This window comes from Harpia harpyja, chromosome 6 (assembly GCF_026419915.1).
Source record: "Harpia harpyja isolate bHarHar1 chromosome 6, bHarHar1 primary haplotype, whole genome shotgun sequence".
NCBI classification, from domain to species: Eukaryota; Metazoa; Chordata; class Aves; order Accipitriformes; family Accipitridae; genus Harpia; species Harpia harpyja.
The window spans coordinates 63,498,958-63,753,575 of record NC_068945.1 but is presented as its reverse complement, the minus strand read 5'-3'; the positions used below and the strand labels follow the sequence as shown (position 1 = coordinate 63,753,575).

General features: G+C 44.3%; 1 protein-coding gene across 1 annotated transcript; it reads left to right on the top strand.

The window, feature by feature from the left end:
• The first annotated feature begins 18,840 nt into the window (after nucleotides 1–18,840).
• Nucleotides 18,841–250,884, top strand: CAMK1D (calcium/calmodulin dependent protein kinase ID). The gene is made up of 11 exons (XM_052789681.1): nucleotides 18,841–19,227; nucleotides 117,617–117,748; nucleotides 159,152–159,226; nucleotides 202,074–202,212; nucleotides 206,629–206,755; nucleotides 215,920–215,995; nucleotides 225,980–226,092; nucleotides 227,816–227,894; nucleotides 238,421–238,508; nucleotides 239,039–239,177; nucleotides 243,031–250,884. The coding sequence occupies exons 1-11, from the start codon at nucleotides 19,136–19,138 to the stop codon at nucleotides 243,150–243,152; spliced, it is 1,182 nt and encodes a 393-aa protein (XP_052645641.1). The 5' UTR covers nucleotides 18,841–19,135; the 3' UTR covers nucleotides 243,153–250,884.
• Nucleotides 250,885–254,618: the final 3,734 nt, after the last annotated feature.

Genomic DNA, 254,618 nt, shown 5'->3' with positions numbered 1-254,618 from the left:
AAAATATGCCTTATTACCTATATACTTGTAATTATGTATCTCTAGGGTAGTGTAAGGTGACTCTTTGTTCCAGCTTGAGTGTTTTAGCTGTGCTTCGGGTATGTGGGTGGAGATGCTTTATGAATGTGTGTTTAGCTTTGTGCACAGTTATGCAAGAGCATGTTTCTTACATAGAGGAATGCCAGGAAACCCAGAGAGATTGCAGCCCCCCTGCCCTGGAGCACAAAAAACCTCTGCAGAAACCTCCCACCTCCAAGATTCAGCCCCAAGGGAGAAAGAGGAGAAGGGAGCAGATTTACATGGTACCATGCTATGTGGCGTTAATCAAGTTGCAATGATTGAATTTATTTCCAACAGCTGGAGGGGCTGTCCATGAGGTGGCATCATCCAATCTAAAGACTCCGGGAACTGTCCTTGATCTTGAGGGAAAACATGCTACAAAGGTGGTTCCTGGTGCAGCGGTCAAAGCAAAACCCAGCATGATGGAGCCCCCCAACAGACTGGTCCTTGAAACTTGTTTTTAAGAGTGTAGTTTATTTTATTGTATATATAAGCCAAAAAAAAAAAAAAAGGCAGGAAAAGCAAGCAAGCAAAGTATATTTTCAGTCTAAATTGATAGGATGAGACCAAGGGATTGATTTGGCTCTCAGAACATCATCTGTTCCTGATCAGGCTAATTAGCTGTGTGCGGAGCCAACTTCTGCTCTGGACAGTGATGAGCAAGGAAGCAGAAAGAGCCAGAAAACTCAGTGCTCAGGTTACAGTAATGAAGGCCAGCTAAGCAATTAGCTACATCCCATCAGTCTGTCCTGTGCTGGAAGAGGCTGCCAAAGAAAATATACTAAAGGGATGTGTTTTGGACCTCTTTTTGAAGCTTTCAACAGCAGGTGTCGGAGCTCCTGGCTTGGTCTGGTCCGGGGGCTGCCTGCAGGGTGGTTTTTTTGGAGGATATCAGAGTCTGAGTCTGAGCTTGCTCTACAGTGGGATGCCTCCAGCATTTTGGACATCTTGCATAGGTTTGTCGTTCCTACAGAGTCAGGTGTGGGCTGAGCCCCTCAATCTGGGGTTTTGCAGCATGGCTGCTCACATCAGAGCAAGGCAAACCACATCATTCTGGAGTAAAGCCGCACTCTTGGCACAGTCTACTTCTCCGTGGCTTCCTCTTCAGCATCAAGCCTGTTTGTGAAGGTCTCAGGTGTATCAGACCAGCTTTTCACCTCTACAATTCCTGTCCCAGCTCCTGGAATACATTTGGGAACCAATAACTTAGCATAGATATGTGCGATTCCCAAAAACAAACTGGGGGAAGCAGATACTCCCTTCTGGCTCTTTCTAATTTTGAAGACTCTGCAAGTCCTTACAATTTCATCTTTGGCTTTTTCATGCTCCAAGGCTGCACACATCTCTGCCCTCCTTGCCCCCCTTCTTGCCCTCATTCATTTCCTTCCACAGAACCATTTCTGTCCTCCAAATGTGAGCTTTATTAAATTGCATTCATAGCTCATTAGGGCCTGCCAATTCAGCTAAGGGAGCACAAAAGCCAATATTCCTTGTGAAAAGCCATTAATGCTGGAATGTTGAAGAAGAAAAGCACCCACAGGCCTGCTCACAGGCTTTGTGATGGGCTGCAGCACAGAAGCCTGCCTGAACCTGAAAAACTCCTTCATTTAGCAAAGCTTTGCACCAGCACGCTGTGCTGAATGTGTAGGGCCAGATCCAAACATGTCCTGAGCACCGCTCCTGTGCAGAACTCCTTGAAGCACCTTTACAAAGCCACATCCTTGCTTGCTTTTAAGGGATCTGCCAGTCCAAGACACCAAGGGTGATGACAATGGAGTGTCTTGCTAGAAAACCATGTCTGGGGTAGCAGAAGGTGCCCAGGACCTGGACCAAGGCCTCAGCTTGGGATGCAATGGCTTATGAGGTCTTACTGAGTTTTTTCCAAAAACTTAAATCTTGGTATCAAAAGATGAGTTCGCACTGCCCAGACAGTGGCCTGATGCAGAGGCTGCCAGGGAATAGCTCCTCCCCAGCCTCCCCCCACTCCTGCCCAAGCCCTGCGAGCAAGCAGTAGCCTCAGACCTCCTGCTAGGCAATTCTGTCTCTGTCTCCCTCTTCCCCCCCCTCCATGACCCCTTTAGTCTAGGGTCTCCAGCTTGGGCATTACACGGGGACAATCTATACTGTGTTTTCCTGGTGTGTCCAGCGCTCACGTCCCATGCGAGATGATGGTGAAGGATGGGGGGGACTCAGTCTGTGCGCCCCTGCTCTGGCAGCGCATCCTCACCATGGGGAGAAATCACAGCATGGCACTCGTGGCAGAAAGGTCCCATCAGCAGACTGTGAAAATGGAGATTTGAGTTTTAGTTCACAAACTTGCTCTCAGCTTTTATAGCAGTATGGAAGTCTTCAGATGGGTGTGTGTTTTCTGTCTTTGTGATATAAATTAATATAAATATAATGATGTTGTACCATTGCACCAGCTGTATTGCTTTTCTCTCTGAATAAGGACTAAATCACTAAAGCAGTCACAAGTTTTAGATACTCAGAATCCAAAAATAACTTTTTAAATAAAGGTTCTTGGTTATGTAGTTTCTAATAAAACAGCTATTCCTGCATCAGTCCTGCTGGAGTCTGCCTCAGTTACAGTCCTTGAGCTACTAAAGCATCATCATTCCTTAGATACGTTCTAAAACATCTGGAAAACTTGATGGGAAATAGAAAGAAATATTGTTCCCTGTCAGGCAAAAACCCACCACATTTTCCTGGGGCTGTAGGCAAGTTAGTTCCAGAGCTCTGGGTACGTGGCAGCAGCAGAAAGATTTTTTCCTCCAGCATGTCTTAATGAGTGCACGGGCAATGCTGACAGACCTGCTGCCATTGGGGAGCAGGTCATACGGTTTTGTCATCTTATCAACCCTACTGAGAGCTGGGCACTCAGGATAAAGGCAAAAAATAGCTTTTTGGCTTCTCAGTCAAGAATGTAGGAAACGAGTCATTAATTCACATTTTCACTTGTGCTGAGAAAGAGGAAAAAACAATGCTTTCTTATGGTTAGAAGAAAAAATTGTCATTTTATGCATTGGGAGAGAGCTGCCAGCAGGCCTTTAGACTTTCTCCCCAAACAAGAATAGTTGCCCTTTCATTTCAGATACAAAAGTGGAAACAAATATGCTTCTTAGCACATATCTTCTCTCATTAAAGAAAAAAAACAAACCAACAACCCAAAGAAATCAGCACAGCTCCAAACTTATACCGCCTGAGATGCTGACCACAGCTTTACAGGCAGAAGTGATTCGAAGAGTAGCGCTGTGGCTCATTTAACATTAGCTGGAGGCCGGTGGGGAGCAGGGAGGGTGGAGGGAGCAGCAGTTTTGGGAAGCAACTCAGGTTTATCTCTGCCCCGCCTGGGGCAGCTCTCCATACAAGCCAGGGCTTTTTCATAAAAAGATGTACCTTAGGCCCTCCTACCGATCTACTAAGCAATCTGAAGCAACACAAAACAAACTCTGTGCTGCATTCAGACAACCTGCTTAGGATCCATCCTTCCCCACCCCTGGGATGGAGCTCTGGCCCGCGTGCCCGGCTGGCCCTGGCATCCCCTCCGCTGATGCGGGTGCCTGGCTGCTTGGGTTTTGGTGCCGAGACATGGTCAGGGTGACGCTGGGACCGTAGCTGGTTGCTCATGCTTTCAATTTATCTATGTAAAGTAGAAAAAAAGAAAATCCCTTTTTATTATTTATGTGCAATGCCACCTGCCTTGTCGAAAAAGCCCTTGGTCCCTGGCTTTTCTCCTTTTATGTGCTGATCAAAAAGGTGATGTTTTTCCCCCAAGGCGTTTCCAGGCTGAGACAGGGGACAGCAGGAGCGTGTGGCCGGTTCAGCTGAGGACACATGAAGCAATCCTGGTCGGAGAGGTCTGCTTCATCTCAGCTGTGAAATTAGGATGATATCTCTTGTAGCTTTTGCAGCAAAGGAAGCCTGGAGGCAGGATTTGGAGGTGGCTGCTGAATGGGGAATGGGGTTTGGGAGCATCCCTCCCACAGGAAGGGCAGGGTGAGGGAAAACAAGTGCTTGGTTTCTTAATTCGGTGCGGGGCACATGGGATGCACAAACAGGCTGCATGAGAGCCCTTTGCTGTGACCTCCTGTAGTTAATATTGATTTAGCATCGGTAAGTGGCAGGGTGGGAGAGCATCTCTAGCAAGGCCACGCTGCCAAACCATTAAGCAGCAAAGATGCTTCCTTGGCTCCACATTCATTTTGCCAAGGCTGGAAACAGCCCGACCAAAGAAACTCATAACAGTCAAAAAGTTCATTGCTAGGGAAGAAGGAAAATGGGTAGAAAAGTCTTTCTGTTAAAACCCCTTGCTGCAGTGCCGCTTCTACTCCTGAAGTGCTGAGCGGTGGGACTGCAAAGGTGAAAACCCTTTGGGTGTCCACACAGCCATGCTTCACTGGGGCTGAGCGGCCAGTGGTGGAAGAAATGCTGGATTCTGTCCTAAGAATAGTATTTTCTTACTAATTTTTAATTACCTTTCACAAAATGTCCCTTATTCCTGTACAATGCCAGTAGGCAAAAAGTCAATTCTGAATATCTCTATAATTTCCCTTTCTTTAGGTCCTTGCACTTCTACAAATTCCCCCATGCCAAACTGGGAATAGCTGTATTTCCACTGACTGTTGAATTCTCCACTGGAGTTTTACTAAGATCACCCCACGCTGACTTCAAACTGACGTTGGAGAAGGGATGATGATGGTGAGGTGTCACCTTCAGACTTGTTAGTTGCTGCTTGGCACTTTGAACACTGAAGTCAGGAACCATCATGCACAGCTGGATGAAATCAGGAATTTTTGATGTAAAGTTGCCCAGTAATAGACTGGCAGGAAAACTGCCTTGGCCACCAGCCTATCCGCAGTGATTGCTCCCGTGGCTTTGGGAAAGCAAATGTCCTGGCCTTGCCTTGAATAAACTTTGCGGATCCACTTAAAGAGAATTTGGCAGTATAGCAGTAAAAAAAATCCATCAGGAGCAAATGTATCTTCATATATTTTTCATTCACAGCCTCTTTTCCTACCCAATAACCCAATATTTGTTATAATTACTATATTATATATATAATATATACTATAAGGAGAAGCGGTCCCACACTGATACCTACAAGATCTACCCCTGTATCAGCAGCTCATGCACCCACTCCTCCCTGACCACAGCCACCCCATGGGGCTTTTTAATAAAAATTGCTTCCTAAAAGGAAAATATTCCCACTGTTCATACACCTGCATGCCTACATGGCTATCAGCCTGGGTTTTCCAAATTAATCCAGACTCCCCTTAAGGGAGAAGGCAAGGAGACCTTGTTGCTGTTTTTCTTATGGCAGCACGGAGGCAGATGGGGAGGAATAATAAGAGCAGTAAGGAAACGAGAGGAAAGAGCCCTTTCTCCCCCCCCTAGGATATACTCTGAAGACAGCTGTTCTCAGGCAAACAGGAGCTTTTCTTCTGGCTGGGAGGTGATTTTTAAGAAGAGCAAGGCATCGTGTGTGTTAGTGCAGAGGCTCCTCTTGGAGGAAGAAGAGGCACGGAGCTGGGGGACGGGAAGCGGTGGCAGGGTGGGTGGGGATGTTGTGCTGGGAGGTAACGGGAAAAATAAATGAGCCTGTGCTGGGTCGAAAACATCACAGACGTGGCTATTACAGGCTCGCTGGTGCGGCAGGTTCCTGGAAGAGAGCTGTTTGTCTGAACAGCCATCCTGTGCGCTCTAGCCCGTGACAAACACAGAGTAACCCAGGGTACAAGAAGACCCATGCATGTCACAGTGCTATAATAAGACACGTGGCATCAAGAACAGTATTACCCCTTCCAGGAGAATGGCAGGCATTTCTGGAACAGCCCTTTTCACTAACTAAAGAAGTTTCTGTTGAAAAGAAACCCTGCTGAAATCTTAATTTTCCCATTTGGTGCATAAATTAAGAATCAAATAGGCTGGGTCAAACAGGCTCTTCCCATCCACCTCTTGATGCGAATAACCAAGGCTTTTAAGAAAAAGGCAGTACTGTTCAGGTATTAGCACAGGGTCTGGTTTAGATCTGTTCTCATTTGTGCTGTGATTTCCAGTTCATTGCCTTCGGTAGATCCACTTTGTTTTAACAGTCTGAAACTGCCCGAGCAGTGGCACTGCTGGAAACCAGCCACCCATCTAACCTGCCCTGATGATGGTGGGCAAGAGGAAAAGAATCCACTCTGCCTTTTAGATGTGCAGTGAGATGGAATCCAAGGAGGCTTTGGGATGGGTCACGTCCAATGAAGTGAGGTGCCATGCCAGCAGCCCCGCTTTGCTTTGCAGTGCTTTGCTCACACTGGTGAAGTCATCTGGCCATAAACCTGTGACTCTCTGTGTTAAGGTACCTCTGCCAGATAAATAAACCCTTCTGTCACCTCCTTACCATTTGACCCTGGCCCAGGGTTCTTAGTAAAGGCTAATTAAGACTGTAAAAAACAGTTGTATAACATGCCTGTCGTGCACACAATCCAGCTGGATAAAGAGGTATAAAGTTTCCAAGGGTCTGCACACTGCAGTCTGGTGCGTCATTAGTCTTGAAATAGAAAGGATTTGAGCACAGCAGCCTACATGAGAGTTACACTGGTGGACACCATCACTCCTCTCTAATTTTTTTTTTTTAAACATACAAATCATTGCAATGGCATTGGGTTTGCACAGGTAACCCTGGCAAGTTTGTCCTAATAGCTACAGCTGACAACTGGATTGTTAATATCCAAGACTCAAGCTGCTCATTGACTTTTGAGCATGGGAATGAATCGAGTCAAACCATCACTGCAAATGAAACGAAAGCTTACGGGCTCTGATACTTTGGGAAGTTGGACAGGTGAGGTTCATCCTTCAGTCTTCCTAGAGAATATCTACCAAGGTCCGTTTCAGAAGGGACCCTATCGCTCAGGTGTTTGAAGTCTTACCATGGAGATGGGACCAGGACAGAACTTGATCTGCAGCAGTCAAGCTCTAAAGTGTGGTTAAACAGGGATAAAGCAAAGGCCACATAGGACAGAAAACTTTTTTGTTAAGGGGATTGAATTTACATGGAAATGCTCAGCGAGGAAGACGGTGGTGCACAATGTAAAACCTCGCACTAGCTGGTGTTTTCCTGCCTGCAGAGCTCTGATCAGATCTTATCTGACCACAGCCGGCACAGTCAGCGGGTGCTGGAAACACACAGACATGGCAAAACACAGTGCAGTCCCACTCAAAAAGTGACCCAAAAGAATGGCCAAATTCCTCTCCGGTGGGAGGGCGATCAGTGGCTGTGCTGGGAGATGCAGCGTGTGGAGAAAAGCCAAAAGCCACGGCTCGATTTGGGGGAGGAAGGAATGAGGGTGCAGCTAGACGGTGTCACTGATGGGTGGTGGGAATACAGGCTGAATGCTTCGTCTGGTAGATACTTTTGGGGCAATGGCAGCCTGGGGTTTGTGGGGAGCTGGCAGGAGGCTGCTCCTGCCTGATCAAACCTGGCTCTTTCCAAATAGTTGCCTTTGTGCTCATTTTCCATGAGCTCTGGCTCGCCTCTCCGGCACAGAGCCAGGTCCCAGCCCAACCGTGGAGCCTCACAGGCATGTCACAGAAACCATGGAGAGACGTGGCACACCGCTATTTAATTAGTCTCTTTGGTCCAAGCTATTAACAAAATGGACTGAGACTGGAGGAGCAGCTGGTGAGAGATGCAAAGCTCCTCAACTGTTTCTCACACCAGGCTTTTTTTTAGTTGGAGACATGGACCTACATTTGGGGGCTGAAGTTTAGGTGTCCGTGAAGGGTTGTGTTAAGGTGCATGAGTTTCAGTGAGAGTCAACCTGATTAAAACATGCCAATGACATGGATGATCAGGCCAATGGCTTCTCTGCACCTCAGTTTCCCCCTCTATAATGAGGATGACGATGATGCTTATCAAACGGCACGCAGCGAGGATAAATCACGACAAGAGCCTTGATGGCAAATAGGACAGAGATCATCACATTCCAGCAGAAATTACTGCAAAACCGAGGCAAGGAGCCTCTTTTTGACAGCTGCTGGGGTTTGATGTGGCCATAGAGCAGGCTGTCTGCAGTAGTCACTGCTCCTAGCCCCATGCATGTGCGGGAGATGAGGGAAGGCAAGCCGACAAGAGCCCATGAAGGCATGACTGAGCCCATAGTTGACCTGAGAGAGGGTTTGGCAGCTTGACGGTGGAGGGAAAAATGGGTATTGCTAAATGAAAGGAACACAGTTCGATAAAGCACCCTGGCTTTCCTCGCTTTCTATGCCTATGCAAATTTAATTAAGGGAGAGTGCCTAAAATAGGCCATTCAATTAAATGAGTTTTCAAAGAGCACAGAGTGAACTTCAGTTCTGTGAGAGAAAGCCACCTGCATTGTGGCACAAGGCTTAGAGACACCCGTTTGATTAAACACCATGTAACAACCTTTGTGGGGCTGTAGCTTTCATATCAATTAGATGAAAGCACATTTTTCCAGCTGAGTTATAGAGCTCTGAAAAAATGAGATTCAACCTTCTACTAAATTCCTTTCCCTCACCACCAAACTCTGCATAACTCACCTTCTGGAGATCTTTTCACCGTCTGCTCACATCCCAGAAGACAAATTTGGACAGCTGGAAGAATTACACTGGCTGACACTGTCCCTGGCATCCTGAAAGTCAGGAATTGCAGTAAAACTTTCCAAAAAATGTCTGCTTTTGCTAAACACTGGCAACTTCTGTTTTCAGATCTGGCAGTGAATGAGTCTTTTGGCTACAATTGCAAAATAAGACCCTTTCTTTGCTTGGCAACCCACCTGGCAGTTATGTTGTGTAAATGGAGCGTGGCTTGGAAAGAGTGGAGGGCACTGATTTAGCTCTTGGGCAACTTTGGCTCGACTCCATCACTTGTTTGCTGATGGGGACTGTGCAGCGTGAGACAGTGCTTAAGCCTAGATCCAAAAGTTCATCCCAGTGCCCCACACCAAATATACGGCTACTCCGCGAGTAATGCCTGGTCTTGTGAACAGGATTATCACCTGCATTAGTTGATGTGGACCTTTGGGGCATGAATAACATGATGGAGAGGGAAATGGGGTGAATAAATGTGAGATCAGGCTGTGTCAGCTGCTTCCCAGCTTGCTGTCCAGTTAGCCAGGGATTCTGGTCCTCACCTGGGGGTTTTGCAGGGGGAAGGGGAGGAACATATTCCCCAGCAGATCTCCTTGTTGTTGATCAGGCTTCCTTCTACATGTGGAGATCTCTTTATGGGAGATAAAAGTGCTGCCAACTTGATTTTTTCACTGCCTGCTCAAAGGCATTCATTTTTTTTCTGGTAGCCAACACCCTGAGCAAAAGGCCAAGGGGACAAGCTCAGCCTTCATTTCATAAGGGCAGCAAGCTTCTGTAGAAAACCAGAAGGGAAAGACTGCTCCAAATATGTATTTCTGTGTCACATCATGATGAAAATAGATATAATAATTTTAACCTGGAATCCCATGATGCTTAAAAGTAAGTAGTAGGAAACCACAGAAAGCAGGCCTAAATAACCTATTGGGATGGGGAATCTGCCCATCGATAAAGACTAAAACACCTCTTCTCTCTTTTGGGTCAGTTTGGGAAACAAGACTCAGCTCTGGTTGTTGTCTAAGGTGCCCATCACTGGCCGATGGCACTGTGCTTCTGGCATGGGAGTGTAATGTCAGCCTGGACTTAATGCGGTGGCTGCAGTTAATTAGCAAAGCTCCTTCTCTCTTTGTTATTCAGCAACATTAACATCTGTGGAAGGAAAGAACAAAATGAGCCAAGTTCATTTCAGTTCTGTGAGAAACACGGGAAAACAGCAATGTTCGCCAAATGGGAAAGAGAGAAAATGAGGAGATTAAAAAAAAAAATTAATTTCCAGCTTCTAAGAGGACCTTACCAATAACTATATAAAAGATAGCTGAGTGTTCTGCTTAAATGAAAAAAGTGATTACTTCACAGGCAGGTGAATGGCTTTCCATATCTTCTTCTCCTGCCTGTGTCATTTAATTTTTTTTTTCCTCCACTCTTCACTTATTATTTTACTCCATCGGTGTGGTGAGATGGTGCTGGAGGCTATCAACATTTCTCCTCGGTGCAAGTGGAGGAGACATCCAGAATAAGTCGCCTCCTTTGGAGGGGACAACTCTGGCCTGTCAGCCCTGGAGGTGAGTCGTGTCGATTCATGTGGCTCAGGCGAGCACATCAGGAAGATGAAACTCATAGTAGACATACAGCCTTAACAGTAAAATTGCATGAAGCTAAGGAGTTGTGATCCATCCTCAGGGTGAACACGGACGCAGTGCAAGCATGGGCCAGGCTGAAGAGGGAAGAGAGGCTCTTCCACAGTGCCAATCGGCATAGCTGCGACTGCTGACTGCTTCACAGCTGGTAGCATCTGGCCTCTACGTGTTATTTTGAGGTTCATAAGCCCAGTGCCCTGATGGATATGTCCATCAGATGAAAGGGCAGCGTGGTGGGGAGCTAAACTAGTGGAGCCCCATGTCCTACAGAGTTGTGTCTCCAGCTGCACTTGCATCCTCTGCAGGCTCCCTGATGTCCAAGCAAAGCAACCTGTCTTTCTGGGGAGGAGTAACTGGATCTTTTCTCTCGACTCTGCCTTCTCATTTGCAGAAAACTTCTCTTTTTGGGCTCCCCTATGGTGGCACTGTATGTGGTTGGAATTGGGTATAAAAGTCAAAAGTTCTTGGGGGTGGAGGAGACCAACAGGCACATGCGTGGAGGTGGTGCAGAGAGAGGGTGTGATCAGATAAATCTCCCTTCCTCAGGGTACGGGCTATAAACCCCACCTGCAGAAGACAGTAAGGTTGTAAAGTCAAACTCACAGGAGCTAGGAAACAGTAGAATTAAACAGCCTTCACAGGCACAATTTGGGCCTTTGTGCACATCGAATATGATGCACCCTTTAATTATGTGATCAGCTATCATTTGGGGTTATTTTAATCCAGTGAATTGCTCTAGGCCACATTAACACATGCTGTTCAAACCACACACTGAATTCAACATTAATTTCCTTGCGAGAGCCTCTGTAATGCTTCAGCATCTGATCAATATTAATGCGTTTATCTTCAGAGCTCTCCTGTGATATCACCAGCTAGTGAACCGAGGCACAGAGAGATTAAGGCCAAAATGATCAAACGTGCTTGCTAATTTTGGGTGCTCAATTTGCAACACCGGGGACCTGATCTTCCAGAGCACTCGGCATTTCACCGTCCTTTGTGTGCCTGAAGCACAACTCCCATTGACTTGTTCCTGTCTCCCAGTGCAAACCATAGAATCACAGAATCATAGAATGGTTTGGGTTGGAAGGGACCTTAAAGATCATCTAGTTCCAACCCCCCTGCCATGGGCAGGGACACCTTCCACCCGACCAGGTTGCTCAAAGCCCCATCCAACCTGGCCTTGAACACTTCCAGGGATGGGGCATCAACAGCTTCTCTGGGCAGCCTGTGCCAGCGCCTCACCACCCTCACAGTGAAGAACTTCTTCCTTACATCTCATCTAAATCTACCCTCTTTCAGTTTAAAGCCATTGCCCCTTGTCCTGTTACCACATGCTCGCGTAAAAAGTTCCTCTCTGGCTTTCCTGTAGCCCCCCTTTAGGTACTGGAAGGCTGCTATAAGGTTTCCCCGGAGCCTTCTCTTCTCCAGACTGAACGACCCCAGCTCTCTCAGCCTGTCCTTACAGGGGAGCTGCTCCAGCCCCCTGATCATCTTTGTGGCCTCCTCTGGACTTGCTCCAACAGGTCCATGTCCTCCTTATGTTGGAGGCCCCAGAGCAGGTGGGGTTTCAAGAGAGCAGAGCAGAGGGGCAGAATCCCCTCCCTCGACCTGCTGGTCACACTGCTTTTGATGCAGCCCAGGAGATGATTGGCTTTCTCAGCTGCAAATGCACATTGCTGCGTCATGTTGACCTTCTTGTCAACCAACACCCCCAAGTCCTTCTCTGCAGAGCTGCTCTCAATCCACTCATCTCTCAGCCTGTATTTGTGCTTGGGATTTCCCCAGCCTGAGTGTCCTACATGGGGCAGCAGGAATAGGAAGGAGACCCTTATGAGCAGCTCCTTCACTGTGCAGTTGGATTTCCTATGCTGAACTGTTCATAGCAAGGGAGAAATCCTGGGGGGAAAAAAAACCCCCAAACCCAAGTAAAACTGTATTGGCTGAATATGAGCCAGCAGTGTGCCCAGGTGGCCAAGAAGGCCAACAGCATCCTGGCCTGTATCAGAAGTAGTGTGGCCAGCAGGAGCAGGGCAGGGATCGTCCCCCTGTACTGGGCACTGGTGAGGCCGCACCTCGAGTGCTGTGTTCGGTTTTGGGCCCCTCACTACAGGAAAGACATTGAGGTGCTGGAGCGTGTCCAGAGAAGGGCAACCAAGTTGGTGAGGGGCCTTGAGCACAAGTCTCATGAGGAGCGGCTGAGGGATCTGGGGCTGTTAAGTCTAGAAAAGAGGAGGCTGAGGGGAGACCTTATCGCTCTCTACAACTACCTGAAAGGGGGTTGTAGCCAGGTGGGGGTTGGTCTCCTCCCACAAAACAAGTGATAGGATGAGAGGAAACAGCTTCAAGTTGCACCAGGGGAGGTTTAGATTGGATATTAGGAAACATTTGTTCACCGAAAGGGTTGTCAAGCATTGGAAGAAGCTGCCCAGGGAAGTGGTGGAGTCACCATCCCTGGAGATATTTAAAAGACATGTAGATGTGGCACTTAGGGACATGGTTTAGTGGTGGACTTGGCAGTGCTAGGTTAAGGGTTGGGCTCGATGATTTTAGGGGTCTTTTCCAACCTAAATGATTATGATTCTATGGTGTTGAATTGGAAGTCTTTGGGCAACTTTTTTTTTTATATATTTTTGGAGCTTTTGAGTCCTTACCTCATCACCTAGTTCTTTCAATGTAAACTCTGGAGATGTAATACCCCAACTCAGTGTTCCCTCCAAAACCAAGCATGCAAAGCCAAAGTAGCCAAACCAACCATAGAAAGATCCAGTTCTCATTCTGACCAAAACTTGGCTCATTGGTGAGGCTCAGCCCGTTGGATCCCAAGCCCAGACCTCCACCTCCGCATCTCAGGGGCTGAGAATGGAGATGTAAAATCAGGGTTTGTGTTAGCCATGCAGCTGTCTAAAGTTATGAAAGGTGTTTGGCCAGTGATTTCATACCGGGTGCTTGACAGCAGGGAAACGCTGAGATTTGGGACTCCAGAGCTCAACACCAGGAATGGGGGTGGGGGTGGGGTGTGGTTTTGCTTTCTGTAACTTTTGCCACTGGGAGCATCTTCTGTCCCTCATCCCTCTGTCCTGCCCATCTCTCATCTATTCCTGGCTCTCTTGTCCGGCTCCTGCCGGCTCTCCCATTGCTCACATCCATCTTCACCACCATGTTACTCCCCTCTCTTCTGCTTTGGCAGTGATAGGTTTTTTTTCCTCCCACTACACTTTTATATGACCATGATTTATGACCCTGAGTTTAAAGATTTATTGCAATGCACACATGGCATGGCAGACTCTTAAGTGATGTGTTCAGCCTGGTCATTATTCTCTTAAATCCCAATTTTTCCATAGTGAAACAAGTGGCTTCCGCATCATGTTGTCAAGACTTTTGTCTTCTAACTTCCTAGGTTTATTCAGATGAGAATAAAACCAGGGAAGAAAAGTCACAACTTAAAGAGGTTGGCTGGCATCTATGAACCTCATGAGTAATATAAGCACCTGGGAGCTTAACCAAGCACCAGATGGTCTTCAGGCAACTAATTGCAGACTGAGGATTCACGTCTACATCAGCACTTGCTTATTCCACTTTACAGACATGGTTAAAAGCCTTACGGCAATTTAAACTCCCTCCTCCCTGTGAGAAAAGCAGCACAGGCAGCAACCATCTATCATCTCCACTCCCTTGCTTTTGTATGTTTTCGGACAGTGTTTTAGCTATCTCAGATGAGCAACGGCCTTAAGTCATCTTAAAGAGCTTAAACTGATCTAAGGCTTTAATGTGCTTAAGGGTAGCGTAAGGACATTGATTATATTTAACCCTAAAAAGTAAACAAAACATCGTGTATCTAAGACCTGCAGAAGTCTCGTTTGGTGTGGTTTTTTTTTTCTTTTCTTCACATGCATCCTCTTGATGTACAGACCAAGTCAAAGTCCCCTAAAGTCACTGAAAACTCTTCAATTAGCTCAAAGGAGCATTGCTGTTGGCATCAGCTGCAGCAGGTTCAGCCTGCTGTTGTGGACATCCTTAGAGCCGAGTTTATAATTTTCTGTATACTGAACTTGTAGTGGGTATCAAAACAAACCTGGAAAACATTAAAACCCAACCATAAGCACTAGTTTCACCTGTGATGAAAACCCAAAACCCATGGTCCCTATCAAAGTGCACCTTTCAAACTGTGGTTCTGTTTAATGACTATGCAATGAAAGAAATAGCAGTGAACCTTTTTTTTTTTTAAAACAAGCATTTTTTCATCTAAATAAGCATTTAAATTTCTCATTTAAAACAAGCAATTTTCTCTCTCTTTTTTAAGTACGCAACTCTTGTCATAAGTTAATTTTCTCATGACTCAGCATAACACCCAAGAGTTTTTCCTCCAAATTTCCAAACGGGGGGTCAAAGGCTGGAGCTACATTTCCACCCTTGAAAATGCCAAGAAGCGCTGTGAATGCATGAAAAAAAAGTGAGTTTGGAGGCAATATTTATCATGCTAGTCAGACCTGGCATCTAAACAAATTAAGATGGTAACCTGTGCTGCAAAATTTGAAGATGCCTTGCCCCAGGATTTTATTTCATCTTAGGCTTGTCCTCGAGGCTGTGAAGCATCCGAGATGTCATTTTGCTTTGAATTGCTTGCCAAGGTCTACACTCGTGCATGACAGCATTGCTATCAGCATCCTTGCGAGCAGACCAGCACCAAATAACCTTGCTCCTGCTGTACTGCAACTTGTGTGTGTACGTACCTATGTGTGTGAAACCAGTAATCCACCTTCTCACTAGGGTTGGCCCAAATTTTTTCTGTCGCAAGCAGAAAAGCCACTGTCTGAGGTTGCTACGTGGTAGTAAAGGCAGCAGAGAACAGCTGTGTGCTTGAGTGTTGTTTGCTTTACGTTGAAGCTGCTCCGGCTCAGATTCTGGAGGTTGCTGCCTGGCAAACTACAGCTTGCACGTGGGGTTTTAACCCTAAGCACGGACACGGACGTGCGGGTGCTCGTCTGTGGGGCTTGGACCTGGGCAGCCGAGCAACGGGCACGTTTCTGCTGTTCTTGCAGAAAAGCATCAATAGTGCTGATTTGTAATTGAAAAGGAAGGTTGTATTATATGACTCAGAAACAACGTTGGGAAAGACATCCAATATTATAGTATTTAAGCAGAAGAAAACCAGGTTGCAAGTGAAAGAGCTTGGAAAGCAGACGTGACTCCTTTATTTATGCTCATTATAATGTAATTTGCACAGTGCCCATATTAAGGGCCAGCAGTGAATGTGGCCGAGCGCAGCCGCACCATATGTAAGCAACCCCAACATCACTTGGAAGGACCGAAGGGGTAAAAATATCATTTTAAATACTACTCCCCAAATCCTATCACTTTATTCTGAAATAAAATATCTCATATAGAAGTTGGTTTTTAATTTCTCCCCTAAATTTCCAATATTTCCATAGGAGACTTTATAAAAAAGTTGGAACTTGTACATCTCCAATATAAGGGTTTGGATTTTTGTTGCACAGCGTGATTGGGTGCATGTGCAGCATGTGTAGCCATTTCAAATGCACAGCAGCCACGTCAGCTTATTAGCCATTTTCTGATATGAACACTTGGCAGAGCGGCGGAGCATGCCCAGGTAATGAGAGATTGCCACCGTGCAGCCACAAAAAAGGCCCGAACTGATGTTTCATCGGCAGTCTTAATTCTGACATTTCTGCATGCTTCATTTTACCACTCTATTAATGTTCTTGTAATCTAGTTGTATGTAATTAAACATTGAATACAGCAGTACAGAGCCACATAGCTGCAGCATGCCCTGCTATACGCAGCCACTCCAGAGAGAACTTTTCATGTAAGATTTTCGTTTTAAAAAAACCCTGTTCTTCAAATAGCTACAATAGCTCTGCAGGAGCTTGTCAGTCAAGCAAGATTACAGACTCCCTAAATTCAGCCTGACATGACAGACTGTAATGACTCTGAAGGGGCCGTTACGGTCTATTGTGCCAGTGGTCCCTGCCTAATAGGAGCATCTAGTATACTTCTCATTAAAACTGTAACGGCTCCAGAGATTTCTATATTACCAGTTACTTCAAATACGAGTTATTTTATCACAAAAAAAAGTGCATTCGTGTGCTGCTAAAGGTGCAGGTTAAATAAGGAAAAGAGAATTTAGATTTACAGGCTGACATGTACCTTTACCTTATGCAATTTTGATGCTGAGAAATTGCAGCATTGGCAAGGATTTGCAATTTTAAGTACAATTTTTGCCCGCTGAAAGTGGGAATGGAAAAATGGGCAATGCTGTCTGTGCGGTGCGATTTTAACGTGGTGCTGTAGGGGCCAACGTGACTTCATAAATAATAGTGGTGGATGGTTTTGGTATGCCATAGCTCCAAGAAAAGTTACGGCGCTTGACTTCTGGATGGATGAAGCTCTTTGGCCTCCGTTGCGCTGGAGGTCAGGGCAGAGGCTCGCACTTGCCCTTTCTGGCCTCAAACTCTCTCAGTCTTCTCCCGAAGACAGGAGGTTACGTTCGGTAGCCCCATTCAGCAAACCCAAATCACAGCATGGCATTTCTGATACCAAGTGATTTACATGTCAAAAAGAGGGAAAATATCACGGTGGTGCGGGTTGAAGGGAAAGTTGGGTTTGGGTGTCAACTGCGTCCTTTTAGGTCAGTCACATCTTTCATTTCCCACGTATGCAGTGGCATGGAGAGCCTGCTAGGAGACTCCTGGTGACACTACCATGGAGCAGGTCATAAGGATCATGCAATGAAGGAAATCCTGAGGGTAGCGAGAGGATGGGAATAAGTCAGGAGCAGAAGGAAAGCTGTTCAAAGTGCATGCCGTGACAGCACGTAAGCACCCATCGTAGGAAATCCCAAGCTGTTTGGGCTGCCCACGTGGCTGGACAGCCACCAAAGCGTCAAATTAGAGGGGTGCAGTAATAAATTGCAGGAGCTGGCATACGCAAAGCCGAGTGGCTCTGCCCAGCAGAGGGTAGCATTGCCCAAACACCCCAGCCTGTTTTTCCAAGTTTTACAACTTTATGCACCTCTGAACTCCCACCTCTGCCACATCCCCTTTGAGCTGGGAGGCACAGCTCAGCCCAGACCCAGGGAAAGCCTCACAGGCTGATACCTTGTAAATTCTGCTCATAAATTATGAGAAATCTGGAAAATCAGCTTCGAAAGTAGGATTTTAAGGAATCTGTTAAAGGACACAATGCATGTTGAATGGCTACGTGCATACAAGCACATCTGTTTTTAAGTAAATGTTACTGAGCTGCTTGTATTAGGATTTCTTTCCAGGTACCCAATTTGATAATCAAATTTGGAGCTGCCCCTGAGGCGCAGGAGTGCCTGTACTGGCCGGCAGCAAGGCCTCTGATTTAGTCACCTAACTTGGGTGTCCCAAAAGAATTGCACTTTTTTAGTGTCTTACATATTCTGAAACTGAATGTCAGAGATATTAACTATAAACATACCTCAGCTAGTCTACACTATAATTTTCTCTGATGTCTCTCATGAATCCTGCCCATTGCCCTCCACCAGAGCTCAGCCGAGGCCTGATGTGACAACACTAGAGGTCTCAGCATCGCCGAGAAAAAGCTGCTTTTTAGCAATAATCTCAGTGGGCCCACGCGTATGTGTGCCAGGCCGGTACCGTGCCCGGCTCGGACCGCTGTGCCGGTGGGATGGGCACGATGCCGGGGCTTGGGCCTCTCGCCCAGGCTGTGCGGTGCCCATCCACCCGCCTCTGGGCTTGGTGCTGCTCAAGGGGGTGACCCTGGCGTTTGGGTGCCCCTTGCTTTGCTGGGTGCACCGAGGGCTGTGCTGGGTGAGGTTGGTCCTTGCCAAGGGGCGAGTTTTTGCATCCCACGAGTCTGTGTGTGTGTATGTGTGTGTGTGTGCGGGGCGGGTGGGCATCACCGCCCCCGCGCATCCCAGAGCATCCCAGCGCATCCCCGCACGGCTCCCGGCCAGGCAGCCCGGTGGTGTGGTGTGGCTTTTTAAATTTTTTTTTTTTTCCTGCTTTCTTTTTTTTTTTTTTTTTCTTCCCTCTTTGCCTTCCCTCCCCTCCCGTTTGACGTGCGCGGTTTTGGTGCAATGCGAATTATCTCCAGTCATTCAGTCAGGAGGGGCAGCGCCAGGCAGCAGAGCAGCGGCGAGGCTGCCTCCTCCTCCTCCTCCTCCTCCTCCTCCTCCTTCCTCCTCCTCTTCCTCCTCCTCCTCCCATTGCCATAACAACCGCGCACAGCCGCTGCGCCCGCGGTACTGGCGGGGCCGCACCGCTCCGCACCGCACCGCGCTCGGGAGGCTTGAGCATCCCACGGGGCCCCCACACGGGTGGGGCTGGGGGGGGTGGTGGGGGGAGGAGAGAGAAACCGTGACCCCCCTCCAAAAAAAAAAAACAAAACCAACAACCCCCCCCCCAAACAACAAACAAGGGGACTTCTGCGCGGGGTGGGTGACCCCAAGACGGGGCTGCGTGGGGTGCGGAAGGAGGGAGGGACGGGGCAGCCCCGCGAGTGAGTCCGCGGGGGGGCGCGGAGGAGGGAAGAGGAGGGGAAAGTGGGGGGGCAGAGAAAGTTGGGAGGAAATAGCCCAGGAAAAGTGACACTCGCGGAACCCGCTGGAGCGCGGAGGAAATAAAAGCGGCGGCGGGCAGGAAGTGTGAGGAGGAGGAGGAGGAAGAAAAAGAAGGGGAGAAGGAGGAGGAGGAGGAGGAAGAAGAAGAAGAAGAAGAAGAAGAAGAAGAAGAAACGGCAGCAGCAGCCGCTGCTGCCGCGGCAGAAGAGAAAGCAAAAGCCGCCCGCCGGCTCGGTGCCGCCCGGCCCGGCATCCGCGGGGCTGCGCGGCCGCGGCCATGGCCCGGGAGAACGGGGACGGTGGCGGTTCGTGGAAGAAGCAGGCGGAGGACATCAAGAAGATCTTCGAGTTCAAGGAGACGCTGGGGACGTAGGTGGCCGGGGGGCCGGGGTGGTGGGGGGGGGACGGGGACGCGGAGCGGCGGTGTCCCTTCTCCGCGGGGATGCGCGGGTCGCTCCGCGGGTGGGTGGGTGGGTGTGTTTTTGCGTGGGCACCCAGTGGTGCTGCTCCGCGCCCCGCTCATGCATCGGAGCAAGAAGTCGGGGCGATCTGGAAACACGGAGAAAAATAGAACTGTGGGGCAGTTCTGCCCCCCCCCCCAAAAAAAAACCCAGAAAAAAAAAAGGGGGGGGGGGAGTGTTTTAAAATATTCATAGAATGAGGAGACGGGGAAAGGCTTTTTCTTGATAGTGCAACTGTAAATAAATGCGGTCTGACTTGCACGCTTTCCCCTAAAGCTGAAGGCTGCGTCTATTCGTGGACAGACGAGCAGAAATAATCGGAGTGGATTGGATGTGTTTTAGCTACGATGCTTAACTGTTGTTGGGGTTTATTTCTGTTATTTATAGTGGCGGGGCATAAAGATTAGTAAAACGTTAGAGGTTTTTTTTTTTTCAGAAGGCTGAGAATAAACATGCGCAGATGGTGCAAGGGAGCGGGGTGCAGGCTGATGCTTTTTTGGCTGCGCAGAGAGTTTTATTTTTGTTAAAACAAATTTTCACTTATAGGGTATTGTAGAGGTAAAGAGCCAGGAGTGCTGAAGGAAGTCAGCATATGGGCTGCTGTATGTATGTACGTTGTAATTAAAGTTGGGCTGTATTGGGAGTGCTCTTCGTTGCTCTGTCCCCCTGCTTTAATTGCAACTTTAAGCATGTCTCAAAATGAAGCGTCGTTAATCCCAAGTAGTGCTTTTCATACTCTGCGTGCCACTTCCAAAATACAGTTGAACAAGTTTTGACTGTGATATTTCAGTTTCTTTCTGCTTCCAAGGGAGGGCTCTCTATAAACAGAGTATTTCTGGTTCACGGGCTCACTGATTTCCTATAAAGCAAACTGCGAGTAAGAATCAGGCCGGTCATTTAATATGGAGGTGGGTCACGCAACTCCGTTGTGATGAGCAGATAGCGTAGCCCTCAGAAAAACACTGACTTAGCAAATCAAATTAATGTCTGTCCAGGTCTTTGAAGAAGCAAAGTGCAGCGTAAGAGCTAAGTGTTACGAAGCATTCTCGCCACCTTCATGGAGTTTTTGCTGTCAGAATTTCATGCCGGGTGAGACGTGTCCCTGCTTGTCACTTAGGCGTGCAGTTCCCTTCCTGAGCGAAGGGGTGTTGGGGAAGAAAGTCTTAATGTGAAGAAGAGATTCCTTAGAACAGCAGGACAGTTTGCTGTGGTTTCCATTATACAGCTCTCTATGACATTCCTGGTTGTTGTGTATGAAGCCATCTGCGAGGGTTATTTGTGCCACTGAAGAGGTCCAGAAAGAATTAATGTCGTGGCCTTGATCTGTATCCCACTGAAATTAATGGGAGCAGGTGCAGGTCCTAAGGAAGGTGAAGTTGGTCAGAGTTAATAGGTATGCATATTAGCGTGGCTGTTGCAAATTAAATTCATTAAATATGGCAAATTAGTATCTCCAACTGTTAACCATTGCCTTAGCCTCACAGTTTGGTTAGTGAGTCCTTTCTGATGAGAGTGGAAGCTGTGGAGTTTTTAACCTTGACTTAACAGTCAATCTAGAAAGTTTTAGAAAATTACAGTAACTGGATTACAGACCTGGGCCTGTATAAAGAAAATAGAGCTGTTTTCTTTTCCAGACATAGCCATATTAATTATGAATGTATGTGCATTTAACAGCCTACACATCAGTTGCCTTCTGGTTGTGCATTCCGTAGTTTCAGAGAGGAGGCTGATAATTAGAAGATTATGATTCTATGATTCTATGATTTGAATCTGAGTTTGGGTTCTGTGCTTGGCTATCCCCCTGGCGCAGCACCTGCAGTTTCTACCAGCTCTGGTGTGATTTGCCAGGGTGTGAAACTTCTAAAAACATTTAGGCCATCACTGTGCAAATCATTAAAGTATTTGTTCCATTCCCACTGAAGTCAATGAAGGTCTGCTCACTGACTGGAGCAGCAGATATACAGGGTGCAGGAGTCCAAATGATGTGACATATTCTTAGTTATTGATAGGAAAGTACCTAAAAAGGAATTAAGCAAAAGTCTAAATACTTTTAAAGCATTTGGACCAAAGTGTTTTCCTCTGGCCTTATTTAGGAGCAGGGATAAAATCTGCTTTGATCCCTCCTGCACTGTAATGCTGAACCATGTTGGACATCCATCGGTTGATCTCGCCATCTAATTGATTTTTCTCTGGCATGGATGGGCTTGGAGTGAAAAACTTGGCATGTCAGATGAGATGCACTGGATTAGTGTAGTAGCTGTATTTTGCATTTCTCTGTCACCTTCCATTTCAGGATGCCAAAGTGCTAAAAGCACTTTTAACGGAAAGCAGCACTTTTTCGTGCAGCAGTCTTAACTGCCTGTGGTAAAATTGGTTAGAGAAAGAAAAGCACTAAACCCCCAAATCAGAGAAGAAAGTGAAAGAGAAACTTTAAAAACATATTTTATTTCAAGTGCATTGATTTGTGAATGTTAAATCTATGTGTATACTCTATTAATGATTTGTTCTCTGAAAGGAGTCTTTCATCTGAATAAAAGCTTTTCAGCAGATCTTTAACATGGGAGAGTTGAAATTGCTGGAATTATTAAAAAGTTCCTAACTCGGTTAATCATTATATCATTTGGGCTTCAAGGAATCTCTAATGAGTACCCAGCTCTCTCTTCCAGAGCTGGAATTAATTATTTACATGCCCCTGTAAATCATGTCCAGCTGCACTGATACTGAAATAGGCATCCTGAATTGGACGTCATCTCCAGATGTATGAAAGTAGCTTTTTCCACCCAAAGAATTGTTTCCTTTAGTAGGTGAGGTCTGTGTTGTTTGCTCTGCTCTGTGCTGTTGGGCAATAGTGTTTTCCTGAAGAAGTTACCAGCAATGCAGTGGCTGGCTCAGATGGTACCCAGACCTGTATTTACCCTGTTCTGTAGTTACGCATCCCTAAGCGTGTGCAATCTTAGTTTACGGCTGCAACCTCTAGGGTACCAGAGTGTCAACAAAATATTTTAGTAATATTAATCAAGAAAATATAATATATTATAAATAAAATAGGAAGATATAAAATATATTTTATATGTTATTATATATAAAATATATATAATGGTTCTGATCCATTCTTGGGCTGCTTGAGTTTAGCGGTGCTGGTCCATGTTGGACTGCAGTAACACGGCAGTGAACCACGCTCTGTACGTGCACGTTCAGTGGGCGCCTCTTCTTGAAACTGTTCACTGCTGAGCCATTGAAAGTGAAATTACAGATCCTGAAAAAGTAGCTAGGAAGAAATACACAAAGTAAATCAAGGATAAAATACAATCATAGCAGCAGGCCAGATCCTCAGCTGATGGAATTTAGAGTCCCTTCCAAGTCAAGACAGGTAGGCTTGAGAAAAGAAGGGGATCTGACCAACTGCTTATCTTTTTAAATTTCCACAGATTCACCTATTGTAGCTCTACTCAGTTCGCAGGCCTGCCTGGAGAGGGGGATTTCTGCCCCAGCCCTTGAGAGATGTGAAGTTTTACAGTAGCGGGAGTTCTGATAAGAACATGAGTGATCACTGAAATATCATTTTTTTATCCATACTTAAATGATATTATGTCTAAGGCATTTTAAAACTCAGATTTTGACATTCCAGGAAGTAATAAGATACACCATGTCATACACCAGCCAAAGAGGAAATCCTCCAATCATTTGGTCTGCCTAATCGGATCAGCCCTGCATTTCTAAGGTATCTGTCATTAGGCCTTACTGACGTTAGAGTTATGATGAAGTTATAGTATTTAGAAAGGCTCCAGCTTTGTAACTATGGAAATATTGGTGCTGTCCTTAAAAATGATGCGGTAGATTCCTTAAAGCTTAGTAACGATAACACAGGGAGTTGCATGGGTATAACCATAACATCGTAAGAGCCGGGTGGGAAGACAAATACGCTTCAATGGTGTGTCCAGTACTTTCCTAAAATACAGTATAGAGAAAACTTATAGGCGGTTCTGTTTTTCTCAGGGGCTCTACCGTAGTTTTTGGTTCATCTGTCCCCTGTGTCTCTTCCATACTCTTACGCCATTTGATGGGCTCCTGGCACTCTTCGTGATGCTTCTACGGACCCATACGTGCTGGTTCGTGCTGCGAAATGAAGTCACTCCATGTCCTGCTCTCACATCTGTTTTCTTTCTCACACACACACATACACACACACGTTGTCACAAACCCCTACGTGCTCTCTCCTGTGTTTTTGTCCTCTCACGTCCTTCATGGTATCTTCTCCTGCATGCAATCTCACGCTGACACTCAGGCTTTTTATGAGCTGGTCCACCTCATGCTCACAATCTGTTCTTGGTTGCTCAGACCTTCATGGGGGACAAGGCTAATGGAGGTGACGTGCCTCAGGCAGGCACTCAGCCTCGACTTCCACCAGCAAGAAGACGCTGGTGGGAAGGACAGGTCCTGCCAGAGGTGTCCCATGCATTTGAGTTGCCGTGTAGGGAAGAGGTGCTGGGAGGTACCAGTAGGCTCAAGATCTGTTTGTCTCTGGCCAGAGATCTTCCCTTCTTATCAGCTGGGTGCCAAAAGCACTTGTGTTGGATTCAACACAACAAATCATCACTGTTTAGCCATTTAACTTGAGGCATCGTGCAAGTTAATTGTTTTTCCCTTCTGATTTTGGAAATTCTCAAGACGTAAAGAAACATGTTGATATTTCTGCTTCCTCTGGCTCCATACCCCCTGTGAAGATTGAAGAGTTTGTCTGATTTTCATGTTTCTGCTGACATTACCAGCAATTTCTGCCTCTCTCTTACGACACCCCAGTGAGGCAGCAGTGGCTCTGTTAGACTGTTTCATCTTTTTCTCAGTTCAGTATTTTCCTTTTTTGAAAATTACATTAAAGAAACATTTCACATTTAAAAAATATCTTCAGGGGAGAAAAATACAGTGTCCCAAAGGGCTGAAGTTAAGGCACGTGTTTTCGGGGGGAAGGTTGATGAACCACTGGGGCAAACTATGAAGGCAAGTGGTTCCCATCTCCTCTGGGATGATTTGCTGGGAGAAATCCTTTTGCCATCTGAAAGCTTTCAGGCTTCATGCAAGAGTCACCAGGAAAGAGCCTGTTGTCCATGTTTACAGGAGGATGTTTCATGGTCATTTCTGACCTTAATATCTGTAACTCTGGGAAGCTTACCAATCAAAACCACACGGGGTTAGGGATAATTCGTGCTAAGAGGTGCATGGTACCTACAGCCCCTCTCTAGCATCTCTGGGAGGAGGAGTGAAAGATGGGGTCCAGGTATTAAAGTTAAACTTAATGCTGTGAAACAGCTCACGTGTTTTAGTTTGTGCACTTTATGTAGGGCAAGCAGAAAAATACTGTTAGGGCTCCTTTAAGGTGACACATTTGATTTAAACTAAGTAATCCTGTTTGCTATCATGCGGTGGAGTTTACTATCCAGTGTGTTCTTGGAGGCTTAAAAATAATGAGTCCCTACTATTTGCAATGTGAATTGTAGTATCTTGTAATGTAGATTGTTGGTCTCCCTTGAACAGTTAGAGAAAATAACAGGTTTGAGCGTTCAGCTGGAATTGAAATGGGGAAAACAGAAAAGCAAGATGGCCAATGGATTTAAAGGCTGATGGAGAGATCTGGGAAAAAAATCTGCAGCCATTGGCGAGAAGGAATTTTTGACAGCTCTCCAAGCATGGTTCATGGGTGTCTTTTGGACAGTGCTCGTTTGGGGCAACAGTGTAGCATAAAGGTCAGTTTTCTTTCAGCATCTAAAAATAAGATTCCAAAATACTCAATAATCAAAGGCTTTCAGGTAAATACATAGTTTTGGAGACACCCAGTTTGCTGTATTGTCAGCTCACATATGTGCTCTTGCTTCCTTCATGAGCCTTATTTTCTACTGGTTTTGATGCCTTACCTCTTTTTGCCCTGCCTTGTCTCTTTTTCCATGACTATTCTCTTTCAAGTACATCCTTCTACTGTCTGAGCTCCCTGCTGCCGGAGGATACCTGCTCGCCTGCATGCCTGTGCAACCAAGAAGTGTGCTTGACCAGCAAGGTGACAGTAAGATGTTGGGGTAGGGTTGGAATAGGGCATTTGGGCTTTTTTTCCCCTATTTTTTGCACAGGGCTTAGGAAAATGTGATCCTTGCCTAGGCCAAAACTCAATATTACTACTCAGGACCTCAATATAACTCATACCGAGTCCACAACTGCTCTTTGAGTGAGCTGAGGACAAAGCATGCATAAACATATTGGTATTTTTTGTCAGCCACAGAGGTAGCTGACACCCCAAAGCTCCCAACAAGCAAAACTCAGGAGGTCTGGAGACCTGATGGGGAGGTAGTGGATGGAGCTGAACCCAACTTTTTGGAGTCCTATAGTAATCCTTTAACCAAAAGTCTATTCTTCCCATCACAGCCACAACACAGTGGGTGTGAGAGCCTTCTTCGCCGCCGCTCCCGCCATCTGGAGCAGCCTGTCTGCTTCCTTCACCCTCCATCTGCTTTCACATAGGAGCTGAAATATCTCTTCATGTATTTTTTCCTTCCTTTTTGTCTCTTTTTCTCTCTTCCTTGGTGACTGACCTCAATTATTTTTGTTGCCCTTCACACACAATTTTCCTGACTATGTGCAGAATATTGGTTGGAGTTATTTAATCCTTTCAAGCATCCAAGGATACAATTAATATTGAATATAGTTGTATTGTTTTGGTTTGCTTGACAGTAACAAGCATTTATAATAGGATTCTGAATTTATTGCCAGTAATGGTGTTCACTTAACCAGTGAGTCACAGTTTATATTCATGATTACTTAACAGGACCTAATTTTCTAGTCATTTTAGGTAGCACGAGAACAAGTTGGAACTAAACAGGTACTGTTAGTAAACAGGTAATGAGTGAAAGAAGGGATAAAAAGTTCCTTGGGGCAACGATCTGTCATTTTCATTGGAATTCAAACCACCTCACATTTCAGTGCTTTTCTGTAAATAATAATTAACAACAATAACAATAATTTGCAAACATGCGTGTGTGATTGGGCTGTTCTTGAATGACAAATGGCTTAGGAATCTATAATTTCTAGAAAAGAGAAATATTCTCTGTTCCTTAAAACCTTTCTATCAAATCTTAACACTGATATGTTTTTTTGTTATCTGACTTGGCAGTTCCTATAATGTTCCTCTGAATGTTGTGCCAATCATTTTTTAAAAAGAAAACTATAAATAACAGATTGTTAATAAACTTTTCAAGGCCTTTCACTGGTGTTTTCATGTTGAAAGCTGTGTATTGAGTTTTATGCCAGAATTACTCACCAAACAGATTGTATGAGGTTAAATTAAAATAATACTCTCTAGCAGAATTTTTTGGCTGAGTTAAGAAGCTTTTTTTTTTTAACACTGGATGTGCTAAGAAAAAGCTACTGGGAAACTCTCTTTTGGATCTGGTCTGTGTGTAGAACAGCTGAGCACGGGGCTGGAGATCCTCCGTAACAATAGATCACTGATTTTGCTTGCTCTTTTCCTGGGCAATATCATATGTCACATTTAAAACATCAACAGTTTTGGACAAGTGGACTACATAACCATGAAGATAGTTCTTAAAATACCTTTTTCAAGACTCAAAAGGGGAAGAAGTGCTTGAGAGAAAACATGCTGGCTTAGATGTTTTGAGGATTTATTTTGATTTTTGTTTTGATTTTGTTATACTCCCAACTGGAGATAAAATAAACAGTTTCAGTCTACTTACAGTTTCCAGGAGAAATGAAAGGGAGGTGCTTTTAATGATGCAAATGAACACGAGCATTTACCATCAGCAGCAACAGGGTGCAGCAGCACTGTGGCATCTCTCCCCTAGACCCTTTGCCTTTGCCCTCTTTCTGCTCGCCGTGGATTCTTGTCGTTGTCCTGCTCTTAATACTCTCTCTAATCTAGGTTGAGTATTTGAAGGTATGTTCTTTGAAGCCTGAGCACCCAAAATTTGGGAATTACATCTGATGCTCAGTTGTCAGAGTACAGAGGACCTAGAAATTTTGTCCGTGGTGGATGGGAGTGGAGCAAGGTCAGGACCTGTGGAAAGTCTGAGGTCTGGGAGCCTTCAACCTCTGTGTTTATTTTGGTGAGGGTTGGTGTGGCAGTTTGGAGAGTAAGGAGAGTAATACCATCCTTGTTCGTCAGCGGTGGGGTGTGAAAATTTGCAGGTCTTCCTAGGAGCTCCAGAGGAATGGTTCCTCAGATGTGGCAGGTATCTCCCTTAAGACAGTACCACCCAGTGCTGCAGCATCATTCTGTAACGTTGGCATGTTTTAGCTGAGCAGCATGTTTAAAACCTGCCTGCTGACCTGATGGCACATGCACTTGAGAAACGTGGCCGCCCTTCTCCCACCAGCTATGTTGCTGGTCACAGAAATGGTTGGGCTTTTGAGGGTGATACAAAATAAAACAGCATAGCTGCTCGTGCTTAAACGTTAAGATTTGCAAAGTCCAAAAAGCTGGTGTGTATTTGAGGGTTGGACACTAGCAAGTGAAATATGAAGGGTCTAAAATATTTGGGGGTTTTATTACTATGCCTTTTATTGGCCTCAAATGAGATCAGGCACTGTTGAGCTAGGAATATTACAAACACCAGAGTAAAAGACTGTTCGTACCCAGAAGAACTTCTAATCTAAATAAATAAGAAAAAAATGCTAACACTGTTTGTTAAAGATGAGAAAGTGTGTCACTTGTAAACCCAGAGCTGAGCCTGAATCTTAACTCCAGCCTTATGCAGTGGACCGTCCTGCTGCTTTTAATAGCGGGCACTGTGTCAGCACCAATGTCTTCAAAATGTATTTATTTTTATGTGATTCACCCAGGGTCATCACATATAATTAGTTTTTACTAGTTAAGGTTTGAAGATGCAAAGTGCTGTCTGTATGCTGTTGGTAACAGCGTGGGCGCTTTATTGCTGTGTTGTTTCACAGATGTCAGAGGAATCGAGGTCTTCCCAGAGCTATAAAAAGCTGGAGCAGACCAGGTGGTTCTTGGGGCAATTTGGGATCGCTCCCAGCGGGATCCCATCCTCCCATCCCAGCTTAAATAATTCAAGGGACCAGGCTTCAACCAGGCTTCAGCTTTCCAACCAAACTCCTTAGCTGTGACCCTGCCGTCCCCCCTGTGATGGGCAAGGGCTGAAATGAGAGAAACTATTGGATGAAAAAACTGTGGAAAAACCAAAATGACATAGAAAAACCCAAACAACATAGAAGGCAGCTGGGTGGGGAGAGAGGAGCACTTAGAGGATTTGCAGCCACGTGGAAAACTCCTCTGGGGAAGGCACAGGTTGCTAATCAAATTCAGCTGTAGTTGAGAGAGACTGCTGAAGCATGCCTGAATAATCCTTCACTGTTACATTGAGTTGGCTTGGAGATTTCCTCCCACTGCTCACTCTTGTCTTCTGCCTCTCAGCCTAAGTAAATCAGTACAATATACCCAGCCATGAAGCCTGCAGCGTTTTGGAAATTTCAGGCACAGCAGAGTGCTTGGTGTGCGCTATCAATGGCAGAAGATACTGCGAACATAGTAAACTTGTTTCGTGCTCCCTACCCTGTTTTCTTGCAGAGTATCTGAAGAAATTCAAAGGCTTTGTCTTTCACTTCGGGACATTTTGTAGCTGGGGCCTGAGATATCTTAAAGACTATCTAAAGCTCTGGGATCATCGTCAGCCTCACACCTCTGCATTAATGGGATTTCTTGCCATAGGGGTGTAATTAATTTGTTCAAGAGATGCAACATTTTTTGAGGGGAAAATTTGACACTGTCGAACTGCTCCATGGGCTGATGATGATCATCATAAAAACACCACCTCCTTCTCTGAGTCCAAGCCACAGTGTTTTGAGACACCTTCTCTAGCATAATTACATAGCAACCTGAATATTGCAAAGCAAACAAGCTCTCCTTCCCAACGTGAAATGCTCCCAAACTTAAAAAAATTCAACCACAAAACAACACAAAAACCCCTACTACAAGACTTCTGCACCTGTGTGCCCTTCTTTAGGGAGAGAAGGGGGAGCCAAACAACATGTGGCTTGTTAGCCAAGTTGCTTGATGCACCACGAGAAGATGCTTACATAAAAACATTTATGGAGCAGAACAATGGTGTGACTCCTGTTGGCCGAATGACCCAGGCATTGGGGAACAAGAGGAATAACTTAGAAGTGAAATGTCTCATGTCACAGATTTGACTTATGGCTTATGCTTTTTAGGAAACAGGAGGCTATATATTTAGAGGTTGGGGGAAAATGTACCAAGAAATCAGCTGAAAAAAACAGGGTTCTCAAAAGCACATAGGCACAGGACATACAGGTACTGCAGGCTGCAGGGAGGCTTCTGCTCTTGGGTACGTTAAGGTGTATCTGGAGTAATTTCACTGACTGATTTTCCTGGCCATAGTCATGTAATTTATGTCATGGACGTAAGTCCTCTGCTCTTAACAGAGAGACCCTGAAAAAAAAATCTCACAGAGCTTTGTAGGGAAGTCCATTGAATGAGTTGCTCGGATGAGTCTTGTATTTTTAGTGGAAAGAAAATAAAGTGTTTCTAGGATCCCTGAGTGACAGCTGAGATGATTTGTGTCCAGAAAGCAAATGTATGCCCTTCTGGCACTGCTGAAAGAGAACATAACAAGTACTAAAGGCTGAGAGCATGCTTGTTCTGCAGGTGAGTGGAGCTGCACTGGGGGAAAGCCAAAAGGGAGAGGTCTGGGGCAAAGCAGAGCAAGGGGATTCAGCTACAGGTAAAAATGCCAAGAAAGACTTGTCTAAATGTGTTTTTAGCTTAATTGACTCTAGAGACAGCTAGGTCCCCCTGCTTGTTCATGAGATATACAGCTGCAAAAATTCATAGACATGGGTCCTTTGGACGGGATAGCTTGTACAATGCACCAGGCAACGCTTAATCATTTTCGATCAAGGGCCGCTAAAATGACCAGCAGCTTCAGTGCCACTGTTTGCTCTGGAGATGGTGTGATGCTGTGACATCTTTATCTTGCATTACCATGTGGTTATGGGGAAGGTGTAGGAGCCCTTTATATACATGTAAGTAGATATAGTGTCTATGTGTATATATACATATATATATAATGTATATATACCCACACATTAAAAATACTATTTATATAGTGATATATAGTGATATATAGTGATATATAGTGCTATTTTCTAGCCACACAGCATGTTATTTGGCTTCATTAATAAATGCATAGAGAATGACCTGCGCCATTTGGTAAAAACTGTTTAAGAGCATTGTGAACGTTGTTAATTTATTCTGTAGTTTGAATTTCTCTTCATATTTGGGTTACATTTAGGTGAATGCAGGAGAGTCATGCCTGCTTACATTATGTAAGCTTCATTATCCTTAATAAAGAGTCTAACCCAAAATTCATTATGAGGATGTCCCCAGTGATGAGGAGGTATTTGTCCTTGGATGCAAACTGGCTTTAGGTGATTTCTAAATGCCTTTGTCTATGCAGTGACTTCTTGACAGACGTTTTTCTGATGCCTTGTTGTGTCCTTCCATCTACTGAGATAAGGCTGGGGTCCATCCAAGGGCTCCGTGTTTCTACTCTTGTTCACCAGCCGGTTGCTTTCATGGATGGAAGGGGGATAGTGGCTTTTCCCCAACCTGTCATTTTTAACAGGGATGACTTTGGTAGTGCTCCACAGCTGCTGAAATACATGGTATTTGACATTGCTCATTTTGTGACCAGAGACCATGGAAAGCTCTCAGAGGCAATCTTGGCTCTGTGATGCCCCAGTTCCCCCACGGCCCTCTAACTCAATTTCTGAGACACTTCTGGTAGGTCCTGCTAAATATCAGAAGGAAAATGCTCACTTTGCCTAAGATTTAAACAGGAACTGCGTGGTGGCCCCTCGTTCAATTAGCTAATGGGTGTGAACCCAGTGAAATACGAAGTAAGAGCATGATGGTCCTTCCCTCTCCTCTTCTCCTCCATCTACACATTCTCTCTGCTACACTGAATCACCGCTTTCCATCTCCTGTCTAAATCCCGCACAAACCCCTTGGTCGGGTGCAGTGCCGTAGTCACATCTTGCCGGTATGCACAGCTGGGAAGCACAGCTGGAAGACAGCAAAGCATTTCCCTTCGGGTCAGTTAAGGGCTTTGTTTGTTTAGACAAAGCACCCTTCACATGGGGAAATGAAAGGTGGTGCAGAGCAGACGGAGTCTGTTAGAGCTTTTTAGGTGCAAACTTGACCACAGCAAAGGTGGAGGGTGAATTAACTAATTAACATTGAGCTTGATGTTAGGAGGTCAGTCTCGGATAGCCTGTGAGGGATTCCCCTGCGTAGATGGGGTGGTTGGAGCATCTTCACTGACCACATTTAACTCCAGTCTGCACCACTGCCTGCAGGGTGATGGCAACTGCTTGTTGCCCTCTGCTGCTGTACGGTTATGGCTTGCAAAATCGTGTCGATTAAAAACCCACCCTGCTAATGTCTTTGTGGTGGTGGGTACGTTAGTTTCCGTAATCAATTCCTTTTTCTGCTATTATTTAAGCAATACCCCATGGGACGTAACAGTGGCGTAGATATTCTGGTATTTTAACACTAAGGCAAAATATGGAAGATAGGGAGATTGGTAGTAAAAATATCAAAAAACCCCAGTTTTGGCTTCAGGAGGTGCCTGTACGATGTCTTCCTAGAGGTCTTCTCATGTGTTGGCTTCATGCTCTGAATAGATCTTCCTGAAGTCAGAGGGTAACACACAAAAGCACACCAGGCCTGTTTCTCTTCTGATTTTCTCTTAAATCATTTGTAGCAGTGCAAAGTGACTGTAAAATTCTGCCTTTGATGTGCCCAGCTTGGAGGTTTTCCTCTGGGAGTCAAGAAAAGCCTATACTACTCAGCAGCTCACTGGAATAGCAGCATTTTATGCTCCTTATGCTCAGGTTTCAAACATCAATATAAAGTTACAAGGCTGTGGAAGAACAGGTTGCAATTCCAGGACAGAAGAGGAAGGGGCTGAGCACATCCCACAGGGCGGTTCGCATCTTCTGCCAGCCCAGTTGTTTGCAGGGATGTGTTGTGAATTTATTTAATGAAATGATACAGGTTAAAAATAGTCCTCTAAAAAGGAGGTGGGGGAAGGGGAGAAATACAAAGTGCAAGAAGTTTTATTTCTTTTCATTCCATAGATGCTATAAATCAGTGGGGAAGTCAGTTATGTTTTTTTTTCCTTCTGTCTTGCATCGTTAAAAAATCGTCAGCCACTACACTGAAATGGTTTGCAAAAGCCACTACGCCGGGGACAATTCCTGACTGAGAACAATAAAAAATTGGTAGATACCAGGTTGGATTCATGTGTCAGCGGTTACTGAATTCAACTTAGGAGCTGTAAATGGAACCAATCATCATTTCTTAATGAGATATATGAGAACAAAGAATCACAATGCTTGAATAATCTGTCACATCTCTATCAATGCTGCTTAAGCAATTATTCAGTTTGTTCAATGGTTTGACAAGGTAACATGACAAAATCAATTTACAAAGCAAATTAAATATAAATATGCAGTGCTTTTTTCCCAGGAATGTAATTCTTAAAGCTTTATGTTTTTTACCCTTACGAACCCTACCCAGTCACCTGTTTTCAGTGGTACTGCTTGGATGAAGTCCTACGTGGCCTACAGTGACATTATTCACCAGATCATTTGTCATTTATCCATCTCTGGTCTAATGAGACTGTCATCCGGGCCTTGGTAAAAATGAATGATGCATTGCTCTGATATACAGTGTAAGTATGTTTTTCACTTAGTGCTAAGGCTCTGTTTTTTCCAGAGTTCTTAAGGAAGCCTGGCCCTCAGCCCTTATTAACACTTAATGTAAATCTTTCTGAATATTTTATTCATTTGGCAGCGAATGCAGGAGAAACTTGGTATGAGTTCCCTAGGAGCTAAATAACAAGCATTGTACATGGAGGTGGTATGATCATCTATTTTAATACCACACCTTTCATCATATTGCAGCAGACTGACTGGGACAGTCCCGTCCCTGTTTGTAGCGACAGGTATCAGCAAACCACTGATAACAACAAGTTACAGGGACTGTTGCAGTGGACACTAAATGCCATCTTCAGCAGCAGGTGTTCACCGGTCTTACCCTTTTCTTCCATAAAGGAGTCCCCATACTTTGAATGTGCTCAAGTAGCATGGTGTAATGAAGCTGTGGCACAGAAGAGATTATTTTTCCCCCCTGTGAAATGTTTGCACCTCTCATCTTCTCCATGGGGAACTCAAGGATGTAAGATTTTTGTTCCCTGTACAAACAAATCTGGGATTCCCTCAGTCCATTTGTGTTTTATATAGTCTGCAAGATGCTATCGGTGTACCTGGCTGCTTATCTCATTATGCCTCTAACGTTGTATGTCACCTCTCAACAGAGCTGTCGTAAACAGCTTTTAGGGAATTGTGAGCACTTTTCTTTTTATTTCAGACAAGGTGACAGGGTTCCCAGCAGCCTTTTAAACATACCAGAGGATTGTGCCATGGAAGAGAATAGTATTTCTTAACTTATCATTGCCATATGACTCCCATTACTATAATTTCTGAGCAAATCACAGTCCTTACAAAATCTGTGATAGTGAAAACTCGTATGCTTATATTTTTGCTACATTTATGCATGACATATGGACTTCCAGTATCTGGTTACTCAGTTTCTGCTCAACATCTTGTATTTTCTGGGGACTGTTGAAGAATCTGAATACGTACGGTATTTCCTTATCTATTATTGGTGTTGCTGCAGCCTTTATCTTGTGGTTTGCTGGCTAACTGTCAAATACTCATGGCTTCATTAAGAAACAGATGTACAAGTCTACACTTTGTTTTTGTAGCTGCACTTTTGACATATTGTAAATGTCCTTAATTGATTTTGTTCAGGATAATACCATCTGCTGGCATCTGTTTCTTCCGTAGCTTTTGCTGAATACTTGTGTGTATCATGGTCTATAAGGACAAATAACAGACGTTCAGCAAGGTATTATGTCAATTTTTTTTCTGAAAGAAATGAGAGCAGAGTTTGAACATTGGATGACCTTATATCTAAATAATTTAATATCTAGATTAATACAGTTTATTCCAAAAAGCATGTTTCAGCAAGAGGCAGGCCCTGTGTCCATGTAGGTCTCTCTTAATTTATTGTTGGTGTGTCTGCAAATGTATCAGAGCTCCCATACTGGGAGAAAAGCAGCCTTTGGGTTTATATTTGGCTGTCCTTGGTCACAGAGGGATGCAGAATAAACTTTTAGATCTGCCTGAAGCCTTGACATGAAACTCTCTCTAACAAACAGTCAAGATAAGTCATCTTTAAGCATCACTTACTGTATCTGTAAGGTTGATGGGCTTCTTGTCAGCTTTTAACATAGCCAAGCGTGTTCTGATATGAAGCTTTTGGTGGCAAAAGCAGCACTGGATGAGATATCTGCTGAGGATGCAAGTAGGAAAATATGTGCTGTTTCCTGAGAGTCCAGAACAAAATCCTCCTTTTTGTGTAGCCCAGTGTCATGTTGGGTTTAGCTCTCCATCCTCAGCTCAGTCCTTTTTATTAGATGGCATTAGATGGCATTTATGGTAGATTTTACTGCAGTTGCCATGTCTGTGTCTGAACTGTGAAATGCAATAGAAATTCCATTTCCTGGCACTCTCGGTCTCTGGTCATGACAAGTGCAGGCAAGTGTCAAAAAGTATCTAGGTCAGGATTTATCTGTAGTGGCCTAACTCTGCTCCCAATAAAAATAGTGAGAGTTGGCCTTTGATGTCAATGAGACAGCATTAAACCAATTTTGAGGTGCTTATGAAGCCTTTACCTCTCTCTGCACCGCTCACATGCGGCGGCAACAGGGAGGAGAAGTGGGGTCGTGCAGGGAAATGAGAGTCCTCCAAATACCATTGAAGGTAGGGAGACGGGCGTACTTAGTGTTTTAATAGAAATGGGTCATTGGTCTGAAATACCTGGTGTCCCAGCCGGGATGGATTGTCCTTGAGCTGGAGTTGTCTTTGTGGTACTTCATATGGGGAGGATTCAGTAGAAAACTTAAATACAGAGACTCTTCCTGGCCATGCATGTGTATTAGAGCTCACATGAAGGTGATTGCAAAAGCACAGGTTCTCCTTTTACTTTGCCAACCAGTTTCTTTGGCCCAGTGTCCTTGCTGTTGCTGTTCTCCCACTACTGATATCCCCAGTCTTGGTACCCCCATATTGGTACCCGCTCAGGAGTCGGACTTTGTAAAGTCATGAGCTTTGGAGATTATGTGGACTAGTGGTAGAGGCATTTATTGGGTGGAAGAGCACTAGATAATGACTGGGGAGACTTGGGTTTCGTTTTTGACTGTGCCACTGGCTTTTTTTATGACCTTGGAAAAGTTGCAGCACCTCGCTGGCCTGGTTTCCCCATCTGTCAAACAGTCACCGACCTACTTTGTAACTCACTTTGAGATCTAACTAATCAAAGCTTGCTATGCGAGATGTTCAAAATGTACTATGATGTAAGGTGTTTTTGTCATGGTAATATGGCAAGAATCTCCCCCGTTTTATCTAAGTATGTTGGGAACTCGGCTGCAATGCTTGTGTTTTGCAGGTGATGCTTTGTGTGGGACATGCTTCTGCAAGAACCTGCTCCCTTTCCTAAAAATACCACTGACTCCAAAAAGAGGTGGACAGCCCCACCTCAAAAACACTAGAAATGGGACAAGGGAGTAAACGCAGCTGAAATATACATTTTGTTTTCTGAAACTGTTGTTATCTTTCAGTGTGCTGGGAATCCCAGCAGGGCAGAAAGACCTTCCAGAAATGTCTCTGAGCTCTCAACTCCAGCCAGCTGATGGGTTTTCCAGTATTGGTTTGCCAGTGGATGGACATTAGGGAGACAACTGGAAGGAACTGTAAAGCTGTGAGGCAGTTTTCCGCTCCTGTGCAATCCAGGTTATAAGTGGGTGTCAGAAAATAACAGTGGTTTTAGCATCATGCTGCCAACGGAGTGGGATTTGCAGAGCGGTGGATAAGGATTTGTGCTGCCCTGAAGAGCCCCCTGGTGATAAGACAATGTGATCTTGCCTCAAAGATACATCTGTAGCATTAGTGATGTGTTAGTAATCTCTTAATTATAATTTTTTAATGTCTAACTATGTTCATGCCTCTTGAAAATCAGTTCAGTAACTGAAGTCAGCGTGGCGAGGAGCCATGGTGACCCTGAAGTGATAAGCTTTTTGAAACACCTTCAAAAAACAATTAAAATAATTGGAGGAATGTCTTCATGGTGAAAAAAGTGGTATCTGTGAGATGCAACAGGATTAGAGTTGTGTTCCCAGTCACCGCAGCATTACTGTTTTAAAAAGCCATTTTGTAGGCAGAGTGCATTCAGTTTTTTCCTCTGATTCTGGAAAAAAAGTAAAGTTAGTGCATAAATTGGAAAGCAGGCTTTCATTTAAGCTCCATGATTTAGATCTGGTGAAGGCTGCTGCTGTAGAGCATTTGGCATTCATCAGAAAAATCTCCAAGTCTTAACAGTTTTATTATGCAAAGTTATATAGTTGGAAGGTAAAACACTCTGTCTTTTTCCACTTTGAAGAACAGTGCCAGCTGATGGATGTCCTGTCAGATTTCTCATAAGCTTGCAGGAAAGGTGAATAGCTGTAGGTCTCACTCTTCAACCTATGGCTGCTATAAATGAGGAGTCCCGGGGGAAAAGGATGCTTAGCCGGGCCGAGGGTAGGAGAGCAACCATGCTCAAGAAACCATGTGGTTATTCTCAAATAATGTGTTGTGCAAAATGAGAGTTAGCAAACCATTGACATCTTCATGAATTAGGGTCCCGATATTTGGATCTTTCCATTCAGATTTTGTTAGCACAGCTTTATACTTCTTACAAGACACTTCCACCACTCCGCTAACAAAGTGTACAATGACTGCACTTTTACATGAGTGTAGAGATTTTCCTGAAGTGAATTTTCCTTAGTGATTTAGGGAAAATCACAGTTCAATAAAACATTTATTAAAGCTTCACCCTGTTTAGTGCGTGATTAATTTGCTTATGCATACTGCCATGTGTGGTTATTCCCAAGCACACGCTAAAGTTGTATTAGAGATGCGAAGTCAAAGCGACTTCAGCAGGAGCTGAAATATTAAGCACTTAATTGCTTTTTTGTTAGGTATGGACTGCAGAAAGGTGACCAAGAACAGTCCTCCTGAGTGATTGTCCTCTCTATTTCTGTACATTTCTACATAATGCAAGGGACCAGGTTTGCAATCCCACCCAGAGTTCATCGCAGCAGCCTTAAAAGCCCATGGATTTTTTGAGTGAGAGACCTCTCTAGCCGCTCCAGCTGAGTAGGATGGGCGCTGCGGGTCAGACCTCAGCCTTGCCGGGACTCTGATGCCAACAGGAATCACCACCGGTTTGCCCAAACGGGGCAGCCTGAGCCATGGGGACGGTGTTGCAGAAGCTGCCGCAGCTGGTGGGGATGCCTGGCCCTCGGTGTCCTGCGCCCACCCAGCACTGAGCCGCAACGAGCATGAATCAGAGCCCTGTTAAGCCATTTTGTAAGACATCACTGCAGAAGTATCTTGGCAGGGTGAGAAGGAAAAAACTATTTAGCTTAGCATGCTGTTGATGCACCATAAATATTTTTCTCGATTCCATAAAAACTGCGATAAGGAAACACCAGCCTTCGTGCGATGCCCTTTAAAATGCAGTAAGAAAACTCAGTATATTGATAGGCTCCTATTTAATCAAGCAGTCCTTTAAAAATAAAATAAACTCTGAATGCTCAGAAAAATAACTTTCCTCCATCACAGGCAAAGGAAATGTGTTGGTTTTTATTTTTGGATAGCTTTAGCTTTTCTGGGAAGAGGACTGTAACAGAAAGAATAACCCAAGGCAATAAATTGGGCCTTGAACAAAAACAATTTCTTGCATGTAATTGGTTTTATTCTCATCTGAGGCTGTGCTTTAGGTGGACTGTATAAAACTTGGTGGTCTTTCAAAATCTTGAGAAAGTACAAGAAAGGACACATTATCTCTTCACCTTGTGCATTGCAGGATCTGCAGAGATTGTGAGAAGTACTGCTTTTTCAGACAAATCTGCTGTTTCCCAGGAATTACTGTTTTTTTTAAAGGCAGTAAAGAGCCTGGTGGGATTCACTGCACCTGCAAGGATTGCGTGCATTTGCCTAAATTTAGGCATTCAGTGTCATTTGGGATGTCCCAGGGTATCTGAAACAGCCACATGAAGCTGGCAGGGCTGACACTGGATGTGCTGGAGACAGGCACCCTGTGGGAGCTGAAAGTCGGGTGGAATAGCGGACAGGGTCTTAAATGGCATTAAATGGCATATAGGTACGGTATACCTACAGGCAGCTCAGTAGTGTCCCAGGACACTGACGTTTAGGTCCTGAGACGAATGGAAGAGCAGAGTCCTGCGTGACTGAGGGGGCTGGTGGAAACACCTCCTCATCTGAAACCAGTCCAAGATTGACATAGACCAAGAGTTGTTGCATCAGCGTGGGGGAGCTGATCTGCTGGTTTGAGGCGGACTGAGCTGGGCGAATGCTTTTCGTGACATAAACACTGCCATGAAGGTTTTTTCCTGCCGGTTCATGGTCTTAGAAGTAAGGGTAAACATTTAATAGCTCTGGTGCTCAGTTCCAGTTCATTAATTCATCTGAAATTAGGCCAAATTTACCACTAACTGGGCCACCTTGATCAACAGCCAACTTGAAAATGTAGGTATGTGATTTGTCTGTATTCACCCGTGAGAAAACTGGTTGTGTTTCATGTTTCTGATCTTGCAGCACGTTGCTGGGACTATGGCTAGGCAATTAAATTCATCGCAGTTTAGCTTGTGCAGGTTTGGGTCCCAGGGATGGGATGGGTATAGCAGCTTTTTCATTCTCAGTTGGATCCAGTCCTTTTACTGCATGTAAATCTTCCATTAAATAATGCTGGCAAAAGTCGAAATTATTTTGATTTGGTCTAATTTTATTCTCTTCACTTTTTTTTTGCTTCACTTGCCAGATTTCCAATTATCTCTGGAAACTTAAGATGACCTTTTTCAGTCCTCCAAGGGTGGCAGTAGCACTGTTCTTTCTTCCTGGATTTGGCACAAATAAGACATTCCTTTAATGTTGGTCATTTACAAATAAGCTCTTGCAAGGAAAAAGTAAAACCACATGCATCCCCACTTGTACCGCTTGGGCTGTTTTCCTGAAAAACCTCTGTTGTGAGAATTTCACACTGGGTTTGTAGCCCAGCGGGGAACCTGTGTGATCCACCACTTCTGCTCTGCAAAAGCAGCATCCACAGTAATTAAGCATTAACTCTACCTATGCTTGAAAATAGCTGTCATCATTACTCTTTGCAGTTGTGAGATTATTTTTGTGTGTGTGCATACTGATTTTAAGCTTTTAAAGCACATGCTTACTCTTTATCTCAGTTGGTATTTACACTGAAAGGTGATTTGGATCCTGCGATTTCACGTCAATGTGGCCAATCTGCTTGAAATTACTTCTGGGTCATTATGCAGAAAAACAGGAATTTTTTGCTTCTGGTTTTAGTGGGTGATGGAAGAGCCTGTTTTCTGCCTTCACATGGTAAAATTGGCAAGAGCGGAGACTCAGCCAGCTGAGCACAGCTTCGGCTGGGTGTTTCTTTAGGGAAATGTGGGTTGTTGGCGGAGGTGCAGGCGGGTGGGAAATGGAAAATCCAGCTCTGTAGCGGGGCTTTCTTCAGCCCCATTTTCTCTGATCCATCCTCCAGCTGGCAAAATCTCCCTCCCTCTGTGGTGAGGGGATGGTCAAGCACAGGAGCAATGGCTGGTTTTGGTCGCCTGGTGCCCCGTTGGCTTTGAAGTTGTGTTACTGCTGTCCCTCTCCTGCATGAAGCCTTGCTGCACTGGTATTATGCTGCCTGGGGTTTGTGGATGGTTGGGGGCCACAGGGCGAGAGCACACAAGAACTGGAAAAACAAAGTAGGAGAGTGGGGGAAATATGAGTCATAGCTGGATGTGCTGAGTTTAAGTTGCTTCTTAGGTGGCTTTAAAGGAAAATCACTGCACAAAATGGTTTTGTGGCCTGAGGAAAAAAAAAGGAAAAAAATAAAAAAAAGGGGGGGGGGATAAAAAAAAGGAAAAAAGAAAAAAAGGGAGAAAAAGGTGAAAAGAAGTTTGATCATTCTTGGATTACAGAAAAGTGAGAAGCACTGATCAGCATCCTTATTTCCAGGGCTGTGCGAGCTCTGACCATGTCATTAGCTGGTTTCCAGTTCAGGGCTGGCTGATGTCCAGCTGGTGGGTAGCACAGCTGAAAGATTTCCCGTCTGGCTACAAAACACCGCGTAGATGCACCGCACGCCAGTTGAACACAAACTCCTCGCTTTACAGCACAGCCTGCTCTTCAAAGGAGAAAAAAAAAAAAAAATTCTGAAAGACTAGAGGAAAAGCTCTGCCAAAACACAGCGTTTGAACCCTGTAGCAGAGGTTGTGGTTGTGGACCTATGGGTCCTTCTCTCCATAGCCCAAGCTTGGCCCTCCCCGAGGCATTTTTTGGGGAAGTTTAATTCCCATAACATGGGGCTGGGGGGCAGGGACAGCTCAGACACATGCGTCTTTTAAGCAGTAGCAGCTGAAACAAAGAAATGAAGTTATTTTCCAGATTCAGCAGCAGCCACTGAGCACTTTCCATACCTTCTGCTCCCCGGTCTGAGTAGGAAGATTTCCTTTAAGTCTGGGAAACTTGTGTAGTGCAAGTGTCAGACTGTGTACCCTGGAGAATTTGTGATGATTAAGTCCAAAGAAGAGGCTGTTGGTGGAGTGAAGCTGCTGAAGGCTTCTGTAATACTTAACGAGACAGATGTGAAGAGATGAACTGTTTTTGCAGGCATGATGGCATTAGAGGCTGCAAAATCCAGCCTGCTCCTGATTCCCCTGACGTTAGTGAGCAACATGGGAAGACAATGGGGTCTACGGGTATCTCCTGTGTGGCAGTCTTTAAAAAATACCAACTGAGTAATTTTCACCATCCATCAGTGCTTGCCTCTTGCCATATTTTGTATTTCTTTCCTGGGCTGAGACCAACTGTATGAGACTCAACAAGGCTGAGTGCCGGGTCCTGCACTTGGGTTACAACAACCCCGTGCAGCGCTACAGGCTTGGGGAAGAGTGGCTGGAAAGCTGCCTGGGGGAAAAGGACCTGGGGCTGCTGGTCGACAGCCGGCTGAATATGAGCCAGCAGTGTGCCCAGGTGGCCAAGAAGGCCAACGGCATCCTGGCCTGTATCAGAAGTAGTGTGGCCAGCAGGAGCAGGGCAGGGATCGTCCCCCTGTACTGGGCACTGGTGAGGCCGCACCTCGAGTGCTGTGTTCGGTTTTGGGCCCCTCACTACAAGACAGACATTGAGGTGCTGGAGCGTGTCCAGAGAAGGGCAACGAAGCTGGGGAAGGGTCCAGAGAGCAAGTCCTGTGAGGAGCGGCTGAGGGAATGGGCGTATCTTAGCCTGGAAAAAAGGAGGCTCAAGGGAGACCTTATCGCTCTCTACAACTACCTGAAAGGAGGTTGTAGCCAGGTGGAGGTCGGTCTCTTCTCCCAAGTAACAAGCGATAGGATGAGAGGAAATGGCCTCAAGTTGCACCAGGGGAGGTTTAGATTGGATATTAGGAAAAATTTCTTACCTGACGGGGTTATCAAGCTCTGGAACAGGCTGCCCAGGGAAGTGGTTGAGTCACCATCCCTGGAGATATTTAAAAGACATGTAGATGCGGCGCTTAGGGACATGGTTTAGTGGTGGACTTGGCAGTGCTAGGTTAAGGGTTGGACTCGATCTGAAACGACTTTTCCAACCTAGACGATTCTATGTTTCTATGGTTCCTGCACAGGCGTGCTGAGCTGTCACGGGTCGGGGGCCAGCGCTTCTGCGGTGATTTGCTGTGCGTCTCCCCTTGACCGGGAGGCAGCCCTCGGGAGGGCGATCGCCTCGCTCAGCTGCACGAGAGCCAGAAACATGCTGGTTTTCTGAGGTTTTGATTTTTAACCTGACTGGCAACAGCAGGGATTGAATTATCTTCTCGGGGAGAAGGCGGCTTCGTGCACCAGCCGCAGCGCTGCAAGCAGCTGTGACTGCCTGACCCTGAGACAACTTAGCTCCGGTGCCTCTGCCGAGAAGTCAGATCTGGTTCATCTAGATCTGTTTGTAGGCTCAGTTTAATTAATCTTTTCTTCAAAGCAGATTAAATTGATTGCTTTGCAAAAAAAAAAAAATTCCCCTTTGCATTTTTTTTTCAGTAGCCAGCTGGTCAAAAAGAGAAATTAGGTAGATTCAGATGGTTTTTACTTTTAAATCTTTATTCAAAAAACTCCAGTCTATCGGGTATGAATGAAGAGACTGCAGCATAGACTGTCCCCTTTTTTTAATGATCCTAGCATAACATGTCCTGCAAAAGGAGAAGCAATAATGGAAATAAAAATTTGCTTTGCAACCCAGTAAATGAAGAGGGATGACTACAGCTCAGAACCACTCCATCCTCTCCATGGAAGGCCCTAAACAGACCAAATATAACGAGTTAAATTTCCATTTGGGACGTGTGTGCGTGCACTCTGTCTGCTGTGCTGAGAATATCCTCTGCACCTGGGATGTGATGGATTTACTACACTTGTCTGGAGTCAGGGTTTCACGTACTGGATGAAATTGTACATTTATTTTTTTTAATGGATGCATGTGAGCTGCATGTGTGGAGTTCATACTGACCAGGACTTCTGAGATTCTGGATGTCCTGAAAGTCCTGCACAAATTACCAGCTCTCTTTTCTTGCACCTAGACAAAATTTCCGGACAGAAAAGAGGATCTTTGTGGGGAAACTCAGGGTGGAAATAACCTAAACCTGGAGTGGTGATCAATGAATTTGGGCAGGGTGGATATTTTTGTTAAGTTTTGGCCTGGGTAAAAATTGGTTTTGAGGTGCATTATTTTACCTGGTTTGTTAAATCTTTTTTTTTTTAAACCTTCATGAGTGCTGCAAAATTAGAATGTTGTTTTGAAGAGGGAGAATTTTGGGTTTTTTTTGAAAAAACAGTGATCTTTTTTCCCCAACTGAAACTAGTTCTGATGGCCTCTAAACTGTATAGTCTAATGAATGTAATAGTCATTTTTTTTACCCTGCAACTGTTCTGAATTTCACTTTTTTTTCCATCTGATAGCTGAGGATAAAGAACAGAATATTCCTTTTTTCAAAACTGCTTTGAAATCCACATTAAAAAGTCCTGGGCAAGTGCTGTCTGCTGTTGTTCACTGCAAGGAGGGATTCTGCAGGAGAGCTCCTTGCTATGAAAACTTGATTGCAATTTATGTTAAGTTTCCATTTCCAGGTAACTTGCAAAACGTTGATAGATGATTAGGAGATCTTTTGAATAATAAATAAAATAGTCAGGTGGAAATTATGTCAACATCATGCTAGCAGCAGCCAGCTGTAACCACCTGTAATCCATCCTATAGATGCATGCATTACCATTAGTAATACGTATTGGCCAGCTCTCCTGGTTCCTCTTGGTCATTTAACTACAAGAATCAGAGTTTGGCCTTTGCCCGTGCCTTCAGCTGATCCGCTGCCCTGCTCTTTCAGCCTGGGTATTCGGAGATCTGCTTTTTCATGCCGTACTCTCCCCCCCGTAAGCTTTTTAAGTGGAGTTTGATTCTGGAAGATGTGTTCCTCCATGGGCTGGCTGAGAGGTGTCCCCCACCTCCGTCCTCCCCCGCTGTGGGCAGACCGCAGAAGTTATCTGCAGCAGTGGGAATACGGTCGTGCTACGGGGGGTCATCTCCCACCACGAGAAGCTGGCAAAGACCAGTTTTCCCTGCATGGCCGCTTGATCTCTTGTAGCATATGTGAGTGTAGCAGAGTGGATTCTCTGTCCTCTGCGATTTGTGCCACCCTCAGCTAACAGAAATGGCCCAGGGAATTACCAGGTGTTTCCATATTGACAGGGATATACGTGGCTAGGCATAAAGGGATGAACTTATTCTCTTGTCTATACCTAGAGGGTCTACACCCATGCTACGCAGGGGTAAGGTTGAAATCCAGACTGCAGCTTATGGCTGACCATCTCCTTTTGCGGCAGTGCTGGTGCCCCGTGTCCCTGTTGAGCACCCATCGAGCCACATCTGCTCTCCGTGCGAGTCCTCTGTTACAGCCTGAGAGGAGGCATTACGGAGCCGTCGGACAGGGCTGCCTTCACAGTTCCCTTCTGAAGGCTGGGCCGGGCTGGCTTTTTGGTGGAAGATGAAGCAAAGAGTCGCGAAGGACTTTGGGGTGCTGCAGAGAGCTATTATTCCCCATTTGGTGATTCCTTCACCCAGCGCACCCAGGCTTTGCACAAGCATCCCCCGAGCAAGCACGTAGCTCTTCCCCCAAGCACCAAGACCCCCGACGTGAGGGTTAATCCTTCCCTGCCAGAGGTCAGCAGCAGCTGGCTGTACTTGGGACCCCCCGGGGGTACCCGAATGCAAACCTCCCCTGGGAAGAAAACATGCCTGGGAGTCAGCCTGAGGCTTATGAGAGCTAAAGATAAAAGAGCAAAAGTTCATAGTGGAAAAAGGACTTCTTGCATGACTAAGGGCTGTCTGCTGCTGTGATAACTGGAGGGTGGGCTAATCTGGGGCAGAGATGGAGGAGGAGACAAGGGGGAACGTAGGAACCGGAGCCAGGACATGACATCATTGTGTTTTCTTTCCTTGTGTTGCTTAGAGCATGTGGCTATGTTTATCTGAAAACCTCATCATAGCCTATGTAATTTGAGCTCAGTTTTAGGGATTTAGCATGTTTTGGAAGCCACATATTAAGAATACAATTTATCCATGTAATGTTTTCCTATTTTTGTGGGACACAGACAAAAGTGTGAGTGCGGGAGCTTTATGTTGAGGAAATAATTCAAATTAATATAACTATCTGTAAATCTTGGTGGAAAGTCCTTTTTGTCAGCAATGCAAAAGTACCAGCTAAAAGGGTTCACCCTGGCACTTTTTAAGTGCCAGACCCGCATGGGTTCCAAGGAATTTTAGTCTCCTGTTTGATTTGGAAGGGATTTTATAAGCCTAAAAGCCTGTGCTTGCTATTTGGGGTGCACATTGGTGTCTCAGCTGCTCCCCGTGCCAGAGTGTGGCTGCATTTCAGATTGGGTAGAAATGACCAAGGAGACGGTAATGGGGTGTTGAGTTTAGAGTTGGCTAGGAAACATTTCTGAGGAGCGGTGTGAGCTGTGTGCCACTGGGCTTGCTGCTGCATGAGGGACACATTCTGCTCTCGGTTGCACAGGCATAACTTTGGCTAGTTTCTGAAACACGAGCATTTAATCTCACTGTGGCTTATTGACTTTAATGGAGTTTATTCTTTTAATTTTTACAGTGGTGTAAGTGAGAGCAGAATTTGGCCAGAAGCCACGATAGTGCTGCATTGGCAAACAGAGTGAGTGAGATGTGCAGAAGCAAACCCATTGCAGGGCGGTTTCAAGTTTTGCGATACCCAAAACGACAGTTACGGGTCCAGGTTTCTCATTCTCCAGGATCACTAGAAGGGAGCCATCCCTCCCCAGTGTGGACTCAGCCTGCAGGACCATGTGTAGAAATGAAGAGTCTGGGGCCTTATTCCCAATTTCATACCAACTCTTTCCCCATCCTGAGCTATGCACATTGAGTTGATAAGACAGGCTGCATTGTCAAGCGCTTCTTGACGAGACACATGCTTATTCTATCGAGGATGATAAAGACCAAACGAGAAGGAATGGGCAAAGCCGTCGTCCCTGTGCAGAAAGGCAGCGCGTGACCGCTGGCTCGTGGTGACACGTTCTGGCTCCAGCAGCGGAGGCAGCCGTCTGGGCTTTCAGAAGAGCAGTAGCTGTGGTCTTTGGCAAGAAAAGATTTTCTCCCTCATGCCATCCTCCTAAATTTCCCCTTTTTAACACAGATCAAAGAGGTTAAAAGATGTGATGAAGCATGAAGCTGTGCTTGTAGCTGTAGCAGGAAGGAAGTTGTATATGTATGCATGAGCAAGTGAGAGGGGAGGGGAAGGTGAGGACCTGACCATGCACATAATTTCCTAGCTATTTCTGTTGCTATTTATGTATTAATTCCATTGCCACTGCAGTCTCAGTAGCATTGTCTCTCCCCTTTCCTTGTTCCTGGCAGCGGCCTCCACCACGTGCTGTGGAGGGAGGCACAGAAAGCAGATGTGTGGGGTGTGATCCCTCCCCACCATACCTTACTGCAGGTCCTTTCCGATTTCTTATGCTTCAAAGACTGGCTTAAGCCCTTAATGTGACCTTTAACATGCATTCAAAAGATGTTTAATCATTAGCTGTAACTCTGCTTAGTCTTGTTATCTGTATAAATGCCCAGTAGTATCATACAGTACTATCAAGTTGGACATATATTTAATTAGCTCATGCTTTATATTTGATCTGCTGGGTTTTAATCCAGCAGATGCTGTTAGCTGAGCAGCGTTTTTGACTTGGATGTGGTCTCCCTCTCCTACTGCAAATACAATGTGCTTATACTCATTGAACATATTGTAATCCATACATGCATACATGTACAACGTGGATGTGCTTTTTGGGTGCACGGCACGTGGAGAACAAGGGGAGGCACCTGTAAGAGTGGGCCTTGGCTGCTCTCAGGGCTCTGTTTAACTGGTAGTCTTGCACTTGGAAGAGATTTCCTTTATTTGGCAGTCTCTGCTCTTTCGTACTGTTCCAATTTGTTTTCAACACAGCCTGAATGCAACTGAATGGCCTCTTTTATTTCTATGTAAAAAAATGTTTGGTTTACATGCCTCCTGAGGATTAGGCAGTGAATTAAAAGCAAGTGGTTTTAGAGAATCACAAATAATGCTTTAACCTCCCTCCCCACTGAAACCAATGAATGACTCTCTAAATAAACAGATTTTCCCCTGTATACGTTGGGCTGGAACAAGACGAGAGTCTTTCCCCCAGCTGCCCCCCTCCAGACGTGGCTGGACCCTGGTGGCACGTGAGAGTTGTGTGTTTACCAGCGGCAGAGTTCATCCTCCCTAGTGATGGGGAGCTGCTGAATTACTTCACACACGGGTCGCCTGGTCATCTGGGTAGGTTTTATCTTAAGTTGCATAAAGAGTTTAGAACAAGACTGTTCCTCTGTGGCTCTTTGACTATTTTTAGCTAATCTCTGTGACTTCCCTACAGCTCTGTTCCCCCTAATGCAGCTTATACTAATAGGCAGAGACAGTCACTGGGGACGTTAATGACTTGTCTGTTGAGGTCTGTCACCTGCTGGCGACTTACGGAGTCAGGTGGTTGTTTTTCTCCCCAGAGTGCTTCAAGATCCTTTATCTGAGCCTCTCTCTCTTGTCTCACTGGGATCGCTATAGAGATTTCAGTTGCAGGTGCACTTCCTAAAACATGGAGTGTTCTGCGTAGTTTGATAAAGTGTTTCTTTACCTCCTCACACGTGCTTTGTAGAGCCACTTGTTGAGCAGAATTAAAAAAACTGGCTCCTCTGATATCCAAGGACTCTGTTAGGAGAGAACCAAGCATGTCTTGTATCGTGAGGGTTTAAGTCCGTATGGATTATATGATGGGTGACAAAAATATTGTGAGGAGAGGTGCTGACAGTTTGGATGATGTAAGTCTTGTAGTTCCTGTGTTACTGCATTTCTCTTAAAGGGTCTGTCAACAATGCTCAGACTTTTGGACGATTTCCCTTCAGTCAGGTTTTCCTTTTGCATTAACCATCGCAACATGCTGTTTGGGAGAGCGTCTTGGGAAGAGCTGAGGGATGCTGTAACTCAGTCACTCTTAAACATGCTGGATTATCTGAATGAATAATGCTGATTTTTTTTTTTTTTTTTTTAAATGAAGAAGTCATGGGTGCCTGTCAGAGAGGTTTCCTTCATGTTAGGAGGAACTCAGGCACCTGGCGGATGCAGCACAAAATTGTCATGGGTGAGCAGACGGCTACCTAGAGTCTCTGTTTTCGGTCTCCGTTGCCACAGTAACTTGCGGTCCTGCTGCCCACTTAACACTGCTTAATTTGATTGCAAAGGCCAGGCCTTCAAAGGGAGACTTTCAGCTGTGCTTATGGGTTGAAACTGGGAGACCGTTGATGAGAGCTTCCCCTACCATCCGACTCAGTGAGCAGATAGTCAGCCTGTGGTCTATAACTATGCCATATTTGACAACTTTATAAACCTATAGCAAAGCCAGGTTTCTGCCCTCTGGCTCTGATACCCAGATTAAGTGGTTCAGCTATTCTGTATATTCTATGTAGTCTGTTCAAGTTGTAGTTGGATGTATCCTAGTAGTACAAATCATGTAGTTAATTTCTGTCATGTGAGGCCCATTTTTCCTCTCCTCCTGGAAAGACAGTAGAAAAACAAGTTGAACTGATATAGAATTGATAAAAATCGAGTACAGAGCTGTTGTCTTATACTGCATTTGGCGGCTGTAGATATTCAGAAAATGTAGAGTAATATACCCACTCTAAATTGACTTCCTTCTTGGATAAGTATGTTAAGTAGCAATAACCATTTTAAATCTGCCTGACTTCTAGGGAAATTTGAATATGAATCCAGAAAGTGGCTTTGAATTAGACAGTATAGCTCTTCTGTTGGGTCTAAATGTGAATCCAGATCTAAGCCTTGGGACTTTAGTCCTGTGTCTAACCATAATGGTTGCTAAAGAGATGAAAGAACATAGTAATAGAAGAAATAACTGCATGAGAAACGCAGATTGTTGCAATTACAGGGCCAGTAAGGTGAAAAGGGGATGTTGGTATGGTGTTTTGCCTTGCTGCAGGAGCCTTCAGAAGAGCAGGATGCTCTGCTGGTGTGGGGGGACCTCACCTCTCAGGTGTCACCTCCCCTCCACGTGAGCGTCTTCTTGTACCAACAATGTTCCAATAGCAGAGGGGATCTCCTGGAGCTGGAAGAAGCAAGTGGTGGCAGTGGCAGATGTAGCTATCAGATGTAGAGGGAGCTGGGTTTGACACACCTGAGAAGATTGCCATGGGGACATGCCTGTGGGGCACAAGGGTGGGTATCATGGGCATCTAGGTGAGTTCCTGCTGGATGCAGGGGAGGAGGAGATAGTGTGTGCTGGTCTTGGGGACACGGGGGAGCGTGGGAGGGATGTTCTGCAGGATAAATTCAGGCTGCTACATGGGAAACTGAAGTCCAGGATCTCCATGGTAGTACTGTCTGAGATAGTGCCAATGCCACAGGTGAGTTTGGAGAGGTGGGCAAAGATCTGCAGTCTCAGTGCCTGGATGAGATGATGGTGCAGAGAATCAGAGGTACTCTTTGGGCCTTCAGGAACTGGAGGACTTCTGGGGACAGAAAGAAGCTGTAGATGGGCCATATCTTTGTCAAAACAGAGTAAGATTTGGAGCAAGGCTGCTGACACTGAAAAATAAAGGGGTCATAGAAGAGCATTCAAACTGGGAGCTGGAAGAAGGTGCAGAGAAGCGCCTGGCTTGGGACTGGTGCAACCTGTGAGCTGGATGTGGTTGATGCTCAGTGCACATTTGGAAAGTCCAGGAGGACTGCACAGAGCAAAACTAGAGTTAATGGGAAAGGCAGATCAGACTGCCTGCAAAAGCAGCTGAGTGACATGCACAGTATTAGGTGCTGGAGTGAAGACAGAACATACAAGTGCTCATACCCCAGTGCTGGAAGCCTGAAAAAATAAGTTAGGGGAACCAGAGGGCTTGGTGTCAAGTGACAACCGTGGTATAGCAGGTACCCCAGGGACCTGGTGGAAAGGAGATAATTGGAGGGATGCAGTGTTGCCAAGCTACCAGCTTTATAGGAGTGCTGGAGTAGGATATATAGGCGGAGGAGTGACAGTGCAAGCGAAGGATAATACAAAGTGCAGCAGCACAGAAGTGTAACAGGAAAAGAGAAGCACTATAGTATCCTTGTGGGTGGAAATCCTGACTCTAATAATAAGTGTAGTACTAGGATTGTACGACTGACACACTCCCCCTCCCCTCCAACCAGGAAATACTAAGTGAGATTAAAGAAGCTGCAAATTTAGGACAGGTGTTAATAGCAGGAGATTTCAACTATCTATACATAGACTGGGTCAATGCCTCATCAGGATGAGATATAGCGAGAAAGTTTTGGGTGGAGTAAATAGTTACTTCCTAGAACAGTTAATCCTAGATCCTGTAAGAAAAGATGCTATTCTGGATTTGGCCTGGAGTGGTGCGCAGGACCTGGTCCAAGAGGCACTAGCAGGAGAGCTCACTGGTAGTGAGTACAATACAATTAGATTTAACATTGCAGCAGGAAAAAGCAGGGCACGTACATAAATCCTGTATGTGGATGTTTGGTTTCAAGAGAGGGACAAGGTAAATATGAGGGAGACTTTAAAAGGAGCAGTTCAAAAAAGCAAGAAACCTGCATGCAGCCTGGAGGCTGTTAATAATAGTGTATTAGAAGCTAAGATAAAATGTGTGCTGCAATTTGAAAAGAAAAAATTGTCCCCAAATCCCCTGCACACTCAGTAGGAAAGTTAAACGGCATATAACAGGAGATGGTTGGCATCTGAGAAATGGAAAGCTTGCTCAAATTAAGGGAATGGGAAAGGCTGTAAAATATTGCAGGTCAAGTGTAAACAGAAAATTGAGTTTGCAGATGAAGCCAAGCTCCTTTGGGTAGTCAGACGCCACAGGGATGGTGAGGAACTGCAGAAAGACCTCATAAAAATGACTGAGTGTCAAAAAGGGGGCACATGAGCTTCAGTGTAGATAAATGTAATGTAATCCATCAAGGGAAGATTAAACCATGCCTTCATGATGCTGAACTCAAGAACCGGGAATTACAGCTTGGGGGAGAGATCTTGGAGTCACGGTTGGCAGTGATTTGGAATCACCTGCTCCATGTGCAGTGACATCCAAAAAAGCAAACGAACCCCTGCGCATGGTCAGGGAGGGTGCCAAGTACAAGATGTAGGGTGTCATATTGCCGCTGTAGGAAGCCTTGGTGTACCCATGCTAGGGCAATGCTGTGTGCAGTTCGGGATGGAGGTAGAGAAGGTCCAGAGAAGAGCAGCTAAAATGACTAAAGGGATGGAGCAGCTCCTTATGAGGAGAGACTGCATGGGCTGGGTCTTCAGCCATAAAGCAAAGGGAGAGGGCAGGTAGGGGATATGTTGAAACTAGCAGGTGGTTGGATTAATATCCAGCGATTTTAATCCAACTGAAAAGGAAGTATCCAGTTGAAAGTAAGAAAGAAAAGAAAGTAATACAGCTGAAAGAAGGTATTTTTTGTACTTGGCAGGTAGTGAGCTTCTGGAGTACGTTGCCTCAGGGGGTGGTGAACCTGCTGATATCAGAAGGTTCAAAAGGGAATTCATTGACAACAGGTCTATGATACAAGGAGTACAGGGATATTCCTGGAAATGTCCCTTAACAAAAAATATGGGTACTACAAGAGTAAGAGTGGAAGAGACTGAAGGTAGAGGCCAGGCTCACCTGCTCTCCCTGAAGAGCACCTCTGCTGGGGACAGTCCTGGGCTGGATGAACCACTGATCTCACCCAATATGACATTTTTTTATTTTCCTAATGTGAAACCCTCACCTTGATGGCATTTCTGGATCTGTGTGCTATCTTCTGCTCTGATAACTTATGAAGCTGTATCATTCCAAGTGAAGGACATCTTTTAAGTATGCAGAAATCTACTGATTTATAAAGGAAAACAATCAAAAGGGGTACATGGGGAGATGCACGAAGCTTCTGTAATCTGTGACCAGCCAGTCTTCATCTAAAAATCAAACTACTAGATGATGGCAGCTGTTGAGGCCTTGCAGCATAATTTGCCTTCGCATCAGCTTTACTTTACACAACGGTCTCATGCAAATTAAAATATTGCTGCCCTTATTTCCCTAAAGGACAGAAAGGAAATGAGGATGGAGGTGGTTGGAGAAATGCTGTGAAAAGAGCCCTATTTATTGATATGAGAAGGACAGAGCATCTAGGATAGTGTGGAGGTAAATGCAATGCCCCAGGTACAGTGGATATAGTGTGTGGAAAGGGTAGAGTGAGAAAGAAGTTCATGGGGACGGAGTCACAGAGCCCTGGTGTGGGGCTGATGGGAGGAAAGCAAGAGGTATGTATGATGGGGGTAATGCTACAACATTTGTAGAAGCCAGTATGGTGTCCATTTAGGTCCATTTACTCCCACACTAGACTATAGTGCATACATACCGTATATGTGGTTGTGTAGTAAAGGGGCATTAACTGATTCCTTAATAAATCAGGATTTTGGTACCATGCTGACTTGGTGCTCTAGAGACTCCTAAACCAAACTATTTTGATGTTCAGTCAAATCTGAAAAGCAAACATATGAATCCTACCTAATGCCAAAGCCATTAGAAATCTGCCCACCCCAAAACTAATTTTAATACAGATAGGAAAGCAATTTCCTGATGAGAAAGCTCTTAATAGAGAACGCTAATAGTGAACAGCAAGGAGAGGATCGTGGGCTCTGGTGCAGTTTAGTAACCATGCTGGGAAGCGAAAGGCAACTGGTGTTATGAAGGGTTGTCCACAGAGGCTAGGGTGGGGACAGCATTTCAGGATGACCAAGACCAAGCTATGGAAGAGACCCCTTTGCTTTGTGGCTGTGGAGATGGTGGATGGCCTCAGTGGTTGCTTGTCACACAGAGCAGGAGAGTAGCAGCACTCCTGGCCATTGCTGGTGTGATGCTAGGGTCAGCTTAGAGGTCCTTGGCCAACCAGTGCAAGAGAGAAAGAGTAGGTGTGGGTGTGGGTGCATTTTTATCAGTGTTGCAAAGTTCTGAAATGCCTTTCCAGGCAAGAAGCATCTCATTTCCCACTTGTCTGTCCCTGGCCTGGATCAGAGGACTTGGAGTCCACCAGGCCAAGCAGCTGGGGATGGAAAGCCTCCAGGAAACTCAGCATTTTCCCTTGGCTTCCCCTGTTGTTTTTACTTTCCTCCTCTCAGTTTGCAGCCATTTGTATTGGCAACCCTCACTCCCTGCGAGGGCTGAGGTGCTGAGGTTGGGAATATCCTTAGAGCCTGTAGGAGTCCAAATTTGATGCTCCCATCTCCATTGAGGAGACAAGAGGCCTCCTGACTCCCTGTAACCTGCGTGGAGTGGCTGACCTCGAGCTCCAGGTCTGTGGTATCTGGCTGCCTGTAGACCTTTGTCAGCTGTCTGGTTTTCAGTGGAAGCCCTCCTGTAAGAGTCAGCTCACTTATAATGAACTAATGAGTCATGCAAGTGTGGAATTTTTTTCTGCTTTACCTTAGGATGGGGTTGTCACATAAGCAGACTCCACAACTTTGGCCCGATGTGGCCCTGGTTTGCTCTGGCATCAATTCTTCTCCCACGGGGACCTTCATTTTTGTGTGCTTTCCTGAGCTGCCCTGAGAAATGAGCACAAAAATACAGCTCCCATGGGAGCAGAGAGGATTCCCTGTCTGCTGCTGGTGGCTCCCGCATGGCCGTGCCTGGACCCATCTTCTCCACACACCACAGGGCAGCGATGCTCCGTTGTAGCTTGCCCCCATGTAGCCTCTGTGGGTCAATCTGTGCGTTGTGGGTGGATGAACCCTGTGGTGGGTGCCTCTCATCCCATGATGGAAATAACACCAGGGCCCCGCTCTCAAGAACGTGTCATGGTGTCTCTATTGCTGGAAACAGCTGTATGAATGAGAGTTTGAAGAGCACAGCGTGCATCAAATCTAGGACCCGTGTTCGGCTCTGGTAGGGAGGGGGAGGCTGGTTTGCTTTTCACCGTGGGGATGGGGTCCTCTACTCACCCCAGGAGCCATTCCCATGCAAATGTCCCCATGTCTGCCGAGGTCACCCCACCGTGCCTCCGTGGAGAGCTGCAGGCTCTGCCTCAAAAGCAGGGGATGCAGCAAATGATGTAAGCCCCCATCTTCTAACCATGTCCTAACCATGGAGAAGGATTATCACCCTCCAGAAAGCAATGTGTCACAGTATCTACTTATATAGAGCCTTCCACTGTGGATGCTCCTTACTCATCTAACTTCACTTTTGGAGGCGGTTCTGTCATTACTTCTCAGGGCCAGGTTTTGGCTGACTTGGAAGTTGGTAATGGCTCCACCATGTATTCAGCTGGACACACTGAGAAAAGGCCCCGTGGGACTGAAGATTTCACCTGAGCTAGGAGCACCAACAGGAATCCATAGGACTTGTACTCTGAAATCCTGTGGCGAATACAGCAAATCTCAGTTTCTTTATGCCTTGGTACCCAGACTGTAAAATGAAATGGTACCTCTGGCCCAGGTACAGTGGGTAGGGATAGAGTGGCAGGGACTGTTTAATTAATTGGTAGTCCCTTAAGACTACAGAGGAACCACATGTAGCGACACCGAGTTGGAAACATGATTGTAGGATCTGGAATTGAATCTGATGGCTACACCAGTCCCAGACTATCTGCAGGACTTGCTTTGTCCAGCATGTAAATTCAGCCCAGCGTACTGGAGGCAGATGTTTAACACTGCCCTGCCTATCTCTGGGTTGTGGCAGGAGATGAAAAACTTCATCTCCCAATGGAAGAACAAGGAAAGTTTAATTAGGCAAATGATAATGACCCACACTTGGTTTCCCCAAGACAAGAGAGGCTGGTGCCAGCCAGCATAGCCCTTCCATTCCCCGTGGAGCTGAGCAGATTTACACAAAGCCAGAAGCTTGAAATGGGCATTCAGTAGAGGAAGCGTTACACAGGATCTTGGAAGAAAAGTATTTTCTGCTCTTTTTAGAAAAAGAAACTCAACCGTGCTGTTTTGTGCAACACAAGTTGTGCCATACCAAGCCCGAGCTTTGCTCAGCCCTGGGGCTTGTGGTGGGAGATAGGCACACAGAAAAGTCCTGGAGTCTCCATCACTCACTGTGTGGCTTTGCTGAGTGTTTCCCCTGCTGAATTGCAACCACAGGTCTGGCAGACCTTCACCTGAACGGTGGTTGATAAGCTTAGGTCCCCAAGGATGGATGTATTTCATAAACGAGAAGACAGCGGTATCTCCAAAGGCAGGAGGATCTCCAGGGATCCCTCTGCCCATCCCTATAAGGTGGGTTTAAATTCCCCCTCCAGCTTGGCCTTGGCCCCCACAGATAGATTTCTTTGCCAAACCTATTAAAAGCCAGATTAAGATCTCTTGCAGAGGTCATTTAGCAAACAGTGAGACAAATTGGCCGTTCTCTAAGGAATACTTGTTTTCCTCTCAATCCTCAAAACAATCTGGAGAATGTGTTTGGAGTCAGCCCGTTTCTGAACTTAACCCTCTCATCCCCAGCCAAAGTAGTCGGTGCGGTGCCCTCGTGCCTGGGATGGGGTGAGCTGGACCCCAGCCCTGACTTCCCGAGCTGAGCTGATTTTCTGGAGCACATAGAAAGGTTTGTGTTGTGGGGGGGGTATGCCATGACGAGAGGGTGACTAAACCCGACGGGTGTGCGCTTAAGTAAACTTGCATCAGCCTGTACGTTGTGTATAAAGCACAGGGATGACTCCAAGGCAGGAGCTGCAGTGGCACGTAAAGTCTGCTGGCTGTCGGAGATTGACAGTCCAGGGCAAAGCTGCCGGATCGGTGTTGGGTCTCGTTGGGTGTTCCCATCGTCTGCCGTGGGTGCTGGGGGGTGCCGGCTTCTCCCGCATGGAGGCATTAGGGAGCAGGGAGGTTTAGTACTGATCCTCTGGGGCTGCAAACAAGTCAACCAGTGAGTCAGCGTTAGGTGGAAATCCAGTATTGTATACGTGGGCTGTTGAAACACAAAACAGCTGATAGGAAAGTGAGTCCTGTATCTCTGTGGTGGTGAGTCCGACACTACCCATAGGAGGTGAGATCATGTTTAGATGTAATGATAAAGGATGGACTACAAGCAGAACTCAGCTGCGAGCCCTCTTGAACTTAGAATGCAGCCCAAAAGCCTAGACCAAAACACTCTGGACCACTGAGAAAGATTTTGCTGGTAAGACTCCTCTCTATCAAAAAAAAAAAAAAAAAGACGAGAATGTTTTATTTGGGACTCAGTGCATTCTTTATGGCAATCCTCAATATTCAGACTCATGGCTTCAAAATTGCAAGATGTAAAAAAAAAATTTTTAATACTCAAATTAACTTTCTAGGTTATGGAACTTAGATTTCTGTGCTTTAAATTTTTTGCAGTGGAACTCAGATGCTTATTTAAAAAAAAAGAAAAGAAAGCAGCACCCCATCCCACTTTCCCCCAACCCATTCAGAAAGCCTCGCTGGATGGCTGGCTCTGGGAGCCAGGACATTTGGAAAAGGACCGGGAATCACAGGAGTGGGCAGTGCTGGTGCTGCCTCAAATCACCTGGTAATAAACACACCGACTAAAACCAGATGGTAAAAGTGCATTTTTATAATGTTTTATGTGGACTAATGATTTCAATAAACATTTTTCTCATTTGTATATGTTCGGGGCAGCATTTGCAGGATGTCCAAGAAAACTCACTGAGCTTTCTCTGGCTTTCTAGGTGGCTGCACTCGAAGGTTCAGTTTGTTTGATCTGCCTCAATCCCTTCTAATATTTGTCATTTGTATTATCCACAAGACTGCAGTGAGACAGTGGTTGCTGATCCCTGAGGGGTCTGGTTTTCCCTTGATGTGTCTGTAACTCCTTTCGTAATAATAATAAGAGTTATTTGTACATATGGAGGGGATTAATTAATGACCTGCGATGCACAATCCACCGGGGCACGGCTCTCCAGTGACTACCATTATGTGATGTGCTGCGGGGATTTCTTGAGTGCTTTGGAGACGTGCCTTCATTAAGTTCCAGTGTGTGGTAAAAACAAGTATCACTGCCCTCGTTTCAAGATGGGAGAACTGAATCGTTCCCCGTTTGGTGGGTAAATAACGTGAGGTGCTGCAAAGTAAAGCAATTTATTGTACCTAGTCAGGGTGCTGTGGTTCAGGTAGTCACCTTTCCTCAGCTGGGTGCTCTTGTAGGAGTCATGGGTGTCCTCTTAACGGGGGGGCAATTGCTGGGAAATGAGCTTAACCTGAGAGGAGAGGTGATTATGCCGACATAGGTGAGGTTACGTGCGCACACATTTCCCGTGACTTTGCTTATGAGGTTATTTGTAACACGAGTGTTTCTAAGCCTCCGCTGTGGGATGCGGGAGCTGGGCTGGCGGCACGCTCAGGTCCATGAGGTTAGGGCTCAAGCCCATGCATATGTCCGTGCTTTCCCAAAACTGTCAGGAAATGGTAGGAGGAGTTACCGAGGGAGAGCACGGCAGCATGAAGGCTTTGCTAAGCCCTCATTATGTCAAGGAGTTTTCCCACTTATTGTGCAGTGTCTGTGCTGGTATTTATACCTATGGTCACCACATTGCACGCCCCGGCTTCCCATCAGCCTGATGTAAAGCCCTCGTCCGGGGGTTACTCTGAGGGTGGTATATAGCATCTGAGAATGACTCATACAACTGCTGTATAGCACATCTACTCCTGGCCAGATGTAAAATTAAACACACGCTTTTAGTGTTATCTTGACCTAGACTAATGTTGCTATTTTGGGGTTTTATGTCAGAGGCACAAAAATCCTGGAAATCACTGATGGAAAAGACCTATGAGATCATCCCTTCCACCCACAGGATTGTTCCCTGCAAAATATTCTCCATCGTTTTGTCCAAAGCAGTCAAAATTTGCTCAAGTGAGGAGGATCCTACTGCTTCCCCAGGGGGACTCTTACATCTTCCAGTGTGCCAGGGAGGACTCATTCATCCCCCATCTACAGTCCAAAGTTAATTTTACTCACTTTAAACCTGCCTGTCCAAGTTCAAATCCCCAAGACTGTTCCTGCTCTTCCTGCTGTTCATACCCAGCACAGCACAAGAATTAGATGACACCCTGTGAGTTGAGCACTGGCTGCTCAGCTGTAATGGGATGAGTTTGCAATCAGCCCTCAAATAATTGTCCAGGGGCTCCTTGGCTGTATCGCTGTCACAAGGGTGCTGTAGGATAGCAAGCTTCATATCCCAGGGCTGCATCTCCTCCTTCCCTCTGAGGCACAAACCTCCCACAGGGCATTTTTTTATTTCGTTGAAATATCTCACTTGCTGCTTCATGGGATGTACAAACCCAGACTGACAGCCCAGTTGTGTTTCCTATCAGAGAAAAAGGCAAAATTCCCACTGAATGGGAGCCAGCTGCGGTAAGTGGGTAGTAGCTGCCTGATGGACAAGAGCTGGATTAGACCATCTCAAGGTGTCCACGTGCTCAGGCTCCTGGGCAGGGGTGCTGGGGACACCAACCCTTTCATCAAACCTTGTCATGTCTGAGATGCTGCAAGCTATTAACAGCCTCTGCTAACAAGTCCTGTCAGATCATCGAGAGGTCTGTTTGTAATATGAAATGCAGTTGCAAGACAGAAAAAAAAAGTCCCCACATAACAGATTTTATAGATATGTTGGAAAAGAAAATAATCTCTGTCTGCAGGGTGGGGACTTTGTGTGCCAGCTCCCTGCTTCAGCCCGGCTGTATGCCCCATCTCTCCCTCATGTCCCCCCGGGAGTGGAAATGGAAACCTGCGCTGAGCTCTGGCAGTACAAGTGGATACCAGTGAAAGTTTTTTGCCAGTACTTAGCAGGAGCCAGCTCTTGCTTCACTGCAGCAGTTAAAAACGTCAATGCACCGAGCCTGTACAGCCCTCCTGGCACCGACTGAATAGGTATTTGTGGTCTGAGTTTTTTTGCACAGGGGTCATTTTCTTCCTGGGCTTCTGAGCACTCGTCTGTGAGACATGAAATTGCCTGACCCCAAAGCTCATCCCTGGGTTGGTGAGATCCATAAGCTTGCAGTGAACAATATTTTCCTCCTTTATACATGGAGGAGTCTTCAGACTGCAATCACTCAGCAGCCAGCAATTTTCAGCAGTCTTTCCTTTATGTTTTCAGTGGGATTTGAACATCTTTGGAAAGTGTAAATTTACAGCCAAGCGTCACAAAATGAGGCCTCGCTCTGTGATCTTCCTTGGGCAAGCTTTACGTAGAGACCACAGTTGCCGTGTCTGAGGAGCTACGATGGCTAACGGGATGCTCTGCGGGACCCATCCAAGATGCCCGGGATGGCTCCAGGCTGCGCACAAGGGATGTGCCAGGTTGTTCAGTGCCGTAGCCTGTGTGCAGACCGAGGGGATCTTTTGCCTGCTAGCAGATCCTAGGTAAACTGAAATCCCGGAGCTTTGTGCAGGGCTGGTGCAGCCCCTCTCAACCCTTACAGCATGCTGATGCACAAGTGCTAGGAGGAAGGAGAAGGTCCTCCTGTCCGTGGACAAGTCTGGTTCATTTTGAGCACGTGCTGGGGTGAAGAGGTGTAGAGTGAAAAGTGTCTTTCAGAAAACCACCTCTTGCTCCTCCTGTGGATCCAGTATTTTAATTGAAATCTGCTTGTCCTACCTGCAATCCCCAGGACTTAGCTCTACCTTCCTCCCATACAGCTGCATCCTACTAGCAATATTCCCCCATCTCACTCCCATTAATCTTCCCATATTCATCTGACTTTCTCTTGTCTTCTTTCGCTCTGTTTGCATTTATTTGCTCTGCAAATTCTTCAGGCCAGTGGCTGTCTCTATGAAGCATGTAGTGAATGTCCAGTAGAATTTCAGGGTGTAGTTTTTTTCAGAGTACACAAAAATGGCAACTCCAACCCTATAGGCTGCTTTTACAAGTTGTTCCCCATTTGACTCGAACAAACTTTTAAAAATAAAATTAATTCCTGTAATAAAAGAATATAAACCTCAGTTCTCATCAGAGTTTGGCTCTATAATAACTGGAAAATATGGGAAAAATATGCAAAAATTCTGTTCTTCTCCATATCAAGCACAAACAGTTGGAGCGTATTGGGTTATTTTTCATCATTGCCAGGCTCTACAGTGCCTACATCCATTTCTTACCACCCACAAAAGCTGCTTTCAGAGTAACCAGGCTGAGTCATTAGTGTCCTTAGCCACAAATTTTGCTCTTTGAGCTTCAAGCTGCTTCTTTGCATAGCGCATTTGTGCCGATTCACTGAAGCGTGGATCGTTTGTTTTATCGATACATCCATGGGACAAAGGACCGAGTCAAAGGGACCCTGGGGTTGGGGTATCGAACCTTTTGTCTCTCAAATCATTGCAGCGTGCCCTGGGCTGGCAGGGGACAGCAGCCGTCCCAAGCTGATGGCCTTTTGTGCAACAACGATTTGGAGGTCACGACTGTGCTCGTAGCAGTCGGACGTTCGTGCTGCAAAAAACTCACCACCGGAGCTGTTAGCGGAAGGCCATATGGAAGACGCTTTACCGCTGCCAGCCATGCAGTAGGTCAGCACAGGGCCTTGCTTTCCAGGCTAGCAGCAGCATGCATCTGTGGGAAAAATGGGGCTGGTTCTCTCTCCTGTGCCCGGCGGACAGGCTCGCTGCCTGTAGTACCGTGCAGACAGTCTTTTGCAATGGCATTATAAATTCTGGACCAATTATTCTTGCTTCACTCATGCAAAATTCAGAGAAATCGACTGTCGGAGCAAAGCTTTTCCTCATTTCCTGCCTTGCATTCATTTCCAACTAACAGTGGAACCACGAAATCTCTTGAGTTTTATTATAAAATTACTAAACAACCAAGAGGCTGAGCCCTTGCCTTAAGTGGAAGCCTCAGTGCAGCCTCAGCTCCAAAGCCGCTCTCCACTTTTGCAATTATCCATTTACAGTAAATAAGAGAATATGATATAATGGACTCACAGATATATTGCTGTTAATTATTGTCAGTACTGTAAAGTCAGCTGATATTTTGCTCTCTTGTTGGAGGTGCTCTACAACAGTGCAAACCAGAGTGCTTACAGCTTGAACAAGGTCAGCTGAGTACCTGGGGAAGACCTTGATATTCTCCCAAGGCCATTAATTACATCCATTTGAGTATAACGGAGGAATGAGTCAACCACAAACCCACCGAAGCCTGAGGACAACAGGCTGTTCATTATGCACATCTCTTCACTGGGGCGCATGCACCAAAATTCCTCCTTTTATTCGCTTTCTGAGTTTCCATGAGCTGCTTTCTATCAGCAAAGGTCCCTTTTGGCATAACGTAACTGTACCGAAAGAGAACCAAATCCTCTTGTTGTAAGTCTGTACTGCAAATGCAGGGTTTGCTTTGGAGGCTGACCAGGAACATTTCTTGTCTGCACAGAGAATTTCCCCTTACTGAGGGTTTCACGCTTTTGGGAATGCTGATGCCCCTAGGGGCTCTGGCGCTGTGGAGACAACGCCAGCATTTGTGGGGACACAAAGGGAGCAGGGTCTTGATTGTAAAACATCGCTTCAAGCCCTGATAATTCGTGGGCTTTAAGGGCTTGTCCATGCCACAGACCCAAGTGTTGCAGAACTACCAGTCTCACCAGTGCCCCAGACTGGTTGGCTTATGGCCCGCAGAAGGGTTTGCAAGGTTGGACACGCACGCAAGGTGATGTAGCTAAATTGCATCTGGAACAAATTAATTTGGGGTACCGTTGTGTCCTGCTTGGCTGGATCCCATGCCAGCCCTGGCTCAGACCTTCCTCAGGTCTTCTGCAGAACAGGTTGTATCCTGTAGCTCACTTGAGCAAAAGCAGACAACATTTGGCCTTTAACCCCAGAGCAGGTGGTGTTTTTTCACAGCAGTGATGTGGCTGAGGCATTGGGGTAAGGATTGGTTGACCCCAGGGATTTGTAGTAGCAACTAAAAGATAAACCTGTGCAGTTCTTTACCATTTGAGCTAAACAGCTAAGATCTCCAAACATCATTCCCATATCCCGTTGTCTGAGCGCACATAAGGGCCATAAGACATGATCTCAGCAGTGGATTGCTTTGCTGTACAATGCCTCCTTGCTGTTTCACAACCTGGTCTTTTTTTGTACAGACTCTCTAATAGAAGCATTTGTTTGCAGAAGCAAGAAACTGCTGTCTCTCTGCCACATACTTCTAATGAATAAGGGAATGAGAGGTATAATCTGATTGTTTAATGGAAAAAAATAGAGTGTAAGTATAGGCAGAAGAGATGGTCAGCCACAGAGAAAAGGGATCATTTGCAGTGTGATGCTTTGTATAAATAAAATACTCAGATAGTTCCTGCGAACCAGCGGCACATATGGATGATTAATAACAATAACATGCCAGTTCCAGTTGGCAGGAGATGCTCTTCAGCGTTGGCACGTAAGTGCCGAGAGCTGAGCAATCGCGAGTTTTGCGTATTGTGTGGGTACAAAATCAAGATGTGGTTTTGCGGCTCCGGCATGTGAAAGAGGCACAAGGGTTATCAGAACAAAACCTATCTTCTTTCTTTTGGCTACATTGTTTAAAGGGGATAGACTTTATTAAGGTTGAAGGCATTGATTGGGTGCTAGAAGGTGTTAGCTTTATTGCTGTTTCTCGCAGTGATTCCTTGCATTCCCGTGTCCTAAAAATATGACTGTTCATTGCCTCTATTTCCATGCCAATAAAATGGGGATCATAACATCACTTATCTCACAGGAGTATTATGAGCTTGAATGAATTAATATTTCTGAAGCACTCTGATGGTAGGTGCAAAATCTTTTCATAAGAGCTCATGATTCCAGTGAAAACAGTTTTGTGCCGTGAATGCTGAGGTTAGGCAGGTGTGAAGCCAATTTAGCATCCAAATGCTCTGGGCCTTGATGCAACACCAGATAATCTGCGAATTCAGGTCCTTGATGCTGAGTGGTTAATCAGGATCAGACTCTGCCACGCGCTTGCTGAAACCAATAGGACTATGTGCATAATAATACAATGCTGATCAAAAATCATGGTAGATGCATGTTCTGTGAATGATTTTTTATGCACTTCCTAGATGTCTTGAAAGACACAACTAATTCTTCAGGCTTTATGAACAGGAACTCTTTTTCTGGGAGAATCTCTTATTTGCTGATTGGAAGCTTTTTACCCTAAAAAAAATAACAATCGCGTCACGAGTTGTGGATGTGGAATTCATCACAGTGTTAGCACTGCAGCAAAAGCTATTTTGCTGTTTGAAAGTTGGAGTTCTTCACAAGGCCCACGTGTTTATGATGACTAATTTCCCACTCTTATCTAACAGTTACTTAATCTAAGAGTTCCCAGTGGGATAAATGGAACAGGAATGAGGGCGATAGTTTGCAGCTGTCAAGGTGAAAAGAGAGAAAATACCCACATATTGCACTAGGCGGGCTCTTAAAAAATGTACTAGCTTTGCCAGGAAAGATAAGGGTCTCTATAGCTGCAAAGTTTCCATGAAAGATACTGTAAATGCTGCAAAAAAAGGAAAAATGGTCATCCAGACTGTGCCTTGGGAATGGTCCCCAGTCTGTGCCACTGCTGCTTCATGCCACTGGTACTCACAGTCTTACTGACACAGGCATAGCTCGTCAGCCTCAGTTCCCTCTGAAGAACAACAGTAAAAGCACATCCCTGTATCCTTTGGGATGCTTTGGTGCTGGGCTGGTGGCAGTCATGGAGATGTGCACAGAAACACGGGTTATGTGACCGTGGATATTCAGGGATCTAAGGCAACAAGTGTGTTTCTGGATATTGCTCTTTTCCCCTAAACCCATTGCATCCCACTTGGGAAGAGCAGGGAACCACAGTATAAATGCAACCTACTTGTACAAATAACTCTGATTGCGGCTCCGAGGGGTGTGAAGCTGCAAAAGGGAATGTTACAGCTCCCTAATCGGACAGTTTTGTGTTAGCTCTGGCCCTACTACGGTGGTCTGGGAACCTCTAGAGACTTAAGATTAGATTCATCTGCCCAAGCATGGGCAGATTCCTATGTGAGAACTAGTCATCTTGGGTTCCCTTTGGGGAGGGTCAGAGGCAGCAAGTCCCTCATGGGTCCAATTTTCCACCCTAACAGGGGTAGTTGGGATGGGTCAGATAGGTGCCTTTTTCTCTGTTGAATAATACAACGTGAGCTCAGGGGACGAGGTATGCCATAGGTTTGCACACAGTTCATGTGTCTTGCAGCTGCCATGGGGTCAACACGCTCAGGGCTCATTATCTTGAGGGCATGATGGTTGTCCTTAAAACCCAGCGCTCAACTACTGCTTAATCCCATGGACACTCAAGCTTCTCTTGGTGGATATAAATGAAATACCCCAAGTTCTGCTATCAGCTAATGAGTTGCCCTCACTCCAGCTGAATCCTCAGGAGTTCCTGAATTAACTTCTAAATTAAGCAGAGGAGTAGGGTCTGATATTGTGCCTATCATTGATCATGTTAGATGCTGTCTTTCCTTCACTCCTAGCTCTTTAAAATGGATTGGGATTGTCAAACCTATGTTCCTGGAGCGAGGCACGTCGATAACCAGTGTTTGTGTGGGTGTGTAGGGCTAAATGTGGGTTTCTCATTAAACAAAGTTGAAAATTTTAGCTCAAGAATCACAGACAAAATGTGGCAGCCTCAAGAATAGCATTTGAATCTGCAAAGACCCAGCATGAGCTACAAGACTGCTTGGTGTTACACTGTGTCTCTGGATGTACTTTTATAGAATACCTCATGCTGAAAATTTAATTAATCAGAGAAGGGTTATCACATTTCCAGGCTGACTGAATTATTTTTTAGTGAAAAAATGTGTGTTTAAAAGTCTAAATGCTTCTGTTACAATGACTAATTATCTCCAGAAAATTGAAAGCACACAAGAAATTATCAAGCAAGTACATTTAGACATCATCTGTCTTCCTAAAAACACTTGTCTGGATGTATTAAGAAGAATATTATTGCAGCATAGATGTTGGCCATTTGGAATATATTTTTCTGCCTCCTCTTTAAGTGCATTCTCGCTACAGTTTTTTTTGATACAGTGTCTGAATGGATTAAAGATTTATTGAATTTTTGAACTGGAATGATTCTCTGGAGAAGATTGATTTCCTTGCTGCCTCAGATTCAGTTTAATTTTTGTGTTACTTATGAAATAATGAGAAATATACATCAAAGTAATGGGGAGAAGCAATGGCACGGAGCACTGGCAGCATGTCACAATGTGTGGGTCAACAAGGAGTCTCACCTCTTGTATTTATGAACTGTGACGGTATTGCAGGGATCGCAGCTTGCAGAAGCAAACCGATTGCCAAAGCCAGAACTAGTGGAGCATACACCCAGCCACCTATAAATCTGTGTACTCTTATTCTTTATTAACCGAGGATCAGGGTTTATTAAGTATATAGGACTTGATGATGACATATTTTGTAAAAAAGAAAGACGCATATGGTGAAATTCGATAGCTTTACATTAGGCAAAATGTAGACTGGACTTTTACAATCCAGCATGGGTTTAGAAAAGTAACATTTACCGCTGCTCAGAGCATCCTTAGGTTTTTAAATGGGAATTTAGCAATAGATTAGCCCTGTGTCAGTCATTTCCAACAGACTGAAAATTACAGAAAGGAAATAAAGAGCATCCGGTTGTTCTTTCTTAGGAAACGATGCAAAACCAAAACAAGAAATGGACCAAAGGAATCCCAGGCAAAGAAAAAAAGATCAATTATGTAGATTACACAGGATGCACAGAGAAATCGGCAAACATGTATTTGATGACCACTTTCCTGGCTGACACAAGGCAGAGCTAACACTGTAAACACTACTTCCTGAGAAAGAACCAAATCTTTGTAGCAGAGAGCAGTAGAAGTTTACACCATCGCTGGACCAGCGTGGAAGAGAGAGCAAGGGGACAGAAACAAGTGCTTGAGAATAGCACGTTTTTAAGCCAGCCTTACTCTAGGAGCCAGTGTGCCATTGAACTAAATCCTCTAAGCTTTGTAAAACTTCTGTCCACTAAAATCTTTGGCTCATTATGCAGGGCTCAATATCACGGGCTGAATTAAATCCATTTATAGTAGCTTTGGAGGAGATCTGGATTGGGTAGAATGCCTTTAGCAAGCAAACTGAATGTTAATAACCAGCCCAATGAAGCCTGTCCAAACAGTTAGCCAAAGAAAAAAACAGCAAAATGAAAAATAAAGTACCTATTCCTCCTGCCTTTGCACATGCAAGAAGTCCTAGGTTCAGCCCTGCATCGATCCTTATATATGCTCTCAGAGTCAAGGACCTGAGTCACATGTCTGAGTGTAGCAAGACCAAGTGAAATTTATTCTTAGAATGAATATTATCTTTTGTTTTTTAAACATTTCCAAGACTAAGAAAAGATTTTTTGTTGCCCTGGTATAACTTTCGAGCCAGGTACTCCCCTAGTGTTCTCGGTGCCTCCATCCAGCATGTTCAGATATGCTTATATATAAAAAAATGGAGAGAAGGGAAAAGAAATCACTGTTCAGACACATTAATGGTCACACATAAAAGAGTAAGTGGATGTTGTGAATTATTCTCACATTTTTTTTCTAATCATTAAGAAAGTCTGCACTGATGCCAGTAATAAATAAAACCCAACTGAGCACATTTTGGAATTACTGTGGAGCTTTTCATCAACAGAAAAAGCCTAGCCCTGCTACTGTAATTACATGATGCATAAACAGTTGTCTTACCCTTCTTTCTCCTTATATGAACAACGACGACTCTGTCACGCTCACTGTATTAAAACAACTAATATCTCCAAATAATTACTTGGTGCTAATCATGCTCTTAAAAAATATTTATTCCAAATAATGGCATCTCTTTATCATTGGTGCTGCAAATGAAGATGCATTAGTTTCTGGAGAGCAGCACCATCAACTTTCATCATGTCCTCCCGACATAGCGAGTCCTGACATCCCTAATGCGCTGCGTGAACTTTCATTGAAAGCCTAAACAGGCTTTAAAGAGATGCTGCAGCTGTTCTGAATTGTAGTGAGTGAAGAGGGCTCCATAGCCACCGGTTGCTCTCTTCAAAGCCTTCCTTTCTGAGCAGAGGAGATCTTTTATCTGATTGTGTATTTACAGTTGCCTGGCACACCGTCGCTGTTCCTTGGTGTTAGTTTTCAACATTCACCACCCAAACGTAGACCCTAGAGAAGGGGCAGAAAAATAATTCACTTCGATAGCTGATAGATCGAAGGTTGCAGGAAAGAACAAAAGGCTTTTGGGGGAAGATTTGCCCAGATTGGTCCTTGCTAAGAGGTCTAGTGCTGTGTTTGGTTTAGGATAAAAAAAATGGTGCAGCTTCTGGCTTGTGACCAGAAGTTGCTATGTTACCATAGTTTAGCAGCTCGCCATTATCAGCTATATGCTGGCTTCAGGATTTATCTGGCTGGTTTCAGTTCCCATTTTGGGAGGAGAAGTGAGCACACACAGCTGGTTACTGCAGCTCAGCCATGGCTCCCCAGACAGTAAGTCCCTCACTTCTGGGTGTACATCTGTGCCCTAGGATTGCCATAGGGAAAACACCCATTTTGGGCTCCCCAAATGTCTGTGTCCCCCTAAAACATTGATTAACTCAGAGACCACTAAGGTGGTGTGGGGCTGGAGCACATGGTGCACCAGGAGACATTGAGAAGACTGGTTTTGTTCAGCCTGGAGAAGAGATAACTCAAGGAAGACCTTTTTGCTGTCTATAAGCACCTAATGGGAGGGTGTAGAGAAGATGGGGCTCGACTCTCCTCAGAGGTGTGTGGTGACAGGACTAGAGGCAACAGGCACAAGTTGCGACATGGGAAATTCCAGTTAGATGTAGGAAAAACTTTTTTACCATGGATGTGATAAAATGCTGGTGGAGGTTGCCCAGAGTGCCTGGGGGATCTCCACCTTGGCAATGTTCAAAATTTGGCTGGACATGGCCCTGAGCTGCATGATCTAGTTGGATGGGCTTTGCATGGTGGGGTAGACTAGAGACCTCTAGCTGTTCCTCCCAACTAAAACTACTCCGTGATTAGTAACAAATCCCACTGAAGACTCAAAACCCAGGAGGTGAATAAACTATTGTCTCTTGTTGGTTCCCTCACCTTGTGTTGTGGGGCTGGGCTCATGAAGTGGCCAGCGCTGTCTAGGTTAGGGTAGATGTGGGTGTCTCGGAGGCAGACGGGAGCCGCGGATGGGGTGAGGAACGAGAGACTCACAACCTGGCACCATACCTGCCTCGGGGCAGGACCTTCGGGTCAGAGGCTGGATGGGCTGGGAAGAGGTCGAAGAGCCCTACTGTGAGCTGAGGGGGACACTGACTCCACTGAAGCCACAGGTGATGGATTTTTATTGGCTATTCAACAAGCCCAGACCTGGCATTTTTTGCTTCCTTGGCAACTTCACGTAGCCGAAGGATGCTGTGCTTTCTGGCTTCTTTTGATCACCGCTCCTCGAACCCCAGCCCTCGAGCTGGCCTCCAACCGCCGCCCTGCACACCAGCATGCTGCTTAATGTCACAGCGTTTTATTGACACCCCATCAGTGGAGCCACACGGGCTTTCCAGCCCTCACCACCGAGCCTGACAGGACCTGTCAGCTCCTTCCCCAACGCTCCTGCCCGTTTCAGCCGCTCCCAGGCTCCCGCCTCTTATGGATGTAGTTCGGTGCAAACAGAGACCTCAGAGCTTGGCATGGAGGAGAGACATGAGCTAAATTTACCCCAATTTTTTTAATAAGTTCAGAGCTTTCTATACCAAAGGTGAAACTTCCCTCCTTTCTGGAAGTGCCACCTTCTGTGTCCTGCTATGTGCTTGTGAAAATGTGCCCAGGAAAGCAATATTGGAGGCAAAACGGGGGAGGCTCTCAATGAAGCCTGGAGCATCTCTTTGGAGTCAGTGTGTTGCTCATTTGCTCTCAGACTAAAGAAAGAACCTGTGGTTAAAACGGCACTGAAGTAAGCAGATGTTTTCTGGACAGGCTCTTAAAGACCTTCAAAAGCAGCTAAGCATTAGGGAATTTTCACATTTTGGAAATGCGATCAGTTCCTTTGCGTGCTTAACCATCCACTCACCCTCAGCTAAGTGCTCCAAAATATTCAGCATGTATGCTCTTGTCTACTTGCTTTATGTCTACTTTTATTATCTCCTTTTGCTGCTTCATAGCAGGTGTGAAGAGATATACAGCTAGTGTTTTCAAAAGCAAAAGTACTTACCATGATGCTTTCTTTCTGGAGTTTTGAAACTAGCTTTATTTTAAAATCTCAAAACACAATGTGGGCACAAAACAGTTAAACATCAAAAAAATTTATTTGGAATCGGAAAGACATGTACCTTTAGATCGAGGTTGTGCATTTACTTACTATCAAGATCAGTGGGGAAAATGGTGGGCAAAAAAATATTTTGAAATTTTTCCTCCCTTTCCACTGCACCTGTATTTTTTGCCTCTCCCTTTTGAATCCCAAACCCAGTCTTACCTTGCTCCCCCCAAAAAAGATGTGTCCTGTCCTCCTGCCTGGGCTGTCCTGTGCTTGTGGTGGCTGCCTGGCCTCACATCAGCATAATGAAGCTCCAGCACAGCAAGGAGCAGAGTGTCCTGACTTTGGACAGATTTCTTCCTATCCCCGGGGGAAGTTTTTTCACATTTCCCAACTAATTCTCTGGAGCCCTGAAGAGGAGCACCCATTGCTCCTATTGAGAGGAAAAAAAAAATCAATATTCAGCTTACTAGTAAAAATGCTACTCAGCAAAACAGCCCTGATCTGAAGTCATCTGTCAAGAAGCTATTGGTTTTCACCTAACCCTTATTTCTTCAAAGATGCTTTCCTCAACTTACCAGACCCACTTGCTCTTCAGACAGGTCAGCTGAAAATGTGCTGGGTCTCCCGAAAATGCAAGAGCTTTTTCTGGGCCTGACAGTGGGCAGTTCATTATCCTTCCCAAAAACAAAAGGGCAGGGGGGTTATTTGAGCTGCATAGCACCGAAGGGAGCGGAGGCTGTGGGCATTAAGTAGAATTTGTAAGAGCAATTTGGGCGAGAGATGGGGCTGGCTAGCAAAGATCTGGTAGAAAACCACTCAGGCTTTCTGTTAGACATTAAAGATTCCCAATTTTATGAACTTTGCTGGAGTCATGCTAGCAAAGTGAAATGCATTTCCCGGCATAACCCAGGAGATTTCAGTTTAATGGCTGCAGCAGATCTCTGCCTGCAGAGGTGAACATTGGAGCCTGGGACTGGAGCTGGGCACAGCAAGTGTCTGTCTTTTAGAGGTTTTCTGCTCTCTTAAAGGCTACCTGGAAAAGAAGACAAATGCTGGTTGTACTTCACTATTGCTATAACAGGAGGATAAAGAAGGAAAGTGGAGGAGAACGAGCCAAAAGCAGAGGGGAGTAGGATCAGGGAATAGGGTGGTGTTAATCGTTCTCCTTCATGTCTGGGATGGAGTGACCCCATTGCCCATAAATCTCAGGGTGCCACAGCACTCTAGTAATAAACTCTGTCTCAGGCAGTAAGACAAATGGATTTGAGGAATGCTTTAACACTTCCTTGGCTTCAGCCCAATGTTTCGCGTAGTTCTGTATTTTCCAGTGTTTCACTGATGGGGCTGGAGGACGTGGCTTCTGGGTAGGCTAAGGCCAAATCCCCATCTGCCCTGAGTGACGTGGGATAGGAAAGGTTGGCAGGGAGAGGTGGATTGGAGCCAATTTCTCCTGTTGTCGATTTTGAAGTGGTGGGAGGGTAGTGTGGGCGCTTGGCAGAAGTTGGATTTAAGTAACATGGTCTGTGATGTGACTCTAGTTGACTAGCCAAGATCATCCTCCTAAGACTGTTATCTGGAGGGATTGGTAGCCAGTATAACACCGGCTAGACCAGGTGGCGCTTGGCCCTGGGCAAGCATTTTCCAAGGTCTTCACCTTGGATTCACTCTATGGCTTCAATCAACCTCAGACAGATAGATGGCAAACAGGAAAGCTGAACAGGTAGGAGACATATGGAGCATGGCTGAAGACCCCATCAGTCACCCATAAACTTGCTTGTGTGGCACCATGATGGTTGATCACAGTCTTCACGCCCCAACAGTGCCATATCCATACTCATTTGGGGTGAAATGGGATTGTTCCTGCGCAGCATGAAGGTTAGTTGGCCTCAGCTGTTATTCAGAAGATTTTGCTGTTTATGGGCTTGTTGTTGGTGATAATCCTGGCACTGTGGAAGGCACAGGGAGATGTAGGGTTTGCCAGTAGTATTCTACACTGCTGTGCTTTGAATAGGGAGGAAAACTACCAGACACATAATTCATTCCTAATATTACACTACGAAGCTTTTTGCTGCTTGCCGCCCTGTGGATGTACTTAGTCATGGGATCTCTTTTTTAGATGTAATTACACCATTAAGCATACTTTCACTTCAACCGCAAAAATGCATGGTTGGACTCCATAATTACACCACTTAATGATATTACATAATTCTACGTAAGAGTATAGGAAGCAAACAATGTATGGCTCAGACTCCCTCTGACTCGCTGCTGCTTTGATCTTCAAAACGGCCTCTGGGAGTGCAAACTCCGCGTCCTGCGACTGGGTAAGTCAAGCTTGGAGAAGCTGTTTTCTGCCCAGAAGCACTTCCACTGAGTGTGGTAAGGCCACTCGTGTTCATAACTAATTGAAGGATCTGGGCTTAAATCACTGGCTATGATGTTTTCAAGTTTGTGGAGGTTGTTAGTGGTTTGGTGACTCGTCATAGCCCAGTAGCTGTTGGGGTTGGTGTCCCCAAAGAAGGGAGGACTTTAGGGTCAGCCTAGTGAGGGACCAGAAATGTAAATAGACAGTGTGGAGGGGAAGACTAGGAGTATAACTGCAATGTGAGAGCATGGCCTTGGCAGGTTGGTGGACCTTTTCATGGGGACTGGACTGGCTGGAGACAAATGCCTGTCCTTGGCTGTCCTTGACCCCTGTAACTACAGGTCTTGAAGTGGGTGGCACATCAATTTAGAAGGGATGGCAACTTCAGAGCATGTCTAAAAGATGTTTCCTGCCTGGCCTCAGCACCCTTCTCATCGGACGGTGTCACCCACCCATAGATGGCACCATCCCTGGTGGCCCCAGCGAGAACACCAAGGATGGATGAGGGAGATGTGCCCACAACAGGAGCTGGGTGCCATCAGTAAATAGTGGTGGCTGCTGCTCACCCAACGAAGAGTGCTTCCCCAGCGTTGCTCGTCTGGCTTAGGGACGTGGAGCGATAAGGCTGGGATACAGCCCGTTCAGTGTGGCTTTCACCCATAACCATCTCCTCCTGGACTAAAATCTCTTTGCTTGCATTTTCAATGTTTTATAGTTTTGCAATTTGTTTTTACTGCTTGCTTGAAAAAACAAAGAAAGCGAAATTGTGTTTATTGTGTTTTTTTAGTTGAAAGAATGAAATCATGAGTCCAGTCTTAAAAATCCAAAACAATCAAAACCAAACAACCCAAGCTTGGGAGCTGCACAAGTGGCTCGCTTCCTCTGGGTTTCTAAATAAGTACACATCCATGAGACATGTTTTTGTTCCCGTTTCTTCTATACACAACATTGCGGAAGCTTTAAGTAAAAGCTATCCCTAAATAGGCACCCCTGGGACGTGCAGCTGCCAAAACAAAAATCAGGCAACAAAACTGGGCTCGTGTCCTGCAAACAATTTATCCTGTTATCTTTCTTCTTTCTCTTTAATCCCCTCCATTTAGTTTTCTTGACACTTTTTTTAAGCAATACCGTGCCTGGCCAGTGTTTCATACTCACTCTTTGGGAGACTGCAGTCACGTCTGTACCAGATCAGGGTTTCTGGGAACGCCTGTGTGAGCTGCCCCATGCCCTGCCCTGGGTAAATGCTCCAGCTGTAGGGATGGCTGGAGGGTTGGACCTCCACGGGACTGTCAGCCAAGGTGTAAGTTAGTTTTGTGTTTGCTGGTGGCTTATCCTGGTTCTCTCTCACAATTACTCTGATACCTTTTTGGGAAACGGTGTAATGAAGGGTGTATTTGGGCTCATACAATTAAATTGCATATGGTTCTGTGAAAAAGCAAAGCTGCAAGTAAAACTTTGCAATGACAGCATCAACATACTGCATTTCCAGTATCTGTCTACGTGGTTACTAGAAGGACAGTTGAGGAACTTCTAAATTAGTCAACTCCATCTCCTCATAAAACCACATGATTCCCTTTTCTAAGTTACATTACTCTGCATTTAGGCATCATGTAATCATCTGTCCTTCTCACACATGAGCAAAATAAATGTCTGCTTATACAGGATCACCCTTTTTATTTGAAAGAAAACTTTATCTACTGCTACTATTTAAGGGCCTACGTAACTTGTCTGTAGCGGGATATAGATGTCTTAAAAGCATAAGAATACTCTTTTTCACCTTTCAAGAAAATATACTTTGTAGAAATGCTTGGATTTAAAGCAGATGTTTTCTGAAGCCTATTGCTTTCTTTATCTTGTCATGGAAAGGGTTACACTGCATGCCTCACATCTCAGAAAGCAGCACATGGTAATGGACTTTTTATAGGCTGAGGAGACACCAATTCTGAATTTAGGGCCAATCTAATATTATTCATTATAATGTTTTCTCCATCTGCATTTTTATTGTTGGTTCGGTAACGTCTTTGTTCTCTATTTGATTCTCTGAAATTGCCCGCAGAATAGTAGTTTGTTAAAGACCAGAGCTGCAAGTCTGGCAGCAGTCAAGGAGTTTGGAGACAGGAGCTGATCTCTGCCATCAAATAAAGCATAGACAAGAAGTTTCTTCTGTTCGGAGGAGAAGATGAAGGGCACAGAAGAGGCTGTGCTACCCCAGCTGGTGCCCTCTGAAGTACTGGTGTTGGAACTGGGACCCCTCTTGGTGCAGCTCCCCTTCAGTTGCTGAAAAAAAATAGTCTGATGGTTCTTTCCTGTTCCCTGGCAGCAGTGCCAGGACGGAGGTGTGTAGTTCATGGTTGTGTACTTGGTTGTGCATATGGTGAACTGAGAGTCACGTGCACTCAGTAGTGTCAGAGGTGGAAAACGTAGTACAAAACGTGCTACTCTCTGCTGTAGACTATGGCTGCAGTTTGGGAGCTTCTGTCAAAATTCACAATGGAAAATCATTTAGCAGCTTTAGGAGTCCTCTTTGCATGATTTACACTGAAAAAGGACCTAATTTTGTGTGCACTAGCAATACTGACTGGCAGATTTCCAGCTTAGCAATGTGAGCCTGTGAACATTTTGCCTCTGCTTCTGCTCTTTGCACTGGCTTCCCATTGAATACACCATCCAGTTCATGCCCTGTGTCTGCTGCAAAAAGTCTTTTCTGGAGTCATGACCATTGCATATAGGATTTTCCCAGGATGTGTATTAAAAGCATGGAATTTGTTGCTGAAATTTATCAGATCTCATCTCTTTCCAAATTAAATGAAAAACTTCATGCTTTGGCTTGGCTCTTTTTGGCAATGTCATCATGCTGCCATAGAAATGTATACAAAGCTGGGCAAAGAAGCAGGGCTGGAAGCAATAAACCTCCTGCATACCCTGCAATCTGGAGGGGAAGAAGGTGGCTGCTGTTTGCCAGAGGGATCATGAGATGAATTCTGTTCTGTGTGTTTGTATGTACCAAAAAGTGCATGGATGAGCATCTCGTATGACAATATATGGAAACATCAACAGTAGCTGTTCTGCTCTGTTGGAGATATATGGCCACAAACCCAAAAGAACAGCACTTTACTGTGGCACTAGTGAAGTTATGAATGTGTGGCACAATTCTGGGGTGTCTAAACTCTCAGCTTGCAAAAATTTTGCAAAACTGAGAATAGTGATAGTAGGTGGTGTTAAAAAATATAGATTTTTCTCCTGTAATAGCATATATGCAGGTTCCTCTCTAAAACACCAAAGCTCCTCAGTGGAACCACCAGTTATGTAAAATAAAGCAAAAGGAAACTTTAAGCAGGTCTCAGAGCAAGAAGCATTAGTGATATTTAGAACTTTTCTCTTGCAGTAAGTTGTATCCATGTTGGCTTTTCTTGAGAATTGAGTTCCCCTCCCTAGTGTCCTAGATACCATTTGTAGATGAGTGTGCAGATGTGAGCCAAGGGCATGGCATATAGCCCATAGTTTCAGCATGGACAATTATGTCTCTCAGTTATTAAACTGGATACTGATCTAAGCATAGCTTATTTTCCAATAGATGAAAAAAACTTAAGTGCGATCTCTTCCACGTGAGTTACCTTTACTGTATCTCTTTCCACCCTTTTTTCCCCCCTCTCTGCTTATAAATGTGTAATTTCCTGAAAAAATTTCCCCTACACATTTATTTTTAGGCTTGTGTTTGTTTACCAGAATCTGTCTGAAGCCTGGCTAGATAGCAATTCAATATCCATTCATTGATTTCCTAGCTCTCATTAGCTTAAATACTTACTCAAAGCAGAGGGTAAGGAGGTCTTCATCTTTTATTTTAAGAGCATTTGGTTTTAAGATGGCCTTTTGTGATCTGTTATATCTGAATCAATTTAAAAAGGGACCATTTATATTATCATACTTTTTAATGTTTACTTTTTGGCATGAGCATCTGGTTGTTTCTGTTTTATAGTACTTTGAAACGGAAACTAAGTTAGATACAGAAATTAATGAGCTCACTGATCATTTGCCAAAGAAAACATGACATAGAAGATCCATGTAACAAATTAACCCCAAGATTTCCCTGAGAAATGCCCTTTCCTTTATCAGAAATAACAGAAGTGGAACAACCTAATGATTAAGCTTATTATTTTGTTTTTGAGGGGGTCACTGTGCTTTTCGGAAGGCAGCATGATCTAAGGCACCATTAGTAAACCCTGAATGCTGTTCCCAGAATTGATCTTAAATGTCCTCTATTAAGTTATTTCAATTTTCTAAGCCTCTGGTTGCCATCTATTGCATCTAAAACTCATCTTTTTGTTATAAAATGCTTTGAGACTCATAGGAAAGTGCTCTAGAAGAGCCCAAATGAGAAAATTTGTGTTGGTAGCATGACTTGAGCCATGCTTCAGCCTTTTATCTCTTCTCGGGCAGGGAACACATTCCCTATACAGTCCATATAGCTAAGCAATACATTTTATCCTGATTGGTTGTCATAGCATACTAGTGTCTGGCTTTTCTTACTGCCAAGGCAAGATTTCAGGGACAAAGAGAGTCAATTAGCAATGCATTTCTCTAGAGGCAGAGACTACTCCTATGTAGAAAGGTCCAAGAAGAATTGGACACTGAAAGTGGAGAAAATAAGTAGTACTAGAAAGGCTTTTTTTTTTTTTTTTAAAGTTGGCTGTTATTTAAATTTGAGACAGAAATGAGGAAAACTTTGAAGGAAAGAAATTAGAAAGAGGATATAAAAGTGTTGCAGTCACCACTTTGCATGGTTTTAACACAAACCTTTCTAATTTTCTTAAACTTTGCAATGAAGAAAAAGCATTTTTCATGGGGGCACACCCAGACAGCAAAAGTGTCTTGATCTGCTCTGTAATTTCAGTGGGTCTGACTGAAAGCCCGGTGGTCAGCAAACACGTTTCATTTCCCAACTCCAATCAGCTGGCTAAAAGAAAATGCTTTCTCTGGGGGCTACACAAATAAATTATTACACAGTTATAGAAAGTATTTGTTATTATTATACAGTTAAATAAATTATTACAGTTTTGAAAACTTAGCTTCACAGGACAGATTTAAAATCATGTCTCCACCTCCAGTTTGCCAAGAGACCCAGCGGAATTACTGAGGCCGAGGCAGACAATGCCTTGTGGTTACCCTCCCTTTGCCCACCTATAGCTCTTGGTGGTGCAAATGCAATACTTATCGATGCCTAGACAAATGCTTTTAAAAATAGACTCTGAGTGTAAATCTAGGGGCATGTGCACATACTATCAGTATATTTGATCTTCAGGCCCCAAAATGCAAATATCATTACTGCTAGAGCTCCCAGCTCTCTGTCCTTCCCTCTTCTCCCCTTCTCCTCTGCCCGTTTCTGTCTGGAAATGATTGGAAAGGGGTTGCTTTGTGTCTCCCAGCCTGGGCATTACATGGGGTGGTACGTAGACCCTCAGTGACTGGTGGGCTATAAAAAGCATCTTAAATATCCTGTGAGTTACACCTTGTAGTGAGGCCGAAGCTTTAATATGGACCTAATGGTAGATCAGGAGACATCTTTGGATTGAGGCTTGCAGTGTAGCTATCTTGTTGGTGTTCAGTCCAAAAGAAGTGTGTTTTCTGTAAAGAAGTATAAAAGATTGCCCTCAGACCCGAGGTGCAGGTGTCATCATTCAAGATGCTAGGTCAGCGTATTGGGGAGCTTGTACGGCAGCCATCCTCCCTGACATTTGTTTGCTGCAAAGTACAAAGGAAAGGAAAGGTGAGCAGATTGTGAAGGTACTTCTGCAGAAGGAGTATACATTATTTTTTGGTATTATGAAAATTACAAAGGTCACGCTGCAAGTGAGAATAATTTATCACAAAAATTCTGCAGTGAACAACTAGCCAGAATACATAAAATTTCACTGGAGGAAGATTTATTGAAGCAGCATGTTTTTTACTGGGAGAATATAATTGCAAATAAATGCAGTACTCTATAAAATATTAGAAGGGCAGCATGGCATGCTTCCAGCTTTCAGTGCTGAAGTCTGATGAACAAATATTTGAACAGGGAAGGGGGAGGGAAGGGAGAAGAAAAGATCCATAGCATTTGCATGGGCAAATGATTTTCAGCTTGCAGTTGTTATGTTTCAGTGGGGAATTGGTAGTGTCAGTTGTTTAGAAAATACGGTTGACACAGAAATGTGGGACTTTAAAGAGTAAAACTTGAGTTCTTATCATGCCAGCTCATCTTGTGATGCTGTCAGTCATCAGCAGCTGAGCAGAGCTTTGCTGAGGATATTGTTTGCTTTGTTTTTATTTTTCATCCTGGAATCCTACTTTATTTATCTTTATGTCTTTCTTCAGCTTCATAGTAAGAAACAGTCCCCACCCCAAAGAGTTTGTGGTCTAAACAGACAGAAGATGGATAAATGAATGCTAAGTCACAAAGTAATTGAATAGCAAAAGCAAATGGAGAAGCCGGGTGTCCCAGCCTCCTCTCCACCGCTCCATGTCCCAGCAGCTGCCACATATTATAATTATTCATTTCTTTCTGTAGCACTTGTGGTGCTTCATGAAGCACCTGAGCAGGGACTGCCTCTGGGCTGGCAGATGGGTTATTTAGGCTCCTGGCCCTGCTAGGCTGATTCTCATGTAAATCCTTCCTTCAAAGGAGCTGCTCATGTGAATGGCAGTTATTGATGTGAGGAAAGGCAAAGTCCGCCCATAAATAATAAGCCAAGTATAATGCAGCAAGAGCAAATCTGTTTATGTATTTTGCATGAGATAGTCACTGGATTCAAGTCAAACCGAACAAAAAAGATAATCTGCGGATCAGGGACTGGGACCAGCATTGATTCCTCCCAAGTTGCCAGGTAGGCTTTGTCTCCAATGCTCAGCATCTGAGTTTTCAGAAGAGGGATGAAGAATTCTGCTGCCATAGCGCTGCCTTCGCAGTGATTAGGGAGCTCCCCAGAGAGGTTTGGGTGTGAATCCCTCAAGCTGGGGAAATTGGTCTTCCACTGGTGGTGTGAGTGGTCTGGTGGCATTCACTCGCCTGCTGCAGACATCTCGGTTACTTGTCCGAGTCTAAGCAGATTGTGTTTATGTGGTCAATGGGGAAAGAGAGGTACCTGCCGTGGTTAATTCCTCTGTCCTTCCTTAAAATAGGGTGGAGTATCTCTTTTTCCATGGCATAGACTAGATGCCCAACTTTAGACATCTGCCCTTGAGAACTGAATCCCAACCTCCATATTAGTATCAAGGGTAATACGGGTAGGAAGGGACATCAGGAGGTCTCTCATCCAACCTCCTGCTCAAACGAGGATCAATTCTGAGATCAGACGAGCTTGATCCTGTAGGGTCTTAACAGCTGGAGACTGCCCAGCCTCTCTGGGCAGCCTGCTTCTTCTGAACCTGTACTTCTTCTGAGTATTTCCAATGGTCTGCAGCCCCTCATAAGACTTATCTTGAGGCCACCCCTTATGTGAATCCCACAGATTTATATGCACAGGTCAGGGGACTCGGTTTTGGTGGTGGCTCCTCTAGGCATGCCCAGTGGCAGAACCAAGGTGACATAGTTTTTGCCAGGAAATGTAGGTTCAGGTGGCATTTCAGGTGGTAAAAGAGGTTAGACTGTGTTTCTTGGATCTCTGCTACTCTGCTGCTTAGTCATCACTGTTCTGTTTGGTTTGCACTTTAAGCACTAAAGTTCAGGAAGTGTTTTGGGGTGAGCGGAGATTTTTAAGTGCAGCATGAACTGCTTCGAGAGAGTTTGTATTTTTTCATGCTGATGCCAGAAGAATTGGGTCTTGTCCAGGGAAGTGTTCCAGAAAAGAGTCTTTTTGGGTTCTTTTAAAAAGTGATTGCAGTGCTTGGTAAGAATCACCTCTAAAGGTCTCTTCTCATGCATATTCTGTGTGTGCAGCTTCACTGCAAAGTGTCAATGAGTGCAAACTTTAGAACTCTCCCTTCCTCCTTTAGGAATTATCTGTATAGGAAGAAAAAAGGAAAGAAATAATGAATTTTAGTTCACAGAGAACTCATCAGGAAACTTAAAAGCAAGAGTTTGGGCAAAGAAATACTCTTTGGATTCTTTCTGTTCACTGCTTGACTTCTGAGCTTTTAAGGTTCAGGATTTCAAAGCTTTTTCCATATTCAATTGAGTAACTGAGAATTTCTGCTTGCGTTCCTTCCTTTCTGAAGCAACAGCACAGCAGGATGGTGTGGAGAAAAATCCGTCTCTCCTGAGCCTTAACCTAAGCCCCAGTCCTGCTATTTCATAATGATGAGACATCCCTCATAGCCTCATTTGCAGCTTCTACAGAGGGCAAAACCTACCCCTGAGTATTAGCAGTTGTAAACTGTCCACTTGCATCTATCTGTTCCTTCTGTGTCTCCCAGTAAGATATTATAATTTAGGAGTGATGTGGGAGCCTATGGGTATTATTCTTGAGATTGACTTGCTCCCATGGTGGCATTTTGATCTTGTCGCCGAGAGAAAGCTCCATGGCTGCAGAGATTTATTGCTGTGCCAAATCTCGGCTGGATGTAAAGTAATCGGCAGCAGTCCCAGCTTTACCTTCTTCAGGGAGAGAGAACAAAGGAGAGATGCTGCTTGGCCTGGGATTGTTCAAGGAACCACTTTCAACCTGCAAATCTTCTTTGAGAAATGAGCTTTGGAGTTGACTGTGTGGGAGATGAGTCTGGAGTAGCCAAAAAGCCCCACATAACAAAGCAGTGCATGTATCAGGACAGAGAGTAGAGCAATTGCTGGAGGTTTTGGTACTACACAGAGGACCTGGTTCATCTCCAATGAAGATCTCTTGCCATCTACCTGTCCATTAGGCCACAGATGGGGCCATCCACAAGGGCTGAAGTGGTAACGGGCTAAATGTATCTATGGTGGTTTTGTATTCTTTTGAAATGACTTAAATTATCTTCCATATATACATTTTATATCATTGCTTTGCTGTTAATGAGTATTTTGAAATACAGCATGCTATCATACAAGTCTATAAATCCATGTATCTATATCGTCTATATATATATAAACTGGTACTGGAAAACATAAGACAATGTTAGCTGTTGGAGTGTACTGTCACAGCAGATTGTCTTCCCTTTCTTGCCCTGTATGTTTTATTTCACCGGCCTTACAATGGGGAGTGCCTGGGCTCTGGGAGCGTGGCTGCTCCTGGCTGAGACAGCTGAGACCTGACCAGGACCTAGGGGTGCCCTGTGCTCTGGGTCCCGATTTCGGCTGTTCTTTGAAAGTCCCATATCTCCAGGTGCATTTGGAGGTGTTGGATCAGCCCCCAATAGTTGGGACCTGGAAAAATGTTTGGCTTCAGACCTAAAATTTCTGTGGCTCCAGCTGTGCCTCTTAAGTCTGCATTTGGTGAATGAAGTTCCGTGGAGTGTCCTCTGGTTCAGCTACTGACACATTTTGAGCCTGATTGCTTCCAGCATCTTTGGGGACAGGCTTGTGCTTTCTGGAAGGAGTAGTCAGGAGCAGAGATGGATCCGCAGTACTCAACTACCAGACACCCATCATCAGAGCCGTCGCAAGCTCTCCTCGCAGGCCACCCATCAGTCACAGGGGTAGGATCAGGGCTAGTTTGGATGGTCCTGAACTGGCTTTATAGCAACTAGCTTGGTCCCACTTGTGCTGTAGGTGAGGCAGACCGGGTCTGATCACCGGGTTTGCAAGCCCTCCTGTAACCTGGCTCCTCGCAAAGCCCGTATCTACCTAGCTAAAGTGCTGCAGACATGCCGCTTTTTGCAGTAATAGCCTCAAAGCAAGACTCAGTTCCCCTTTGGCTTACCTGAATGTCTGCATCGGGTCTGAATAGCTGTCGTCGTGTGGAGTCCATGGAAAAGCTCCTCTTTTGACTGTCACATCCTCTGCTGGATGCAGCTCTGAAGTTAGCCTGTGTGTTTTCCCTGTGTGGCTTAGTGGCATGTGAGGGTTTTGCTTGGGACCGTGCTTTTGGCTCCAACCGAGCTTCCTTCCTCAGGGGGAGGATTGAAGACACCAGCCCATGCGTGCACCTTTATATGAGGGTTGTTGTAATTTTGTTTCAGGTCTGAGATATCGCAGTGATGGGAAATGATGCCTTTAAAGGGGAAGACTGACGGGAGCTAAAAACACCACTAAAACCACAGCGAGCGCTTTGCCACGGCAGGCAGATATGAGAGCCCCAAATGGAATGTGGGAATCATCAGCCCTGAGATGCAGCTTTCAAGAAGCAAGCAGAGCCCCAGTCTGCCCTAGCCACAGGTTTTTGTGATAAATGGCCGGCAGTGGTCTCAGTGTACTTTTAATAGCAAATCTTGTCTCCTTTGCACGGATGTAGCAAGCCCGGGGATGTCTGGAATTGCTGCAGTTTGGCTGTGTGATAATAAGGAGCAGCTCTGCCCTCAGGAGCCCTGTGCTCTGGCATTTCTCTGCATTGAGCTTTTGGTCCCCCTTGAACTGACGCTTCTGCAGAGGTGGGTGTCACCAAAGTGGCATTTTCTGCAAAGAGCAGGAGGCTGCCAGCTGCTGTCTAATAACCGCAGCTGTATCAAACCTGCATGGCCATGTACAATAAAACAGGAGCTCGTTTTTGCCTGCCGTGGGGTGCTGATGGGACTCGCGTGCACTGCTCTCGGAGCAGCCACCACCCCAGGGTCAAGGAGAGGAGCCCGTGCCCGTGTCCCAGCGTGGCTCCCAGTGGGAAATCTACTTACTTGGGCTTGTGCAGAGGCAAGAATTTAGCACTATGTGTTTCTCCAGAGTTTGGTTTCTTATCAGGCTTGGTGTAGCATCCTGGGTGGAAAATAATGTGGGGAGGCCGCTGGGGACTAGCAATGGCAGCCAGTGTGTCGGGCCACATGAGGGGAAGAAGTGTCATGCAAAGAGGGAGAAATGGGCATTTGTGACTGTGATAAGCAAAAATAGTGCAGTCCCAGGGGAGAAGCTGTTCAGCAACCTTTAGGGAAACCAGACTTCTTTGGCAAGCAGAAGCATTGTAGGAAGGTGAAGACAAATTTATCTGTGAATCTGGTGATTTTATTGGGGTTATATGAAGGATAATTTTGTCCCTGTGTCATAAGCCCTTTAGGATGGAAAATTCTTTCAACTGCTTGGTACTAAGAACAGTGAATGTTTTCTAAACCTCAGTTTTTAGCTGGGTTTTTGTTAGAAATGAAAACTAATACGAATTTTTCTCAGAAAAGTTTGTTAAAAGTCTAGTGTGTTTTTCTTCTCTATATATAGTCAAAATGTTTAGAATAAAAAATGTTATCAAGAACTATCCATTTTTTCATATAAAGGTTTGTGGAAGGTACTCCTAAGCCTGCTTCAATGCTGTTCTTCAATAACCTATCCATTTACTTCAGAAGCTTCACTGATTAATTTCATAGTTACACTCATTTCCCTTCTTGGCTAGCCCTATATTTAATTATTTTTAATAACATATTATTCAATATCTTACTATTACTCTTCATCTTTCCAGGGATGACAGAAACAGAGAAAATTGTGCTGGGCATTTTGATGTACGTGATGGAAACATGGTAGATGATAGATATTTTTCTTCAAGAATATTAGTGCTCACATATGTCTGTGTGTATTGCTTGCAAATTTAACTCAAATTAAAGTAGTGCACGGAGAGCCACATGAAATGAAAGCCCATTGCTGTAAATACCTGTGAAAGGAGAATCTGTGTCCCAAAGATCTTTCAGCGCCAGACCAAGGGTAAACTGCTGAGGTCCTGCCAACAACCTGTAACCTAATGGAATTTGGAGCCAGGTCTCTTGAGCTCAGTCTTCTAACCACAAGACCATCCTTCACTTCCCAACGTGGTGATTTAAAACTTTAGGCCAGTTTTTCCTAAGTGCTGAGCATCCAGCAGTTCCCAATAAGAAGAGGCACTGCAAGGTCATTCATTTTTTAAAAGGGAGAAAAAAATGGTCCATGCTGAATATAACCTTCCTGGTACTATTGTGATCATTTCCAGCAGACTTTCTCAGCTACAAGTCAGTGGGTTTTTGTTAATGAAGTACATCTCTCTGTTGTACTTATATCCCCTTAGAAGCTGCTTTTTCTTTTACAAGCTCGTCTCTGATATTGTGCCTTGGGGCTATATCCTGTAGACGGGCTCAAACAGTGCTCCCCTCCAAGTCATATCACATAATGACTTGTGAATGAAAGATATTTCAGATCAAGGAAAACAGGAAAGTTCAGTGCAAAAAAAATAATAGCACAGCTCTTGCTCAATTCTTTTCATTCCCTGAACTCCAAGGGATTTTGGAAGGAAACTGTTCATTTATGCATATTCTGCAGATGGAGAAACACACAGAAGGTCCAGAATCTCTCAGCAAAAGAAGAGTGAATCAAAACTAGGTTGTGGGTCTCAAATCTCCTGGCCAGTCTCTTACCATGCCATTTTCCAAAATTATTATTATCTAACAGAAGTTTACATGGTTATTTTTGGTGGGATTTTTTTCCTGAGTGAACACTATACATTTTGATCATTTAGTTTTCCCAGTGAGTTTACCAAAGAGATGTGTTGGAAGGTGGGACTTTTTTTAACCAGGGCAACTAGACAAATACCTGTCATTGAGAGGATGTTATTGGTGGAGTGTCAGAGGTAGGGAGAATATTTTACACATTGGGACAGAGTGAAGTATCAGTGTCCCACGGCATACTTCAGCCCAAACATGTGTCCCAAGTATATCAAATGGTTGTGCCAAACTGATAAGGCCTGAAAGTTGGCCAGGAAAGCTATTTCATACTATGGATATTGCATAAGAACACATTGGCTTCTTGTTTATTTACATGAGGATGTATATAAAATCTGATTTCTGTTCTCTGGTCCATGGTTGTTTAAAGGACCTAAGAGAAAGAGGGTGTAAAGCATCCTTTTTTTTTTCTTTTGTACTCATTTATCTGCAGAAGAGAAGGCATTGCCCCGTGTGTCCCTTGTATCTGGTTTGCTCGGTATTTCTGGGGCTTGGCTGCATGCAGCCCTGAGTGCTTTGCTAATTCTGACAGAGCACAATCTGTTTAAGATAACGAGTTAAGGAAGCTGGATGTTCATATTTGCACTTGTTTGCTGTGTAGGATTGTAGGAAATAAAAAGGGTCATCTGCTGCCAGGTTAACTTTGGGTTCTCTTGCTTCTCCATGGCCAAGACATGCTTACTGATACACAGACCGTGTACCTGCAGATGCTGCTTTCAAAACAGGTCTTAACTTTTTTCCAGGCTCTAGATCATTGCTTATCTCCTTGTAAACCCTGTCCAGTCCCATACAAGCTAGTGCTTGGTAGGAAAGAAAGGAAAAGGAGACACCTTTGCGTCAGCTTCTGCAGCCATTCTTCATGTTTTCGTCATGTTTGTATCATTGGTAATTGAGAAACATTGGTGTCTTCTTCAGCCATGAATATTCACCGATTGACGGGGTTTCTCCTCATTTGTGCTTCTGTTTGTCCATGCGTGTGAAAGGAAGACCAGGATTAAATTGACCACCTGAATTTTCTGAGGAAATTGGTAGCATTGGGTGATTCCAGTTTGGGGCACCGAGGTGTTTAATGGGGCCTTACTTGGGAGGATGGATGGTTGGGGCTGTGGTGGCACAGGGCTTTGTGCTTATCTCATGTAGCAAGTGAGCATTCAGAGTTGTGCCGTTATCTTTCTTCCTGTTTTTATCTTCCCTCCACCAACTTTCACTATTGCATGCTTTGAAATAGTTGTTCTTATACCATCCAAAGAAAGAGAAAAAAATAAAAATAAAACCTGACCTTTACTATCCTTAAGACATTTTGCAGCTCCTGAAACCGGCTGATCACACGCCTGAAGGAGAGAGGAAGGAAGTGAAGTTAATAACATAATAGGTAAAAACTCATTTTCGTGCTCAACAGATGATTCACAGGAGTCATGGCCCTGGAGAGTCTGACATACCCGCTCAGCTCATCAGAAAGTTATGGTAAACTGGAAAAAATAGTGTTAGTAGCATGGTGAACATGGTCTAAGGCTTGCAGTGGGACTTCAGATTTTTCTTCCAGATTTTTCAGTACATGGCATTGTACAAGCTAACTCAAATTAATTTCAAAAGCAGACTGATGCAGAATCCAATGCAAAAATTGGTGTTATGGCAGGGTTGGAGGGAGTTCTGTGAGTATGGTTTGCTTTGCTATTAGTCTGTTTACTAATTTTGAGTAAAATGATCAAATCTGGGTTTATGTTGATTTGGCAGCATCTACCCAGCAATGAAAATTGGTTGAACAGCTAAAACAACTCGAGATAGGCAGACCAGGGCATCTTTTCTATGTAATCAAACCACGTGTTATGAGGAATTTGACCCAAGAGAGTTTATTTTACGTCTTTCTTTGGTAGGCTCCTGAGGTTGCATTCTCTGAGCTGGGAGTTGTGTGGAAGTGTCACAGGGAATGATAGCTTGCTTCAAAATTAATTACGGTGAGATAAGGGTTGTGAAATAGAGCTGTTCCTCCTGGAGCTGTCAGCGCCTCCCTCATGCTTGTTTGATGGTCGTGTTGCTTTTTGTGGATGCCAGCGGCATCCCCCGTTATTAAAGCCACTTTGTGATTTGTACCATCTACACAGGGTATAGAGAAATCTTGGTCTACTTGATGACATTGAGATCCGGTATTTCTGTGCCATACTGTGAGTATTTTCTCCATTTGCACTTTTGTTGGAAATGGTTGAGGTCTGATATGTTCTGAATATTATCTGTGAATTTCTCTGAATGAGGACTGAGAAGACCTCACGAGTTTGTGGCTTCCATAGGATAAATCCAGCCAGGATCTCACAAATCAACAAAAAATGGTCACCCAATAGGTCTTGCTGACTTAGTCTTTCTGAAGGAGTGTGTTGGAAAAGTTGTTTAACTGAAGTGACTCCTTGATTGCTCCCACATAAGCAGCTGGTTTCGAATTAGTTACTAAAAGTAATGGGGTGGTGGGAAGAACAATACTTCAATCTGACAGATTTGGAAGTTACATGATTTTAATGGTTTGAAGAGTGTCACCTTTAACAGTTATTGAATAGCTTAAAGAAATAATGTGGTGAGAAAGCTAGAGGCTAAAAAGGTGAAATTGGTGTCTATAATTATTTTTATTGTGCAGCCCCATCACCTCAGGCATGAACCTATTTTCCCTCCTCATGGGGCTCACTGTCCCTGCAGTATTTGGGATTTAATGTAGGCTCTGGTAGTAATATGGGATGTTTGGTCTGTCTGTGCCATCAGTTAAACTAAATAATATTTCCCTTCTTTTGCAAAGCGCATTGAGATATAAGAAGAAAAAAACCTGAGAGAAAATCAAAGTACTATCAATTATGGTTGTTTTATTTAGTGTTTTATTGATTTAATGCCATCTTATTGTTAGCTTCAAAGATTCCCAGGGTGAGTTCCTAGAAATTCAGTATCTTCAAGAGGAAGAAAATTCACAGAGGACTAAGTAGTAAGAACAAGAAGAGTCTCTGAGATTGGATCTTATTAAAGGAGATGATAGAAAAGAGTCTTATACATCTTTCAAAGTGTAAATCATACTTAGGGTACACATCTGAAGCTAATGCAATTAGGCATAATACGAGATTAATATACTTGTTTCAAATTATCTTATAATCAACCTTTAACGAAAGCACTTGGTCCAAAACCAGATAAATGATAAAGATGAGTGATGAGAAGGAGAAAGTGCTTGAAGTGAGTGAAGTAATAATAGTCTCCATTTCTACTTGACTCCAGATGAGACAGTCTTCATTGGGTGTCCCATTTTACAGATGGAAGAACTGAGGCAAGGGTGAAAGAGATTTTGCTTTTCATCTGTATCCGCACTGGTGTCTGCATAGGATGAGCATGACTTGGGCTCTTTTCTAGGGTTTAGAAGAGAGGAGGTGCCGAGGTATGAATCATGCAACCATCCCTCACCAACTGTTGGTATCATGTATATTGTCAAATGGGTGAAGAATGATGCTATTTGATGACAGCCTTTAGGTTTATCCTTTTGTGATTCAGATGTGATTGAGTTTCACTTATTAAAGCAAACAATTTTGACAAATCTAGGCAGTTACAACTCCTCTGTGAGATAGGATGCATTAAAATTTTCATCGTTACCAAATGAAGGAGATGTGAATATGACTGAATTTTACAAACACTAGGCCCACTGTTATATATGCATGTATCAATTTATATGTGTACACACACACATTTGCAAAAAAATAATACATTTGCAAAATGCCTTTCTGCTCTTGTGGCCAAGCAACAGCCTCAATTTCTGACATTTCAAGTTACATTAAGAGAACACTGGCTTCTGAAATGAGACTTCCATAGATTTTGACACAAGAAATCTTTCTCGCTAGGAGTATTGGTCTCACTGTCCTTTAAAAAATGGTTTTTTGAAAGTAAATATCCTGTGCAAATATTTCTCTATTTTGCTGATTTGATGAGCCATTAATTCAGTGACCTGCTGAAATCATCTTATTATAGTGATGACTTTAGGGTTTTTCTGGACTGTCAGTTGATAGTTTGGTGGCACTGATTCTGTATGCAGGATTGGAGAACAACAGAATCAATTTTATTCCAAATCTGGCTGCTTCTAGCAGCTTTTTTTTCAATTTTAAGATTGTGTAATACTGGAGGTAAAGACAGACTGCATAAATTGGTCTTCAGCTCAGCCAAATACTTAGACACATTGTTTTCCATTTGACTTTAATATATGGCTTTGAAATCTTCTAAATTCCTGGTCTCCTTGGCTGTCTTGTTGTAGGACATCAATATACATTTAGTATTGTGTGACTAGAGAAGTCCTCACCATGTCACCATTGTTAACCAAATTTGTTTCAGGATGGGAATGTCCACAGGGCAAAGCTACCACCTTCAGGAGGACAAGTTGCCATCTCTGTACGAGGTGTCTGCAAAGGGACTAAGGATTAAGCAGGCAGAGAAAACTGACTTTTACAGTTGCCAAAAGAGGTTTGAGACTCACTCCAGGGGCAGCAGGCAGCTGTTGCTGCCTCTCACCACTGCTGTGACCGGCTCATAGACCTTGTCCGAGTACTTGATCTAGTCCTGAGACGTTGTCAGTCTTAAGGCAGGAAGAAATAAGAGTAGGGATGGGAGGATGATGTTAACTGTGCCTTTGTGCCCTGTTTGGAGAGTCTGGCATACAAGACCTATATGGGTAGATTGGAAATGATTCCAGTAAAGAATTCAAAAATATGCTTTAAAAGTTAATTGAGCTCTTTGTTCGTCTAACCAAAGGCTAGACCTGGAGGGCTTGCTGTGAGTTTTTCAGAGGCATGCAAGGAATAATAGAGGATTCTTCGGTCCATCAGATACGTCTCCAAGACAATTTCTTGTGATGCTGAAACTAGACATATCCATAAGCAAAATACAGATTTTGACATGGTCATTCATCACTGGACACAAAATAAATATATAATGTGTTGGATCAGACACGCCCTGAGAGACATATGTTACTTCAGTGTGAGATTAATTCAAGGAGGAGGTCTGATGTCCGGCTGTACAGACTATCTTCATGGTCTTTACACCTATGTTCATTAATGAATGTTTAGCTCTGCTGAGATGGTCCTGCATGTTGGAAGATCAAGTGTTTTGTGATTTTTCTTTCCGGCTTTCTGGTTTATAGCCTGTTCATTCACCTAGATTGTGTTCCTGAGAGTGAGTCCCCCTTTCTGGGTGGGTTTGCCCCATCTGGGGTTCCTCGCCTGCAGCTTCTTTCTTCTTCCTTCATTCTGTCCCTTGCAAATGCACTCATGCTCATGTTTCTTCCTTTCTAATCACCTCTATACAGGTGAACTCTGGACCTTATGGTATCTTTCATATGAAGGATGGGCTTTTGTTATTCTGGAGAAATCATGCATGTGATTTTTCACTAGGATGAAAAAACTCAAATACAGCTATCTCTTATTTAAATAACTGTTTATGAAATGAGGTGCACACAAAACAGCAGGGTTGATTGATAACTTCAATTCCTTGTCTGTTGCTTTTGGGCTTTTCATACATATTGCTTGCTTATTTAGTGGTTACTTCCTAGTTGGTCCAGTCAGCCTGAGGGTCTGGCAATTTAATTCTTGAAATCCTGTTCCTATAGCACATGTGCATCACCGTGTTGCAGAAGCCTTGCAAACATGGAATGTTTGCCTGTCTCTTTTCTTCAGCCTGTCACTTAGAGTCACTGGCTTTCTCATCAGTTTTGTTCCCATATACAAGAATGTATCTCAAGGTACACCATGTGCACTCTCACATATAGATTTGGCTTTTGGATGTCATGGGCATCCTAAAATCAAAGCAGACATGGCCTGCAGAGAACACCTGTAGTTCCTTATTTTGCTCCTATTTGATGTTATTTCTAATTCTGGTTAATTATTTAATCTGTCTATTTGAATCAAGGCAAATGGGTTTAGGAAGCTGTGCTAGCTGCTGTAATTTTTTGGAGATGTAAAAGGAAGCAGTAGTTTCCATCTGCCAACTGAACAAACCAATGTGATTCTTCTAATCTTTTGACATTTACCGAGAAGTAACTAATTATATCGCTCAGTACAAATTAATATTACATCATCACGTTTATCCAGCTGTATTTCAGAGTAATGCGTCTTTGCAGAAAGAAGGGAATAATGTAATTAAGAATAACCAAGTACACTGACGTGAATTTGCCTTTGGTTGAACGCTTCTTGCTTGAGGTTTAATGAAACTTGTTTAGTCTAAAAATGGCTTATAAAATTAACTGGGGCCAAATTCATCCATCGGCTGTATGGCTAATTGATCCGGCAGGTTAGACTTCAGCGTATAGCTGCTAGCACATGGGCTCGTACCTACCAGTGAGCTTCAGATGGAGTCCTGTAGAGTAAAAGACACTCCTGAAATCATCAGTTTATGATTTTTTCTGAAACAAATATTGCAGCTCTCCCCATCCATCCAGAGTGGGGCAAATAGACCTAAATGCCAATGCTCAAACTTGATCACAGCCCCTTCAGCAGAACACAGAACTGGAGGCTGTCAGACAATTTGGCTGAGAACTAATTGTGCTCGTTGAATGAGTGATTCCCAGAACTGGGTTTTCCCCTGTCTCTCTGTGATGCGTTCATCTTTCAGATATGCATCACTATGGGAAAAGTTCATGTTTCTGCAGCTGCAAATGGCTGGTAGCCTACCTAGGTTAGACGGCCCCAGATTGCTGGATGATGCTGTGCGAAGTCTTAATCAGCATCCCTGGGCTTGGCCTCCTGAGCGGTGCAGGCAGGGGGACCTCAGGAGGGTCGCAGTGGCTGCACACTCAGATCTGGGTCTAAGTGATTGCCAGCCCTGCAGGAGGACCCATATTTTTGAGAATAGAAGCCAACATTAACTCCCTTTTCCATATGGGTTTGCTTTCTTTGCTTCCAAAGTGCAAGCTTTGCGGCAAGGAAGGATGGGTCAGCAGCTGAACAAGGCTAATCTCCTTTAGCACCAGCCTTGGACCGGGACGGGCCCTGTACCTGGTCTGGGTTTGCAGCCACTGTGGTCTTGGTGTGCATGTTCACAGCTGGGGCTGGTCCTAAGAAGGGTGGGGAGTGAGACTTTGTTTCTGTATTTCAGGGAGATTCTCCAAGGGGAGAAATGCAAACATCTGAAAAGAAGGAAATACTGTTCACTCGTAAATACAGCAAAGAGAATCAGCCTTGTCTAAACGCTGCGTGAAGTCCTCTGCACTGCCAGTGGTTCAGGCGGTGCCTATTTCATATGCATTTATTTATTGTTATTGTTTTCTGTTATTATGTGCTACGTTATTTCTGCTGCCATAGCACCTAGAAAACATGGCTCTTTCTCCTCCAGAGTAAATGCATTAAAGCAGATGCGATTTATTCCCCAAGTGTGATGAGGCAGGACCACACACCAGCTGCCATCACCTGGATGAGCAGCATTTGTACCATCTCTTTGCAGCCTTAGCATACACCGAGGGCCTTCTCTGCTCAGATGGGGCCACAGTTTAAGATGGACCAGAAAGCATGTAAAAAGTCATATATATTATCTCAGCTTCTAGTGTATGTGCCCTCTTCCTTTTATAGGGTTTTCTTGGAATTAGAGGCTTTTTTCTCGTTGTGAACATCAATTATCCCACCAGCTTCAGTTAGCAGCTTTGATTTAGACCTATGAGCCTGTTCTCATAACTAATCAAAGCTTTTAATAACACTAGCTATAGTGACACCTTTGTAACTTTGCTAAAAATTACCTAACACCTGACAAGAGATTTGTTGTATTAACTTGAATAGTGACAGGATTTATCCAGTCAGTAGCCAGCCATTCTCTAAAGAATCATTTTACTTTGGATGCCTACCCATTTTTCAAATGCCTAATGTTTCCATGTTCTCTTCTGTCATTTGTGAGTAACTTTATTGCACGTTCTGCACTACAGAAAAATCAAATTGGAGGTCTTTATCATACAGTGCTTGCAATTAAAATGAAAGGACCAGACATAATGAGAGCTGGCAACAGTCTGTGGAGGGCTATGTAGAGAGACAGCACAAGAAGAGACAGATATTTGTTCTTGAGAGAGGATTTTTTTACAAATAGTACAATTTGTGTTATGCCAAAGTCTGAATTAGGAGCATGTAACTGCAACCAGTGATGGGATCAAGTGGGCCAAGTGCATATTAACATGTATATTAACAAGACATATGAACTGGGTGAACGTCTTGGTCCTTCAAATTCAACAGATGTTTTGTCCCTGACTTCAGTGCAGTCTTTATTTACTCTACTACTTTTAAGGAGAGGATGATTTTGTCCGTGCCAGTCTAGTCCGTGTGGCCAGGAGGATAGGTATTCTGGGGTGTATTCTGGGGCTCTTCTGGAAGGCTGCTACCTCCTGATTTAGAGAGGCAAACATCTCCCAAGCCCAGCGATTGCATCGCATTCATTCCGGGGATTAATTGCCTTAATTCAGTAACAATCACATCTGGAGTTTACTCTGTGAACCACCCCTTGGGAGAAATATCCTCACTGTATCTTTCTCCTTTTCATCATACTGTTGAGATTTTAAATGTCTCATGGAGGGACTGTGTGTTTGTATGAAGCCTGAAGTGCCTGAGCTCTGGTTTTGATTGAGCCCTCCAAGTATGATCATACAGTGATTAATCCCCATCGCAGGTGTGTTGTCATGCCATGACATGCACCGAGCTTCACAGGAGAGCCTTGGGGAACTGTGTCTGCTGCTTGCGGAGGTGAACACAGCAAAGCCGGCATCAGGTTTTCACTGATGATTTCAGTGAGTTTTCAATTCACTTTTTATCTAAATTTGAAATGAAAATTTTTAAGAAAACAAATTTTTTTTTGCCTTTTTTCCTCTGAAGCCCCTACTATTCATAGGTAAAACAAGATCTTGAAAGTTTTCTTCCATTTCTGAATACTCCCCAAAACATGTGGCACGTACCGCTGCCCAAGGAAGCACAGCCCTCAACCCACACCTGCTGGAAAACATAAGGGGCTTTAAGACACAGTCTGGCCCAAAATTTTTCAAATCAGGGTAAACTGAGCCTGGATGAAGGATTTTTTGTTTGCTTTGAGTGTTCTCTCCTGCATCAGTTTTGCAGCAGAAATGAAGAAATTCATTCCTGTCCTGTGCGCTTGAAATTTTAGCCCTGCTTACACAGCCAGGGTCATGTTTGGCACAAGCGGTAATTGGATGTCTTCATGGGCACTGCCCAAGATACACCGTGGAGCTCTTCTGGAATAAACTGCAGTGCAATGTATATTTAATACTTTACCTTTCAGTTAGGTATTGAAAACAATATGTCAAGTTGAAAGGCAAATAAAAAACTTTGTGTAAATATGCCCTAGAGGTAGGTTGATTGAACTGTATATTTTTTTTTATTCCTGGTGTCTTGTGAGAAAAGTCTTTGTTGGAGAGTTGATGCACTGCTAGATTTTATAACAAGGTTCCAACAGAAATTGTAACACAGAAATAAGTGTGGACTGGGGTTTTCTTTTTGGTTTATTTCAGTTCAGCTCAGGTTCTGTCTTTTAACTACACACTTTCTTATAAGAGTTTTATATAAAGATTCCTGACCAATTCATGTTAGCTTTTAGGAATCTCTCTCTGCTAATGCCCAGCATCTTTCTTGCTGTTGTCACCAGTGGGTTAAGTGTTGGTGGCAAACTCCCACTTTCTTCCACAGACCCTGAATTTCAGTATACTCTTCAAATATTGATTATGGATTGGATACCAGCACTGTGGTTTTGCTCATTTTATACCACTAGAATTGCTGAGAAATTATGGGTGTACATGCAATATTAGATTTTGCCTATTTTTTTTCTAATTTGATAGTGCCTAGATGCTCTGGTAATGGGCACACTTAAACTGAGGCTGTGGTCAGTAGGGGTGGAAGAGTAGAGGGATCTCATCAGCATCTCCCGCACTGCTCTGGCAGATGGTCTCCCATGAACCAGGGGGATGTTGGGCCCCCTGAGTGAAAAGGGAAAGAAAAGGAAACAGATCGTGAGCTGTTGACGTTTTGCACTTACATGTTGATTATAAGGAGCTGCAGCATAAAAGAAATTCAGATGCTAAATCTAACACCGTAGACAAGTCAAGTCTCAGAGTTAAAAAAAAAAAGTCATCCAGTCTTACTAGAATCACAAAAATCTCTCTAAAAATAGCAACATTATGTAAAAATTTGGTTCTTGGTTTTTAGCCTTTAGGGTGTACTTGAGCCATGCAATCAAACCGTTCCCTGTAACCCTGAAGGCTAACAGATACCAAAATAAAACAAAATAAAAATGAAAGCTGAGCCACAGCATTACTCATGTCTTTATAAGCTCAGACTTTACAAAAAAAGCCCACAAATACCCAAAGACTGAGGACAGACTTACGATACTTGGCAATATCATTACTGTGAGTACAGGAAAAGCAGAGTGTGAAGTTGTCTAGAAATTGATGGTGAACTTCGGTTGTCTGGACTGAAATGTGCAAAAAGAAAACCAAGGGCATTATTAATGATAAGAAAATGAGTCTCTTACAAATCCTTTCTTTTTTTTTCTTTAAATATATAGTTTAAGGTGCCATTTGGAACTTAGGATAGAAAATTTATTTTATTTTTGAAGATACATTCTTTCCAACTTGACAGTGCCCTTTTCAATAATTCAATGAGATCGGTGAGCAGAAAAAAGGAGCTGTAGTGAGTCAACTTTGCAGCTCTGCGATGAGTGAGTGGCACTGCAACCTCAACATAGATAATAGAAGGGAGAACGAAAGAGCGGGGAAGAGAGCCTGAAAATGAATAAACTTGCTGAAACATTCCTTAGTGACAGACCTATGGAGCAAAGAGACATATTATTTCTCTTTCTCCTTTTGCATGAGGAAATTATGCCTTGAAAATAGCCAGAAAAAATTTCATCATGTAGAGTGTTATATTTGCCTCTTGGATTTACTTTAATATTTCTTTGGCCAATTTTCCTGTGGGAAACACAGACACCAAACTTCATTTGACCCATGTTCTACTTGGGTTTTTTTCTGTTCTAAAAGTGTCCTTTCTGCTTTCTTCTTCAGAAAATAAGGGAAGGGAGAGCAGCACGTGACCTCAGTTGTTGGTATGAAATATAACAGGGTAAGCAAAGGTACTAAAACAAGAAAGTCCCCCTTTTCTCCTTCTAGGCACCAAAAGAGCTCACATTTTCATGCAAACCATATATTTTAGGATTATCTCTAATTGGGATGTACTGGACTGTGAGGTTTTACCCACAGACTCTTAGAATTCACTAAACTGATCAAAGGGGAGGTTTTCACCAGCAAATCTGTGTCTCCTGGGCCCATCTCTAATTGCACGCAGAAAGAGGGTGGAAAAAATAAGCTGCTTCTCTCCTGTTGCCCAGCATGGATCAGTGTGGGAACTTGAACTCAGGTCCCCAGCAGCTGACAGAAGTAGGAACTTTGCCCCGAATCGTCGGTTTGTGGAAAACCCTTTGGTTCGCTGTCGTGTCCCGCTCCAGGGCAGGTTTGTAGGGCTGTCAGATATTGGCTGATCCCATAAGTCCTGCCAAGATGGAAGTATTTTTGGTTAATGCCAGAGCTTTTCATTCTAAGTATTTAATAGCTCTCCTGCTGATGTTACATATCAGAGCTGGGGACTGCAACTGGCTTCCCTGATCATAAAGTGACATAAATGAGAAAACTGCTTTTATGTGACAGAGAGTGTGTTTCTCTGGCTTACTGTGCGGTGGCAGACACGCTTTCCAGTGAGCACATTAGCATTGCTTGCACACAAACAGAACCTGGAAGGACTTGAAACGATAGACTCAGCCAAGGCAATGGTTTGCCGCGCAAGTGACTGCACTGCTGAAATCCGCCTGCCAGTTAGGGATTCAGCATTTCATTTTGAGGAAGGCCCTCGCATGCTTCACACCCAGTGCTAACTCCAGAATATGGCAATATGGGCAGGAGGCACATGGGGGCTAAAGTCATCTAGAGTGATGAACCGATGGAAGCAGAAATTTGGAGTAATGTCTCCAAATGAGTTCAGATTTTCCCTTCACCTCTCACTGAGGTCAGTGATTTGTTAAAAAGGGTGGCTGGAATACAGCATGCTGACACTATCAGAGATGTGAAATGAACTTTTCTTTTTCTGAGAATAATTGCAGGTGTTTTCTTTAAAGCAGGATGGAGAAGCACAGTGTCAAGAGTGCTGCTGGCAGTGTGCTCATGGGGATGAAGGGCTATAGTGTGTCCCATCCTATTTCCCCTGCCATAACGTAAAGCATTACATCAGCAGGGATTAGAACAAACCAAGGGATTTCAAAGGATAGAAAGACCCATCCTGAAGGAATAAGCCAATATTTAAGTAATGAGGGTTAGTACAAACTTTGCCAGGGCCAGGGTACTCTGTTACAGCCCTATGGCAATGCTCTTAAACCTTCCTCTAAGAGAGTGGACGTAAACCAGCGTCACAGGCATCACACAGCACTTGCTGGACTAGATCTACCTTCTCAATGGATATCTTGTATATCGGGCATCAGAAAATCTGTTGAGAGGGCAAAGAGGGAGAAGAGGGAGATCATCAGCTGGTATAAAGCTGACCAGATCCATTAACATCAATGGCATGCAGCTGGTGCCAGCTGAGGCACTTGCTCATATGGCTTTTCTCTGCAGAGCTGCAGTGGATTGCTTGGCTGAGAGCTGGCAGGGGATGGAAATAGCCATCATGTCGTGTGTATGAGACAGAGTCTTGCCTATGTGCAGTGGGTCGCTGCATGGGTGGGCACACAACTGTCCCAGTGTACTCTTGTGCCCAGGAAGCCCCTGAATTGCTGATCCTGGGAGGTCAGGAGAGTGAATCAGGTGAAGGATCTCTCCCTATTTTCTCTCTTTCTTATGCTTTTTACGCAAATGTTTGTTACAAGCCAGGGGAGCGTTTTGCTAGACTGCCCTTTGGTCTGACCCAGCGTGTTGCGTCTTCTCTTCTTCCACGCAGGCAGGTTGTTAAGCAGGTCTGTAACTTCCACGGTAGATGGACAAAAGGGAAGACACTGAACTCGCTTTGTCTGTCTTGCTCTGCTTCATTTAACTTCTCTGGCTGAGTGTGTGTAAGCAGCGCAGTGCTCCCCTTGCAGGGCGAATGCACATTGAGGTGGTCTCCATTAGCGCAGGGTACGGGCAAGAGGGCAAACCCTTTGCAGAGTAACTCATTGTGTGTAGCATTTAGAGGTAAACTTGAAAAACGAAGGGCTTGAAATCTGCAGAGTATTAGTTTCTTGATGGTTGCGTTTGTGCAGTTAAATGATTAGAAATGCAGGCTGAGATTTTTCTGGCTGACAAGCGGTGACATCTCACGGGGCTGGTTCCAAGCCTGGCTGTGGTCGCCTGGTGCACGGCGTGGCATCAGGAGCCCTGTGCTAGGCACGCAGAGCTGGGCCAGCAGCCACCAGCATATTTGATGTGATGCTATTGAGAATTAGACAGCAGGAAAGTTTAAACGTAGGGTTGTTTGTTAATGCCCGCTTGGAGCAGAGGTTCTTGTGTCCATCCCTGGTTTGCAGCTTTGAAGCCCTTGCTGAAACATGGGTGCGTCCGTGTGGATAGCGTGGGGTGCACCAGCATGACTGGGTGGAAGTGAAAGGATGTCCATGCTGCAGTAATATCCATAATGTTGGGGCCATAGAGAAAATGTTGGTACCTAAAGCAATCTGCCTCATGCCTGGTACTCTTCCTCAGTACTTTTCACATTCTTCCCCACGTTGCTTGCAGGGTTGATATGGGAGGAGTATTGTCAGACCAGGAAAAGGCGAATCCCTGATCCAGCTGTGGCTGCAACCAGTGCTGTGACTTTGCCTGCAGCAGATCGGGATGGCTGATGGGCAACTCTTGTTGATTTGTGTCTATCGCCTGAACCCAGGATGCTCCATGCAGCTTCACCTTCCCCATTTCCCTGACTGGTGCTCCAGGCACCTGCCCTCTTTTCATGTTTTATGGCACTTGGGATCAGCTGTATAAAAGGACAAGATAGTTTGAAAGCAGCAGCTTTCGCAATTCAGAGCTTGGTATGAGCTGATTTTTCCTCCCGCAAAACAAAATTTTTCTAGTTCAGAACTAGCTCAGATATCTCTGCAGTTGCTCTGCTGGTGATATACAAGAGGGACAGAATTCAGCCCACTCTTGCTTAGTTGAACTGACTATGCAAAGAGAATGGGGGGAAAAATGAACAAATCCTGATTTTTTTTATTCCTCCCCCTGCCCTGGAGGTGTTTTACAGAATGCAAAGAATGAGCAGGTTCATGGAATAAGGAGGTGCTTTTACAGATGCTTTTCTAAAGAGCTCCACTTGAAGTGTTTTGTTTAGATTTTTAAATGTCAAGTCAGTCCTACTGGTTAATTGAGATTTAAATATTAAATAGGTTCCCAAACAGGCACAGACTGTGCAATGTCCTGTCCAATATTAAATCTGCCACTCAGCTACCTGTACCCTTCCATTTAAATGGCCCAAAATCAAGCACATGTAAAATTTGGAAGGGTTGCATTAAAGGATTGCCTGCATTCCCTCATCCTCTCTGTTAAATACTTAATTATTTTTGTTGCCTTCTTAGCTATTGGTAAGTGGGAACTGCTCTGTGTCTGATGTGAGTAATTTTTCATTGTATTGTGCTTCCAAATTGACATTTATAAATTAAACAGCAGTGTACCATCCCAGAGAGAGCACCATTGTGGTACAATTAGAAATGCAATTGCACGGAGTCACCTGGGAGGCGGCTGGGATGGGGAAGGCATCGCAGATATTAGAGACAGGGATGACATAGGTAACACCGATGTGCAGAAAACTCACCCAGACAATCCCATTAGGATTGCACTCACCAGTTTGCTCTGGGGAGGGAGGGTGGAAAAGGCATTAGGGAGCCGAGTGCAGGGCCTGCTTTTGTTGAACTTGAACGAGATTTTCTCTCTTTGACTTCACCCTGAGCAACATATCGATTCTTAATGTAGAAATCTTAGATGCCTTATGCTAGGTATGGAGAAAACACTGGAAAGAGCAATTAATTTCTCTCTTCCCGCATGCTGAGACCTATTACTTGGGCAAGTCCTCAGAGGGGACAGGTTTTTGGGTCCCTGAAGACCCACACTTCGACCTCGTCCCCTCCCAGGTGGGGCGCTCTCCCAGATACCATTGCAAAGGACTGAGCTTTCCGGGTTGAACCGAGTCAGATCCGAGCTTGGAGAACTTGGCAGGGGAAACCGTATGCTCCCTAAGCTCACCGGAGTTGTGTTTACTTCTGCTTTTGTCACCCAGGTTGGCTTGCAGCCTCCTTTCAGATGTGATTATCATCCTAATTGGCCCTAATGAGAACTACACATGCAGAGGAAAGGGGATAATGTGTGTTCCTCCCCGCAGTCTTGTTCTATTTCCAAATTACAAGTAACAGGAAAAAAAGATGTTTCTTCATATATATATGTGTGTGTGTGTGTATGTATATATATACACTCTGCATCGCTGTTGCTCTCATCATAACCTTCAGCCCCTGAATGTGTTTCAGATGGGATTTTTTAGCTTCTTTAGGCACATGAGGCTGAAAAAAATAATTATGGGGGATATTGGGCGTTATTTTTCCCTTCCTGAATTGGAGTTAAGAGTAAACAGGCAACTCTGGAGGCATAAAGCTTCCTGCTGGTGACTGCTCCAGGTCTCTCCCTTGTGCTGCCAGCGCTCATTAGCCCTGCCCTGGGAAAGACAAACTCCCGTGTGAAGCCACCCGGGTGTTTGCGGCTCCCCGGCAGCCCTGCTGTTGCAAGGGACCACTCTCCATCTGCGCTCATGGGTTTTGCAGCGTGTGACTGGGTCGAATCTATCAAATTTGTTTCTCGCTGGGTAAACACTGCCTCGTGGTAACGTGCAAGGGACTGCTGACACTGGCTGCGTTTGAACGAGTGACCTTCTGGGGAAAGGGGCCCTCAGCAGTTTTATGATTAACATTTTAATGGCATGCTATCAGGGAACTTTTTTTCCCAGGAACAAATACCCGGAAAAACGCACGTCTTAACTGCTTCTCCGGTTGGAGTTGTCACTGCACATTTGTTAGGTGTGCTGGAGGCTGTCCAGGCTCGGGTGAAGAAGAAGAGGTTTCCCTGGAGCTCACTGAGGTCCTCCCTTATTGCTGGGAAGGGAAAAAACTGCTTGTGTGATTATACCTCCTGTGTTTTCTGCTTAACTAGATAAATGACACTCTGGACCACTTATGAGTTCAGGCTGTCGTGATTTACTGGATGATGCGTGGAGGGATGCCTGTAGTTTATTGGGGTTGCATCCTATTTTGGGGCTGGGATTGACAGGGCGGTGCACAGCCTGGGCATTGCTTGAGCTGTCAGAACAGACCTTGAGCTGCCTTGCTATGCTGGGGGGAAATTAGGTGCCATCCTTCATATTTACGTGTCATCTTGGGAGCAGGGGTCTGCTCTGGGCATAGGTGACACATGGAGCAGCAGCCAGAGACCATCCCTGGCCCCACCGTTTACCCTGGGTGTGTGCCGAGACTGAGAAGCGTGAAAATGGACGTGGTGGAGCTCATCCTGGGGGACAGGAGTGGACCTCCAAAAGGTAGCAGATACCTCCCTAAACCACCTTCCTGGTAACAGCAGGAGCAGCAAATGGGTAGCTTTCTAAGGGTTCCTGCCCCTCCTCAGGGCAGCGAAATTCAGTCTGGCTTATATTGCCAAGAAGCTTTGAATTGACTCTGTCCTTAGCTGATGTGACTCAGTGTACCATAAATCAGTATAGCTCCATCAGCGCAGTAACTCGGGTAAGTACCAGGAAAGGACCTGGCCCACAGATAACATAGAAATAATATAGAAAGCTGGGGATGAATAATTTCAGAATATAAATGTAGTCACAGTAGTAGTAATAATAATAATATTTTCCCTAGTGGGAGAAAAATAGACCTTTCATGGTTGTTGTGCCTGGAGCTATTAAATATGGATGAGACAGATGAAATGCTGCTTCTCCTATTACACAGAAATGAATAAACAGTAATTCTCAGTCACTATATGCATCTCAGGCTTAAAAAATCCACAAAAACAAGTTAAATATGAACACCTGCTAACATTCGTGTATGATAAATGCTACCCTGAGGCTTTTGTCAACAAAGAGAAAAGATTTGCTTCCTTATAAAGACTCTGATGGCAGTGCAACCACAGTGTATTTACACTGCTGAAGTTAGGAAAATAGGTTCACTGTCAAACATGGGGGTCCAATAAACAAGTTTACTAAACTGTCAGACTCACTGGGTTGACGATACTGCTGGTTTACTGTGGATTTAGTAGCGTGTGATGTAGAAAGCAAGAAACACTTCTGAAATTTTAAATTGTCGTGGCAAGGTGGGAGGGAATGATGCCAGCTTTTAGTAATCTCTTTTCCAGGAAAGAACTAAGCTTTAGCCCTTATCATGGATGATATGCATGTGGGGACAGCAGTCTGTGATACTGGAGGAGGGGATGGTTAAAGCAAAACGTCTAGGATGAAAACAAGCTGTGTCTGCAGTGTGATCTGGCAGCACATGAAGATGGTCTTCCAGTTCAGTAATGGGTGTTAGACTGGGAGGACCGCTTTATGCCCTCCCTGCCCTAGTTCCCACATATTTCATACGTGTGATGGCACTGCCTCATCCCATAAGGATATTGTAAGGATAAATGTATGAGAAATTTTGAGGGTTTGGGCTATTCTAGCTCAAGCGATGCAAAGGAAATTGTTACATGCCATTTAAGATGTTAGAACTAAGTCTTGGGATGTAAGCTTTAGTTTAATTAGCAGTAGCTACTGTCTAATCCTGCAAGAAAGAGACTGTTATCTGCAGTGGCAATAAAGGGCCTATCATAAGATTCACTTAAAGCAAGAATAAAGGAGGACAGGGGTTATATTTATTCCAGAGAGATCAGTCCAAGAAGATCACAAAGGCTGTTTTCTCCATGGGTATGTGATGCACCTTTCAAAGCTGTGTTTTCCCTGGACATCTCGTGATAATTCTCTGCTGGTTTAATTCCTGTGAAGTCAGAGGTTGTCTTTACTACTAGATGTCCTGGCTGGGTTACTTAGGTGAAAATACTCTTGGAATTAGACAGTATTTTACATGCACTTTTCCTTGCTTTTTGCCATGGGTTAACCCTAAAGAAGTTCCCGTTTGTCTCAGTGATGGGCTTAACTCTCCATGCATTTTGCATGCCCATTTTTTCCCATGAGCTGCTGTCGGCTGCTGCTGGCTCCACTGCATTAACTGACCATAAGAACAGCTGTACTGGGTCAGACCAAAAATGCAGTTCATCCAGTGCCCCATCCCTGCAGCTGATGCCAGATGTCTGGGGAGGAAAGTGTAGGTCAGCATTTAACAGTAAAGTAATTATTGTAATGCTGTGAGTACTCCCCTAGCCTTCAGTGAGATGTGTGCAGGCATTTTTTGAGACACAAATGGGGTCTTTAGTGGTCTGGGATGTATTTTATCACCAGTATTTTTCCAGTTGTTTTCTGAATCCTTGTTAATATCCACTGTGTCCTATAGAAAGAAGCTGGATGAAGTGTTTTGAAGTGGGTCCTTGCTACCCTCATGTGCTGTCACCTCATCCTTGTGTTGGAAGGGACAGTCATCACCTTCCCTGCTCCACTCAGAGCTTTATTCTGACCCCTCAGTTGTCCCTTCCAGGCTGAAAAGTCCCAACTGATTCAGTAATTCCTCATAATGGGGCTGTTTCACAGTTTTGATCATCCCTGTTGCCCTCTGTGGTTCTGCCATGTCCTGCAGGCAAGGGAGAAGGATCTCAACAGCATGAAGCATTCAGGGTGTGGCAAACGGCTTTCTTAGTAATCCCTAACACTGGATATTAAATGGATTTACTATTTATTCCTTGCTGTTTTCTGTCTTTCAACCAGTTCTTTATCCATGCAAGAAGCTTCTCCTATCCCCTAACGGCTCATCTGCTCAGAGATCCTGCGTTGAGGCACCCCACTGAAATCTAAGTAAACTACATCAACAGGGTTTTCTCATCTGCATACACGTTGACCCTTCCAGAGTACTCCAGTACATTTATGAGGCCTGGCTTCCCTTCTCAAAAGCCGTATTAGCTTTTCCTCAATCTATCGTATTCTTCCAGGTGTTCAGTAATTCTGTCTTTCACCAGAGGGATATTCTTCATTATAGTTTTTACTGACCTGCTGATGTCAGATTTACTAATCTGGAGTTCCCTGTAATTCCTGAATTGTTCCTTTGAATCCTTTTTTAAAAATCGTGTCATGTAAGCTGCCTTCTAATTTTTGGGTACCCATAAAGCTTTAAGGGAAAGACTTTAGCCCACGTTTAGAGCTCCAGTAGTTTCATGCCCAAGTTCCCCTAGAATGGTTGGGTCAGTCCAGCCTATAAGCCCTTCTACCAACTTTGTAAATAAGGTTTCCAGTGTAAGAACCTCCCTGAACCTCTCTGCAGTGGGCATGAATGCCAAAAAAGTAATTTTTTTGCTATAGCCGTGTGGGTTTATTCATGCTGCTTCTCTACTTGATTGCTTCCTGGTCCATCAGCTATCTGGCACACTTCTGGCTTCTGATATGTGCAAAATAGCCTTTATTGAATTTCCTGCCTGGTGCAACCTGTTCTTCAGATGCTTTTTCCTGCCTTTTGAAGTTTTTATATTTTACCCACTAGAACTTAAAATCCATTTTTGTTTCCTCATTTGGACACACAACTTCTGATTTTGAGGATGCTGTCTTACTTCTCACAGTTTCTCTTGCCCAGCTGCTTGCCCTGCCAGACTTCTCTGTTTCTAGAGTTTCTTTGGATGGGGTATATATTTGTTCTGAGTTTCAAGCACTGATGTTTTTAAACAGTACTTATGCCTCCTGCAAGTTTTAACTCTCCTCGTTCTGTCTCCTACGACCTTCTCACTTCTTGTTTAACAAGTTTCCTCCTTTTTGTAATTCTTCTTTCAAAATTAAACATGACACTGACAATTTAGCACAGTAAAGAGGTTACACCTCCTTTCCTAAGAATTTTGGGCTTGTCATGTGTATCCTACTACAGGTCGAGAGTTTCTTGCCATGGAGAGTGAAGGGGCATCCAGTTCTTGCGGACTCATTTTGCTGATCATTTCTAGCACCACTCTCTAGTCCTAGTTTAAAAACCATTCAGTATATTTGTGATTAAAACCCATTATGTGACATGGGAAAGCAGTTGGTTACTTAGCATATTTAAAATGTGTTTTACTAGAGTTATGGAAAGAAATTATCGAGCAGCAAATGTAAAATAAACAAACAAGAACTGCTTTCTCATATAATTTGTACTCAGTGGAGCTGAATTCTACAGGAGACTGTGAAATTCAAAGTCTAAATGGGTTGAAGAAAATGGATTCTACAGATTAGTAGAGGATAGGTAGCTAAAACATGATGGGTCAATGCAACTGCCACTTGAATAGAGATCCATTTTCTGGATCACTGACTGTTGGAGGCTAGGGAGATAAACGGGGTGGGGGGAAGTTTGTGCTGCATAAGCTCCATTTCTTACACTCTTTCTTTAAATAACTGTTAATGGCTGTTACTACAGAAAGGACCCTGGACTGGGGAGACCCTGTTGCTTAACCCTGTTGAGCATTTTTTGCCTTCTTCATGTCCTCCTTTAACCAGGTAAAAAGGATACATTTCATGAGCAAGCCATGTGAGTTTACATTTCAGGATCCTCAAGTATCCATTCCCTTGGAGTGAGTTCTCATTCACTTAGAAATGGAAATATTTTAATGGGGAAAGGCCTTTGTTTCAAAGAGAGCATAAACTTTCTAATCAAAAAAGGCTCTTGCTCATAGCAGAAGGCAAAACTTTTTTGCAAGGAAGTATCACGCTTTTTCTGCTATTCCAACAGTTTCACATACATCTTTTTGACCTGTCATGTTTTAGAGGACTCAAAGCTTATTTCTTCATAGTGAACCTCCCCATCTGATTGTGGTGGGGAGACACTGTCTCATTTTGATCTATTCCTAAAATGACCCCAGGGATTGACTTGTGCGCTTGCTGTCAGGATTAAGTGTCCAACCCTTCCTCCCCTCCAAGCCCTTTCAATGACAATAAACAGAAGGTCCCCAGGGGGCCAAATTTCTGGAATCTTTCTAGCATTTTTTTTTTCTTTAATCAACTTTTAACCTGTTTTGAATACTCTGCAGCCCATCTCTTCTGTGGGCTGGTGTACCAACCACAGAACGTCTGTACCACACGCAACTTGTGGCAGTTTTTACCAGCTGGACCAGGCTCGGCTTAGCTCCTCAACTCTCTGCCAGCGGCCTGCTGCTTGCAGTATTTCTGGGAATTGTCTCTCAGATAACCTTCACAGTGCATTGGAAGAGAGATTCCTGCAATCCTGCCCGTTCCTTGTCACTCTGCCAGTGTTCTCGTGCAATCCTTCTGGGGGACTTTGATCTTCTGTGGTGCATGTCACCTGGGAGGATAATATGATGCTTCCTTTTTATTCATGTTTGAAATTATGCAACAGATTCCAAAGAAACACAGAAATTATTGCTGTCAGGTTTGAAGAGCTGTGTTCCCCGCTCCCCACCCTCATCCAGCTCATCGAGCATGTTGCGGTACTGCTCAGACCTGCCGTCCAAGGTCTGGGCTGGGTTATTGGGACCCACATAAAGGCGGAGAAGCACGGTGGTGGCAATTGTCAATGTGTGCGTAGCGTGTCAACCTGAGATGGAAATGAGTTCTGAGAAATTTCATTTTTAAAAATAGGCAGGGCGTGTGGCAGTCATCTCCTAGGAAACTTGTCATTGTATTATGAGACTATAATGTGCTATGATTATATTTCAGATAAAGGGTATCAGTGTCGCTGTCAGATCGTTTCTGCTGAAGTTTTCCAACATAGAAGGTCATCCCTATGCAGCAGTTGACTTTGGTTGGTGTTTGTGAGCTGGTTGGGGCACTGAGATGATTCCTCCTGTGCTGTTGCTCACTGGAGAATGGGAGGTGAAGACTCAGGCACGAGTAGCCCGGCACTGGCATGTGTTTGTACTGTGTGCTGAAGCTGCGGGCAGTTGGAGTCTATCACTGTTCTGGTGAGTCAGGTGAAGTTCAGTAGCAGCAGCTTGCCTACGCAGATCTGGAGGTCTTCAGTCTTCATCTCCTTACCAGCAGGGTTGGTAAATAGATTGGTGATTGTTTTCTATGAAGACTAAACCAGTTGCTATTAAGCCAGGCATTTTTTTTTAAAGCCTTTTTATGGATGATATGACAGAGATACCAATGCCTGTCTCACTGCTGATGGCTTCCATGGACCAGTCCCAACTCTTTGGGTGGGGAGGTCTGTCCTCCTTTCAGATGAAATGGAGGAAACACCAGCACCTTTTCTCTGCTGTGATTCTCTAATGGGCTCAGCTGCTTTGGTGCAGGTCTGCCATGCTAGAGGGACTCCTTTCCTCATGATGCTGCCTTCTACCATCACATGGGCAAGGCAGCAGAAGGCAAGGATGGCTCCCATCCTCAGGACGGGATTGCTGCATGTGTCACTGTCCTGCTCTGCTGTTAAAAGCATGGGATAAATCCAGAGGGCGTCTTTTGCCAGGCCTCATATGCTCCCTCCTTCATCTGGGTCAATGCTTAGGCTGGACATGGTTTGGAAGGAAGCTGGTGCAGCTTCTGCTTCCTTACATCTCCTGGGGAATTTCCTTTTGGCCAATCCCAGTATAACTCTGTGACATCAAAAAATGTTCCTTCAGAGCACTGTAGAGGCTCATGACAATAAGTTTATGGGGGGAAAGTTGTGCTGGTGCTGCATCTATTTTGTGAATAACACCAGTAGTCTCAACACAGCACCTTAAACACGGAGCTACGGAGAAATTCCTCATCAACAGAAGCTGAAAGGAAAAGGCTTTTTGCCCTGAGATTTGAGTGAGAACGACTGAGGCTTGCACACGTGGAAAGTGTGTGGCAATTCTTTTTGCAGAAGTATCATCTGTGAGTTTCAGAAGTGCCTGGTAACTTCTGTATACAGTTACACTGAAATAATCTTTGCCGAAATGTTTATTTTTAAGCTTGCCGGTTACTAGGCAAACCAGTTTGCTAATATTTCTTAGTGTACCTAAGCTCAGACATGAAACTGCATGTGGATACATGAGTGAAGAGGCTGGGGAGTAGGAAAGCAAATACTCTTCTAGTGTTTTAAGAGGTGGCCATTGGAAGTAAGGCTGCAGATGGAGCTCTGCATATCCTGCAGCGTCTTTTCCTATCAGAGCTCAGTTCTGAGCTACAAAACAATTTGTATTCCATTATACTGAATTGTGTGTCTCTATCTTTCTTTTTTTTTTTTAATTCTAAGCTACGACTTGGAGTGGGCAAGGATACAAAATACACATAATTTTTATTCCAAATATTTAAAACAGATATGCAGGACTGGCTGGCTGGCTAACAACAGGATGAGAACAAGCCAATTAGAGTTTCATAGTGGCAGAGAAGGGCTCTTACACAATGGGAATTGTTCAGCTGTGCTTGTTACAGCTCTGAACCCTGTGGCCTCCTCTTTTGGTGGCTGCTCATCATGTTCATGGGGAGTGCTTCCTGACTGGGGGCTGTAGATTGGGTCTAAAGGATTAAACTAGAAAAGGCAGATCCTAGGAGATGTGCCTTGGTTTCATGGTCTGATTTAACTAATCTAAGTTTGTCCTTACAATAGGCAGGAACTGTGCTGTGATCATGGGCGTAGAAGACTTACAAGTCCTAATCCTACTTTTGTTTTGAATATGTTGTTATTCTGCATACTGAGGTCCTATGAGTTGGGGAGGAGATTTGTCTGCCTTAGCCTTCAAAGTGTCCACACTGTGGACATCTTCATCTCTCCTCCTAGGCTCCCTTTGCTCTCAGTGAAGATCAAGAGATGTGTTTAGGGTGCGATTCATCTGACCAGTGTTAGATAGTTACCCCAGCACTGCTGTACTGGTTATCTCTTGGCTGTAACAGGAGCCTTGGGGGAATAGCTTAGATGTCAACAATACCCATGTAGATGTGTTCAGAGGACTTTCGTTCTGGGTGGTCAGACTCTGGTTTCTCTTGAAGCAAGACCAGATCCTAAGGCTGGAAGTCATCTAACATAATTGCAGCTGCCTGACGGGCGTCTCGGCACTAATGTCTGGGCGTCTCAGATGATCTCTTTGACCAGAGTCAGGCAGCAAATGGAGCTGGGGATTTTGGGTTGACAGGGTTTAAGGATTCCTACAGAGTCATAGCGTGCTGCCCTCAATGTATTTTTGGATGGGATGTAATCATCTGTTGGAGATGTTTCTCTGAGTACAAAAGGAGTCTGCACTTTTAGATTATGCAAAGTGCCCAGCTTTTAAAAAATTAAGGTTAAGTAATTTTTAAGGTCCATGTGGTTCCTGTTCCTCAGGTCCCTCATCTGTAGAATGGGCAATACAGTTTGAGACAAGGTTGGTGTTTCAAAATCACAGGTCAAGTAATACAATTGTTTGCTTATGATCACTGAGGAAGACCACCAGAACTGATACTTTGGCTTTGTTTTGTATAGAGATAAATGCCACTGGAAGGAATGAGGTGCTGTGCAGACTTTTGCAACTTGTATTTGTGAAGGTCCAGACACCTTTAGGCAAAAGTGTTGGCTAAAGGGGAGTTTCCCATGGTTTAGACACAACTGCAAAGTTATTTGATCTTTAGGCAGTTGTTAGCTTCATCTTAACTAAAGATCTTCTCTTTAGAAGGAACATAGGAATTGTTGCAAGCAAAACTATAGTGTCTGCACTACCTTCGCTTTGCTTTGCTTTGAAAGATGCAATGTTGTCTAGTTGTTCCTTAATTGATCCAGCCTCTTGGAGAGTGCCATGGTGTGCCAGATCTTTTCTTAAGTTTCCATGTGGAGGAAGAAGAAACATGCTTCTTCAAATTGGTATAATCTGCTTTATATGGCCACATAAGATCTCCAGCAATCAGATGTGTTGTAATAGACCCTGCATATATCAGTGTCAGAACAGGGAAACTCTTTGAAAAAAATTATGGAGATCACTTATGCCTCAAGAAAGGTTTGAGGTCATTATTAGAAGAAGAAAGGTTATTTCCTTCTGAGAATGCTGCCATCAGATAAACCCTGGAATACAATGAGCTCCTTTTGTCTTGTAAGATGAAAGTGGAAGAAAGGTAGTTAAATATTCACTTTGGAAAGAAAGTGATCATCAGTGGAGAAAATAAACTGCTTAACAGCTCATTTGTGAAGTGTATAATGGAAGGAAGAGCTCAATACAAAAAGCTGTATGTTTTGCTCTTGATTCTGGATAGCTTTTCTGTGATTGCCATGGAGGATGTAATGTAAATGTAATAGGCCTTTAAAGACAATACTTCCCTTTCTAATAGGGGTCAGGATTAATCAGAAAGGAGAAAACAGTTCAGGAAAGAAGACGACTGTAATAACGAACATGACTGGGGATCTGCGCCGGGCTAGTTTTCCCTTTTTAGCATCCATGCATCACTGTCTCAGAACAGACTGCATAGCATCCTATTAAATTAGCATACACCAGGCAGCTAAAACAAATTAGTTCATCTCAGAAAAGGAAGAGATTCTGCAGAAACTTTTCCTTTTTGGCTTAATTTCTGTGCTTTATGTGGTTTATTCATCTTTGAACCTAAGTTTTATGACACTGAAGCCCGTATGCCTCGCTCTGCTCTGCACGTAATGGCTTTTCTTGCCTGGGAGTCTCCTTGGCCGTGTGCTTTGGTGCCTTCACCCTGCTGGTGTATGAGTTGGAGTGCCCCAAGCACTGCGGGATTTCCCATCTGCATGGCTGGAAGCCATCCCAGCAGTGCTCTGCTTTCCTGCCTGCGTTGTAACACAGGTCTCAAACTTGGTGTTTCCCTGCTGGCCCTCAAAATGGGAGCTGAGCTGGCTCGGTGGTGGTGGTGGTGGGCAGGGAGAAGTGCTCGGGGTGCAAGGGAGCAGTGCGGCACCTTTGCTGATGCCTCACAACATCATGTTTGAAGGAAGGGAAGGGAGTTTCTCGGTGACAAGGGGTGCTGGTGGTGTGTGCTATGCCCTGCTGTGAACTTGAAATTCATCCTGGAGTGAAGAACTGATTCCAACTACAGAATGGTTTAAATGGTTTCCAGTGATTTTTCCTTGGGTGAAAATGATTGTTGCCCACTAAAGAGGTGGTTGTGTTCTGGTGAAGGTGGTCCAGGGGAAGAGGCAGGGGTGTGAAGGAAACCACCTTGACTATATCGTCATAATTTCATGCTTTATAATGCGCAACTTTAAATTGGTGTTTTCTGGCTTCATAGAAGTCTCTCTCCTCTAAGTAGCTTTCCTTTAAGTAGCTGACATGGGTTTTCAGTCTTAATTCTAGGTTTTTGTTTGTGTGGGTTTTGTTTTTTTTTTTTTTTCCTGAGAGTATAAAATATTGAGTAGCTAAAAGAAGAAATGATAAGCCTCAAATTGGCATTAAAATTCTTGCAGCTGACTTTGGTGACAAAAACTGTCAAAACACTAAGCTGTTGTTGTAATTGTAGATAATAGTATCCCCAAAAATGGAAGTTAAATCTAAACAAATTCAAACACTTTTGGTGACTACACAAGATGAAAGCTTTGTGCTGCTCATTCTATTGCAGCAAGTCGCCCTGTAATGGTGGGAGAAAACCAAACTGGTTTATAAGGAGGGGAAAGAAGCAGCTCTACCTGCAGTATGATATTGTCGGGTGTCTCTGTTATGGTTGTGGCTATAAGTCCCAGCAGAGATCTGTGTATTGATGGGCTCCCTCTCTCCCAAAAATTATGTTAGAGGGGGAGCAACAAGGTGGCTGGAGAGATGAAGTCTGGAGCTGGGGATGTGCTGCCCATCCCTGGGCGTCGTGACTCCTGGGCTCCTCTCGCACTGTGGGGAAGCGGCTGCTCTTTGGAAGACCCCAATGGTCTTAATGTACCTTCTAGCTTGGACGAAATGCTGAGGGTATTGGCAGGGGGAAATGGCTCAGGGCACAGAGAAGCATGTCAGTGGTCCAGATAGGAGCTCCTTGCTACAGGAACTCCCAGCAAAGAGTATTTTTGCCCCTTGCCATTGTTGTTTGAGTGTCCGTCAGGCTATAGCGACAGCATTTTGCACAGTTGGAAGTGTCGTTCGTCATCTGTAATGGGTAACAGCAGCCCCAGCCCCAGGCATCGGGCATCTCTGTGGGGATGGGGGACATTACTGCGGGTGGGGATCAGGATCACCGCTGGGGAGGGGAACGAGGGTCAGACACAGCCCAGGACAGGGCCATGTCTGGTGTTACAGCAGACACTCACCAGGCCCCAAGGCAGAAAACAGCATTTTCAGTTGTGGCTGGGTGGCTTAGTAGAAGTTAAATGAGTAGCGAGGCTAAAAATACTGGCGTTGATACAGCAGTCCTGGTTGTTCTGCCCTTGCCCAGGCGGAGGAAGCATTGCCATAGAAGGGGCTGCAGGGTTGGGACTGTGTGTTTGATGAATGAAAACAGCTAGAAAAAGCATTTGTCCTCCAAAGAATAGATGGCTGCAACTGGATTAGGAAGTGTGTTTCTTTTCCCGTAAATTTCTGTTCAGCTCTTGGGAATGTGTAGGGATATTTGACTTCTGTACCACATGTAACAGTCCCCAAAGCCTTCTCCTTTGCTTGTTACTGGGTAAAAACACCCTCTGCACTTTAGCGTTGTTAACTTTGCATTCAGGTGTCACTGAGCTATGGCAAATTTCATTGTAAATTCATTTTCACACAGACTTCAGGACATTCATGGACATGACTTTGGAGTAAAAAACTTTATTTCCAGTCTTAGCTTGGGTTTATGTTGGGATGGGTCTGGAATTTGGGAGAGTGAACACGTGTGTGCAGAAATGACTGAGTAGAAAATTTAATAAAAAGAAATAGAACATGACTTGTGCAGAAAAATGGCTTAGTAGAAAAATATTTTGCAGGACCAGAATCTCCCTGGCATGTGCTGGCTACATAGAGCTCTAGCTCATCCCACAGTTAACTCCTTGAGGTCCATGGGAAAAGCTGTGAAAATGCCAGAGAAGATTTTTTTCTTACATACTTGCCTTTGCAGTTCAAACTCACCTTTCTTTGGGGTGTCAAGGAGCAGAATTGGTGTGTGGTTGCCAAAGCCACGCTACAGAAATGACCTCCTTTGATTTGGTTGGTCTCGCTTTGATTCAGTCAGTCTTCCATCTCAGGGTGATCTTCACTGTGAACATGGTATATTTTTCAAATGATGAGTGTTTGCCTTTTTTTTTTCCCATGGTTTGACTGGGGCAAAGTACACACAGAAAGCCAACTGTATCATAATTAAGATCATTAGCTATACATAGCCCGAAGATGTGAAATCTGTTTCCTGACTATGTCTGTTGATTTAGTATGACAGAGCACCTGCTAATGCAGCGGAAAACTGCTCAACATGGAGGTCTCTGCAAATGGAAAAATTAACTTTTATCCCTCCATCAACTCTTTGTCTTCATTTTGTCAGTATTTTTGTGACAGCAATTTTTTCAATGAATGAGAACAGATTTGCTGTCCCAGTATATGTTGTTCATTGTATTTCAGAAATTAAGTGTTCCTATTAAATCATAGTTCGAACAGATGAAGGAAAAAGTTATTTGTCCTTTATGTTTCTTTGATCTGCAGGATAGCCTAGCCTTGCAGCTATTGTTTTCTAATAGAAAATCCAGTCTGTTTGGATATGAATGCCATTCATATTCCAATGTTAACCTTCAAATCCTAATCTTCAAATCTAGATTAAAGAAAATAGCTGGATGAGAAATAATTTAAATGAATTAAAACTATAAAAGATTGGCATCTCATAGGATGCTGCTTGGTCCAGACATGTGCAAAGGGGTGAGGAGTCAGACCATCTCAACCACCGTCTAGAATTTGCCATTATCTCAATGTCACTCATCAAGTCATTTAACCTCTCTTTTTTTCTCTTACGTTGTTCTTAATTCATATAAAAATTATCTAGATCATAAAATTATTCCATGCCTTAATTAGAAGTTTGAAAAGAGTCAGTCCTCTAGGGTAAATGATAACATGGTCAAAACTTTCAAAAATAGGTTGTTGCAACACATGTATTTCAGCAGCTAAAGTTGGTTTAATTTTACAGAAGTTTCTTGCTTACCCATTTCCACTGCTGCCCTACTTCCTCAAAACTGTGATGCTTTTTTTATTTGTTTGCTATAATCTCCAGGCAGGACGAGGAAAGCTCCTGAAGGGTTTTGAAGCCCCTCTTCAGAGAGGCGAAGGCTGGGTCCCCAAGCAGGTTGGAAAGGTTGGAGTTACCTCTTTCCCAGCTGAAGGGAATGGGACATCCCAACCATTGCAGACACTGTTAAAACCATAACTTTTAATCAGTTAACCTCTTCTCCCTATTTTTTTTTAAAAAATCTGTATCAGAGTGCAAAAATACTTTTTGGATTGTATTTTCAGGGGTGGGGAGGAGAATAAAACTCACTCAACTATTTTCACAAACACCTTCCTTAGTATTTTACAGAATAAAAAATATCCTTGTTTATGTGTGTCCTTCGCAGAAATTGTGGTTTTCCATGCATGAAATTTCAGATAAAACCTCATAATTCAAAATACTATATTGACCAAGAAGTTTCTGAATCTCTTTCTGGCTTGGTGCAATGACCATAAAGATACTGGCATATGGGTTGCAAATGAGAGGTCTTGGGAACACCATGTCATTACACAGATCGTGCAGTACCTCCTAGGAGAGGTGGGGTTTTAATCCAGAGCCCTGTCTGAGCTGCAGACATGTAGCATTCTGGTTGTTCAACATCTCCTGTATTGTTTTTTTTTTCCTTTTTTATCATGTGACACTGCTTGATGATGCTTAGTGGAAGCCATGTCCTTTTCACAAAAAGTCCTGTCACTTTGATGGTGTAAAATGCAACATTTTCCAAACCCAAACATCTTAATAGAACTTTGTGCACAATTAATTTTTAACCCTCAGTAAAGAATCGTAATAAATTCTTAGAGATAAATTTCTTCCTTCATCAATGTCTTGATTTTAAAGGCCACATTAATTATTTTGGGGAAAAAGTCTTCTTTAGCAAGCCTGCCAAGTCGGTAGTTCTGGAGAACTTTTTTGAGGGGGCAGAGAATTTGCTGTAAGTTATATTGCTGTTAGCAAGAAAACGAGCAGCCTTGTCTTTCTGACTTTCTCTCTGGTATTTATCTTTTCATGCATGAGTCAAGAGGGGTTTAGTGGGGGCTGGACTGGATCGTTAAGGGTAGATAAATTCAACTGTGTGTTTGAAATTATGATAATTGCTTGCCCATCTATTCGCTATTATTTCTGATTCTCCCCTGACTCCAGCAGACTCCAGGAGTGTCTTTGTTGCCTTTTCCTTGCTGATGCTCCCTGCTACTGTTTCTTTCTTCTTGCCCTATACCGTTCATTCCTCTCAGTCTGTGTTTAACTCTTTGATCCCTATCTGCAGCTGCTCCCTCCCTTCTCTTTCCTTCCAGCACTTCACTTCTCTTTCTTTTGTCCATTGACTTGTTGCTTTCCTCCCCAGCCCCCTTGCTCTGTGAACACAGGAGCATATATAGTGCACAGGATAGCGTAGGCTGCCTTGCGTCTCCCTCCTGCCTTCCCGGCAGATCCACCCCAGCATTCCCCCCTCGTTGCCCAGGGGCTCTTCCCAGCACCAGCAATTTCATGCCATGGCCTCATATAAAACTCAGTGTAAAAAAAGCACTCTGTCAGTGCTCAGGGTTGATGTGTGAGCGAATGCTTTAGCTGAGGTTCAGCTTATTTCATGGTTTAATGAGAAAGGTCATTAAGGAGATATGGAATTGGTTTTTATGAGTATCTCGGAGCTCCCCCAAAAATTTCATTTAAATTCACAGAGGCTGTTTCCAACTATTGAACCCCATGGCTGTCCTGGTAAGTGGAGAAAGAAATCCAGCAAAATGGTGAAGCCAACTGAAATAGAGGCATCTCCCAAAGCTGGCTTTATGGAGTAGAGGGATATAAAGGGATTGCCTTTATTTTGCTGTCTGAGAACAGAAATGAAATCCAGATTGGGATGGGAGCTCTCTGTGTTTTTATAATATCGTAAACACTGGGAAACCTATGTGATCAGTAAACGACCGGTATGAATATGCTGCTTTTAACAGCATTTAACTGAAGGCAAAAAGCTTGTTCAAGACACAGCTGGAGTGAAGCGCGGTGTTGAAAGCTTAAGCAGATGGGGCTTAAGGGGTTCCTGAAATGTAGCTGGGAGCAGTCCTGTGAGTTTCTGAGCACCCTGGTCTGCAACAAAAGCTGATAAGCACTGAGAGGTCTTAGGGCTTTCCAGTAAAAGGATTTTATTGCAGTTCTGGTCTGGCTGTCCCAAGCATGAGGTTCAGGATGAAAACCCTATTTGGTGAATCGAATGACTAGGACTGTTTATAATAGGAAAGCAAAGAATTAGGTCTTTAAAAACACTTTGGGCGGCTTGATTGCGCAAGCCATTAGGATCAATTGTGTGGACTCTTAAGTTGCAGCCTGTGATGCTCTGACGTGCCATGGGAGATTATACACAAAGCAGAAAACAGTGAATCGTTCCTGTACTTAGAGTGGCGTAAATGTGGTCAGAGTCTGTCCTTTTTGGGAAAAATGAGACAAAACATTCTTGGTTCAGAGGGTCACTGCCACATGTAGACAAGCTGTCAAACATCTGCCGTAACAGTTTGCAAAAGTCTCTTTTCATCCATTCCTAAACTTCCTGTCACCATTTCCCTATCGCCTGCTGGCTACAAAAGCATTCCTGGGTAAACAGGCACTTTCTTTCCAAAGCAGCAGCCTCTTCCTTTTGCTTATCCGCTTATCCACAGGCTTAATGATTCACATGGTCATTTTGCAACTCCGGAACCGTTGGTGAGGTCACAGCTGCTTGGTTGTGTCATCAAAGTGCATGCCTTCAAAAGGAAGAGCCTGGCCAGCAAAGGAAAGGCTTCTGTTTATCCGCAAACATCTAGATAAGCAGCAGTTGTAGGGAATGAAAGCCAGAAAAAGTTGGTGGTAGCCAAATGAAACTGTGATCAAACATTAATGTTTTAAGAGCAGACTGGAGCACGGTTGGGTTTGCTCAGCCTGCTCCTGAGCTCTTTTCATGGAGAGCTATGTAGAAGAGCAGAATATGTACTGATGGGGGGGGGGGGGAATGAAAGAAAGTGTCCTGCCTGTTTTTATTTTGTATAAATAAAATATGATCCTTCAGCTGGTGGATCTTCCAGCTGTGATCCGGTTAGACAAGTCCTTGGCTCTGATGTCTGTCGGACAAAGCAGGTGCTTCAGGAGGAGGTTTTGGTGAATAGGAGCAAAGATTTGCTGTTCCTTGTCAGGCCAATGCTGTCTTGCCCAGTACCTCGCTGCTAAACCAGTAACGAGCCCTGGAACATGAGAGTGGCCCCAATATGCCAGAGCAAAGGTCTGTTCAGACCAGCGTTGTCTGTCTGAATGTTGCTCAAATGCTCAGAAAACTGTGTGAGAACAGAAAAAAAGTTTATGTAGCACTGACTGTAACATTTTCCTGGCTTCTCCCCAGTAAGGTCCAGATGCTTTGGAGGAAGTGATGAGAGTGCAAGAAATAATACGCTGTTATGGAATAACCTAATGAAGGAGAGGCACTGCCCACTCTTGGCAATTAGCGACTGGCTGCTGTGATGAAGTTTCTTTATTTGTGTAATCCTCTCTGGGGTAACCGTAGGGAGGCTGCTATTAAGGCTGACGTTTGGACTTGTGATTTAATCCGATTCTTTGGCTTTAGCGATTACACACACAGCGGTTTGTGTTGTGGAACAACTCGGTGTACATAGAGAAATTCTGACGCTGCTTCCCTGTCTGAGTCAGGGTTGAGCCAACGGTGAGGAGATGCTCTGGGCTGCCAGGGAGGACCAAAGCGGAGGCCCTGACCTCTTGTGGTCACTGAGGAACTGGGAGAGCTCTCGGCACTGGTGCAGTACTTAGCCCTAGGGATTTTGTGCTGCTGTGTGATTTAAACCTCCAAAAACCTTGGGAAGGGGAGAAGTACATTGTCCATCAAATCAGCAGCCAGACTATGTGGTCCATGCCCCGGTGTGCAGAAATGGTACTTTTTGATTTTCAAGCTTTGCTCATACCTCTGCTGGACTACGGTTCTTTATTAAAATTGTTATATTTGGTAAGCCTTTAACATTTTGCATGAATGTGAATGTCTGCATATGTTTGTAAAGGCAAAGAAAGATGCTCGTAATGCCACTGCTGTGATTAACAAGAGCAGCTTTCAAAAGGCACCAGAAGAACTATATTCAATGGTTATGTTTCAGTTAACAGATTCCAAAGAAAAGGCACCACTTAAAACCAGGGTTTTTCTTTTCTTCTTTCAGGGGTGCATTCTCTGAAGTTGTTTTGGCTGAAGAGAGAGCGAGTGGGAAACTCTTTGCAGTCAAGTGCATTCCCAAGAAGGCACTGAAGGGAAAGGAAAGCAGCATAGAGAATGAAATTGCAGTCCTGAGAAAGTAAGTATCAGACCTTCATTTCTGCTTCTTCACTTCAGTTAGACTCTTGCATTTAAGGAGCAGGAACAGTGATTGACAAGCGTGACTGACAGGTTGTTCAGCCCGTCACAGACAGACAACATCACCTGAGTTTAAATGATGCTGAAAATGTTTTGAGAAATGCTCTGGTTTTCTTTTGTGTTAATACAGCCAGATGACTGCAAAGTGGGAAAGAAGAGGAGCTAGGCTGGAGTAAAGCCTATGATGCTATAAAAAGACCTTATCCACTAATAACATCAGCAGTTGGGTCACTGGCTTTGAGGAGAGCAAGAGCAGGTTTATAACTTCCAAGTGCTTAAAACAGTCTGTATACTAATTGCTCTAAAACTATGGCATGCTATTAATTGTTGTAGGAGATGGTGGTAACTTGTACCATGGAGAAGTACCTCTGCCACTTCTGGAAGTGATTTTCCAGGGCAACTTCTATTTTATCAGGGTCGTCCATGGTGTGTATTTTTTTCCTGACCATGGTGGGAATACATGGATAAGAAAAAGTCAGCTCACAACTGCTGTGAATTCAGTGTAGTCATTAGAGACTTGATCCTTACCTCTTCCTCATCTTATGCCCTGGAGGTGGGATTCAGAGACACTTGGATCTGAACTCGTCACCCTTGACTTTCTTTCTAGGAAATGGAAAGAGATTGGTCACTTTAGGATTAATCCATGTAACTTGTTTTAAACTTCTAAAAGTACCTTCTCACTGAATTAAAAGTAGTACAATTATATAGAAGTCTACATTGGACTAAGGCACTCTGATTCCTACTGCACTGCTGTGCCTAGTGGGACTTCTTGCCACAGCTCTTGGTCATGTAGAAGCTGATGGCTGATCATCTGGGCACCATGTGACAAAACTGATCTTAAATCTTTAAAACTAACTAGATGCTTCTAAACTAAATGCTCAGACAGCCTAAGCCAAAGGAGCAGGTTCAAGGGCAAACTCAGCCATCTCAGTAAGCAGAGGGGATCCTTTTCAGTGGAGGGACATAAGTGGGGCTCCAAACAGCTACAAGCATTTGTTGCAGTTGCCTTCCCATTGCTGGACCCGTATCAGGTCAGTACAATGTAAACCCAGTGATAAACACAGCGTGTTGTCTTGCTGTGTAGTGTTATTGAGAACCTGTCATAAAGCTCAACTGTTGCCATCTCCATAACCAGGTAATAATGGCCAACAACTGGCAGCTTGAAACAGTCTTTGTCTATATGGGTTTGTCTGCTGATACTCATGTGTGGGTATAAGCGGCAATACTGGCATGCAGTAAGGATTGCCTTGCATCAGCCTTGAACCTAAGCTATTAGAGCAGAGAAATCATTTAGGTTATTTCTTGCTTCTGTGTTGTGAAATGCTTCTGTTCCCTGCAAACAATTTCCTGAGAAACCAGGAGGCAGCACCCAGGCTATGCTATTCTAGCTGCAAGGGCAGGAGAGTGAGTGGGCAGAAAATTCCTTAATTTCATACAATTAGATCTACTCGGTCTCTTGTCCTATGCACATTAGGACCTTGAGAGAGATTTTTCCTTTTTTATCTCCTGATTTCTCCTACTTAGCTGTTGCCAATACAAACTTTGCATGTCATTGTATCTATTCTGAAAATAGACATCTTTGCTAGCAGACACAGTATTGAATTTGTATGTGCCACCAAGGAAACACTTAGAAAATAACAAACTGGATCTGCCTACAGTTGAGGAGAGGGGATATCAACCTGTTTCCCTGTTCAATGAATTCTCTGCTTCAAAAGCTGTCAGTAAAAAGAGATTTGAGATAGGTGGAGTGGATCCTGAGCAGCTGTTGCTAAGCTCCAAAGGTATCTCAGTGTCCTTGCTTTTGTTTCTGGTAGTTTAATAGTGAGTGGGGATGGCTAGTTTGTGTGTTGTCTAATTAGTGGGTAGGATGCCAGAGCCCTGGGCTGCCCTGCATGGCTGTGAGGTGCCGCAGCCTTAACATGCCATGTACCGAACCGCCACTTCTGAAGGGGATGTGCACAGAGGATGCCTGGCAGGAGGAATTGGTCCCTGTTCCCTGAGAGGAAGGTGTAAAGCCACAGAGGACGGATGCAAAGCAAATATAAGTACGCATGTGTGTTGATCCTCGTCTCCCTTTCTGGTTTTGCATTATGCCTTCGGGTGGTGCTTAAACTCTGACGGGATAAAAGTCCTACAGGACACTCTGCCTAGCTGAAATGCAAGCAAACTCTCTGTGATCCTTTAGAGAAAGATCTCTTGTCTGACAGGGGACTTTCTCCTCCTATATTCAATCATTAGATTTTTGTCTTCCTCCTGACGAGGTACTTGCTTTCTGGCAGATGTCTGCTGACTGCTGTGAAATGCAACTCTTCTTGAGTTCCCCTGGTTGTATGTCAAATGGGGATCTACTGGGGAATCCTGAATATACTCGCTGCAGCCTCTGCCAGCTCTCAGGTGAACTGTTCATGCCCCTCTGTGTGGTGAGCAGGTTTTTAGGGACAGTCAGAGATTGTGCTGGCCGTGTCCAGGACTGGTACACACAAGTATCACATATACTTTGTACCCTCAGGCTGCCCTGGTGGAGGTTTGTCCCACTGGCAGTCCTGCCAAATCATCCGGATCTGGCAGAATCAATATGGAAAAGGGTTTGAATGATGTCATGTGTTGAAGTCACATTCTAAATAGCATTTTTTAAATTCAGGATTAAATGTCTGTGCATGGAGTACTATAGGAAGTAGAACCTGGTGATGAAAGCATGAATCCAATGACCAAAACCCTTGGGTCCCCTCTCACTTCTGCTGCTGACTTTCTGTGTGACCTTCTGTCACAATATTTATTTATTGTCTGTCTCCATATTTATTGTCTGTGCAACAGCCTTTATTCAAAACACTTTCAAATCAAAAGTTTTACCTGCAGTTCATTTTGCAGTCCTTTCTCGTGTCAGCAGACCCAAGAGGGTGAGTGCAAGAAAGGAGGTTTCTGGGCTGGGCTTTTAGCATGAAACTATTGCAGCGTCCTGTCAGTCCTTCTGTGTGTCTCAGCTAAAAAGCTGTTGGAAGTATTAATCAAATGTTCTGTGTTGGGGAAGGTCAGCGGTCCCCATGTGAAGTACATGGAAGGTAGGAGATTTTATCTCTCTGTCTGTGGGCTTGGACGCTCTTGCTGCCAAAACAAAATGACACATTTTAGAAGCGATGTTCTGCTAACAGAGGAGCGAGCTGCCAGCCAACTGATCTGCATGTTTGTGTGAGTGCCAGAGTGAATCATGCATACTCCATCATTTTATTTTTCCAGCCATGGCCAACAAATCTGTTCTTAAAAAAGAAAAAAGGCGGAAGAGCCGTTAAGTCAATATTTACGCCTAGCAACCTTAACAGGGTTCTTCCAATATGGACTCTTTTGTGTCCCGTGGAAATCCATGGCAACATTCCCCAAAAACTCGGATGGGTGGGGACGGAGTGGGAAGGAGCTCGCTGTCGAGTGCAGTGCTGGGAAAGACTAAGTCTGCAGTTAATCCAGGAGCCTAAGCCTGACAAAGTGTTTAAGCATGTGCCTAATTTTAGATGGTTATTTGTTCCAGTGAAATCGGTGAGTAGGTTGAGCTCACTTTGCTGAGCTCAGGCCTAAAGGGATGATTCAGAGCAGGGTGAAAGTCCCACTAGGCACCTGTGTTCGGTACTGCATCAGGAGGGGAGTTTTCTTAATGTCTTTGATTAGTGCCCAGATGATGCACTGCTGCACAGGGATTGCTGTTTCTTCTAATTGTGTGCTGACTGCCTGTAGCTGGACACAGGGCAAAATCTTAGAACCATAAAATGGTTTGGATTGGAAGGGACCTTAAAGATCATCTAGTCCCAACCCCCCTGCCATGGGCAGGGACACCTTCCACCAGACCAGGTTGCTCAAAGCCCCATCCAACCTGGCCTTGAACACTGCCAGGGATGGGGCATCCACAGCTTCTCTGGGCAACCTGTGCCAGCACCTCACCACCCTCACAGTGAAGAACTTCTTCCTTGCATCTGACCTAAATCTCCCCTCTTTCAGTTTAAAGCCCTTACCCCTTGTCCTATCACTACATGCCCTTGTAAAAAAGTCCCTCTCCAGCTTTCTTGTAGCCCCCCCTTTAGGTACTGGCAGGCTGCTATAAGGTTTCCCCGGAACTTTGTCTTCTCCAGGCTGAACAACCCCAACTCTCTCAGTCTGTCTTCATAGGAGAGGTGCTCCAGCCCCCTGATCACCTTCATGTCCCTCCTCTGGACCCGCTCCAACAGGTCCATCTTCTTCTTATGTTGGGCGCCCCAGAGCTGGATGCAGTACTGCAGGGGGGGTCTCACCAGAGCAGAGTAGAAGGGCAGAATCACCTCCCTCGACCTGCTGGTCATGCTTCTTTTGATGCAGCCCAGGATACGGTTGGCTTTCTGGGCTGCAAGCGCATCTCATCTCATCACAAAATCAGGTGAGAAGCTGACCTGCATAATTTTTAGGCTTTAAACTTTATTTCTTTTGCAGAAACATGCTATGGTTTAGAATCTGTTTGAGGAAGAAAACTGGATCTCTAGGACAGGACTATCACAGCTCTAGTAACTAACTGGCTGTGGAGAATGACAGCACACGGTCGCCTTCATTTGACACAAAGTTTTCCTGACCTGAGATGTAGGGAATTTCATAACCTGCTCTGAAAGCAACCGTTTTCTGGTTTTGAACAGAAAGGTAAATGCAATCCTTTCCACTGTTTGCTGTAGAACAGAGGAAATTTCTTCCACTTATGGTAATTATGCAGGTGTGAACATGCTGAAAGATGAGTCGTCTGTCAGACGGGTTCCTGAAGGCAGTAGGTGGTGTGAAGAGTTGGACTGCAGAAAAGCACCAGTCTGAGGTTCTAGTTAAACAGAAAAAAACCCAACCTTGTAAGAGTCAGAGAGAGAAAAATGTCTGATTTGTTTTCTTTTTTTTCTTGGCTACACCACTATTTATCACAATAAACTTTCTAGCTGCCTGGGTAATACCTGCACAATCATACAGATTCAGCGCTGAGTCAGAGCAAAGCAAGGGAAGGAACAATAAACTGTGAGTAGCCCTGCACCCAGGTGTATTGATTACTTAATAGCAGTAATGTGCACAAATAAGTGTCTTGTTAAGCAAATACTGTTTAGCTAGCAAATCATACTCTGCTTTAGCTAGTTTCTGCTGAACAGGGATTTTAAAAATAATTTCTAAACTATTTAGGTATCTCCTACTCTCACCCCCTCCTCCTCTTTACTCCTCTGGGAGAGGCACCATCAAATTCCTTATTACAAATCAGAGCCATGCCTGATTGCAGATTGAAGCCATTTTTCCTGTTAAACAACGTGATCGAACTGTTTCTAGCAGGTCAGCTAAAATTCTGCCAGTGCTTTCCATTCCCATTTCCTCGGAAGGCGGAGGGGGACGACTGGTTGTTCAGACAGTGATTCATGCCCAGGCGGCTGCCTTGCTCCTTATATGCCTGCACCTACAGCCAGGAGTTGCTGCTATAATAAGGAGCAGGGAGAGATGGGGGGAGGCATCCTTGTGCAAAGTCTGGGAGGTCAGGGCTGTACCCATCTCAAAACTAAACAGAAAACAGCAATGAAAAGTTTTCCTAAAGTGGGTGAAAGTGTGCATGTTCCTGCTCTCCCGTAAATCAGATGATGGTCAAAGGGGCTCCTTGCTCCATCCCAGGAAGCAGCACCATTCCTGACATTAAAGAGGATACCCTTGATAATAAATGTGGAAAATCACCCCTTCTCAAGATTTACAGGAAGACTAAAAGGGTAATTTAAAACATGGTACCTTTTTGCTCCTTTTCAGTAGCCCATTGACAAACTCCCCCTAAAACCTCTCTGTCCCAGATTCTTGTCTCTGTAAGGACTCATCCCTTGGGGGCTAACCCGATAGCCTCTAAGAAGATGAATCCAAATTTAGTTTTGAAACCCATTAGTTACCTGTTACTAAACTCTTCTCTGCAATTTAACTTGGAATCAAAGGCTACATTAATTCTGAATAAAATTGGCTATGCAGAAGTTTGATGTGCCACAACATAAATTTGGACATTTAATTAATTCAGATGAACGTTCCTGAGTGACTTTGTGGGACAGACCCATCTATTCAAGCCATGGCTGTCTCTGGGTCAAAAAACCAGCCCTTGCAGGCCTGGATGGTCCCATACTCCAGTTTCCCAGTTTGGAGGCTCTGCCGGTGCCCACTAATACTCTCCTATGGTAATTATTTTTCTGTCCAAGATCATGGAGCTGGAGTACAGGGACAGCTGAATTGAAGAGGAGATACTCTGATCCTGTGTTGATAAATGCTAACGTAAAAGTGATGGTAATTAGATCATGTAGCTGATGTACAAAAAGCTGTGGGATTGGGGTTTAAGGGGTTAATGACTAATTACCTCTTTACACCCCAGCAGTAAGACCTCTTTTTCCTGTAAAGAAATGAGTGGGATGGTTAGGAAAGGAAAAAATAAAAAAAGCACTCGGTGTCTCTGTCTGTCAGGTAACATTATTTCTCTGAAGCTTTGCTTACCCTATAGACAAAACAGGCTTGCGGCTTTTTTTTTTTTTTTTTCCCTTCTGTAAATAACGGTGAGAAGATAGGCTGCCTCAGCAAGAATTGAAGAGACAGCTGGTTGTTATATTAAGTAATCACTTTCAGAGAAAGCTTTTATGTAGATTTACTTGTTAAAACCTGGCTTGCTCATGCCATTGCAGTTGCACTGGGGTGACAGAAGGCTGACTCTGCCCTCCCCGCACGACTGTGCTCCAAACCCTGCCAACTGCAAAATCCAGGGCATCCCAAAAGCTGGCTCCCCAGCGGGGTCTCGCAGCCCCGAGGATGGCTCAGGGTGCCTGGGCACGTGGCTACCAGTTAGGGGGTGAGACTCAGTGGTACCATGAATGGCGTTGATGTCAGTAGTGGAAGAGTAGGGCCCTTCCAAGAGTATATTTGTTGGCATCCTGCATGGATACACTTCGTCATTGCCCCTATGGATCTGCTGGGCTGACCTGGGTGCCTGGTGCGACCTTGGTGCCCTTGGAGCCACCCTTACTGCTGGGCACTACCGCAGGCATCCCTGCTAGGGAGGCAGGTTAGGCATGGGAAGGAGCCAGGAGCTACAAAACCCTTCAGGGTAGGGGGACAGTTGGGCATGCCTGGAGGCTGACATCAGCTTTAGACCATGAGATCATCTCCTGAATCAAGGAGATGCAGACTAGATGAATTGCCCTTCTCGGGTTTCAGGCAAAAGTGAATCTGACCCTGTATATGTGGGTATGGCACAGGACAGCTCTGCCTTGGCTCTAGCAGTTGACTTCTTGTTAAGCAAATTATTTTGCTGCAAAGAATTCATGCGAGTGAAAAAAATGTGAAACCTGAAACAAAGCTGACACCGTTTTTGATCACTGAGATGCTAGAAACTTTGCAGGGGAAGACTTTGCAGCCAGGACTGCCTGGATTGTGTTTCATGCTAGATTAGATGTAAGCAGATGTAGGGAAGCAGATCAAGGCATCTTAAAAATCCTAAAATACATTAAATGAGAGAGAAAAATCCCCTCTGAAATAGTAAACACAAACAAAATCCTTTGAATCTTCTCTGGTCTTATACAGTTTCATTTACATGCAGTGTGTTCTGTAATAGCTTTAGTGATGGTATGCGGCATTTCTGTGTTTCAGCCTGCCTTCGCGCTGTGCATATGCAGACAGTTGTGTTCCTTCAAGTAGGTTACAGTGTGATAAGTCATTTCGCTGTAATTACTGGGTGACAATGCAGCTGTCCTCTCTTCTGGGCAGCAATGGTTTACCAAATCTCCCTTCCGTAACTGTTGTTCTTCAAGGTCACCCCATACCCTGACTCAACTCAAAAAATGGCATATCCATGCTGGGACGAGAGCGCAGGTCAGAGGGGATGAAAGCACATCGTCGCTCAGAGCTCCAGCTTGGAAAATAATTCGATGTGTTATGGAAGAAACAGCTGCTTTCTGAAACAGTTGCTCTAAGATGCTTTCAAATTAGCAGAATGGGTTTTTCAGCCTTAGCTGGAGTCTGCTTCTGTGCCAGATGTGTGTTTTATGTGGACCCCATCCTGTGCATAGCTGGAATAACAAAGCTAGGGTCCTTTCAGAGCTCCTAGCTAAAGAACAAGAATATCTACTCTATTTTCCAGTATTTATTACTCATGAAGATGGTTACAATTGTGTTTCATTGGTACAAGTATCTGATTATATGCGCTGTTGTCTGTTACCTAAAATGAAAGAATTGTTAAGATGCATAAAGACTCTTTAATAAGATCTAACAGTTTGATACATGACTCAGCTTTATATCTGGATGCATAAGGTCTGTCTTTGTTACACCCACATGTTTAAAGCTAAGAGTTACCTAATTTGCAAGCACATGCCTTTGTTTTGGGATTACGGAGCTCACAGAAGCTAAAGTGGGTTAGTTTTTGCATGGGAGGACATGCAGCTGTGGGACTATCCCAAACCACAGTAGACGTGGGCAGTTACAGGTTGCAATGGCTCTTTCAAAGCAGTGCTACAACATAGTGTTTAGAAGATGCAGTGTTTTGTGGGTGCTGCAGTAGTAGTAGGGAAAGCATTTTCACAAGTGCTTGCAGCCCAGACCTTCAAGGATGTGTTGGTGCCTAAAAGCTGCTGAAGATGTAGTCCTAGGTGGCTTCGTTAGGCAAAATACTTCCTTTTCTGTTTTTTTTTTCTCACAAATAAGGTAATAGGTAATCTGGAATATTTTGTCCAAAACTAAGGGTTTTTTCCATTAAAGTCCTTTCTTCATTTGGAAAAAGTATAAAAGGCTGCTGAAAGGTCTCATGGCATTAGTAAAGTGAAGATGTCCTTGTCAAAATATCAACGTATTGTATTTTGCCTGTCTTCTCTAACTTAATCTTGAAATATTAACTGGAGAAATTAAGTGTTTTGTATTAAGCTGTTGTGATGCGCTGTTGGGAGTCAGTTACTTTTTAACCACAAGATGACCACATTTTGATGACAGGTAAGTTATTTACATGCACAGTCCAAGCACCTCAGTGGATATTCCTTTATCTTACTTTCATGCTATTAAAATCCATTGCATTAACTCATAAAACACTGGAGTATCTGAGTGGTGAATTAGAATTATAATTTGTGAAGCACTGCATAAAGGAAAACAAGTAAATGCAAGGTAGGGTTCATCTGGCCAGCTGGAAGCATCCTCAAGGTACGCAGCTGCATCCGAGCTCAAATCTGACTTGCTGTGGAAATCATCAAATATACATTTCTAAGTGGATCAGAATGTACAGGGAGTAAAAACAAGTATTCCAAAAATGTCAGTTCAAGAAGGTAGAAACAGAAATCTTATCTGAAATGTCAGCTTTCGTGAGCACTCCTTGTCCAAAGCAGTTGTTTGCTCTTAGCTGCATGCTAAAATGCTTTATGAATACAAGTTGCTGTATTTTTGGCCTCCGTTATATGACATTAGACCAGTAATGTTATCAGTGGGCAAGTTTTTGTGTTGTGTGACTCCAGCGTGAATTTAAAACAGCTCCGTTGGCAACTTCTACCTCCTGTTTTCATTTATAGAAGATGAATCACAATTACATTTTGTGTCTCATTAAGGTCATGATTCTAGGTGTCTTGAACCAGAGGGGGGCTGGCTCTGACCATAATAAAATGGAAAAATATTTGCACTTCATCCCACTTTCAACTGCGCCAGCTTAAACCTAACAGCAACGTCTGTCTGGAATATATCCAATATATCCTGAACTGACAGCTGCATAAATTAACTGGTATTTGGCCAACTAAGTCTGCAGTTGTCATCTGTAATACCTATTGATTCACTCTTATAATGCTTACTCATACAACACTTTGTTTGTGTTCAGTAGAAGGTTTGAAGAAAAAAAAGTAAAAAAAAAGTTAAATCTGTAGGTACGGACTTTGTCTTTTAACAAAGACAGACATACAAGATGCTCATTTAGTCTGTGGTCTGCCCTAGTGCTCAATTTGACCAAGGAAATGGTGATGACCATTTTGTTCCAAATTAAGCATTGATTTTTTTTTTTAAATCAGAAATTCTAATTTTTTAATATTGCCTTATGTTCATAAGTCATTGGCTTAATCAGAATAGATTGTTTTTATTCTGAATTAAAAGTGGCCATACTAGGGGATTGTGCTTCTGCAACTACAGGACTTTAAACCTATTAATAAAATCAGTTTTCAAAGTAAAGCCTAATATCTTCCTTGATTGCGTCCATGTTTCTACGTGGCTGGCTATCAGAGACATCTGGCTATATTGCCCAGTTCTTAAATCTCTGTAAGTGCAGAAACCTGTGGTTTAGTTTTAATATTGACAATTTGTATTAGTAAGTGGACTATGAAATCATTTCCCTAAGGATATGTGACAGCTAGATTTTACTTTGCCAGATATTTTATCAAATTAAAATTATGGAACATTATATTAAACAGGAATGCTATTGCCTCCTTTACTTCCCCGTTAATTTTTTTTTTCAGGGAGAGTGGACATGGGTGAATTCAAGCTTTCTTAGAGACAGTACACTCTTTTTTGAAGGCATTGAAAAATATAAATAGCAGAATTGATTTCTTTTTCTTAGAAGTTTGTTCAATGACTTTGAGAAGGGATATTAGCAGGAAGCTTTAGCACATAATCTAATATCTATTATAGCTCTATGCTGAATCCAAAACAACTGACAAATGCATAGCAGTGAAGTGTGCCAGGTATGTTTTTGCACACCAGCACTGACTCCTTCTGAGATTAGTCCAAAATTTCTATATATAATCTGTTTGGTTCCCACCAAATAGAATAACAGCCTGCTTCAAATATCTTCATACCTTTGTGATTGATATCTCCTGTCTTGACTGACACACCAGGGATTAAACTAGGACCTTTTTGGACTTACACATATATATCTTTACAGCTTCAGCTAAGCAGCCATTCCCTACAGGCAACTGGAACGGATTCAGACGTCGGTGGACTGGGCACCGAGTGCAACAGTTAACTCATGCCAAAATACTTGTTTGAAAAACACACATCAGCGTGGGGTTGTTTTTCAGCTGTTTAAGACTTTTTTCTTCCCCTCCACCAGAAGCAGAAGAGTCCACATGCGGCAGCAGTATTTGGTGTAATACATTTTGTCAAGAAGCATCTGTCCAGAGCAAAGCAATCTGGTCACTCCCATGTCTGCTCTAAGCTTGGTAATTAGAACAGAAAAAAGTGGCTGTTCACAACTTTGCTCTTAAAAGGGATAATAGGGGATTTCTAACTGAAACCAAAGAGGAAAGGGCTTTTTCATTATTTTTTAAATGCTCCCTTATGTGAGTCACAACAAATATGTGGATATGGCAGGATCCACAAAGATGTAGCTTTTATTGGCATTTATATAGACATGCCAGTTCTTCCCTTTCTATGTTACTGTAATAGCGATGGCTGGCTGCTTTTATATTTACTACAAGTGGGTTGGTGGGAGGGAAGTTGAAAACTTTGGTGAAGTTTGAAACTTTTCCTTCTGTGTTTTTTGGGCACGTGAGAAAATTGCCGTTGAGTGGAGCTGCTGCGTGTCCCGCAGTGTTTATGTCTTGAAGGCATCGTCCTTGCCATTTATGGTGTACAAAACATGCATCCAAGCCATGTGGCATCAGCATGGGTAAACGAGCGCTTGTCGTTAACAAATAGACATGGGTAATATGATCTAATGCTATTCTGGTCAATAGGAAAATTCAAAGTCGTTGAACTTGGTTACATGACTCGTCGAGGCTCCCTTGAGAATCTCAGCCCAAAGTAAAAGTGGAAAGAAAGCCTAAGCTGAGGTTGCCCATGAGGGTTACAGGACTTTGTCTTGTGCAGTCACGCAATGTGGACTCAGGGCTTTATACATAGCAGACGTGCTGCACAGCCTCCTTTCCTGGTTTCCAGTGCCTCCTGAACTGCTGTATCCAAAAAAAAGGGCCATAGCCCACGTGTGTAGCTTTACTCTTCCAAAGGTAGTTACTCCATCTCCATGCCCTCATAACTCAGGCACAGCTAAACCAACACAGGATCCTGGCTTTCCCGTAGGGACGCTCTCTGCCATCTCTGGATGAGGGAGTGGGAACAGTGGGTGTTTTATGGTGTTACTGCTGATTTAGGCTGCCATGGCTGAGGCCAGACTTTCACCCTGCCGAGGGGGAATCTGCCAGGGACTGGCCATGTCTCCTCTCCTCCCTCAATATAGCCCTCGTAGGAACAAGGGAATCCAAAAGGCCACTTCTGTGAGAGGATGGGGAACGTAGTCTGCATCTTACAAAGTGGGGGTTTCTCCTGCTAGGTTTGCTGCTGGCATTAAGTTGGCTTTCCTTCTAGAAACTGAAAGACCAGGCACAGAGTTCACCACCAAATTTCACCCCAAAAGGATAGGGTTGGCACAGAGAGATTTTCTCCCCTCTTGGCTCTGATTTACTATTAGGGCCTTGAATTAGTGACTTTGTTTAAAATTCCTTCTTTCATTAGAAGCATATGTTTCTGATTTTCCTTCTTATGATGACATATTTTGCACTCTTACCCAAGAGCTGTTTTCTTAATAGGACCAACTATATTTGGAATCACTCTGAATTGCTCTTGAAATGGAAGATTGATGTCAGTATTTCTGGTAATTTTTCACTGTTTTTCTTTCCCTGTAGTTGAGTATTAAATAACTTCAAGTTGGGAACACCTATACCACTTTATTTTAACATAATTTGATTTGTTTTATTTTAGTGCTGTATATGCTCCTAGGGTAGCTGATATAGGTAAACATATTAGCAGGATGATTCGTGGAGGATTTAGTAAATAACAGAAAGGGTATGTCAGTGAGTGCAGAGGGTTGTGCTTTGCATCAATTTACACACAGGGAAATCTTATAAGCTTCAGACACCTGCTCCTGTGTTGACTGTCACATCCATGTCTCAGGTAGACTTGAGTGGCATTTTTAAAAGCATCTGCACAGGAGAGGTATCTGGATCCCATTGAAATCCCCTGTCCAGGGGACATTAGAAGACCTCATGGGTTTTGTTAGTCAGCTATATAATTTCCTGTGTCATGATTATGCCTACAGCATCCACGTGGGAGATGACTGCTTTCTGCTCTTGGGGGCTGGTGATATGTAGTGCATTGCTGTCCTTCCAGACCTTCTCTGTCTTGGACTACAAACCCAGAAATGTCAGTCCTATTGCCCAGGACCCTGTTGCTGGGTCTGCCTTCGTTAGCACTTCGATCCCTCTCAGCATCAGCCCCAGCTTTCTGCTCACCTGAAGGCAGCAGGTTAGAAGTAATGCATACCCTGGAGCATCTCAAAATACAGGGTTTACACTCTCTTTAGTACAGATTGCATTTTTAATCCAATTTACATGTCAGGACATGTAAATGGTATGTGGCACGTAAGGGTAAACTGAAAAATAATGGTAGCAAATTTGGCTTAGTTAACAGCACTCACAGGTGCTTTAGTCAGCACGTGGCCATACGCATCTCAGAAGCCTCCCCGTTTTGGGTTGTCTTCACCCAATGGAGCAGTTTATCTCCAGTAGGCAAGGTGAAGGGAGTATCTTCAGCGCAAGGGTAGCTAGCCTGCCCTCCATCATGCCTCTCCCATCCTTTCGAGAGAGACAGGTCTGGTGTGAGAGGGAGCACTCAACTCAATATGATGCTGGTCTTGGTCTTGCACCATCTTGGAAACTTCTTTAAGACTCTCTTGTAAAAAAGCAATACACCTTTTTCAAGAAAAAAACAGGACTTGAACTGTCCAAAAGTTTGGGCTCATTTTGGACTAGACTTCGGGTTTAGGCAAGCCCTCTTTTTAAACTCTGTGTTTAATTCTGGAAGGAGAAAGTCACTCACCTGATCTGACCTTCTGCATCAAGTGGGCTGTGTTATTTCATCTGTTTATGCTATGTGGATCTTGATAACTGGATTTGACTAATGCATAGTGGTTAGAAAGGTAGCCAGGCTTCGTGGGAGTCTCCTGCTTATTCACTAGAACTGCAAAAGCATCCCCTATACTCCTTCCAAAAAAATAGTCTGTTATTCCCATTTGTCTGGGAATTTGTCTGGGTTTAACTTCTACTTACTTGTGGGTGTTTTTCTTGATGTATTAAAAAATCTGGTGTTTCTTTCATTTTCTGACTATATAGGTACTTGTTTTGTGTAATCTGTCTGTTTTTACTAAGCAGAATTGAGTAAGGTTCTTCTTTATAGACACCGTTTGGCACTTGGAGAATCATTTGGTCATTCCTCATGTGTACTCTATAGCTAGAAATGTTTTCATGGTACATAGTGATTTATGGGGAGCATGGCGGGAGAAAAAAATATGCATTTGCAGAGTGGAGTAATCCTGAAAAGAGTATGTGATTTGGTAATAATCCTGGTGATAATCCAGATTTTATCTTCATTTATTAAGTAATTGCCCTTGTGAGGTTTGGTTAACTGAGAGGTAGGAAGAGCTGATTTTAGGAGTACACTGACGCCGTGGGGGTGAGACACGGCAGGACCCGTAGCCAAGGACATGAAATCTCTGGAAATAGGGCAAAAGGAGGGGTTTTGGTGGGGAACTCAGCTCCCTGACTGCTGTGGGTGATTCGTTTCTTGTTTTTAGGAAAATGAAAGAGCATAAGCCCAAGAGCTTATTCTGGAAATGGCTTTATAATAATGGTTTTCAGCCATTGGAATAGGCAGGTACTTTAATTTTTTCCAGTGGCAGGGCCAACTCCTGCACAGCTATTTAATTTGAAACTCATGGATGATGTATTTACTTTTTTAGTTATCCTTTACAGACCCTTTGAACCCCACAGATCCTCAAGGGTCTGCACTCTCCAGGATGGAAACCACCCCTCCGAAGCATGGAGGAATGAAAAGAAACTAAGAAAACCCACAGGAGAAAGCAGAAGCTGACTGTGGCAGGTTAAAACTAATACAGGGGAGCCATGCTGGATGCCTCCAGTAGCAGTACGGTTGTGAAGGAGTTAGTATTGGATACGGTTTTCAGGAAATCCCTGTATATTAACTTTTTTTTTTCCTAGTAAGTACTCGAGCTCACAGCATTTTTAATCAGCCTCGCAGGAATCTCAGCCAGTCCTTGCCCATTCCTGTGCTGTGGCCACTCTACGAGGGAGAAGACGGCGTTAAGGGATGTTGGTGTCACTGAGAGTGTTGGTGTCTGTGGTTTTGTTCTTGGTCTTGGCCACCGTTTCCCTTCTCCAACGTGGAGGAACAAGGTCAGAAAAGAGGATAATTCTGAGCCTATTCCAGACTAAACTTTTCATTTGAGGGTTCTAAAAGAGCATCTCTTCCCCGAACTTCCTCCTGCAGCCACATGTGCCCCAGGGTTCGTTGGGTGGTGGCAGAGCCCCGCTGAAATAACATTTTTGAAGCAAAATCATAACCATTGCTGAGTTATATAAATATCAGTACTTGGCACTGTTATACAGAGCCAAAAGTATTGCTGGGAGAAAGCAGTTAATTAAAAACTGCTTTGCAGTGCTGTGCTTTTCCTTGTATTAAAAATAAAGCAGAGCATCATGAGCAGTTGGTCTTGCTGTTTACAAAACAGTTTTCCCCACACTTTCTCCTTTTTACTTTTGATAATGTTGAGGAATGATACTGCTGATCAACAAAGGTGCTCAGAGTCTGCTATGGTGGCACCAGAAGCTTTTCCATAGCTCTGCCAATAGGACTTCTTTGTCCTATAGCACCGAAAAAATGCTTCTCACTTGGGATCATTACACTGGTAGTAATCCACCCTTCCCTAGGAGGCATAACACACGCACATTACTCTAAATAGAAAATATTTAGAGTGTCATATTTAAACATGACACATGGCCACGTGGATGCTTTTATGATTGAGTAATCCAGGAGAAAGGGGGAACAGAGGAGGTATGGGAGCAAGACGAAAAGATTCAAGAAAAAATTTTCACCAACTTGGATGCTGAAAGAGGTTCCCAAACAGTTAATTCCTGCTGCATTTTTTGTGCTCCTCACTTAAAATAGAAAAAAACCTGAAAGTGTTCTCAAATGCTAGGAATGCGAACGAGAACTGTGAACGCCTTCGCAAACTTGCAGCTCGTTTGAATTCACCTTTAGTATTTCATAGATAGTGGAATTTTACAGGTAAGCTCTAAAAGCTATAAAAAGCCAAGTGAAATTATGTGCCAGATCATTCTTGCACTCGAGGAAGTGGTTTCCAAAAGCCATCAGAGGTGCATCCCTATGGTTGAGACTCAAGGCCAGATGCTGGCCATAGTCATGGCTGGAAAAAGATTTGAAAATACATGGACAAGGGCTCTAACCTTGCCAGTGTTTATTGCCTGAGTCCAAACAAAATCAAACAGGGATCGATAAGCACTCAGGGCTGCAGGGGAATGGGTGTTCAGGCACTCGTACCACAGGCTAACCCAGGTCCATTTTGCCCAACGTGCATGACGCAGGTATGGCAATCTACTGCTTGAACCAGCGCTTCCCGTTCCTCTTTGTTCTGCAGCGAGATGCCCACGAGGATTTGTGTCGATCTGAGAACGCTAGTTTTGTGTGTAAGTTGTCTCGTACAGAGCACAGTGTGTACCATGTATTACAAAATAGATTTCTCTGTAAACGATGCTGACCTTTACCATGGTGCAGTCTGCTTGAAAAGAATGCCCTGAGGAGACATACTCCACCGAGTAGACAACACTGTGATTTCTGTAATTTGCGTGTGGTATTTCTGACTGAGGAAAGGCTAAGCCATTTCAGTGCTGTCACTCCCCACCAGATACCTTAACACCTTCTTGTCCAGGCTCTGGCTGGTAATTCTGCTCTAAGCCAAATTATTTCGGTAGGGATGGATGTGTAGAGCGTAGTTGTCCCACGAAGAACTCCAGTATTTTTGCTGTTTCTTTTGATCGGAGTTAATGGGGTTCCTCACAAAACTGACTTCTCTGCTATGAGCAGAAAGGCCCCATGCAAGCTGTCATTGATATGACGTGCACTGTGGTATGGACCATGTTATAAACCCATTTGTGTGTGCATCTCTTAGCTGCAAAGGAATATCTTTAACCATCATGGTTCATAGCTGTCTCTCATCATGGTATTTTGGCACTGTGTTTGCAACACTGCAAACAATGAAGTACAAAAAAATCCTTCTCTGCCTGTGAAGACGTGGAAGCATTTTCTGAAGGTCTGTGGGAAAAACGTTCGTGAAGAAACAGGTCTTTCAGCAGATCTGATGGTGGCAAGGACATGGGTATTGGTAGAAATAATTTGGATTGTGGTGGTGCTTGAGGGCCCATCCTGGACTAAAATCGTTTAAGAGTAATTCCTGTAGAAAAACAAAACATTACTTTGCCCGGACATGTACTGTGTCCCCTCCTGCTCTCCTTCAAGAAGTTCTTCCAGAATGTTGGGTCAGCCTTTGAGATGTCTTTTCTCCTTCCCCCTTGGACCTGTTAAACCTGTTGTGTCTGAGTTCCATTGCTGAAATAACCAAGTCTGGTAGAAAGGTGGATCTTCCCTGGGATAACATAAGCTAATGCAAAGCAGGGGACCGGCACAGGACGAAATACTGTGGTGTGATGCAGCACACGAATGTTTGATCGACCCAAGGTGAGAAAGAAACTAGGCAGTGAGCCCAGTTTCTTTGTGAACACTTTGGTCAGAGACAGGCAAGGCAAATATCCTCAGCGAGAGTCAAGATGGTGATCAAGTCTTTTTGTTTCCTTTCTGGAAACTGGAAACGGTCCCACCTCGCTCAAGACATCATTGCAGTAGGATGCCTGCCCTCAAATGGTTAAGTGCTGATGCTTGTCTGAGGTATTTCCCTCTTCTGGGGAATGTGTTAAGCACTAAATGATGCATGAGCCCCGCTGGAGGAAAGTGTTACAGTCTTTATGAAACTGTACACAGACTATTTATTTTTCACTGATGATTTTATTTTGGTAGCCAGGTGTGGTTCCAGGCTAACTTGACATGCTAAGCAGGTCCTGAAGCAAAGCAGTAATTTGCGTTCCTCTAAACAAACACATCCTCTAATTACTGTTTTAAAGGTGATCTCACATAGGAAGAAGCAATAGCAAATAATTGTATAGGGTGGGACACATGTCAAACTGGCACTGGAGTGAAAAAAATATCTTGAAGTTGTAACGACTTGTCTTTATACTTGGCATGCTGCTTTGCTTGCCCCAGATTTAGTAAGATCTTAAGTGTGATATTTCCCAGGAGAGATTGTTATCTTAGGGATCAGTGTCTGTCCAAATTGCAAAAAAGGTCTTTTTCTCATAAGGTGGCCTCTGCTTTATGTTTTTTGCTTTTATTCTTTGCTTTTTCCCATGCGTATTTTAACAGGTGAGCGCTTGTAATGTCAGCTGGGGACTGAACAGGGTTCTCCTTTGGTAAAGACACAAGATGCTATAGCCTAAGTTAGGAGAGCGCATCTCTGCAGGAAGGGTTGTCATAGGCTCTTAACAACCACACATGGGGTACAGAGGGGGATCCAGAACACGCAGTCATCAGAGAGTTGTATCTTGAGGAATGCGCAATCAAGACAAGCCAAAATCTCTTAGTAATTAAGATTGCAGTCAACTTTCATTATGAAGCCCAACTTTTGATCCTCTCTTCTCCCCCTGGTCACGGCTTGCAAAGTTTAATTGGCCTCAAAGATGACATATTTATTTTGAAATAGGCTGTTTCGATTTATGTAGAGTGAAAAGGAAATTAATCCAATTTGGGTTTAGTGACAGACCACTAGACAAGTTGGCATTTGTTGAACACTTCTGTGTGTTTTTCTGAAGTTGCCATCCCCTAACTTTACTGTGCTACCAGCAGCAATGCTGGGTGAGTTATGGGCCCTGGGCAACGTCATTCTCTGTTCTCCTCCATGAGGGATAATAATGACAGGAGCTTCAATTTCAACTTACTTTTTTCTTCCATGTGTTGACTAGCAGAGTTAGAAGATCTCCCATACAGTATGTTGGAGATGATGGCTGTATAATTACTCTACATTATTTATTAAGTGTCTCTAAGAATTCCCCAAATGCTCTTTATGCTTTCACTTTTTAAAAAAACCCTGAAATTATTTAATCAAAAATCAGTTACATTATTAAATGAAATTGCCTTCTAGCTATCTAGGTTGAGGTTGTTTCCCTCTTATTTGTATGAACCTTTTCTGTCATTTCTGTTACGCATTTTGTGTATTATAAACCCCTCTTCCTCAGACTCCGAGAGGAAAGCAATGTGCCTGGAAAAAGCAACCTGTTAGAAAACATCCCAGCATTCAAGATCTCTGCAGTCCATGTTAGTAACAGAGAAAGAATAAAGATTTCATCAAAAGTCCCTGTCATCTGATTGTTGTTCCACGTTTCAACAAAACACGTGTAATATTACCACTGACTGCAGCCACAACATGTCATGGCAATGTGTCCGGGAATGGGCCACATGTACCAACACTTGAGATACCGACCCAGACAGGTACTCAGCAAAGAGCACAGGGATATAAAGAACAGAGGAGGGGAAAAAAGACTTTTTTTATCTCTACTGCACTGTATGGATCAGCACAGTTCACCACCAGAAACCTGTTTAAATTTCAGAAAACAAACACTCGTTTAAACAATTTCCTTCCATTAGAATTCAGTCAGAGGCTTCTTTGTTCAGACTCTTCCGAGGTGGTTATTTATTCTTCATCCAAAAATACTTTAGTTTCATCAGAGTGAACTGTAGCATGCTTTAGCTAGCAATAACTTGGGTTTGCACAGTAAAACACTGAGGCCTCTGTAATGGCAGTAAACGGTGACTTTAACAAATGCACGTTTCCTTTTCTAAGTGGGATTGCTTGTGTTATGGCAAGAATTATATGCAGACTGAGGGATGTAGCTGTTGTTTGTATGAATATCATGCACAGCTGAGTTTACATATTTGATATGATCCTGTCTGACTCCAAGGAGATAAATGAAATTAAGTTCTCAGAAGGGAAGTAATTAGACCATGAAACAATGGCAAAGATAAGGCACTATGGGAGAAAATGTCCTTGAATAAACAGGGAGTGGAGGGAGCTTTTAGTGCAGAAATACAGGTTTCTTTAGCTCTCAATAGATTAGCAAAGCTAAGACTTCTCAAAATTAAAATAAGAACCAAAGGGTCTGCTACAGATCTGACAATCCTGGCTTTGGGAAGAGAAGGGACAGATTGGTTGGGGAACAGTGTTGTCGAGAAATCTCCATCAGAGGGAGATGCTGGAAGGAAGGTCTTCAAGGTGGGTTAGTTCCAGGCTTCAGCCTTTTTTCTTGCTTGCCACAGACCTTTTGGGAAATAAATAGTGAGGTTGTTTTCTACAATCAGTGGCCATAGAAAAAAAGCTGAGAGGTGCCAAAAGTAGAGGGACCATCTGTGTGAAGGTGCCAGGAAAACAAAGACTCTGCACACTAAAGTCGTGGGGCAAGAGGCCAACAGCCTCCAACCCAGAGAGAGGTGGGAGAAGTGAAAGAAGTGCTTGGCAAAGTGTGCTGGCTGTTGACATGAATTTATTTCTTCTAAAACTGAGCAAATTCCCAGCCCTGAAACCTGCCTTTGTACTGACTGAGACAACAGATTTTTTATTGTTTCGCCTGACCTTTAGTTAAACAAATAATAAATGCTACCACAAGGAAATACTGGCTCACCTTTCTTTCAAATTATCTAATAGCATAACTTGTTTGTTTGGAGAATCAGGCTCTAAATCTCTTCCTAGTTACATTAGTTTTACATTTGTTTAATATTTTTTACTTCAACAAGGTTGTTTCTGAATTAAAATCTAACTGGATGTAACCAGCTATTAGCATGAGCAGCGTGCAAACAGTGCCAGTGGGATGCTGAAGGTTTTTTATGTGGATCAGCCAGAGCATCTGGAAACTCACAACTGTGAGAAGCAATGGCATACTTTCTGTACAAATGCCTGAAAGTAGCTGTTGTACCATCTTATCAGGTTCACGTGAGCCATGGATCCCTAAAGAGATGGATATTGCTTGGTTTTCCATTGGATGAAAGATGGCATCACGGTTGGCACTATGCATGGGAGGGATCCTCTTTATCAGTGTATTTAATCATACTGAATCCTTAGAAGTTATTTAAGTTAAAAATATGTCTTAGTCTTAAAAAATGAATTGATACTGTAAATGTGTAACAGTCCCCATTTCAGGGGCAATCACCTGGAAATCATGGGTCTCCGCATTAGAAATCCATGAGTATTTGACTAAAAAAATCAGGCTGTGGGTGAGATTTCTCAAAATCGTTGGGAGCGGCTGGTTGTGCCAAGGGACTGAGAAATAGGCACTTCTGCATCAATTCTGGACCATGATTTGAAGCTCAGTAAAGAAAATGGCCTCTCGATTTCAGCTTCTGGCCTCACTCCCTGCTATGGATGGACACTTCATCCACACCACCACTCAGCCTGTTTATAAAATGGTGAAAAGTGAATCCTGTTTGAAATGGAGGATTAATGTAGTCAAGGGGCTGCAGTGAGCAGAGAGAGTGTACACACATCTGTCCTCTTGTTTTATGCTGCAAACCATCACCACAACGTCTGAGTAATGCATCAGCTAGATTAGGTCTAGATTAGTTTGCCGGGTCTCTGGCAAACTTAATGGAGGTGTTACTCACCTTGTTTTGGGGGTCATAAAATACAGTTCACGCACATGCCAGTTTGATGTTTGGCAGCTAATTTTAGATTTCTGTATTTGAAAGTTCTTTTTAATATTTTTTGTGGGTGACCTGGGTAAGCTAGAAAGCAAGGAGATGTTTTAGTCTTGGAAGAGGTTAGCAGCATTTGCTAGAGTGTCATGTTCTAGTTTTTTCTAACCACCTTTAGAAACACTTTTCAGAGCTAATGTCCTCAGCAGACACGTACACAGACGAACTCTGGAACTAGGAAGCATTTTACGCAGTGGGTGGATTCATCCTGGGAGGCAGCTGACAGTTATTTTCAGAAGGCAAACTCCTTCCTCGGGGTTTCTGCAAGGGAGAGGAAGTTTTCAAAAGGAGCTGTGCTCACAGTCTGCTGAGTCAGCATATCCTCAGGTTGCTCTGCTTAGGCCCTGTTCCCAGCTGGCATATCCCTCTCGATGGATGCTGAGAGAGGTCTCAGTTAATTTCCAGGCCTGCAGTCCCCTCCCTTAGTGAATTTTTCCACTTTCAAGGCGCCATTTCTACTTTAATCAACTGAAAGTTGAGTTCCTTTGGACCATTAGACATCTGTGTTCTTCCTCCCAGGAGGACTGTTACTCTGGCAAAAAAAGAGATGGAGGTTGTTTATCTGCAGAGCTCTTTGGCCAAGTCCCACCTTCAAACTGTAGCATTGTTATTGGGAAGGAAAAGAAAACCCTGAGAGCCAGGGTAGGATACAGATTGCCTTAATGTGGTCCAAGGCCTGCGGAAATGATCCGCAGAGAGAGCTAGGAGCCTGGGAGCAGCCGTCCAGAAAGTCAAAATGTTGCATGGAGATTTGCCTAGAAGTAGGCAAAGGCAGTGCCTGAGCTCCTGTCCTTCTCTGGAGCTCGGAGACCTACCTCCAGGCAGTACCTTAGCAGCCTCTGTTCATCCTGGAGCCAGACCCTACAGCCCTTTCTGGAGGTGGGTATCTAGCTGAGAGGGGCTTACTGCTTGTGGTTGTGCGCTCCCTGCCTGGTGGGGATGCATGGCCAGGTGATGAGACACCTGACAGCTCAGAAGTCCCATCTCCTGGGTGGCTTTGCCACTTGCCACCATGCTAGTGAACCTCCTGGGTTTAGGTGTTTTCATAGAATCATAGAACAGTTTTGGTTGGAAGAGACCTTAAAGATCAGCTAGTCCCAGCCCCCCTGCCATGGGCAGGGACACCTTCCACTAGACCAGGTTGCTCAAAGCCCCATCCAGCCTGGCCTTGAACACTGCCAGGGATGGGGCATCAACAGCTTCTCTGGGCAACCTCTTCCAGTGCCTCGCCACCCTCACAGTGAAGAACTTCTTCCTTGCATCTCATCTAAGTCTACCCTCTTTCAGTTTAAAAACATTACCCCTCAACCTATCACTACACTCCCTGTTAAAGTGTCCCTCCCCATCTTTCCTGTAGGCCCCTGAAGGCCTCTGTAAGGTCTCCCCGGAGCCTTCTCTTCTCCAGGCTGAACAACCCCAACTCTCTCAGCCTGTCCTCATAGGAGAGGTGCTCCAGCCCTCTGATCATCTTCGTGGCCCTCCTCTGGCCCCTCTCGAGCAGGTCCATGTTTTCCTTATGTTGGGGGCCCCAGAGCTGAACACAGTACTGCAGGTGGGATCTCACAAGAGCGGAGTAGAGGGGCAGAATTACCTCCCTCGACCTGCTGGTCACGCTTCTTTTGATGCAGCCCAGGATGTGATTGGCTTTCTGGGCTGCAAACGTGCATTGCTAGGTCATGTTTCATTTTTCATCCACTAATACCCCCAAGTACTTCTCCGCAAGGCTGCTCTCAATCCACTCATCACCCAGACTGCCTTTGTGCTTGGGATTCCCCTGACCCATGTTCAAGACCTTGCACTTGGCCTTGTTGAACTTCATGAGGTTCGCACGGGTCCGCCTCTCAAGCCTGTCAGGGTCCCTCTGGATGGCATCCCTTCCCTCCTGCATGTCAACTGCAGCACACAGCTTGGCGTCATCGGCAAACTTGCTGAGGGTGCACTCAATCCCACTGTCCATGTCACCAACAAAGATGTTAAACAGCACCGGTCCCAATACCGACCCCTGAGGAACGCCAGCGTCAGTGGTCTCCACTCGGACATCGAGCCATTGACCGCAACTCTTTGAGTGCGACCATCCAGCCAATTCCTTATCCACCGAGTGGTCCGTCCATCAAATCCATGTCTCTACAATTTAGAGACAAGGATGTCGTGCAGGACAGTGTCAAATGCTTTGCACAAGTCCAGGCAGATGATGTCTGTTGCTCTTCTCTTATCTACCAATGCTGTAACTCCTTTGTAGAAGGCCACCAAATTTGTCAGGCACAATTTGCCCTTAGTGAAGCCATGTTAGGTGTCACCAATCACCTCCTTATTTTCAATGTGCCCTAGCAGAGATTCCAGGAGGATCTGCTCCATGATCTTGCCAGGCACAGAGGTGAGACTGACTGTCCTGTAGTTCCCTGGGTCTTCCTTTTTTCCCTTTTTAAAAACGGGGGTTATGTTTCCCCTTTTCCAGTCAGTGGGAACTTCCCCAGACTGCCATGACTTCTCAAATATGATGGATAGTGGCTTAGCCGCTTCATTCACTAGTTCCCTCAGGACCCGCAGATGCATCTCATCAGGTCCCATGGCCTTGTGCACCTTCAAGTTCCTTAGCTAGTCTCAAACCTGATCTTCTCCTACAGTGGGTGATTCTTTGTTCTCCCATTCTGCCATCGGCTTCTGTGTCTTGGGTGGTGTGGCTGGAGCACTTGCCGGTGAAGGCTGAGGCAAAAAAGTCATTGAGTACCTCAGCTTTCTCCATATCCCCAGGTCTCCCGTTTCCTTCCAGAGAGGGCCTGCATTTTGTCTAGTCTTCCTTTTACCACCAATGTACCTATAGAAGCTTTTCTTGTTGCCCTTGACGTCCCTGGCCAGATTTAATTCTATCAGGGTTTTGGCTTTCCTAACCTGATCCCTGGCTGCTCAGACAATTTCTCTGTATTCTTCCCAGGCTACCTGTCCTTGCTTCCACCCTCTGTAGGCTTCCTTTTTGTGTTTGAGTTTGAGGAGCTCCTTGTTCATCCACGCAGGCCTCCTGGCATTTTTGCCTGCCTTCCTCTTTGTTGGGATGCATTGCTCCTGAGATTGGAGGAGGTGACCCTTGAATATTAACCAGCTTTCTTGGGCCCCTCTTCCCTCCAGGGCTTTATCCCATGGTGCTCCACCAAGCAGATCACTGAAGAAGCCAAAGTCTGCTCTCCTGAAGTCCAGGGTAGCGAGCTTGCTGTGTGCCCTCCTTGCTGCCCTAATTTCACCCCTTCCTAATGAAAGTGGCACCGGGTGTGCAGGATTCAAGGGTCAGAAGGAGACCATGCCATAGTGTGATCACCTAGTTGGGACTTGAAGCAGGGAGATCTTTGTTCTGCTCTGCTCCATGGCTGTCCTCTGCCTTATAGGCATTGGATTAGCAGCAGAAAGATTCCTCATAGCTAAAAGCTGTTCAAACGTGGTGCAAAAAGAGTTCATGCCCCATGGGAACATGTGGTATGAGAGACAGACGCAGGCAGATGAGAGAGCTCAAGGAATCAGGAAGATCATTAGAATCATAGCATGGTTTGTGTTGGAAGGGACCTTTTAGGTCACCTAGTCCACCCTCCCTGCCATGGGCAGGGACATAACAAGACTCACCAATACATCTTGTCATCTTTAGGAAAGGCTTTTAGGAGCCTAGAAGAGTTGTGAGGAGGGCTTTGGTGATGGTCACCCCGAAGATAAGGAGCAGCTCCAAAATGTGTGGGCATTCAGTGCCTGTAACAGGCAGCACAAAGGTACTCGGCTGAAAATCTAGTTCTTTTCTTGATGAGCATCACCACCTTGTTAGAGGTGAGAAATGAGTATTCAGTGTGATAGGTAAGATGGGGATAGGCTAAGAAGGTCCTTAAAGATGGAGATGAATGTGTTATGTTTCAGGGAATAGATAGCGTAAAACCAATGGATAGTGCATAGATGTGCACAGTTGAAAACATGGACTAGGAAATGTGCTTTGCTGCAGTATGAGTGAATGAAATAGGCCAGAGAGGAGGAGATTGCAGTAACTGAAATGTGCATGTTTGGGACTCTTCCCTTCCCTTTCTCTTACTCCTGATTGCTCCCCTGAGCAGGGTCTCACAGACAGCACAAATGGAAACACAAGCCTTTGGAACCTGTATGTGACCCGTTGTCAATACACAGTATGGCTGGCACAAATAGCAGCCGCAGAGATGACTTGTATATGTGAGACAGCCTGCCACGGAGAAGAAAAGGGCTTTCCACCTTCAGGTGGGCTTGTGACAAAGAGTAAATGGATGGGGAGGAGGCAGGTGAAACCAGAGGAGAAAATAAGACATAAAAACAAAAGCAAAAATGCAAACAAAACAGGAGCTGCTGAGTAACAATTAGACTAGCAGGAGATTAATGGTAAATGTTTTAACCATTCATGCTGAGTGATTAAGTGCTGTGAGATTTGACGACTGATTATCTACTCAGAAGCGTATTTATGCTTGTCAAAAGCAAGATGACAGGTTAGAAACAGAGCCTCACCTTCCCCACCTGTATCTGGTGTTTGTAAAGCGTAATTCAACAGTCTGTATTAATCAAAATTGTAACAGTGAATTGTGTCTGAATTAAGTACACACATGACTGATGCAATACCAATTAATTGCTCAGCAGATTTTGTGCATGAGATTATGACTATGTGACTTTACCAGTATTATAGACCTGATTTCAGGTTGCTGAAACCTGTCTACCCCTTGGGGAGTCTGCTTCTCCCTCGCCTTGTACGTTATGGTGTCATTACAACCAGCTCAGGGGTACCACACCAGCATGGTGTGGACCAGCTCAGGTGTGAATAAGGACACAAGGTTTGGTTATCCTACCATCTAACTTTAGATATCTACAAGTATATGTCCTTAGAGTAAGAACTGCCATTCTTCTGCCCATTCAAACCAACTGGTTCCACTCGGTTCTATCCTTCAGAAAGATATATAAGGTGACATATACTCCTTGGTGTCTGGTGTCTCTGGAGGTTTCTGGACAGTAAGTTCGTGCCTCTTGATGCTCCTGTTAGTTGGCGTGAATTCACACAATGAAGCCCAAACGTGTTTTGGAAATGTGGATTCATGATTTTTTTTCCCTAAATAGTTCCAAAGTATTTTTCGTAATGTTTGCTGGTAGCTTGCGCCAGCCTGAAGCCTGAGCATGTTTCCATGCTAACTCTTTGAAATCCTCATAACCTCTTCAACAAATTCCATTGGCTTTGCAAGCTTTCAGTTTTGCTCCTAGCTCAAAGGTGGATTCTTTTAAAGTGTGAGAACAGTGTTTCCAGTCACACTTCAGAGATATGTGAGTGGGGAGAAATGTACTTTTTTCCCTATGCTTGGTTTGAAGGTAATGATTTCATAATGGAAAATGGTTGAAGTTAGGAAGTTAATGGAAACTCAGAGCTGAAGCATTAACTCAGCAGGTAGCTTCCTCTCTCTTATGGTCCTATTGAGAACGCGCAAATGTCCTCCTGACTGGAGGAAATAATTATAAGCATCAAATATGTTGTTATTTTAAAATCCCACCAGAACACAGAGTAACATGGTAATGCAGTAATATACAAGTTGAAGTATAACTAGGTGGATATAGCAGTAAAACAGGGTAAAAGACTAGAACAGGATGCCTGTCAGGATGCAACTCCGATGCAATTTGGAGTTGAACTTCAAGGGGCATTGCGCAGGACAGTGTGAAACATGAGAAGACACATAATTGATATGGACCTGTGCAATTCTAGGTTTTAAGCTTAGGCACAAATTAGGAATTGTATAGGAACATCTGTGCCTGTATTTGTGTTGCATTTGGAATTGAGATGTTCTGCAAATTTTGTTCCAAATCCAGCTCTTGAGACATCACCAGATCGCAGATGATAAGACCCGTGAGAATGTGTACATTCATCTGGAAGTGAACTTCTAACCTCTTAAGTTTGTGATGCTAATCACATCACCGATTACTTTCCCAGCAGTTTTTACTTGTTGTGCTCAGCATTTATGAAGCGCTAATATACTTGCAATTTGTGACAAGACATTGAATTTATTGACGCCGCATAAAGCTGAGATAATGATAAAAAAGAGGTAGGTTTGATGACTGTTTCATGATGTGTCATAAATGAATGCATTGTTCCAGTTAAGCAGACAATAGGCAGGAGTGAATGCTATAAAATCACACCCCTTGCTTTGTAGCTCCTTTTTCATGTGGGAGAAGCCAAGCATTGAGTAGCCTCAAAGGATGAGCTGGAGAACACCTTCTTCCCAAACATGCTCCACCCAGTTCAAAACTGATGCACGCCTTGTGAAGCAAGATTTGTTGTATTAGGGTCCTCTAGCATCATCCTGACAAGCTCTATTGGCAGATGTGCTTTAAAAAGGATACAGCTTAAATGTATTAATTCAGTATTATTTGCAGTGAGCAACACAGCTTTTAGCACAGCAGAGGAGAGGGCGATGTTACCAGAATGCCCTGTGTCCATCTGCATTTAGTACCATTTATTTTAGACTTCATCTAATAGCTACCTTTCATTCTAAATACCTTGAATTAATTAGATGTATTGCTTAGGAAAAAATGAGTCACTGTGTGTGACTTGTATGTGTGACTTGGCTGCATAAAATATTAGAAATCTATATCACAGTAGTTTATAAGTCAGTTGGTTAGAAAACATTCTCTTGAATGCCATGAAACAACCCACTTTTTCATACTGATTTCTTCTTAGCTGAGTGAACAAAAACAAGGAATTGACAAAGATAAATCTGCTGTCGTTGTCCTTTGAAACACTTTTATAAACTCTTATTTTCAAAGTATTTTCATTCTCATTTTTGCTTCATTGTGACATGCAAAAAGTCAATGGGCTGTGGTAAAGCCTAGAATAATGGAAAAATAACCCACATGCCATTGCAATATTGCTCTTTAGCCCTACTGTTCCTACAGTTAGACATGCAGTTATTTTACATGAAGGATTTGCTGTCTTTTAACATTAATTACTGCTTATGACATTAATATTCTGCTTGTTACTGTCTGAAGTATTGGCAGTGTTAACCTCCATGCTTTGGAGCAGGACAGTGCTGCAGTGACATATTTAAAAAACATAAATTCCATCTGCAGTGGTTATTAGGGGTTTAAAACTATGGAAAGATTCCAGTTTTCCAGCCCTTTAGTGCCTATATCACCTTTAGAAATCATTTAGAGATATATTTTTAAGATATTTAGCTATCTGAAGATACCCGGGAGGATGTTTGTTAAGTGCTTTGATGCTTAGTTACTGTAGGAAGTTACTTGCATCATAAGGCACCTAATGATCTTTAGAAGTCTGGTCCTTGGCTACTAAGTGGGTGTTTTTAAAAATTATACTTCCATGCTATGGGAAAAGAGGGAACTGCAATTTAAAGTACTCTTTACTGGGCAAGTGGCTGGAAGTATAGACCTGGCTTCTGGTTTAATCTCCTCTGTTACCTTCCCAAAGGCACTCTGGGGACATTTGTGAATCCAGGTTTCTCGCTCCTAAAAATAGAAACCTATACATAGGGTCCCTGTGGTCCACAGTAATACAAGTAGCAGGAATAAATGAACTTCAACACTATTTAATTTTTAATTAGGCCCCCTTTATCATATCCTTTGTAAAACTGGGGAGATTAACTTTCTCAAACTTATTCTCACCTGGTTAAAAACCAATTAGCTGTTATACACAGGCCAAATGTATCCTTATTAGCAAGAATTCCTGCTAATTGTATTGTTCTGGTTAAGTGACTTTTCTGCCACTTGGTGTGTCAAGTTCAGGTCTACTTTGGACTCTACAGAGATGCTGCCAAGGTTTGAATCCAGCCAAGTGAGAACCCCAGCGGTCTTGCCTGATTAAAGATTTCAAGATTAGGCCCAGCTGAATTATGCCACGACTAATTCTGCCCATTGCTGGGAGTTTTCTTTCTCTTCCAGCCCTTTGCTTCTTTCCTGAAGACCATGCGCAAAGCAAGCCAATAGCAGTGGAAGTATTTTTGTCTCCAGTATCTGGGAAGATTGAAAATAAAACAAGCTTGAACATCAATAGCCTTCACTCAAGCTTTAAAATGGCAGGTTCAGTTACAGAGGACTGAAGCTGTATTTTCCTCTGTCATTACTAGCTGTGCAGAGGAGTGGCTCCAGGACATTCAGTAGTCTCACTGCTTTCACACAGGTGTCAGGAGAAGTGAATCTGCCTTTGAATTTGGCTTTCTCTACGCTGTGATTGAGGACAGTAACTCATAATGAACACGGAGAGGTGCAGTTGTCCTCCGAGATCAATCCCCCGCTGTGCAGAGCTTTCCCACTTACTCTCTTATGGTATAGGGTGTATATGACTCACCCGAGGGCTATTGGCACTTCCCACAGGCAACTGGGGGAGCAGTCTTCTGTGTAGGAGTGTCCTAATACAGTCATGATGAAACGTGGAAACCTGCCTAGCCTCTTACTTATCCTTCTGTCTTTCTCAATAAATAAAATAAATTGGCTGGATGGGAAGGAGGGGGTTTTCTGGCAGGTTGCTGCTGATAAGTTTGTCATGCGGCTCGTCCCTGCAGACCAAGCGTTTGAGTCAGACTGCTGCCGAGATGACAGCTAAGGATTGCCCAGGAGCCCCGCGAGAGCTGTGCTCCAGCATCCCGGTCTGCGGGGCTTCACTGCTCCCTGGGCATGTGGGCAGGGTGCAGGCAGGCACAGCCGATGCACGGTGGTCCTAATGACACAAACACATCGAGACTTGATCAAGACTCAAAACCACACATGCTAGGAGAAGCAAAGTGATTATTATTGTACCCCCTGCGCCCATAGGATCCATCTCCCACCACTTTTGGTGAGCATTTGCTGTTCCTCACTGTAGGAGACAACTGCAGCTGGGAAAATCTGACACTGTTGGCCTCCAGCATGGCACCGAGGAACTGTAGTGGGCTTTAATTGTCACGTGCACGCTCAAGCTGATGGGACTAAATCAAGGCTTGTGATTTTCTAGGCTGCCCAGCAACAATATGCGGTAGCCCAATCTGCAGAGCTGAGCATGCGAAGGACTCATCAACTTCCTTGGGGGGCAAAAAGTTTATGCTCAGGGTGGCATTTGTGTTTGGTTGCCCATTTGCTTTTCCACTTCTCTTGTGGAGAAAATGCAGTTTTGAGGCATAAACCTCTTTGGATATGACTGTAGAGCATAGCCCTGCTTCATGCTGTGAGCCGAAGTGTCCTTTTGGTTACATTGCTGTTCTCTGAGTACATAAACGATCTCCATCTTTGTACTGTTACTTGTCCTTATCATCGTCAGTATGGGTCCACCTCATCCATAGCTAGCGTAACCGAATAGCTAAAGATCCTGTACGAGCCACAGCTGGGAGTCCCAGCTCTGTCACATCTCCTGGGTGATAGCTATGTTTATTTCCCATATGGTGGAATGAAATAGTTTTGTTACATCTTTCAGTCCTGTGCTTGTCCAAATAGCCAGTTATCCATGTTTTTGTGTAACTTAGCTATACAGGTGTGTGGGTGGTATAACATTCACCCTTCGTTAGTATGCATTCAAACCAATGAAGGAGATAATGGTAGACAACATCCCTGTGTCTGTGTCAAATGGGTATTTCACGGATGGCAGAGCTTTCTTTTCAGAAGTGTGGTATCTGCTGCCAGGTTTCAGATAAAACTGAATGTATGTGTACATACTGCACTCATCTGAGAACTAGGAGGCTACAAAAAGAGCCTTATACCAGTTATTAATCTCTTCATTCACTGTAAACTAATAAGAGCTGCTCATTTTGTGAGGCAAGGTACAGGGATAGTGCTCTACCCGCAGCCAGATCACCCTTCCAAGAGTGTCGGTCTTCCTCTTTAGGGAAATGTTTTTCAAGGGTTTTGCAAATAGAGCCTCTTTTTTGTTCATCTGTCATTGCATGAAACCCCTTTAGAGCAACCCACCTCAGGTGCTCACCACCTTTAACTGCACGTAGCTCCTCACGTCTCCCAGGCAAGGGAGTGGGAATCAGCTATAATTACTGGCTGCACATGTAAATCCACACTCCTCCACACTGGAAAAACAGGGCTGCTGCCAACAACTAAAAGATGGTTCACTGTTTTTGGCTGAGATAAATCCTTGCAGCCACTACTTTTATCTCTTTCACCTTTAATGATTAATTAATCATTAATATTTGTTTTGATGTGTTTCAAATTAAACAGTCTGGAGATTTTTGCTCAAGCTTTGCAAGGCTTTTTGAACGCTGCCAGTTGGGATCCGCTACTTGGAAACTGTTGTTCTGATGGCTTGGTCTGCTTCTTGTGGAAATCAGGGATACTTCTGAAATCAGGGATGGCACTGACAGGGGGATATTCCTGTTGCCTTACGTGGGCTGTAGGTCCTACTGTAGGAATCCAAGCATTTCAGAAGGCTGTTTGGTCCTAGTCTGCCTGCTGGAGCTGTGAGTTATTGTAATAGAAGACCCGGAACTTGAATTCCTTTTTCTTTAAAGGATACTGAGCAGCCTTGACATGAAAATGCTTGAGACAAGCGGACACAAGCTCGGCACCTAAGTCCTGGTGTGCAATCTAGGGATCCCTCATTTTTATTCTCAAAGTGCCTACATTAATTTGTTACCTTTGTGGGGGATTATAAAGTTCCACCGGTGCCTAGCAAAAACCCACGCATCTGTGCTGGAGATCTTCAGCCATTGTCTGAGCTCTGTTGTGATCTGGTTACAAGGCAGAACAGAGCATAACCTCAGCCTGTGTCCTGGGGAAGCAACGAGGCTGTGGGCTCACTTGTTGCATGCTTTATGGACCCAGCAGCATGCCCGGCACAACAGCTGGAGTTAGCTGTTGTTTCAGTAATGGTGAGGATGCTGCATCCAGCATCCCTTTTGCCCCATGCCTGATGGCTAGAAAGTACCTCCAGGAGGAAAATACATGTGCTCTGGGCTTGAGGAGGTTCATACAACTCTCTACCCTTCCCAGGAGGGAACCAAGCTATTTTTTAAGATGAGCAAACAGTCCCCTCTTCTTCAAGCTGCACTGCTGTGCAGAGTGGTACAGGAAGGCATGCAACCACACAGACTGCAAAGGCCTCTGGCAGTGAAGGGGCCAGACCAGTTTCTGCTCACAGGATCTGGAGAAATTAGAAATGAAGAGAAGGATTATACTGTTAGGGAGTATAACACAAGGTAGGGCATGGATCAGAAATTGCGAGGTGTACGTGGGTAGGTTTTGTCACAATCAGTTAGTGTTACAGCTGCTTAACTACACAGCTCAGGTTTCCAGCTGCAAAATGTCTCCAACTTGACATTATCACCGTGAAATCTCATGAGAATATTTTATGAACGTGGTATGTAAGGCTGGCATTTGCAATAGAAGACATGCAGTGCTGGGCAAGAAAGGCCATTGAAATTGTTGGAAAGATATCTGGGTCTTCCCCCTTGAGTAACCGGAGATCACAGAGGTGATGGGTAGGATCTGAAAGACGAAATGGAGAGAAGTCAAGTTGTATAAGCGTGAGACAAGGTCTCCTGACACCTCCCCATCCTTTCTCCTCCGTGTGGTGGGTTATACACCCACGTAAGCCCCAGAGGAGGCAGCTGCATTGATAGCAGAATCACTCAGCAATGTGCTAGGACAGCAGCAGAGGACAAATCCCATCCTGGCTCATTTCTTTGCCTATAGAAAATTACATGCCAAATTGAAGTGTTAAGTCCTGAAATAACTAAACTGGCAAAAAAATGTTAATTTTAAAATCATCACCATCTTCTAAGGCTAATAGAAGCGAGTCTTTTGGTGGGCATCTGTCTCTCTCCCGAATTTTGGCTGCCCCTGCTTCCTTTGAATGCCTGCTCTGAGCCACTTGCCACTTGCTACCAGCACTGGGGCTTTTTATCACAGCCTCCTCTTCAGTCACAGCTGAGGGAAGGTGTATGAAGTGATTCATTCCTCCACATTTGCCTCTGTGTCCCATCTTCTAGGACATCCAGGGTCTTTCTCTTCTAGCCGTTTTTTCAAAGCAGGCAGGACTGATGATGTTTCCTACCCGCTCCAATTAACCTGACAGTAGTATAGAGATCTTAAAGATATTAGTAAAGACACTAATTTCCTCCATGTGTTGTGAGCAGTCTGTGGTTTGGAGACCACATGTGACCCCAAAGTTCAACTCCTTGGCCTTCCAGCCACAGAGATTTAGCTAATCTGGCCAGGCAATCAACATATGGGCACTGAACCATCTGGCTTTGAGCTGGAATTAGCTCTCCCTTAGCCAGTCATTAGATCTGGCCAGGCAATCAACATATGGGCACTGAACCATCTGGCTTTGAGCTGGAATTAGCTCTGCCTTGCCCAGTCGTTAGATCAAGCAACGCGAGATGGGCAACGTGGGTGGGAACAAAAGGTATCCTGGTGGTAGGAGATCAGGGGTCAAAACCACCGTCTGGCCATGAGACATAGCACCATTTCTATCTTTCTGCTCATAAATACGTGTTCTCTTTCATTTTTAGTGCAAGGGAATATTCAATACTGAATCCAGTAAACCTCCTTCAGCTCTTTGCAATAAGCAAATTAAGGATATAACTTCAAAAAAACCAGCAATCTAAATGTAGTAAGAGAGAAAAAGCAGATGTTTTGGCTTTGTAAGCTCTATAGATCCACCTTTGCTGAGAACTGACATCTGCCTGGTTTTGTCCACATCTCTGCTCAGTGTCTAGTTGAGGTTTCGCTAACTTTCACATTATTTGCATGTGTGTTTGTGAGTGAGAGACAGAGACTGCTGATCTGAGATGGTGGAGACCAAAGCCCTTTCTGTAGCCACAGAAGCTGTCACCACTGCAGTACCACATAACTTGTTGGCTGCGGCAGGGAGGAACAGTGTATGGGGTATGAAGTAATAGAAATTAATCTCAGTGCCATTAAACTTTCCACCTTTCTTCTAAAGCTGTCTCCAAAGATGTCCATTTCAGGGGAAGGTGGTTGATGTGGTGACATGAATCTGGTAGCCTTTTAATTACCATGGGCTGCCAAACCCTCAGATGATACTAATCCAAGGGTACTATCCCCATGTTGGCATGGGCATTTTTAAATGTATGATCTTCCAACCTGGAACTTGACTATTGTGTGCAAAAGAAAATAAAATCAACCAAGCTCTTTTTTTTCTCTCTGCAAACTTTACTGCAAGCAGCCCCAACCTATGCAGTTCCTGCTTGCTTCTTGTGAACTGCCTGGGGCCACCTCTCGTGGCTGCTTGGAGTCATCGTACAGTGCCGTAGTAGACTATTTGCTGACTATGCAATGGTGTATAAAAGACATTCTTGTTGAGTGGCCTGAAATCATCAAGGAGACAAAAGGTTTCAGTCTGAGACATAAAATCCGACAAGATAGTTTGTGCCCTGTTTGAGGGGGAAAGGTCTGCTATAAAGTCACCTTTTACAAAATACAAGATATCAGAGAGTTGATGGATGAGAAAGAACAGATAAATACCAACCGTGCAAAAAAAAAAGCTTACATTTCTTCTTTTCACACCAGAAAGTCCATGTGGGAGGGAAACCTGGACGGTGGGAAAAGTGTCATGCTGAACTCTGCTCATGCAAATATCAGTGAAGCTATATGGGGAACATCCATCTGTAAAATACCTGTCCTGGAGGATGTTTGGGGCTATGGGATAAGAAAGGGAGGGGGTAGAGTTAGAGATGTGGTACCTCACATCATTCATGTCTGGTTGATTTTCAAAGGTCCAAATTATAAGAGGCCTTGCATCAAGGTAAGGCACTGCAAGTCCCATGGACAGCATCAGTATTTGAAAGTTTTTCCAGACCAGGAGGGGTGGGCAGAGCTCTGCTGCAGTCAGCCAGGCATTTCCAGGACAGCCATCGGTTTCTTTCCCTGTAGCAACCCTTGCCATCTTTTTTACCGTGTTCACCTCTTAGCAGACTTGTCATGTTTTCCCCCTGGGAGCAGGCTGGTTTGTTCCCATGAGTTCTCACATCATTATGAGCCATCCTGAAGATTTTTTGGTAGTTTTCTTTCATGTGGAAAGCAATCTGATATGATCACTCTGTGTGAATATGTGTGAGACTATTCTAATATCTGCTGAAATTATTGACTTGTTTCAACTGAATAAGACAGCTGAGCAGAGGTAAGTTTCTAGTGTCCTCCAGAGCAGAAGCTGTGATTTAAACACTTCCCTTGGCCAACCAGTAAATTCATCAAGCCCAGTAACCCCCATGCTGCTGGCAAAACCTCTGCAGGGTGTATGTGGAAATAATGGAACATTTATTCACAAAGACATTTGGTTACTCAAAGCTACAAATCCTTAAAGGCTCGGGCTTTGTTAGTTCTGGCTTTCACAAAATTATTTATGCTTTCTTGTGGCATTTTATCCATGACATGTGCTGTTCATGGAGGTGCAGCATTAAATGTCATGTCTTGCAAATGTAACACACTGACTCAGAAAGAGTTGTTACGGAGGGAACCTGCCCTACTTAAATGGCTCTCATGTTTGCCCAAGGTTTTTGTACAGTATTCTTCTAACGGATCTGCGTTTTCAGTGTTAAATATGATAGATGTTAATATAAGTGATTCAATCATAGTTTATAGCATGCCTTTGCAGCTGGGGTATTTAACATGCTCTCCTGGCAGCTCAGCAGCTAAAGCAACAGCAAAATCTGAGTCCTCTGCTTTTATCTGTGCAGAGTGCTACCCCTCTAATTAATGATCCGTGGCAATATGTAATGAGTTTACTTTCAGCTCTTTGGCCTCTGGGATGGTCAGAAGCTGGCAGAGATGTACAGGAAGCTCAGTCATTAGAGGATTTAGTTTCCCTTATTGTACATCAACTTCTGTATTTTAATCCTTGGCTTCTTAAAAACAATCTCCAGCCAAAGCCCATGGAATATATTGGTGGGGGGTTGGGGTTTGCCCATGAGAACTAGTTTTGGACCTATGGGGCTTGTGCCCTTCTGGTGGCAGTGAGTAGGACGTGGCGGCCCTGTGCCGGCCAGTGGCGAGCGTGGATTTTAGCATCGCTGGAGTGCCATGCCATGTACTCATCACTACTCCAATGCTGCAGCACACCCAGTTTGGCCTGATGGAAATGTCGTGCAGGGCCAAATGCCACTCCTGGTCAAGTCGGGTCTTGTTTCGGGGATGGGTTTGAGCTCCTTCAGAGGCAGATGTTTCTGTGTTTCGGCAGCACTGAATGCTGTGGCAGTCAGGGAAAAATGACAATTCCCCTACCAATGCTCTTGTGCAACAACTCCACAGCAAGCAAAGGGGAGCAGCCTGTGCTTGGGGCTCTGCAGCAGATCAAACATCAAACGCTCTCCCGTCAGCCCTTGTTTGCACAGCTGCTCTGCTCGGAAAAGTCACCCAGTTGCCCAGTTCAGTTTGCTCCTTTAAGTCTTGGCTAGTGATTTGCTCATATGTTAAAATATTGCTCAGGTGCAACGTTGCCTCCGTTCATTTGTGTTGTTGACACCTTTGTAACAGCACATGGGCAGAATCATAGACCTGAAAGGCTGGAGGGGAAACTTGATAATTTGCATGGTTGCATCGAGCCTTGTAGCTCGTGTCTGCCTGTGGCATGGCATTCCAACCAGTACTGCTCTGAAAATGGTGAATCCATCCTTTCTTTTCTTAGTTTCTTACCAGGATTGGTTACTCTTCATGGTCTTCTGTATGCTTAAATTTGCCTGTTTCTCACTTCTAGATTTATTTTCCTCTTTGTCCCCTGGATTGCAGCACCTCATGGGCCTTGTAGGGTGAAGAGTCCTGAGTGAATTGGTTAAAGTATTCGCCTCTCTTTATTTGTATTTTTATTTCTAGACATCTTTCTATCAAATGGCCTCAGAATATTCCTGAAAATGAACAAAGCAACAGCAGCCGGAGGTGGCACCTGCCTGTCATGTCACAGATGGGGGGATTTGCAGGGACACATCAGGGTGTCGGAGATGTGAGCAGTACCTGAGGTTTGCCAGGAAGGAGGGAGAGCATTAGGGAAAACAGCAAGTGTGATGAAGGAGAGGTTAAAAGGGTGGTAAGGCAGATTTCCTTAGCTGGGTCTTCCCTTGTTCATAACAATTTCTGTAATCTGATCTAATATGCTTTAACCAAGCCCGTGTTTTGATGTTCACTTTGAAGGCTTTTTTTCTTGCTTCGGAAACAATTATTGGGAACTGCTGTCACCCCAGTCCATGTCCATGTCCCCTCTGCTATAGCCAGAATGTTGCACCGTCACGTACCGCAACAACATTGATGTGTGCAGAGTTAATCCAGGGCAGGGTTATCTATTGCAGCATGGGAGCCACAGGTTGGGAAGGGGGGAGGCCAGAGAGGGAGGACAGAGGGAAGAAAAAGGCTGTGGAGAAGTGGGGTTAAGAACCTCTCACCGAGATGGGAAGGAGAAGGGATTGGAATAATATGGCCCATTGGTTAAGATAATACTCTGGGGCTGGGGATCTGGTTTCTTGGCCCCCTCTGCTCCCTCCTCTCATGTGATTACAGAAGCACTTCTAACTTTTCTGCATGCTGCTTCCCCTTTTGCAAAATGAGAGCAGCACCTTTTAAAAAAATAAATCCTGGCAGGTCTTGAGGAGATCAGATAGTCCGGTGAGTATTTCTGCTAAGCGAGATCACCGGTGGGGCTGCGTGGAGGCATTTGGAGGCTTAGCAGAATGAATCCTCTGAACCTTTGAGATTCACTTGGCACTTCTAGAGGGGGATAAAAGAGGAGTTAATTAAGTCATTCCCAAATCCCTCCTGATCCGTGACCATCAAGTAGCTGCCGTTGCACAGTGCTTTCCTCAACTCTCGATGTACCCGAGCATCCGTGCGTGCCAAAAGTGTCTGGCTGTTACCAGCATGTCTGGCACCGCTGACCTGCTCACAGAGGAGTGGGACAAACTTGTCCCAATCCCCGTTGGCCCTTGTGGTATCGACAAAATGCTGTGACGATACCGTAACTGATTTCCCGATTAGTAATGAACAGTATTCAGCCCTGAAGGGTTAATTATTGTGTATCAGGGCTGTAGGCGATTGCTCGCCCATGCTTTAAAGTAAGGAGCGTGCTAATTTCTGCAGAGGAGCGGGTGGCTGCTGCTGGCTGCAGTGACCTCTGCTGGGAAGCCCACGGCTGCTCTGGTCCAGCTTCAGCAGCACAACCCGCAACTTGATCTAAACCGCAGGTTTCTCCCCAAGTGATTTCCATCAATTTTTTATTTTTTTTTTTAAATTTTGAATTCCATTTTCCTTTAAATAGCTTGTCATTTGGGAGTCCATCTGAGTAGAGAAATGCTGTGCGGGACAAGCTGCTTCATTTGCAGGTGTGCGATGTGCACTTCACCAGGAATATTATGCACTGCATAACTGCATGATTAAGGCTGCACTGGTCTTGCGGAGGCTGAGAGAAAGTGGAAAAAAGTGCCTCCTTCCCATCTAAGCAAGCCCCTCAAGTGCAGCAGCCACCAGCGGTTGGGGTGGCTGGTGTGCACAGGCGTCACTTCCCAAAGGGACATCTTCTTCCAAATACCCTCATCCCTATGGAAGTGGCTCCCTTTGTACTTTGCCGATGATTCAGCTTCTGCCGCCGCCTTCCAGATTACACTTTATTTTTGCTGTCTCCCCGAATCCCACGTGCTCACGTCCTGCATCTGATTTGAAAGAGGGGCAGATTGGCTCAATGCAGAGGACCCCACAGTAGTAGGACTAAACCCTTTCTGCCCCCTTCACTTTAGAACTGAGCAAGTTCATCTGCCTTCAGAGAGCCCAGCGGCACAGTGCCCATTTGCTTTGCAAATCAGAAAGGGGAGAGGGTCTTGCGGCAACCCTCAGTGTGCAGTGTTGCATGTCTGATGAGCTCTTTTCTGGCTTCTGCCTCCCTGGCTGTTCATCTTTGTGGGTAACCCACCCGTTTTAGCCACATGTGTGACAGTTAGATGTTGCCGGCAGCTGTCTCAGAGAGGGTTAGGTTGGTTTGGAGAACCTCTGAGGTTCTAAAAAAATAGAAATGCAAAGCATTAATATGTGCATGGTAAAAAACGTACTGCAGACTAAGTTGGAGGCTTTAAACAGATAACACTATGGTGGATTATTTGGTTTAAAACTGCCTTGACCACGATGGTAGGAGGTACACAAATGATCACGTGAACGTGCATGTGCATAAAGGAAAATGGAAAATACATATCATAATTTTCATTAAAAGTGACTAATTGCTTGAACTGTCATTTGTAGCATACCTTCAGCTCAATTAAACAAGGCAAAACCACCCTTGTCCTAACTGTAACTCTTAAGGGACCAGGCACTAGACTTGCACAACAAAATGCATGCTTCCAAACATGTGCTGTGCAAAGCCAAGGGGCTGGTGTATTGGTTTCCTGTTGTCAATATTAAGCACTTGATTTGTGATGCAGTCTAGCTGGAAATTTTGCTAAAATATCATGGGATTTTCCAGATACTTATGTAGAGTGAGGAGCCTACTCATGTATTTGTTGCTCTGACATGCTGTAGTGCATTATATTTGAGTTCGCTTATTGTTGATGTTAAATTTCCTGTGTGTGAAGGTCCTTATATGAATGCAGCTTTCGATGATTGATTATGGGCATAAATTCAGGTCAGTCATAATCTTTCCAGTGAATTCAGAAGAAACTGGATTAGTCTGCGTTCTTACGGGAAAGATCCTGCCGGGTGCAGGGGACCTTCTGCTCTCAGCATCTTCACACAGACGTTAGGGCACTTGGGACCACTGAGGATGAGGTTCTGACACATGATTAAGCATCTTAATTAAGCTACTTGAACCTTGAAACATGTAGAGAGTTTTGCATTTGATGACAATGCACTTTTACTTTCTTTCTGAATGTGTCCATCTGTTGTTTAATGAGTGGTCTCTGCTTAACATTTCCCAGCTTTCTCTTGCTCTTAAAATGATTGTCTGCAATTGGTGTAATTAATATTCTGCCCCTGGAGTTGTACTGGTAGTCTCTTCAGGGTTTGCACAGGTTAAATGTATCCTTTGGAAATTATTTGTAAGCATTTAAGGAGCAAACCCAGAGAGGCATTGCTCTAGTAGTTAATTAGATGTACGCTTGTAGAGATGATTTTTCTCTTTAAAGCTAGCATTTTGACAAGAGGCTTAGTGGGAATGATCGTTGGGAATGGTGAGGATGTAGAAAACCCATGAAGATGCTTGGAGCCGTTGCACAGAAAGCGCACGGTGCTTAATAACGCTGCGGGGAAATTTGGGCATCCAGACCAGGTGTAACACCGAAGCAGGGTGAATTTGGTGGGAAGGAGCGTGGGGCTGTCGTACGGCTGCTGCCTACCTGTGCTAGCTTCTGTGCGGGGGCTAATCCCTGCCTTCTCCCTGCCAGCCCACAGCCTGCCTCCATCACTCCCTCGCACCCTGCTTTGCTGCTGTCCTGAGACTTCAACCTCCAACCAACCATCTTCATTCATCTGACACGGGAACTGTAAACCTCTAATGCCCCACATACCTAACCCTTAAACATTTTGGCTTCAGAGAGGATTGAAGGAATTTTCTGTGAGTCATAACAGTATCCTGGGCTGTGAAGCACTCCTGACTGTTTACTTTGGTCAAAATTGTATTTTATGATGTTGAATAAAGCACTGACAAGTAGTTTCTAACTAAAAATAGCTTTATGTTTTGCAGCCACTTAAAAAAAATAAAAATCACTATTTCATCTTATTTTATCTTGTGGTTTTTCAGGATCAAGCATGAAAATATAGTTGCCCTGGAAGACATCTATGAGAGTCCAAACCATTTATATCTGGTCATGCAATTGTAAGTACTGAACCTAATGAAGTCTTTGTGTCAAAATTGCCAACTCTTCTTGTTCTGGTTTTGTTCTTTAACACAAAAGATGGGATACTTGAGAGGTATTTGTCTTGTGTGCTACAGTCTGCAAAATCCCCAGCAGGTGGTTAAAAATGCTTCTTCAGGTGTGATGGGCTGGTTTGTTGTGAAATTGTGAACTAAGGTGTTTTGTGAATAGTCTCACCCAAATCAAACCAGAGTGAAGAGGAGATGTTAAAGGGATCAGAACTGGCTCCGTACATACGGAGTTGCCACGGTTTAGTTCTCTGTGACTCAACAGATACCTGCTCTGTACTGAGCAAGAGGTGACCCGAGATGCCACCACGTGCATGGGTACATGGGCACTGGATTTGCAAGAAAGCATCATCCTTGTCTCAGCAGAAGCAGTAGCTCATACTGTTGTTCCTTGACACGTCTCTCTCACCAGAGCCCCTCTGCTTCCCCTTTTTCCCCCTCAGAGCCTGAGAAGATCAGGATCCCATCAGGTACATGGTACACTGTGGCCTGGTCACATCCACCCGGCAAGGAGGAGGGAGGTGACAGGCAGATGCTCATACTGCTTTTTCCCCCCCCCTTTCTGAAATCAATTAAAAAACATGATTTGAAGGTAAAATTTCCTCTTACCAGCTCTAGTCTCTCTCTTTTCAATTATGAGGTCACGTCAAACAAGAGCACAGCAGACAGACAGGGCAGAGGGATAAATCACAGCTGGAAAGAGCCAGATGTGCCATAGAGAAACCTGGAGCATCTGATAGAGGCAGCTCTGGGGTGAAATACCCCACGGGAAACCCTTGGGGACTATGCCGGTCCCTTGTCTGTTGGTAACATCCAGGCATGGAGATGTCATTAGAAGCTGTTCTGATGGCAGTGTGGGAAGAATAGAGCCCTGTACATTTTTAATCTGCTTTTGTAGCCCTACATTTCAGCCCAGAGTGCTGCAAAAGGACTTGCACAGGAACATTAGTGTCGTACCAATTCCAACAAACCAGCTGGGTTGTGGGAAGTACTAATTTTGTGATCAGTTGATTTACAAATCCTTATTTTTGTTTAATCTCTTTAGAAAAAAATTAATCAATATCACTGCTACTTATTATTAGCTTGTTTAATGTAGCGTAACCTTCACTCTTCTAAATTTCTTACATCCAGATCACTGGGTTATCTGAAATGTAGATCTGTAAGCATAGGTGACACTGAATATATATTAGTATAAAACCCTACTTGCTCACAATTCAACACTTGCTAGGAATTATCCTTTCTGTTACCGCTGTATTTGTAAACCCAGCCAACTAATTTTCCAAGGGCCAAGCATTTAGCTATTCCAGGGGGACACAGCATCACTGATGCCCACCGGAGTGAGATGCCCGGCTGAAGTCAGCAGGCGGGAACCCATCCGCAGTGTTTGGGGTGGCAGCTCTGAGCACTCCCCAGCCCCGAGGAAGAGCTGTGCCTTGTGTTACGAGGTAGACCGAGACACCCTGCGTACAAAGGCATTGAACTGAATCTGCAAGGGAGTGGGATTGATGCTTTTTATCATTCCTCTTAAGAAAAAGCAGGAAAAATCCTCCAAAACTACAGGGTTGTTTTATTCCAATATGGGCACACGCTTGAATGCAATCAAGTGACAGCACTGTAACAAACACCCACTCACACAGAGAGCCCGTGTGACAAACCTCGTGTGTGTGCATGCTCTTAATCTGCCTCAGCTATGGGGTACAGCACGTTAGCTTAAGCTTATTTTATTAAAGTCATTTGATGTTGTGCCAAGCTGTTGCTCTTAGCCCTCCTTGCTGCTGTGCATCAGACAAGGCCGTGTTGTCCTCTGCTCTGCACAGAGTATTTCCAGGGAATAACCTTTCTGTGCTTTCTTGGAAAAGAGTTGTGTTATCCCAAGGCGGAGAGGACAAGATGGTCAGGTACTCCCCCTCATTGCTGCGGATGTTGCATTAAGGATGGTGCAACCTCCGCACTGCCTCTGAATTTTCATCAATAATTGGGATTGGGATCAATTGGCATCAACAGTTGGGCAGCAACTCTGCGAAGTCCAGAAGACTCAAAATCAATTCTGCATGCCTCCTCTCCTGGTTTCCGTCTGGGAGAAGGCATGTACAGATAATCTCTTGTTTCCAAGGTAACACCAACTTGTTGATACAATAGCTGTGAACCATTGCACGGCATGAGGTATCTATTTGTTTACATCTCTGCCCTATTTATTATTAGATTCCTTGTGGGTTTTTTAGCTTCTCATTTTTGTGTTTTTCTCCTAAACAAGGCAACAGTTGCCTACACTTAAAACTGGGATTTGATATGAAGTAGAAGGGGTTCTGATCAAGCAGCTTTCAGGAAGCAGCATTTAGACTAAAAAAAAAGGGGGGGGGTAAAATTAGGGCCACTCAAAGATCAGTATCATAGGCACAACAAATCTCAAATCCATATGCCCTTCTCCCTGGCTCATTGCTTGCTAAGTGGGCACTAACTAATGTTTCCCAAAGGAGAGTTTTTTGTTGCCTGGATGGCATTTTCATTACCAGCCTTTAAAGCACTTCTTGCAATGTTGAGGAAAATCCACATTATAGCCCCTGAGCACCTCACAGCACCTCTGTGGGAGAAGGCTTTTGGAGGTAGACCGAGCCTCCCTGTTTATGTTTGCTTTCTGGTACATCTACTTTTATTTGAAAGCCATGCTTGTTCGCAGACCAGCTTGAAAGATAAATATTGCACCTCATTTATTCTGTCAAAGATATGGGCAAGCACAGGTGTCAATGTCTGTGCTGGAGTTGGCAGGAAGGGAGGTGAAGAGGTGGCTGTCCGTGTCTACTTGACACTTAATTTATTCCTGCTAGTCCCTCTGGGAGCTCTTCCCAGGGTTACATAGCTGTTGGTGAATCTGTCCTGTGTGTTCCCTGGCACATTCATGGGGAAATCTAATCTCTGGCTTTGGTTTCACCACCTTGTTTTCACATACATTGTATACAAGCCGTCGTAAAACTGTTCAAACTGGCACAGTCCTCTTAGTGCAAGGCAGACCAGAAGTCCAGCTTGGAGATCCCCAGATTTGACAACTCGGAATTTCACCTGCTGTTTCAAAGAATTAACCTGTTCCGTAGAAATGGCTGGGCCATTTTTTCTTTATTTGTTTTCCCCAAATACAGGATATTCAAACCCAGTGACTCTAAGTTTGGCAATGTTATGGACAACTCCGTGCTGTCTTTTGCTCCAAGCAGTATTGCTCAGCTTTGGTATGAGGTGGAATTACCGGTGCAGCTGCAAAGCAGAATACAGATGTAGGATAATCTCTGACTCTCCTATGATGATTCTGCTAAAATTCTGCAGGCACTATAGAAAAGTATTGTAGAGCATTTAGATTTTGTCATATTTCCATTAGGCTGATGTGCTTTCAAACCAAGAAAACACCTGCCCCTTTCCAAACTTGGATTTCCTATAGTACTGTTAAGACCTACACAGGCAACAAAGACAAACACCAAAATACTCTGAAAGTTTCATTCCTTCTGGATGCTGGGTGAGATTTCCCCAGAGGATATTGTAGAAGACGGGCAAATAAAGTGCTTTTGGAAATAGTTTTATTGAATTATGTCTCTGTATGATAGTAAGCTTTGTTAATGAGCATTTACAGGATTTTTGGTTGCTATTGGTGCCACTTGGTAAGAATTACCCTACTGTATCTTCTAAGCTATCTGTCTTGCTTCACTTCATCAGTATAGGGAAATATCCTGATAACCTATTGTGGTTAGCATTGTCAGATACTAATATTTCATTGGCATAATTGGCCTCTTTGAGTATTGGTGATTCATTATCTGCATGCTGGAAAATCATACATAAATATGGATTTACATGAACACATCTTTTCCATCTGAGTGTTACGGGACCTTTTGCAAACGCTGTCTCTGAACATGTTACCTGGGCAGGTTGGAGCAGAATCCCAAAGCTTGACTCTAATTTCATCCGTATTGTTCGCCTGCATCGAAGTTTGGTTTCCCGCAGATTTGTGTGCACCCTGCGCTAGTCAAAGCCACAGGAGCTGGAGCTGTTGCCTCTCCAAAAGGGTATGGGGCCACGTTAAAAACAGATGAAGACATTAATTTCCTTGTTCTTCTTTATTCATCTGTATTTGCTTAAAATATGTAGGAACTTAATATTTTTGCTATCTATCTCTACTCTTCTGCCAAAGTTGCTTGAAGTTCACCCAGTGGGGCAGAAGTTACTAAGGGCTGGCAAACTGGGATGGAGAGACATTGCCTCACCGCCTTTGGAAAACAGGCTAAAAATAGGTCTAAAAGGCACCTCCAAAACTTACGGAATTAATCTGCCTGTCCCAGGGCAGTATATGCTGCCTGTACTGGCCGATCAGCCTTAGCAGATGTTTTTCTAACCTGTTGTTAAAAATCACCAGTCGCATGCTCCCCAGGGAATCAACACCATTGCTTAATGTCCTTCTGGGTACGGAGCATTTCCTAATAACTAAGTCTTCCATGCTGCAGTTTTAACCTGCTATGCTGGAAGTCTTATTTCTGTAATTCCTCCTGAAGGTAACAAGACTGTTCAAATGGGGAAAGGTTACAGGAGCAGGCCCTGGAAAGCTAGGTAAGTAATGATCGAACTTGAACACCCACCTCTGAGTTTCTCTGCACTTTTTTTTACAACCAAGAATAGTGCCAAATCCAGAGGAATTCCTATTAATACCAGGATCTAGTTAAAGAAAGTGAAAACCCTACTGCCAGTCTGGTATAGCTTTCCACCTCTTTGGGGGGGCCGTGCTCCCGAAGCGTGGGTCTAATCCTCTCAGTAGGAGGGCTGCTTTACCCGGCTCCTGTCAGCTCGTGCTTCTGATTCTCCAAGGAAACCAGAGTATCTCCCCTGCATGAGGTCCTTTGAGGCTTTGATGTCTCTGCTGAGAACAAGCTTTTAGGGTGAGCAGCCCGGTTCAGCCAACCCTGAAATGCTTCCTCCTGCCTTTGCAAAAAACCCCAGCCCAAACTGCACCTAAACCCCTGACCTTGGGGTTTTTCCAGCTTGGCATCTTAACTCTGCTGAATTATTCAGATGATTTCTATCACAGAAAAGCCAAGATGACGAGGGCTCTTTCCTGCCGGGTGCAAGTCACGCACCGAGGAGAACCCTGCCCAGAAGTTTGCAGGCTCAGGGTCCCAGTGTCCCATTCCTGCTGTTTATCAGCTCTCCCCCACCACACGCAAGCTCCTCACAACCCTCTAATGGCTTGGGATGCAGCTCAAACAGGCAGGTACCTACCCGTAGTGAAATCTGCAGAAGTTTTTATTATGACTGAAACTATGCTGCTTGTGATTTAGCCTTTCACCTGTATGTTTTGCAAATAAGTAAGCGGAGCATTAAGTCGTGATTAAGTGCTGAATTCCCTTTGTTTCCTGAAAGCCCAATGCCTGAGTGCACTCCGAGAGCAGCCGAGCATGGACAGGGTGTGCAAGTGACATTTCAATGAATATATTCAGCCTCTGAGAAAAACAACAGACAATGGAGGGAAGTGCCGTGTTTGCCAGGTTCCTTAAGGAGTCTAGCAAGGATGCACTGTGTTACAAAACAGCGATACACACGCCAAGCCTCTATCGCATCAGGATGCTAATTAAAGCAAAACATGGATCTGCCGCACCGCATTCTTTAGGTGAGGTTTATTCCCATACTCAGGTTTTTTGTGCCTGTAAATCATTATGCAAAAGACGGAAGGAAGCATCTCTGCATTCACAATGGGATTTATATGAATGATAAAAGCAAGCTGGATTCTTTAGCAGCAGAAAATACTTGTGTCCAAGCATCTGAGAGAAGCCCCTCAGCATCACCTTTTTCTGTGGATGGTATGTTTATTAACATTATTAGTAAGAACAGTAATGGTAACAGAAGAAACACCACCAGTAATGAAGAACACTAGAGCTGATGACCGTGGGCCAGAGGATTCAGTTTGTTTCATGGTACAGGATGGGAGATCAGCTGCACACCCACAGACTCTGCTCTTCTTTATTTCCAATACTCCTGGCTTGGATGAGGTGTCTCAAAAGGGCCAGCCCAAGTTAGTGTCTGGCACCCACTGAAAATACACTGGGTCTATGTCAAAAGCCTTGGATCCCATGCTTCCTGCACCTCCTCGCGCTGCACAGGAATAAAATGTGTGGTAGCTATTTGTGGCAGATGGATCTCATGGGATTTATTGGCTAGGACACTTAATGGATGGGCCAAGGAAAGACCTGTTCCTAATTCCTGGCCAAGCAAATATACATGAATTTTGTATTAATCAGTTACTGGATAAATTGTTCACTTGGTTTTGTTTTGGTTTGGGTTTGTTTTGAGCAAATGCTACTTAAGAACTACGGCACTGGGAAGGCTGATGCACATCTGGGCATGCCAGGAAGGAGCCTGCGAGGTGCCAAGGGAGCTTTGCCTGGACTTTGGCGCAGCTGAGCAGGGACTTAGGGGCTCTAGTTAGGCAAGACTTCATTTTCTCACAGCTTGTGGAGTGAAAAATCAGTGCTTTGGGCAAAGCAACCTTCATGAGTCTGCAGTGGAACAAGAAATGACACTAACTACACCCTGTGGTTGAAAACTATGATTCTATGAAAACAGTCTTTTGCTGCTTCTATGGACAAGAGTTTTTTGAACTGGGGGGAGGGTGCTAGAGAAGGCACAGCTCTCCAGGGATGGATCCAGCTGGTGAACGTGGAAAGCAAAGTGGGACAGCAGCAACAGGGTTGAGCATGTGTGACACGACTGGGAGCGTCAGACCATGATCGTGGGAGAAGTGCTCAGGAAAATGAATCCTGGGCCCATCACAGCCTCCAGTGTGGACATATTGCAGACGTGGGCCCAAACTGCAGAGCTGGGATGTTAAAATTTTAAAATTGCTCTTATTATTTGGGCACGTGCAACACAGGTTTTGGTTCCAGCCTGTTTCTAGTGCTTAATGCAGTCAGAGCATGGTCTATCAGTATAGCTCAAAAAAAAAAGATTAAAAAAAATCATGCTTTATCAAAGTCTTTGAAGGCATATTGACTGAACAACACAGGCCACCCTGTTAGAAAAGGCTGAAGGAGTTAATCTCACTGTACCTCAGTACTTTCCCACTAGAGCTTTGCAAGCTGTTGACCACAAAATAAACTGACCCCTGGCATCATGCCCCTGGGAACTGGGTAGGAGCTATTAATCCAGCATCAATTTCACATCTTTTTCTTTGGGGAAAAAGATTACCTTACCTTACCTTACATTATTACATCAGCTGGGTTACACTGGTGAGTGTTTGATACGAAGGAGTATCTCCCCTTTTTCAGTGGCTGAGAGGTTATAAGCAGACTAGGAGAGGTTAATGTCGGGGTGGAGATGAGAGCATGGGCAGATTTGTTGGTAACAGATTAATAGACCATGGATTGATCACCAAGATGATTCTTAGACACCTGTAATTGTGTGGATTGCGTATGATCCTGAAAGTGTGAATGGGCTCATTGGATGGTCCTAGCTGCCCTCAGCACTTTGGGTTTTCTTCTTTTTTCTGGCTATGGCAGGACTTTTGCTAGCTCCTACTCCCTGTGTCCTCTCCAAACACAGCACCATCTCCTGAGAACAGCACTGAACAGCAGCCCTGTTGCTTCCTTGTGCTGTTTTATGTGTAAGGGCTTCAGCTGTGGCTAGGAGCAGGCGTTTTAGAGTCCATGGGCATCAGTCCAGCCTTCCTACAGCAACACAGGAATGGCAAGGATCTTCTTCATCTTGGGGACCATAAAAGACTTTCTCGTGATGATTTCCAAAACCACTTATAGGCAGTCACCTTCAGCAGGTGTAGATGACTGTCAACATCCTTGCCCCAAAGCCTGCACTCGTTATCGGTAGCTTACTCTTGAAGTGTCCCAGTACGGACTCATTAGCAAGGCAACACTGAGGGGGGTTTTCAATCAAAGCGCTATGCTACATCTGATGGAGAGTGATTTTTTTTTTCCCTGTAGCCTTGGGAATATAGAGATAATGGAGAAACATTTCCATATTTTCATTGAAGAGACAGCATTACGATGTTGTTTGCTTTTACAGAAATGTGAACAGTTGAGATGAGAATGGATTTTTTCTTTAAGATATCTATTGTTGCGAAGCTGCTGTTGTCAATAAGGAAAACAAGAGGTTTGGCCAAAATTCCAAATAAACCTTGTTCTAACGTATTATTCTTCAAAGTTACAGAAAGATTTGAAGGTCTCATAAACGAGGCAAGCATATCGGATTATTTTCCTATTCTGGTGAGTACAGTAAACAAGTACTTTCTGAAGGTTATTTGATGCAATGGCTGGTCCCCAGCCAGGGCTGGTCCCAAATCCTTAGGGTAAGAGTATGTGCCTTGATTGTTTTTTTTACAGCAATAAATTTTGGCAGCATCTACTTGAATTTCTTCCTTCAGCCCACCAGCAGTTCCCTTGCTAATTCCCCAATTAGGGCTCCCTGTTGCAGCTGGGCACAAGGGCGTATATGCCTGTATTATATAGCTTGGTCTGGTGTAGGCAATTTGTGGGGCAGCAATATATATCTGCCAGTAATCCTGTATAATATCACTGCTTCCCTGAGAGCAGCAGTGAGTCCTTTCTTTCCAAACAGCAGGCAGGTGGCTATTTACAGCCCTAGCAATTTTCTCTCCATTTTGTTGGCTTTGGATAACCATCTCCTTCCTTTCATGCCTTGCCCAGAAGTTTCATTGCTGGTTACTTGATGTTCGTGTAGTCACTGAATGAGTCTTTTACATTTAGTTCTGCATCTCTCAGTATCTGGTAATTTACGCTGTGGTGCACTGAAATCAATTAAATAGCTGGTGTTTAATTCAGGAGGAAGGGGCTTTGCAGCAAGGCAGATAATAAATGTTAAATCCATATATGCCACAGTATGAGAATTCATTATGATACGGTAGGATCCCTCTCAGGCACAACGTGGAGGCATTCTGATTAAATGGTTACACTCATTTAAACAGAAAAGGACTTTCATAACAACTTGGAAAGCTTTGAAGTGAAATAACACAGCATTGAAGCAAGATGCAAAATGAACATCGATGTTCACAAGTCCGTTCTTTTACATGGTGAAACCATTAGTAAAAGCTGGTTTTCCCTCTTGAGTTTTCTTCTGGAGGAAAGTTGTACGGACTGTGGTGAAGGGGACAGTAACAGGCTCATGAGCGTTACATGTCAGTGTGTACCAGAAGACAGTTAATGAATTTGTGGCAAAAAAATAGGCTCAATTTCCCAAGTATGCTCGTATCTCAGCTCCAACCTCTGTTCTAGGTAGTACAGTCAGGTAGATTACTCTGGTCAAGAGTCTGTAAGTGACTCCAGAGTCAGTGTTGGGCTAACTTGCAGTTATATTTGTATTGTATTATCCGGATGCTCTGTGTACAACTTCTAGAAGAACCCGTTAAGCAAGGTGATGATGAAGCATTATTGTCCCATTCACATTCATGCTGAAAGAAGAGATCTCTTGCTTTGCATTTTGCCTGGTACTTGCCCCCCAAACTCTACATAGGGCATATTTTTAAAGCCAGGGAGATTCATATAGTTTTCTGTGGCTGGGCTGGGGGTCAGGACCCTAAACAGGACTGTGTAAAACCTAGAATTTTTAATGGAAATACAGGTTGCTGTTTGAAATCCTGTTTTGACTTCCTTTTGTAGTGCTGTGGTTACCTCTTCTTACAGAAACTATTTTCAGAGGACTGCAGAAGTTCTTGCCATAGTTTTCTGCTTTAAACATTCTCCCTGGAAAATTATTCAATGGAAAATAAATGTGGAGGGTTTTGGTTTTTTCTTTTTTTCTGAAACAGTGGTTAGGTCTGCTGTAGCCAAACTTCTACTTTTTTAAGCATTTTATAGAAAAAGAAAATACTGCTGCTGGTGAAGCCTGCCTTCGATGCATTTATAGAACATGTGCTCATTTTATTCTGATTCATGCCATGTGGTTATATCTTAGCCTGTAAAGGCCATTTTTTTCCCTGAAATTGGAGGAAAAGTGTGTTCAGAGACCCAAATACTTATGTCGTCCTTCCCCTTCTTCTCCGAGACAAAATTCCCATTTGGGGTTGTGTGAACCTGGCTTAGCTATAAAAGACTTTCTCTACTAGAGTACTGAAGATGGTTTGGAGGAGTTTGGTGTTTATTCTGTCTGATTATTCTGTTGGTTAGTAGCATTTAACCACTCTGTAATTCTATTTTCTTCATCCCTAATTGATGATACTCTAAGGAGCACTGACATCCTTGGATGAGACACAGTGGAGCCTTTAAATGTCCGTATGTCCCTGAGGAAAGAAGATACCCCTCTCCAAAATGCATTGTAATGAAAAAGAAGTCAGAAATACAATTTGAAATCCACTGACAGAGACCTGAGATTTTAAGACCTACGTAAGCATACAAAGAGGCAGCATTACTAAAAACTGGGCTTGGTGTTCTTAATATTAAAAGCCAGTTAGCAAAATAAAATCCATGCAAATATTTATCTCTGCCTTAGGGTTTTTGCCATTGAAACTCTGCTGTGAGTCTCTTACAGCTCCAGAAAAGGGGTTATTCCTTTAGGAGAAAACAGAGCCAAGCATCCATCCTGCCATCATTATGAAGCTCCTTGTCATGACAGTGGTGTTAGATATACTCAGTCCTAAAGTTCATGGTCACCCTGTTGCATACCGTTACCCAGTGCCACTGGACAGAAGTATAAACATAATTAAATGACACTGAGCAGAGAAGAGGGAAATTGCCTTGCTCTGGCTGCTCACCAGGCTTATCTGCGGGAATATTTATCTCACTGCAGCCCAGGGTCTTTTCCATCGATTAATGCTTGTTTCCCTGTAAGCATGGGGCAGAAAGTGCTTCTGACGTTTTGCTTCTTGGGGCTGGAAACTCTCTGCCAGAAGCTTTTAAATCTGTTCTTTTCAGACAGTTTTGCAGCTGGATTTGCTATATAGAGGTTTTGCTTCACATTGGTGCTGTCTTGCCTAGTTTGAAGGGTGGCAAGGGAAATGTAGGTTAGCTTTCTGTCACTGAAGACTGGGTCATACTTTACGCCAGATGAAATCTATTTTGAAAAGCAAATTTCCTGGGGAAAGGCATTTTATCTTGCATCCTTTTCCCCCAGCAGCTTAACGTGATTGTAGTTGGAGTCCCTTTCCTCGCTATTGAGATGTGGCCACTCTCAGGGGAGTCACAGCAGCTCCTAGAAACAGCATATGGGACCATTTTGGGGGAGAGACCATTCCTCTGCTGTGTATGGGCATTCACTTTATAACAGAGTGGGAGTGAGGAGTGCTGCCTGCAGGCAGGAGCAGCCAGGACTGCTGCCGGCGGCACTTCCCACTGAGCTGGAGAGAGGTGCTTTTGAACAGTCTCTCCTTTAATCCTGGCTCCACCTGAGCTGAATTAACTCAAGAAATTTGCTCATGCATTCATAGCTGCGTATGTTCGAGAGTTTAGTGCAAAAAGGCAACTGTTTGCACAACAGCACAGGCAAAAAACAAAGGGGGAGGAAAAGAAAAAAAATAAAATAACTGACGTAGCTGCTGTCTGTGCATTTAGCTGAAGGTCTAGCGCTGCTGTCTGGCCTGAATATCCTTTTCCTTGGAGTACGCTGTTAAATGTGACCAGGTGATAGTCACCTGTGTCTGAGTTTCTTTCCTGACCGCATGTCTGCTCTCAGCCCGCTCCACTTGCATGTATCTTCATCCGAGGTGTTCTGCCTGCACAAGGTGTTTTGCTACAGGTTTCCCTTGTCACGCAGGTGGATGCACCACTCTCCAAAACTGCAGCAGCATAATGTGCCAGAGACATCCTAGAGGGGACTGTACTTGATACGTATCTCATATTCTGCTATAGGTCACCTAAAGCCAGTCTGTATGTTACAACCCTTTGGATGCCGGTGGGAGGCACAGGTATATTTTATTGCTTGGTTGCTTTTCCTGGTGTGTGACAGCCTCTGGCAAGGCAAATGACATAACGGTGTGCCTCTAACGTCGTGAAGGACCACTGCAGATACCCATCGGCTGTTAATGAGTCAGGAAGGATTGTCTGGCTCTAAATTTTGGTACGCTGCTGTGTGCGCTGCCGGCACAGCCCCCGGAGCAGGGGCTCCTGCTGCCACCGCAGGGACAGTGGCAGAGGAGACAGCTCACGGCTTGGAAGAGGAGGAGGGAGAAGCAGAAGCTGAGCCATATGGTAGGAAAAGTAGAAGCAGACACAGTGTCTCAGTGGTAGGTGCTCATTAGACTGTCTCTGATGTGCTGGGAAGACTGAATGTATTCTGCTAGAGGAATTGCAATGTTCTTCTGTAAGCTAAAAAATGTAGCAGTGCAGAGTGGGTAAGGGACAGGTGTCTTTATCTATGGAAAAATATTCTGGCCTGTTTACCAGCAGTGTGTAACAGGAACCAGAGGCTGAGGCTCTCCAGAGTCTTGCAAGGATGTTTTTGTGGTTAGAGCACACAGGTTGGAAAATCTTGAGCTCTTGTCTTACTCTGCCATTGATTTACATTGTGGTCTCAGATCATTTTGTCTTGTAATTTCTGTGCCCACAGAAAGGGAATACTTTCCTAATTAATTCTGGGTAAGATTAATTGGTTTGGGGTGGTTTTTTTTTTCTTCAAGTCAATGCTACTCTTCATGCAGTAAGTTGTTAAAAAAAATAAGAGTACTGGAAATCTGGCCTCTGGCATTGTCCATCAAGGAACACTGTAGTCTATCTGGGAATGAGCAAAAGCGAATTGGCTTGTTTGCTGGGACCTATTGGCTATTTTGAAAAACATGTTCAGGTATGCCTTGATGCCTTCTGGTGTTTCCCTAGGTACCCCATGTTGTACAGTATCTGTGCAGTGGCTTTATCCCTCCATCCCATCCACATCTGTGCAGTAACCTATACAGAACATAACCCAGGCTGCCTGGTGACCCTCATCACTGCATGGATTTATTTAACCTTATGGCATAGGTATGTGGAAATCTAAAGCAGCAGAGGTATGACATCCAAAGTTAAAAATCCACTTACATAGAGCCAGGATTTCACCTAGTGTGCACAGATGTGGATGCAGCAAAATGCATCATACCAGCTATGGAGGGGAACAAAAAGAGGCATCAATTGAAACCTTGGTAAGGGAGAGCTATAAAACTGCAGTTTAAACCCAGGCTGGACAGAAACTGAAAGCAGTATCCAGAATTTGAATATCCATCTCTTTATGCTTCGGATGGGTGGAAATGGTTATTGCAAATAAGGGGATGAAGGAGCGCTGCGTGCCTCGATCTCCATGGGGTCGAGGTGGGGTGGGTGATTCGAAAATCCTCGGTGTGACCAGGTTCCTTCCAGGTCAGAAAGAAAGGCGTGCTGGGTCTCTCTCTTGTTCACATGCAAAGAAGTGAGCTCAAAGCGATGGATGCCCCAGGACGCATTGCAGTAACGAGTAAGATAACTAGTAATCAGCTCTATGTTTGAAGTACTTATTGGCCTCAATAACAAACACCAAAAAGGGCCTTTGGAGGATTCTTGGGGGCATGAGAGCCTTAGACTTGATATATAAGCCTTCAAACCCACCAACCCTGCTGGGAAGGTTGTGTGGGTGTGCTTGGGCACCTTCTTCCCACTCTAGGGGGGTGGATATGAATGAACTTTTTGACTACACCTATACGAGTAAATACAAAAAGTCTGTATTGGTGCTATCCACTGGGCTATGTCCAGGTACTGGCCAGGAGGATGGCTGGCTAAAGGTGAACCAGCTTGGGGCAGCGTGCCGGCAGGCCTGACAACGTGGGCGATTGTGGGGCAGTGCCCTGTTCCCATTCGGGGACAGGCAGGGCACTGCCTTCGTGCCTCTTCTCCTCCTTTGGGAAGTGGAAATAACAGCCCTTTCTGCCATGTGTGAATGCTGTGAGGATAAATGTGTTAAGCCGTATGAAGTTTTGAGACAATAATATCAGTTTAGGCATGTAAGTGCCTCAGAAAAATATATTGTGCAAACACCAAGTGGTTTAAAGCACAACTTTTGGCACAGTGATATTGCTTAAAGGCTAGTTTAGTTTGATTTCAAAGGGTTTCTTAAAATAACTAGTCTGAATCCTGCTCCCTCTCTGCAAAAATATGGACATTGTCACCAAAAAAAATATTAAAAAAGAAAAGCAAAGCAGCTAAAAGATTTCTCCTGGTTTGACTTTCTAGATTTCAGAACATGGACTTTCTAGATTTCAGAACATGGATGAACATCAGTTCATCCATTAAGCATTGTTGGTCCGGCACTGGTACCGCTCGCTGTCCATCGCCCTGCGGCACAAATCACTGCGGAAAGAGCTTCTTCCTGGAACACTTTTTTCAGAACTTTCTGACTCAATTCAAACTTCAGCCTGTCTACAGTCTCACCACTGGCATGAACACAATGGTTTTAGAAGTACTTTGCAGAATTATATTCTGCGACTTAATTCCCACCTGCAGATGTCAGTCCTTATTTGGCCACAGGTACCTCTGCATGGTGATTAGGTCTCTCCCAAATACAGGACAAGGAGAAGAAGAAATGGGAGAAGCAACCTGAAGTGCCAGCAGGAGAATTAACTCTATGGCAGGAGAATTGACTCTGTCTTCAAGACACTCTTTTGTGTACCCTCAGTCATGCATACACCACGTCATGTGGCTGTTTAGGCAAAATTTATTTTCTGGCTGTTTACTTAATCTATAGCCTCTTGGTAGTAAATTATATTCATGGCCTCCGGGTCCTGGTCCTGTTGAATAGTTATTTGCAAGGCAAAGGAAATACGTACTGTTTTTATTCTATTTGGACTTTGAATGCATAAAATAGTCTTTTTTTCAGTCTGAACATACAAGTGCCCTTGAGAATGTGAATATCAACGTTGCTTTCAGAAAACATATATTCTTTCCAATGCATTACTTCTCATGTAATGACCCATTTTAGAGAATCCAGCATTATTTATGTTTTTCAGAGAAATTCCTAAAACAAAAGGTATCCTACTTTCCTTCATATTGAATTCTCACTCAGTAGATAGCATCATATTCCAGTGCAACTCTGTCTTGTACAATTAAGCTGTGAAGCCTTTGCCTTGTAAAACTCATTGGTACAGAGAGATGGAAAGCAAACACAATTGTTTGTAAGGTTTTACTTCTGGCAGTATGTTCAGAATTTCTTTTGAAAATTCTAAAACTTTATTTTCTGATAAATCATTGAATCACAGAAGGGTTTGGGTCAAAAGGGACCTTTTAAAGATCATCTAGTCCAACCCCTGCCGCCATTGGGCAGGTACATATTTCCCTAGACCAGGTTGCTCAAAGCCCCATCCAACCTGACCTTGAACACTTCCAGGGATGGGGCATCCACAGCTTCTCTGGGCAACCTGTGCCAGTGCCTCACCACCCTCACAGTGGAGAACTTCTTCCTTCTATCTAGTCTAAATCTACCCTCTTTCAGTTTAAGATTGTTGCCCCTTGTCCTGTCACTACAGGCCCTGGTAAAAAGTCTCTCTCCATCTTTCTTATAAGACCTCTTTATATATTGAAAGGCCTCAATAAGTTGTCCCTGAAGCCTTCTCTTCTCCAGACTGAACAACCCCAACTCTCTCAGCCTGTCCTCATAGCAGAGGTGCTCCAGCCCTCTGATCATTTTTGTGGCCTCCTCTGGACCCGCTCCAACAGGTCCATGTCTTTCCTGTACTGAAGACTCCAGAGCTGGACGCAGTACTGCAGGTGGGGTCTCATGAGAGGGGAGTAGAGGGGCAGAATCACCTCCCTTGACCCGCTGGTCACACTTCTTTTGATGCAACCCAGGACACGGTTGGTTTTCTGGGCTGTGAGTGTACATTGCCGGCTCATGTCCAGCTTTTCATCCAGCAGTAACCCCCAAGTCCTTCTGTGTTGGTGAGCAACAGGTCCAGTAACACTCCACTGGTTGAACTATCACCTGAATTAAAAAATTATCCTCAACGCACTCCAAAGGTCTCCTAGACTGCTTACAGCTTTCTGCTGCTTTTGCAGCAGACGTCAGAGTGGTTGAAGTCCCCCAGCAGGATCAGAGCCTGTGACCATGGTGCATCCTGTAGTTGAAATAAGGTCGCTTCATCAACATCCTCCTCTTGGTCGCGCAGTCTGTAGTAAACACCAGCCATGAGGTTTCCTTTTTTTGCTTGGCCTGTTCATCACTGTTTTTCAAAGACAGCTCTGTGCAATCACTTCATTTTTTTTTTTTATATGTGAGGGCAACCCCACTTCCCCTCCTTCCTTGCCTATCTATATAGATAAATAATGGATGACAAAATTTGTAATAGAAATGTCCTATTTTAGATACAAAGAACCGAAGTTTAACCAGCACCAGCAGCTAAATTTGACACAATGAGACTTGTCCAAAGCTCCTTCACCAGTTATTTCCTTTACTGGAGCAAAGCCTTTGCACCCTGGCTGGGCCACGGGATCTGCCTCTTCTTGGAGTTCCTCTGACATACATGACAAATGCAAGATTTCCGTTTTAAGCCCAGTCTCTTAATTACTTGTCCGGGTGTGCGGTGGGGACTTTGCCTTGGCTCCCACAGAGAGCCAATGTGATGGTATCAGGCCACGCAGGGCGTCCAGCCAGGCTTCTGCAAATGAATCATCTGAAGGACTGTTTTTGAAAGATTGAGCTCTTTCATTTGATTCACTCTCCTTGGTGAGCTGAAAATAGTGTGTATTGTTCTCATAATCCTTAGCAACTTGAAAACTGCCATAAATTGAATACTTTTTAATCTTTACCTACGGCAAGAAAATAAGCTAATTTAGTTATTCCTGCAGTTACTTAGCTAATGCTAATTAACTGAGATTTTGATGGCTTTCTTTTTTTCAGCAGTTTTCTAAACATTTCACTGTTTCAATGAGTCCTTTACAACTCTGAGGCATAGTGAATAGACTTGTTTCTACTGTGTGCCTTAAGTCAAAGCAACATGTAAAAATATAACTGTCCAGGAAAAAAAGACCCACTCCCACAATCTGATTAATCATGGATTAACAAGATTTGTGATACCCTGGATATGGTTTTTTTGCGAGGAAGTTGTTTATATTTGTGTCATAGGACAAAAATAAATTAAGGTGATGCTGAGAAGTGGTACCGCACATTGGTGGAGTTGTAGGGTACATGCAGGACAGAGACTACAGACCTACCAGACCTAACAATTATGCCCAAGACTGATCCCGAGGACTGTGAATTCCAGCTTTGGCTATTTTGAGTACTATTTTGAGCTGCACTTGCTTTATTTCCCCTGAAATCTGCTCCTTGGGTTGGGTTGGGTTGATTGGGTTGATTGGGTTACAAGCAATTTGGTAAATGACTTACGTGTGGTCTGATAGATTGGTTGAAAGCCCTAGGTAGATAACTTCAGTCTGATACTAATTGCTTAAACGTTTAAAGGCTGTAGTACATCTAGGAAGATCATGTCTCAAATGACCAGCACAAGTGGCCACACATATTGTGCGATGCAGAGGAAGGACCATGTATGTGCCTGCATAATGGCAGATTTTGCCCTCAAAAACTAGGGAATGGTTGTTCTGCATGGCTATTCTGTGGCTATGATGATCCAGTGCTTACCACCAGTTTGAGGAGGGGTTACAGTTGTATCTTGAAACCCTACTGACCCAGTGAGTTCTGCCCTGATCTGGCTGCTGGGCTCAACTGTATCGAGCAAAGGCTTGCCTCTTGTATCAAAACTGCATTAAGCAACGGACTGATGAAAATTAACAACCATTAAATCATCTGGGACTGTTAGATAATCTCATTCCACATTCAATAAGGAATTGCCTCCTCCTTTTACTGTACAAACCAAATGCCTCAAAGGGATCTTCAAGGACTGTGTGGAGGGACTGGAAGCCAGACAGAGAACAAACAGGACTAGCGGGATAAGGATGGGGGCGAGCAGCACTGATCTGCTTTCCGTGCCCAGCCGAGGAGTAGGTATTGGCTCTGACACTCCCTGGGGCTTTCTCAACGCTGTGGAGTGCAGACACCGTGTGTCCATGCTCATGTCTAGGGGCACAACATGCTGTTGCTGAATTTAGCTAGAATTTTTCTGCTAACTTTGATAGGATCGGTCCCATAGGTGAAAGATTAGGTTTTGTCTCTGGATAAGGCTGTAATAACTGAAAAGATTTCAGCACTGCGCGGGATGGTAGAGTGCTTGTGATAAGCTAGGGAAGTAAAAAATACTTTGGCAAACAAAATTCCCAGATAAAATATCTAGAGAAAGGGTGGGAATGGACCAAACCTGATGTTCACAGCAAAGAATTCTTCCCAGTCCTGGCTGGATTTGGTATGCTAAATAAAGACGTAAGGGGCTTGGTCATGACCCCTGGGCTAAGTGTCTAGGACAGATTTGCACCTACCCTGCTTATGATAAGTCTGCTTTACATCTCAGGTGCATCTGCACCACAGAGCATTTGTCCCTTTGTCTCCTTGAGGCCCCAGATGGTGCCATGATGGCCCTCACACATGATCAATATGCCGCTTGGCTTTTCTCCGTTCAGGTGTCTCACGGGACGTGAAGGACCATGTTGCAGTCCACCACAACAGTGCTTTTATAGCATGACACTGAGGGTGTGAACTGCAGGACCTGGTGACCAGTGTGGGAAGCTGGGAGGTGTTGGAGAGACATCTCATTTTAGTGATCCAAAACAGAGCCAGGGGGTGAGCTAGGAGGGGATCCATGGACCTCAGGCATTCAGTGCTTGAGTGCTTAAGCTCATCTCCTCTCCTTCATTTAGTTGGCATTTGTAGATGTGCCCTACATCTCCCTTCCAGCAGAAGGAGACCCCAAATCCTGAAATTGGATCTGCATGGTCAGATCCTCAAGCAAATCCACACCCTCCTTGCGACGACCAGCATGTCTCCCATCCCAGCCAATTTTAGGATTGGGGAGGGGGGGTCTTAGGGCTGGTCTTGGTGTCTCTGGTCCTGGAGGCTGGGCTGGTTGCTACCGTACCGGGGCAGAGAGGCCGTTGCCGATCCCAAGTTAAGCGTAGCAGCTGGTGGGTAGGAGTCAGCGCTAAGGCAGCATCCTGTGCTTCCCTGGCAGTGTGAAGAGCTGCTCGGCGGTGAAGGAGGGGAGGAGGGAGTATGTTGGGAGGCAGCTGTCACGGATCTGCCTCTCATTGCTGCTCGCAGTCCTACGCTGGCTGAGTCAGAGCTGGCGGGAAAGGCAAGACACGCGGGTGGTCTCTGGGAAAAGTCCCCGCTCAAGAACAGGTTTATGAGGAAGAGACAACCGACGGGACCCCCGGTCTAAGGGCTGCAAACCCGAAGGGCTGTGCATGGTGTTACAGAGTGGACGAGGGGGAGGAAGACTATGCTGGAAGGCTGTGGTGGGCAGGTGTTGGTGTGCTGTCTCACACCCCCAGGAACAGTGAATTTGTCTGCATGGCTGGCCGTTGGGAGGCTCAGCCTTCATCATGGACCAAGCCACCGCATTCCAGCTGCTGAGAGCAAGTGAGCAAGATGGTGCAACCTCCACCACAGCATCCAGCAAGTTTCCCTTCCTTACTGCCCTTCAGCCCTCGCATCGTGGGCTCACCAGCACTCACATGGCCATCCCAGCGCATGCAAACACTGTTTTCATCAATAACACTTTTTAAAAGTTCTCCAGGAGCTACTTAAAATGCTTCATGTCATTCTTGGTTCAGATGTGCAAAGACAAACAGGGTGAGCTTTGAAATCAAGCTTATGTTCAGCAATAATCCAGAGAAGAATTAGCAAAGACTTCAAAGTTAAATTATCCAAGATAGCATGTCAAGCCATTGAATTTCAGTTTAGCAGCATGCCAAAATACCTCAAGATGTCTCTTATGATGTATTTCATTGTTTCTTATAATTTGAGTAGTAGGAAAGTGATTAAAAATAAGACTGCATCCTTCTGTTTCTCTTTGATTCACCGTCTAAAAATTCAAGATGTTTAAAAAGGTATTTAAACTCATGCATTTAGGCTTCTGCAGTCATTTATTTTACTGTGCAGTTTGAAAGTCATTAAGTTAAGCAATTAAGGTCTAAGCGAAATTGTCACACACAAAAAAGGATATTTGCATATGTTACTTACAGCATCCATTTCGAGGTGATTTCCCAGAGAGAAACATGGGTCTTTCTGTTCCTTCCCCACATCTTTCCCAATAATTTTTGAAACATTGGCTAATTTGAGATATATCTGATGGAGGACTGGAGTTCTTGGATATAAGTGGATCCCTATGAGTTTTGTGATAGTATCTCCCTGATAAAGAGAAAGCCTACAAGTGCCTTCAACAGAGGGAAATACATATTCTTGTGAGTTTTGAAAGCAGTAGCGTGTGCCCCATAAACAGCTCAGTGTTTCCCAGTGGCTGAAACAGAGAGGTGTTTCCTTTTCTAAGTATAGACCGGTTATTTTGAGGGCTTGACAGGGGAATGTAGAGTTTCATGCATCACCCACGATGTTTGAAAAAGCATTAGGATATTGAGACTATCTGTGACAAGAAGTACAGAAATGATTTAAGAGGCTGGCAGAAATGCCTGGGAAGAGTTTAAAAGAGCTCAAGAGGTTAGTTTGACCAAGCGATGATTAATACGGGATCTGTTATGCACAGTATCTGGTGGATGCAGACTGCTAGGGGAGAGAAACTGGCTGCTGTTGGAAAACTGTGACAGACCTTTTCTGATTACTAACTTTGACTGCAGGTGTTAAAAAAGCCAGGAGATCAGTTTCTGCAGCTCTGTTAACCTGCAACAGCAAGTACAGCTCTGTAAACCCTTCTCTTTCTGGAGAAGAAACATCAGCAAGCACACAGTCTAGGATAAACTATGCTCTGGAAGGACGTTTAGGTTAATAGCTTATGTGTGCATGTGGGATGTTGCTCAAAACCACTGAAGCCACTGTGAGTTTTTCCATATGCTCGGTGAGCTGTGATTCAGGCTCTTGCTGAGGTGGGGAGAAGGATGTATCCATTTTTTCAGGGAAAATCAAATACCGTCTGCAGAAACTTCTGTTCAGCAAGAAATTCCAAAGAAAACTTTGGAGCTCATCTCTCCTGTGACATTAAGTTATGGTAATTTTAACATATTCTTTTGAATTTTAAAAGAGAGTTACATGTGCTCTGTAAACAGCTCAGCATTTCCCGGTGGCAGAGAAGAGAGGTGTTTGTGATTTTGGTACTAGCGATGGGGTTTCCATACACCCTCAGAAGGAGGAGAAGGAGATCCTGATGGAGTTTATGTTATAGCAGCAGTGGTGATTCCAACGGTAGCTCACAGAGGAAGGGCAGGAGAATTTGGGAAGAGTCCCGCTGGGTGCAAGACCTTAGGAAACAGCCACCCACCCAAAGGACGCCGAAGCTGAGGTTTCCATGGCGGTACTGGTTTTGAGACATTTACCTCAAGGGGGGAGCAATGGTGTAAAAGTAAGAAAAGAATGAAAGAAAAGGAAATTTTTATGATGAGTGTGAGGACACACTTTCCTAATAGTTGAAGTTATCCTCTGAATGAAGTGTGAACAGATCTGTCACTCAAAGCTGAACAGGACAGAGAAGTGGGGAGCAATCCTGGAACTCCAGAGGAAACAATAAAAATGTTGATGGACGAAATGATGCAAGAGTCTTTCTTCCCACTTCTGGCTTTTGCAATTTGAAATTGCCTCTAATGCCAAGAAAATTAGAACAGAAACTGGCCAATATTGCAGATGCATTGGGTACGATCACACGTGATCAGTAATGGGCCATATAATGAATTTCCTCCTGAAATTTTGCAGAGTACATTTTGTATTTTAGTGATGGAAAACTGGACTCAGGTTGATTCTTCTCTGAAGAGCAAGAATTTTCTGAGTAACATTTATCTTCAGGTTTTACCACATTTTATAAATGGCTTTCTTCTGTTTTCTTTTCCCAAATAGGAAAAATCACTCTGTAAAAGAAAATTCTTTCAAGATCTACTCTGAATATAGAAACTACTTTTGTGCAAACCCGAATATAAACTTAAGAGAAGAGACAAACTAAAAAAACCTCTTGAGATTATTACATCAATCTCAACGTTAATAAGCTGGAAAAGAATGCATTTTAGATTTTATATTAACTTCCTTCAGACTGAGAACCATTTTTCCTTGCACTTCAGTTTCCATCCCATTAATTTATTAATAATTAAACACCTGAAAAATAAAAGATCTGTTATTTCTCGTGTAATATCAATTTATAGATTTCTAATTAACCAGCCTTAAAGCACTGAGAAGCAGTTCCTCCAGCAACTGTTGCTACTACCAGCAAATTTTAGTGGCAGAGTTTAACGGTTTTTAAAATAGAGTTTAACTGTTGTTCTGTGCCAGAACAGAGACCAGAGGCCGACTGAGATTTTTCTTAGCACAAGGGTTACATCTAAGGTGCGAGCCTGGGAGCATCTCCCAGCATCCTGGGCCCAGGTATGTGCTCCAGGTGGATCCCGGTCTGTGGGGAGATGCATCCCATCCTCTGCTTGTTGGAAAACCTAGGAGCATGGATGGGGAAGGATGCGTCTGTGCTCCCAGCCTGGCTATGGGGGATGCCGCGGTGCTCTGTGGTGGGAGCTTAGCAATGGCACGGATACATTGCTCCAGCCTTGGAGATCTCACAAGCCCTGGAGCTCAGAGATGAGACAAACCGCAGAAGGCAACATGAAAGCATTCGGAGGGGAAAAACGTGCTTTAGGGCACAGAAGTAGCCCGTGGTGGTGTCAAAAAAGAAACGCACAATTTTCAAAACCTAGTTTTGCCTGTTTCCAGGATGAAGCTGTCTTACCAGCTACTCTCCAACACTTCAGAAATCTCCTGTGGTTTGCTGGCAGAGAAGTTGTTAAAAATGTATTTCATCTCATGATCCTGCAAACACTTTCTGATGTAACTTTGCCACCATAAATAATCCCCTACACAGGGAATTGAGAATCAAGTTCTCAAATTATAGCTCCCGATGCACCAAGTGCCTCTGACTAAAGAGATCTCAGTCCATGGAAAATATCCCTAGAAACTCTTTCCAGATCAATCAATATGCTCTTTCAGAGTAATTTTAAAAAAATATTTTCTGGCTAATAACTGAAAGGACAGCTGTGTATATAGGGTGAAGCTGCAAAAGCTCTTTGGTGATCTCAAATTCTGCCTGCTAGAGTGGTACTGAGGCTCCTCCTGTGGGGATCACGGAGAAATACAAATGCTGAAAATACTGGAAGCGAGTAGAAAAAGTGACTGAGGAGCAGGTGGAGGAACACCAACTGACCGGTGAAGGATGAAAGTCTTAGCAATGAATCACACGGTGTCCCTGCCAAAAGTAGAAAACAAAACCAGTATCTGTCCTCCCCTTGCTCCAAAGCTTCAGAAATTGCTGGTTTGTTTCTAGCTTTTCTTGTCCGCACTTTTTTGTTGGAAGCGGTGGCACCGATTCAGGCTGAAACCAGGGTCCTATGGGTTTGGGTTTTTTTCAGAGAAACTCGGGCAGGTTAATGATGGTGTTTGAGCTCTAGGAAAGCCGTAACATTCCAGGGTTCAGGCTTCGCTGCCTTCCAGAGAGCAGCACAGCATTGCTTTGCTGAGGCTCAGGTGTAACTCCTGTCACCTTTTTGGGGAATGACACCTACTCTGTGTTTCTGGAGAGGACGTACTGCCCTGTCACCATCTTTCCCCACTCTTAGTTAATACCTCTTCATAGACCAAGGGAAGGTTTGCACAGTTACCAATGAGACCTATGCAATGAAGCTCTGCAAAATTGGCTTTTCTCGGTACGGTTGAAAAAGCCAAGAACGTGGATTTGTTCGTCAGATAAACCCAGAAATACCAGTGGTGACCCTGCTCCAGATTGGGATTTATCATGAGAGTAGATTTATCATGGGAGTGGAATTACACATCCAATCTGGCCCTGCCTGAACTTCTGTTTAGGAGGTTCAGATCTGGGAATAAAACTTGCAGAGGCACGTCTGTGCAGGGATGGAGAGATAAGGGCACATCTATGCAGAAATAGAGAGATAAGGGCCGAATGCCAAGAGGGACTTGGGCATCCAAAATTACATTTAGCTGGAATATAAATGTTGACATCAAAGTTGTCATAATGAAGACTTTCACTCAGCTGCCGCCATCCCTGAGGGTGGGAAGAGCTTCCTAAATTGCCTGTTGTTATTTGCTCCAGTCTCTGAACGCTAATGAGCAACTCGGCACTAACCTAATTAGCCAAATTATCAAGTCCTTCCTCTGCTGAGCCCCGGAGGAGCTCGGTTTGGCAGCCAGACTGTGGCACACTTAACACGCACCAACATGGTTAGGTCCAACAGTAAATAGAGAGGCAGCTTCTGCTCGTTTGAGACCTCTGCCCCAGGAGATGGTGCCAGGCTGTGACCTCCACCCTTTCCATAGCAGCTTCCAGGATGGGTACCCTTCCAGAAACTGGCGATGGGGCTTTGATTCCTTCCTGGAAAAAATGGCAGGGGAATGCCTGAACGAGCGGTAATGCTTAGTTTCAGTATCTGCTTTTTTTCTTTATTTTTTCTTTTTGTTTTCTGTATTTCTAAAGCCACAGATATATTTCTCTTTCAAAACATATGAAATCATGGGGGAAAATGGTGAAGCTTTCTAAGAAACAAAACATTGATTCCATAGAAATGCAACATAAACTTACTTAATACTTTTATTTTTCCATCATAGGGGAGATTTTTGTGAAACTTTATTCCATTTTATTCTAAACTTGTAGAAAAGATACAAAAGATCAGAGAGCAAATGCATCATTCATACTTTGTGGATGGCTCACATTTACAAAGCAATGGCAAAATCTTTTCTGAAATTCCGTATACTCAAATTTTACTTTCACACATCTTACGATGCTTAATTTCTCTGCATTTATGCTCTGGGCCAGCCAATTTAGCTCAGCGTCAGAGGAAGTCAAGAGCCCAAGAGACGAACTTTAATTAGAAGGCAATCAAACCACCAGATGGCTCTCTGATGTCTTAAATCTCCACTTGGGTGAAATAAATTGACTTTTCACAAAAACAGTGCTAGAGTAAATTTTAAACAATGCCCCAAAGCTGAAACATAAAGTAGTTTTGCATAGTTGTGAGAATAATTTGTAGACTCTGAGGCATTCATCGGAGTGTTTTATTAGTTTAATAAAAAGCATTAATGTCTGAATCACTGGTTGCTTTCGCACTATGCCCCATGATCTGCTCTCAGTATGGCTTTTGTTTAAAAATATTTTTAATGTTTGGGTTTAGTTCTACCAAATTACAGAAAATAAACGAAAAATGAATTAATTCTTCCCAATTCTCAGTTTCACTGTTGTGTCCGTTATTAGAGCAGTGGCAATTTGTGGTCGGACCCCCCCGCAGAGCTGGTGGAGGTGGGATGGATATTTCCCAGGTGGGGTGATGAGGGCAGGGGGACAAGGTGACCTCCCAAAATCAGTGAGCTATGAGCAGAGGTGGAGCACGGTACAGAAGCAGGGTTGTGAGATAAAATCTGAGCATCATCAGTACCCTAAAGCAGGAGAGGCCAGAAGGAGGAAGCTTTCATCAGAGTGAAAGGGGAGAGCAGCATGGCAGAGAGGAGACCTGGGAAGTCTGTAATACCTGACTCACTGTATTGGGACCCGCTGAAAGCACGCGTGTGTATTTTTTCTAGGTGGTTGCGGTCATCTTTCCTTGCAGCTGGGGTTCTTTGCAGAGTATCTGTGGGATAACATCTTTATCCCATGTCCCATCTGTTGCTTGAGGACCTTCAGGCCAAATTCAAAGCCCATTTGTAGTCGGGGAGAAAATGCCCGTTGACCGCAGTGATTCAGACCTCAGCATCTCACTGCTCTTTTCAGTATGAATATTGAAATTTGCCATCTTGCCTTGGTTTGTGGCTCGTGTGCTAGTGTGGACCAGGTGCCAGCAGAACTGCATCCTCCTGCACCAGAGCTGCTGCCCTGCAGGGTTTGCATCTGCTGCTGCAGGAGGGAATATCCTAAACCACGGCTGACCGTTTGGCAGTGGGTTCAGCTGCCATATCTAGTTTGGCAGCTCACTCTGAGTTTCTAAATGATCTACATTTTTGTGCCTATAAATAACAACGGCAGCAAAAATCGTGACTATTGTTGTGCCGTCTGTCTCTGGAGCAAGCCCAGTCTTGTGATCTAACGGCTCCACCAAGGAGGTGCTGCTTTTTTGCATGCTCTATATATTGCAGTTCAACCTGATCTCCTGCCTGTGCTGCTGGGGGGTCCTGGTGTCAGGCTGACCAAGAAGGATGCTGCAGAAAGCTGTGGGTCCCAGGGGGGTCCTACACTGCAGCTGCAACACCATTGCCCCTTCAACATCGCTGGGCCAGGTTTGCGGTGGTGTCTGCGTCATCCATATGGGACATGCACACCATGGTCGTGCGATGGACACATCAGCCTGTCAGAGACCCACCACCTGGAGTCTCTTGTACTAGACCCCAGGGAGCTGGGAGGTCTGTTCTTGCAAGCTGAGGTGTTTTGAAATGTGTTTATTATTCTACAGAAAAATTGTCAGTCCATCATATTGTCAATACCTGCTTGAATCCGGAGACACTGCTGGGTGCGGGATGTGTTACTTAATTAACTTGTTCTTTCTGCTGGGTGACCATGTCCTTAAGGAAGCTGAACCATAGAAAAAAATTGTAATAATGCATCTTGGTTTGCATCTTCAAACAGGGCTTTGGTCAGCCCTGAAAGTCAAGTTCAGCTAGTTTTGTGTCTGAGCTTTCAGCCTCGGGAGCGCTGGGAAATCAGGCATTGCCTTGCAGGAGGGTTGGACACTTCCAGCCTCAGCGTTCAGGTGGCGACAATGAACACGGGCGCTTCAGGTAGGACATTGCAGCATAACAACAACAACAACAATTACAAAAAAAATCTCAAAATCATAAAAATATCAGCTCCATTTTCCCAATAAATAGTTTATTTTAACTGAGTATTATACAGAGGTGCTTTTAACATACTGGAATAGCACTTTAACAAAAAGCACTTTAACAAGGGGGGTTCAGCCTGGTGCTTAATAGCTAGAAGGGGGGGAAACATTTGGCATTTCTGTTTTCCTAACCTCCTGAGAACACACCAGCAAGATTCCTCTTAATTGAACCCTTAAACTTTTAATGCAGTCCCTGGACTGATATGCATTTGCCATATGTTTTACTTAGCTGTTAAATGGTTGACTAAGGCCTTTACTTGGCCTGTTAAACTGAATTGATGACATTTTAATATTGCACAGGGAATACCACAGCCAAATAGAAAACAGACATCTGTGGTGCTGAGTTGGGTCAATCCTGGTGCTGGGCAGAGGAGCCGGACAAAGGAGCTGAGTTCTTGCAACCAGAGCAACATAAATAACACAGCAAGAGCAGGAGAGCATTTTCAGCAGTGGCTTTGGATGTTCGTACCTGGTTATAACTCATGATTTAAGGGCTGTCTAAAAGCACTTCATAAATCATCAGCGTGAAATCTGTTTTCCATACTGGTCTGTAACAAATGGCTAAAGTGAATGTCTTCTTCCACTGCATAAATACACCTGGTTTGCCTGCCGGAGAGGTGGATGCGCTCTTTCTCTGCAAGACCAAACTTGGCTTGGTGATTTTTCAGTTAGTTATGGAAGACATGGGCTAAGATTACCATCTGCTAAAAGCATGTCAGGATGAACATATTTCTTAAAGGGATGAATCTGGCTCCCTACAAAGGTTAAGGGAACAATTGATAGTAATTTTAATGGACCCCGTTACTGCTCTGTGACATTAGCATCAATAAGGCAGTCACAGTGCTGAGTAAGTGTTACGGCACTGAGGGAGTCTTGAGTTATTTTCTGAGCAGTGGAACATTTTCAGAAGGAAGTATGGAAAACACCCTGTGGTTTAGGGCACTTTCCAAGAGTTGGAGCTATTGACTTGAATCCCCCTCTCCTCTCTTCCAGCTGGAGCGGGGAGTGGTGTTTGTGCCCCACGTCCTGGGAGCTTTGCTGCTCGCAGTTGGCTGCATGGCGAGTCTTGACTTGCTGGCAGCAGCAGTACCTGGGTTATCCAAACCACGGGTTTGATCGTAGATGCCTAATCCCGCCCCCCGAGGGACCTAAGTCCCATTTTAGATTCATCCTTCAGTGACTTGCCCAAGGTTGCAGAGGAAATCGGTGGCAGAGCACAAGTTACATGCAGCTCCCCTGAATTGAAGCTCTTGCCTTGGCCATGCTTTCATGTTCCAGGGAGACATCCCGCATGTCTCGCACCTCCCTGCCCACTGGCACAAGGGTCCTGGGGAGAATTATGGGGTTGTGTGGTAGCACTCATATTGTGAGTGTCAGAGTAATTACTGCAGTAATCTTCATTTCTTTGCCATGTCTGGTGTTAGTGAAACTTTGCTTGGTATGCAGGCAACCAAAGATTGCCTGATCAGCAGAGAGATCAGACCATCTAGCTGTGGATATTTACCCTCTTAGCACTTTTCTTTGATCTCTTCCTTTGGACCAGCATAATAGCAGTTTACTGACTTGAATGCATTGTCTTAGGGAGACTCAGTGCCTCCCTGGCAGTGCCTGGACTAAGGGCACTGAGTTTTAATACTGTTTCCTCTATTTTCAATCTCAGAATCGCTCTCATGCAGATACCCAGTTGCACAGATAATTTTGCCCTAATACTTGTGCATCAGTGTGTGGGCTCCATGGTGCTGGGAGGCAACTGCTTGACAAAAGCAGGGATCCTACAAAAGCTCTGTACTGGACAGTGATGGGAATAGCTACTACAGATAAGTTTCCTATAGATATGGTCTCTGCCAGAATAAAAGTCACTTCAAACTAATTACTCTGCTATGCAAATTGCATCACTACCTTGCCATGTCCTTCTTCATAATCTTAGGGTGATTGCTGGTTGCACTGGCTGTGGGCTTGCTTCCTTGTCAAGCCCCAAATTAACTCTGGGTAAAATCCTCCACTGCTGCAATCAGTGCAACACCACTGGCATGTCTGGGTCTGTCCCGCTTGGTATTTGCCCATCGCTTGTCAGATGCTATTGCCAAATGCAGGACACTCAGGATCGCTGTGCAGGGCTTGTGAGCCCTGCAGCCAAAGTCTGTATTTCATTTTTGTCCATGAGTTTTTGCAATGTGCTTTGACTACCATATTAGCAAAAAACCCTAAGTGTCCGGCTGTTTTCTAAACTCCCTGTGTTCTTAGTGTATAAATCACACAGCCCAGGAGCACAGTGAGCGTTATATTTGCTAGATTATTGTTTGGGTTTGATCTAATCATAAGTTTTTGTTTGCAACAGAGGAGGAGCTTTTGATTTTAATTTTCACGTAACTGTGTTTATAACATATGCAACAGATGCTAAGGAGCCAAGATTGGGACTTAGGAGTATCCCTATAAAACGTAAAAGGAAGATCAAAAACTTATTTTTTTAAGTCACGGCTGAATCCATGAAATTATGAGGTCATGTTTTTTTGTCAGCAGGAATGCTCAGGTTCTTATCAGATTCTATACTGGCCAAATTAAGTAGCCAGCAATTAAATGGTAATGCCAAGGATTCGCTATGGGATGTACCAAGCTGTTACGGTGGCAGTTCAGACCAGCTCAGCATTGCGCCCACCAGCACAACCCTTTGCATCCCCCAGAAGTGGGATAAGGTCCCAAACCACGTGTGCTGTCTTATACCTCATCCGTGGCCAGTGTGCCTGGCAGAAAGCACGGTCTTGGGGTCATCTCCTGCCGTGGGCCTCCCCGAGAGCAGCAAGGCTGAGCTGCGAGGAGCAGTTCGATGGCTGTAATCTGAAGCTGGTGCAGTTTTACAGCTTGCATTTTTGCTGTTGCTTGGGGCTCGCTCATGAAGGGGATTTTATAGGGCAGTTTAAGCATGAAATGTGAAACATGGGGGAATTACATCCTTTATGGTCCCCAGGAGGTAGAGCTCAAGGAATAACTGTGCACAGTGCGTGGCAAATAGTAGGAGGCACCAGGTTTTCTTTGAGGCTTCGGGATAGTCCTCTTGGATGCTTTGGAGGCTGGGGGGCTTGAGGGAAATGAGGACCACGTACCCACTCTGCTTTAGGGTGGTGCTTCCCAGGAGCTGCCTTTGGGGTGCCGCTCCTGGGAGGGGGATTTTTATGGGGCTGTTGTGCGGGATGGAGAGGAGCGTCACTGTGCCCTGCCCCGACACCACCGCCATCCACACACTGATGGTCCGACGTTAAGAAGGTGACCCAGGTGTTTGCTGTGAGTTAGAGAAGAGTCTTTGAACTGTGCTGTATTGGGCTTTTGGTGCTGGATGTAGCTCCCACAGATTACTGCATCTGAGACAATCTGGTTCAGCTTTTCTTCATTTTTCCAGCCAGCTTTGATTATCTGTTGTATCAATCGTGGTTTTGCTTTTTTCAAACATCAGCTTTTACAGTTTGTCACTAATTCACCTATTAAAACATATTATGGAAATAGATACAGCCACGGTAACACAAACTCCCAAAATATTCAGCATGAACTATAAGGGTTTGCTTGTTGGCATTGATTTGCTCTTCTGCCTTGAAAATAAAATTACTGTGGAGCTACTTGTGTTGATTAACGAAGAATTAGCTGAAGACTTTCATTTTCTGTGTCAAGACAACTATGTAAAGTGTTAGAATAGACGGCAGCCTTGGAACAATAATGTATAAGCGGATATTTAAAATCTCTCCCAAGGCCACGGGACAGTCCCAGTAAAAAGCAGAGTGCCTGGCAGTCAGCCAGCCTGGTTTGTTAAGACACAGGAGCAAATAGCTACTTTTAAAAATAACAGATACATAAAATCTTCCCTCTTTTGCTGGAGTCCTCATTATTAGCATGAACATGTGTCTGTTTTCATCTGCTTGATTAGATTCTTGGAAGTTGTCTCTGTGATGAATCGATGATTTCCATTAGAAACATCTCAATGGCCTGGACTAAATCAGCCACCAGTAAGGCAATAATTGAAGAATTGTTAAAATAAGCCCTGGGCACATTTGGTTTATGTAGGACGTTCTGGAAACTTTCTCTTTTGTGTACTATGCTTCTACTATATCTTTTAACAAATACTTTCCCTCCAGGAATGGTGGTTTTTTTTCTTTCAAAAGGCAGTAAATTCAGCTATTGCACAGAATAAAACCAATAAATCTGTGGCTGTGGCACCTGGCTTTAGTGCCGGGCAGCCAATATGAAACGAGCAAGCACAGGGTGTTGGCAGGATCATCCTTTCTGCCTTCTCCATGCCCAGCTGGTTTCACTCATGGTTTCCCAGCATTTTTGGAGGCTGTCGTTTCTGCTCGCTAGTTTTGCCTAGTTGCTTCATTGGTTGCTGGTGGCACCTCGTTCCTCCCATCTCTCGTGGGGATGCTGTGGACAGCATCTCCTCAAGGAGCTCATCCCACGGTAGCTGAGGAGCAGAAATCTCATGAGCCTCGGTGCTCCACATGCCCGACTTCTGGGTTTTTTGCAGAATATCAGGAATTAGGACCAGATGCCTTTGGGGTTTTTTTGGTTTTTTTTAAGAAACTGCCCCTTTTATACATCATAAATCTTCCCTCAAGGCCGTGAGAGAATATCTGTGCTGCCCACCCTCCAGCCAAACCACAATAAATCAGCCGGTCCTCCCAGTCCCTGCCGTGCCTTATCTGTGCAAAGGGCGCAGCTTGGAAATTAGCTGTTGCTAATGGGAGAAGGCAGCTGGCGATCTGCAAATAAACACAAAGCTTTAGTTGCGAGTGCTGTTCCTGGCCTGTCAGCAATGCACAAGCAGCATCATGAATCACATCCACTCACACGCTTCATGCATGGAGCTGGAAAAGAATGGGTAACATGAAAAATTGCAGTTAATAAGGTAGGTGAGAGGAAAGTCTCAGGTGGGACATAGCAAGGTGTGCTCAGCATCGTGGATTGCAGTGGGGTTCAGACCAGCATGTTTGCTGTGAACTGCTTTTAACAGCTTTGATCTGCGTTATGCCGCTTATCCTCACTCACCGTGGCCTGAGTCCGCTGTCCCTCTTTAGAGATGGCTGGGCAAGAGATTAATCAACTTGCATACAGTCCTGAGGTTTCCAAATTCAATACCTGTTCCTCCTGGTTCCTTCAATGACATTACAGGTTCCCTTGCAGCTCCAGTTGGAACTGAATTTACTGGCTAAAGATATAATATTGCTCTAAACAGTCACATAAGTTTTATTTAGCTGAGACTGCATCTGAGCTGTAAGAGTTCAGTTTGATGGCACTCTACACCACTCAAAATTGGAGAAATTCACTCTCTGCTGTGGAAAACGGGGATATCTTGATTGAACAGCGATGAGATAAACATCATGAGATGTAGTAGACTGAACAAATGATGTACAGAAGAGAGTGGTAATTGGAAACTCTATATTCTGTTTAGATTATATTTGATTCGATATTGAAACAGATACTTAGTACTGGTCCATATCCTGTCCAGGAATGACCAGATCATTATTGATGCAGATGTAAGTGAAGCTACTTAACATGGTAATTCAAGTTTCCAAACGGAGAACTGGAAATAAGCATCGCTGTATATGTACTCAGCTTCTAGTTAGCTCTTCACAGAGGCTGTGAAAGTAGTTGTTGAATATATTTTTTTTTTTTTTTTTGGAGAGAAATATCATATAGAAGCAGGAAAAATGAAGTTACCAAAACCTAAAGAGTAAGGTTGCTTTAATACACCTAAAAAGTCTGCAGTCAGTGTTGAAAGGAATCCAATGACAGGACATCAGAAATTATCACTGGAAAAAAACGTAATGTAATTAGTCAGTGTGTGTAATTAACCACTGGACAAAGCAGACAAGGGATTAGTGGTATCTTCTAAGTCAAGCCTGGCTACACTGCTAAACGGTAGTCTTTTGTCCAGCCAGGAGCTATAGATCTGAGGCAAAAATTGTACAGTCTTTGTTTTGTCTGGGGTCAGATTAGATTATCATAATGGCTTTAAAATCTATGAATCTGTCATATTTGATTTTAAGTGAATGAATCAAAAGACTCCCTTAATGTAGGTATGCACATTCTGACCAGAGTTGAGGGAATAATTCGATAATTAATTTGATGAGCACAGACATAAGAACATGAGCACCATTTTATTGGGTCATACCAAAGATTCATCTGTTCCGGGATCGCTCCTCAGAAAACAAAGGCTTTTGTCTTAAATCCACCACCTGCTAATTCCGTTAGGTTCCCCATTTCTCATCTGTGGTGTGAAATAATTCTTTATATTTCCCTTTTCCATGCTTTATCGTTTTCAGGATTTTGTAGAGTGCTATCGTATCTCTTCTGTCATCTCTTTTCTTTGTAAATGGGATCTCTCTTTTCATGGAGAAGCTCTCTGGTCCTGCTTGCTTTTTTTCTCTGCACTTTCCCAAGTTTGATTATACTTTTGGCCAAAGCATCTTCAGGACTTTTTTCCATAAAGGTCATCAAGGTGGGATTTGTCCAAATGAACCCAGAAATGGACATTTCTTTTCCTCACACCCTGAAGTGTGTGCTTAGCAGCATCACACCCTAGAAATGCCTCCTTCCTTGCCTTGGCCGAAGGGGATGAGGGTGGTAGGTCTCATACAGGTGCTTATTCTGTAAACTTGCATGATTGGGTGAGATGAACTGTGTCAAAAATGTTGAAGGTGTGAGTGTTCCTTGGGTGTTTAGAGGGACAGATTATTTTCTCCTTTGCATTCAGTTTTCTCCCGAACCTTCTGCTTGCTTTTTCATGGCCACAGAACATTTCAGGGAACTGTCCTTGATAACTCCAACATTTATTTCCTGATTTTTATAGATACTGTATATCCTAAAATTGTGCATGTACCATAGAAATGGGTTTTTCCTTGTATTTATTTTAGTTACTCACAGATTTCTTAAGAAATACTTCATTATAAGCAACCAGAATTTTGTGTTTTTCTTTATCAGTTCTCTGCAAGTTTCTTCACACTTTCTCAAAAGTTGAAGAGCACATTAATGACTTTTTAAATGTACATATAGTTGTTGTAACAGTTTGATAAAACAAGATATCTATATCATTTAGAGTTAAGTTGGTCTGTTTTGTTTTAATATTTAGGTCCCAATGTACTGTTTCTGCCAACTGCTTGGCAAGTTGACTTTTGCAACAGCATATCTTGACCAGTTGACTGCATTTCTTTTTTTGGTTCAAAATAAATTTTCCTTGGTTGTGTTTGCCCAGGACAGAGGGACAACTCAAAGTTGTACAACCTGTAGAAAAGCTAAAAAAAAAAAAAAAAAAAAGTTGAATTTATGTGAGATACAGGTGATATAAGGAGTTTCAGAGCTCTTTCTGCACTGAGGCAAGTATTACTCAATATTATGTCAACATCGGCTATGTTCATGATGACATCTGCCTGCAAACTTACTTGTGAGAAAGCATGTGGAAATCAGACTCAGAAAAAGGAATATGCACACAAAAGCAAATTTCTATTAAGTTTTATTCACAGAAAAGCTGGGCTGTTTAAGGTCCAGCTGAGAGTGACTTTACTGTACTTTTCTGTGGTCCTTTTTGATATTTAGGACAATTCTTAGTGCTGCATTCATCTTATATTTCATAGTTGTTTACTATACATTGCGTAATTTATGGTATCCATTTTCAGTTACATCGATTGTCATTATTTTTAGGTCTGTTCTTCCTAGTTAATGCTGGCAGGACATCGAGGTTGGTTTCCATTGGAAAACAAGTCAAAAGGAAAACAAACCCAACCTATTAGTGCTGAAACATGACCTACTTTTAAATTGCTGTCAGGTGAGGAATCTCCTCCAGATTTTAACTATCCGCTTATTTTATGGAGAGCTGGAGGAATATGACAGCAGTTAAGAAATACATTGTTCCAGCCCTCAGATACTGGAAAATGTATTTTGTGTGGTGGATTGTCTACAGAGCTCTACTTTTCTCTTTTTTCGAAGCAAAGTGAGAAAGGTTGAGGCAACAAATTCACATATGAATAAGTATATATATATACACACACACATATACAATGAGCAAGAGTGATTGGGCTGATTTACTGACATCTCACATAAAGAAATGAAAAAATCAGGGAGTAATTGCTTCTTTAAAACTAAACTTTTGAGTTAGTTATTTAATGCATACTGTGCATATTTTAATTATATCGTATGTATTTTGTATACATTGTATGTATTTAATCCGTTGTGTGTATGGATTCACATGTGGTGACATCAAACCATTAACTGACATGGTGGGCCCAGGTGAAAGTCACCATTGCTGGGCTTCAGCTTTGCCTTTTCATTTAATGCAAAGCCATGAAGAAAAACAGGCTGAATAGCCAAGATATATGTCATAGAATCATAGAATGATTTGGGTTGGAAGGGACCTTTAAGGGTTATCTAGTCCACCCCCTGTGCCATAAGCAGGGAAATCTTCAACTAGATCAGGTTGCTCAGAGCCCCGTCCAACCTGACCTTGAATGTTTCCAGGGATGGGACATCTACCACCTCTCTGGGCAACCTGTGCCAGTGTTTCACCACTCTCCATAGGTCTTTTTTAAAATGGCAAGGCGCAGACTTGAGTGTGATCAAGCTGCTAATACTAGATGATTCCTTAGCTCCTGTGGAAGTGCCAGTCAAACTATAAGAGCTCAGAAGAGTGTCCATGCCCATCATGGTGTTTGTAGACCTCAGCAGAGCGCTAGAGATGTGAAAGTTTGCTACAGTATTCCTTAGGATTTGATAGCACGGTGGGGTTAACAGTGCAGGTTGCTTTACTACAGATATGTACCTCATAAATAGTGATGGCAGCACTGGGGGAGTGTTGCTGTAGCTGGCAGGTCCTAGGTCTCCTCCACACACCGCTGCCTGGGGGGACAAGCGTAGATGGAGGCAAGTGGGCTGCTGGCATTTGAAGGGCTGCCATAAGCTGTCAGTCAGTAAGGTTTAGTCACAAGACACTTAAAAACCTGAGGTCCTTTGTCATTTGGTTGCTATTAGTGCTGTCACTTTTTACAGCTGATGGAACCAGGGGATATTTTGAATACAACGTTGAATATTTGAATACAGAATAAAATTTTGAATAAAACAAGACAGCATCAACCTTGAAAAATCATGGACCTCAAAAGAGCTCTGCAGTAGGGATTCTGTGAAGGAAAATGTTGTCTCCAAAGATTGTAACTGCCAAACTACATTAAATCCCTGAGCTGAGCTTTCCAGAGACTTAACAGTCTTGTCCCAGTGGAAACAGAATTCTGTTCTCCAAAGCACAACCTCACTACAGCTGCTCAGCAAATGTCATATGAAACTTTTAATGCAGGGGAAAAAACTGTTTTAGTTTGCTCAGTTTGTTTCTGAGAGATGGCCACACCATTTTTGCTCAAACTTTTCCAAAACAACCCCTCAGGGTGGGGGGCAGCCCTCTGGTGCAGCCACCGTCACAGTGGTGATGAAGGACTGAGGAACCATCAGCTGCAGAGAATAAATCCCACAGCAACATTGCATTGAACAGAACTATCAAAGGAGAGGGTGCTAACACCCATCCATCCCTCTCTACCATGTGCACGCACCTTTATTCTAGAAAAATAAGCCAAAATTAATCTTGTGTCCTTTCTTTGGTGGCCTTGGAGCATATATTTATGTTACCATCAGATTTTAAGGTAGGTGATTTAAAGCTACAATAACAAGAAAAGTCCTTGCCTTGTTCAAGCTGTATATTTTAAGATGCGCAGCAAATGAGAAAGCTGGTGCAGTTTTCTGAGATGTATACTGAATAAGGCAAGTCTCTGTAGGACATACAGTATTTCTATAGCAATATCTGTCCCTGCCTGATTAACACCTTAGATTATTGGTATAAGGAGAATTTTGATCACATACTTGTATTTTCAAGAGGTCAGACTGAATAATCATAATGTTTCTTTCTGGGTCTAAAATCTATTAATCTGTTTACTCATTTTCTTTTTATGTGTTACGTTGTTTGAACAATGAGATGAGGGCAGCCAATTTCTCTTCCCTTTCGAACAGCAAGCTGGCCAGGTTTGCTTTCTGGTTCTCATGCATTTTCACAATGCAGAGGAAGTTTAAAGCCAAACAGAAAAGTCCTCCATTAAAAACAAAATAAATTTTTAAAATGGAAATATTTATATTAATAAGAATTCCTTCATTAGAGAAAAGTAATACTCAAAGCCAGAACTTCCCAGGAATGGTCCCTTCAGTCTTTCTTATCTCACCTCACACTTCCAGCTTCATGCCCCGGCAGCTGACTTATGTGCTTTTTTTAATTTATATTGTAGGAAACTGCGAACATGTAACTTCTGATCAGTAAGCTGTTCACAATTGTAGGGTAATGCTCATATTTTTAACTTATTTTTCACATTGGCCTGGGATGCCTCCTGCTCCAAACTTCTGAAATCAGCCCTCTTTTCATTAGGCATCCCTAAGCTGCAGGTTTAAACAGTATTAGTGAGTCCCTAGGGACGTCTCTGCCTTTCCGTGCTGGTTCTTCTAACCCAACGTGGTGGTGCTTTGATGACTTGTCCAATGCAGGCTGGATCATGACTTGAACCACAGTGAAGCATCGGGTGAACTTCACGTGCTTCTGGAGGGAAAAGCCTACAAGCTTTGAATAGGTCTGATGGGATTCTTTGTGTAAATCCACCACCGATGCGTTCATCAATAAAACTTTTGATAAAAAGCAATTACACTGTCAAGCAGTAAACAATCCAGAGCAATTCCAGCCTGTACTCCAAAAGAGACAGAAAAGAAAAATATCAATGGTTTGCCAAATGACAAAGAAGTCAAAGTGATATTTCAAAGGGTGTTATTTCTCAAGCTCCTAAAACAAGCAGAAAGGTTCCTACACTTAATAACAGTGAGGGATGCAGGGGTGAATAAATGAAAGGATATATCTATACACACAGATGGTACCAGCAAGAGAAAGAAAGGATAACATGAATACATTAATATCAATATATAACTAGCATCTTTTTAATTCCAGCATTTATTTGTTCTTTTATTCATGTATTTATTTACCTGAAGGCTAACATATGTAGGGGTGTCCGCCGCCAGGCAGCCCTGCTGCGGTGGTGGTCTGGCAGGTACTTGGCAGAGTGAGCTGCAACGCGCGGGTGCAGGTTTCACACTGCTGGCAAAACCATCAGAAATCCGTAGAGATTGGCTCTTGGTTTGTGTTTATGAGTTTAGGAGCCTTAAATTACGAGGGAGTTTTTTTCTGGTGCTCATCTTTAATTAAAGCGTTTCTTTGAAACTGTGCACGCTCTGCTTCCCTGACGGTACTGCCAGGGAATCGGTTGCTTCAGAAAAAGGTCGACCACGTCCTTTCTCCTTACCTGCAGCAGGGGCTGTTTTCTTTTTGTTTTGTCAGTTTGGCTCTTTCCTGATGAACTTGATGGTGAAATGGGTTAACGTAAAGTAAAGGTGTAATACTAATGCTGAAATGTGTCCTCATCTGTCCCAAGTTACATTTGTAAATTAGAAATTGCAAAAATATAGAAACTGTGTAGTGACATGGACTGACACCAACCTTGAACAGAGCCTTAATAATTATTAGGACACTGTTAGAGTGACCTCTCCTTTGCCTCTAATGAGGATTGCGAGGTCTTTCAGGGTCCTTTTTTACTGTCTGTGCAGGGTGTTCACCTGAAAGGAGGTTGTAGCCAGGTGGGGGTCGGTCTCTTCTCCCAAATAACAAGCAATAGGACGAGAGGAAATGGCCTAGAGTTGCACCAGTGGAGGTTTAGATTGGATATTAGGAAAAATTTCTTCACCAAAAGGGTTGTCAAGCCCTGGAAGAGGCTGCCCAGAGAAGTGGTTGAGTCACCATCCCTGGAGGTATTTAAAGACCTGTTGACGTGGTGCTTAGGGACATGGTTTGGGGATGGACTTAGCAGTGTTAGGTTAACAGTTGGACTTGATGATCTTAAGGGTCTTTTTCAACCCAAATGATTCTATGATTCTTAGTGGGGTAGGGCTTGTGGAAAAGGACATTGCTGTATGTCCTGGCTGTTTAATTGCATCAAGGAGAGTTTCTGTCTATTTCCTGCAATGAGAAAATGGAAATAATGTTTATTCTGGCCTTCCTCATGTTGATAGTCAGTGATATGTACCAAAGGCACATAGCCTCAGGTGAAAGATGTAGTAGAAGTGGAAAGTATTCATATTTATGGCTGGGCTTGGGGTTTTTTTTCATTCTAAACTAAATCAATCTTCTGGGCATTGTTTTGAAATTTTTCCTGTATTCCTGAAGCCAGGCAGAGCATATGCTGGGGTGTCCATGTGTGATGTGGACACCCAGGTCAGCTCCTTCTTCAAGTGCTGGGCTGTCCCCGTGCTGCTTGATGAATCAGGGGAGAGCCACTGTTTGGTGGCTGGGCAAGGACCAAGGGATGGAGCTGCCCACACCAAGGCAGTCACAGCAGGCATCCATACAGAAGATGCAGCTTCAGCCACTTTGCTGATTTTTGCCCAGCAATGAGTCCGCAGACAGGGCTAATGCTATTCTGGATCACAGAGAGACGCTTGAGCTGTTCCCAGGGTTAAAGGCTTTTCAAGTAACTGCACTTGGCTGCTCCTCCTTTGATTTTTTGATTTGCTGGGAACCAAAATTGAAATCAGCAGGGGGAAAAGGTTCCTTGTGTTGTTTGGGACGGTGTGTCCAGCTCCATGAGCCAGTGCCAGCTGCAAGACAGGAGCAGTCCTCTTCCACTAATGAGAAATCCCTCCTACCCTCTCTTTCTGGTCAGAAAATTTTGTCTTAAATTTCTTTAAGACAAAGACCTAATTCTACTCCTACTGCCTGCAGTTTCAACTCTGCCTCCTGTGCACTGCTCAAAATTGCCAAGGAGAGGGCAAAGCCGGTGCTGCCATTACAAAAAAAAAAAAAAAAAAAGAAACAAAACAGAATAATAAAGACTGGAACAAACAAATTGCAGCAGTGCTTTGTGAGTGCCCAGGTCTGTTCAGAGCAGGATGGCAAGTCCCATCTCAGCAGGCTAGAGGGGGTTGGGATCAAGACCAGCTTTAGACAAACAGTCCACATCTCCACCATGAGTTTAGAGTTCAAATGCTCTCCCACAGCTGCCCTGGCTGGTTTGCTCCTGGAACAGCACTGACTTATGTCAGTCCTTGGGCACCATACAGGGAGCAGCATTCCCAATGACATTACGGTTGAGTTAACCCTATTTTGGAGGAGAAGAGCCATATGGACATAAGCTCCATATGGAAAGTAGCCATAGCATTGGGTGCTGAGTTGCAGAGCACCACGGGAGGTGAACCCCAGCCATGACTCTTGCCCACAGCAGGAAGAATCTATAGGTGAATGCAAACACGTAATGCAAATCCCATGTATCGTAACATGGAGTCACCACATGAATAAACAGGAGCACGGGTCCCTCAACTCTCTGCGTGTACCTGGGATGCTCTTGACACTCTGAATAAGCAAGTGGCTGTGAACTTACGGGCTGTTCCTCCTGAGTCCTTGGATTAAGCTCTGGTTTGCAATGCATCATTTAAGAGGTTGCAGATATTTTCCGTGTGTTGAAATGAAATTATAAACAGATTGAGCCTGGGTACAGTAGATCCACCGGACTAAATTTGACTAAGAAAAGCTTTTGATTAAAGAATGAGCTTAAGGGGGATGGGGAGTAAGCTGGCATGGAGGGAAATTTTGTCATTTTAATGAAAAAATTTTTGTGGAAGTATACTCTCTGCAAACATCGAAGGAGAGAGTCCCTGTGCAGGAAAACACGTGATGTAAATCAGTATCTACTAAAGCAGTCCATCTCTTGAATATAACAAAAGTAACCGTATGAAATTGCAAAACAGCACGCACTGCATTTTCATGGGGAAATGTGCTGTATTCAGTCATATTAATTACTGCGTGGGCTCAATTTTCAGTGCAATCAATCCACGGGAAACAAAAGGTCTGCAGGGGAAATACAAAAAGACAGTCAGCTAATGGGAGCCAGATTCAATAAAACTTTGTCTGCCTTCAGTGAACACCGAGGCAGAGGTGTGTCCATTCTCCCTTGGCAAGGCATGCAATGGGTCGGGCAAAGGGTGTAGGGCTGAGAGGAGCTTGGACCAACACCCCATGTATATATACATGTGTGTATACATATATATATATATATATATATAAGAAATAAAACTCCTATTGTGAGAAACTAGGAAAGAAAGAGTTTTAATTCAAGTTTTTCTGTGCAATGTTCAGGGTGTCATCTCAGAGCAGGTTGTTGTGAGATGGCACTTCTGCCGGTGCAGCCTCTACCTGCCATGCCTCCTTCCCCGCTGTGCCCTGAGTCACGGGCTCTCCAATTCTCCAATTCTTTCCCTTGCCCCACCGTCAGCCTGGCACTGCTGCTCCAGCCTCTCTCTGCCAGCAGCAAGCAGTAAGCCCCAGGGCTGCTGGTACTGCCGGGGGTCTCCTGGGTGGACTTCTGACCCTGGCTGAACTTCACCTTTACTGCAGAGTTTCAGTTTAATGCCAATATTTTAGCAAGCTATTTGATTTGTTTGCCTAGCACTTACTAGGAGCATTATCTGTTGGGTTTTTTTTTTTCTTCCAAGGTTGCTTTTCATTTTCGAAGTTGAATGTGTTCATTTTTAGCAGTAGCCTTCTCTTCCATTCAGGGTCCAAACTTCACTAGAAAGTGACTTCATGGCATTATTCAAGCAGATTATTGCTTGGAGTGGCTGAATTACCTAGTGTTCATATAATGGCAAGCTCCCAGTCCATATGTATTTAATGACTGTAATCATTTATTATTTTCCCTTTATTAGGTTTGTTTTTAAAGAAAGTTTTACTGTGCTATTTATGATATGCTAAGTGGTGCAACTTGCTGAAAAAACATATCGCATACATTTTATTTTTTAATAGGTTTTGCTTGTTAAAACGGAAATCTTTTATTACCCTAGTTGGGCAGTTTTTTGCTGACAGTTTTATTATTTCAATTACTCAGACATTTCTTTCCTCTTTTGTTTCCCCAGATACTCCTCCAGGGAGTTTTAATGTGTCCATTCTTTATTTAAGATTGGGTTCAGAACGTGTTATTTCTAGCAGGGCAGAGGAAAAGTGTAATATAACAGACATTAAATAGTGGGATGTCAAGGTTTTATTTTCTTTCCTCTTTGAGTTGTGGAATCCTTTCCCCATCTGTGTCATCTGGTGATTAATTGTGCTGATAATCTGCGCTCCCTCATCAATAACTGTCTGCTACCAGTGCCAAGCAGAGGCCGTGCTCTGCCTAAAGAGTTCGTGGCTGCTGATAAATGAACATACATGTATGGGTAAAGGGGGGGACCTCTGAGAGCATTTAAAATCGCCAGAGACCCAGAGTCCTTTAATGAACTAATGCTCTATGGGTACTGGTAGTAACTACTGTATGCATTTCACTCACCGGTGGGGCAATGAGAATGGGACCGTTCCTCCAGGGCAAAACCCAAGCCTTGGTCGGTGGAGTGAAACGTGCCCCCCAAGGTCTCATAGTAGTAGGGAGCCTTACAACCTCAGTGGGGCAGCACCAGCGGGAAGGGCAGACCGAATTCGCCTATACAAAGTTCACTAGGGTGTGACAGCGTGGAAACCGGTGTCTGCTCCCTTGGCCCTTGCTGGGTACAGTTGTGATTTCCCTCTGCAAGTTCTAGTGCATCTTTGACCACTCTATGATGTGTGATGGATTTTATTTTCCATTATAGTATGACCAGTCCTTGGACTGTGAGAAAACCAAAACCAAAAGCTTGTTGGGACAGTGGGAGAGCCCCCAGAGCTCCAGACGGATATGTGCTTGGACTGCCTGTGGCTAGCGCATGGCCTTGACCATCCTTTAGAGAGGTAGAAAACACATTACAAAGCATGTCCTCACACTTCTGCGTCCCGTCATGTTTTCCAGAGTGTCTGGGGGAGAGCTTTTCGACCGGATTGTTGAGAAAGGGTTCTACACCGAGAAGGACGCCAGCACCCTGATCCGGCAGGTCCTGGATGCCGTCTACTACCTGCACCGAATGGGCATCGTGCACAGGGACCTCAAGGTACGACCGCGGCGTGACTCGGTCCTCCGGACAGTGGTAATGAAGGTTGCATAATTATGTGAGTCTAACGCATGTAGGTCCAGCCTCCACTGGGACTGGCTGTTTCAGTAAGGTTTTACCATAAGAGAGATGCTCTGAACGCTCCATATCCTCCCATCGTAATTGGTTTTAATGAGGACTTTGCAATCAATGCTGTTACAATGGGAGTTTTGCACATATGATGTGGGGAAAAAGTCATTCATTAAGACCTGAAATGTTACATTAAGGCAGGAAACTCATCTCAGATGGGATGTAAGTGTTTGCTGCTGTAAAGTATCTCGCAGATTTGTGGTGCTATATTTACTTTTATTTAATAATAATTAGTAACAATAAATAGTGTGGGAAAGTTGTATGATTTCCTATCATGCTGTTTGGACCAGTGTTTTTGGAGACACTGTTAACAGCAACGATTCTTCTAAGGAACATCATGTGCCAATGTGATTTTTAGATCATTTTCCTTTTAGCTGTACAATGTTATCACATCAAAACCTCTCAGCTTTTCTGGCAAAAAAAACCCAAAACATTATTTCTGTATTGTTTCCTTCCAATATCTTAAACTGTAGTTAAGGTAAGCAGAAAGCCTTGGATTTCATAACACACAGCTAAACCTCCCCGTCTTTAGTATTTTAAATAATAAATTAGCAGAAGACGATGGAAAAAGATACAAATGTCAAAAGAAAACTCTGGGTTCAGTTCCTGAGCTAGTTAATTCTACCAAACTTACTGCCAGAAACAAAGAACTCAATGAATGAAATAACACCTCTGGTTGTGTTTTGGAGGGATGCTCCAAACAAGAGTTTCCCTGGAATGCTGATGCTGTGGCCTTGAATTGTCCCCATGTGAAATGAGTGGAATTTGGCTAAACGAGTCATATTATTTAAAGGCTTAATGAACATTATTGGAGTCAAGAGCTGCAGAGAAGTTCGGGGTTTTTTCTTTTTTTCTTACTTCTTAAATACAACTTTTTATTAAATGTATTTTTAAATTAATCGTATTTTTAATACAGTCTAATATTAAACTGCATGTTTGTGATTTTTGGCTGTCTCCTCACAGTGAAGGTTGTAGTGCCGGGAATGTGACCTTGCTGTTACGCCTTAAGATGGATGAAAAATTGTGGTGATGAGAGATGCTCTTTATTTGCCTTTTCTCCTCCAAAATTAGTGCTGATGTGAAGTGCTATGTGGTGTAAAATAATAAATGACAGGCTTGTTCCCAAAACATGATGCAACGGGGCCATAATAGAGCCCATTACCAGTGTAACCACCAGCACCACAGTTCTCCAAGGTGGAGCAGTGCCCAAGACAGGCAGACATTGCCTTGTTTTGTGGCAGCCTCAATGTAGCCATTTCCTTCTGCTGCTCTTTGACTCCAGATGTGAATCTTGTAGCGGTGTGTGGCCCCTTCCCATAGGACTGCAAGTTTTCCACACCTTACTGCTGCAAGGGACTTGCCTCAATCCTGTACACCTCTGCCAGAAGTGGGCATCCTGTGATCTTTACTTCATAGATAGACTAGAATAATAGAAAGTAGAAATATATTTTTTAAAGTATTGCTTTGGCACATTTTTAAGGCAAAACCTTCAATCCACCAAAGGAAAATATACCCTGATGTCCGCAAATAATATTTCCTCCTCAGTATTGTGCATTTTAGTCCTAACAGTCCCAAATAATGGGTTTTCTGTAAGGAGGGACTGGTTAGTCTTCCATCTCCTACAGTCTTCATGTGTTGCCCTCAGTTCCCATTCATTTCCTGCTTTTATGCTGAAGTACATAGAAATATTCTTGTATTTATTAGAGCTCCACCGCATTTCAGTACGGAAGTGGCGTTTAGCATTTTAACATGACCAGCTTTCTCCCAAGTTCAATTTATAGGAAATAACTTCAGACTTCTTCCTGCAGCCAGAGGTTTTGGAAGGAGGTCAATCCTCTTAATTCAGATATTTGATTGTACAAGCTCTTAATATTCCTGTCTTTATAATTTAAAGGAAGGCTGTAGCTCTCACTTTAAAACAGATTAATCTTATTTAGAAGTTCCTATAATAAAATATGATATCTGGTAATTGGGAAGTGGATTCATCTACAAATTACTTTCAGAGTTTATCTAAGGACATGCTGAATTTAGATCAAGCCAACCTTCTCCGGTGGTATTTTGGGGCAAAGACTAGCTCTTTTTCTCTTTCTTTCTTTTGTTTGCAAGTCTTTGTCAGTACCATATCAGTTGTTAAAATGACTCATAAAATATGGTATATGAGGAACACCTGCTGTGAATTTCTGTTAGCACAAACATACCATGATGGCAAAAATAGGGCTATAATAAGGCTTTTTATGATCTCAAAATATCAAGATAAGTGCAAGTTTCGAATTGTGATCCCCCAAAATGAAACTCTGGGAAAGAATCCACTCTACAAAAATACAACTCTTGAAAACATCTATAACAATTATTTATTGTAATTATGTGTTATTCAGATACCAAAATAGTACTTGCTGTAGTTGAGAAAAGCAGATCTGGGCTCCAAGTCTCTAATCGAAGTAACACAGCAGCAGATAACAAGAGATGGCAGCAGATGACGTCCATAGAAGTCCAGGATGTACAAAAGGACTGAAGGGCTTGGGCTGCTCTACTTGGTACAGAGCCACCTCATTAATGCTTTTTGAATTAACCAGCTTGAAGAGCCAGAGTGCTTTTAAACGGGTTTTAAACAAGTTTAAGTTTTAAATGGGTGGGTTTCTTGGCCTTACTAAATATGAGTAAGTGGGAGCCTGAGGTGAGTTAGCAGAAATCATTAGGAAATAATTGTCTTTCCCTTAATACCAGCTCTACCAACCTCTCAGCAGATCAGAAGTGCACTAGTAAAAATCAAGAGTAACTCCAAACCAAGGGCAGACCATGGCATAAAACTGTCTCACGTGGTTCCTGAAAACAGTGTCAGCATTGTTATGGCCAGTTAATGCACTGGACTTACAAGGTATCATGAGAAAGAAGCATAAATGGTACGACTTCAGAATTATTTTTACAAACAGAATTATCTCCCTTTTTGCCTCAGTCCCAGCTGGCTCACAGCTGTGGATGCAGCTTGTAGATCCTCTCATGGCCATTGTGTCCCATGGATAAAGCCATCACTGCGTGGCTTCATGGGTGGGCTGGGGAGCCAGAAAGTGCTTCAACCTCCACTTGAAGCTGAACGGGAACCTCAGAGTAGGGTGAAGGCGACGTCACTCCCCGGCGCTTCTTCGTCCCATCCTTCCCCAGAGCAGGAGGTTACGGCGATGGAGGAGGGAAGGCAGATGCTGGTGCTGCTGCACTGCAATTGCTCCTCCTTACAAATCCAAGCTTGGATGTGTCCCAAAGAGTTCGATGATGTTGCGTGGCCACAGCGGCTTCTCGCCATTTCCTGGAGCGCACAGCGGGCTGATAGAGAAAATGTGTTGCGTGCGGGTGGGCACTTGTACCAGCTTCTGGGCAAAAGTCTGCACCAGGGCTATGTTGAAACATTGGGTATCCGTCGCTTTTACAGATGAAGACCCCAAGGTCCGGGTGGTGCAATGGCACCCCGTTACCACCAGGCTGTCAGAGTGCCAGCAGATGCTGGACCTTTTTGCAAGCCCAAATATTAAGAAGGGGAAGAAGTGTGCTCTCACAGCACCTAGCAAGAGCTTTGCTGTATAGCAGCGTACATTCAAAACATATGGATGGAGGACTGTGCTGTAGCAGATGGAGGTTGTTTGGGCTCTCCAACCCAGCTGACATTGGTATAAAGTCACAGGGCTTTGTGGAGTGATTCTTGTTTTCTCTCAGCATAAACAAGCTGCTGCGCTTAGTGCTGTAGCATTTTTTCCTAATCAGCTCTAGCTAAAACATCCTTGCTGCAAGTCTGTTAACTGTAAAGGCATTTCCTCTTTCATAACAGTTTATTTCCAGTGGAGAAGATGATACAAAAATTCTCTAATACCTACTGTTGTCCTTTTTCCTTTTTTGAATGCTGTATAAAAAATATTCATTACACTACCTGCATTTACCATATTTACCTGCCTTCAAATGAATCCTTCCATTTTATCACTCTGAAGTGAAAAAGTGTCAGACACATCTCACAAGTAAAAGACAAGCCTTAGTTCTTATTTGAGGTGCCAAAGGAGCAGTTTGTTATCCCAGGAAATTCGCTCAAAGCTCAAGGTGTCAGCTTCTTCCATTAGTTGCCATACAGGAGTCTGGAGAGGATCTCCATATAGGTTGTAAGAGCAACTCTTTAGGAATTAGGGGAACCAAATTACATTAGTGTGTGATCTAACTAAGGATTGTATTAAATGCAATGCATCAGCCAACAGATGTTGTTACTGGACTTACATATTCAAAACCCATTTTGCTTGTTCCCCTTTCTAGCCCGAGAACCTGCTTTACTACAGCCAGGATGAGGAGTCAAAAATCATGATCAGTGACTTTGGATTGTCAAAGATGGAGGGTAAAGGAGATGTGATGTCCACAGCCTGCGGGACCCCTGGCTATGTCGGTAAGAGACTTGATTATCCTGTCCATCCACTCTTCCCAGCTGCAATACAGACAGATAGTGAAAAGGGAATAATACTTGTTTCCCAGTGCCACTACATAGTGCACAGGAGATTTTACAGATGTTCCTTAGAAATAGGGATTTCAGAAGCTGCTGGTGCTCTGCCTTGTATGCTCTTCTCCTTTGGGTCCTCATCCTGCAATCCAGCTCAGGGTTTGTGGGATTCACTTTCATAATTTTAGTCCTTTGCACAATGAGTTTTCTCAAAGACACTAATTAGCTAAATTAGGAGCACGTGAAGAATATCCTCAAATGCATCGATTCTGCAAGCACCTATAAAACCAAGAAGCTTTACTTAATGTAACATATTATTTTAATCATAAAGGATGGCATTTGCGAGATTCCCCTGACAGAAGACAGTAAAATGAAAGAGCTACATTTATTCAGACATGTTGAGTCACCCTCTGTTACAACCATGTTAAGTTACTGACTCCTAGATGTCAGTAAGCAAAAGCTCTTTAGATCCTCGGGCCTTCCTGGACAGTATCAAACTGTTTCCTATCATTATTCTTTGGTCTTCTGTCCATTCAGTAGTGATTGTACCAGGCTATTGATTAGCAGTGTGTTTACCAGCATCCTTTTAAAAAAGTTAAAGTAACTGAATGTGAGAATTATATGGCAGGTGATGACAGGGTCTGTTTGAGCAAACACTATTTAAAAGGCTTACTTCATGCATGAGGTGGATCCAGCAAGCCTGTGCTTCTTACGATACCTAGCTAGCCAGCTGAGATGATGGTAAAATTAATCTCTGGGGTATCCATGAAATACATGAAACTAAAATGACAGTGGCTTCCCCAGGGATAAATTTGTCTCAGATCTTTCCAGCAGGAAAGACTTGATGTCTTCCAGCAGTCAGAGGCTCCTTTTGCTTTGCAGCTGCCACCTCACCTGTTTTCATAGCTCTGATGATACTATGGTATGAGAGCTCAAACAGATTATGCGGTTATGACACAGTGATCCAGATTTGTCCCAGGAATACCTTTTTCTGGGCATTATCTTCACGCTGCACAGACATACTCTATCCTGATAACATCAGGAAAAGGAATAGGTTTCTCTGGTTTCGCATCGTGAAGCCATCAGCCCATCTTTTTTTTATTTTAAGACATATGAGTCAGGATGCACTCTGTACAGCCTGAATAGCTGTCTTGCGTAATCACACCAGACTGGAAATCTTCTTCCGAAGCACTAGCAGGAATTGAGCTGAGATGGCAATTTTCATAATTTTTGCTGTCAGCTTTTCTGTCCTTAATTAACATGCTTTATTTTGTTCCGAAATGGGCACTGACTAGAATAAGTCTGTGAGACACAGGGAAGCTCAGATGATGTTTGCTGAAGCGCTGATGAAAAAGAGGGAGTGGGACTCTGCTTGGGCACTGAGTGACCTCATATGGCCTCTCAGCGTAGCCATTTACATAAGAAAACTTGCTATTTTGGAGAGGAAGCTCTCGGAGCATGTGACAAGAATTGTAGTGCTTTCAGAGATGTTTGAGAGCTCTCATTACTCATGGTCTGGGCTCTGATAGCTACACAAGTGCCTCCAGGCCTGTTGTTACCTTACTGAACGCAGGATTTACTCATCACGGTTCAAGAGGTCATGGCCTCTTATTTCTCAAGTGCTGACAGGAGTTTTTTCTCCTCTCTCACAAAGAAAACCTCTTCAAATATTTGTTTTATTTCTTTTTTGCACAGGAGACAGCTCCTCTTTAGTGCTGCTTTTTTTTTCTTTTTAATATAATTGGTTGCCCAGACAACATTTTCCAAGCACAGAAAATTTTTGTTGTCAGTCACTGTGGTGATACCCACAAATGGGCCTCCGTGAGTGTCATACCTGATGACGTGGCTTCTGCATATGTAGTCTGCAATTTGTCCACATCTGAAAGCTTTCGTGCCTTCCAGCGTCACTCCAATTTGCAACACCTGCCTAATGCCCTCAAATAAATGTAAGAGTCCTTCCTCCTAATGGCACAACATGAATACGTGTCCTCATCTGGACTGGGGCAGACACATGCCACAGGGATCCATCACTTACAACACACTTCCCGGTGCTTTTCTTTGAAGATATGTAGAACACCTCATTTTCTAAGATTTTATGAGGAATTAATTATTTTTGTCAGTTTAACCACTTTGCTTTTAAATTAATGGAAAAAAATTAGGCATGTATCACATGTCAAAGGCACCCAGGGCTCTGTTGAGAAGTCATTAGCATCTGTCACAATTTATACTTCATCTCCAGAAATGGATCTAGTTGGATCCCGCTATGCAAAGTGCTGGATAAGCTTCTCACTTGGTAGCAGACCTGATCTTAACTCATGTCTGCTGCCCAAGTATTTGCAAGTGTGCAAGCCCCCCTGTCATTTCTATCTAATTTCCCTGATTAGGGTATACTTTCAACTCTTTGTGTTTTCTTAGTTTCATCTCCAAAGAATGGTGGCACCCGAGACACTAAATTCCTGTTTATGTGGTTCAGAAATTCATTGAATAAGGGAGGGTGTAATTATACTTAAACTTCTTAAAAATATCAGTTTTCTTTCTGAAAATCAAAGTATTGCTTATCAAATTAGAGTATATCTAAAACGTGCATAACAAGTAGTGCATTAGCACATGAGCTTTTAAGGCTCTGCCTTACAGATAAAATCACTGTCAACCATTCAGACATCTTATCCCTTCAGGAGTTTTGTCAGAGGTTTTGGTCCTATAGTGAAAAGATGACAGGATAATTTAACCCAGTTAGCTGAGCCACTTTTGTAAAGATGCAAATCTAAATGTTTACTTGCTGAAGAGGAGGTCTGATAATACTACCTCTTCTAATGAAAAGGTCTTCCATTTTCTTATCTGCTTACTGCTCTTATCTCTCCATTTGTTACGGAAGGAGTCTAGGTGATGAGCTGGGACTAGATGCCCAACTTTTAGATAGCACCTAAATTGGGTAAAACGAGGCAGCTTGTGTGGCTCATTTCATTGCAAATTAGGCGTGTGGACTGACTTGCATGGATCCCACCCCATCGTCTAAACTGGAGGAGAAGTGGTGTTTTCAGAATCTTGAATTATCTGTGTGATTAAGGGCAAGATCTGCATAAGCCATTAGTGATTTATCATTTTAAAGCATAGATTCGGGCTGCTCAGCTTGAGACCATTTATAAGAATTTGATTTTGATGAAGGAGGTGTTCAAAACTGCCTGAAAATGAGTCATCCTTGAGGTGTGTCAAGTTGGGCACTCACCAGGAGGTGACTCCAGTCACTCAGCAAATTCCTCTAAAGAGTTTCTGGCTGTTTGAGAATTAGGTCTCACTGACTGACTTTCCATGAGAGCTGGTCTCTCAAAAGCTTTGGTTACTGCTGCAGGTAGGACTTAGACTTGCAAGACACTTAGGAGCATTGAAAAGTTTGGAAAAAAATGTTAGAAAGCCTGTCTCGGGAAATCTGATCTCCTTTTGCAGAAATGCTGAATTATGAACTGTGTTTGTGGCTGGCTAATATCTTAATCCTACTGAGATTTAGAATTCTTGCTCTGAGTCCCAACCCAACTTCAAGTAAAATTTTCTTGTATTTCCCTGTCGTAGGTATTGGGCTGGACCCTGGATATGTGGTTGGTCCTCGTACACCCCACCTCACCTACTGTTTTTGTTTTCTGTAGTGCTTTTATGAAAGGTCATTTCACAACTTTCAGCTCGGTCAGAAATCCAGTAGCAATGTCAGATCATATCAAAGCCATGCGTTTCTCTTAGCCCTGTGCAAGACCAAAGCATTTAAGTAAGCAACAGATTTCCATGTTGCATTTTGACTTAGTCAGTATCCTTTGAGTCAAAGGTTTGAAAATATTCAATAAGCCTTTGGAATATCCTTATTAGCAAAAAGCAACCCCAGGAGTTGTTTAGGTGGTAACATGAATAATAAAGTAAAAATAAAGCATGGGAACCGCTCTTACCAGGGTTTGCTCAGGCATAAACTCGTGACAGTGCGATTGCTCAGCTCCGTTGCTGTATCCTGAAACAGGGTTTGCTTGTGTGTGGTTGTAGCTGCATTGTGTTCCATGAGAGCTGTCTAAATCTGACTCAGCAACATGAAATAGGGACAGCAGGAGCACAAGCAGCCAGCAATACTGCACCGAAATCCTGCTGTCCTTCAGAAACAGCCCCAAAATTCAAAATCTTGGCCAATCAGGACAAGATGAACACTGGAGGACTGTGTGAAAGAGGGAAAGAAGTTATTTTCGTCCCAGGAGTCAGTGGAAGAGGGACTCTGGTCTTGTGGTGAAGCTGCTTTATATGCCTCCTAGCCTGTTTGCACCATGAGGAAGACACTTTGAATGGCAGCAGAGGAGCTCACACTGCTCTTGCACCGTCTTTGCCTTCAGGAGAGGGACTGGGTTGGTCCTTCATGCACCCAACCATCTTCTCAATGGTGCAGGGTTGTTCCTCTCTGTCCATCTTTTTGAGGTGGGACGTTCAAGAAGCCTAAGCAACGGGGCTGGCACCATCTCCCTTTGGTGTCCCTTACAAACTCTGCCCGTTTGTCACCTTCCCTCTCGGATTTCATGGCCATCTGGTACCTGTGCAGCCCATTCATGTTTCCCCTTCTTTACTTGTAGGACTTGCCTACGTGATGGAAACTGGCACTAAAATAGTTACCAGCTGAACTACTAGTCCTGGCTTGCACCAGGCCAATTTGCTTGGCCAGCTGAGCTATGTCCCTGCCCAATATAAGCAGGTCCCTGGTCATTTTAACTCTATTTACATCTTTCTATTCCTCCCACATTTACGGCAGCCTGCTGATTTGTCACTCCTATGGGGATCTTCAAAACCACCACCCTTTGTTCAAATGCCTCATTCCTTCTGGCATGCAGCTTGTGGGAAGCCATATAAACCACAGAAAATAGAATTAGACCGAGTTCTTGTGGGACAGCAAAATCTGCTGGGAGTAGCACCATCATGGGAGTGAAGGAGAATCACTTTTAAGTATGAGGCTGGTATGAAGAACAGGCACCCTCATGACTTGTGCAGTTTGTTCAACAGGCTTAAAGTATCAGAGCAATCCCCATCACTTGAGCTCTTTGCAAGAACATGGATTGCTGGTTTTGGCATCCAGCAGCTGCATTTTTAGGGAGCTTATTAGCATAGCTGTGCTCACTGGGGGTAATGGCATAATGCTCTGAAAGGTTTCCAAACGTTCCTGTTCTGTTCCTTTTCTTAAAACCTCCATTTGAAACAACTCTTAATTTTTTCTCTTATTAAAAGCAAAACATAACTAAATAAAAAAAACCCTTAACTGTAAAACAGCAGCTCAGCTGGCCTGGGAAGCACGTCTTCATGTACCTGCAGGTGGGATGAGGTCCTGGGACCATTACCCAACATTTTACCTGCCACATGTTGCTGGTAGCAATGCTGATTTGGCCTGAAACACAGTTCCTGGATGTGGAGAAAGGGTCCAGGTTTGCTTCACTGACTTTCCTGTCTCTGGATGACTGTTGTGTAGCATTTGAGCTCACAGTGATTCCCTGGGGAGGTGCGATACTGGAAGCCTTTGCTCAGCTGGCATTTCCCCAGCGCCAGAAATGGGAGCTTTGACTTTCCCCATCTCCTTACTGCTGTTTTGTCTCCTCAGCCGTCTGTGTTGATCCTTTAATGCCGTCAGCTCTTGGATTTTTTTCATTGCGTCTCCTGCTTTTGCCTCTTGGCACTGATCTACCATCATTTCTGAGAGCTCCTCTGACTTGTTTTTCAGCTCATTAAGTATTTCCGTCTTTTCCATATATCAGAGACAGATGATGCTTAGCTATGTTCTCCTGTTCCTGTTGCATGTCTGCTCTTTGGAACAAAAATCAAAAGCAGCCATTTGGCCTTCAAATAACTATTTAAACTTCCTGCCTTTCTTCATTAAAGTTTACCAAAGAGAAGGTAATAGCCTCACGTTTGCTTTGGGCTTGATCCCATGGTGTTCTTACCTGCTTCAGAGCCACCATCTGCAGCAGCAACTGACTGTTATCAGTGCCCTTCACTCCTTTAAAATGAAGAGAAATACCCCAGCACAGCTTTGATGTTTTAAGAGGGAGAATCTTTATATAGTTCACATCCCCTCGTCTCAGATTTGTTTTTTGTTATGTTAATGTGGTATATCTGTATAATGTCAGGAGCTCACTAGGATCTGTGGTGCTCAGGAGCTATTTGCATAATATTTTCTTTGGGGGTTATAAGATGTATAATGTTTACCAATCTTGAAAATGATGCAAACAGGAGCAGACAGTCAGATATGTGAATAAAATATTGGGAATTTGGGAGAGTTGGAAGACTCTAATCACCTAAAGACAGGGGAAAATTAACTCCCTTTTTCTGCATATTTTGTCACAAAATTCAGTCACAAGGCGTGGAACAAAAAAGAAAGCTGACTCTCACAAACCCTATTTCATAGAATCATAGAATCACAGAATGGTTTGGGTTGGAAGGGACCTTAAAGATCATCTAGTCCCAACCCCCCTGCCATGGGCAGGGACACCTTCCACTAGACCAGGTTGCTCAAAGCCCCATCCAACCTGGCCTTGAACACTGCCAGGGATGGGGCATCCACAGCTTCTCTGGGCAGCCTGTTCCAGTGACTCACCACCCTCACAGTGAAGAATTTTTTTCCTAATACCTAGTCTAAATCTACCCTCTTTCAGTTTAAAACCGTTTCCCCTTGTCCTATCACTACATGCCCTTGTAAAAAGTCCCTCTCCAGCTTTCTTGTAGGCCCCTTTTAGGTACTGGAAGGCTGCTAGAAGGTCTCCCCGGAGCCTTCTCTTCTCCAGGCTGAACAACCCCAACTGTCTCAGCCTGTCCTCATAGGAGAGGTGCTCCAGCCCTCTCTCTGATCATCTTCATGTCCACTTGATGCACGTTTTGAAAAAGGGGTCTTTTTAGAGGAAAACTTGGAAGCAAGTTTTGGTGAATCAGGAAGAAAAGGGTCAGATTAAGGGACACAAGAGCTGTCTGAGAAGGTTGTCTTGAGCAACTTTGAGGAACAACTGTTTTATACAAGATAAATGTAAATTTGCCAGACTGTCCCAGCTTGCCAGGCTATCTCGGAGGCAGTGGCAGGCCAAATAGGATGGCTTTCCAGTGCTTTATTCTTTTATCCCAAGTTTGTCTTCAAATTCACCCCCCACCAGACCGACCAGCACCAAGCTGACACACAGACCCTGACCCAGCCATTGGAAAAGGAGTAGTATTTTGGACACCAGCTACAGATGCCTTTTACATTTCCACAGCTCTGTCCCCTATTGTAGTAAGAACATTTTAACCTTTATCTTGATAGACTACAACAGTGTGCCCATGTCCTGGAAGGAGTCAGGACCTTCTCAGAATTGGGGTGCGGGTTTCTGTGAAGCACCTAGGGCCAGGGTAGGAGCTGTTCATGCTAGGTATGGTTGAAAGAAACCTCCTTTGGCACATAATGGATAGGTGTTGGAGTATTCACACATTACAACAGTGTATTAGGATTAACAATATATGAACAGAACCATCATTTTCATTTCTCATACATGCAGTGGTCCCAGTTCGATGGATGGCTTGAAGACTGGGGTAATATTTACACTGTGCTGCAGATTGGGGCATATCCCAATCTTCAAGAGTCTTTATAATCTGGCGGCCAGCTATATTTATATTTATATATTTATATCCACATTCCCCTGGATTTTCTTCCTTTTTACAATGTGTCCCCAGTGTGACTTGACCCTTTCCATCATTCTGCTGCTTGTGGAAATGCAATCTGGATGCCCTCATCTGCCTCGTGCACTGTCTTCCTTTCAATCCCTTCTATAAGCTCTCATGCCCAAGCACCAGAAAGTCTTTTCTGTTTCTCATTATTGCTTCCTGTTCCCTTCCTTGCTGGCAGTTTTGACCTTAGTTTTGTTGACTTGTCTAGCTTAAGAAGATAACTCTTTGAAGAGTCCTTACCAGTACACCAAAGCAGTTGTAGCAACTAAATGTGAGGCTCAAGTGTTAATACATTTATTTGCTTCACAATTTTTTTTGCTTTTCTTCAAGTAACTAACTGCTTTGATGTTGGTAAGACTCATAGCAGAGGAAGGTGTAACCCTAAAGAAATATTGTTGCTGGGACTTGCCCCTTCATGATTTTTTTGCAGCATTTGAACTCCAAAGTAGTCAGAGGAAATACTGTGCTTTTTAAAATGCAGTGTGGCAAGTCTGCTTTAGGAATGCCACAATCAGTGATTTCCTGCATTATTGTGGACATTTTGCTTTGAAAAAAGCAAAAGCTTCTTTACATGAAAAAGATTAAAGTCACAGGGTTTTAAAATTTAGGTTTTAGGATTTGCATTGAAAGGTCCTAACAGGGAAAACTTAATACTCCAGGCTTCCAAACAAAAAAAGTGTACTTTTTTAACTCTCACTGGTGTTAAGATAGGAAAGCAGACCCACAAAGAGTTTCAATAAATGCCCAGGCTCTCACTTCTAGCAAAATTCAGACTATGGTGGCTGACAGCTATAGAGGCAGAAGGATCAGTTCCTTTGTGCATGTGTCCCATTCCTGCTACTTTTCGTTTCTCCCTCTGAGGAGTCTGCGTTCTCAGAGGCAGAAGGACAAATGACTCCCTGTGACTCTGACATCCAGCAGGCTTTGGAAGGCAGCAGCTGAGAGGTGTGGGGACAGCTCTCCTTCCTCTCCTGCAGATGTAGCTTATCACCTCCCTGGCACGCTGCACTTTCTGAGTTGCCTCTTGCAGCCCCCGGGTTGGCAGCGCGATGTGGTGGAGCCGCGAGGCTGTCAGGTGCATCTCAGCACCGGTGCAAAGCTCGGCCTCGTTTTCCTCCAAGTGTCCTGAAGTTCCTCTGACAGGGAGGTGATACCCCTCTGCCTCTTATGCATTTTTCTGTGCTTGGTTTTGTTTTCTGTCCTTGGAGTCAGAAAATGGGGAATTTGCTCCAATTTAGGAGGCATCCTTCTTTGTGAGAATATGAGCTTCAAAAACGTCAGGATATTTGCAAATGCAAGGGCTGTATGTGAAGGGCAACACAAGCTCTTAGGGAAATTCAAGTTTCAGGGTCCTACCTCTTGATCCCATTCAAATGTTTGGTCTTGTAACATGTGCTTGTTTGGCTTTTTATTTTCAGCTCCTGAAGTGCTGGCCCAGAAACCCTACAGCAAAGCCGTGGACTGCTGGTCCATCGGGGTCATTGCGTACATCCTGTGAGTATCTGTTGGGTTGTCAATCTAGGCAGCTTTGGGACCTGCAACATGCTCTCCCACCATATAGTTACCCACTTAGTCTGGGCCAGAAAATCAGTCTCTGATACTTGTGACCCAGGATAACATGAACCCTGGACACCTCCTAGTTGCACAAAGGCTGAAATTTGGGCAGAAGTGGTACGAATGAACCAGGACCCTTCAAAAGCCCAAATCTTTGCTCCCACCTGAACTACAGTGTGTGCAATAGTATGGGTTTGTCCAGGCTGTGACGTACTGAAGTTATTACGTGCCCTGCTCAGATTAGCTTTGACAAGAAACAAATCTGGCCATGTCCACAGAGCACAGCATCATGCCCACAGGCGTATCCTGAAGGGCCACCTCTCTCAAGGCACCACCGTATTGGCTTTTTCTTCCCTGGGGAGGGCACAGAGGGAGATAAGCAGGGAAGAACTTTTCATGTCCTGTAGTGAATTATTCTCATTAAAATGTAATACAAAGTATTGAGATTTTTACTAAAAATGAGGGATCATTTTCCTTAACACATCCAACCATCAGGTCCCATAGGAGAGGATGAGCTGACTTGTGTCCTGTCAGTTCTGTCACTCTTCTATCAAGCCATTAACCCTCTGCATTCTTGGCTGAGATTTGCTCCTCTAATGGGGGTAATTGCTGCTCAAAGGAGTGGGGATTGGTTACTTGAGAAAGCTACAGGACCAAGACTTTTGTGCATTCTCCAAAGTGGCGGATAGATCTCAGAACTCATATGTTTATGAAGATATAGTGCCTGTCCTCATTCAGTACCTGCCACCCTTCTTCACAAAGGCTTAATGGGATAATTTAGATTGGAGGGAACCTCAGGAAGTCCTGTCTTTGAGGTCAGACTAGGTTGCCTAGCGCTTTATCCAGTTGGGTCTTGAAATCCTCCAAAGACGGAGACTGCACAAGGTTTGTGGGCAACCTGTTCCACTGCTTGACTGTCCTCATGGGGAAAAGGTTTTCCCTTGTATTCAGGCTTGTGTCCATGAAAGGGGCAGCCAGTACTTTAGATGTGGGTGCACCTTCAGTGCTTGAACCGTGGAAGTAGGTAAGCCACCTCTTGCACCAGTGACAACACTTGGAAGGATTGGGAAGGTGTCCTGGCCACTGTGGTCGCAGGGATACCCTGGTGCCAGGGGTCATTAGTGCTGTCCAGAGAAGGGCATCCATAACATTTCTGGCACCATCGTCTGAATCCAGCTCTGTGTGCATGAGTATATGAAATCACTGCTAATGTTTGGATTGAGAAGGAAATGCAGAATTTGTTGTCCGTGAACCTGTAGGAAGACTGCGTCTAGCTTAGGGGCCTGTCTTGATGGGGTAGTCCGTGCTCAGGGCTCGGGTCTGTGAGTCCATGCATGTCATTCAAATAACAATTGTATAGGTTGCATCTGCACAGCCTAGCAGGCTTTGAAGCAGGAGCTATTCGTGCGGGTCTTCGAGAGGAGGTCAGGCTTTTGCCATGGGCTGTCTCAGGGTGAGCACACAGAGCACAACAAGCCTGTTCCTTTTGTGCAAGAGAGCACAGAGCTGCTGTGTAGCTGTTGACTGCCACAGAAACAAACGTCTTTTCATGCCAGTGTTACCAGTGCTTTCTCTTTTTTTTTATTTTCCCTTTTACACAACTGTCACAGTTATACAAGACTGAAGGAAAAAGCAGCTCCAATGAGGCACGGCATTAAAGCATTCCTACTTTGTTCCCTTTCTCCTTATGCAAACATTTCATGGCTTGTCAACATGAATAACTTTTTGATGGTGTAGTAGAACTATTTTTGCCAGGACAAACCTCATTGCTGTATTATCCACTCTGTGCAGTGTTCATTCTTTACATTCTCATTTAGTCTTGAGCAGAAGTTATATGTTACCCAAAATAGCTTTTTTATATTAAGATAGTATAGGAAGGTTTTATTTATTTGCACATATGTTTATTTATTTCAAAACAAAGCCTTGCCTAAAAACATTAACTTTACAACTGGCTTTCCAATCTGCATGAATATTTGAAAACTTGTTGCGTACAAAACTTTGCAGGGGGATGGATTTATCTTGGAGCCACCATCAATAGCAAGATGCAAAAAACTTTTGCATAACAAAGCAAAAATCAGCAGTGCTGATTCTGACTTTGTGGCAAAGCCCAGCGGGACATGCTACAGCAGTGAGGAAGACAGCAGACATGCCAAAATACCTCAGAGGCTGCTTCACACATCACTCCCTAGTGCACTTTTAGTTGAGGATGATGTGTGCTGACCCAAACTTACCATTTTCCACAAGCAAACCTGAGCATGGAAGGCCTAGAGGTTGGTTTTTTTGATGTTTTTGGTCCTTGCCAGCCATGGCAGGACAATCAGGTAGAGTCTTTTCTGTTGCTTTTGTTGTACTTTGCCGAGTACCACCTTCAGAGAGTGGGAAGGAGGAGGATGCAGTTGGAAGACAGCAGTACGCTGCCTCAATTCCAGCTCGACCGCTGGCTAGGTTCAGTTTATTGTCAAATATCCACCATGAAAATATGTGTCCATCTGGCAGCCCACAGGAGGGCTGTGAACTGTTGCATCCTTGTTGCCTAGAGAGAAACTTGGCTCTGCTTTCCTCCAAGTTTTCAGTCCCATTCGACCATGGCTCATGCACCAAAGGTCTTTTTTGCTGGCAAACCTGTTGTTATTTCACTTGTTGCTTTTATGTGTCTTGCTGAGGATTACGGGTGAGTAGTGTGTCCTCCATACCCAGTTTATGAACACATCTTCAATATGTGGAAGGTTACAATCTCATCCATAGTCCTTCCCCCTTCCTAAGCAAGGCTGCTCTTTCTGCAAGGTTCAGCTCGGTTGTTTCCTGCTCTGTTTTCACAATCAGCACATGCTGGGCTTGTCAAACAAGGCATGCACACTTCTCAAATCTAAATTCCCCATTTGCTGTACGGGGAATTCCCAACCCTGAAGGCTTAAATCAGTTTAGTAAGAATGAGTCCCTATGAATTCCCGTTTGCAGGACAAGGAAACCTTTTCAGGGTTTCTGTGCTTCATGTAATAAGGACTTGATTTGTATTAAACACAGTCAAAATGAATGGCAATAATGCGTTGCTGTAGGAGCGCGGTAATGTCTTTGCCAGACTGTTACTGCTTGGGTGGGATTGGGTCTGAGCTCAAACCACCTCCTTGAATATTTCTGCATGTGAATGTGAACTACATCCCTCAGCCCCTGTAACAGTCAGCAGCACTCCAGGGCTCTCTTTGGTTACCCTAACGTAGGTGCTTGGTGCTGTTTCAGGCACACACAGCATCCCGCCCGGTCGCAAGCTGTGGCTGCAGGACGGTCCAGCCCCCCGTAGCCCCACGGCGTACCTGCCAGCTGGGGACACGGGTCCTGTGCACTTGACAGCTTCTCCAGTGGCACTGGGCTCTGCGTGTGGGCACCTCAACCCATCTGGGTCAATGCAAGCAGTCATTTCACCGGGATGTGCCGTTCAGTTGCCTAAACTTCTGTGTTTAGTGCCACGCTGGGGTGTCTGGGACAGCCACGTGGATTTGGCACGTGTAACGCACTGCAGAGACCTTCCTTCTGGAGTGGCAGATGGAGGCCAAGCGGGAGACCACGGACTGTGTCGAACAGCACCAGATGCCCATGCTGAGGCTGCAGGATCACACCCTGCTCTGTACTCAGACCTCTGCCTTCACAGTATGGTTTCACCTGCTTTATGGTACATTTGCGTCGCTCTCCGGTCTCTGTTGACTCCATCTCTATGGACTGCAACGGGAGCTTAGAAACCCAGCCCACATCTCCTGTGTCCTAATCTTGAACTGGATCTCATCCTTGCTTCCAGGAATAGCCAGAAACTGCGAATATGGTCTCGTAAGAAAGTGGATGTCGGGTACAGTAGAGACAGAGAGGAAGAGGGGTCCGTCCCTAACCTGGGAGGAGGCAGCCCTGCTGCGGTGTCTGATACCACCAGTGATGGGCACAGCTTTAACACCGACGTTTGCTGTCTCAGCAGTGCCCCACCACCTGAGGTAGCAGAGCCAGCATGCTCACAGTGCAGCGTGGCGCTGAGATGCCACAAGCACCAGCAGCATAGCTGCCCTGGTGCAATGCTGGTAGTTAATCCTGCCCTGAGCAGGAGTTATTAATTCCAATATATCACCACGCTCATCTGGATATGCCATTTCCAGCTCCACAGTCAGCACAGTTGGAGCTACTTGCACATGCCCAAACCGGTCGGAGACGTATTTATGCACAGGGCAATCCAAGCACATTGTCCTGCATCACCTCCCCACCTTTCCCATGAGTCCTCACAGCCACTCTGAACAGACTGTTGTCATTTTAGAAGATGGAAACTCAGGGGAATCCAACACAGAAGCCAGGCATAAATTAAAGATGCTTTGAGCTATTATTACTCCAAGTGGTTTGAGTGTCTCCAGACACAAGCTCTTTCTCACATGAGAGCCTTCAGTTTATGACACTGGAAGAACAAACTGTTTCGGTGGCACTGACGCCGTAGACAAATATTTGTTTCTATGATATGCAAGGTGAAGGATGTCTTAGGAAAAATACCTTTGTTTCAGCGCCAGTCTCTAATGCTTCTCGTTAATGACAGCCAGACTGCAGAGGCTGCACCAGCGGAGTTTTTATCAAAACCTGTTTTGCATGAGAAGTCATTATTCACACAAACTAATTTTAGCAGCCTGAAATTTCCTGTTATTCCAGTTGCAATATTTCTCAATTTGAAACACCCTCTCTGTTGAGCTCGGCTTTCTACTTATCACAAGGTAGTTTTGATAATGAGTTCAGCTTGAAAATATAGAGCATAAGAAGAGCAAGAGACTTCACTGTCTGGGTCACATGAGGGGTTACAAAAGCTTGGGGAGATAAAATACTGATCACATGCATACCTGATATAGAGAAGAGTAAGTTAATTTATGCAAAAAATAGGAAATCATGTTCCAAAGCTGGAAAAGGACCTGGGGTCACAGAATGCTCTGCCTCAGCCCCTGGTTATTCATAGTCAACACCTCTTGTCTCTTCTGCACTAGGCTGAACACATTTTGCCCTGAATTTTCTTCTGATTCTGTTCACTGGTAGGACAAGAGAATTACTGGTTTGTTATTGCTATTTATAAACAACGAGTATCTGGAGATAGATCTTGGATCATACTTTCACAATTTGCTGCTGAGTTGCTTTTGATTTTCAAGTAGATGAGCATGAATCATTGATGTTGTTTGTATGGAAGGAATAACCAGGGACGGTCCAAAGTATATTATGCCAGAAGAAGTTTCCACCATCATCCTGGAGTCGTACATTGGGAAAAGCTGGTCAGTTATCTCACCTGCTCAGCATCACACACAAGGCTAAGCAAGAAAGTGAGGAATAACTTACTTGTTCAGTACTAGCAGGAGAATTAGTGGTGGAAAAATGTACATGGGCATGTTGGATTGCTCAGGATAACTCATTTAAAAACTGGGAAGACAACCCCGAATGATTGCTCCTCATTGTTTGCTGCTTAATTTATTTTTTATTCCCCATGCTAATATGTCCTTGTCCACAGTTTCATGAGGGAACCAGTGGCAACCAGTATGAGGGTCCGTTCCCAAAATAAGATGTAATACATGCATTTATCCGTATAAATAGCACTTGGACAACTTCCCATACGTCTCAGGTCTTTGAGCACTTACCGAACTCTTTGCTCTAATCTCACTATAAAATTGTTTGTAAAACTAACCCCAGTACCTCTTGTGTTACAGGCTGTACACTCACTATGCAAATGGGTTATTTAGCCTTTAATATCACCCCTGATATGTAACGAGAGCTTGCAGGGGTTTGTTTTCTCTGCCTGGTGAGGAGAAGATGTTCCCGGTATTCCTCTTGTGCTCTCCTGATGGCTTCTAGAAATGACTTCTGAGAATATCTTTCTTTTGTACATCCACCTGTGTTTTTCTCATCTGCATCCCATTCTTTTCAAGGCAAGGCTGGGAATAGGAGGTTAAGGGAATATCTGTTGCTGATGCGATAAGGTTGCTGAATAATTCTGAAAAGCTTTTATTTGGTGAAACTGCAAGAAAATGTTGACAACTAATAGCTGCCTGAAGCTCCCCCAGGACAGTGCAGGATTTTTTCACATTGAAAACAGAGGGGTTATTTTTATATTTCTGCATATCTAAAGAAAAGCAGCAGAACCTCTGATAGTGAGGTCAATTTTTTCACACAGAAATGTCCCAGCAGATGGAAATGAAGTTGGTGGGATTTTGATTTTGTAAGAATTAAATAAAAACTTATTATGGACTTTGGAAGGTGGCCCAGTTGCTGGAATTCCAGCAAGATTTCCTCCAGCCGTAAATTGCACGATAGCCTAATTTACTGGGGCTTTCCCATCCCTTACTGCAAAGCCAGTAACGTTAAAACATTAAAGTAAGTAACGTTAAAACTTCTATGTCTTCCTAAACTCTGATTTTAAGGGAAAGGACAGCAAGACTGCCTATATTTTGGCTCCCAACCCCTCCCTGTGCCAGGATGCCCTGGTGTTCCCCTCCCACATGCCACCTCCTCTGTCCTAAGGAGCGTGCTCCCTTCTCACATGCTTTCTGGTGTAGGTCCTCAATGTTTTGCCTCCTGGAGGAGCATCCTTGTGTCCCCCAGTGCAGGAGGTTCATCCCCATCCCTGGCCGAGCCAGGACCAGCCCTTGCCCTGCACTCAGCCCGCTCTTAGGCAGGGGGCTGATTTGGAGGGATGTCCCTGCCCGCAACCTGTAATAGTGACTAACACTTCTCAAGCTCTCACTAGCAAGGGAAAAGCTGTGCCAAAAGAGGCTGTTTTCTGCCCTGTGCCCAGCTCCCAGCAGTCCCGGTATCCTCCTGCATGATGTTGGCTCTGCTCCCAGCCCTCCCAGCATCAGCCCTCGCAGCACCCACCCCTGTGATGGGCTTCAGTGACCTCCCAGACACAGCAGTAGATACCCCAGACCCATGTAAATACTGAAGCCGTGCAGAGGAGCAGGGAAGAGCTGGATGCGTGTAGGAAAGGGATTGAAAGGCTCTGGAGAGGCTGGGGCTCTTGCTGGGGTTGATGTCTCTCTGCTCCCCCCTTTGCAGGGTTATAGCCCTCCAGCTCCGTGCTGCTTAGCAGTTTGCTCTTAACTTTTTGCCACGAGCATGTATAAATCACAGCAGCCCTAACTTGTGCTCTTGTACCTTTGCCAAGGTAATTAGTACAGTGCACATTTTAAGAGAGTTATTTCTCTCTCTGGAGCAGCCTGCCAGCACCTCGGCATGCACAGTGCTGTCTGCTCGCCCTAAAATGTTTTATCAGAGCAGTTTGGTTTTGTTTAAGGAAAGTGCTGAGGAAGGCAAGAAATTAATGAAGGGCTGTCAGGCTTCTTATATGGAGTCCAATGTGTTCCCCAGGGAAGAGGGACAGAGCAATGGCTCCAAGTGCCTTTGGAGGAGCAGTTTTCCTCCAGCCTGGACATCTCCACCCCAGTGGCCATCCTAACAGTTGCAGTGCTGGTGCTGTCAACTCCAGCCTTTCCAAACTCCTCAGTAAAGCACCCAAAATCTTGAGGGTTGTGACAAAAGAGGAGAAAGGTGAAAATCAGTTTGTGTGCATCCCCCCGCAAGACTGTGGGACGTAAGCGCTGATATTTTTTACATTAAAGCAAGTTATATAAATGTTCTTCATAGAAAAGTGTAAAGCTGGATCCTGGTTGTGGATCCAGTTTCTGCATTCAGTTACCAGATGTTTTTCTTCCATCATCCAGGTGCATAGTGGCTTTGGGGGATTTGCTTGAATGCACCATTTTTAATGACCCTTCTCATACACCACTTCCACCACTGGGTTTCACGTAGGAGTTGATGCATTGAGCCCCATACACAAGCGCGTGCCCGTTAAGTATGCAGTCCTGCTCTGAACGTAAATGCTTGTCTGGCATGAGTTTATCTTACTTGGTTTTGATAATGGCAGTCATGCAGTGGGACACAAATGAGGACTGGCTCATGTGCTTTGCAAGATAAAGAGAGAGATTTCTGCTTCAGTTGAGCCACAGTGGATTCATTATAATGCTGCAAATTTCAGTAGAGTTCTTCCAGGTCAATATGGATCTGACGCAGATCAACATCTCACCCAGCATTTTAATTATTTATCACCAAGCACACTGGCTCTTCAGAGCTAACAAAACATTGCTCCTTTCACCCTCAAGTGTTGAGTTGGTTCAAATAACCTTCAGGGCAGCCGGCTGGCTTTGGGTTATAAATAACTTGAGTATTTCATTTCTTACAGTCGTGTCCCCGGCCCCCCCCCCCCCCCCCCCCCCCCCCGCCACCTTGCTCTGTTGTTGCTACAGTGTAGTGTTTCAGCTAGATCTTTAGTCTGTTTAAAATGGCTGGCTGTCTCCAATTAAATGCTTTATTGAGGTTGATTGACTCAGGGTTTAAGAAAACTGTAGGATCATTTCAATATCAGCAAAGTATGTGAAAGAATAATTTACACCATAGACTAGAGATAAGAGGAAAAAATTGGGACATCTCTATACAGACACGATAGAGACAGGAAGGCCTGTTTAACTGTGAGCAGGATGGATTTCCTAAAACCTTGGACCAGCCTCAGAGGTAAATCTGACACTCTGCAACATGGTATTAAAACCTGAAGAAGGGCTACCTTTGCCAGCATGTCTGCGCAGAGGGACAAACTACTGCATGCAGCACCGGCTGGATATGAGGGATCTCTGACACACAAATTTTGTCGCTGCATTTGCTTAATGCAGTGCCAGATGTGGTCTCTCCCATGCCCAGCATCTGCAGGGCTGGAGGAGCCCTGCCTCAGCAGAATGACTATCCTGCTGTCTGCGGCACTGGGAAGGTGCAGCCTGAGTGTTTTAGCTCAAACTAGGCAAATAACGTTCGATGTCCTGCTTGTCCTGGGGCTAGGTTTTCCGAGAAGTCTGATTATAAATACTGAAAACCAGGACAGAACTGTTGTTAGCCTTAGGCAAGGCAGGCAATTTGATGTGGGCAGCAAAATTACTTGCAGAAGTGAGAGAGGGAGAGGTTCTCTGTGTGTCTCTGTAATAGCGGCAGGACCATGTGCAGCCCGTGCAGGCTTTGCTGCAGAGGTAGAGTGACTCCCAGACATCATCCTCGTTGTGCCTGATAGCTTTGTGGGGCTCCTTGTACCGCTTTGCACCAGCTCTTCCTCCCTGTTGCACTGGAGAAGAGGTCCATGCAAGTGGCCGGTGGCTCCCAGTTGTACAACAAACCTTCCTATGCAGCTACGGTCTCTTGCACAATGTGGAGACCACAGGTTGTGCTCAAAGCCTGTCCTGATGCCATGCAGGTGGCTGGGTAGGTGTCATCACCTCTTCTGTGATCCTGGTTCCCAAGGCTCTGCTGTGTGTGCATGTCTGCAAGAGCCACTGCACTGCTTCTCTGCCAGCCGGGAGAGAATAAAGCCAGTATAAGTAAATGGCTTGTGTAAGGTATTGGGTGAGAACAGTCCAGAAGAACAACCAAAGCAGTGAAGCCAGTATGGAGAAGAATCCTGGATGGGGAATGGTTGTGCTGAGGGATGATGTGGGCTGGTGCTCTGTGGATGTAGGGTATAGCTTATAAAAGCTCCTCTTACCGCATGTGTAGGAGAGGCTAGAAGAGCTCATGGCTGTATAACAAAACTATTCCTCTGTCTAAACAGCCAAAAGCATGCAGAAGGAGGCCAGGATATCTGCATGAGTCAGTGTAGGATCAACAGCACCAGGTTTCCATGTAGAATTTCTCTTTGTCTGGGATGGTGCCAATCTTCAGAAGCGGGTTTACACGTCCCTGAACAAACTTCTGTCATGGTAGGGCTTTTCTGCTTGAAAACTTACTGGGGAAAGTCTTAAACAAGAGTGTCTCCTTCTTCTCCCTCCCTCTTTCTCACCTTCTTGGCAGAGGCGGATCCCAGGGTCACATCTCTCTTTTCTTGTTCTCCATTAGGCTCTGTGGGTATCCCCCTTTCTATGATGAAAACGACTCCAAACTCTTTGAGCAGATCCTTAAGGCGGAGTATGAGTTTGACTCTCCATATTGGGATGACATCTCTGAGTCTGGTAAGAAAGATGCATGCATGCCTGTTGCAGATATCCTCCTCTGGGCATAAGAATGCACCCTGCATCATGTGCAGATCTCTTTTTAACTGAAAACCATTGGGAACATGCATTTCTTTCAGCTCAAATAGTTGTGGGAGTTTATTTCTGCAGGAGAGCAAGTTAAGTACCATTTTGTCCAGCCACACACAAAGCACTAAACCGTAGCTGGAACAGAAGATGAAGATAGCAGAAGACTATCCCAAGAAGACAAAGCAGTTTAATTTCTCCATGATATCCAAATAAAAAGCAGATGGTTTATGTGTTATTAATAATAAGGTGGCAAACCAGTTTGGCTGTTACTGACACTGCACTGCAGGTCTGAAGCAAGTCTGCAGTGTATACAGCAAAGAACCCAAGAACCATTAATTAATGGCTTCCAAATGATGCAGGTGAGCATATTCAGAAACTGGGAGTACCGTCCGTGTGGTTGGATGCAGATAGCTGCCCATACGCTCACCCAGTTTCCACCCAGTGCAGAAGACATTTAACCCATAGTGCCTGCCTGTCCCTGCTCTAATCAATGCCTAAAGGCGTCTGGCTCCAGCATGGCTCATGGTCTGCCAGCATCAGTGTCTATAGGTGACAGCAGGGGCACGTTCAGCATTGCACCCTGCGTGTACCACTGACATGCTGTGTGGTCCCCAAGAGGTCACACAAGCTCAGTGTCTGCTCTGTCCAACCTGGGGGAATGTCTGCCATTTCATGCAGGAGAAGAAATGAATCCTAGGAATATTTTATCATACAAAAATATCCCGAGAAATGCAGTTTTGTGATTCATTAGTACTACTGATTAAAGCAGGGGAAATATAAAAATAAGTGTTTTATTTTAAAGATGATTATATATCCTGTTATCTCTGCATAGAACAACATTTCATGCTGCTTACATCTGTGGTCCAGATATCATCGTGATGGATTGCTTAAAAATATATGTGATGAGAAACTTTTTTAAGCTCATAGGGGTTTTCGGAGAAAATATGAAGGTCTGCTGGCAGACCCCTTTGCATTTTGGGGGAAAGTCCATGACCTAAATCAGCACAAAGATTTTCCTGCCATATTTGGCTTTGCTGTGGCTCCTTCACCTACTGTCTCCTGAAACTACTGGATGCATGCCATGCTGCGATCTCCCTTCCTTCCATTATAGTGTCGATTAAAAAAACACTACCTCACGCTCAAGGGAGTCCATTTTCCTCGTTAACTTGTTTTTAAATACGCAACGTATCCTCACAGCTGCCCATGTGTGCGATTGCTTGGAGTGAGCAATGAGAAGCTCCTCCTCCTGTGGCATCTGACCTCCTCCTTGCCTTTCCCACCCAGTTTACCAGCATCTCCAGCAGATGTGGCCATATTCAGACCACTAAGATGGGCAGAGGCACTTAACTGACCAGGGAGCCAGGAGCTGGCAGGCTTGTACTCTGCTGACTCTGAATTATCCATCCCACTCCTAAATATACCTGCAGGAGTAGATGCCTTGAGCTTTTATCTGCCATACTAAATAGTTTAGATTTGGTCCTAAGTCACTTCAGTTATATCTATACTAATAAATGACAAATGACCCAGGGCCATTTTCTCATGCTGTGGCCAGATGGCACTTGGTAGCCTCATCAATGGTGTTGGCTGATCATCCGGCAGCAGAACTGGGGATCAACGCTATCGCTTTAAATTAGTCTCTCTTTTTTTTTTACAGCTAAAGACTTCATTCGGAATTTGATGGAGAAGGACCCCAATAAAAGATACACCTGTGAGCAAGCAGCACGGCACCCTTGGTAAGCAACAGTCACTGCTGTGTGAAACCCTCAGGATAGAGAGCATCGTTTTACATTCATGGGTGGGAGTGGTTTTTCTGTCATGTAGTATACTAACCTCTACTAAATAACTGTGCTTTTATTCTTACAACCCCCACCTTCGTCCTCCAAATTTTCCTGGAAAACCATGATGGACTTTAATCTCATGCACCAATCTGTTGAGTATCTGTGTAAGGATTCAGTGAAACACTGAATTATATACGTTGACTGTAGTGCAGCAGTGGGATATGCCAAAATGATTGAACCCAGAAATCATATTTTGGGGCAAAGTCTCAAATTCTGCTGGTGTGCAGAAAGCTGGGTGTCAACTCGCTCATGAGGTCCTTGCCAAAGTAATATCAGAGCACTTAAGAGCATCCCATGAAGTAGGAAGTCCTCATCTGTGCTTCACAGATGATAGTCCACCTCCGGCTTGCAGTAAGGAGCTGGTTTCACATGCCGTTTATCCTTTCTTGTTGAATGGAAGAGATAGGAAACCTTCAAGAGGGATAAGCCGAGTCTGAATTGGCTATAGCAATGCTATCTCTCTGCAGTGACTACAGAAAAGTACCTGGTCTGACTCTATTTGTAATTTAGACCTCTGTTAAGTGCTTTAAATTAGATGATGCCTTTGCACATGGATGACTTCACCAACATTACCCAAGGGTTATGTAGCTGAAACAAGAGTGGCTCATGTACTTTTGACCAACCCTGAGTGACTGAGCATCACCCCACACTACTAGCTGCACCCTCAAATGGGCTCTGGATGCAAGTCTTTTAGGGCAGGGATCATTTTATATGAAGCGAGCTATTACTTTGGTTATTATAATAGCTGCAACAAAAAGGAGTCAATGGCATGACATTTTCAGCCCAGGTGTGCATTAGGCTGTGTTTTTATGCTCTCACAATTACCACAAATACCATTTCCTTTTGCAGTTTCTGGAGCACTGGCTGGATAAGAGCGTTAGGCTGTGCCTTTGCGAGGGAACAGAAAGTTTTCCTTAGTGTCCATAGGCCCTCAGAAAAGCAGCTGGGCCAGTGTCATAACTAGCTCTAAAGCTTGATGCACCACAAAACTGTCCTGGTAATGCAATTTGAGCCCAGGGATCAGCCTCGAGTAGTTGAGTATAAAACTCACAGTAAGAAAAGCACGGGCATAGAAGTTGTCAGGGAGTTTTAAGGTAGCACTGCTTTCTGTTGGGATTTGGAGACATTCGTTTGGAGGATGAAGTCTGCATCCCCCTGACACTGGGGAGCTTTATCAGCGGGGCTCTGGTCATCTCTGCTTCCTCAGCAGATGTGGGTTTCGGACACACTCCTCAACCTTTCCAGCTATGAAGGGACAGAACTTGGCACCCAGCTTAAAATCATATTACATTTCAAAGCAGAGTAAAACTTGATGGCTGTAGCTCTAGAACAAATACTTAAGTTTGGTTTCAAGGGGTTTATGCTTCTCTCTCTGACACTCACTGGTTTATCTCATCTCATTGCTGCTTTCAGTCCTTGGACTAGATGGAAGGTAAATCCTTTCAAAGATTTTTACCATTCTGGCTTGCTGACAAATTACCCCCATCATTAATTAATGATTTGGCACTCGCGAAGACATTCAGCAAATTATGACTACACAAGTGGTAGAAATACAGTGAAATGGCACTGATTTCTTCATAGTGGGAATGACGTACCAAAGTCTGAGTGCAGATTGTCTCTGTAATTACAAATTAGGCCGAAGAGAAGATTGAGGCTCAGCCTTTACAATTGAAAAGTTTTAGGAAAGGCTTGGGATGCAGCAGGCAATGTAAATCATTGAGAAAAGCAAGGTTCTTGCTTTTCATCCCCTGTGCCAATGACAATGAGAAACACTTTACAGATGGTTTTTAGCTGCATCAGTGGCTGGCATCAATACAAGTGAGAGATGAGGAGAAGTCAAGACCTGGGCCTGCCCTTTTTCCAAGGTCCCATCAACAACTGCATTGTCTGTGTGACAAAAAGGAAATTTGGGAAACGAAATCCAACTTTTGTGAGAAGAAAAGAAACCCCAACATTTCTAAATGATACTGACCTGAGCCTCAGGAAATTAAACAAGTTACAAAAGTCAATATTAGAAATACAGAATAAACAACGGGAATGCAACTCCCAGCAGAGAATGAGGTGACCATTTGTATAACTCAGAGGCAGATTTTCCAAAGCCTTACATCCAAAATACACAAAACGAAAGCATCCAGCTCTTGGCCCCGCTACATCTGTGTTGGTTGCTGGAGTGCAACAAAGAAACGTGGCACTTGTAACACATACAGCTTCTGGGCCCTCCTGAAGGAATAAAATGATAAAAAGTTTTTCATTCCCTTTTTGTTTTTCTTTTTTTTTCTTTTGCATGTCATGGCCAGGGGCCAACGGAAACTCGCAGGCTGCTCCATAATTTTTGATATTTTCTACAGAATCCAATCTTCCCTTTAAAAACAACCCCCCAAAAAGGGCTTTCCCCCATTTCTGTGGCATTTCTCCTGCCAGGCTGACTTTGCAAGGCAGTGGTTCATTTGCAGGGCTACCTCCCAGCCATGTAAAGCATGGCGCAGGGTCAGCCTTTGAAATGTCAGACATGCAAATGGCACTGCAGTAGGGAGGCTTAAAATATTCACCGTGTTTCCCGCCCCCCATCCCAAATCCACCTCCCTTCAACACAGAGACAGTATGTGCCAGTGGATTACAGAAGGACAGTTGTACAGTGAAAGCAAACATGGAGGTTTCCAAAGATAGGGCTTCAGATCTGCCTCTGTCCTCCTCGGTGTGGTCTTGAGCAAAACTTGATGTCTCATTCCCTCTTGCTCTGAAAAGCTTCCTGTAACATAAATGTTGCAGTTATAGACCTCTCCAGAGAGTGGTGCAGTGATTTTTTTGGAGGGTTTGGATCCTGTAGTGATAAATGCCTTTTTGGATAATCAAGGCTACTCACCCAGATATTATCTGTTATTTCAGGGTTAGTGATAGGATCTCCTTTTGCCAAGCCATTTCTCAAGAAGCATTTTCCACCCAGATAGCTTACGCCAGGAAATAATGAGGTTTTTACTGCTTCTTTTCTCATTCTAGCCATTATATCTGTTGCAATGGCATCCTCCCCTCCCCTTTGTAGGAGGGGAGGGCCTTTTCAGTGGAGAAGGAGGAGAGCTCTGTGCTTTCTCTCAATGGTCAGCTGTGTCCTTCTCTCGGCGTGGGCGTATTTAAGTTTCCAACAAGGCCAGGCTTAAGTTCCTCTCGCGCACGCTTGCACTCAGTGTTGCAGCAGTCGGAGATAAGTGTGGGCATGTTCAGCCAACAGAGAGAGGGTACCACATCTTCTATAATGGGGGCATCCCATACCACCTTTTCACATGAGCAGGTATTTCTCAGCATACATCCCCACTAGCAACATCACCTTCCATAGTGCCTACATAGCATTGTTTCCTCTGCGCATGATCAAGAGTAATGAGGTACGTAAGACTACTGGCTCAGTGGGAAGAGATGGTCAGAGCAGACTTCAAGTGGTCCCATAAATGATACACTCTTGCAGAGTGCTTACACTTCAGGTAGCCCTTAATGGCATCTCATAAAAGGTATATTTTTGTCTGCACAACTGGTTCTGTAGAGCAATGTCACTGGAGAAGCATCTTTGAACCCTAGAGTTCGCATGAAGTGAAATCCTGACTCCACTGCAGTTAATGGGAGTTTTGCCACTGACTTCAGTGAGAGTTGGGGTTTGTCTCCTTGTCTCACCAGTACCCAAGTCACTGGTGCTGTGCAAATGGTAGATAATTAATATATACGATGAAGTGACTCCACGTAGTGACATTTTCCAGCATTCCATTTTTCTTCCTCCTGTGAAATCTGCCCCTGCAGTATCAGATCTTTGGGATCAGCCACAAATTAGGAAGATACGTACCAAATCATGAGTACTTAACACATACGTTATAATCTGATTGTGATAAAAATAGTTAACTGTGCATGAGATGGCTACCTGGCCATGAGATTTTTTTGTTTCAATGTATAACATTTGTGAAGAACAAACTGATTCCAAAATATACCTCTTACTTTAGTTACCATGTTTTTATTAAAAACTTCCAAACAAGGGTTGCAAGAACTGGATCTTGCAAGATATTATATTTGTGCCTTTAAGGTTAATCATCTCTTTGAATTTCGGGAAACTGCTCTAGAACAGCCAGCTATTCACATGATCAAATGTTTGTACAGGATCAGACCCTAAAAAAAGTAAATACTTCTTCCCAATGGCCCACTTTTCTGTGCTGTATCTGCTCCCCACATGCCTGCATTTACGTGATGTTTTGCTATTTATAATCAAATGGCCTTGGCAGGGGGACGGTATGTTAAACTCAGAGTTGGCAGAAAAGGAGGCTAATAATTGCAGTGAAGTATGGTAGCTGAAACAGTACAATATGTAAAACTTGTTGGTGTAATAATTACACCCCAGCCTGTACAATCTGTCCATTTATACAGATTTCTCCTGCTTAATATACAGCCGACTTTTATGCTTTCCATTGGAAAGGTTATTTGTTTTATAGCTTATCTTTCACTGAGGTTTGCGCTGTTTATGGTGTGTTGCAAAGGTGCAATGTTCTGCTTAGTTGTTCCACTGTGACTTTTCGAAAAGGACGTGGAAAATGAAAGTAACAAGAGCGGGATAATTTTGCTGCAGCTTGATACATTTTAATGTTTCCCTAGCTCATATTAATGACAGCAATTAAGTTTATTAAATATATTGCCACGTCAGAACCCACATCCTGTTTAGGGCAGTCGCTCAGGCTGCAGCGATTAAGGGCGAGCAGCAGAAACTTAAGGAACTGTTTTTTCTGGCTATAGGATCACACTGTACTCCCCGTCAGGTCAAGCTGGGTCCTGCAGCCCCAAATTCAGCCCCCAGGCTCAGGTCAGAGGGAAAGCAAGCAGTCCTCAGAGGGCAAGGAAAAGGTCCAACAGTTAGGAAGCTAGTATAGGAATTGGAAGGTGTGCCGTGAATTTTTTTGCTCTGTCACGCGTTACCCAAGTGACCTTAAATGGGATTTAGAGCTGTGTGCTGAAGCTGGTTATGGCATCGAAGGCAACTTGGGACATCTAAATTAGAGAGTGATGTATGTATCGCCTCCATATATAGACTGTATAGGGGAGAAGGAGGTGGTGGCATCTAAATTAGACACCTGTGTCTGCGGGTACGAGTGTGGCCCTCACCTTTCCCCACTGTTTGTGTAGAGGGAGAGCGGATACTTGGGACGTGCCGACGTCCATTCCCTCCTACGCCGAAGAATCGCAAAGCTTTGGCAAGGATCGAGCCTCTGCAAATTGTGACCATGACCCTGAGTGTTTATTATGTGCCAGAGAGCACAAGGCAGATAATAATTTCCACCCAGGGAAAGGACATGGTTTACAAAGAGCTCAGTTCTCAGACAATGTTGTTTGAAGTGTGAAAAGAGCTCCCTGAAGGGAACTGCTGATGTTTACAACATTAAATCAAACTCTTATCGAGTTCGTCCCTGCACTCTATTTATTTTGGAGCATCACTGATACAGTATGTGCGTGTGTATATTTATATGCATGCTTGTGTGTACGTGTGTGTATATACGTGTGTGTGTATGTATAGAAGAGTTATGATCCTTCAGCATTATCCATTACAGCTAACTCCGTGTTTCCTGTCATCATACTCCAGAGTATTTCCAAGCACTGTTTGGCCAGCACAGCGTTTGAGTTGGCTGCCTTCAGTATGAAGATTCAGAAAATAATGGTAGATGAAAGAATCTGCCTGCCGTCGTGGGCAGGAAGGATGCGAGAGACATATGCTTGCAGTATGCTAACAAAGAACCATTCAAAAGGAAATTTACTGGGTTTGTCTTTGTTGGAGGTTCCTCTCAAAGCTTAGAAGTGGTATGGCCAGATAAATTGCTGTGATAGCTTTGAACCCAGATAGAGAGCTAAAATAAATTAGATACTATGAAATAATATGTGATCATTAGATTAGGTTCCTCTCATGTGCAGGGCTAGATTTGTTATGGTTACTCATGAGAAATACCCTTCTTCGCTTCAGTGGAAGTATTTGTGATGGAGAGCTGTCAGATTGCGGCCCTTGCTATCCAATTCTGTGTGTTGAGACACTTACATATTTACAAGTGCATGTAAGACCACCTTCAACACAAAGTTCCCAAACCATTGTTAGGATGTAGCTGCTTTCAGGTGTTGCAAAACGGGGATCCCGAGAGAAAAGCCAGGTTCCAGTTAGGCTAATCAGTCCTTGTTTGGTTCTGCGTGATGCTCAGCATGATAAACAGATCATGCATTATTGTGATTTGTTTAATTTTGGTTTTGTATATGTGTGTGGTAGGTAGAAGTAATACCTTTTACTGGGCCAACTGGTATAGTTGGTAAAAACAAGCTTCAGTGCTGACACAGTTAACTTCAAAGTTAACTGCAAAGCCAAGAACTATTGCTCAGGGTTTGACTAGATATGCATCAGTTTGATCATCTCTGAAACAGAAGATGGCTGTTTCTCAGGGAAAATGGAGCTGATTCCTATAGGAGAAGCATATGTTGTGCAGGGGAGGGAAGAAGGAAAGCGCTAAGGTATTTTTGTCCTAAAAGGAAAAGCAAGATGGTTTATAGCCTGTGGACTTGGTGAGTGAGGGAAGGGTGATTATAGTGTGGTCTAAAACCAGTATCTCTATTAAATTTCATGCATTATCTTCTCATCATGGGAACTAAAGTTCATGATTAAATACATTCAGTATAGATGTGATGATGCTTATCACCTCAGGGTAGGTTTGTGTGCCCAAAAGCTTATCTCATTTTTCAAACTCTACCAGCTGATCATATAAAAGATATGACTCCTACCTGCTCACCTCCACCACTCTTGCCTGTATCCTTAAACCACCACATCTCCAGCAAAACACCAACAGCAAATGGATGTTAACATTTCTTTTGTTTTCCTAGAAGTAAAACTATACTATAAACACTCTAACGCCATGAGTATTTTATAAAAGTTTCGAGATCCTCCAAGTGCAAAATACAGTATAAAAGCACAGTCCTCATGTTACAGCATCGCACCGTTAACAGGATAGCTCTTCAGAGACAGCTTGGAGAACGATCCCACACTCGGCTTTGGCAGCCGGGCCTGTGTTTTGAGCCACGCTGTTCGGCATACCAGCACGTGTTTGAACGGATCCTGCTACGCTAAATTAGCCCCAGCACTGCTGTTACTTTGCTCTGATTAAAAACTAGCATCTGCAAGGTGCTAATGCTCCTGAAGAGACCTTAGATGTAGGATGGTCCCCACCGCTGTAGCTTCTGAGAGCTTCACAGGATGTCAGTCCATCCCCATGTGAAGTAAACAAGTACTATTCTGCCTATTTGGGAAACACCCAAATACCAAAACTTTTTTCTGGAATTATGAGTATTGCATAGTGAACATAGAGTTAGTGGTGGTAGAAGACAGTTTGTGAACTATTGGAACCAGCAGTTTCTTATTGAAACCACCAGCATTTCAGAAAATGATCCCTAAACTCAAAAAATTATATTGCCTGTATTTGAGCTACACGCCCAATGAAAAGTTTCATATAGCAAAAATGCATTTGCAAGTCCTTGTGGAGACTGGCAGGAAAGATCTTCTGGAAGAGCTGGCAAGGGTATTGTACCCCAAGATCTTGTTCTGTCCATGTTTCCAGAATAAAATTTGACAAATGGGAAACATGATCTGTGCTTATACAGCTTGTTAACAAACTTGTTCGTAAAGCAAAATGCTTCATTAGATTTGGAGGAAAAATGTTCTTTGCAAATTTTCTCTTCGCAGCTTGGTCTTTTTGATCAGTTACTGAATGGATACTTTGGCTTGTAGCTGTCCACGTATTAAGTGTTGGGCTTAGTTTTCTTCTGCAGATCTGTAGTAGGACAGACACCAGCTGGTGTTTGTTGAGGGCACCTGCCTCCACCGAGGAGGCGTTCTTGGACAGAGCAGAGTGCTCATGACATTTTGGAGTAACTCTGACTAGCAGTTTGCATTCCCACCGGGAAACTCTGCTAGGGCCCGTCTGCACCGAAAGGTTGAGCGGTGTGCGAGGAGAGTGGACGCAAATCTGCACACACTTGTGCACCTGAGCTAGCGAGCTGTGCGGGGCAGGCAATACAGCTAGAGTCTTCTCAGGCTTCTGGTCAGCCCGTCATAGAAGTGACCTGGAGACAGTCGGGGACGCTCTGTGTCATGTCATTTGGGTCATGTTAGGTGTGGCTGTGGTAAAGCTGTAGGAGCTGCTTCACATGATGATTTCATGCTAGAGAAATACAGAAAGTGCACTGTTCTGGTGGGTGCAAGGCCAGCTGGGCTTTGTATCCATCGGGGAGCATATACTGCAGGGGTTCCATCAGGGTCTGTGCTGGGCCTGGCAATATTGCCTGTGAGGGTCAGAGGATGGAACAGTGAACATGATGCTTTACCTAGATACTGCCTCACCAAGCTTCTAGCCGCCTGGCCCCAGTGGGAAATCCAGACCAACTTGCCTCCCTGTCAGTGGGAGAGGTGATCGGAAGGAATCCTCTTCAGAGGAAGATCTGAAGATCTTCCAGTCCTCAGTCAAACACCTCCCCTTCTCCATCAACAGCATAGGGACCCAAGAGAGGATGCCAGGTGCCATTTGGGAGCCATGCTTTGCTCATGGTACCAGTTCTTCTGTCTACTTGAGATAGAGGTTATGTGGCAGTGGTGGTCTGAGAAGTGCCCTTCCCAGTTGGAGGTAGGCTAGCCTGAATGGGAACCCTGCCCACAACCCTACTCTTGAATAACTCAATATACATTAGCGCAGTTGCAACAGGATGGGATTGGTGGCTCTCCACTCTTGGGAGGTGGGGAGTTAGTCCCTCACCTTCCTCCCAAAAGTAGTTCATCTCATCTCTCTGACATCCTGGGTGAGTGTTGCCAGCAGGAAGGAGGGGAGCAATTTGGAGAAGACTGGTCCCAGAGAGCTCTTCTTAGATGTGCCATTGACACAAAGGTAGAAAAAGCTGCATGTCCTTTGAAGAACAGGGTCGCAGTTTGGAATGATCTGGGCAAAATGAAAGGAATGTCTCCAATTCATGGCACACACAAATGGAAACAGAAGGCTGGGGTATGTAAGCAGAGCTTCATCTTTTAAGAGACACAAAGCAATGCTGCCATTCTGCTGCCTTAGTTGGAAAACAGTGAACAGTTCGGGTACTGCCCTCTCAGGAAAACGTGGACTAGTTGGAGAAAGTCCAGAGAAGCTCACTAGATCAGAGGATTAGAAAATATGAGTTATGAAGAAACAGTGAAAGAATCAGTTTGTTTAGTCTAGAGAAGAGAAGACAGAGAGAAGACATGATAACACTCTTCAAATATGTGAAAGAATGCTTCAAAGACAAAGGGAATAAACTATTTTCCATGCCTTCTGGGAGATAGTGGGGCGCTGGAATAGGTTGCCTGAGGAGTCTCCATCTTTTGGAGATCTTTAAGGACTGGTTAGCAAAATATCTGTCAAAATTATTTTGACAGAGCTGGGGCAGGGGAGAAGGACTAGATGACTGCTGAGTCCCCCAGACCCTTGGATTATTTTATTGGAGGTCCCCAGACTGAGAGGCTCTCTGCCTGGTAGATTATTCAATTTATTATAATTTTCTGTTGCTAATGGACATTGGTTTTCTACACTGTGGCTGAAAAATTGATTTCTGAAAACATCACACACAACATAGGAAGCAGTCTTTGCTTCCTGGCATCACCTACATTAGATAGCACTAATTACCCCAGCACATGGCCCAACATCAGTTCACTATGGTGCCTACTCTTCCAACAGAGCTCATGCCTTGAGGAGTTAAATGAATCAATAAAATTCCCTTGAAATAATTGTGTTTAGTGGATATTTTAATGTGGTTTTATCTGTTAAAGAAACTGCACAAGATCAGTCAAGTTTTTAGGTTGAGCGCTGTTCAGCTTAATCTATTTGTGCAGCCTGTGCTGCTTTAGTGAGTGTCCATGTATCTGCTTTACTGTAAATCTACATTAATCATGATGAATGGCTATGTACATTGCAGGGTGGCAGGAAAATCTCTAGTGCAAACAGAAGTCAGACAGGTTGGAGTGGCTCTGGAAGCTGCTGCATGGCTGAGGCTAAAAGTAGTCTCAGCCTGTTGATGTTAAATCTTTAGATGTAAAGAAAAAAAAAGGTACAATGTTTTCATCTAGGGCTGTAATGGTGACAGAAAGCAGCCACGCACCAACAAAATAAGGTCGTACTTCTTTGTAGCTGCCAGACTTACAAGTCTTATCTACGCTTGCTTTTATTGCCCCAGATTTTCCACCACTGCTGCCAGCAGAGACAGCGGTGGGAAGTTTGAGCCCTCGTGTGAATGAAATCATCATCACTGCAGGAGCAATCACACCTTGGACCAGCCTTCTCTGTTGAGGAGAAGAAGAAAGATTGTTCAAGGAGAGCAAAAGATCTCTTACAATTTGTCTTGTCTGTCCGTTTCAGGATCGCTGGTGATACAGCACTCAACAAAAACATCCACGAGTCGGTCAGCGCTCAGATCCGGAAGAACTTTGCAAAAAGCAAATGGAGAGTAAGTGACCTGTCCTCAGGGATGACACTTAGACACATAACTCTGCTAACGCGGCAGCCATACAGCCACCCTTTCAGTGTGTTAGTGTTTTTGTGGCCCAGAATTTTGGTCAAAATAGTTGGTCCAGGCTTAGGTTACATGGCCCTGCAGGGCCTTTCATAGAGGATGCTACTAGCCAGGTATATAAACGTAATGAGTGTGAGAGATGGGGCTGGAGCTGCTCATAGCTAAAGCACCCATGGTTATATGTGGAGTTTTGGTCAGCACCGCAGGAGGACATGAAGCAATCCTTGTAGGCTGCTGCATCCCAGCTGAGTGCTAGAAGGAATGACAGGGAACAGGACCAGGGCAGAAATGCGTATCGTTTGATATTGCTGTTTCTAGCTTAGAAACTAGAAATTGGGAAAAGTTTGAAAGATGATGGACTCACTCACTTCTGACAACTCTGAGCAGCCAGGAGAGGAGCAGAAGTAACCCTTCCGCCTCCAATTTTTTTTATTCTTTCTTTCTTTCTTGTTTTTTCGCTCCAGCAAGCGTTTAACGCCACAGCGGTCGTGCGACACATGAGACGGTTACACCTCGGCAGCAGCCTGGACAGCGCGAGCGCCAGCGTGTCGAGCACCCTCAGCCTCGCCGCGCCGCTTCCCGACGCAGCCACACGGAAAGATTGTGAGTAGCTGACATCCCAGGAAAGCTCCCACCGTGGAAGCCGAGCAAATTTGCGGGATCCCCATTTTCTCCTTGAGCTCCCCAGGCTGCAGTCCTTGCTGCCAGTAGGTTTGGCTTTGTGCAAGCAGGTGTTTAAAATAAGGACTGAAAAGGGACCGAGGCCTTCGTTTTTAGCTGGCCAAAAAAATGACGATTTAATTGGAAAAGTTTATGCACTGAAAAAAATGAGGTTTTAGCTCAATGCATTTTTGAGAGAAAAACACTGTTTCTTGTGGAGAAAAAGGGCTTTCACTTGGGAAAAAGATCCAGACACCCACAGCAAAAAAGTTTTGTATTTGGTTGAAAACTGAAAAAGTTTACTCAAACTGTTTATGTTTGAGTTTCCAGTATTATGATAAGACATTTTTCTGTAAAAATTGGCTTACTTTCCATTTCCATTTTCCTTGGAGGAGACTGATCCTGCCAGTCTGACCCAGCTTCCCTCTTCCTGGGCCAAATTAAGCTCCTATACGAAGAGGCTCATTTGTCTGAGCAGGACTCAGGCTCTGTACACCACAACGGGACTTGGCCCGCTGCCTTGTTTGTTATATGTTATGACTGAGATTTGCAAGCTGCCTGATGGAGTCAGATGCTTGGGGTATATATTTTTTTCTGAATGCCAGGGAAGGAGACATGGCAGCAAAGGGATCATTTGGAAGACAGAAATGCGTCCTTTGCAATGAAGCCTATTTAATCTCTGTTCTGAGCGTTTCTTTTATTTCCTTCCATCCATCTGTAGAGATTTTTATATCATGAAATGGAGGGATGTGGACTTTGCAATTAGAGGATATTATTTTAAGGTGCAGCACCAAAAAGGAACGCTAATAGCTTATGGCACTGCAAGTCAGTGCTTACTTCACTGGGGACTGAAGTGGTCATTTCCAGACTATACCCCACACTATTCTGGAACTGAAAGCACCTAATATTCAGGATGGATTTTGGATGGCACTGCTATCTGCCTCTGCCACCCCTGCCTGCCAACCTCTGCTCCTTGACAAGGACAAGCCACCAGCCACAGTCCCCATGGCTCTGTATGGAAGCTGTGGTTTCTCTTGCTGTCACGGGCACGGTTTCCCCCACGCCTGGGGTGGGATCTGCCTTCTGGGCGCTGCGTGAGATGTTTTTCCCAGCCTGTGCTGTGGCTGAGCCAGAAGAAAGCCCCTTCCTTCTGCATCCTGGGCCTGATGGAGTTTCATGCCCACTGCCCAGTTTGCAATGCCCAGTGCCAAATCCTACAGCTGCTGCCGAAAAAGCATCACGGTGCTACTGGCACACATCTGGCACCTGCAAAGGCACCTGCAGCGCTGACCTGCCACAAAGCACTTCCAACCATGCACTGGCAATGCAGCGATGTAGAAAACCCCTTAAAGGGGAGAAACGTGCCTTTATTTTGGTTCCTGCTGCAGTATGGCTAAGCTGGACCCCAGTTAGGTCTAGAGCATCTGATGGCATGCTTTGCTGTTAAACTGGTAGGTGATTAATCTCCATCCATACATTTGATTAATCTCAAATGGTGTTAATTAATAGCATTGAGTAGTCTGAATAGTAATGGAAAAACACGTGTGAACAAGAAGGGTGGGAAAAGAACAAAGTCTGTTTAACCACTACAGAATCTAGCAAGTCCCTGTATAGAATCCGACCACATTTTGCAGTGGTGGAGAAGTCAGCCAGGATGCAAAGGATAAAACCAGATGTGTTAAGATAGGTCAATTTTTTTCATGTCAGAAATACGAGGCAGAAAAGTATCGAAAGATTCCAAGAATCCCAGGTTACATCCAGCTTGGTAGACAACACAGAAGAGCTTCCCTTCCTCAAAGAAATTAATTAAAAAGTTAGGAGATGCTGGAGCCCCAGAGAACCAGCGAGGAAAGCCAGCAGCAAATATAAGGAGTGACATTAAGAGGGAGCTGACATATCAAATGCACTCCACCCAATACCTCCTGTTGGGAAGAAGGAAACCTCTGAGGTCTCTGTCCTGCCTCTTTCTTTCTCAGTGGTTTTCTCTGGGGACAGATTTCTTGCACGAGAAAGATCCCATGCAGCAAGTTACATGAAACAGCTGTACCACCATTACAAAATGTAATACTGCCTAATGCTATTAATAGACATTTAATGAGCTCTCCAAATAGTTTCAAATGCAGCAATTTCACATCATTGAAGACAATTAAATACAGCTTTCGCCTGAGAGTAGGTTATGTCAGGCTGCATCCTAATTCTGTTCTCTGTATTAGGGCAGAGCAGAGATGATGCATTAGGCTGGATTATGCTACCTGTCAGGAAAGTCTAAGTGAATCAGTTGGGATTTCTCAAGTGTATCGGCCTGATTCTCAGTCTATGCCTGGTTTATTCTGTTTAGACATGACTGGACTGCCTAGATCAATTACAGGACCTAGATCTCTGTATTTTTAATGTAATAGATAAACTGCAGCGTGAAGCCAAGGTGTCAAATGTCGATACTGCTGGGAAACGGGATGTGGCCAAGTGCAGGTACAGCATAGTCATCCCTGAGGTTGAAACGCCACCCTGAAGCATGGAAAAGTAGTTAAAAGTTGTAACAAGCATCAAAAAGGTCCTGAGTAGTCAAGGGGCCATATCAAACTCCAGTCTGAGAATATATTAATATAGATTTCATCCATCCTTTATTCACCAGGCTGGAAAGATGAACTGTACTTCTAATCACTCTGAGCCTGCATCTTGTCAGAGCAAGGTGACCATGCTGGGTCCCCATTCGGCAGTTTTCCTCACACCAGAGCTACCTTTGCACATCAGTGCCTCCAAGGCTGCCAAACTGCATGGAGAGCTGCGCGTGCCGGCAAAAAATCTAAGGATCTCCCCTGTGGGGTCTCAACAGCTGCTGGGAGAGGGGTAGTTCATCCGTAGAAAGCTCTGGCAAGGATTTATTTTATTTCTCTTCATTAATGCTTTCCATAGGAACTGCTGATGTTGCGCTGGAATAGCAAAATCTTGAATCTGTCATTCAAAACCCAGCCTACTTTGAGTTTTCAGGGGTTATGCTTTGGAGGCTTTTGTTTTTTAAAGCTGTGGTGGAGGGTTCACTGGAAGTGGGCACTTTCTATAAACATTTTAATTTAGCTAAAACCCCTTTTTTTTCCTAAAAAAATATCTGTCAGAAGTCTTTGATTCGTTCAAAAAGAACTGCCTGGGTAAATTTTGAGTCCTCAACCTACGTCAACCTACGTGTCTTAGCTGGAAGTCCTGGAGACATACTGGCAAAACCTGGAGCGACATAAGCTGTCGCTAGAATGATGTCCAAGTCACACAAATTTACATTCCCTCTAGGTTTATGGGAACTCTGCAATGAATTTGACCCACTGTACTTTTTTATCAGCAGCTTTGCAGAATGCCTGGGGAGATTCTTTTAGTCCAGGTGCACAGTCTGTTCGTTCAGCTAGATGGCCATGATGAGAAGTTTAATCATCTTTAACTTGCTCATGAGGAAAATTATTCTGAGCAAGTACAATGCTGGAGGGATTTTTGAATCCCACAACTCTTTGTCTTCAGCTCCAGAAGTGTGGAATCGGTCTGGTCAAACACGTACCAAAGGTGGACATTTATTCATCGCGACATGCGTACGCAACTGCTGATGGTGGCAGTAGGCGAACGGCTGTGGTCCAGGAGGGCAGAAGATGCCCCGTGGAGGTACCCAGCCAACCCACCGCTGTGGGAAGAGCAGGAGCACCGTCTCCAGCTGCGGTCCCCTCCGCTCTGTAGCACGCTACGAAAGAAACAGCTTTGCCCACATTCTCGCCTCCAAAAATAACATTTCTAACTCTGTTTCTGGCTTTCCTTTTAGGTATGTCTCCATCCACTCTCTGTAGTTTTGTTTCATCTGCTTCTTCAGGCGTTTCTGCGGTAGGAGGGGACCGGAGACCCAGACCCACCACAGTGACCACAGTGCACACAGGGAGCAAGTGAGAGCCGGGGCGGCGAGAAGCGGGCAGGCGGCTGGGCTGGCAGGTTGCCTCTGCGTGATCCCACCCTGCGGTGCACGCTCAGCGAAGGACTAGAAGAAAGAAGATTTTTTATGGCCATATTTTATACTGCAATTCTGAAATGTTTCATTTATCACAAACTGCAATGACTCCAGGGGGAACGGATCTAACAGTCTCTGGTGCTGTACATATATATACATATATATAAATATATATATATATATGTGAGTCTAGCAATGTTCTAACTAATGAACACTCATTCTTTTCCCCAGTGATTTACTCTTTTCTCGGTGTAGGTAACAGTATATGTTGTATTTTTTTTCCATTAACTACGAACATCTCAACTGGATTATTTAAATAGAGATACTTTTCTGAGCATTATTTTTTTTTCTTTTAAAAAGTACTTCCAGTAATGTCCCTCCTTCCAGTTTGCTGGGGGATAGGCTATTTCTGTAGGTAGGAATTGACGTTAACTTTGCAACATGGGAGGATTTCAATGGCATGCCATTTCTTGCTCCTCAAATTGGACTGCAAGTCTGTCGGGCTTTAGCAGAGTTGTTACTGCTCAGATTAAGAAAATGCTGCTTTCCCTCCCCTCCTCCTCCTTGAAAGCCATGGCGAGAGTTTAATTCCCACCAGCTAGGAGTCAGCTCATCCTTGGCCTCATTCCTGTAGTGCTGGGGATCTGCAGCACCCTTGTTTCAGAGGAGAGGCAGATACACGGTGCTGGTCAGGAGCCGACCAGAGCTGAGCAAACGAAATCACAGAGCACCGTCTCATCCTGCAGCTCCTATCTCCTTTGAGTCACTGTGTGTTACGAGCAGAGTGAAAGAAAAGGAAGATGTGGGGCCCGGAGTCGTAGTCATCCTCTGCCACTGACTCGCTGTGCTGCCCTTGGGCAAGGCATTTAACTCACCAGCCTCCTCCTAGCCTGGCCTCTGGCGTGGGGCACATCTAGCCCGAGGGCTCCGTGCCAGAGGTGCTGAGCACCTGCAGCTCCTCGGGGCTTTGCCTGGCATTGCTGGTGCTCAGCACCTCCCAGAGTGGCCAAAACTGAGTATGGAAAACCGAGTAGGAAAGCTTGGACCTTAATCTTTGCATGCCTGGGTTTTACCCCCAGGGAGAGCGGTGATGCTTGCACCCCTCTGTGAAGCACTGGCAGGTTCTTGGGTGAAAAAGCGCAGGATCTGGTGTAGCGTTGCTCCGTCATGCTTAGCTCTGGCCAAGGAGCACTGAGCTGGGAAAGCAGGACCTCACCGAAAGGCAGGGGCACATGCAGGGGCAGCGGTGGCACTGCCTCCCCCTCCTCCCCAGAAGCTCATATACAAAAGCAAGCTCAATTTCCCCATTTTTTTCATTACTAAATACATGCACTTCCCAGGATCTGTGTGCTGGTGCATCGTTTAGGAACAGCCGCCATGACTATTGTGCATTAAAGCAGCTTGAAACAGCAGAGAGCAAATCTGCCCAGATTTGCCGAAGGGCTCTGGGTTACTTCTATGCCATTCCCAGCTGTGATTTTCCTTCGAGGAGGAGAGAAAGGAGGCAGGTGGCAGAGGCAGGCACCTTTCCCCGGCCGCTGTGAGCCTCTCGCACCCCAGACAGGTCCATCCCCTGCCAGAGGCACAAGCCATTCCCCGCAGCGTGCTCTATTGCCACACTTGCCTCATTTATCCTGCACAAGAAATTGTGAAAGCCAGTCACAGACACAGCTGAATGTATCAGGCAATAGTGACTGTGCTGGGAAAAGCCATAAGTTAACATATTTTTCATTGAGACTTCAAAATCCTGCTTCAGCTTCAGTTGGTTAGCTTCAACCAGCAAAGCTGGGATTTCATCCATCGTAGTTGGACTGGTAAAAGCTGGAAAAGCAGGTGGCAGTGGGTGCTGACTCTGTTTGAAATAGCCACTCCTTTGGTGGCACTTAAAGCTGTTGCCCCAGATAGATCTCTAGTATCCTCAGTATTAAGCTGCTCCCCATTTTCAGAGGGCTGTGGCACATGAGGGAGCCCCTGGTACCCTCCCACCGTGTTGCAACTGGCATGGATGCTCACACAGAAAGGCTTCAACTTCTCATTTTAGGAAAGATGACAGATATTGGTCTCTTAGGGGTTGGTAGCCAGACTCCATATAATTTCCCCGGTGAGGACTTCTGACCAAGATTCAGGCGGACTGAAGGGCAGGGGATCTCCTTGCTGCAAGTCACGGTCCTGTCCCCATACCCTGCCCATTGCCACCGTATACTCCTGCCCCATTGACAAAGAGCGGGAAGAGCTTTATCAGCATTTACCCTTTGAGCTCTTTATGTCTTGTTGCAAAGGTATCTGAAAATGAATACAATACAATTTAAACTCATTCTAAGGCCACTTTATTTTGCCAGCCTGAGTAAGGAAGCTTTAGTTTAGGAGAGACTCCTAGCCCAAGAAATTCAAGTTATTTTGAATCTCCATGATTTCATAAACGCAGCTGGCTCTATTCTGCTCCACTTTCAGGGATGTAAATAGGCAGTCTCCCAGTCTGGCATCAGTGGAGTTCCCCACATTTACACACGTGCAATCAAAAGCAGGATTTGGTTAGGCAATATTTTTCTTTGTATATTTGCTTCAAAGATTAGGGCTCAAGCGTTCCCTCTTTGCCTTCTCTTCTGAAACCTGAGGTCTGGTTTGAACCTGATGTAGTTGCTGAGGCCGCTAATCAAAATACAGTGTCCAAATGTATCTTGCAGAAAAAAAGAAAAGTAAATGGATTTCCATCTACAAAACAAAGAGCACTGATGGGAGCAAAGGCAGACATGCTGTCCTGCAGATGGGGGGGTTCCCATATGCTGGCTGCCCCTCCTTACTGGATGCTTTCTGTGTTTTTTGTTGGGAGCGGTATTCTTTCTTTCCACACTTGGAATTAGGGTGACATGTTTTCCTTCCTGCAAGTAATATTCTGCCTTAGTTGTGTAATTTATCGTCATTCTCTTTGGCTTGCTATCAACTGCTGGGATCCTAAGACAAGAAACAGAAGCACTTAAAAGCAAAATTGTTTCCTTCTGCTACAATTTTGGGCGGTGGGAAGCTCTTCTTTTGTATCAGTGAAACACAGCTGGAGACCTGACTGGGGTTCACCAAATGCTTAGAGATCTCTCCTGTTGTTGAGTCCTGAAGTATCTCTTGGTTAAAACTTTTCCGTTTAAATCTGGGCAAATCTGTTAACTGAGATAACTTAGCAGCACCCAGGCCAGATTTACGGAGGGGGCTGGAGCCGTTTGCCCCTCAGCAGCACAGCCTGGTCCGGCAAACACTCCAGCATCGCTTGCCGGGGATGCTCCAGTGCCGCTGTGTGTCCTTCCCCTGCCCCAATCCACCTCTGCTCAGCCACCCTCACAAACGAATGCAAACCCAGGAGTAAATAATGTGTGCATGTGGGGAAAGGGTTAGTAGCCCCAAAGTACAAGATTAAAAAAAAATCTCCAACTGGTCTTGCCATGAAGGAGCAGGTAGAAGAGTCCCTCTGGGCTCTTTCCCAATGGGCTGTCCTAATAAACAATGTGTGATTTGCTCCTTCCATGAGGACTTCAGCCTGAACTCACCTGTTACCCTTTTCTGCTTTACTTTACTGGCACCAATGTGTTTTGCCTTTGTAACTTGTTTTCCTCAGCTCCTTCCCCTTCTTTTTCCTTGCTTGCAGCTTTGATTGTTGATTTTTACCTCCAGTCACAGAGACCATCTCTGATGCCAACAGCAGTGCTCTTGATGAGAAAAAAAAAAAAAAAAATCTAGAAAACCTCCAGCTGGCCCCTTAGCCTGCAGAAGAAGTTGTGAGGACAGGCTGCCCATGAACTCTGCAAGCTGAAAGTCAGTATTGCAGTGGCAGGGGCTTCCACTGGTGATTTTGCATGTGACTTCATTCCCAGTGCATCCTAACTTTCTGCTGGATCATCTCTTCTGCAGCACAAAATGGATATTGGCCCCAAGGCACGACTAGTGGGGAAGTAGGAGTATGGGGGAATCCTGGTAGTGATGCTTTTCTGAGACTGTGTTACTCTACTGGTGACGTCTCTTCTGTTCTGGTTGCTATTGTACAGGTGCCATTAGAGTAGTGGCTGCAGAAAAAAAAGTAGGATTTTACCTATGCCTTGTGTGTCTGTTATGGTTGTGGTGCTGAAATAAAACCAAGCAATGATAGAGGTTCGTTCCTGATATGAATCAAACCGCAAAAAGGGGTGTCAGCCCACTGGTAGACGTCTCCATGTAGTTCTGCAGTAGGCATTAGTTAGGGGTTTCCATGGTGCATGTGTCCTGCATACCTCTGTGGCTATTAACAGAATTTTTTCTATAACCAGTTCTCCTCCTTCTGGGCCCCTGCCCAGCCCCGAGGGACTTCAGAGCTTGTCCAAAGCTTTTCCCAGCCCTGGGAGCCAATGCAGCCCCTGACCTCTGGCTTTTCTCCCCAAACCCTCTGCAAACCAGAGCATGGACCTCCAAGACACCCAAGAAACACAGTGGTAGCTGGTTCCAAGGCTGCCCCTTCCTTAAGTGTGACCCTATTTTTAGTGGATCAAGCCCCCAGGGAAAGCCAGATAGCTTTCAGCCATTGGCGAGCAGGGACAATATTGTCCTTTGATGTGAACTTGGAATTAACTAGATCAGATATAGGGAAACCTGTGCTGTTATTTCCCCCTGTGATGACAGCTCCAGCCCTGAGCAGTGCTGGGTGAGCACTGCATTAAAAACACCAGACTGACTTTGCCAACAAGTTCATGAAGACTGTAGCCTGTTGCTTTTGCTCTTTCCAAAGAGTCAGGGGATTCATCTACTGGCAAAATAACAGTTTCTAGACTGAGCCCTGAGGTACAGAAGTATCTTCCTTTCAGCATATGGAAATTCTTATTTAATGGGATAACTTATGTTCTTGCTCCCATGCATATTTATCCATCTGAATTGGTGTCTGAATGCATCCCAGAAATTATTCATGGGAAGGGAGTTTTGCCTTCATTATCATGCTTATTTGCACCAGAAACTTGATGCTAAGAGTTACACTCATTCAAGCAAAAAGCAGAAACACACACGGAGACTACAGTATCCAAGGAAAACAGCATGAAAACCAAGCGTGGAGGATTAGTTGGCAAATCACTGTGAGCAATGGCTGAGTGAGGAAATGGCAACCTGCTCACAAACATTGCACAAACAGAGTTTCCCCTGGTAAATCAGTCACTCCATATTTCTTGCCCAGCAGCCAGTTTTACACAATCCCTTTCGTTTTTCCCTGCATCCCTGCCACTGGGTCCTGCCTTCCCATCCTGTCTGCTGGGGTGGTCCGGTCTCCGTGACACGCATGTGTGCTTGTGTGTGTGCATGTGTGTGTGCGTGTTGTGGCCCCAGGAATCACAGATCCCGCCGGTGGGAGATGAGGAGTTGGTTCAGGTTTTTTGGTCCGACTTTGTACGGTTGGGTCAAAGCGTGTAAATAGTGTTTGTAATGGAGGATAAAGGCTTTTTAGCCCAGACTGGTTTTCAAGACCCCTTCCCCACCATGAACCGTGCCACTGATCTGTCCAGGTAGCTATTTTTTTCCTCTTCTTCATAAATGATAAAGTCAGAAGAGCAGCTCTTACATTTTTTCCATACTCCAGAGTGAAATCAGGGCATGTATGCTCGCAAGCATTGTGAAAAAACACTGCTGAACTAATGATGACATCAAATGTCCAATAAATGCATGATACTGCACTGCATGTATTAAACTGCTGTTCACTGTTTCTGTATTTCCCAAGCCTTTTCTTTAAATACATTAAGCCCAACCTTTTCTTCGAGGGGATTACTTCTATGTTTTGCTTTTAAATGACTCAATGTATCTGTAACTTGAAATTCATCGTTAAGTTTGAGTAAATGCAAAAGCTGATGTTTTGTAAACAAGATACTGCAAAGCCTGGTAATGTATTTTGTCTTTCTGTTGAATGCTCTGCAGCATGTACAAGAAGAGTCACCATCCAGAGCAGCTTGAAACTATGCAGCAGTCATGTACACACATCTAGAAACAGGGAGTCGGGGAGGGGAGGGTCCCTTTTTTGATACAATGCTTAAAAATTTGATCCACATCAAAAATTCCTTCCCTGAGTTGCTAACGCTCAGGACTACCAAGAAGCATGTTGGTGTGTCTCTTTGTTTTTTCTTTTTTTTCATTTGGTTCATTTTTCTTAGTCAAGACTTAGACTGGTTCGCTCAATACTTAGTATTTTTCTCTTCCTGCAAGATATTTCTTTCTTACCTGTTGCAGAATGAACTGCATTTTGGGGACCAAGATGCTGTGATTATTTGCCTGCACAAAATAGGGCAGAGAGCTGAGCTAATTACCCAATCCTTTCCAAACCATCACCACCCAAATATTAGCATTTAATCTTTGAACCTCCATGTAGTACCACCATTTATCCATGGAAGTTTGGTGTGGTACTTTTCCTTCTTCCACATGGAAATCATGCCCTTGCCTTCTCTTCCCTTAATCATTGGCCCATTTTCATATGTGCTGGTCTTTCTAAGTCAGGGTACAGGGTGGCCACATGGTACTTGTCGTATCTCTGGCCCAATCTGCTTGTCAGCATCAGCAGGACATTTGTCCCACCTCCAGAGTGGTTGCTGTGTTAGTGTGGAAGATGCTCCAATTCTCAATACTCAAAGCAGAGCCATCTGAAAGGGCTGGGAAATTGCTCTGGGTTCCTGGCAAAGGCATGCCAAGCAGTGGGGCCAGAGAGAAAGCACGATGTCGATGACGTAGGGAGGAAATACCAGTCCTTGGAAATTATGCAAGGGGCTGCTCCATGGTGGCTGAAAGCACCAGGAATTCATGAGCCCACTTTCAAGGCTGGTGCCCAGCCAGAATGCTGTGCCATTGCTGAAGCACTACATGGCAGCATAAAAAAAATCATCATTAATAATGGTTGTAAATCAGCCCGAGTTCAGATTGCTGAGGCAGCACGTGGTGCAAGGCTCCATGAGGAGGTGGACGTGTGCTGTGATTCCCAGTGAGCGGGAGCTCCTAGGGGACCGCTCAGGGTAGCTCAGAGCTTTTCCATCTCTCGTCTGCAACCCCTGAGCCCAGCATGGCATCACGCATGCTGCGTCGTACTAGATCAAGCTGTAGCATGACCCCCAAAGTGAAGAGCGTGGAAGGTTGTAGCTCAGTGGGAGATACGGTGTGACTCATGTTTCTGGTCAACGCAATGTCACCATCCAGTTGTACATTGGCCTCTAGTTGAGAAACAGCATTTTGGTCGGTTTGGGCCTTTTTTTAGGTAGATATTTGATTTAGGTCAGCAAACAACGAAAAAAAGCCCAGTCTGCCCAGACCAGTGACTCCCCAGATATCCCCAACTGCAAAACATCTCTCGGTTGACTTTTAAGGAAAATGCAAGCATGTTTTCTACAAAGGCTTAAATCTTAATCAAGGAATGTCAGTGTGCCTAATATTGCAGGTCTTGTGATTGATACAAGTTCATAACAGCATCCATGTCCAAACAGAAGGGAGAATGTGTATTTACTCCATGCATGTATTAAGACATCGCAAAAGTTTTATCTGCATAATGAGTTTGCAATACTGCAAATTGTTAATGGGGCTACGTCGCAAGTGGTTCTCTGCCTTGACAATCATGTATACATATCGAGATTTCTATCATAATGACAATTTGAAGGGATGACTAATTGTTTTCCTCCAATAAATCCAATTAAATCACCCTGATGTGAAGTCTAATGGTTTTGAGTTCATGAGTCTCCACCCCTGTGCAGTCAGCAGTGGGCTCCAAAGACTGTTGTGTGTGCTCCATCATTGGCTTACTTTTCCTCCAGACCATGTTCCCAGTGTGTGTTATGACTTGCTTTTTTATTTCCCTCTCTTATTCTTAATTTTCCCCACATTTATTTCTGCTTTTCTGGCTTTCGCTCACTGGCACACAAGAATTCCTTCCCCTTTAAAAATAGCTGGCAAAATCACTACGCCCAGACAAGCATTGTTGGGCACCCAACATGGAAATGGGCTCCTGCTTGAGGTCAAAACCGGGTGGTTTTAGACATGTGGTTCAGGAGCAGAGCTGAAATGAACAGCAGTGAAAATGGCCAGCTCATAGCAATATAGAGAGAAAGGCAAATTACTTAAATAGCTTTTATATTGTGAATGAAGAAACAACAACCAGAACCAATCTGATTACTCTTTCAAAGCTGTGGTGTGTACCTGTGGTCACAGAACTAGGATTAGATGCTGGGCTGTACTGGGAGAGATGAGATGACCTATTTGTGCTCTGGAAAAGCACATCCATGGGAAGGTACATCTTTGGAAAAGTACATCCAAGTACAAAAACGCTAGCAGGGAGTGGGTTGGAGGAGGAGTGTAACACTGAGGCACAGACACACGGTTTGCAGTGTGAGGAGGAGCAGTAGATCCTGCAGAAAGACTCCACAGCCTTCCCATATGACACAAGCCTGAACTCTGACCATCCCTTCATATTCAGGACCACACTCCCACCTGTGTAATACAGCTCTCCTGGTTTGGCTCAAATTCTGCAGACTTATGGTAGTTGAAGGCCTGTCCCACATTTCACCATGAAATCAAAATCTCAGCCAGGAAAACCTTCTCATCTTGGGTTTAAAATCAGGGGTTCCTCTGTGGGCTCAGTGGTCACCCAGTGTGCAGTAAGCTTTTCCTAGCTCCCAGTGAGACAGGACAGATCACCACAGGACCATTGAAATCCTGATGCTGTAAGATGGGCTTTTGATGTCATGTCAATATTTACTTGATCCTTGTGCATTTTCTTCACTGTTATGGGCTCAGCAACAAATTCTTGGCTATTTGAAACAAATGAGATAAAATGTCAGTACAGAGAAGCCAGAGGGGCAAGACCAAGATGGGGTTGTAGAAAATATTATGCTTGCAACCTTGCCAAGATCCACAGCCATGTTTGCACTGGAGAGAAGGAGACCATCCTTACTTTGAAGGCTTCAGACTGTTGGTATGCACTAAGGGTCTGGCTTATGCCATACATCAGCCTTTCTTCATGCTCTACCAAGCCCATTTCTCAGCTCCTTTGGTCTTCAGCACTGTCCCTCAGCAGAACCAGGGTTCCAGTGGGCACCGCTAGGCTATGGGCAGCTCTTCTTTCGCAGTCAAGAGGAGTTTTGCATTAGTGCTACCTGTTGAAGCAGAGCATGTGCAGGTGCCCAACTTTGAAGACCCTCCAACCCGAGCAGGGATAGACCCCACACGGTTCAGGGGCCCCACTGCCAGGTGATGCTGAAGAGGAGACATTCTGCACAGGGCTTTCAACCACAGCACTTGTTTCCTTGCAGCGTAGACAGTCTTACCCTTTCTCTGGTTATGCCTACACTGAATTTCATCCTTAAGGCCAAGCTTACCTCCCAGCTTGCCTGTGCATCCACAAAACTGTATTTTCAGATATGGGCTTGTGAGGATCCCTTTGGGTACTCTGAGAGAACATGGGCCTGCGCTGCCCCAGAGCAATCCCAGGACACTGTAAGCTGCCGTAGGGACAAGGGAACATGCTGTTCCCATCATATTATGCTTCCTCCCAGCTCTGGACATCCCTGAGGGAGAAGGTCCATCTTCATCGCTGTGGGTATGTGCCTTGTCCAGCACATCTGAGTCCTTGTTTTGGTGGGGCCTCTCAACAATGCTGAATTACTGTGATGATAACCATTTTTTATAGCTGTGGGGGTGGGGAAGAAGGACCATCTGGATCAGCACTGCAAGTATTCAATTGAGTATTTCCAGATTGTTTGGCGTTTGGGCTTTCTGGATTACACTGGGATAAATTCCTGACTTCCAAACTCTGTTTGCTTACCCTGAATTCAAGTTTCTTTTCTTTTTTCATCTTTGGGTTTTTTCTTTTTATAATTGCAATATTCTGATAAAGTTATGGTCAATTAATGGTTCATTTACCTTCTTCATGAAAGTGTTTTGTGTAGGGAAATTAATAATAATAATAATAAAGCTGAGAGGCAATTTGTTGTTCCCATCGAACTCACGAGCTTTGTGCTTTCTTTGGCGCCATATAGGCTCTTGTATGTTTTTCATTTTCTTTCTTTAGGGCAGAAGCAAGAGCTGTGTTCACATCTCTGCCTCAGCTTGCAGTCTAGCAGTGACCAGAAACGCATAATAAAACTCAAACAAATACTTCTTTTTGTTGGAGGCCAGCTGGGCAGGTACCCTCCATACTGAAGAGTCACATATCTCATTTATAGCTGAGCTACTTCAGGTCTGCATTTGCTCAAAGTAGCGTCTGAAATGTAATTTTCCCTCCCAGTCTCTAATCCACCGCAGCTCAGCATAGCACCTAAGTGGATCAGATCCCTGATCCACCACAGGGGAAATCTGTGCCACCGAAGTTATAATCGTGGTGAACCCATACTGACCTTCAATGTGAGTTGATGGATAAACTCCTGTTCTCAACAGATAGAACACAGGTACATGATGGACACACTGGAGTTGTAATATATTGTTTTGGGTTTGTGTCGTGGGGCTTTGGTAGTGGGGGAGGGGCTGCAGGGGTGGCTCCTGTGAGAAGCTGCTGGAAGCTTCCCCGGCTCCCCGTCGGACCCACCTCTGGCTCAGGCTGAGCCCACCAGTGACGGTGGTAGTGCCTCTGGGAGAACAGGTTTAAGAAGGGGAACCTGCAGCGAGTAGGGAATTGGGATGGGAGAGGAACCCCTCTGCGGGTACTGAGGGCAGGGAGGGAGGAGGGCAGGAGGGGCTGCCCCCGCAGCCCGTGGGGAGACCAGACGGCAGGCTGTCCCCCCCCAGCCCACGGAGGGGAGCGGGGGAGCGGAGGCCCACCTGCAGCCCGGGGAGAGAGGAGCCCACGCCGGAGCAGGGGGATGGATGCCCCCCAGGATGGCTGCGACGCCATGGGGAAGCCCGCGCTGGAGCAGGCTGTGACGGAAGGACTGCAGCCCGTGGAAGGGACCCACGCTGGAGAAGTTCCTGGAGGACTGTCTCCTGTGGGAGAGACCCCACGCTGGAGCAGGGGAAGAGTGAGGAGTCCTGCCCCTGAGGAGGAAGGAGCGGCAGAAACAACGTGTGATGAACAGACCCCAACTCCCATTCCCCATCCCCCTGCACTGCTGGAGGGGAGGAGGGAGAGAATCCAGGAGTGAAGCTGTGCCTGGGAAGAAGGGAGGGGTGGGGGGAAGGTGTTCTAAGGTTTGGTTTTACTTCTCATTATCCTTGTTTTGACTTGATTGGTAGTAAATTCAGTTGATTTTGTTTTCCCCAATTTGAGTCAGTTTTTGCCCATGACCAGAATTGGTGAGTGATCCCTCCCTGTCCTTGTCTTGACCCACGAGCTTTTCTTTATATTTTCTCCTCCCCATCCCATCGGGGCCAGGGGGAAGGAGCAAGCAAGCAGCTTCATGGTGCTTTGTTACCAGCTGGGCTTAAACCACGACATATATGTAGTACAATAC

What these genes read in the sequence shown, in the direction of transcription:
- CAMK1D (XM_052789681.1), top strand. Translation starts at nt 19,136, where the DNA reads ATGGCCCGGGAGAACGGGGACGGTGGCGGTTCGTGGAAGAAGCAGGCG. An exon ending in CGGGACCCCTGGCTATGTCG is followed by an intron (nt 206,756 to 215,919) that starts GTAAGAGACTTG and finishes TTTTATTTTCAG; the next exon opens with CTCCTGAAGTGCTGGCCCAG. An exon ending in GGGGTCATTGCGTACATCCT is followed by an intron (nt 215,996 to 225,979) that starts GTGAGTATCTGT and finishes GTTCTCCATTAG; the next exon opens with GCTCTGTGGGTATCCCCCTT.